The sequence below is a fragment of the Pseudochaenichthys georgianus genome, chromosome 21 (assembly GCF_902827115.2).
Source record: "Pseudochaenichthys georgianus chromosome 21, fPseGeo1.2, whole genome shotgun sequence".
Lineage (NCBI taxonomy): Eukaryota > Metazoa > Chordata > Actinopteri > Perciformes > Channichthyidae > Pseudochaenichthys > Pseudochaenichthys georgianus.
This window is the reverse complement of record NC_047523.1, coordinates 17,000,453-17,288,810: the sequence shown is the minus strand read 5'-3', so window position 1 is coordinate 17,288,810 and position 288,358 is coordinate 17,000,453. Positions and strand designations below refer to the sequence as shown.

General features: G+C 41.3%; 1 protein-coding gene across 1 annotated transcript; it reads left to right on the top strand.

Moving 5' to 3' along the window:
- The first annotated feature begins 68,760 nt into the window (after nt 1-68,760).
- thsd7ba (thrombospondin, type I, domain containing 7Ba) lies at nt 68,761-266,885 on the top strand. Its single transcript, XM_071207105.1, has 28 exons — nt 68,761-68,858; nt 75,451-75,627; nt 117,844-118,684; nt 121,266-121,514; nt 122,324-122,493; nt 128,955-129,113; nt 135,265-135,465; nt 147,938-148,129; nt 150,330-150,561; nt 154,758-154,873; nt 156,579-156,711; nt 160,220-160,323; nt 169,442-169,633; nt 200,886-201,152; nt 202,942-203,120; nt 223,227-223,360; nt 224,283-224,439; nt 231,894-232,038; nt 232,513-232,628; nt 234,365-234,482; nt 240,626-240,771; nt 241,958-242,126; nt 253,059-253,232; nt 261,607-261,702; nt 262,860-262,942; nt 263,922-264,117; nt 264,399-264,486; nt 264,800-266,885. Exons 2-28 carry the CDS (start codon nt 75,468-75,470, stop codon nt 264,879-264,881), a joined length of 4,899 nt encoding a protein of 1,632 aa, XP_071063206.1. The 5' UTR covers nt 68,761-68,858; nt 75,451-75,467; the 3' UTR covers nt 264,882-266,885.
- The last annotated feature ends 21,473 nt before the right edge of the window (nt 266,886-288,358 follow it).

The window sequence follows — 288,358 nt, the reverse complement described above, 5'->3', positions numbered from 1 at the left end:
AATAAATCAGCTACTGTAAATCAATTTATTATTTGGACTAAAAGGCCAATCTTTTGGCTGAAACAATAAGACTAAAATATTGACTTTTACAACATAATTTCCGCAAGGGGAGGAATAAAGTCTATCTTTAATTCTATTCCATAAAATAAATCCTAGCAACGCATTAATTTTAATGGAATAAATAAATGTAATTATCATCTCCTCTGCAGTGATATTTTAAGCCTGTTAATTTCCGCATTCATACAGGCGGTCATTCTTACATTTGGCAGCTGCAACTGTATTTCTTCAGCCTGGATTATGTGTTTGACTTCATTGCATTTGTGAAATATGACAGTTTGCTCTTCGTTTGTAAAATATGCCGCTCCGTTGACAGTAGACTTGTCCATGTTTGTGATTGGTCACATGTTGCAGACACTGCCCCTTTCATGTGAATGCGCTCAAGAGCCAAATTGATAAACCCTGGGTTGATTTTGTGGTCGATAACCATTGTTGCAGAACTGCTTAGCAGCACGTTGCCATTATAGCTGTTAGCTAATAGCTGTCTGTTCAGAGTTCCCCATATTGAGAGCTGTGTGTAGGTAATCCCTCTGCTTTTAATCAAGATCCTTTTTAAAACATTACAAGTTAGGTACTAAAGGCAGACACAAATTACCCAAAGGCTCAAGTAACATTTTCACAATCATTGAAAAAGTTGTTTTTCAACAGTTGAGTAATTTCTTGCATTTAAATGACTGTTTTGATGTGTTCCAGTCAGGCTTTCGTCCAAACCACAGCACTGAGACTGCTCTTGTAAAGGTCTTTAATGACAATCAATCAATCAATGTTTATTTATATAGCCCAATATCACAAATGTTACATTTGTCTCAGTGGTCTTCACAGTGTGTACAGAATATCAGTATGACAATACGACACCCTCTGTCCTTAGACCCTCACATCGTACAAGGAAAAACTTCCGAAGAAAACCCAGTTTAAAGGGAAAAATGGGAGAAACCTCAGGGAGAGCAACAGAGGAGGGATCCCTCTCCCAGGACGGACAGACGTGCAATAGATGCCGTGTGTAAATTGAAAAGATAATACATTTGCAACATAGGTACCACTTAAACACAGACAGTGGCAGAACTTCAGTGTTAGTATTATTAGATCTCAGTGCTGCGTTTGACACTGTTGACCACAGCATATTACTAGACCGACTGGAAAACTGGGTGGGACTTTCGGAAACAGTTCTAAATTGGTTTGAATCCTACTTAAAGGACAGAAACAACTTTGTTTCTATAGGTAAATACACATCTGAGTTGACAAATATGACATGTGGGGTACCTTAAGGCTCCATCTTGGGGCCTCTTCTCTTTAACATCTACATGCTACCACTGGCTCAGATAATGAAAAACAACAAAATAAGTTACCATAGCTATGCGGATGACACACACATTTACGTAACAATTTCACCAGGAGACTATGCTCCAATTCAAACACTGAGTAAGTGCATTGAACAAATCAATGACTGGATGTGTCAGAACTTTCTCCAATTAAACAAAGATAAAACTGAGGTAAGGCAGAACGTATAAAAGTTAGCGCTGAGCTTCAGTCTGCAATGTTCAAAACAACAGATAAAGCCAGAAATCTAGGTGTAGTCATGGACTCTGACCTGAGTTTCAACAGTCACATTAAAACAGTTACTAAATCAGCCTACTATCACCTAAAGAATATATCTAGGATTAAAAGACTAATGTCACAGCAGGATTTGGAAAAACTTGTCCATGCTTTTATCTTCAGTAGACTGGACTACTGCAATGGTGTCTTCACAGGTCTCACTAAAAAATCTATTAGAAAGCTGCAGCTGATTCAGAACGCTGCTGCTCGAGTCCTCACTAACACTAAGAAAGTGGATCACATCACTCCTGTTCTGAAGTCTTTACACTGGCTTCCTGTGTGTCAAATAATATATTTCAAAAATACTGCTGCTGGTTTATAAAGCACTGAATGGTTTAGGCCCAAAATACATTTCTGACCTCCTGCTAAATTATGAACCATCCAGATCTCTCAGGTCTTCAGGGACTGGTCAGCTTTCTGTCCCCAGAGTCAGAACTAAACATGGTAAAGCAGCGTTCAGTTATTATGCTCCAAATATCTGGAACAAACTCCCAGAAACCTGCAGGTCCGCTGCAACTCTGACTACTTTTAAATCCAGGCTGAAGACTTTTCTTTTTGTCGCTGCTTTTAATTGAACTATTCATATCTTAGACTGCACTTTAACTTTTATCCATGTATTTTTTTTTTTATGTTTATCTTATTAGCTTTTCTTTTTAATGACTGATTTTAAATGCCATTTTCTTAATGTCTTTCGTTTTTTGGAAAGCACTTTGAATTGCCTTGTGTTGAAAAGTGCTATATAAATAAACTTGCCTTGCCTTGCCTTTCCTTGTTTTGTCCAGCCAATAATATAAACCCTCCCTCCTTCTAAAACTAGGACTACAATTAGAAGGTCCCATGACTAAAGTAAAGTACCCTTATCTTACATTTCAAACATCATAAATAAACCATGAACACCTTCTTTGGAATACTGTTTTTTTTTGCATGTCCACAGAAGGGAAATTTGACCTCCCCACAGCCATAAAATAATCAATCATCATCTTTGCCATAACTGTCTAGTCCGAGGACAAACTGTAGCGCATCATGAAGCGAGCCACAGTTTATTTACTGTCAGTTCCTCCCCAACATCAGTGAGCCCAAAATCTCAAACTATTATGTCCAAACACGTCGGCGGACTCGCTCAATCATCGCAAAATCACACCCTGATGACGGCACACGCGTTGCTGCCCTCACTAGCCACCGCCGCATCCCATTACATACAGTTCAAACTGAACAATAAAGGCTGTGCTCTCACCCCATCAATCATGTCAACATTTCCTTTTTACCCAAGTGTGCCACAAATGCATAATAGCATTATGAAAACAAACACAATAATAGCAAAAATGACAAACTTCCCATACATCCATTAACCTTGATGGGCACTAAGATGCATTCTTGACCATGGAAAAAACCCACTAACTTTGTGTTTCCAAAGCAACCAAAACCAAACTAAGCCATGTTATGTCACCAGGTTAATCACACCTGAGAAAATCTGACCAACTGCAACCAATGGACAATTGAATAATAACTGATAGATGGGGAAGAAGCATTAACAGAAACCATCATATCGGGAATGGTTCATAATTACATTTTAGTTATTTCTTGGCATATTTTGACTCTAATATCATCTTCCATTTTGATTGTACTCATGAGAGCTTTATGTTTTTTTCATCACTTTTGAATCATATTTTACTGCCACTATTAACACTTACATTAAGTAATAGACACTCCAGTTTTTACTCCACTTTTAAACCATCCATTCCTTTCATTTTCAGGATTTTGAGTGCAACCTGCACACTGAATAACATGGCATTATGCAAAAGATTGTTTCTGTGTAAATGTTGAGAATAACAGGGCTTTTTTTAACCAAATGTTTTCCCTTACCCACTTATCCCTTATACTTTTAGGCAAATATTGTGTGTTTACTTGCTGCCTTGTCTAGGCTTAATTAGCACAGTAAATGTCAGGGGGTTGGTGATGTATACTATTTTAAAAGTAGATGATAAGCTATCTCATTCCCCATAGCTTGAGGGAAAGTAATGAGATATTCCATTGCATGAAGAAGCTGATAGCAATGAGTTCCAATAGTGGCTAATATGATTAGTGAATTTAACCACATCATTTTTTTAAGATATGGCTTCAGGAGCTTGCCTCTGGCTGACACTGACATGTGAGGTTAAATACTTCAAAGGCAAACAGACAGGCAACCTGATGGAAAGCCTGATTGGTACTTGGAAAGAACAGCTTTAAATAAAACGCATAATCAGATTGCAAACTGCAGCCAGCCAGGCATAGTACTCTGTTTTTCCATGGTTTAAAGGAGTCAGTCAGCTATCAGCCCCAGCAGCATCGCGTGATTTGAATTTACTGTCAGGATTAATGCCATCCCTAGATTTCGATTTGGTCTGTGGCTATTCAGAGAGGGTTATCCAATCTGTGTAGCTAGGGGGAATACTATGGGAAATCTCACCATTATTCCTTTTGTGAGGTGAGAACTTCAAAATAGGCATTTCTTCTTCTGCACTACAAAGTACAGCCTTATCGCATGTGAATCTCAAAATGAAATTCTTTGTGATAACAAATGAATTGGCACAACTAGTGGTCAGCTCCGTTTTTTCTGACTGCTCGAGGTCAAGAGCTTTGCTGAGTATTCTTTCCTCTTCATAATTTATAAAATCTTTTTTATGCTCTTTTGCTGTCTGATTAATTAGCATTGTTCCAGTTATAATCATTGTGTATGAGCCAGTGCAGTACAAACCCGGCTGCATGATGTGTCAGCTTTTTTGTGCTTCTTGTCAAAAGGAAAGTTTCTTGTTTCGGAAGAATAACTAAGGCAAGTTGACGGATACTGAAGAAAGAGAACAATTCCAATTATCCTAGGTTATATTTCTCTTTGGATAGAAGTAAGGGGTGGCAGAGAGATGTCAGGGCAGAATGACAAGAACTCAAGGGGGTTATCACTAGCTCAGCCAATTACCCCACAATGGGTCAGAGAAAAGTATGGGTCAAACAAAAGGATTCCATCAAAAATGCAATTATGGAGGATGTGAGACAGCCAACAGATACACTTTTGTCCAAACACTAAGGCTGCGGCCCCACGAGGACGAATTCGGTCGTTTGCGTTACTGTTTAGTGTCATATAGACCGTTCGGCCACACGAGGACGACCGAATATGGCACTAAACGACTGAGGAAACGACAACGGGTCCCAAGGTGGATAGAAATGCATACGCCACTCTCTGGGGGGTCAAACAGCTCCGTGTGTGCGCCCTATACGGACATTTTCAGATCACTGATAGTGATTGCGCAATAGCCCCGCCTCTCCCCACCTCTTCTGCTCACCTCCGCTTACCCCGCGCCAGTGCTGAAGTGTTTCGCCACCAACAACAACAACAATGGCGGATCGCAGAGTTGCTATCGTGCTCCGGACGCTATTGACCATGCTACAGTTGTTTGTGCAACATCTACAGCAATAATGATGAGGCAATAGCCCCGCCTCTCCCCACCTCTGCTGCTCACCCCCACGTCAAAGTAAACTGCATCCTGAATTCAGATTATTTATCTTTCTCTCGCGAGTGAAGTCTAATCTGACAGGACGGAGACACGCAGCTCTGCCCACCTACAGCTCCTCCCGCTGCAGCAAAACACACACTTCAAGTCAGATCATCACCCTTAGCTATTTTAATTACCTCTCAAACTCCCTAAACTAGTTATAAATATGTTTATTTTTTACTGTCGGCCGGGTCACTCATTACTGGATCAGCTGCTGCATGAGACAGACACTGACGCTGTCCGAAGAGAAGGAGGAAAAAGAGAGGCTCCGTGTATTTTATCATTATATTATATAGAGTCGTTATTCATTTGTTTTAAAGCTCAATAAATAACAAAGAAGACCTTTGACCGGCACTTTTATAATTTTGTCCGGAAGATTTCAACTTTAATACACGCTGACTGGCGAAAAACTCTGCCCGGTTCCCTCGGCCCCCACCGCGGAGAATAAACAGAAGGGCAACCATGACAACCATGCTTCTTCGCTGCTTTTGTGGAGGAAGTTACAGCGCCACGTAGAGGCTCCTGCATATGTACTGCAGCTTCTCCAGCGGTTGGAGCTAAACGGAGCGGTCTCGTGTGGGCAGACACTATCCGGATAATTATTGCATGTGGACGGAAGCCGTTTGCGATTGCGTTTGCGTTAATCCTATGCGTTTAGCCGTTTTCGTCCTCGTGGGGCCGCAGCCTAAGACACTAAACTGTACAATTATGCATACAAAAAGACGATGGCTGTTCCTCCCATATGTCATTAATAGGCATGAATTACAATATATGGATGCAACCAAGATAAAACAGAGACATTAATATTTTACTTTAATTATAATGACAAATGGGCATTCCACCAATTGTATAATCAAACACAAAATAAAGTCTGTTTCACAACTTAATGGTGCTGAGATTTAAGCACATAGGAGTTTATTTGAACATTATTATTGGCTTATCTGCACCAACAATTATTTGAAATATGGTCAACATCTGGGCTGATAACTCTAACTTGTTTTAAGTTCCGCATCAGTAGATTCATATATGTCAATCTTACAGATGTCAATGGACATTATCAATCTTGCAACCCACAAAGACCTGCAGGTCATGCAGGTTTTTATGTAAAAGGCATTTAAATATTTAGGGAATTTGAGGAGGATCTAATGCAGTAGGATATAAAATAAATGTTACAGAGTACTTCCTTGCATCAGCAGCAACAAATAAATCATTTGTATTTTTACAGTTGTCTGTTGCTCTAAAATCAGAATGATAGATCTCAAAAGACCATTCCTAATCATGGGAGCAATCAGCTTCTGCAACTAGCTTTTTCCAAAACCTTGGCCAATAGAGGTTTAACTGATTTCATTGTTTTAAGTATATATTTTAGGTGGCTTAAGTAACAGTTGATGATGGCATGCATTTAATGGGTGAAAAACAACGCCGGTTCAAGATAGCTCAAATGTTCTGAAAAGTCCTGTGATTGTGTGGGGAACATGGCAATTTAAGAGAATCTCAGGAGTCAACCGCTTGTCTTTATAATAGACCTTGAGTATAAGTGGACACATGGAGTAGCAGAATTGTAGTTCCTCTCAGTGCACCGTTGCTTTGGTTGTGGGTTTTCTGGGTGTTTCTGGTGTACAGCAGTGCTTCTCTGGCTGGCTCTGTCCAATCACAAACAAGAAGTGTTCTCCCTAAAGGAATACCCTTTCCGTCCAATGTGAAATGCTGTGGTGTTTTCTGAAATGCTGTGGTGTTTTGTGAAATGCTGTAGTGTTTTGTGAAATGCTGTGGCGTTTTCTGAAATGCTGTGGTGTTTTGTGAAATGCTGTAGTGTTTTGTGAAATGCTGTGGCGTTTTCTGAAATGCTGTGGCGTTTTCTGAAAAGCTGTGGTGTTTTCTGAAATGCTGTGGCGTTTTCTGAAATGCTGTGGTGTTTTCTGAAATGCTGTGGTGTCTTGCACTTCAGGGCCACCGTATAATTGGCCAGAAGACATTATAAAATATGTTCTATTGAGAAGACGATCACTACGTGCAGGGGCGGATCTAGACAAATATTCATGGGGTGGCAAGAGGGTGGCAGGAGATTTTGAGGGGTGGCATCCCCTGACAGAAGTATATGCTGATTTAAATCGCAATCATATCAATCAATTAGGGGTGTAACGGTACACGTACCCGTACTGAAATTATTCGGTACGGGCCCTTCAGTTCGGTATACGAGTGTACCGAACGAATATAGCGTTAAACGTAAAAAATTGAGAACATGAACAACTTTCTGGACGTAATCTATATCATTTAATTTCCTTGGACGAGAGGCATACTATGAGAGCTGGTCACAGGGATGCGTTCAAATGTAGTCAGTAATTTGAGGAACTGTCGAAATGGCGAACGCAGATAAAGTTGAGCTTGAAAATCCTCCAGCATCATTGAAGTCTCCGGTTTGGGAACATTTTGGTTTCGCAGTTACGTACAAGGATGACGGACAAAGACAGGTGGACTGAACCAAAGCTGTTTGTCGGCATTGTTCAACTAACATTGGTTACGCGGCTAACAATACATCAAACTTGCACACTCATTTGAAAAGGCATCACCCGAACGTGAATATCACCGGTACCAAAAGACTGCAGTGCAAACCCAACTCCCGCTAGCATTTAAGCCTCCACCAATCGCAGAAAGTTCAGACCGAGCCAAAGCTATTACAAACGCCAAGTATCCTTATGTTGCCATGGTAGCAAAGCCCTACCTGGCTGTATCTGCTACCTCTGTCCCTAGAGAGGGTGTGTTCTCCACAGCAAGAGACATTGTTAGTGCCAACAGATCTGCCCTTTCGGCAAGCAATGTGGACAAGTTCATCTTTCTTTAGAACAACATGAAAATACAATGACAAGCAAGTCATTATGTCAAGCTGGCTGCTCAGTACTAGTACAGTTTAAATACAGATTATTTCAGTTCATCGAAATGCTGCACCTTAATGTTTATTTTACTATATTTTGTATTTATTTGAATACATTAGTCACAGTTTAATAATAATTTAAAAAAAATATTTAATGTTTTGTGATAATTTTTCCTGCTGTACCAAAAACGTACCGAACCGACCCGTGACCTAAAAACGAGGTACGTACCGAACCGAAATGTTTGTGAACCGTTACACCCCTACAATCAATTTTAACTTGGAAAGCCACAATATTAATATTTTAAATCAATCACATAGGTGCTATTATTGTGGCACATCAGTAAAGCCTTACATATAAGGTGGCAGACGTAATTTAATGAATTTTAACTGAACAATAACTGAATGAGTTTGTCTCACTCTTAGACCAGCAGGGGAACCAGATCTATGCAGACTGCTGCAATGAGTACATTAATGAACTGTCTCATCGATGTTTGTCTGAATGAATATGATACTATTAACAATGATATTATTCCTATCAGCTGTCAATCACTGTTAATAAATAATAATAATAATAATAATAATAATAGATTTAATTTGTTAGCGTTTTTACAGGTGCTCAAAGACGCTTTACAGATATAGTGAAGAACTGTTATGATTAACATATTCATTTATTATTGAATACACTATATTTTTTGGAGGAGTTAATGATGAATGTTCATCAAGATGCTTGCTCACCCTCCTTCAAATTTGAAAAACAAGTAATTATATAATTATTGATATACAGTTACAACCTTGACTTTACATCAGAAAGAACAAACATTAAAGAAGTGACTAACTGCATCAGTTAGGGTTAAAAAACGTGTATTCAGCTAAAACATCGCTGCAGTTATTATCCAGTGGAAGGTCCCACTGGCCTAGTTACATCAAAGTGGTTACTTTGTTTGGCTGGGCAGTGAAGTTTTACACACCGTCTTATTTTACTTTCTCAGGACTTAAAACTGTTTTTTGGGGGCAGACCCCCTCAAAGAAAAAAATATATACACGCATACAAGGTCATCATCTTAATAGTTTGTTATTCTCATCGAGTCATCCGTGAGCAGAGCATCAAGTTGACGTGTCTATTACAGCTGAATGCAGCGATTACTATTTTGTTCAGCAAAACGCCTCACAAACGTATTAAGATCAACAGCTTTAGTGCGTTTTGATTCAATGCTGAGTACAGCCAAACTGACAGTCTCTTCTCTGTCATTGTAGACCGCAACTACCTCATTCCTTCAGTGCTTGGGTCCGAACGAAAGGCTTCTCGTTTTGCGCCGTTCCCCCGTTCAAGTGAATTCGCCACCAATCATATTTCCACTCTCGCGCCAGGACCGGGGGAGGGGATACATGACGTGCATCTTGTGGTGCATTCACTTGCACTCGGACATTAGAGACTTTCTCTCATAAATGTCCGATGAGCCAAAACTTTTCTTTCAAAACAAAGATGCCAACTGGGGTGGCAGCCGGGGTGGCAAGGCTATTGTTTAGGGTGGCAGTTGCCACCCCATGCCACCCCGGTAGATCCGCCCCTGACTACGTGACAAAAGTTTTCAAAACCGTTTCTGGTCTTCGGTATTTCCAGACAAGTGGCTACTGAAATCAATCTTACTAACTGCTGTCTGTGCAATTTACCCCGCGCGAGTTGGCGGACTTTATTTTGCTTACTTTAACATTGTTTTTCATGGTGGGGCTAAGCCATTTCTTGGTATGGCTGTTGTCTATATTAAGAACGAGAAAAGTCTTAACATATATCGTTTTTTGTAAACATAATGACAAATGTGTGAGGATGATGACGTCAGAGCATCGTCCTATGTGCCGGGCTTAGCCCCGGACAGCCCCAGCCCAATTTAACCCCTGGGTATTTGTGAGGGAGCTCCTATATGGCTTTACCCCGCTGAAGCTCACCAAAGTTTAATATATTTCATAGTTCAAAGTTTTGTCAATTGTTTTGTTTATTGGTCAAATACTGGTTTCTAATGGTTTCTGAGGAGTTTTAGTGAAAGAGCACAGAGTACAGAAGCAACAAAGCAGCATACTGCATTAAACCTGACCTTCACAGAGAGGTTGAAGTTCATGTGGAGAGGAGGCTTCAGTAGTCTTTAGTTGTGCTATCTTACAATCAATATAGTAAATGTGAGGTAAAGTGTGTCGCCAATGTAACCGGTTAGAACTCGAAGTTGCGATGAGGTCTTAACATGTATGGAAAGGGTCTTAAAAGGTATTAAATTTGACTTCAGGATTCCTGCATATACCCTGTAAAAGTATGGCAGAAGATGTCCAAAATGTTTAGGTGTGGAAATGTGTGTATTTGGCCGTGTCTTGATTGTCATTAAACCAGTCTTGAATTTGTTTAGTGATTACTATGATTCACTAATCATTGAGAGAGTGTTGCACCATACAGTGGTCTCATATTTCTTGGTTTTATACAACCGAAGAGGCATTGTAATTACTGTGGCTGCCCACAACAGTTGGCAACATTGTGGGTTGCATGCAACATTGTGGGTTGCATGTAACCTTTGAACATCTTTAGGCTTTCTAAAAGCAAAAGTCATACAGAAGAAGAACATATTGAATGGGATGACTGCGAGACCATACCTTTTTCATTGCTTTGGGGTTGTTATTGGAACACTTCTGTCAATTGTGGTACTTTTAAGGCTGCTCATCTGTTGTTGAGCTTTGACTTGCAACCACTTTTGTTTTTGCCAGTTTGGTGTTTATTCATCTACTGCCTGCTTATATGTTCAATGTACTTGCAATTTTAAAACCAATAGACTGGCCTTCTTGAAGTGCTGATGCTTGAAATGTATTATAGTCAAACTGTTAAATGGTAGTCAACATGTCTTTGAAGCTGAGTTTGTGCATTTTTTTTGTCTCTTCTTTTTTTGCTCTTGCCCATATAACCATATCGTACCTACAACAATTAAACATGATTTTGTTTTTCTTGGACATTTGGTGGTGGTGAAGCAATTCTGAGTTTTTGGCCATTTTCCACAGATCTGCCAATAACAATTACTTTGAGTAGGCGGTAAAAGCTACTGTATAATCACACTCAATTAGTCAATGACACTACTTGAACACTTTAATTGCACTGATGTCCGGTATTCCATCATGTTTTACCTCCCACACTGTTGGAGTAAAACAAATCTATAGGTTACTTACGTAACCCCAGTACTCAGTATAACATGAAGTGAGATGTCTCACTATGGGATGCGCCTCAACGCGTATGCAAACAGAAGCATCAATCTCATTACGCCAATCCTGATTGGCTGGTGATCTTGACGTCTACGTCAGGGAATCCACCCACTCTTTAAGTAGCTTGCGCTACGTCGCAGCGTCATTCAAAATAAGCACCTCTTCTCGCTTCACCTTAGCAAGAAGGGCCGTCTGGTGAGACATCTCACTTCATGTCACTCCACAGAAACTGCCCTCCTTGCTGTCACTGAGGAAGTGCACACTGCTAAAACAGCCTCCCTCTCCTCTGTCATCATCCTTTTGGACCTGTCTGCTGCATTCGACACGGTGAACCATCAGATCCTCCTTCGCACTCTCCAAGAACTTGGAGTTTCAGACTCTGCACTTTCCCTCCTCACCTCATACCTCAAAGACCGCACCTACAGGGTTACTTGGAGAGGGTCTGAGTCTGGTCCCTTGTCAATTAACTACAGGGGTCCCTCAGGGCTCTGTTCTTGGTCCCCTCCTCTTCTCCTTGTACACAAACTCGCTCGGATCAGTCATTAGCCCGTATAGTTTTTCATACCACTGCTACGCTGACGACACCCAATTAATTCTGTCCTTTCCCCGCTCAGAGACCCAGGTCGTTGCACGCATCTCTGCTTGTCTAGCTGACATCTCTCAGTGGATGTCTGATCATCACCTCAAGCTCAACCTTGACAAGACTGAACTTCTTTTCCTTCCGGGAAAAGATTGTCCCACTCTTGACCTAACAATCAACATTGGCACCTCTGTTGTTTCCCCGACTCATACTGCAAGGAATCTGGGTGTGACCCTAGATAACAACCTGTCCTTCACTGCAAACATCGCTGCTAGAACCCGCTGCTGCAGATACACGCTTTACAACATCAGGAGGATGCGTCCCCAGCTGACCCAGAAAGCGACGCAGGTTCTGGTCCAGGCTCTCGTCATCTCACGCCTAGACTACTGCAACTCCCTCCTGGCTGGTCTACCTGCATGTGCCTTCCGCCCTCTGCAGCTCATCCAGAATGCAGCTGCTCGCCTGGTCTTCAACCTTCCTAAATTCTCCCACACCACGCCGCTCCTCCGCTCCCTCCACTGGCTTCCGATAACTGCTAGAATCCACTTCAAGACAATGGTACTTGCGTACCATGCTGCGAATGGATCTGGCCCTTCCTAAATCAAGGACATGGTTAAACCGTACACCCCAGCACGTGCACTCCGCTCTGCATCAACCAAACGGCTCGCTGCACCATCGCTGCGGAGGGGACCCAAGTTCCCATCAGCAAAAACACGTGGGTTTGCTATCCTGGCTCCAAAATGGTGGAATGAGCTCCCCATTGACATCAGGACAGCAGATAGCTTACACACCTTCCGGCGCAGACTGAAAACTCTCTTTCGACTCCACTTCGAGCGATAGAACTATTAACAAAGCACTTATATACTAATAAAGGGCTGGCTTATCTAAAGCCAGTTGAGTAGCACTTGAAATGTTTTTGCTCTATGAAGCCTGATGTACTTATATGATTCCGTTTTCTTCAAGTTTGTATTTTGTTGGTCGAACGCACTTATTGTAAGTCGCTTTGGATAAAAGCGTCAGCTAAATGCAATGTAATGTAATGTAAATGTTACTCTGAGAACTGGGGTTACATAAGTAACCTATAGTTCTCATTCATAACACTCCGTTCGATGTCTCACTATGGGATATTTAAACTCCCGTATTGCGAGACATGCTTATCTCGAAAATCACCAAAAACAACCAGAACTTAACAGGTAGAACCCTGTCTCAACACGGGGCCCAGCACTGCGCGGGCCACACTTGGATTAGAGAAATCTAGCCTGTAAAAGCGGACAAAAGTGAGCGGTGAGGACCAGCTCGCTGCTGCACAAATGTCTTGGATGGAAACACCCTTGAACAAAGCCCAGGATGTAGCCAGTCCACGAGTAGAATGAGCACGCAGGCCCGTTGGTGCCTGCAAACCCTGACTCGTATAAGCCAGAGCAATCGCTTCCACAATCCAGTGGGAGAGCCGTTGCCTGGTAACGGGCTTGCGTCTTATGAGGGTTAGCCCAGGATACAAAGAGTTGGTCATTGCATCGAAACTCTTTTGACCTGTCCATATAGGTGCGTAAAGCACGGACTGGGCACAGCAAATTCGGCCGCTGTTCCTTAGAGGAACACAGTGGCGGAGGAAATGCCTCAATGTCAATGGGGGTACATGAGCCAACCACCTTAGGTACAAAGGCAGGGTTGGGCTTCAGCAACACTCTCGTTTGCCCCGGGGGAAACTGACTGCATGAAGGATGTACAGAGAGCGCATGAATGTCACTGACTCGCTTGGCAGATGCCAGAGCCAGTAACAACACTGTCTTCAGTGACAGGTGTTTCATGTCAGCTTCTTCCAGGGGTTCAAATGGAGGTCGAGTGAGCCCATCTAAAACCACTTCCAAGTCCCATAAGGGCACCAGTGACCTGGAAACAGTGAGGAGCCTGCGAGCCCCTTTCATAAAACGGCAGACCAAGGGATGTTGGCTAGCCGTCTTTCCCTCAAAGCCCACATGGCATGCAGCAATAGCAGCCAGGTACACTTTGATCGTAGAGAAAGCTCTGTGTTTATCAATCAGGTCCTGTAGAAATGATAGAATCACCCCGAAAGGACATTGAACAGACATGTGTCCTTTTTGAAGGCACCACTCCTCAAACACCCTCCACTTACAGTCATAGAGGGACCTGGTGGAGGAAGCTCTTGCACTCTGAATAGTGTTTATCACCTTCTGAGGGAGTCCCACTGTATTCAGGTTATACCACTCACGGGCCAGGCCCATAGTGCCAAGCGCTCTGGGTGTGGGTGAAAAATCGCCCCCCCCCCCCCCCCCCCGCCTGAGATAGTATGTCCCTGCGTAGCGGGAGCTGCCACGGCTGCCCGCACAGCAGCTGATATCTCCGCCAGCCAGTACATTGCAGGCCAGTGTGGAGCTATTAGGATAATAATAATAATAATAATAATAATAATAATAATAATGGGTTCCATTTATAAAGCACTTCATATTTGATTTCAAATCCTGAAGTGCTACAAGTAGTGAGCATGAACAGTATAAATAAACATTACACAACACGGTATAATTAATAAAAAAGCAATACAAATATAAAAAATAAATAAAAGGGTGATAAAAAGGTCTAGGCAAAGGCTCTTTTGAAGAGATGGGTTTTGAGGCCTTTTTTAAAAGCCTCCACGGTCTGTGGTGCTCGAATTTGGTCGGGGAGAGCATTCCACAGGCTGGGAGCAGCCGAGCAGAAGGCCCGGTCTCCCATAGTACGGAGCTTAGTCCTGGGGGGTTTGAGGAAGTTGGAGTTGCTGGAACGGGTGGTCCGCAAGGAGGTATGGGGGGTGAGGAGTTCCTTGAGGTAGGGAGGGGCAGTTCCATGGACACAATGGTGGGTGAGGACGGAGACCTTGGATCAGTGTGTGGCGTTGTTCTCTCACTCTGGCCAGAGTTGGGGGTATCAGAGCCAGGGGTGGGAACGCGTACAGAAGGACCGGAGGCCAAGCGTGCGTGAGCGCGTCCACGCCTAACGGTGCGTTTAAATCGCGCATTGAAAAGAACAGCTGACATTGAGCGTTTTCTTTTGATGCGAACAGATCCACCACGGCCCGGCCGTAACGCACCCACAGCTGACTCACAATTATTGGATGTAGAGTCCAGTCTGCATATAGTGGTGCACCTCTGGACAGCAGATCTGCCCGAGGTTCATCACTCCTGGTACGTCCGCAGCTCCATAAGATCAGTTTGCATGCCAGCATGTGTAACTGGAGAGAACGCAAACCCCCTTGGCGGTTTATATACGATATTGTGGTTGTGTTATCTGTCCTCACGAGGACATGATGTCCTCTGAGAAAAGGCAGAAAGCGTTTCAGGGTGAGGAACACCGCTAAAAGCTCCAGATAATTTATGTGTGACCGTTGGAGGTCTCTCCTCCAGAGACCCCTCACAGGTCGACCTTCGTATATATACCCCCCCAGCACGTCAGACATGCGTCTGTGGTGACCACCTTCCGCGATAGGACAGCACCCATAGGCACGCCCCGTACTAGAAAAGTCGGGTGCAGCCAGTGGCGCAGTGCCATTACGCATTTCATAGTGACCATCACTCTCCGCGCGCCATGACGCACGGGGTCCAGTCTGAGGGCAGCCACCTAGCGCTGAAATTCCCTCATGTGTAAGCGTCCCAGTCATACCACCAGGATGGCTGACACCATGAGCCCCAGTAACCGCAGACATGATCTGAAGAGAACATATTTGCGTGGCTGGAAATGAGCGAGGCAAGCCCTGAAGGCTGTCACTCTCTCTGCTGACAGGCGGGCTGTAAAGGGCACCGAATTCAGGTGTAGGCCCAGGAAGAGTACAGTCTGGGCTGGGCCCAGGTCGAGCAGGTGTTTTACGAGGACATTCGTCTGCGTAATAGCCTCTTGCTCCGACTGTGCGAGAAGGAGCCAATCGTCCAGATAAGTTGCCAGGCGAATACCCTGTTGTCTTAACGGGGCTATCGCGGCTTCCGTACACCGTACACACACTCGTGGGCTGAGAGACAGACCGAAGGGAAGTACTCTGTACTCGTAACAGACACCCTGAAAGGCGAACCTCAGATATTTCCTGTGTGGATAATATACTGGGATGTGGAAATACGCGTCTTTCAGGTCGACTGATGTGAACCAATGGTTTTGGCGCACGAGACGCAAAAGAGATGTGTGAGTGAGAATTCTGAATTTGTATCTTTTGAGATATTTGTTCAGAGCTCTCAAATCTAGTATAGGCCGAATCCCGTTCTCTCCCTGTTTGGGAACGAGGAAATACTTGGAATAAAGGCCGCTCTGACTCTGTTCGGAGGGTATTATAGATATAGCCTTCTTGTCTAGTAGCGAGAGGATCTCTTGCTCTAGAATATGGGCCGACTCTCCCCGGGCTTGCGAATGCAGAATGCCTGAAAAGTGAGGGGGGGTGACAGCGAATTGGAGTCTGTAACCCAGTGTTATTGTCTCGAAAACCCAAGCAGAATCTGTGAGCATCCTCCACTTTTCGCTTCCCAAAGCGAGTGGAGATGTCACATCTCTGTCGTCTGCCCTCTGTGTCTTTATTTGTTGTGTTATGGGGCCCTCTAGTGTCTGAACACGATGGTACCCCAGGTTGACAACCCCGGCCGACACTGCGCATGCGCGTGGCGGTGATGCCTTCACAGCCCCGTCCATCGTCCGCCTTCTGAGAGAGGTAGCAGCCACTCTTAAAAGGAGGGTAGGCGTCAGACTGTTTATTGTTTTTATTGTTTTTCTTTTCATTTTTATTGACTGCGCCCTTGGCTTTAAGCCTGGAAACGACAGTGGAAAATGATTTATTGAAAGACAATATTGATGACATGTGTTTTTGTGACTTAAACAGCAGCTTGCTGTCGTTGATGTTAAGTCCATTTCCCTCATGGCGCGAACTTGAGGATGACGTTCTGACATCACTCGAGGCGGCGGGAAGATGGGGGCATGGTTGCACCCCGGAAAAACATGAGTATCTAACACTGGAACTTGTTCTGGAGCTGGAGAACAGGGAACATCCAGCTCTTTTATCGAGGAGAGGAGAGGAGAGGAGGCTGTCAGGCCGCCCTCTTCTTCTTCTTCGTCTGGTGGCTGAAAGTCAGGGCCGGCTGTGCCTGAGCGGCTGCTGCCAGAACAGGAGACTTTCTTGGCCAGCCCGTCCTGGCCTCGTGTCTGGGCTGGAGACCCGGAGGCGGGCTGTGGCCTCTGCTGTTTCGGGATCTTGAAACGGGCAGGACGTGAGGCAGCCTGAGCGAAGGACTGCCGCGGGGCCGTTGAAGGCGGCGGCTAGACCCTTCGGGGAAGACAAAGCTGGAGAGCCTCATCTTCCTTCTTTTTGGACTCACACCGCTGCTGCATCGAAGCTAGAGCGGAGCCAAATAGGCCCTCGGGAACAATAGGCATGTCCAAGACGTCCTCTTTTTCCCGGTCTGGAAGGTTCGTCAGGGTAAGCCACCTGGCTCTCTCCTGTACCACCATTATCCCCAGTACTTTGCCCGTGGCTTGGACTGCACAGTGCTGCACACAGAGACAAATGTCCGTGATCGCTGCGATTTCGTCCCACACGGCAGGCTCAGGTTTGACCGTCATGTCCTCGCAGAGCTCCGCCTGGTCAGCAGCGAAGAGACATTGAGCGCCCTGGCGGACAAAGCTGCGGCTTTATAGGCTCGTTCGGTCATTGCTGACTGGAAGCGATCTGCCTTTGCCGGTAGCGTGGGGTTCCTGCTTGGTGCCGAAGCTGGTGGGCTGCCACCAGCGGCTCCATGGGCGGCATGCGGAGCAGGCCGAGCTTCTCCATGCCGTCACAGTCCAAAGAGGAGGCACCCTGGATTGGGGCCTTGTTGCTGAAAGGGCGGTCTCTCCACGAGACCGACACCTCGTCCAGCATCTCTGGAAAGACTGGGAGAAGCTGCTTCCTCATCCTCGCTGCTTGGGTCAAGTTCTTCCCCTCATAGCGAGATCTGGAGGTCTCCTTGGCCACTTCAGGCCAGGGGATGTCCAGCCTGGACGCAGCGCGTTGGCACACGGCCTGCAAGTCCATACTGAGGCAGGGCGAAGCTGGTGTGCTTTCGCCCGGGGGAGCGGACATCGCCTACGGCTTGGCAGCCTGGGCAGATGAAACGAAGATGTCATCTTCGTGCTCATCCGAGTCGGATAAGAGAAACTCAGAGGCATCCTCTTCATCCTCCTCCATATAATCCAGCTGTAGGACATCCTCCGCTGGTGGAACCACGGTGAGGTCCAGCTGGGAGCCCCAGCTTGACACAGCGCGGGGCTCCGATTCCGCGGCTACCGCCGTTGTTGAGCCCCAGCCTGACACAGCACGGGGCTCAATCTCCGCGGCGGTCACCACCATGTCCCGATTGCCGGCCGGCGAATCAACGGACATGAAGGGGTCCTGTCCCGACAGGCTAGCTTGGCGCGCTACCCGTCGGTCAAGCGGGCACAATACCCGCACGAACCGGGGGTATCGATAGCTTCCTGGGCGTGTTCCAGCCCAAGGCAGGACGAGCAGACCTGGTGTGAGTCCGTGCTCGATCACTAAGCCACCAGGGTGGGTGGAGGGGGTCAGGAGGACGGGACTGAGCTGACCGCCCAGGGGCACAGCAGAGGACCAGGAAGGGATCTCGGGCGGACGGCCCGGGGGCAAAGCAGAAGCCGAGAAGGGTGACTCGGGCGGACGGCCCGGGGGCAAGACAGAGTCCAAGGTGGGGGTTATGGAGGGGCGAAGGCCACCGCGGGCGAACTCAGGGGGCCGAGCATGAGGGCGAGGACCGCGGCCGGAAAAGTCAGGGGGCCGAGCATGAGGGCGAGGGCCCCGGCCGGGAAAGTCAGGGGGCCGGGCTCGAGGGCGAAGGCCGTGGACCTCAGGGGGCCGGGCTCGAGGGCGAAGAATGCGGCTCACAGGGGGCCGGGCTCACAGGGGGCCGGGCTCGAGGGCGAAGACCAGACAGCTCCAGAGGCTGAGCAGAGCCCGGTGTCGGCCGAACAGGAACCGGAGCCGGTGGGATAGGCCTCGGCAGGATCCCCCACGGAAGAGGACCAGGAGTTGGCAGCACCCCCGGCGAGACAGAGGATGGCGGGGCCTCCAACGGAACTGGACAAGGGGTTGGCAGTACCCCCGGCAGGACAGGTGATGGCGGGGCCTCCAACTGGACTGGACATAGAGCTGGCAGGATCCCCAGCGGAACCTCCAAAGGCACGGGACATAGAGTTGGCAGGACCCCCGATAGAAGAGTAGTCGGCGGGACCTCCAACGGAACAGGACAAGGGATTGGCAGGACCCCCGGCAGGAGAGTAGTCGGCGAGGCCTCCAACGGGACAGGACTTAGGGTTGGCAGGACCCCCGGCAGAAGAGTAATCGGCGGGACCCCCAACGGGACAGGACATAGGGTTGGCAGGACCCCCGGCAGGAGAGTAGTCGGCGGGACCCCCAACGGGACAGGACATAGGGTTGGCAGGACCCCCGGCAGGAGAGTAGTCGGCGGGACCCCCAACGGGACAGGACATAGGGTTGGCAGGACCCCCGGCAGGAGAGTAGTTGGCGGGACCCCCAACGGGACAGGACAAAGGGTTGGCAGGACCCCCAGCGGAACCTCCAACGGCACAGGACATAGGGTTTGCAGGACCCCCGGCAGAAGAGTAGTCGGTGGGGCCTCCAACGGGACAGGACTTAGGGTTGGCAGGACCCGCGGCAGAAGAGTAGTCGACGGGGCCTCCAACGGCACAGGACATAGGGTTGGCAGGACCCTAAGAAGAGGGAACTTGAGAGGTGACTTGAGAGGAATTTCGAGAGTGAACTCGAGAGGAGACTCGAGAGGGGACTTGAGAGGGAACTTAAGAGGGGACTTGAGAAGGAACTTGAGAGGTGACTTGAGAGGGAACTCGAGAGATGACTTGAGAGGGGACTTGAGAGGAAACTGGAGAGGGCCTGAGAAGAAACTGGAGAGGGGACTCGAGAGGGAACTTGAGATGGGACTAGAGTTGGGATTTGAGAAGTGACTAAAGGAGGGAGAAAGCTGGGGTAGTGTATTTGGATCTGACTGCTGTATATGACACTGTGTGGCTCCGGGGACTCCACCTGAAGCTGCTGAGGACAATACCGGACCGCCACATGGTGAAGTTCATCATGGAGACACTTTCCAACCGTAGCTTCATCCTCCAGACCAGCAGTGGCCAGTGCAGTAGGCTCAGAAGACTGAAGAACGGGGTACCGCAGGGGTCTGTTCTCTCGCCGATGCTGTTCAATGTTTACATCCACGACCTACCTGATACAGCATCCAGAAAGTAGGGAACTTGAGGTGCGCGTCAACAACAAATGTCTGGAGGTCCAGCAAGCCCCGAAGTATCTTGGAGTGCGTCTGGATCGGACATTGTCCTTTAAAAAACACCTGGAAGAAGTCAAGGCCAAGGTGACATCCAGGGTCGCGCTGATCCGCCGCCTCGCTGCAGCAGCTTGGAAGCAGGAGTGGGAGTCAGCCGGGCCCTCCCGAATCCACCGTTACATCTCGGACCCAGGAGATGGCACCATTGGAGGAGACGACCTACCGCGCCGGCAGTGGACCACTCTGAACCGTCTACGAACTGGGGTCGGTCGCTTTAAAACCTCGATGAAGACGTGGGGCTTGGCGGACAGTGCGGCATGCGAGTGCGGTGACCCTGAGCAGACCGCTGTCCATATAATCACCATCTGGCCCTTATATAGACCACCCTCGGAAGCCAGCCTCTTCGACCTAGGACCAGAGATGCGGGCATGGCTACACGACACCGAGTTGGACATCTAACGTTATACGAAAGAAGGAGGGACTGGAGATGGGACTAGAGATGGGACTAGAGAAGGGACTAGAGAAGGGACTAGAGAAGTGACTAGAGGAGGGACTTGAGAAAGGACTTGAGAAAGGAATAGAGTAGGGACTAGAGAAGGGACTAGAGAAGGGACTTGAGATGGGACCTGAGGAGGGACTAGGGAAGGGACTAGAGAAGGGACTTGGGAAGGGACTAGAGGGGGAACTCGAGAAGAGACTAGAGAGGGGACCAGAGAAGGGACAAGAGATGGGACTATGGCAGCTGGGGCCAGAGCTGGGTCTGGAACCATGGCCGCTGGGGCCGGAACTGGGGAAGATTTTCCTTGTACGATGTGAGGGTCTAAGGACAGAGGGTGTCGTATTGTCATACTGATATTCTGTACACACTGTGAAGACCACTGAGACAAATGTAACATTTGTGATATTGGGCTATATAAATAAACATTGATTGATTGATTGATTGAGAACTAGGTCTGGAACCATGGCTGCTGGGGCCAGAACTGGGTCTGGAACCATGGCTGCTGGGGCCAGAACTGAGTCTGGAACCATGGCTGCTGGGGCCGGAACTGGTTCTGGAACCATGGCTGCTGAGTCCAGTACTGGAGTCGGAACTGGAGCCGGAATTGAAGCCAGAATCATGGCTGTAAGGTCCGGTTCTGAAGCCGGAAACATGGCTGTAAGGTCCGGTTCTGGAGCCGGAAACATGGCTGTAAGGTCCGGTTCTGGAGCCGGAAACATGGCTGAATGGGCCGGCTCTGGAGCCGGAATTGAAGCCAGAATCATGGCTGTAAGGTCCGGTTCTGAAGCCGGAAACATGGCTGAATGGGCCGGCTCTGGAGCCGGAGCCATGGCTGTAAGGTCCGGTTCTGGAGCCGGAAACATGGCTGTATGGGCCGGCTCTGGAGCCAAATCCATGGCTGCCGGGACCGGTTCTGGAGCAAGAACCATGGCTGCTGGGGCCAGAACTGGGTCTGTAACCATGGCCCTTTGGGCTCGTGCTGCTAACCTGGCCTTGCGACTCCTCTTAGGAGCCGTTTGGAGGCTCCGTGGACCTCCAAAAGCCAGGCGAGTACCAGTGAATGGCTCCTGGACTGTAGCAAACACTGGGTGAGAAGCAGGGGCTGACACCAAACGGACCACACCGATGCGTGTGGTATCAAAAAGGGAATTGGGAGACCTGGGTCTATCAGGATCGGGAAAACAAATCGTGAGGTAATCAAAAGCCAGGCAGGTAAGAATTTAACCAAATCTTGACTCTTCATCGTAAGGTGGAATGCATCTGCCAGAGCAGCATCTCGCTGCTGAACCCTGGCCGCTCCTATACATCGATGAGCGCAGTTAGTCAAGGAGAAGGTATAATCCAATAGTTCCTGCTCAAAAGGATCTGCTGGGCCCATATCTCTGGTTGGTTCGTTCTGTTACGATGTGTGTAGGAAGCAGGACCCAAATGCAGATTCAAGTGACAAAAATAACTCCTTTATTTCAAAGTTAAACGATTTAACAAAGACTGAACAGAACACTCACCGCAGACCAAGTCATTACACAAGACAAACCGACAAAAAAAAAGACAGACAGAAAAACCAGAACTTAAATACAAACAAGACTAATCATACAAACAAGACAAAGGTGAGGAGGGAGGAGAAAACACAGGGACACCAGGTCAACACAATCGGGTAAATTAGACACACCAGGGAAACTAACGACAGGGAACCACTGACAGATCTAAACCAGACAAAACACAACGCAGACAGAAAACCAAAGACAGATCTAGACAAGACACAACGCAGACAGAAAACCAAAGACAGATCTAGACAAGACAAAACACAACACAGACAGATCGTGACAGTTACCGAGAAAATAAATCCAACCTTATCGTTATTCCGAAAGGAAAAACGAGGGGGTAGATTTTTTCCCCAAAAAATATTAACTGGTGTGTTAATATCTTTCTTATCTCCGTCTCCTCTGGTGTGAGGGAGAGAAGAGTCCGTCCTCGCTCGCCGTGGTGTCGGCGCGGAGAGATAAACTAGCAACAGGTATGTTACTGTTTGAAGAAAAAATCAAACCTTACCGTTATTCCGAAAGAAAAAACGGCGTGGCAGATTACAATATTAACTGGTGTGTTAATATTTGTTCAATTCTTCTGCAAAACAATAAAGTAACCGGCAAGCGCCCGTCGACCGAATGTTAGCTTGGGTTCAGTCTGTGGACCGTTAAGCTAGCCCGGTTACTGATATTCGAGATGTGCTCTGAGAAGAGGTGTTTGAATGACACTGCGACGTAGCGCAAGCTACTTAAAGGGTGGGTGGATTCCCTGACGTAGACGTCAAGATCACCAGCCAATCAGGATTGGCGTAATAAGATTGATGCTTCTGTTTGCATACGCGTTGAGGCGCATCCCATAGTAAGACATCAAACGGAGTGTTATGAATGAGAACTATACATGTATAATTGGTCGATTTACAGATGTAACCAATTAACCTAGTAGGTTATTTAATTGGTCTAATTTCTCAAAATTAATTACTGACCTATGTTGAATCTCCATCAAACCTGATAAAAAAAAAACTCAAATTTTCACACATCTCAGCCACTTTAGCATTTGTTAAATGGAGAGCTTTTTTTTAAAATCTAAAATGGATTTTCAGTGAGATCATGGTTATACCAAGAGTGGTTCTGTCTATTTGCTGAAAGATGGCATACCTTTGAAAGATACATCTATGAATTATATAGAAAGTGAAAGGCCAAACACTTTTTTCTTTATTTTTTACAGTTTTTGAAAACTACCCTTTTTAACAGAGGGCACAATAGGGATTTAAAGCAATTGCACGATAAAAACACTTTGTGACACTGCAACAATTGTGAAAAATGACAATGCCAGGACCTATATAGAGAATAAAGAGATGTGAAAGTGCTGCGGGACAGGATAGACTAGGGAGAATACAAAAGGGAATGGCAAAGACACTTTTAGTACGCTGCACAGTAAAATAATTCCTGTGTGTGTCCACGCATTCCGTATGCATGTGCAGTGGGAAAAAAAGGAGAGGGTGTGTTCACTTGGAGACAGCGGGATGGCTTATTAGGAAATCATCCCTCTTAGCCAATGGTTTTTAAGCGAGAGGCAGATGTCATTTGACTGAGAAGTACCACCTCCCACATTCAGCACATCCCCTTCAGTGTAATGCAGCGCTGTGTGAGAGCACCACTGTCACTGCTCTCTCTGTCAGTGTTTTGCTCTCATTGTCCACAGACACTTTCTCGCCTTCTCCCTGGCTTCTCTCCCTCTCTCTATCTGCGCTCGCGGTCCCTCTGCTCGCCCCTCCTCTCTCTTTGCTTTCTTCCCCTCCTCTTTCTCTTTCTCTCTGACTCTGTCCCACAGGCAGAGATATAATCTGTCACACACAGCAGCAGCCACACCAAGAGCCCAGGTAAGACATTTTTTGTGATTTATTCACTTTGCACTGATGGGCTTAAAACTGAAAATATAAATCCTTATTGCTGGCTCTTGATCTCAATGTGCAAAGATTGATTTCCTTACATTTTTTGTTTGCTCTGATTTGTCGTGATGGATTTGAAGTAGAGATCTGATTGTGTTAAGAGGGACAGTGGGAGTATGAAAGTTGTTTCATACCTTATTACTGGGGCACTCAAAGGGGTTTTTACAAGTGTTTTTATTGTTGATAAGCTGTGACACGACAACTTCAGGAATCTGGCTTCAAGCATAAGAGTGTCACTGAGAAGTGTGTGTAGGACTGTTGAATCACAGATAGACATCATACAGAAACAGAGATAGGGAAAGAGGCAGAGAGATCGGCTTCTGCTGATCAAAAGCTGCTTGGTAGGAAGTGAGTTAAGAGTTGCGGCTGAGCATGAGCTCAGGTGTTCGCTCACAGATCAGCAGGTGACGAGTGGACTCTATTGATCTGGAGCTGCCATTCTCCCAGAACTAAGCTGAGGCTAAATCCAGAGAAGCTGATGAGAGACTGTCTCTTTGGTACAATTATGTGTTCGGATGGGACTTCATATACAGCAAAGAGATCCAGCTGGGAGTCTCTCAGTCTGTGTTTTTGGTGCAAGTATAAAAGATAAAGGAAGCTTGCTTTCATCCGCACACCGTCTGTGTGTCTGAACATGTGTGAATGTATGTTGGAATGGATTTTCTGCTACCCACTAATTGACACAAATTGTAAATCGTGTGCACGGAACATTAACCCCTAATGTGCCGTAGAAAGAGTATCATTAGATGCAGTCCATCGCTGTGTAAAACTGATAAAAACATTAATTATAACATTGAGGTTTTATAGTATGCTATTCATTGATATTTATAGCATTTGTGAAATTAATATGCAAATTAGCCTAAATGACTGAAGTAGCCATTACTTTGTCTTTGTGATAAGGGAGATGTATACATGAGATTAAGATGTCCATGGGCAATGTTCAGCCTTTGAAGTTTAAATAAACATTAGTACAATGCAAGGGTACATCTGAAATTCAACAGTGAAGCACATTAGTGTCACTTGAATCATGTCTTATGTTGGGCACTGTTTGCACTGCCTTAGTTATACTTGGTGGAGCTTTGCAAGAAGGCTTTTACTGTAATGATTGATATCGGCATTATTGGTTAGTTGAAAGGTGGTCATGGCTGATAATTAATCTCTGAAGTTCATCTTTTGCTAATATTTTGTCGCGGACTGATACCCTATCGTCTGCGTCTGTGGAATAAGAATATTCATCACAATGATGAATTTAAATGAGATCTGAAAATAGCTCAGAGCAAAGTTGCGTTAGGTCTCATAAGTAATACAGCGTTGTGCTTATATTTCATTCATGACATATAGTTTGCAGCTCGCTCTTGGACTATGGAGAGAAATTGCTTTGTAATGGAAAAAAAGACGTTGGTTGTTGCACTGAGAGAACATCCAGAAACGCCACAGTGGAAAACAATAATAGCAGGAGATTAAGCATTATCTGCACTTTAATTGTAAGGACTTGCACTGAGACTTGTTTATTTTAACCGTGTCATAGCCACTTTTCACAACCACTGAGCCACCATATAGCAGATTTGTAGACCCAGAAAAATATCCACGTTTTGAGGAAATTAGAGTCAGAGAAATGGGAAAAGCTGGTGCCTTTTCAGTCCGCTGAGGGTTCTCCACTGACAGCTACACTCTGTCTTTTTTCTGGTTGGTTGTGAGCTGCCCCAGGTGTGACAGGCAGCGGGAGTAATGGGGGACGTTTGACAGATGCATATTTCCAGCCTTGAATGCTTCATCTAAAGAAGATAGACGGCATGGATTCAGGCTGAGCGGGGGACAAACTGTTGGGCTGTGAATCACCCCAATGAGTGTGCCGCCTCTCTGTTCGCTTGATCTGTCACGTGACTATCACAACCCGTCGGAGTTAGTAATTGCATCCCACCCTGATTATTGATTAAAACATGAGGGTGGTATTATATTAGACTCCTGGAGGCAGGCGGTGTGTTCCACCCACTGAGGCTGGTGGTCAAGTTACAGGCGCCATTACTACAAGTATGAGCGATCAATGATTTGACTTCAGCAAACAAACGTTTTGAATGCAAAGCATGACTTTTTGCGTGTGTGTGTGTGTGTGTGTGTGTGTGTGTGTGTGTGTGTGCTATATTTCAATCCAGCATCATAGGGGATTTGTACTAATGCTAGAGACTTTATGTGATAATTAATCTTTTATAAGCCTATCAGGGCACATAACCAGGGGTCAAGGCCAAGAGATTACATTACAGTGTGTACAGTAAAGCAGAGTATATCTTGGCAAATACACTTCATCCAACAGCCTATCTGGCCAGCAAGCAAGGGAGGGGGTTAAACTCATTGTACAATTTCATTTTACAGATCCACCTACGCTGCTAGTTATGAAACGTTAACCAATATTAAACTACCATAACAATATACAATAAAATCATAATTCCTCAATATTTAATCAACAAGTCAAACCACAACTGTCTCTACCATAGCAAAAAAAAATACAAACAAGAATTTGACTTTTACACACTGCTGCATAAAGACACAAATCCCTAAAATAAACGTATTAAAAATATATCTGAATGTTGTTTATTGATAGGCAAATTTAGATATAAATGGAAGAAAAAAGGAGTTAAAGCTATTCCAGTCCCACATTCACCCAGATATTCACATTCCCGACTCATAGAGACGGCTGCCTTTTAACATTGATGGCAGTCTTGCATTGTGACTTTAGGAATTAATAGCAGTCCGAGCCACAGAGTATTATTACCACAATCAAAAGCCCTTTCAATGATTACAATCTGTCACAGTTTGCTTTCTCACTCACCTATTTTCTGCATTAACTTTCCTTAGTCACCTGGTAGTCACACCCTGTCTCTCTCTCACTCTGTTGCACCCATCAGCTCCATTAGTATTTAGGCCCACTTCACTTTCACCTCAGTGCCAGATCGTACTTTGCAGCATGCCAGTCTTTCCCGCATTACCCTTCAGATTGCTCTCCCGGTTTCGACCCTGCCTGTCCCTGACCAGCCTGCCTCGCCTGCTCCCTGACCCGTGCTGTACCTGCGACTCCCGTCCTGCTTTCTCCTGGAACCCTCGCCTGTCCCCGACCAGCCCTTTGCCTACTATCTGCCGTTTTGTCTCCTACCAGCCTATTGCCATCAATAAAGCTGATTACCGACTATCCCTGGTTTCCCGTGTTCTGCACTTTGGTCCTCAGCTCGATTGTGACAGAACGATCTGGCCAGAAATGGACCAAGCAAACACCGGGTCTCCTAGAGACCGCTTTGAAAGGGTTGAGGATGCCATCCAAAGACAGGAGGTCACGATAGCTACCTTAGCTACCGAGACCCACCAGACAACCTCAACCCAGGGACAAATGCTGGATTACCTTACCTCCCAGATGCAACAGATGGGCGCCACGGTACAACAGCTAACTGCTACCATGGTTGCTACCGCCCCTCCGCCCGCAGCTCCGATGCCCGCTCCAGCCCCGGGCCCGACGGGATACGCTCCGGAGCCTCGTGTGGGAACGCCGGAACGCTACGCTGGTGAGCCGGAGGGATGCAGTCCTTTTCTCACAAACTGTTCCATATTGTTTTCACTGCAGCCCCACACCTTCGCCTCCGAGGCGGCTCGTGTAGCTTTCACCGTTAATCATCTGACGGGAAGAGCCCGGTTATGGGGAACTGCAGAGTGGGAGCAGCAGACGTCAGCCTGCGCCTCTTTTGCTGCATTTTCCGCGGAGATGCGGAAGGTGTTCGGTTCCGTTCGTCTGGGTCCCGACGCTGCCGGGGGTCTGCTGAGTTTGAGCCAGGGTTCCAGCACGGTGGTGGATTACGCTCTTGACTTCCGCACCAGCAGCCGCCGCAGCAGCTGGAACGAGCCGGCGCAGTGTGACGCATTTCTGAGAGGATTAGCGGATTATATGAGAGATGAGCTGGTTTCCTATGATCTCCCTGCTTCCTTGGATGGGTTGATTGAGCTCACCTCTCGGATTGACAGACGAATCCAGACCCGGAGAGGAGAGCAACAGACGCGAGCGGCGGGCCGCTGCTCGCGACAACAACTTCCGGTTTCTGGGAGATTTCGACTTCCGGTTTCGGCGGAGAATTCCCATTCCTACTCTGACTCACGGTACGGGGAGGCCGAGCCCATGCAAGTGGGTCGTACCAGTCTTACCTCTGGGGAGAGGGAGTTACGTCGAAGAGGTAATCTTTGCCTTTACTGTGGTCAGGCTGGACATATGGTTTCCCGTTGTCCGGTAAAAGGCAGAGCTCATCAGTAATGGGGAGTATACTGGTGGGCCAAACCTCTGAGCTGATCCCCAATCTAAGACCCTTGTGCCATGCTCAACTCCTCCTGACAGGCAAATCTCAGGCTCTGGCTGTTTTTATCGACTCCGGATCAGATGTCAGCATCATTGACGAGGGGCTCGCACTACAGCTGGGCATCCAATAGGTTCGGTTGCTCCAGCCGGTACCGGCTAATGCTTTGGATGGTCATCTACTGGGAACAGTGACACACCAGACGACGCCGGTAAATATGCTCATGTCGGGGAACCACCATGAGACAATCCAGTTTCATGTGCTACGGTCCCCCCAAATCCCTCTGATTTTGGGCTATCCGTGGCTTCGCCGCCACAACCCAAACATTGACTGGGCAACTGGGTCTATCTTAGGTTGGAGTTCCTCCTGTCATCAGGTTTGCCTCAAGCATGCTTCCGCACCTCAACTATCTGTGGATATGAACCTGGTTCCGGATGTTACTGGGGTTCCGGCAGAATATTTGGACTTTAAGGAGGTTTTTAGCAAGGCTAAGGCGACATCTCTCCCACCTCATCGGCCCCATGACTGCGCCATTGAGCTACATCCAGGAGCAGTTCCACCCAAGGCCCGGTTGTACTCGCTTTCGGCACCAGAGAGGAAGTCCATGGAGACTTACATCAATGACTCTCTGGCTGCAGGAATTATTCGTCCTTCCACATCACCCGCAGGAGCAGGTTTTTTTTTTGTGGCGAAGAAGGACAAGACCCTGAGACCCTGCATTGACTATCAGGGCCTGAACGACGTCACGGTGAAGAATCGTTATCCCTTGCCACTCATCTCGTCAGCATTCGAGTTACTACAGGGGGCTACAATCTTCACTAAGCTGGATCTACGAAACGCGTATCATCTGGTACGAATCCGTGAGGGGGACGAATGGAAGACCGCCTTCAACACCTCTTCAGGACATTACGAGTACCTGGTGATGCCATTTGGACTTACCAATGCCCCTGCAGTTTTCCAAGCATTGGTGAACGACGTACTCCGGGACATGTTGGATCGTTATGTTTTTGTTTATCTGGATGACATTTTGATCTTTTCAAGGAACCTCAAGGAACACGTCCATCATGTCCAGACGGTCCTCCAGAGACTTCTGGAGAACTCGCTGTTCGTCAAGACAGAGAAGTGCGAGTTTCACACTTCCTCGGTCGCCTTTCTCGGCTACATCGTGGGTCAAGGAAGTGTGGAGATGGATCCTTCTAAGGTTTCTGCGGTTACTTCGTGGCGGGTCCCTGATTCCCGGAAGGAGCTGCAGCGTTTCCTGGGATTCGCCAACTTTTACAGACGGTTCATCCGTGGCTACAGCACCGTGGCCGCCCCGCTCACCGCCCTGACCTCGTCCAAGGTGACGTTCCGATGGTCCCCTGCAGCCGAGGAGGCTTTTCAGGACCTCAAGGGCCGGTTTACATCGGCTCCTATCCTGCAGGTACCAGATCCTGCTGGTCAGTTGGTGGTGGAGGTGGATGCTTCTGACGTTGGGGTGGGGGCCATCCTGTCGCAACGTTCTGGGGAGAACCAGAGGCTCCATCCCTGTGCTTTCTTTTCGAGGAGATTGAGTCCGGCGGAGAGGAACTATGACGTGGGGAATCGGGAGCTTCTAGCAGTCAAGTTGGCGTTGGAGGAGTGGCGACACTGGCTTGAGGGGACAGAACAACCATTTCAGGTTTGGACCGACCATAAGAACCTGGAATACATCAGGTCGGCCCAAAGACTGAATCCCCGACAAGCCAGGTGGTCGTTATTTTTTACCCGGTTTAATTTTTTCCTCTCCTACCGCCCGGGCTCCCGCAACGTTAAGGCCGACGCTTTGTCCTGGCAGTTCGAGAGGGGGGGAGACAACTGGGGTATTCCGGACACTATTCTCCCTGCTCCTCGGGTGATCGGCGTCCTCACTTGGGAGATTGAGGAGAGGGTTAAGACCGCTTTGGTGGACCAACCCGGTCCGAGTTCTTGTCCTCTCAACCGTTTGTTTGTGCCTCAGGTTTTGAGGGCTGAGGTGCTTCAGTGGGCTCACAGATCCAGACTTTCCTGCCACCCTGGAATTCAACGTACCAAGGGGAGGGTTCTAGAACGGTTCTGGTGGGCCACGCTGGAGGCTGACACTCGGGAGTTTGTGAACGCCTGTCCTGTGTGCAATCGGCACAAACCATCTCATCAAGCGCCAGTGGGACTCCTTCATCCATTACCGGTCCCACGTCGCCCTTGGTCACATATTTCATTGGACTTTGTGACTGGTCTACCACCGTCCCACGGACATACTGCCATCTTGACGGTGGTAGATCGGTTTAGTAAGATGGCTCATTTCGTACCCCTGCCTAAGATCCCGTCAGCTAAGGAGACGGCAGAACTGATTCTTATCCACGTTTTTCGCATTCACGGACTGGCGACTGATGTGGTTTCTGACCGGGGGCCCCAGTTCACCTCTGTGTTTTGGAGGGAGTTTTGTGAACTGATCGGGGCGACGGTCAGTCTCACCTCCGGGTTCCACCCACAGGCCAATGGCCAGACCGAACGGAAGAATCAGGAGATGGAGACCACTCTCCGCTGCATGGCTTCCGATCATCCCACAACCTGGTCAAAACAACTCCTGCGGGTGGAGTATGCCCACAACACCCTCATCAGTTCCGCTACTGGTCTTTCCCCTTTTCAGTGTGCATACGGTTTTCAACCCCCATTGTTCTCTGCATTGGAGAAGGAGGTTACCTGCCCGTCTGTCCAGGCTTTCATCAGACGTTGTCGGAGGACTTGGAGGCAGGCTCGAACAACTCTGCTTCAGTCTGCTAACCGGTACGCCACATCAGCGAACCGCCGACGCACCAAGGCACCTGTGTACCAGGTAGGCCAGAGTGTGTGGCTTTCCACTCAGAACATTCCCCTTCGGGTGGAGTCTAAAAAGTTAGCACCCAGGTTTATTGGACCCTTCGAGATTGTCAAGGTCATTAACCCCGCAGCAGTTCGACTGAGTTTGCCCCGGAACATGAAGATCCATCCCACCTTCCACGTTTCCAGGATTAAACCGGTCCGGGAGAGTCCTATGACTTAGCCTGTATGTATTAGCCTTTCCCCATACCTCCACCTTCCACCCTTTGTCTGTAAGGTTTTTGTCTATTCTTCTTAGATATATATATATATATATATATAGTTTTTTTTTCTCCTAGAAATTTTCTTAGACGTCAGGAGCCGTCCATTAAGGGGGGGGTTCTGTCACAGTTTGCTTTCTCACTCACCTATTTTCTGCATTAACTTTCCTTAGTCACCTGGTAGTCACACCCTGTCTCTCTCTCACTCTGTTGCACCCATCAGCTCCATTAGTATTTAGGCCCACTTCACTTTCACCTCAGTGCCAGATCGTACTTTGCAGCATGCCAGTCTTTCCCGCATTACCCTTCAGATTGCTCTCCCGGTTTCGACCCTGCCTGTCCCTGACCAGCCTGCCTCGCCTGCTCCCTGACCCGTGCTGTACCTGCGACTCCCGTCCTGCTTTCTCCTGGAACCCTCGCCTGTCCCCGACCAGCCCTTTGCCTACTATCTGCCGTTTTGTCTCCTACCAGCCTATTGCCATCAATAAAGCTGATTACCGACTATCCCTGGTTTCCCGTGTTCTGCACTTTGGTCCTCAGCTCGATTGTGACACAATCTGAGTGCAATTCTGCTTTGTGTAGGTGTAATGATTGCCCCAATGGTCAATTAAATAGGGCTAATCAAGGTGATTTTAATAAAAAGAACATTTGAATATTTCGCTGCACTTTTATAATCAGTCATTTATTTTTCTTAAGAGCAACCTTGATTCTTAGCCACTTCGAAAGGCAAAAAGACTGAGTTCCACTGAGTCATGGACAATACGTTTTCTGTATACAGCGCAATATAGGTCGTGAACCACGAACAGGTGCTCTGTGTTGCAAATTAAACCTTAATTAACTTTTTTATTTTCTTTAATGTTAGAGCTTTACTACATAAAGATGAACAGGGGACTTATGGTGTAGTCATACATATTTATCACAAAGGAGTCTTTGAATTACAGTATATCCTAAATGATGTGATGCAATGAAAGGGCAGAACAAGTTCAAAGCTGACTTGTCAATGACATCCCTCTGCTAATAGGATCAGATGCATCCGTAAAGCACTCAAAATGACCGTTTGCAGTTGATATACATATCAATGCAAAGATGCTTAATAATATAACCATTTCTAGAGCTTGCATGGATGTTTGGTAAATGAATTTTTTTCATTCGGTGAATTGATCATCCAAGTGTAAGATTATGAACACCTCAGTCTATCAGTCAATATCCTAGCTTTCTTAATAAAACACTGAAATATATACTAGGGCTGGCAGAAGATGGTAATGGTAACATTTCACAATATTGATATGAATAGTCTTCCAGTACTGATGAGTAATGTGACAAACACACACACAGGGTTGTTTATTAAAATGTAAAACCTGCATAACGCCTTCCTTCGATGGTAACACTTTGGGGAGATGACTGTCTGTGTGAATTATCTGACACATTATTAATTTCCTGCATTCTCTATAAAGTATGGCGGTTACATTCAGTTGTCAACAGGAGTACTTCATAGGTCTGATGCACTGCTATTCACCCCCCTACCCCCGTCACACTTTTTTTTACTTGACATGGCTTGACCTTTACCGCTGCTGCGATCAGAGAGACCTACATTTACCAAGTCTGAGCATTGCCTTTGTACCAATAGCCTACCTCAAAAGTGTTTCCAGTACCAATTACTCACCCCCTGCACACTTAAAAGGTGGACGACAACATTTTGGTAACCCTCGTTCATGCTATGGTTTAGTGGATTTCTTGCCGATTACAAAGGATTGCTTTTAGTGAGTTTTGCTTCCACATCAATTCTTTTGAGCATGTGTATTGGTTTTCTTGTGATAGAGGGCATTGCTAGCTTTTGATTTCCGCTCCAACTTAAAAATGGTTTAATTTTCTGAAAAGTCCATAGGAAATAATGAAACTCAACAAATAGGCAAACAGGGATGGGCTAGTTTCAACTCCACGGAGAGTTTCCTCACATCACATATGAATATTCTAGAGTAAATATACTGTATGCACAGACTATAAATAATCATCAAAGATTTGAATAGGCACCACATTCATCCTGAATAACATGTGTTGGGATAAGCTGAATGGGAAAATATAATACAGAGAGATAGCTGTTGTATTCATGTGGTTCTTTTTTATTACACCCATTTAATGTGCTCTTGTGGTATTGATAGCCCTTAACCCTGTATTGATAGTCCATTGTCAATTTAGATTTGGCTATATACATCTTAATAAGTGAGGTGCTGAACAAACCATTAGCATGTTTAGCTGTAGCTTTGTGTGTGTGTGTGTGTTCATCAAGTAATTATCCATGATAGGGGCATCCAGGGATTCCTTGATCTCATTACCTTTGCTGACACAGGTAGTAACGCATACATTCAACACCAGCTGAAGGTCAAATCACTCAAGGTGGACCAATACTGATGCTCACCACACTGAAGTATTTCACTTCTTATGTTTCATTCATTCATTTTAATTCATTAGTAAGTAAAACTGCAAGCTGTAAATAACCTCTTTAAATGACTGCTGAATGCTCCAAGTCGACAAAGAGGCAAAGGAACTGAATCAAGAAAGATTGGTTATGGCAAATAAATTGTCACCTTTTTTCCCTATGGCTTAAAAAGTATCCACTTAAATAAATCCTATTTAGCGGAAACCTCTCTTAGCAAGTGTTACCCTTGACATAGTTAGCAACAATGATTTCATGCTCCCATCCCTCTTCACATCAGTGTGATAGAGGGCAGAATTTGGAAGCTATTATTTGTGCAGGGGAATGGTTGTGCTCAGCTGGACTATTGCTACTTCACTTGCTGCTCGGAACACAAACAGTCTATTGAATTTGAATTTGCTGACCCCCAACACCCCAACAGTTTTCAATTACATTAGCCCCCACCCCCCTTTCCACTTGGAATAGAAATGTAGGAGCCTTATCTCAAGGGTCTTTGTCAAGTAACCGGCTTATTTGTCTGTGGCTCTTTCCAACTGACCACTCAGGTTATTCTTTGGCTGTTATGCAGTTGTCAGGCAGCTGAAGGAAGCCGTCACGGAAACCGGCCAGCCTCCTGCTGGCCCACTGGCCTTTAGCTAGATCTCCGTCACCCCTATTAACTGTGGATCACTGGCTATATTCACTAAATCTTCCTTCCACGTAATAGAATTAGTGCAGCAATACAGTTCTTCCTTAACGGTCAAATGCGTCTTTTTTCCTTCCCGTACAAGACCCTCTGTCTCACTTGACATTATCTTTTTTGTTATTCTCCTGCTGAGTTTGAGGTGTCACCAGTAATTACATCTAATGAAAGAGGAAAAGAGTTGTTCACCTGAAGACAACACATGCCCTCTAGTGAAAACATGCTGTTCCTGCTATCTCCTATAATAGAAATGTGCAGCTGCAGTCAGTCAGATTTGATGTGATGCCACTTTGATATTCAGGGGTTAGCACAGGTTTCAAACACCCTTTTGTGTCCTATGGATTGAGTAAGAGAAGACATTTTACATAAGAGGATGTCACAAGCAATAACTGCTAAGTGGAAAGTGTGTACCTGCTCATTAATGCAGACTTAGACTGCAGAGGTGAGGGCCCAGAGTGATCCCATTGGAGCTACTTAAAAGAAAAGTACTTCTGATTCACTGAGTCTCTTTTTAATGCCACTGTCGCATCTTTTCTGATTTGCCATGATTAGAAGCTACCTTCAGGTGAAATTACCAATAAGATGGGAATATGTTATATGGAAATCTTAGAGGCTCTAAAATTGCACATCTGGTGTTACCAAGGCTGAAGACGATTCCCCATGGATGGCAAGTCACTGACTATCTCTTCCAATGTCTCGACATTTACACGAATCCCTACATCTAGTGAGTCAAAACAACATCTAACATGAAATGGAAAGACACAAAGGGGCTCTGACAGGACACTTATAAATATTATATTTATATATAAAGTTATGCCTCAGATTTAAAAATTGGATGTGTTAGTCAAACAGGACTCTCAGGACATAGGGCTGCTCCACTACATAACAGATTTACAATACAACTATAATAAATCATCAGGGATGATTGCACAGGCAGCACTTGTTGGTTTTGGTTTACTCATAGGATATTTTCTATAATAACACAAGTATAATTAGTATCAGTTTGCAAATGACCATGCAATATAATGTCATGTGTTCAATAAAATGTCTTAAAAAGTCCCTAACTAAATTTGATTAATCGTTTTAAAAAGTTACATTAATGATGTCAGTTGATGTCAGATGATAGTCAGCTTTGCAGCAGTGTATGAATACATTGACATTTTAATTAGCTTCCTTTGTGGATATACTGACAAGATAATGCTTCTCTTTATCCTTTCTTGTACTGCCTGTTTTGTACTGCAGCTGTATGCCATTCCTAATGCTCGCAGAGATGTGCATTCCTATGTCCCCTCCCTTTGTGCAGTGGCGGAGCCAGGACATTTTCAGTGGGGTGGCCAGGATGGAACCAGTGATCATTTTGGGGTGGCATTGAAATCACTATTATATGAACATAAAAATACATCTCACTAGAAAATAAGGGGTTATTTAAGGCACCAACAACACACCTCTACATTATTTGGGATTAAGTGGTTGAATAGATCAAATAATATTCAGTATATCTAACTATTTATTTCGTATTCCTGCAGGCAAAGTATCAACGAAGCTTACATTATACAAATGTAATGCAATAGACTGTTTAGCTTATGGTGATCAGCAGCACTATGAGTTCATTCTCTCAGTGTATCATCAGGAATACAGAGACTCGCACACATCATTTAAATAAGAGAGTTTTTTTATTAAATGATTGGTTAAGAATACACATCTTAAATAAATAAATATAAAGTAAATAACAATAAACAATAGCCCTTAACCCTGTAAGGCCCCCGGTTGTAATTTTACAACATTACTTTAAGCTATACTAAAAAAGTCAGTACATTTTTTGTTTTTTTAAAAGGTCATTTTGTTCAGCCTCACAATGCTATTGGGTAGTACATGTGTTTAAAGGTCCTGCCCTCTGGCCATACACACCAGGGATTTTGGGCCCCATGAAAATATATCACATTGGGCCCCACCACCAGGCCCAGGCCACGCCAACCAAGCACAATTACTGTAACCGCACCTCCAGAACCCAACCGACTAATTTATGCTTTAAATAACTCTACCTGTACAGGCTTGCATCTATCTTGTAGTCCAATACTAACTGCACAATATTTACTGACACTGAGCTGTGATATATAGATGGCAAATCCGGATCCTTTTACGGACTCGGAGTCTTCTGAGTCAGTCATTGAAGAGATCCGGATCATACGAGTCATATGAGTCAGCATCACCAAGAGCGTAGAAATCCTACTGGTGAAACCGAAAAGTTGTTGCATTTCACGAGCATATTAAACTAACGTTACATTAACCTCTGCTACACAGTGTATTTTGCTTTAATAAAATGTTATAAAAAAGGGTTATTTGGCGAATCTGAGTCTGCTGTTGACTCGTGCATGACGACGAGTCTGCTGGATCTCTGGATCTGCTGCAATACGGTTACGGCTCTGAGTCTGCACGAGTCTGCTATGTTTTGCACACTGAGTCAGGATTTGCGAATCTCTGAGTCTGCTGTTGACTCGTGCACAATAGCCACGGGAAGTAGGGGTGCTGGAGGCGGGGCTGCGAATGGTGTACATGTTACTGTTGTTGAAATCTCTCCCCACTTTTGTCCGCACCCCCTAAGTAACATGACTTCCCAGTTCCCGCGGCTATGCTCGTTCATGACGAGTCTGGATCTCTGGATCTGCTATACGGTTACGACTCTGAGTCCCCACAAGTCTGCAGGAAGTGAAGAGGAAGTTCCCTTGATTCCGTGAGTCAGGATTTGCGAATCTGAGTCTGCTGTTGACTCGTGCATGATGAGTCTGCCTGGATCTCTGGATCTGCTACGGTTACGGCTCTGAGTCCGCACGAGTCTGCAGGAACTGGAAGTTTCACTGATCCGCGTCCACTCCCCTGAGCCAAACAATAACTTCTGGTAACTATCCTACTTGCTAAAGGCTAGGCAGATGGATGTTATAAAGAGAGTAACAAGTGACGCAATTTATAGTTTTAATTTGTACGTCACCAGGTGTAGGACTCAAAGGACTCAAGGAGAGGGGAGACTCGTCACAACCAGATCATTACTAGGATCCGGGTTAATGATCCGGATGAATCAGGACTCACCAATCTCTGGTGAAAATATAACACTGTGCAGACGTGCAACATTCTGCTGCAGTATAATTCACTATTTGATATATGACTAACATTCCTGACAATAGATCTCAATAGTCATCTTTTATGGTGTAAATGCCTTTTTCAATAATAACATTTTTGAATGGAACATTCTCAACATGAATGCATAAATCCCAATAAATAACTTAAATATGTGGAAAAATACTGTTTGAAATGTGTAATTTAAATTAGATGTTAGCTTTTTGTTTTGATATATATATATATATATTTTGTATTCCAGTCTCTCTTCAGATATGTTAAGTGAAGCTGGTTCAGGTTCAGCATTATGGGGGGACAGGGCTGCTGAGCCTAGAGATGGATCTGTTGGTCCTGGCACCAGAGGGAGGGACAACTGATTTAGTATGAATAGCTGCAAAAAATGTACCTGCATTTATTAAATGTCAGCTAAAAGAGCAGTGAAATGAAAAACCTCTGAATTTTCTGGATAGATAGACAGTACTTAATGTCAGCTTAGTAAAAAAAATACACACAAAATATTATTTACAATGGACTACGCTTAGCTAAGAGACACATTTCCACCACTCATGGACCACACCCACCTTTTCTTTTGAAAAACTGGGTGACATACTGTCGCCCTTTAGTCCCTCTCTCTTGTCTTTCTCTCCTTTCTTTTCTCTTTTGAAAGCCTGACTTTGTGAGTCGTTGAGACATGGCACACACGTAAGTACTAGCATCCCTGCTCCTCACATGCTCTCTCTCTGCTAGAAAGTGCCGGCGGTGCTGCACCGCGTTTGGAGGTGGGACCAAACCATTACATGTAAATAGAAGGGGGTGTACAGAGGCTTTGGATAATTAACTTTTGGAAGAAAATAAGTTAAATGAATTGTAAGTTTAGAGAGTACATTATCGATATAACGTCCTATTAATGTTAATTCTTGATGAATGATGAAAGGTTACTTAAACATTTTTTTCTTAATGTTCTAAAATAGTTTGGGACCCCGTGGTGAGGGTGTTTGGGGTGGCCAATAGGGTGGCCAGGATTCAGCTAGATTCATTACATTACATTACATTGCATTTAGCTGACGCTTTTATCCAAAGCGACTTACAATAAGTACATTCGACCAGGAAGACACAACCTTGAGGAAAACAGAATCATAAAGTACATCAGGTTTCATAGAGCCAAACATTTCAAGTGCTGCTCAACTGGCTTTAGATAAGCCAGTCCTTTATTAGTATATAAGTGCTCTGTTAGCAGTTCTTTGTTAGTCATTTCTGGCCCTGTGTCTTTGTGTAAACAGACAAAGATGTCCACACACAGATGTACACATGTACACTTTCTATAACACGTGTATTTTTATTGACAGCAAACTCAATGTTTAAGCAGTTTGTATATCCACTGTTGGAAAGAAACGTATAAAAAAACTGCAATGAGAATAGATACATTCACATATTCCTTCATGTTTAAGTTTGAGCTATGTAGCATTAAGACACATTTGTTTGAAATTCAAAGAAATACAGTCATGCATTATGAAATTTGAAAACGCATGATTGACAGTTACAATTCAGTATCACACAGTGACAAATTGTACTTAATTGATCTCATGACAGATAATTAGCTTCAGTAATTTTGGCTAATCAAGGGTCATTTTGGTGAGAGCTTTGCCATTCATAGACTTTCTACATGGTTTGTGTTGTGAATGAAGTGGGTTTAATGGTGGATTGCTTTTGTATTAGAGCAGAAGTATGCAAGGTTACTCATGAAAAGTGAAGCAATTTTCCAACCAAGCCATGCCAACCTCGATTAATGACATGGGGATATGAGAATGAGACCCTGTGGAGCCGCTATTTCCTTTCAAATCCTTATATTTTCTTTGGTGTGGACAAATATTTTTTCTTTTGTTTGCCTAAAAAATATTGAAATATAAATGTCTGCATGAACAGTAAGAGCCATACAAGCAACACTGTAAACTAACTGTGCTAATTCTTTTCTCTGGAATACGGCAGTTGTTGGCAAGTGTTTTCTAAGAGTGTATTGAATTTCTGGTAAACAATACTCACTTTTCCCTCCTACAGGTTTTACAGTACATACCTTTTTGAAGTGTTAAAATAGTAAAAATAGGATTACAAATATTAAGATTATATTCTTTTGAAGATTGGACATTTTTATGGGAAGAGTCTCATAGATCCCTGCACTCACAACAAAACACTATTTATATTTTTTAGCTTTGGGATCAATCACACCAAAATGAAATTATTATTTTACAGTATTAAATGCTAATAATGATTCCAGGTTCTATCCTTCATCAAAGGACTTTTGCAATAGGAAATGTTAATCAAATTATGAAGATATTTAATTGCCATTGACTTTCATTGGCTCTGTATCATTCTTTTACAGCCCAATCAGTTCAGCAGCAGTATACAGCCTGGCTGTTTCCAGTACATAGACCAGGTTCTAATTGATTAATCACACATGCATGATGTGATAAAATATAAGTGACGGATATAGATCTTAATTAGGGATAGGGTTTATTAACTGGCATGCAGAGCAAGCCAGAACAAATATACCCTTTATATGGACTTAACATTTGTTCTGGTATAAAATTAGTTGTCTTTACATTTTCATCATCCACAGACTCTATTCAAACCACTAGACATTGACAACCCCAAAGTAAAAGAAGCATTCTGTATTCAATTCAAATACATCTTGAGAACTAGTCACACACTTTGTAACCTTGGTGAGAAGCACCTTTTCAAAGCTTTGGTCAAACAGGCAACATCCTAAACAAACACCTGCCCGCTGCCTTCATTGACAACATCTGCTGTATGAACTGTGAAATATTTAAAATTAACAAATGGCCTATCGCACAGTTCGAACACAACCCAGGAATATTTTAACATCATCAAAGATGAAGTTGATACGACCTCATGTCCTTGACTAGCAAATTAGCAAGTCTGTCATGTCTTGCAACAACATGTACATCAGTTCATACAAACAGCATTCAGAATACAGTATGAGACTGTTATAAGAGTCCTGTTTGTGTGATGCAAACATAGAAGGGGGAACCTATTAGGAAACCAAAACACAATGTTGTGTTTAAGAAACATATTTTTCATCCGATTGTTTAACAAAGGCACAAACAAGGTGTGTGAGTGTGTTTTTGTTTGTAAAAGCGCTCTCACACACAAATACACACACTGCAGCAGCTACATTATACAGTGTGATAAGCTCCTAACTTCCAAAAAGTCTCCACAAACAGTTGTAAGTAAGTACAACTTTATTTATATAGCACCCGAATGTACAAATTGCTTTACAGTATACAGCAGAGTTGTGGACTCGTGTCAGACTCGAGTCACCAATTTGATGACTTTGGACTCGACTTGACAAAATCACAAAACACTTGCGACTCGACTTGGACTTGCACACCATTGACTCGGGACTTGACTTGGACTTGAGCCTTCTGACTTGAGGTGACTTGGTACTTTAATTGATGGGTCTCCAACACGTCGATCGCGAGCTACCGCTAGAAGAGCAGACTCCTATCGGGGAGAGCAGAATCTTCAGCCGCTCCAAGTCTTGCTGTGAATCCATGCAGGCAGGGGCGGGACTTTATTTTGCTGAGCCACCATGCGGCCAATCATATGCGAGGACACACTATGATCGTACCATTATGTGAAAGAAGGGTGGGGCGGCAGACGCTCTAAAGACAGCAAGTGTAGTGGTACAGGCCAGCTACACAGAGTGACGGGGAGACAGGGAGCCGGATTTAAATGCAAGTTCATGGAAAAACCGAAAAAATAAGCAGCATCTGGCTGCATTTCAATGATATTGGAGAAAGCAAAGCTGAGTGCAGGATTTATAAAATGAAAATAACCTTATTTTTTTGTTGGTATCCACTCAGGATTTATTGTCAGAGGTGGGAGAAGTTCAGATCTTGTACTTAAGTATAAGTACCTGAGTGTAGGAATACTCGGTTACAATAAAAAGTCCTGCATTCAAAATGTTACAAGTAAAAGTACAAAAGTATTAGCATCAAAATATACTTAAAGTACCACCTGCAGAGGGATCTAGATTCAGGTGTTCTTTTAGAGACCGCCTCGCTGCACATTATCCCTTGCATAAAGATAGATTGTGGGTCCCTTATAACATGTTGTACACAGTGGAAATAAACATTCTGGTCACCTTAACATCATGGATCTTATAAATTAAACTCCTTCTGAATCAAACCGTCACGGTAGCCTTACCTTACTTATCCCTCTTAAAATAGAAAAAAACACGTTACTTTACCAGCAGAGAGATTATTTATTATTAATGTGACTAATAAAGAGCAGTTTGAATATTAAGTATTATTCTGTTGATGGGTGTCATTACATTTGGTGAAAAGCACATAATGACTTGTTAAAGACTCAGTTTTTCAAAGTTTAGGACTTGGACTTGACTTGAACTTGCCCATCCTGACTTGAGACTTGACTCGGACTTGAGCGCAAAAACTTGAGACTTGCCTACCACAATCATCCAAACCAAAACAATACAAGGAAGATGGAAGCAGATTTCCAAACCCCCCTTTCTACAGTGTAGCCCTCACCCTGCCCTCATATGATGAGAGGAGCAGGGTGGTGGGTCCTCCCTCCCCTTCAAAGCCTGATAGGGATGTGTGTGTACAAAACGCTGCAAACTGATATTTGCTGGGTCCAGGCTCAAGGGCGTATGGCACTCTCAACTCTTTCCAGGACAAGGCCATGACTGTGAAAACAGAAAAAAGAGAATGTGGAAAAGCTGAACGCAGGTGGCGAAAAACAAATCTCCAGGTTCACTTTGAAATCTATAAAGAGAGACTTGGCCTTTATAATTTGGAATTGAAAAACGCACGACAGTCTTTCTTCTCTGACATCATTACCAAAAACAAAAACAACGCACGTGCCTTGTTTGCTACCGTCGACAGACTAACCCCCCAGTGTCAGTAGCCTCTGAATTTCTATCCACCAGGGCGTGCAATGATTTTGCCTCCTTCTTCACTGACAAAATTCAGAAAATCAGACAAGCAGTCAGTGCCTCTGTATCAGGTACAGCACATGTGTTGTCCCTATGTCCACCTAACATAAATTCAGACATCATGACACAATTCCATCAGATTAATGATAAAAACCTGGAGGACATTATTCAACTTCTGAAGTCCTCCTCCTGCTGCCTTGATATTATTCCAACAGGATTTTTCAAAGATGTTTTTCCTTGCATGGCCTCAGATCTACTTCATATAGTAAACAAATCTCTTCACTCAGGTATTTTTCCACAGGCCCTGAAAACTGCAGTCATTAAACCGCTCTTAAAAAGAATAATCTAGATGCTTCAGTAATGAACAATTACAGGCCCATATCAAACCTCCCATTTCTAGGTAAAATCATTGAAAAAGTTGTTTTTGTAGGTAATCCCTCTGCTTTTAATCAAGATCCTTTTTAAAACATTACAAGTTAGGTACAGTACTAAAGGCAGATACAAATTACCCAAAGGCTCAAGTAACATGTTCACAATCATTGAAAAAGTTGTTTTTCAACAGTTGAGTAATTTCTTGCATTTAAATGACTGTTTCGATGTGTTCCAGTCAGGCTTTCGTCCAAACCACAGCACTGAGACTGCTCTTGTAAAGGTCTTTAATGACAACCACTTAAACACAGACAGTGGTAGAACTTCAGTGTTAGTATTATTAGATCTCAGTGCTGCGTTTGATACTGTTGACCACAACATATTACTAGACCGACTGGAAAACTGGGTGGGACTTTCGGAAACAGTTCTGAATTGGTTTGAATCCTACTTAAAGGGCAGAAACAACTTTGTTTCTACTGTGTAGGTAAATACACATCTGAGTTGACAAATATGACATGTGGGGTACCTCAAGGCTCCATCTTGGGGCCTCTTCTCTTTAACATCTACATGCTACCACTGGCTCAGATAATGAAGAACAACTAAATAAGTTACCATAGCTACTGTATACAGATGACACACACATTTACGTAACAATTTCACCAGGAGACTATGCTCCAATTCAAACACTGAGTAAGTGCATTGAACAAATCAATGACTGGATGTGTCAGAACTTTCTCCAATTAAACAAAGATACAACTGAGGTAATGGTTTTTGGAGCCAAGGCAGAACGTTTAAAAGTTAGCGCTGAGCTGAGTTGTATGTTACAACTAACATGCCAACAAACTTTGCAAATTATTATAGAAAAAAAGACAAGCTCAAGTGTGACTGTGGGTTTGGATAATTTTAATACCAATATGTAACAAATTCCCAGTGTCGGAAAGTAATATTTTATTATTTATTATAAACTATAAACCAACGACTAAGTACATTTTAGAAGTTATTCTTTATTAAAGGAAAAGTAACTGGAAATACAAGGGGTTACATATTGTTTACATTTCTAGTAAAGTTTAATTAAGTATGTCTTTATTAAAAGTCTTTTGACCTCTAAATAATAGAATAAAGGCTGACTTGCATTTTTACTTTACGAATATGTTGCACCAATATTGTTGAGGATGAATTGTTCTGCTTATATCCCAATTCTAAATGACATCTTAAGTTCTTTACAACCTAGTCAAATGAAACGAGCTGAGCGCAGCTTTCCCAATGTTTGGTTATTGCACTCCGACTGTTTTACATCTCATCCCCAGAGCAGGAACTCTGGAAATGGACAGTGACTACACTAGCTCTCCTCTAACTGGAGAGGTGGGTGAGGTCTGCAGCATGTGATTCTGAGTTCAAATTGGCTCTTAATATATGATCTTTTACAGGGTGATTTGTAACCTGAGATATATGAACTGGTGACATCATTATGAGATTATTTAAGAGGCTCATTTCCTACAATAAAATCATCCAAAGGTTCCCAAACTAAGCATAGTAGCCTACAATTATATCTGAATTAAGGTCGTAGGAACATATCTGTCTGAGACAAAATAAAAGGGAAAAAAAAGATTTTCCGAACCAATCAATGTTCAAATTGTGGTTTAAAGTGAAAGTTGATTGGATTAAAGGACAATTGATTGGACAAAATGTCTCCCAATTGTGCTTAACTTTTGACGCAATATTTGCTGATAACATCAAAATAAGTAAAACTGACACACATGAAAATGTTCTTGTAATTAGTACTGTTTAATAGATTATTGTACTAAAGTAAATAACCTGAATACTTCTTTCACCAACTCAAACTCTATGGCTCCTTCTAGACCTCGCTCATGTCTACCAAAACTTTTGCAGAACCTGACTTTTTTTGATAGAAACTGTTCACTAAAAACAATACAAGTTTTCTTAAAGTATGACAAACAGTTGTGTTTTAAGCTCTCTTAAATATTGCATTGCTCCAATGAAATGTAATATTTGTATTATCAATGTTGTCTTGATGGAGTGTTGCTACTGTAGGTTACAAGTTCACTTGCTGTAAACAATGGTTCAAATGGAATGTCTCTTGGCCAATCAGCTGAACCAAAGTGTCTTCCAGTTTTTTTATTACATTGTGTCTATTCTGTGGAAGTACAAAAGCCATGGCTCACCGTTAATCAAGCGAGCTGTCAGTTTGAAACTTCTTGGATTTAATGGCACACAGAGAATTATTTTCTCACAGTTGTTTCACCTTCCTTTTCTTAAAGTTGCAGTCAGAGGTGGATGAAGCATAGCAGAAAATCTTTAGAGTTCCTTGTGCTACAGTCTTTTGAGAATAGGCTGGTTTTATCACTGTCCTGGGTAAAGCCACAGATGGCATGTGAATCTAGATTAGCGTGTCTATTGATCGTGGCTCAGGTTGACTATAAATGGCAGATGTAGCATCAGCATTTAATCTGATGAACAAACTACGCTAATCAGGATGATTTATTATTAATTATTGTTGATATAATCTATTACTCTTGCACACCATCCGATTTAGCTGCTTCTGCTGTGCTTTATGTCTTGACTCTATATCATAAAGATCATTGTAATAACATTAGTGTTGTCATCACTATCCACACATTGACAGCCAACAAGCAGGGTCTGACAAAGTGAATAATATAATTATATTATTATGATTACACTTCAACATTACTGTTAACAAAATCACAAGTCGGTTTTTTGCCACCTACTTGAAAAGGAGGAATGTTTTTCACACATTGTGGTCTGTTATTGGACCTTTTTATCATGGTGTTCGGCAGCCTGTGATCACACCCCCACATTAATTTATTTGCATTTATATATACAAAGTATTGCACTCTATATGTTACTTTTGTAGATTTATATTATGCAGTTTTAATGAACCGAAGTTTTGACTGTATTGTGCAGGAAAATGACTGTCCAAATAATTCTGAGTAGGATATTTTGAAGTTTCTTTGTATAATGCTAAGCATGAATACCATTGTGTTATGAAATGCAAAGCATTTTTACTCCCAATGACTGCCACACAGTATTTTCAAAAGAGAGCAGCTCCAAGTAAATGTATTATTGTTGGTATTTTAGGAGGAAAGGCACAATAATGTATACCAGGCAGCTGAGCCAAACTGAAAAGAAAAAGATTTTCAATAACTTGGTTAGAATGCACCTTCGCTGGAGAGCTCAAGCTGCATTTATTGTACCTCTGCCAACATAAAATACCCACCTGCTGATCTGACATAGATTTCAGAGACAGGTTTTGTTATTTTGTGTGTAATCTCAGCCTAAAATGTTATTATCAAAGACATTGATAAAAACAAGTCTGTAGGGGCAAAGAGCTCTTAACACGCTGAGAACTGCTTTGAATTGCTAGAATAATACATTTCAGTCACAATATAAATCTGAATTAATGGTTACAAGATGCTATTATACTGTCCTTACTATAATGGTGATGAAACGGCTACCAAGCTACACTTGCTGTGTTACAAGCGAATTGTCTTGTTGGAATGATGGAGCAGCACATTTTTATGTTGCTCTACAAAAAAAAAAGGATGCTATCAAGATGGCGGCAGACCAGGAGAAACAATATATTTTCAGTTTTATCTTGTTCCTAGTCTAGGTTTTTTTCACCAACATTTTTTTGCTTCTGCGCCTTTGAAAGTCTAAAACCTGAAGCTTTCCTCCTAAACTGAACCCGAGAGGTGAGCAACAACCAGCCGCTGACTGATTAGACCTGTCAGCCCTCAAAACATTTGATTGGATTTGGCCACGGTGAGGTCTCTGCGAGGTCTCTGCTTTCACAAAGCGAGCCAACCCAGGGTTCTCCACAGAGACAGAATGTTCAATAAAGTCCCACTTTCAGCCTCTCTTTTCTCCTCCCTCTCTTATCCAGGAAGCACAATCAGATAAGTGCCTCACCCAACAAAGGAGATAGAGCTCTCACACCACTAGTCCATATGTCACGCAGCATCTTCCCACCGAGGAGTTGATAGAGGAACAATTAGAGCTAGTGTAGGAGGTTAAATAATCTTTTAATTGTTCTCAATGTGTAATATATAGTCCTGGGGGCTTTCTATCAACGTGACACATTTAATTATGACGCAGTTAGAATAGAAGACCACTTGAGGCTATATCCGCTCAGTTAACTTGCACCCTGCTGGCTATGTGGGTATTTATTCAATAGAACGCTATCTGTATTATCAGCACATTTCTGAATATAAACCTACTTTGAAGCTGATACAATTATTTAATATGGTGTATATCTTAATTTAAATGCTAACTGCTCATCAAAGTGGGCCTTTCTTTATCGTTTCTAGCTGTTGGACATGATGTGTGTATATCTTATCGCTAGGATATCAATCTAAAGAGGTGTTTAGTATTGCGTGAAAACATAAGGCTGAAGTTGTACAAACCATTTAATTTTCCTTCTCTTTAATGTATAATTAGTTGGTGATAAATGGAACAGTGCCTTTACTCGGGTAAATACACGATAAAAGTGCAAATGTTAACAGGGATTCACATACAGTAGGCAACACAAGTCGAAGCGAAGCTCAAAAAGGATCTGTTCCTGAATAACAGTTGCAGGTCACACATGCTGCAGAATTATACAACATGTCAATGGGAACAGTCTCAATGATAAGACAGCATATGCCAAACATGGACAGCCCTGTCAGGAAAGGGGAACAAAGGGTTGAGAGTTGAATCTTAGCAACAGGGACAGATGGATACTTTGTTCTCTGGTCAAGAGACTGAATCTCTGAAGGATGAAATTCATGTGATGTACTATAATGTGGTCTTCATATCTTTCTATTCAAAAAGCCTGCTTAAGGACATGATTCACAGTGATGTAAGCATCAGATCTGGGCTTTAATTGTATAGCACAGTTATTCTTAGAGAGGCTCATGAATGTCAGCTGCGCTCAGATTAATTGCATGTTTATACAGGTCCATCATTTCCATACCATCACACCCAGATTGCCCAATGTTTTGCTTACGCAAAGTTGACCTTGTTTTGTTTTGATTTGATGTTTTGAACACATTTCTTTACCTAGTGGAAGCATATCTCCCTGCACAAGGGCTGTAATTATGTTGATAGCTCTTTTCTAAATTCAGGATGCTGCAGACCTGTTGATGAAATTAAATACTTTAAATATGCATAGTATCAAGCACATTTTTAAATCGAAATATTATATAATGGCCAGGAAAGGGAAACATAGAATTTGGAATTAGTTAAGTTATGTATTGATTCATTGATAGGATCCCCCAGTCAGAGCTGGTTGATGTGGCCAGGGAAAGGAACGTTTGGGGCTCTCTGCTGGAACTGCTACCTCCGCGACCCGACCACGGATAAGCGGGAGAAGATGGATGGATGTATTGATTCAGCGAGGACTCGATAATGAGCTAGTTGAAAAGATGATACAATAGAATTGCAATTTTGACAGATCTGGTGCTTCCAGCAATGTCAAAACAGAAGCCAAGGAAATTGTAAGGGACTCATCCCTTGTATTGGATCAAGAAATCTCTTACAAGATGTTTTGGTCTGGCACATATAGTAAGACAGTATTTCTTGCCAAATAAGCACTTTCTTATGGGATCCCCCAGGGCTCTATTATTATTATTATTGGTCCTTTTTGGTTTTATTTACCATACCTATATAATTCCACACCATACTATTAGTTATCACTGTTATTCTTATACTGATAAATACAATTACTTGCAACCATGATATATTTCACTAGTTTTTACAGAGAACATGATGCTCGAAACCTTGGGTTGATTTTTTTTATTGAACCTCATGTCATTTTCAGTGAACATTATAGCAACACAATAAAGATAGGTTCACTTATTTCGCAAAGATAGGATCACTTGTTTCATTCCAAGATGCACAAATCTTTGATCATGCCTCTTTCTCCGCCCGATTAGGATACAGTAGTTCTTTATTCTTGGGCCTGCTCCAGAGATCAATTGACCGCCTGCAGGTTTTTGAAGGCTTAGCTGCAACTCACAAGAGAACGTTTTAGTGCATTTGCAATTTTTTCACTCGTTTTTACTGGTTTGCTTTTGCTTGTAGAATCAATTTGAAAGGTTACAAGCATAGGTTTGCCTGGCACCTTTTGTCCTTAGATTTCTTTTGAGCCCAGTGTCTGCTGATCTCTTGTTGTTCACTTCCACCAGGGCCATGCTGGAGACAGAGGGCATTTTGTAGACAGGGCTCCAAATTGTCTGTCTTGTTACAGATTTAAAAATGACTTCAATGTCCTCTTTTATACCCTATTAATTACTTTTGAGACTTGAGTGTTACTTGTCAAATGTTCAATGACCATGTATTTCACAGCAGGCAGTGCCCTCCTCTACTCTATCTCCCATGTGTTTGCCGCACACTATTGTTATGTGGAATGCATTATTCAGTACAGCAATTTTTGGTTGGTGATTGTTGATCCAAGACTGCATTTCCTGTTTCAGATTCGTTTATTCAAATGTGACAGTTGTGAAGTAACTGTCGCAACGCTCTGCCACCGAAGGTCTGCGTAGATTATGGGATTCAAAGAGACAAAGACAGTCCCATCCCGCACTGTAGACTGTTGTGATTCACTTGCTTCACATGCTGCTAAATTCCTCCAGAGAGCATTCACCTGTATCTTTCTAACAAGTCCCCACAACGGTGTGATGCTATGAACCTGAAAGCAATTGTTTCTTAGTTTCATACCTTCTTGGAAGTTACACTCAGTCATTCTTATGACAGAAATATTCACAATGGCAATGCCAGGTGTGCCATTTTATTTAACCTAACACTCTCTTTCTCTCTGTGTCAACATATTCTCATGGCTGTTACTGCTATTTCAAAGTGCTACCCTCTTTTCTTCATATGTTAACTCGATAAGAAAATTACAACTATACTGTATATCATACCTTTGTACAAGAATTATGGCACTTCTACACTACTCTTTCATTCCCTAAAACGGTTTGAATTTGCAGGGGTTAAAGCCAGGTTGAATTACTTTAGTTAAGGTAACATGTAAAGTGCAAATGAAAATGAATCATCAGCACAGTTAACAACATTTCAATCACCATATTTTTTGTCTTAGCTTTTCATCAAACAGCAGCTATTTAAAGCTCTGTGTGTATGCACTTGGGATAAGTGAGTCTGTAATCTTTTCCATTTAAATGTGCAAACAGCACCTTATCTAGTGTGTTGTGGCTCTGATAAAATGTGTATATCTAGTGACAAAGACGTACAAATTAAGTTAGCTCAGGATTAACTGTCCACATGTAGAAAATAAGTCTGTCCATTTTATCTTGGTATACAAATAGAACTATGGCTCGCGGGTGACCTACAGTATAGGACAACACTGATGAGATGAAAAAAGTTTCATTTCTGCATCTGTCTGCGTTCTGCTGACTCCACTTTAAGAAAGTTTCTCATTTAGTGCCCACAGTGAAAGATACTGGCCCTACACAATGCCACAGTACATCCTTTGCAATTGTAAAACTGCCAGCCGAGGGTGGAGAGTTATTTCTAGCTCTAATGGGATCAGGACACTTTTATCTGTAGCTTTTATCAGTTGATTAACTAATGCATTATTCCTTGTCGAGATGTAGAGAGTTGTTTCAGTCACCCTGGGTCGAAGAGGTCAAGTCAAGGAGAGATCCAATCAGGCCCACAGCAGTGTCCCAGGCTGGCGGGCCCCGGTGTAATTACACTCGCCAAGACTTCTGGTGAAGTAACAGATAAGGTGTGGTCATTGTTAGGGGCTTTGGGGAAACACTGTCTACACACAAACTAATTGTTTCACATTTGTCATGTTAATTGCATTGTCAGGATTTGGTTGTTGCTTTGCATCATAAGCACAAAGTTTCAAGGTGACTTTTTGTGCTACAAGTTGCTTGTGTAAAAAGCTTTGTGTGCTAAATGCATGTTTTTTTATGATAAATATTTAAATTAAGTCATTGGCTTCATTATGGATTTTTCAATCTCTAATTTTCCACTCTTTTCAGAATACAGTATAACTGATATTGCACACAATCTAAGTTCCCCAACAGCCTTTCATACCGGAGTTCTAATTTCTTATAGGTTTTTACCAAGTATTCCTCTTAGCTAGGGATATGAACAATCCTAATTTGGTTATCAGAATAAACGTGAGGTTTACCTGAGGTAAACATGTTTTGCCAGGTTCAGAATGAACAATAGTTTCGTAAAATGATGAATTCCAGAGTAGGTGAAGTCAACTGGAGTGGCATATTCGTTAATCATTTGAAATGGAAAACATGGAATTATATCAATTTTGGAAACGCTTCTTATAAGGTTAAAATAAGACAATGTAGCAGAAGGCCCATTTTAAACAACGAAACCATAATCACCAACTCAACACAATCTGAAAGAATCTCCGCAGTGCTTTAACATGAACTTTGAGGAACCATTAGCTGAGAGCATGGCCTCTAATCAGATTTTGTTTCATGCAAAATCAAATTACCCATATGGTGAAGCTCAGCAATATTTCTGACTATCCCTAGCATACTGTGAGGGCCTCATGGCGTCCAGGTCACGCTTCTCACTCCTCCGTCTTAAAGCTCAATACAGCACAGTACATTTGTATCCCCTTGGGCATAGGTGCGTCTGATTGGTGGATCAAGTTTTGTGTCCCCCTGTCTGGGACTCTCATTGAATTACCACCATGTGGGCTCAGCAGCTGTTCCTTCTGGTCGCAGCAGGCCGCTGTCGTTAATTGAAGCGTAATGGGCTCAGCAGCAGGGAAGGTCAGACAGAGCGCGCTGCTGATGCACAGCCCCTGTCAGAATCTATACACATACACCTAGAATAAATTAATCTCCTCTCTGGGGTGAGGCCGCTATCAGGCTGATGGAGGTTTTACATGTCAATCAATCATTTTCTTTCTACAGAGCTACATTTTCAAGCCTTTATTTCAATCCGGTTCGTTTTAAAGCAAGTCATAACCTTGAAGTATTTGTCCAAACAAATGTAATTGTTGTTATATACACAGTGGTATTGCAATGCAGTTCATTGTGTATCTATTGTGAACTACTGTGTTTTACAGACAGACATAGGTTCTGATTCTTTGCTACTTTGACATCTTGTGAAATGAACCCACATGTGGTTAACGTTTCTTTCATCCTTTTATTAGCAGACTCTTTTTTTACCTCCAAGCCTAACCCCTTGCACAGTCAAAACACATCATCGTCATCAGCTCGATCTTTTTTAAATCATATAAATTACATTTCTTTAAATAAACATATCATTCCAAGTACATTTATCAAATTAACTTTAAACTAGGTGTATATGTTAGAAATTGGACTGGAAGTCATGTGAGAAATAATGTCCTGGAGGATTGAAACTCCAACTACATAATTTACAACTGGAATTGGGTGCATACATTTAAATGATGATGTTAAAGGGGACCTATCATGCAAAATGCACTTTTGTATGTCTTTTATACATAAATATGTGTCCCCGGTGTGTCAGGGAACTCACAAAGTGTCAGAAAACAAAACCCTCTCTCTTTTCCTACGGACCCAAAATCAGCGTTTCTCTAACAGGGCTGGAATAGAGGGATATGAGGGATGTCTAAAGTGCATCATCTGTTTGGTATTTTGAGCAAAACACCTCATTGACATGTTTTTATATATTTTTATATATCTGAGACCCATAATATATGCCTAAAAATAGCATGATAGGTGACCTTTAAGATAAAGTTTCTTGAGGTCTTTCAGGAACATTGATATAACCATGGCTGAAAGCCGTCTTTTGAATTCAGACTATAGGTTTTCATTTTGTACTATTCATGTCACTTCCGCAGGGCACCTATGATTATCTCCTACAGCATTCAACCTTTTTAGGTGTGTGTTTCGAGTTCATCATCTGTGTTTGCTTGCTCCTTGAGCTAAGGGTGTTATAGCTCATATGAAAGACAGATCCAGCAAAAGCATAGCCATGTATCTGGCTGCAAACACCTCAAAGCACTAAGAATTATCCTCCAAACTCCACTAATGTTTGAGGATTCAAAATATAATTCATGGATCATTGGCATCAGATCAGAGTCAGTTTTACGAGTCTGTGAATCACAATGCTATTGAACACAGTACAATTATGGCAGGCATTGTTTAGCTAGCTGTAACTGATTATGTCTTGTCTCAATGGCATTAGCAGGAAGAGTTGTTCGATGAAAGAGCCTTTGAATAGTGAGTTGTACTGTAAGGCAGGGGGCTGTGAATGATTTATACATCGGAGGGCCGCCCTGTCGATTCTGTGTGTATGCATAGATTTAAGTCTGACCTCATGCTGTGCTAATGCAACTCCAGCTTATTTGAATGTCCCGTTCTGATGTATGAATACTTTGAGTCCTACAATTCTAAAACACATTCTTGATAAGCACGGCCCAGTTCATAAATGTATGTTAACAGGTATAACTTGTAAAGTGTCTTTAGCCATTGACCTTATGGATTTCTACTTATTTTACTACTAAGGAGGTGTATTTCTGGTACATTACCTTCCCTAAAAGTGTTTTCTTGGCCTTTTAGTCACTTTGAAAACCTTTCCCCTGCTGTTCAAACCAAAAAGAAAAAGTATTTCCTCATTAAATTCACTGTACAGCTGACTAATTGCACTATACCATCTGATTGTTTTGCATGTGACTCAAGTTCTGTAATTAAAATGTCTAGATGCGGTACATTTCTTTGAAAACACTTAATTAGCTGAGATGTTATGGATGATTCGTTTCATTTTTTGATGGAGAGACAATGCTTCTAAAATTAAACTCATTTACTTGGTTGTAATTGAAATGAATGCAAAAGTGTGTAAACATTATCTGATGATCCCTCTTCCAGGGACTGGTCAGCTTTCTGTCCCCAGAGTCAGAACTAAACATGGTAAAGCAGCGTTCAGTTATTATGCTCCAAATATCTGGAACAAACTCCCAGAAACCTGCAGGTCCGCTGCAACTCTGACTACTTTTAAATCCAGGCTGAAGACTTTTCTTTTTGTCGCTGCTTTTAATTGAACTATTCACATCTTAAACTGCACTGTAACTTTTATCCATGTATTTCTTCTTTTAATGTTTATTTTATTATCTTTTCTTTTTAATGACTGATTTTAAATGCCATTTTCTTAATGTCTTTCGTTTTTTGTAAAGCACTTTGAATTGCCTTGTGTTGAAAGGTGCTATATAAATAAACTTGCCTTGCCTTGCATTGCCTTCCAAACTTGCCAATTAATTTAGTTTCTTTAATTGCAGATGCATTTAAGTTTTTACATTTCATCAAAAATGTCTTATCTTTTTATCCTTTCGATGTTATATAGCTATATTTACATCTGAAATAGAGCTATGGGGGACATATGGTACACTTGATGTATACATCTGGGTGGTTTAAGAGATGTGATGCAATCATGCAGTGGCAGTGTTTCCCACAGATCTGAAATATACTTGGGGGGGTGGTGGTAACAGGGATGGGGGGGTTGAGGTGACGTGCCTTTGTGACTTGCAACAACATTAACATTAACCTTTCAGTTGGTTGCTTGTTAGCAGACCCTTCACGCGATGACAGAGCGAACAGGCAGGGCCCATAGTGATAGCCCTATAGTTTAAATCTACTACCCACAAATAAACATATGGACATGGATTACAATTAAAAAAAAAATGGTAAATGTATTTAGGAACCTATCCATGTGATCTTAAGTGGGGGTGGACCTCAAATCCTCTTGGGGTGTCCGGGGGCATGCTCCCCCGGTAAGATTTTTTCATTTCTTTTTTAGTTAAATGCATCAATCTGGTGCACTTTGAGGGGAAAATAAAGAGACTAGATCTATGGGAACACCTATATGAAACATAACTGTATACATTTCAATAATCATAAAAGCATGGCCATAACCAATAACATACCATTTCCAATATGAAAAAAACACTGAAACTTGTTTATTTATTTGTTTTTGGTTCATTTATAGTTGTGAGTGTGTTTGTGCTCCTGAATCAGCCTCACCTGTTTCCCTCCTCTCCCCCTGCTCCTCTTTGAGGCAGCAGCAAAGACTAGTTTTAGCTCTCAACAAGTTTTAAAAGTGTATCTTACCTTTTTTCACCTACTTAACTTTTTTATTTTTTATTCATGCATATTTTACTAATCACTCCCCCCTCAAATGGAAATATGTGTTTACATAAATGGTGACCAAACCGTTTGAGACCCACTGAGAACTTAGACTAAGTTAACTATCTAAACACTCAGAGAGTCCTTTACCTCACCTGAGCTGAGGTTATCCCGAGCTTGAATGACACACAGAGACCAATCAAGGGCTTTGCTTTATGATCTGTATGACAGTGGCCATGTCGGCAGGCCACATCATGTGGACAGCCAGTCACCCTGTGTGTGGCCGGCCACTTAACAAGCCAGGCCATCGGGAACCCCCCGGTCCTCCTGATGGCCAGTCCCGGACTGGGTACAGGAGGCGTAGAGCAAGGGATCATTGTCCACAAGTAAATCAATCGCAGATGGCATCATGGTCACGGACGAAAAAAAAAAAAAAAGTATAGTCTATGTGTGGACTGAGTGGCTATGTTTTTTGTAGAAGCATCTCCACTGAATTGTTCTCTTGCAAGGAAGGAAAATCATTTAAAGATAATGTGGCCTAATGGTGCAGATTGCTTACAGTATATAAAGGTTAAGCTGTTACTAATAGCGGATCAATTATTACAATCCTTGTATGAGATAATGAATTCATCCAGAAGATGATATACGTTTCCATCCCAGAGCATCGTAATAACTTATTAAATCAATACTGACATACTCATGAAGTGAAATGGAAAAATTGTAAGACAACTTAACGTTGCTTTTCCAATCAAAATCCAATTACTAATATTAAAACAATTTCTTTGTTTGCATTCTTCCAGCATGATAGTATAATAAAGCTGTAGTGAAGTGCCATTTATGCACGTTATCCACATATTCTTTCTCTATCTTTCATGCTCTGACTCTGCAGTATGGCAGATTAACTGGCTAAGAAAGAAGCCTTCATTTGAGTGTCTTATTCACTTTGTACAAGTCTCTTCAGCAACCATTGGTGCTATTTTTGTAACACAACGTGCAGACTGAGAAGAAAATGACTGGCGTTTCTTGGACCAGAATTGGTGTACCTTTCCCTAAATCCTAATCCCTCTCAGGTTGAGTGAAGTTTATCTTTATTTCTCTGGCTGCAAAATAAACATTGCAGCAGCCCTAAAAGAAAAACATAAACACATGCTTCAGAAAGCAGTAGCTAGAGACATATTTAAATAATACCCTTTTGCATAGTTCAAGGATCATACCGTTTTTTGTTTTTATTTTACAATAAACTTTGCTGTCAAAATTACACTTATGGTTAAATAAGGCCAGCACTCCTTTTATCACATGGTGTGTTGCTTCATGCATTTTAGTAAGCACATTTGGTTTTTGGAAGGGGATATGAAAATGGAGGATTGGAATGTAATCCTCTTTTAATCGTGTCACACACACACACACACACACGCGCACACACACACACACACACACACACACACACACGCACGCACGCACGCACACACACACACACACACACACACACACACACACACACACACACAAATGATTAAAAAAAGAGAAGAAGAAAATACTTGGTTACATCACTTGGTTAGATTTATTCAAGTAAATGGTTTGGATTAAAAAGTAGTTATCACAGCCTTCTAAGTTACATTTTAATAAAATAAAAAAGGTTCTTTATTTTGAAACTATAAAAAAGATTCCAACAATTATATAAAGTATAGATTAGAAATTATGTAGCCTGCTGATTTACACCATCCACCATGGTGGATTCTTACAGCAGCTTTAATAAGCAAAATAATGAAACCCAGCAGTAGAACACAGCAGGGGGGCTGACCTTTCTGCACCATGGACCATTTCTTTATTGACCATGTTCTTGTTGGTCAGCCCGTAAAGGACCTTTGTCTTTATGTGTGGGACAGGGAAGGATGTAAGGAAGATGTAGCTTGCAACCAGAACCACATTTGAGGTAATTACCCTACAAATAGTCTACAGAGTTATATAATTATTATTCATCTATTCCCTTTTTTTGCAGAATCATTTTGTTTCCTCATGGCCTGAAGCAGTAACCACTGAAATCAATTATAGAGCATGTTAATACTGAATAGTAGGTAAAGGTTATACAGTATAGCGATTATCAAAACAGAAAGGATTGATTGAATAGAGAAAATGCAACAGCCACACAAGGTCACGCATACAATCAATCCAATTTACAATCAGAAAAAAGCTTTGAGATCATAAAAGCGCTTAAGAAAACAAGTGAACTGATGATGCTCTTTGTAAAGACCTTGTATGAGGTTCTTCTAAAGTCATGAAGAAACATCAGAAGAAGCATTATTTCAATCACAATCCTTTTTCTCTTGTTGCCGTGAGTATCACACACGGCAGCCAATCATCTACCAGTACATCCATAAATGTTAGCTATCATTCAGACACTTATCTTCTCCAATTATTGTGTATTCTTTAAAAGCCTGCAAGGAAGGAAGACAATTCCTATCAAATGCTCACCCACTTAGCGAAGAAACTAATTACAGCTGCCAAAACATTGTCTGTCTGTGTACTAGATACACGAGTAGGCACTTATTCCCTTTCACGCGACAGCCGCATAAGTGTATGTGTGGTGAGTGACTATCATCTCCATTTCCTGCTCATCAGCCCTGTGGAGCGCCAACACTTGTGAGTGACAGCAGTTTTCTTGTTGTTGAGCTAACAGCGCTGCCTTCTTTGCAGTGCACATGACAGCCCGTCAGATCTGGGTCAGTCATTGTTTGTAAATCATATTTATTTTCTTTGGTGGAGGAACTGACAGGTGGATTTTTATGGTAGCACCACTATTTTCCTTTCAACTCACCCTGGATTCTTCTCAGTATAAAGTATTAACCTCCCAAGACTTTGTAATATATCTTAATGAATAATTCATTATGTATAGTATCGTCTTTCTTTTATATATGTAAATATATGTATTTTTCCAGCTAGTTTCTGGTATTATCTTATTATATTGTTTGTACTCATATTATGCAATCTTATTGAAATGCATTCTGGATCTACTCATCCTCCATTGTACTCTGACATGTATTGTGTTTTATCATCTTATGGAAATGTACACTTTAGAATCAAATTGTGTATGATAGAATTAGATATTTACATTCAAACATATAAATAGAACTATTGTCTTTTGAAACCTGATTATGTAAAGGCACACCTGATGGCAATCGAGCAAAAAGCAAACCAGATAAAGCATCATACTAAATGTGTAGTTTTTGTTAAATCTGTTCATAAAATGGTGTCTATTCTCGATCCCTTTAACCCTGGAACTTAGTTTTTATCCAATGTTCTTCTCCCGGGTTTCATATTTTAACCCTGTTGTCCATTGGTTCATGCATACACACGGGATACATAGTATATTCAAATTAAGAAATCAGTGAGGGGAAATGTAGCGGCTGTATTGAGGCCACAGCCATCCCCCACACTGCCAAAGTGAACTGGATCAATACAAGGTTAGGGTTTAATCCCTGGAACACCCATCAATCAATACAGGAAGTCACCCATTTGAGTGCCTTTCTACATGGAACCATGATTCCCAGACACGGGGCGGCCTACTCCTCTGCTCTCCTTTCCTTCACTCTGATAATCCGGCTACAGACTCCAGTCCAGTCTCTCAGGCGGCCTTTTTTCTATTGTCCTGAACTCTTATCTCTCTGCACAATACTGGCGCCTCCCTTAAAGCACAAAGCGCCAACTTGCTTCCCCTCACCCCTCAAAATGTGAACTTTGAGCTCTGACACAGTGGAGCTTAGACGTTTTATGAAAGAGACTTTGAAGTAGAAGTTGGTGTGTGTGTGTGTGTGTGTGTGTGTTGTCCTTGCCTATTAGCACATGTCTTTGTGTTGTTTCATGGATCTGAACAGATCGACAATCTGAGTGTTTGTTAGTGCCCTTAAATATTACCAAATAAATAAACTATTGTGAATGTCTGTGCATAGAAGACCTCTGTTAAAGTGTATTTTCAATTAGGTGAAAAAACAATTCATATTGCACTTCTTCTCGTCTTATCCACCAAACGGCTTTGGATTGATAATGTCAAACATGCACATGTTGTATGAAGCACATTGATGAACAATAATTCAGCGCATAGCAATTGGCTCATTGTTTTAAACATGGAGATAGCACAGCATGCGATAGAATCATAGCTGTGCGTGTCGAGGTTATTAGCGCTGCTGACAGTGTTGATGGGTTTGGAAAGGTCAGTGAACAAAGTGAACATAATGTTCTGACATTTAGAACTGAGAGTGCAAAAGATAATAATGATGTTTTTGATGACTCAAAATACGCAAATTGGTGAATGAACAAAAGTCTTGTCTTAGAAGCTGCAAAGCATTGTTTGATGATTGACTATTTAAGTCGGAGTTTGTTTTGTTTGTGGCTTTTTTTGTGGCCCGTCTTGTGCTGGTTGACTTGTTATGGCGGCCTTGTTTACATACGCTCTATTTTCTAATCTTTGCAATGTCTCGACTGGGCCTTGATCTAAAAATGTGCTGCTTTTAGAGAGGAAATTCTAAACTATCCGTAGAACAAAAAATCAGTGAAGGCCTTTTGTTAATTGTTATTAGTGTGTTGATGTTCACAAAGAAAATAGCTACATGTTGTGTCAAGTTACGATAAGTTTCCAGCTCTCTTTAACACACCATGAAACCTCTTCCTCCTGCAACAGGCTGGAACATTTGACTTTTCTTTTTCTACTTAGTTTTTTGTGAAGACTTCACATCGTCACCACTTATCACAAGAACCAGGCTTTTAATTTCACCCATGGTTCCCCTCACCTCCACATTTCCTCTGTATAATTGACAGTTTGCAGGTTTCAGCCATCTCTGGACATCTTCTGCAGGCTAGGCAGGTATTGCACCCTCCACAACCCCCGCCCCCTCTCTCTCTCTCTCTCACACACACACACACACACACACACACACACACACACACACACACACACACACACACACACACACACACACACACACACACACACACACACACACACACACACACGCGCACGCACACACACACACACACACACACACACACACACACACACACACACACACACACACACACACACACACACACACACACACACACACACACACACACACACACACACACACACACACACACACACACACGCACACACACACACGCACACACAGAGATAAATACACAGAGATAAATACACACAGCTCTCAGTACATTAACAGTTATTTTCTAGAGAGGCACTCGTGGCTTCAGGGTCCAGGTGTGTCTGCAACTGCTGACCCATGTTATCAGCCCGCCTCAGCAACCAGACCTCCCTTTAAATTAATCCTGGCGCCGTCATGCCCCCCCAACCCCCCCCTGGATCCTCTGCAGCCGGGACTCAGACATGCTCACCTGCATACCCCAGTCCCACAGGACACTCCTATCAATTGAAAAGGGGAGGCAGAGTGACCGGGATTACATCCACTGCTGTGTTAATTATAAGCTTTTTTAATGAATGGGAGGTAGGGGCTGGGAGGCCAGGTGGAAAAGCCACACAAGACAAATCCGATTACCCAGGAACCGGTTGTTTCTCTTTCAGACTCTGTCCCCCATTCTGTCTTTTGTGGAATTGGTTCCCTCCGCTTCAGAAAGCAGAGACATTTGTTTTTGGTGTCTGTTTTTTGCTCCAAATCCTTTTTGCTCTATTTTGCACATAGTCGCAGCTCACCAAGTGGGGGGCGTAGTTCGATTTTGTTCTTTTCACATGTTCATATGTTTTCTCCTAAAGCAACAGCCATATCCACTTTTTTCCCTTGGAGACGTTATCGAGCATGTTCACACCAGTAAATAAAAAAACACTTATCATTTAGCAGCTTTTGTTCTGTGCTAATTTTTCTCGGAGATCCTTTTCATGTCTGAAGTATTTATGGTGTGAAAAAAAAAAACATGCAGTGAGAATTATATAGCCAACAACTTAATGTTCTGTGGTTTTGTTTCAGGCATCGCAAAACAATTAGCCCCATTTTACTCTAAAGGCTATTGATTTGCTTTGAAAAGGGACATTTGTAAGTGACTCAATGTTGCATACAAATCCAGCCACATAATTAAACACCTTTTAAATCCTTAGAGTAGCTTTAATGTAACATGGTTTTAAACATCATATCAAGCGTTTAACTACATTCATTTTTCTTTTGAGATGCTCTTCTGTCCGTGGCTGACTGGACTGATTTAACATATGAGTGTGAGCGCTAGATCAGACTGAGAACTGATTCTGGATCTGGATGTTTAATTTTGAGCAACATAATGGAAGAGCATGGATGCTCAAACAGTTGTGAGTTTAAGCTTCATTTCATTTCACTTTCATCAGATGTTGATTACTTCCCAAGAAATAATGTAATTGAAATAGTTTTTGAATGTTAATTGTGATTGAAATTAGAAATACACTTACAGTAAGTGTACTGAAGTAAAGATTTCCACTCTATAATAGTACTTGACGTAACTAATTTGATTAGGAGATTGTCGCACCTCGTCCATATTTAAACATCCCGGAGCCACATTTTTCCCTTTTTTAAATTTACGTTGTCTGATCTCATTCACTTTGTAATTAATCACTTTGGCAATCTTCTAAAGAAGCACGTGTTTCCAGACCAGCTAATTCAAGGATTCAATTTCTAATCTAGACTAAAACAAGAATCTAAAAAGAAAATTGAGATGGAGAGACATTTTTGGGAAAAAAGGATGCTTGGGAGTAGCTGGATGGTATCAGTGAAATGATCTTTGTTTGGTGAGGCTTGGCGGTGCGGAGGTTAAAATTCTCTCCTGCTGTTATCAATGGTGTGACCCTGTCAGCTTGCTAAACTGCCGCTCCTACAGCACATTGAGGCCGGCAGAAAGAGCCATAGTATGTTTCGTGCCACAACGACAAACATGCAGCTGATTGAGTTCACAACCCTGGCTTCAGGAGCAGCCGCCTCCACTGCCAGACAGTTTGAGGTATTGGCAGTGTGGAGATACCTCTCGCTTTCTGCCAATATATACAGCATCAACAGTCTGGGGAAAATATTTTCAAATTTTTGAAGGATTTCATCATTGATGGTGTGCTTTAGTGATCGGATGTGGATGCTGATGGGCAGCGGTAGAAAAGTTTGAGTGTATGAATACTCCCATGTCTAAGCATGAAAAACTGTCTGTTTTGACGCAGATGAAATGAATGTATCTGCTTAAATATTCATATATTTGTATATATTAAATAAACAGTGAATTGTAAGCAAAATGCAACTAATCATTTGACAGATGGTGATGTGTGGGAGATTGTAAAGTGCAGCATCCACCCACAAATATTTTCAAAATGACAAAACAAATGCAAATTATCATACCCATCTCCAAAAGTAACTTTTTTTGTCTAAAAGCCTGATAACAAAACATTTAAAAAGAAAATATTTCCTAGGCCTTTTTCACATTTTAACTTCAACAAAACAAGCCGCAGTTATATAAAATGTTATGAGTGGCAAAGACAGTTGGCGTAGTTTGCCTGCTCTTTATGGAAATAAAGGACTAGTTGATTCTAACAGTATTTCATAGGAAGTGACACAACACAGTGGGTTCCTGGCTGCTTAAACATAAATCCCTGTAAGGTCTCTTTTTCATTTTGGCTCTCATTTTAGCGTGTCTCCTTTCTTTTAATCTTCCTCTTCATCTTTTGGTTTTATGAATGGATGCAACGACCACCTACGGTATCATAGTATGTAGTATGAGATATTACCAATGCTGGGCAATATTCATATGCTGTAACAACTTGCAGTTGTCTCTAACTTTTTAAACTTGCAGTTGTCTCTATTAAACTTGCAGAATTAAAAAAGAAAAGTCTTGCAACCACAATGTGCAGTGAGCTGTTGGAAAACTGGCCAGCTAGACACACCACAGAGGATACATGAAGTCTCTTGAATGGATATTAAAGAAATCCATGCCTGTGATGTTAAGCAAAGTATCTGTAGTTGTGTCAAGATGGCTTTTGGCTGTGGGACTGGAGGATAGAGCCAACCTGGTGAAGTAACCGGCTCCGGAAGCAAGGTGAGAAGACTCAGGCAGGTCGAGGACGGAGACATAGATTGGCAGACACTTCTGTCTTTGGACTTCACTTGTTAACTCTGCTTCACTGTCCCACAGTGACATTTTGATATGGAACAGCAAGTTAACCTAACATTGGCACACCTTGCTGACACTATTGTAGCCTAATACAATAGTGCTAGAATGAATCATTTCTTTATGCAGGTTCCACTAGACTTCAATGATCCCTTAGGGAATATTAAACTTTCTTTCCAACTGTTAAACTGACAGTGTGATGCTAGTATCTTTACAACCTTGTGAGTCTGGGTGTCTATCAGCATGGCAAAACATGGTCCGGGAAAACACCTGCTGTCGTGGGAACTACTCCTGAGGACATTTTTAGCCCTTTGTCAGGTGTTTATGTTCTTCAACAAGATTGCCGGTTTCCTATTTTTAGCCTTATTTGATGTTGCTGTGATTGCAAGGGGGTCTTGATATTATCGTGGTTGTTGCAATCGTATATTGCAACATAACATAAAAAACAACATAAGAAACTACAACCTCTCACATTTTTTTAATATTAACTAAACATCTCTCCAAAACAGTTAAGCTGACTTAAACCTTCCTTAGTATGATTCAAAGACTGCTTTGTTGTAATTACTGTATGTGCACCGGGAATAAACTGGCGACCGAGTTTAAAACCTAATGATATCCATTAAGGCCCTGTCACACTGTCCCGAAGTTGACACCGGATGGACACACGAATATGGAATTGTGAATTTCGCACGAAGATGGCCCCGAACCACACACGAAGGCAACATTTACATTACATTTAAGACATACAACTGCAATGAAAGTACCAAAAACAATTATGTTACAGTACTATGAGACTGTACTGATATATTCAGACTTTGTTCTTTACTTTATCCGTCTTTATATGTAGAAAATATTACGTTTTCTCCGTAATGTTGTTTCCATAGCAACAACAACTTCCTGTCAACTCTCCTTCAAAATAATATATTATATCCTTTTTAGTTTCACAGTAACACAAATTGGGTTATTTACATAATATGTTTACATGATTTTGTTGTGCAATAAAACAACCCGATGGACACACGATAAAGGAAATGTTCAAATTCGGCTGTGATCGTAGCAACATCGGGCCATTCGTGAGGGCATCTTAAGCCTTCGTATGATCGCCGGTGGAGTTTCTCAGGCTCCGGCAGAAACTTCGTGAGCGGTGGCAAAATCTTTGGCATGCCAAAAAATAGCCGAAGGACCTTGCGAAGGTTCATTTTCGTGTTGAATTCGTGTGTCAATGTTGCCCTTCGTAAGGCCATCGTGAGGGCATCTTGTTATCATCGGTGCCATCGGGCATTCGCCCCGATCAGAATGAATGCACCGATGATAACATGAAGATGACACGATTTGACAAGATGCCCTCACGAGTGCCTTACGAAGTTGCCGCTCATGAAGTTGCTGCCGGAGCCTGAGAAACTACACCGGCGGTCATACGATGGCTTAGATGCCCTCACGAATGGCCCGATGTTGCTACGATCACAGCCGAATTTGAACATTTCCTTTATCGTGTGTCCATCGGGTGTCAATTTCGGGACAGTGTGACAGGGCCTTTACTGAAATTAACTTATTATAATTGAGAGGATATTGTTAGACTAAGAATCAACATGCTGTGTGTGTGTGTTACCTTGGTTGGTGATTGGCTAATGGTTACACAAGCCAAAACAACGTTATAACATCATAAAGTGGCCAAAATCTGATGAGCTCATTTTCAGACAGGCTTTTATATAAATGGATCAGGACTAAAAGAGAGCGTATATTTTGTTCCTTTTTCAGAATCTCTTTACACAGAGGGAACACATATTTATGTACAAAATACATGAAAAAGTGGATTTTGCATAATAGGTGACCTTTAATATTGTGCTTGCATGCTAACATTAAGTCAGCACACATATAAAGTACTTCTGAGGCTGATGGGAATATTTGAGTTTGGCGATAGCACTTAAGGAAGATATTGACAAAGTTATCAATTCATCCTGAGGGGACCATTCATGTTTTTACCAATAGTTTTTTGCAATGTTTCAGTTTGTACTTAATACTTGGACAGACTTGGAGACAGACTCTGTCTCACCTTAAAGTATGTCAACAGAAACCTATTCTCTGTTCAATTTGTTCTGATTTCTTAGACAGTTTTACAGTTTTTTTTGTATACCACTGCAAGATGCAGAAAGCCTTAAGAGGTGAGATAATAGTACATGGAAGCACACCCATTTTAACTGTAATACAAGTCTAAAGTTGAGATTGAATACAGTTTAAATGAATTGCTTGTCCCTACTTGAAACTGCATGTTAGGAATTGATTTTGTTTCATCCACCAGGAGCTCCTTTCTTCCATCCCATGTGTTGGCTATTATTTAGTTAGTAGCCAACCAGGGTAGGAGAAGTGCATCTACGGAGACAAGCTCATTCGAGCCACATTGCTATGGCGAGGCAAGGCACTTAAAAGCCTTGGGAAATAAGGTCTGGGTCACTAGGATCTGGGGTTTTCAGGAGCGTGGCCAGGAAGGTCAATACAGGGGAGAAGCTTAGAGGTGGGGCCATTGGGGAAGCGGTTGGGGCGGATGAGAGACAAGGGCAGGAGGTGTTAATAGAATCAGAGTTTCCTGTGGATGAGCTCTGAGAACGCGTTTGGCTGCAAGGTTGACATGTAATCATTGGATGTCATAGGAGAGTAAAATCCCAAGCTGCTGCTCTTGGACTGCACTCTTGTCTTTGATATTACTGTCGAAATATGATACAGGCAGTGACAAATCATGGCCATAAACCTTCCAGTTATAATGTAACATTCTCAAACAGCAACCACTAGGGGTGTAACGGTTCACAGAAGTCACGGTTCGGTTCATACCTCGGTTTGAGGGTCACGGTTTGGTACGGGTTCGGTACAACAAGGAAAAGCAACAAAAAGTCCCAAATGCATAATTTCTTTTGCTGTTATTTATTTTTAACAGTAGTGCAAGTTTTGGTATGAAAATAAGGAACTCTAACATTTGGAATCATTAACTGTATTACACAGTTAAAAACAAACCACAAACAGTAACACACACACTCATGGCCATATTATTTATATTGGCTGATGTCAAACAAAAAGGTTAAATAAGCTGTACAACTAAAAAGAATGTCTTGAACATATTAAAATAAATAATAAGACAATAAAATCTGTACCTTTAGGAGCAATGTCTAACATGTGTAATTAACTTGTGAGTGTGTGAGGCCATTATGCCTAAATAAAGGTACTCAAGCTTTACTCTATTTTCAAGTTTTTCTTCAGAAAGATGAGTTTGTCTACGTTGTCAGTAGTGAGGGCAGATCTGTTGGCGGTAACTAGGTCACCTGCCGTCGAGAAAGCCCTCTCGCTGGGGACTGAGACTGACTCGGGTGTGATTGAGCATGTTTGACGTGTTACCACTAGCATACCGCACCGCTGTCGAACAACGCCGACACACCGTCCTCGTCCGATCCACAACTCGCACCCCATCATTGTTGTAGTCCACAGGGAACCCGAAATGTTCCCACACACCTGATTTAAAAGAAGCAGGTGGGTCTTCTAGCTCCTGTGTGTTGTGTGAACTCGCCGTAGCTACTAACTTTTCTTCTTCATGTATTGTGTTCGTTTTGTTGTGTTTTGTTCAATTCAAAAGCTTTATTAGCATGACCATATTTACATACAGTATTGCCAAATCTATGTATAGTTGTAACATCTATACATAAACAAATGAACAGTTATAAACAAACTGCAAAGAACATGTTTTTTTTTACAAGGAATACAGATTCATTTCATTCATATAATACATCAGTGCAAAATAGAATATGATGTATACATAAGATGTGAGACCTGGTGTATCTGCTCATTCCGGTTCCCTCAGACTGTGGCAGGCAGAGACAAACTGTCCTGCCACAATGCAGCTCTCTTTATATTCCCCCAGAAGCATTTTTAGTTTTTCATTTTCATTTTTAAATATTTGAGGATGCTTATGTTTGAGTTTTGGGAAGAATTGTTTCCGTACAGGTTCAAAAGTTGGGCATTGTGTGAGGAATGTCTCCACAGCAGTTCCTCCACACTGTTGGCATGATCGCTCCTCTTTTGGCAGCCATGTTTTCTTGAACCTGCCTGTTTCTATGGCCAGGCTGTGAGCACTCAGTCTGTACTTTGTCAACAACTTCCTGTGTTTAACATCAGTCACTGTGCTCAGGTAGGCTGCCACAGTGTACTGTCTTTTTAGGGCCAGATAGTATTGCATTTTACTTTGTGTTTGGGATTTAGTGTTTCAATAAGTGAGGTAGTTTTGTGTGTGTTTTGTTATAATCTGGTTGACTCTAATAGATGTGGGCTCAGCCTGGTCCTGATCACCGTTTGAACCGGTTTGTGAACAGAGTGTCAGGACCAGCTGAGAGAGGGGACTCTTGTTCATCTCTTGATGCTGCAGGGCTTTGTGGTGGGAGGAGTGGGGCTCACTTTATTTTAGATGTAGCCAATATTTAATTGATTGTTTCTGGATTTGTATTAATAATGGAAATGTGCCTAATTCCACTCTGCAGGCGTTGTTAGTTGTTCTCCTGTCAACCTGGAGGATGCGTTTGCAAAACTCATTGTGAGCATTTTCTATTGGATGATTTTCCCATTTTCCCTGTTTTGTTCTTGTTCTTCATTTGTTATTTACGGGCGGCTGGATTGTAGGCCCAATACCGCCCCCTGGATTATATATTGTAATACTGCCCTGAGTGACAGCCTTTTTTCCCACTCGTAAAAAAAGGCGTATTCGCCGTGTGACTGCACGTGCCGAACCATGACGTCTGAACCGTGACGGTACGGGACGAATACGGATACCGTTACAGCCCTAGCAACCACACTTTGTTCTAAAAAAATGCACAAATGATGCAGACCTTCCCCGAGCAATAACATCAAGTCTAAACTTGGGAAACATAATCATCCTCATTTAAATGCGCAGACACTTTTTCTGAGATAAATAGTCCGAACGGATGAAAGGATTGTAAATCATTCATATCTTTCTTTGCAGTTTGTAGGCTTCTGCAAAGCACGATAGCCATCACCAATGCTTCATGTGAAGGAAATATAATCTTGAGAATGTCATTGTATGAAGTGTCACATTTGACTCGCTGTGGTATAAGATGTTTATATCAATGTGTCTTTGTTCTTTTCTCTTTTGTCTTCCTTTTATTCAGACCTTGTAGCCCAGGCTGACTCTTGTGCCAACCCTGGTGGGAATATCAGTGGGTGGGTACTTGACAGAGGCAGCGCCAGGGAGTTAATTCCACTCTGTGCTGCTGGAGGTGTGACACAGTCCTAGCCCTCTGCACATTGATTCACACAGGATTAAGCCACTGCATGATGCTTCAGGCGGAAGGCCTGGCACAGCTGATTTACTGTCAGACTTAACGTCTTTGGAGGCCTCCTCTGCCCTGCTCCTGTCTTCTGTGGAAGGACTTGGATAAAGCATCTGCCACTGTACCAAGCAGATCACCTAAAGTGATGACTGGCAGTCAACTGGCTAAGGTAAGGCAAATCATGATTAGTCAAATACTTTGTATTTAAGTGTGCTTGCAGTTTAGATGTGTAATGTGATGCTATTTGATCATTTCTGGGTTCTATTCTTGGGAGAATCTACATTATGTTGTCATATCTGTCCCAAGTGTTCATTTTCAATGGTAACTGACCAAAATATTAGTTTACAGCCCTCTTTGTCACTACTGATTCACTTAATAAAGGCACTGGTTGCCCACAAATCTTAAAAAATAAATGTTTTCATCAATGGCCTGTGGAATCATAAAGTCTTCAGGCTTATGATTTCTAAAACAGTATCCCCCACCACCCAAAATATGTCTACTTATTTCTAGATGTAATCCACTGAAGTTTAGACAAAAAGGAGTATCAAAAGTGCTGGGGAAAATCCAAAAATATACAAATCAGTCTGGCAGCACGCTGACATTTTTTAAATAAGCAAATGAAACTTCTTATCAGGTGCTGTGAATATATTTTTAACATTACTCTCAGGCGGCTTCTGCTGCTTATCTGGAGCAGGGAGTCAGTTCTACGATAAATGTTAACGGTCAACCATCTAAATCTTCCTCTAGACATTTGCAAGAGAAATGTCAGTGATGTTAGATGACTTTTGGCATCTCCTCTCAAGCTAAAGCCAAACAATGAACATGATTTTAGTGTACAGGTGAGTGAATCCAATCCTGAATGATTTACTGCAGTGGGGGGGGGGCAGGGGCAGGGAGCTGCGGTAATTCTCGTGAGCAGGAATGACAGAGACAGCAGTTCTGTTCAAACAGCCAGAGTTTGGAAATGATTACTGGGTTTACTGAGGAGAGTCAGTCTGCTGTCTAACAGATCAGAGTCACATGGACACGGTGTGTATGGACAACGACACACACGCTTTTGTCACCAAATGGTGATAGACAGGGCACATAATCATGGCATCAGTACACAACAAAGATAGCAATAGCCTCAAAATGCTTACAATAAAGAAAATGCATCACGTGTTAGATGGAAATTCTAAAATAAACTAAAATAAAAAGTCTTGTGAAATTACATTTAACCTTATCTTCAGACACAACATTTATATTGGACACATTTGAAAAACCCTCGATGACATTTAATAAGAATGTTTTTTATTCTTCACGTCTTTTTCTTCTAACAATCTCAAATATTGCTGTTATGTTAAATACATGACAAGTTATGTTAAAGGTCATGGCCATTTCTACTGATCATAATTCCATTGTTGAGGTATACTAGTATAGATTTATATTGTTCAATGTTCCAAAATCCCTTTGGTTTCTCATACAGCATCTCTGTGTATTCACTCTCTGTGAACGGCTTGTTGGAGCTCCTGCCCCCCCCCCTCCCCTATGAGCCCAGTGTGCTCTGATTGGTCAGCTCGCCCACTCTGTTCTGATGAGTCCACCACCGTTACAGCGGAACATCAGTGTTTGTGTTACAATGGCGTTAGCAGCCAGAAAAGGACACCAGCAATGACAAACAGATGAGAATGCTGCGTGGGGTCTGGGTGCCGTGTTGGCGGGACGTTGCGGGGCTCGCTGCTGCGAGGTGCAGCAGTGTGAGCTGGCTTACTGGTGTTGTTTCCTGGTAGCTGCAGCGAAACCCAGCCCGAAACCAGCCCGAGCACACACACACACCCACAGCCTCGCCGCATCCCGCCGTCTCAGGCTGAGAAATCCGCGGAGCTGCAGCTGAGAAACGTAACGTAACGGCTCCGCGGATTGGTCCTATTGGACCAATTGGTCCATTTGGGTATGGTTACGTCACCATACCCAGGAACAAAAAAATGGAAAATGGAAAATGAGGTGTTCTGGGGCAGCATTGACAGGTCTTTTCTGTGTTAGAGTTTTACTCGCTACAGGGTGTACTTTGAGGGTTTTTGACTCTGCAGACTGTTTACATTCAGAAAAAGCTATATAACACATAAGGGGACGGGTAATAACCGGAAAAGCATGTCATGGGACGTTTAAAGGTGGGGTAGGTAATTTTGGAGAAACCAGCTCAAGTGCGCTAGAATTTGAAAATACACAACCGGAACAAATCTGCCACTTCCTTGCAGAGCCCCTCCTCCAACTCACACGAACGCGCACATGACCAATGAGGGCACGAGATAAGTTTGTGCACAGATGGAAGGCTGACAGGCAGGTAGGCCGTCCAGTTATTTTAGCCGGGCTGATTGGTCGTACGTTTTTTTATGGATTTTTTGTCAAAGCACTTAAGATATTCATTGCTATCGGGATGTTAAGAGCATTCCATGGAATATAACAAAAAGTGCATCTCGAGCCGGTTTTTCAAACTTACCTACCCCACCTTTAAGCGTTAGGCAGCTGTAAAGGATCGTGGTTACATAAAAAAAAGACTTTCATTTGAATTATTCAATGAATTGCCGACTATGATGGGCTAAAAAACTCCAATGCTTCTGGCTATGTAAAGGGAATACTACTTCCTGCTTTGGCACTGATCATTGGCATTGTATGTAAATTGTGAAATGATGACGTAATTCCTAGTATACTGAGCTGATCTGTCTATGCATGCATGTTTTCAATACCTCCTTATTCATCCGTGTCTATTTGTTGTACAGTCATAATAAAAAGTCAGAAGAAGCTAAACCTTTTTGGAAATACACAGTATGTCTCAGAGCTTACATCATCTGTTCAGGCCAAGCAAATATGGAAGTCTTCTTTTTGTTGCAGTTCTGATTAGAATAGAAACTGTGCCAGTATAAAGTAATACATTGGAGTCGGACAGTAACATTGGTCCTGCGGTGAAAGGTCTTTGCAGCTGTACCCTCAAGCCTGTGATACAATGAATACAAAAAGCTGTGTTGTGCATCGCATTTCTGATTGTTTCAATGTTGTCATGGTCATTCTGCCAATGGAAACATCTGCAAAAATCTTTGGGTGAGAATGAATTTCTGTTTTAGATATTGCCAAAGCCAATCAAAAACAATTACATGCACCACAACATGGAGAAAACACTTGCAGCTGTGTTAACCTGAATACTGGATGCAGTACAGAAGGAAGAGCACAGGGATATGGGCATGAATTTATGCTATCATGTGAAGAGAGAATGAGCTGGTTGGCTACATAATGATGTTGAAATCCAGGCAAGAGGTTGGCAACTCTGGAATAGATGTGTAGTGGGATGAAATTCCTTTGTTTCAACTCCAGACAGAACTGGTGTGTTTGGCTTGTTTTTAGAGAGGCGGGTGGACGGTGATTGTTCAGAGCCTCGGCACACCAAATTAGCTTTTTGACATTCATTTCGAAAGATTTGATCAAACATTAATTATGGTGACCACCTGTGAAAGAGAGGGCCTGCTCATCTGTTCCCTCATGGTAGCTGCAGGGTCCTCGCTCTCCGAATCCAGCATGTGAGAAACAAGGACCACCGGAGACAGAGAAGCAGATTGCATTCCATCAGATCACGGAGTATGTAATAGGATGCACAGCAGCATCTGAGCCACACTGCTGTTAGCCAGGTTTTCTGTGACCACTCAGAGCCTGGCAGGATTCCTTTGACCCAGATATTTAGCCGCTTTTTTCTTTTAAAGATTTTTCAGGATAGCCTGCATTCCCCTTTTTCTGAGAGGCACGGATTGAATGAGTCCGAGCTTGAGCTGTATGAACACAATAGCACGTAATTCTTTAAACTGACAGGCTTGGAGAAACAGTAACAGGACAAACCATATCTAACACTGGGGTAATCTCAAATGTCTGTCTTTCAAGAAACAATGCTGGGATGCCTTGGGGTTAGGCTTGCTTCCATAGCTTGTTTTTGTTCCAGACCATGTTTTCCAATCAGTTGTGACATGTTCTTTCAGCCTGTTGAGATCGCTTCTTGTCCCGTGAATAGTCAAATTAGACTGGCTGGAGGGAGGATGTAATCTGGGTGCAGTCAGGTATGGCTTCCAGAGCGGTGCAGCCGGAGAGGTTGGCTAGTAATCAGAAAGCAGAGGTGTCTAATTGGCATATGGCTGCCAGGGTGCCAGAATACTCTGCTCACTCATCCAAACAGCATGAATTCCTGGCATCTCTACATGTGAGACAAAGGCAGCTTGAATAAAACAAAACAATAAAAGTGCAAACCTTTTATTCAAAGTGGATGAGTTCTTTAAATCAGAAAGAACAATAAACCCTTCTTTGAGTTGTAAGAATTCAAATGGTGGCCCCACATGGGCTTGGATGTTTGAAACTCATGCTACAGATTGATTGTAATGACATTAGAAACAAAAGCTGTATGTTGAGTTGCCAAACCCCCGCATTTGAGCTTAAAAGCCCCTCTTAGACACCGAGAGCAAAACACTTTAAAATATAGAATAACACATCAAACTCTGAAGAGAATTGGACAGTCCATCAACACCCAGCATCTGGTATCTCACTTCTGGGCATCACGCCATCTCCACCCTGCAATTCTTTCTCATTAAACACATTTCACCCCTACCAAAATTCAGCTATAGCAGAAAAGGCTAAATATAATTATTCTTAATGAAATCAAGCAAACAAATAATCAAGCCCCCAGCGCTTCCACAGGCACACCATGTGTAAATAATCTTTAATCTGAAATGCCCGCCTCTCAGTAGTTAATCTAGCATCAAATACTCTCTATGATACTAAGTTATTGAGGCGAAATGGAAAACCCACCATGTTGTGGTGAACTGCAAAGTTAAAGCAAGGATATGCAATTTATTTCAGAAGCCTTTATGTTATATTGTTGAAATTCTATTTTCCAGCAATCAATAAATCAAATGCTCTGTTGCAGGCTTGTAATAAGCCTATTCAATTATTTTATTCTGCTCTCGTGCAATGATTGGATGGCCTACCTGCCTGTGTACCTGTGTGTGTTCACATCAAATCAATAGCATTGCTGGTACTAAAAATACCTTTTTGCAGTTTTAATATTTATGTAAATACAACAATGATATCAGTTCAGTTTTTAAGACATTGATCCTAACTCTTACATTTCAACATTGTTATTTATTTAAAAATATTTAGCTATTTATTTAAGGCACATCAATTAAAACCACCCGTGATTAAAACCTCCAGCCTGTCAGTCTGTCACCAGGACAAAGTGAGATCGCTGCCGTGTGTTTTGTTTGTCGTCCCGGCCATTTTTGTATTGCTACGTATGCAGCTTCAATGTGTGAATAGTGTAACTGCACTTGTGACCCCGTTTGGATCGACAACTCACTGTGGCTCATACTCTCTCAATGAGAAGTGCATACATTGATTTAACGTTAAACAAGTTTTGATCAGGACACTATACTATTTTTCAAGAATATATAATAGGTCTCAGATATATACAAAACATGTCTCTGACGTGTTTGGCTCAAAATACCAAACAGATCATGCATTGTAGCATTACCCATAATCCCCTCTGCTTCAGCCCTGTTTCAAAAGTGCTGATGCTGTGTACTTAGCTTGAAATGCTAATGAGCTGCTGCTGGCCACGCCCCTCTGAGAGATGGTTTTAAAATACACAATGGTGCTCTTGGAGGAGATCCAGGTGATAAGGGGGGGGGGGGGGGGGTTACCTTGGTTGGTTATTGGCTAATGGTTGCACAACCCAAAACACATTATGACATCATAAAGTGGCCAAAATTTGATCAGCTCATTTTCAGACAGGTTTTTATATAAATGGATCAGGACAAAAAGTGAGGGAATCTTTTATCCTGAAACTTTCAGAATGTCTTTACACAGCGGGGACACATGTTTATGTATAAAATACATGAAAAATATTTTGCGTAACAGGTGACCTTTAATAATACATCATTGCTATCCAACCCAATTAATGTAATGGTTTTCTTCTTCTTTTCTTCTTCAAAAGTTGCCTAGCACAGCGTTAAATAAATATGGAATCAAAACAACAAACAGTTTATATTTTCCAAGTGCACTCAATATCAATACGCTTTTTTAACTTTTTGGAATACTGCCACAGTGACGCAGCTGCGTTTGTTTTGAGAAAATGAGTCACAGATGTCATGAACATCCTTACATGAATCTCTCAAAGTTTCAGGTGTTACAGATTTAATTCCATATTCATTAACTTGGCTGTTGGTGCAACACAATTAGAGGCCTCGTGATTCCAGGACTAATCCGTAACACTCGTAGGACATGAATTACAGTAGCAGAAGATAGGAATAAATTAGCTGCAATAAAAAGGTACTAATACCCCGTATTACTTCAAGCTTAAAGTCTCCCCTTCCTTCAATACATGCGACCACTTCTACCTTGGGAGGTTGATATTCTCAAGCCTCTCTGACTAATTATTTCTGCTCTATGTGGGATGAGAGGCAGACATGGTATCACACTCATATGATGGATTAAAAAAGAAAGAAAGAAGAAGACCACTATGATTCATGTGCGAGAGAGTATTTTTCACTTTGGAAGGTGAAAGGGAAAGTCATGTTTCTGGGCTGCAGGTTTCAGTGGGACATTTTCTTCACTGCAGCCTGTCTGACACTTTCTCCACTTCCCTCATTTGTACAGAGCGTACCCACAGTCTATTCCTCTGGTTCCTGCGGCCCTTGTGTCTCTCCATTTTTAGGAGTGACTTACTGATGAATTTCATGTTCTTCCCACAGGAGTAAGAGAGGAAGCAATGGGCTGGACTATGGCTCTAAAAGATGACTTTGGGGTCATTTCCTGGACACGGCGAGCTGGGAACTGCCTCGGCTTCTTTCTCCTCTTCTCCCTCGTTTCCATTTCAGTCCAGTCAGACATTGTGTTTCCTAAGGACCGTCATTTCTCATGGAAAGCAGGTAAAATGTCTAATTCTTCTTCTTCTTTGTGTAAATCCACCCCCCCCCCCCCCCTTTGGAATAGTCCAATACAAACATCCAGGTATTTCATCACTGGAGAAATATCAGCGAATGTGCTTACTTATAATTCTACACATTGAGTTATACAACTACACTGAGTTTGTAATTTGCCAAGGTTGCTCCAATGCTCTGCAAAATACTTTTACCTTTATATAGGACACCCTCTCTGAACCTGGTAAGGTTCACAGAGTTGAACTGGAAATGCAGCACATTGGATATGCTATACACACTAAGACTCAGTCTTTAGTTCTCATTATAGGAGACAAATCCAGTCATTTTTAGTGCAACCACTTTTGCGGGCAAAGTAATCCTCCTCTTTCTGATCCACATTGTTGGGGGGCATAAACTTTAGGATGCTAGTGGACATCATCATGCCAGAAGGCCATACGCCTGGACAGTTAGCATATTAATACCTTCTTTCTGGCCGACTATCCATCTCCAGCCCCGTGGTGACAAGCGAGGCTTCAATTGTTAACATAATGAAGTGTGTGCTGCAGTTATGTGACATGGTCAATGAGACATTGTGACCTGGCAAATAATAATGTCATACAATACAAAACAGCATGCTGCACAGTACATTTATTTTGTTGTAAATGTTGAGTCTAAAAATATTGATTTGAACGTGCTTCTTGTGTTTCAAACGCTTTTGTGAGCATCTCTGCAATGTATTATTCACAAACTTTAGCATGTATCTGATAGGATCACGTTTCGATAACATCATTGAAAGCTGATGACCTCCTTACTCTCTTTTTAAAGATATTTGAGGTAATCTCACGATTCATCCTTCACATGATTAACAAATTCAATTCAAAACGCATTTCCGAAAGCAGCTCTAAGAGGGAAACTTGGCCTTCCCACACAACCGCCCCACTTGCTGTGCGATTAGCACTTTCATTTCTCACTCTGTGGTTGGGTAATGACACTGCCCAAGTGATAAAGAGATTGATTAATTCCACTTGAAACAGCGTATGTTCAAAGGGGATGTTACCGGAACACCAAGAGTGAGGATTTGACATCCTTGCAGAGCTAAGAAGGCTTATGGGTTGTTACTTGACTCGAAATAAAACCACTTTCAGAAGGAAATCTCCAACCTAATATCTTTGAATATATTCAGTCATCCATCTCCTTATGACTGTTTGACTCCAGGGGAAACTGAGGCACTGTATCTTCCAACAACAGACACTTCTATTGAAGAAGTTGCACAATAAAAGGTGTTGTGTTGCAGAACGAGTACGTATTTGGTATATTGTAAATGAGCAAACATTCCTCGGAGTCATGTGAGTCTCACTGTTTCTGCGGCAGCTCCAGGCTTTATATCACATACAGTACTACGTTTATGTTGGCAAATTATTTAACTTTCCCATCACCACCATAGACATAATCTTTGAATTCTTAAAATGGCTGACAAGCTTCGTTTTTTATTTTGGTCTTGTCAACGTAGAAAGGATGTGCTCTAAATTATGCACAGCCAACCTATTGTGTGTTTGGTGTGTATATCTAGGCCAGCAGCATTGTGGGGTAAATCTTTTGTGTGAGGCAGCTCCCAGAGCTGTGGCTAAGCTGGGAGCCTCTGGCTGAAAAAGAAAACTGGAGCCTTTTAAGCCTGACCTTCATCAGCGTCTTGGAGAGCAGAATGTAGCGTTGAAACACTGCTGCTAATGGAACTATTATTTAACTCTTTAAAGGGACATTTCAAAGACGACCGCTGTAAACAGCCATACTTGGCATTTTAACAGCGAGGTATACATTTATCAATTACTCACACTGCACTGAGAGGCAGTCCTCCAGAATAGAGGTAAAACCACCATGTAATCATGTAAGGCTTTTTACTTCAACTACATTAGGTAGCAAACCATTTTACATATCTCTGTGTGTGAGAAGAATTCTATAGGAGGCATCACATAAGATAAGGACTTGATGTTGTCGCTGCTTATTAAATCCACAACACATCAGCGCTGTCTTCTGGTAAAGCACAATGTGATTTGCATTGATCTAGAGTTTCTGTTCTAGTTGTTGCTCTGCTGTTCATTGCAAATAACTAGTTTAAGTTTTTGGGGAGAATTGATTTAAGAATATAACGGCAGGCGAGTGAAAATGTGCACACTGTATGTTTTTCCTTTTTTAAATGTTGTTTTAAAATGTAAGGGGTCATATACAGCCTCAGAATGCTGATATCCTCCACAACAGAGCGTTACAATTGGATTTATTTTTGACTTTCATATACATCTGCATTTAAACACAGCAGCAAGCCATGGTGCTCATCCAGAGTCAGCTTTAGGGTGTTTCTCAATGTCGAGGAAGGCTCCTCTAGAGCCACTATTTCAAGGATGTTACGTCATCGAGTCCCGCCCGAAGGACTGTTCCAATGTCCAGGATCCTTGGAATTCTACCGAGTCCGGAGTCCTTCGTTGCGGGAAATTTCGAGGCTGCACATGTGTATCCTCCGCGGTCTTAAAATCCCCACAATGCTTTGTGCACGGACCAATTTCCAAAATCTTTTGTGGAAAATGTAAGGCGGGCCTCTCATATGACGCACACCTGCACACCTGTTAGCCTGTTCCGACCATTCTTCGTTTTCCGAGGCTAGGAAGGATTCTTGCCTCGCTTCTGAAGGACCTGACTCGGAAGACATGTCCTACCAAGGAAGCGTCCTCAACATTGAGAAACACCCAGGTTCTTCAGAAGCGAGGCAAGAATCCTTCCTAGCCTCGGAAAACGAAGAATGGTGGAACAGGCTAACAGGTGTGCAGGTGTGCGTCATATGGAGCGCGATTTCCGCCAAAGATTTTGAAAATTGGTCCATGCACAAAGCATTGTGGGGATTTTAAGGCCGCGGAGGAAACACATGTTACGCCTCGAAATGTCCCGCAACGAATGACACCGGCCTCGGTAGAATTCCAAGGATCCTGGACATTGGAACAGTCCTTCGGCGGGACTCGATGACGTAGTATCCTTGAAATAGTGGCTCTGGAGGAGCCTTCCTCGACATTGAGAAACACCCTTAGTCGTCTGAAGAAGTCAAATCCCCTCTCTGGTTTTCGTTTGGCATCTTTGAAATGAAGTTTTCTGCAGAAAGTCTTTAAATCGCTGAGGTTCACCTATCAGAAGGTATTTGTGTTTTTCACAGCTTAGTTTAACAAACAGGAAAATAGCTGCTTTATTCTTAGACACATCCCAAATGGGGCTGTATTGTGCATCAAAGCTTCTCCTTCTTATAAAAGAACAAAAACACCGTATGGGAATCCAACTAGTTCAAGATAGTGAGGTATCTGTTTCCCTGAGAAGAAACTTTTGATATTCTACATTCTTTCAAAAATACATTTGAAAGTGTGTACAGTTTTAAGACTGCAGTGAACATTTTGATTAGAAGAAAGTATTTGTATTTTTTAAGTATTTCAAGATTCACTTACCTGTTTCATTCATATTTCTTCTGCTTTTAATCATAAAAATGATATCTGTCGTTTTCATAAATCCTGCCAGTGTTCCCTTGAGGGTTGAATAATTAAAGCCGGCTAATGTTCATCGAAATTATGTGGGAACTTTGAGCTGAGGGGCAACGATTTTCAAAAGATTGAGAAATCAATAAAGGTTTTTCTTAATGAGAGGGATCTCTCTCAGCCCCTGATGGATTATTCAAAGAGTTTACAGGGCTGGAGCTCCTGTCTTTCCAGGGGCCTTGTGACTGCAAGAAGAACCCATATGTGGGGTGATACAGTCAGGCAACATTTACATTTCATTTCAGTCTGAGTATATTTCACCACACAGTTGCACCATCAAAGCTGAAATCAAACATCACTGCCGCAGTGAGCTTCTGTTGTTTCTGAAAAATAAGCTCAAAAGCGGCAGTGTGCAGAAACCGCTTCACCAGGACTTCACATTTAACCAAATTGCACTGAATAATTTACAGAGGGCTTTTTCGCTTTAACAGTGGCATTGGAATACAAACACATTAGACAAATGCATTTCTTTAGCCTGTTGCAAGCGTACAATATCTCGTTACACTTATACTATCTTCGTTGTGCAGCAAAGCGCCCTGTCAGCTGTTACTTTCACAGTCCATATTGTACCTTGTGGATGATAACATTGTTTTATAAAATGAGTCAAGCTTGTTTTTCATGGTGTTGCTGGAGGAACAATCCAGAGATCCAACTCTTATGGCGCGTTTCCACTACACGGCCTTGCTCGTTAGGACTGGCTCGCTCGTTAGGACTGGCCCACTTATGGCACGTCTCCATCACAGTTTAGAAACTTGGGTATTATCTATAGTAACGCAGTGTAGGCGGAGCGATCGGCTTGTTGTTGTCCTTCACTACGCGATACTCACTCTTCATCTTTTCAGTTTTTCCCTACACTGCAAGACAGTCCTCGAGTAACCGCTTCCGCACATCAGTGTAGAGACCTCCTGAAATACTTTCATATTGCGAGTTGTCCCGTCGAGCTCCCGCTGGATCTTGTCATCTGCAATAAAGTGTAGGAACGTCGTAACTTCCTCGGCGGACCACGGTGTGCTTTTCTTTGTAATTTTTGTTGATCCTCAACAAAAATGCTGTTTATAAAAATGCTGCAAGCTTCGCTATATATATATATATATATATATATATATATATATATATTTATATGCGACGCGTCGCATATATTGCGACGATTCTCTCTGACCAATCAGCAGTCGAGAGTGACGTCACAGCCTGGTTGTTCCTGGCCCTAGAACCCTGATTTTATGGGGCCAGAAAAACTGTGAATTAGGACCCGCTAGCCGGTACTAGGCCAAGTGGAAACGCAACCAAAAGCGGGCCGCTGACGTCACAGCCCTCTTAAACGGGGCTCCGCGCTGTAGTGGAAACGCGCCATTATATGCTCTTGGGAGCCTTGTTATGCTCAGTAAATGCCATGTACGAAAATGGCCAGGAGATGCGTTCTTTTGACATTTGAGACATTGAATTATGCACCAGAGAATATACAGATATATACCGACGCATCATGTAGCCCGTGCTATTTGTATAGGGACCTCTAACGGAGCTTATCAGCTGTAAATGACATGCTGAGAAAACAGGTTATTGTAGGAAATTGGAGATTCTATTTGACACGCATTGACATAATATGATACTCAGGTGGAGCTGAATTCAAATTGAATATGGAAACCACATACAAGCACATGGTTTTTCCTTACGACCTGAATGGACTGTGAACACTAACTCCTTTCATTTACTTTCATTTTAGTTTAATTTTGCATTAAGCTATTTTTACAGCTATGAAGATGTAGCACTATCCTACTTGCTAAAGATTGAGTAGAGTAACTGTTAGAACTAGTAGTTTAATAGCAATACAATCCAGAAGGAAAGGTGATGCATTCATTTTGTAACAACTTTGCAAGTGTTATAACATAACGTTTGGACAGAAGAAACTATTCAAAAACCTTGCACCATCTGCAGCCCTGATGACAAAATAAGCACGGCTAATACATAGACAAAGTCATCTACAGTTCTCCAACAGAATAAAGGCCATATTTAAACCACTGTAAAAGTATTATGGCTATTATTTAAATCCCCCTCTCCCATTTCTCCAACCCCCATCGCTCGATGGACATACATCACTATATGTGTCTTGGGTGGGTTATCTTGCCGTTTGGCAAAATCTGGAATTACAAAGTGTTGTGTGCGGACTTAGGAGTTGCTAGAAATCACCGTAGTCTTGTAACTCAGATCCAGCTTGGATAGTAACTCTTTGCTCATGTTGATACTGCATAACAGGTTTACTTTGAGTCATTAGGTCTTACTTTCTATGTAATGATATAAGAAACGAATGGAAACACGCAAATGTGTTGGCAAAAGAGTTGGCTTGTTTGTTAACAACTTTGGAGATACAACTCACAAGAACTCACTTGTATTTTAATGCTTTCATTACAAAAAAGCAGATTTTTCCCTATGACCTCCTTCGCGTCGAAAGGAGCCAGTTGAGGTGGTTCGGGCACCTAGTTAGGATGCCACCTGGGCGCCTCCCTAGGGAGGTGTTCCAGGCACGTCCAGCTGGGAAGAGACCAAGGGGTAGACCTAGGACCAGGTGGAGGGATTATATCTCTTCGCTGGCCTGGGAGCACCTTGGGATCCCCCAGTCAGAGCTGGTTGATGTCGCCAGGGAAAAGAAAGTTTGGGGCGCTCTGCTGGAACTGCTACCTCCGCGACCCGACCACGGATAAGCGGGAGAAGATGGATGGATTATTCTGCTCCATAGAGCTTTAAAAGTAAATAGGCAATGATTCACATGGGTCAGGAAACTGCTGTGCTGCACTGCCCCCTCTGAACAAAACCCTCTGCCGTTCAGTGATGTCAGAGCATTGTGTGCGAGCAGCTGACAAACTGATAAAAAGAAAAAAACAGCTACAGTTTGAAATTCTAGATTGTCATGGGGTTTATTAGTAAGTCCTATTATCGTTAGTGCTTTATGGAAATGGCAGATAAACCACCCAACCCTAACCCTACTACACAATTCCCTTTCATTGAACCAGCCTCTCTCTCATTATTGTTGTAAGGTAAAGTTAACCCTTTCATGCATGAATTATGACAACCTCAGTCAGGATTTTTTTACCAAGTGTTTTTATTGCTCTTGGGGCATGAAAAACAAGATTTTAACTTTAGTGGATCGCATGCGTTTAAGTTTGAACTGAAGAAATGTAAATATTGAAAAAATGATAAATAAAGATGTTCAACCTTAAAATCACATTATAATAACATAAATATATTGATTTACGGCCCAAAAAGATATTGCAGATGAAGCATTTTCAAGAACAACAGTAGCAGTAACAGCATGAATTGTAATATAGCCAGTGATGCATGACGTCCACTTTAGTGGACAGATGATTAATCATAATGTCCTCCCAACATAAAATCAATACTTTGACAATTTATGAATTATATGACTCCTTAGTGGTTACTTGATGTCACCAATATTTGTATGCCTGCAGGGGGCGCTTTCCATAAAAGGATTGGCAAGATATCGACGAGTGACGAGGGGTGTTTCTCAATGTCGAGGACGCTTCCTTGGTAGGACATGTCCCTACGAGTCAGTTCTTTCAGATGCTAGGCAATAATCCTTCCTTTCATTCGGAGAACGAAGAGTGGGACAGGCTAGCAAGTGTGCAGGTGTGAGTCATATGAGAGGCCCCGCCTTACATTTTCTGCCAAAGATTTTGGAAATTGGTCCGTGAGCAAAGCATTGTGGGGATTTTAAGACCGTATACCGGAGGATACACTGGTGCATCCTAGAAATTTCCCGCAACGAAGGATTCAGTCCTCGGTATAATTCCAAGGAACCTGAACATTGGAACAGTCCTTCGGCGGGATTCGATAATGTAGCATCTTTGAAATAGTGGCTCTGGAGGATCCTTCCTCGACATTGAGAAACACCCTTGGTCCATTTGGCTGTCTGTCATCCATCTTGGTCTAGAGAAATGTATCATGCACTTACACTGACTTGCCACTGAGTGGCAGTGTATGGGATGATGCAATAGGGTCCACTGTAGTGGCTAATGTGCAACTATGCCATCAAAGCCCATGCATATACAAGAAAACACCTTTTGAATATCTGTCCACTGTACTGACCTCTATCTGTGTATGCAAATTAAACAAAAATAATAAGCGATGTTGCAGTAATGATAGACGTTTTGTTGTAGTGAAAAATATGACAAACTTGTCAAAATATCCAATCCAAATTATTTTGTAATTTTAGTGTCTTAAGTGTCCGACAAGTTTTAATTGTTGGCCGGCTCTGTTGTGATTGTTCAACCATTTAGAGATGTCCCGCCCCTTAGCACACATCACATCAAGTACAATGTGTGGGAGTGCTAGCCAATAGAAATGTGAGAGTTACATAGTCATGTCACTATGTCGCAGATATAAACAAAGGAGACCAATGGAGGTGTTTGCGAGTGTGTGGGAGAGAGGGAACTTTGGGATTTTAGCCTTTGCAGACCATTTACATTTACCTATATAACAAACGACATTAAGAGAAAAGCCCAAAAAGCAGAATAGGGCCTCTTCAAATATGTCTATAGCACCCTTTGGATGTGATGATTGAAGATGTGTTCTAACTGTCTTATCGCAAACCTGGAATAAAGAGGAAATTATTCCCTTCTGTAAATAGAAGTAAATTATAAGTGAACAAGCTATAGTTTTCTTTTAACTATGACTGTCCAAAACACCTTCAGTACAAACACAGGAGCTTATACTGTAGACAACATCCACATCCTGGCGAGCTTTTACTTCCTCTCACACAAACGCTTGAAGTGAAACTCTTGATTTAAATGTTTCCTTCCTGCTTTTGTAAACACTGAAAGCTTTCAAGTTGTTTCTCCTGTTACATTCAAAGAGTATCAAGTATGCAGCTGGGCATTTCAAATTCAGTAAATTCCTCCAGATGAGCATAAATACTGTTCTATTAAAAATCGAAATAAGAAATATATGGTTTGTTATCGGCCTCCCCACACATCTCCCCTGGGTAGGCTACATGTAGTACACAGAGTGAGCCTGATTAGGATGGAGGTGAATACAATTTCAATGTTCGGTATTGATCTGAGATTGTAATGCGTCGCTCCAATTACAAAATATATTCTACAGCAGTGGCGGTTCTAGAACATTTTACATGGGGGGGAAAAGGGGAGGCAAGAGGTCATGCCAGGGTGGCATAGGAGGGCGGACAGTACGTGGTATTGTATACTGTATATAACCTATTTATTGTTAATTCATGCCCTAACACAAGTGTTCTTAATGCACAAGAGAAACAAGGTGTTCAGACAAACAATCGGGTGCCCTTTGAGTCCCCCAAGCTTACCTCAACCATTTTAAATGAAAGGAAACTACCAAATGTATTTTAAAGCAATGAATTAATGGAACAGGTTGTTTTGCATTACAATGTAAAATTAAATAATATATTTTGTTTTAAAAAAAATTGGTTGTCTTAGACAGACATATTTGCATGTCCTCACTAAGCATTATTACATATTGATTTAATATTAAACAAATCAAAATGGCCAATTATCCCAAAATGTTGCTGCTAATATAATCATATGCTTGTCAACTTTAACTGATAAAAAATCAATTCTGAAAAAATACTTGAATTATCTATGAAATTGCAATATTGTCCCTCAGTTTGTTTCAACCCCGTCACGCCATACCATTTACCCTCCTATTCAAATAATGGATCAGTCCATGTGTGATCTGCATTGAGGGAATTACATCACAAAAGTGTCAGTTTCTTCTCTTACCTATATTTCAGTTTTTGTATTTTCAGATTAAGATTGACAAGCTCAACATTTCAACTCTGTTATATGAATTAATAATAGTAAATAATTAATAGTTTTGCAAAATATTACAATTTTGTAATGTCCTTGACTTCCATGTGGTGCCATATCTTAGCTAAACAAGGTCTCATGCCTACTTTTTGTCAAAAACTTCAACCCGGTTACATTTTTTCAAGGAAATTCCTAGTAGGCCTAATTATTTATATGTTGTGCCTGAGGTGGGAACATGTAAGTAGTCCACTACCAGATGTTATGACCAAACATTTTGGTTTCATTTTTCAAAGATATAAAGACCCAAAAGGCACCCAATTCAGAGAATACTCAGAATTCTGCATACTGTAAGTACTTCATTATAATTAAGTACACAAATAACATCACCCATCTCTTCAGAGAGCTACAGGTGACCTGTGCAGCAACACATTTCAATCAATATTTGTCAATACTAAGAGCTGCTAGATTGTGCTGCTGTAATGGAACATGTAAGGAGAATAACAACATACCATGTGGTCCAGCTGGAGTCTCCTCTGCCTCCTGATCCCTGTCTCTGGCCCTCTTTCTGATACTTCATCTTTATTCCTCACATATATTTCTTCTTCTTCACTAATGTCTTCATCTCCTCCTCTTCCTCCTTCTCTGACCCTCCTGGTCTCTTCATCTCCTCCTCTTCCTCCTGCTCTGACCCTCCTGGTCTCTTCATCTCTCTTTTCCTTTTCCTCTTTCTGTTCGTCCTGATCACTTCTCATATGTCTTTTTGTTGTTGTTGAATCACTCCTATACGGCCTGCAAGAGTCTACTTGTGAAAAGCACTGGTACAAATGCTTGTATAACTTTACACGTTAGGGCTTGTAGCCTTGCTAATATGTAGCATATCATAAATATAACATCAGAAAGTATTGATCAAGCGCACACAGGCAGCTGTGTTTGGATCCAGTTTTTACGGTAAAGGATGTATCCTGGTTTCATTGATCTGGCCTCATGGCTGTGATGTGTAGTTTACGTGGATTTAATAGTAGGCTACCGCGTAGTTTAGCAAAGTGATCGATCTCCCAGCTAACGCTGTCTGCGTAGTATTTTGTAACGTAACGCCCCAAACAGCGCCCGTCTGTTAAACGCTATCGATTCAAACGGCAGCGTTTTATTAATATTTAGTTTCAAGCTCTCGTCCTTAGTAAAAACAAAACTAGTGGAAAGGGAAATGCTCCCAGGGGAAGCTGATCCATAGGTGCTGGGACAGCTCGCTCCCTCTCTGCAGCAGTGTGAGCCGCGGTCTGTGTGAACGCCGCTCCGCAGTTTAATGCAGGGCCGTAGCTGCGTTTTTAACGGGCCTAAAATGATATTTAAAATGATTCAATTTTAACTAATGTAATGCTTGTTTTGTTGCTTGAGAAGCTTGTGGCAATAGTGTAGGTTTGTTTTAGTACAGTTTTAGGGAAACAAAAGTTAGGGGGGCAGCTGCCCCCCTTGCCCCCCCCCGTAGATCCGCCCCTGTTCTACAGTATATCCCAAACACATTTACATTTGTTAAAAAGGGCCTTTGGCTTATCTTTGACAGAAAACCCAAACAGTGAAGTGAAAAAAGAATGGATGCTCTGCTTTGTTTAATTTGAATTTGATCAGCAGTCAAATCACCATATTTATTAGAGTAAACAGAGCATTGCATCCATCAAAGCGACCTTCGCACAATCTGACGTGCCTCCTCAAAAGCCCTTTGCATTATTATTCAATTGAGATCTCATTTTGAACTTGTGTGCCTCCTTCTGACTGGCTGATTGAGGCTGTCAAAAAGGCTGGCGGCTTGTCTCATGAGAGCTACAAGGAAAGAGATTCCCTAGCAGTCAGATCCCTAATCCCATGGGAATATTCTCACAGAAGAGCTATCCTTTCAAGTCCCCTTCAAGAGCGCAGGCTTTTCACATCACCCTCATACAAAACGTTCCAATTCTGGTCAAATCTCCCACAGTCTAATTTCTCTATTAGAGGCTTGAAGGACGAAAATGGGAAAGACAAACAGGTTTGACTAGCTTGTAACTGAGGACAGAAGTAATTAGAAAGAGTTCCTGTAGCTACTGGGAAAATCAAGTCTGGAGGCGCCATTGTGTACTGTAAGTGATTGGAATCAAAGACAGAAGGTCATCTCACTACTAAATTACTCCTGCAGGTTCAATTAATACTAAGATTGAAATACATAAAGGCCATTGCTTGAGCTTGTAATTTATGTTTAATAAAGCTCCATGTGTAGAATAGTGTCCTTCCATCTTTCCAGCTTTTGAAAATGATTGTGAACTGTCCTTTTCGTACACAAGGAAACACATACGCACTCTTTATTCTGTGCTAATAGCTCCCTACACAAGGACAGTTAGTCTTGCAGATGAGTTGAAATAGAAACTCTAGCAAACTATTCAGAAGGAATTTTAGGAACAGTCATACCTCCGTGCCAAAAAAGCCACATTACCAAAATGTGATTAGTCGACAGCTTCAACTCCTTAAATGCAAATGAGATTAAACCTGCTGACAGGAGCTTTTCCTGTTCCGCTGCTGCAAACAGGCCCAAGTGCAAAGATTTCCAGCAAATCAGCTGCAAGAAGAGCCAGTCAGTAGCATGTCCTGCTCTTTGATGTTTCACTGGAAGTTACAAGTATTGAGCTTTGAGGCTGATGTCATGACCTTGTACTTTGTGGGTTAGGCGTGTCCGTGTGAAGGTCAAGCACTTAAAGAGACCATAAAAATAAGTTGGCGCTGCGTGGAATGAAGGACAAAGCATCTGACTTCCTCTGCTACACACTACAAAATAAATGAATCTTCGTAGTGGCGCATGGCATTATTTCTCCATCATTTTGTTCCTTCTTTTTGTCAGGGTTCTTAATATGCTCTATAAACGGTCTCTAGTGAGGATGCTTTATTGTACTTTCCATTCATAAAAAAGGCTATTTGCTGCTAACAAAACACGCCATGCTTATTGTAATTATAATAGTTTTAATGAGATGAACTCCTCTTTGTTTAACAAAAAAACACTGTAAGCCTGAAGGTCTCAGCCAGACCAATTCACTGTGAGTCCAGAGAGAAGCTGCAGAATATACAGAGGGAACTAAAAGCTAAAACAAAACAAAAACCTCTTTTGTGTTCATCTTCTTCATGGAGCAGTTTCCTTGACAAGCTGCTCTCCATGCTGGAGTGCTCTGTCTTTGTCAGCACAACTGCGTATACCACCTGCTGCAGACTGAGCTGGAAGTAAATAGGTTACCAACTGATAAGTTCTCATTCATAACACTCCGTTCGATGTCTCACTATGGGATGCGCCTCATCGCGGAGCAAACAGAAGCATCAATCTCATTACACCAATCCTGATTGGCCGGTGATTCTTGACGTCAACGTCAGGGGAAATCACCCCCTATAAGTAGCCTGCGCCACAACGCATGCGTCATTCAAACACCTCTTCTCGCTTCAGAGCACATCTCGAACGGTAGCCGGGCTAGCTTAACAGTCCACAGACTGAACCCAAAGCTAATTTCGGTCGACGGGCGTTAGCCGGCTACCCGATTCTCTCACAGAAGAGTATTATAGTCAACCTCGCCGTTCTTCCTCTGGAGTAAGGTAAGGTTTTGACTTCAAGTTAGCAACACACCAGTTGCTAACTTGTGTTTTTTCCCTCACTACCGACACCACGGTAGCGAGGACACTTTTTTCTTCTCTCTTCCACGGAGGAGAAAAGGATTACAGGAATATTACCATACCAGGTAATATCCTTGAGAGGAAAAAGACCCACGCTGCTCAATGACAGCTGTTGACCCAAATGCTCAATGACAGCTGTTCTCTTTAATGCGCGATTTAAACGCACCGTTAGGCGGGGACGCACTCGTACACGATTGACCTCCGGGTCCTCTGTACACGTTCCCACCCCTGGTTCTGTTCCCCTTAACTCCGGCCAGAGTGAAAGAGCAACGCCACACACGTACTCTGATGTTTCCACCCTAGCCCGCAATATACGGGCTGGCGGGGATATATCAGCTGTTGTGCGGGCAGCCGTGGCAGCCCCCACCACGCAGGGACAGATTGTCTCAGGCGGGGGGGGGGGCGATCCTTTACCCACGCCCAGAGCGCAGGGCACTATGGGCCTGACCCGTGAGTGGTACAATCTGAATACAGTGGGACTCCCTCAGAAGGTGATGAACACTATTCAGAGTGCGAGAGCTTCCTCCACCAGGTCCCTCTATGACTGTAAGTGGAGGGTGTTTGAGGAGTGGTGCCTTCAAGAAGGACACATCTCTTTTCAATGTCCTGTCGGGGTGATTTTATCATTTCTACAGGACTTGATCGATAAACACAGAGCTTTTTCAACGATCAAGGTGTACCTGGCTGCTATTGCTGCATGCCATGTGGGCTTTGAGGGTAAGACGGCTAGCCAACATCCTTTGGTTTGCCGTTTTATGAAGGGAGCGCGCAGGCTCCTCCCTGTCTCCAGGTCGCTGGTGCCCTTATGGGACCTGGCAGTGGTTTTAAATGGGCTCAAAATGACCCCATTTGAACCCCTGGAGGGAGCTGACATGAAACATCTGTCACTCAAGACAGTGCTGTTACTGGCCCTGGCATCCGCTAAACGGGTCAGTGATATCCATGCACTGTCTGTACATCCCTCATGCACTCAGTTCGCCCCAGGGCAAACGAGAGTGTTGTTGAAACCCAACCCTGCCTTTACACCAAAGGTGGTCGGTTCGTGTACCCCGATTGACATTGAGGCATTTCCTCCGCAGCTGGTTTCCTCCGGGGAGCAGCAGCAGGATCTATTGTGTCCAGTCCGGGCTTTGCATATGGACAGATCAAAAGAGCTTCGTCTTAATGACCAACTCTTCGTGTCCTGGGCTAAACCTCACAAGGGTAAGCCTGTTACTAAGCAACGTCTTTCCCACTGGATCGTGGAGGCGATTGCTTTGGCCTATACGAGTCAGAATCTGCAAGCACCTTTGGGTCTGCAGGCTCACTCGACTCGGGGCCTGGCTACATCCTGGGCTTTGTTCAAGGGTGTTTCCATCCAGGATATCTGTGCAGCGGCAAGCTGGTCTTCGCCACTCACTTTTGTCCGCTTTTACAGGCTGGACGTCTCCGCTCCAAGCGTGGCCCGAGCAGTGCTGGGCACCTTGTTGAGTCGGGACTCCACCTGTTAAATTCTGGTTGATCGGTGATCTTCGAGATAAGCTCGTCTGGCAATACGGGAGCTACAATATCCCATAGTGAGACATCGAACGGTGTTATGAATGAGAACTATAGGTTACTTACGTAACCCCAGTATTCAGAGTAACATGAAGTGAGATGTCTCACCAGATGGCCCTCCTTGCTATGGTGAAGCGAGAAGAGGTGCTTATTTTGAATGACGCATGCGTCGTGGCGCAGGCTACTTATAGGGGGTGATTTCCCCTGACGTTGACGTCAAGAATCACCGGCCAATCAGGATTGGCGTAATGAGATTGATGCTTCTGTTTGTTCCGCGATGAGGCGCATCCCATAGTGAGACATCTCACTTCATGTTACTCTGAGGACTGGGGTTACGTAGGTAACCTATAGATTTCTCATTTCTTCTTGCAAGTTTCACTCGGTTTCTATCACCATGTCCTCCTCTGTTTGATAGTTAATGACATGATATTTGTTTCCTGCGGTGAATGCATAGGCGGCGCGTGAGGCTCAGGTTTGGGAAGGCTAAATAACTGACGCTGCCGGCGTCTATAGAAAAGAGATCAACTCAGTGTGCAGAGTTTACATCTATCAAGTCATATTACAGGATAAAGGAAATACAGTTTAAACTGCCGTATGCAGAGAAGACGCCGATGTGTCGCACTTATCATTCATATCACATCATCAATCAGATCATTGATCATACGATATCATAATATATATCATATATTTCCTTTTCTGAGTCAGCTTCTCGAGCCGTATCTGGCCGTGCAACACTTACAGTGTCACATACTGTATGCAGAAGTATTATTTTAAGCAACACATTGGGTTGACGAAACACTCAACTCAAATGTAATAATAAAGTCAGATCCACTCGTGTCTTAGATGGGGCAGTGATATCATAAAACTGTTAATGTACGCTTTCAAACACTCGGTAGTTTATTTATTTTTTAACCAGTTGTTCTATATTCACCTTGCAGGTGCAACTATGTGGCTTGTATCCTGAATTATATGTTTATGTTGGTGCATTCACACCTAATAGTCCGCTTCTCTGGTGCGCACCAGTATAAAGGGATATACGCTCAAAAAATGGCATACGCCAGTTTCTACGCAATGTTTGCGATTTATAAAATACTAACTTGGCGGGAAAATGTGCGGTCCTCCACGCAAACTCTAACCCATGCGTACGCACTAAGCACAACAACGGGAGAGACGAGAAACTGCGACACCGTTGGCAGAAGGAAGAATGGAGAGAAATATGTGGAAATAATACCATAAACAAAATGTTACCTCTCATTTATCATATGAAGAATTCATTTTCAAAAATTGATTAAAGCCGATCTTAAAATGATTAAACAAACGCCTGTTTGAGACGCCTCAGTGCACACAAAAACATAACTTGGAGAAATAAATAAATACGGATATGTTATTTAAAACCACCTCGAATATGTTGTGTTAATGTTATGAAATGTTTTCTCATAAATGATGCGGTTTTGCATTTCTATAGGTTGTAGATACGAGCATGGTTTTATATACTACCATGTTTAATCATGTTTTATGCCGTTTGCTAAGACTTGATAAGTCGCTCATAAAACACATTAGTTGTATTTCCTTTAACTGGTGGATATAGAGTTGGCGGGGGGGGGGGGGTTGAGATGCACAGGCTGCAGTGGAGACTGCGCACAGCTGATCGACAGCTGGGACACAAACCACCAAATACGAAAACATAATTCAGATCCAGTCGTCATGACTCCACCCCGGAGGGTTTCCCCGATCATTTCTTACAGTCTCTCATCAAGGGGGTGTCCCGGTACAAACACACTGCCTGAGGAAGGCTATGTGTATTTTTTTTGTCATGAACCTTTTTCGGACCACTTATTTATTTATTTTGGTGACGATCGGATCCGACCTCCATGCTGCTACTCTGGTTCAAACTGCATCCACCAAACAATATGATTTATCTCGACCTCCCCAAAATAACCAAAATCTGACACGGTGTGAGATGTCTTTTTTAGCTGTTCTGTCGTCATTTCCTGCGATCTTCTTCATAAAGTCAGTCAAAATGAATGAATGAATGGGAGTTTCTTTGACTATTTATAGGCAAATATGGGCGTTACGTGAAGCCCGCAAAAGCTGCACCGCATTTCGAGTCGATTGTGATTTATAAAGGGAAACCAGCGTAGGAAGTGCTATACGCACTTTCCTCGCCGGTACGCAATGTTTGGTGAATCGGTAAATGTCGGAACATTTCTGTACCTATTTTTTGGATTTCTACTACGTAAGCAACCTTCCCACGTGAATCCTACGCACGGCCCCAAATGAGGCCCCAGACCACAGTTTGCTACAATTGTTTCATTTTTCAGAAGATTCGGTTTGCGTTCACACGGGCAAAATTTAAACGGACTATAAACTTTAAACACAAGTCATGTACACGGAAATGCTGTTGAACCATTGATCAGACATTAAGGGGGTAAAAACGCAAATCCCAGCAATTTCTACCGGAGCCTCCGCCATGGAGCATCGGCACTTTCGGCAGGTTATTCTCATGCAGCTGTTAATCTGGAGATCAACAGACACTAGCGGCCCGCGCATTCTTTAACACACACATACGGGTATTGGGCCGAGGGCGACACCGTACTTCCGGTATCCGCCGTTTTACGCGAGGTGCAAGCAGGTGTTGCTAAGATTCCTGTACTGAATATCATAGTCTATTGCCTTAATCAATATCTAGTCAACTCTAAAATACCACATATATGCAATGGCATGATAATATTATTGTGACAAGTGGGGTATTCACCTGGTGTTTCCAGAAATTAGACGTAGATGCAGCCAAAATCGACGAAGGCCACTTTCGAGGGTCGTTTTTCCATCTGCAGGCAGTCTGTAAGGGCAATCCGACAACCCACACAGCTCTAGTTTACGCTGGTAACGACCTAGAGCACACCCCTCAAGTCCAGAGATGTAATCCGAAGACATGCAGCGATTTCTTCGGTCGTTAATTCAGAAAAAAAACCTAGTGCGCTCTGCCTGGCTACGTTAGCTAGCTGTTTATATTTGCACTTCCAGGATATTTGCACCTCCAGGAAAATGGCGTATTTATATATATATATATATATATATGGCGCGTGTTGCATTGTGGGTAGCTTGTGATGTGTGTGAAAGAATATGATTATATAATCAGACAACGTCCGTTAAAAAACATTATTTATAACACATAGAGAGACGTTCTGCAGTAAGGAGGGGCGTTTCACCGACGACAGGTGTTCTTACTTTTATGTAGGCTAGCTCACGGAGAATTTTTACTTTACACAACACTGTTCAACACTTAATTCTGCTTCACTCTTTAACTAAACAACCGCGGATGTCTTGAAAGACTCTTTCGCTAAAGATTTTTGAAGACATCCGCGTTCTTGTGACACGTAAATACTGCGCTTCCTATGTTTTGGTGCGGACTGCGTTCACACCAGCAATGAACCGCTCCAGAGTTCGCAAGCAAGCGCTTCGAGACCACCTATTTTAGCGGACCAGAGTCCGGTTGTTTAGTTCACTTCAGAGGTCTCGGATTGTGTTCACACCGACCCAAATGAACCGCACCAAGCGGCTAAACGCACCAGGGTTCGATTCAACCGGACTATAAAAGGCTGGTGTGAACGCACCCAAGTTTGTATTTGTCTAATATCAGTTTACTTTTTATTAATGAAGTATGGCGCTGCGCTGTCAGTACACTTGTCCCTGTTTGTGATTGGTCAAATGTAGCTAACCCCGCCCCTTTCACATGAATGCGCTCTCAGCCGAACAGAGAATCCCTGGCTTGATTTACCGAGTTGACAACAAGCGTCCGCTTAGCGAGATCTCGTTTGTTTGGGTTAGTTAAGATAACTCAAACATATCCAGGGTATGTTGAACTGGCTTCGTGGCTGCATAGCAGCGCTAATGTCAAAGACACAAACATTATACATTATTTTTTTATTTTACCAGAATGCAGTGACAAAAATATTTGGGCCTTCCCTAACCTACAGTACCCGCCGCCCCTCGATGAATGTTTCACTTCACCTAAAAATTATCTCCTCAGGGAAATTAAAGATGGAGACTAATTTACTGAAGGAAAATGTTAATAATATTCTCTGTATTTGAACAATCACATCTACAGGGACCTGTCAAAGTAGCCTACTCTATTTACTGTGTATTTGGCCCAGTGGGGAACACATTGGAGAGACAACGAGGTGAAATGGATTTTATTCTTACCTGGAAGAAAGAAAAAAAACTCCCATATGAGTCATTGTGTGATTGCAGAGCACTGCCTATCAAGAACGCTTATTTTATTTTACCCTCTGATCATCTGCTGTGCTGAAACAGACAAGTCGGAAAATAGGATGTAGGCTGCAAGGAAAGAGTGGATAAGAGAGAGGACAGAGCATATGACTAAGGGATTGCTTCCAGTCTTTGAGTCATCATCTATATCACTTATCAAACTGAAAACATGCAGGCTCATCAAACCAATAAAGTAAACTGATAGTAAGCTGATAGTATCAGTATTAATGTTGAATTAAATTGTATTTATTTGTTTGTTCCCAATGTTAGGGGTAACCTGTAATTTGTATCCCCAAGAGAGACTATTTCTCTTCTCTTCTGCTCAGTGATTTATAAAAAAATAAAGAGTCATGAAAATAGGTAATTGAAAGGTTCTTCAACAGGCAGAGTTTTGAGCAAGGGGCACACCTTTCCCTGAATGCTTCAAAATACATACAACTAAATACCTCTTTTCACCCTCTGTCTGAAACCAGAGCCCAGTCTGCTCTGGGTGGTTAGCTGGCCTGCTCTGTTGTGATTGGTCAACTGCTTAGACATGTCCCGCCCCTTAGCCTATCACGTCATTTGGCATAGGCCATTGGAGTGCTAGCCAATATAAACACACATGTTACATAGTGATGTCACTATGTAATAACATTAAACAAAGTTATCCAATTGATGCATTTCAGGTTGGTTGAGGGAGTGTGTGGGAGAGAAACTCCCTATGGTGCACCCTCTGTGCAGAACATTTACATGCACAAAAACCTATATGACACACCACAGGAAAGGGAGAACCCCAAAAAGCATAATGAGGCCCCTTTAAACATGACTTTTACACGGTACTGATACAGTAACTTATGAAGTTTGGAGATGTTATGCAGCATCTATTTGTTTGTGAATTTGGCCATTGACCAGGTATATCTCTGCAACATAAATTTCATTCAGAGTTACTTATCAGTTTAGTTTCTCCCGCCCTGGGATGAGCAGCTGAATTATTCTTTGTTGTTGAAAGTAGAGGCAGAGCTGGATCGACCTATTGGCCTCAATGGGAACAACAAACCAATGTAATTAATTCTGCTAATGCTCGCCTTTCATACTCTCTTTTTTTGTTTAGCATGGCTGTTGAATATTTTCTGTGGGTGACTTCTTAATCAAAGTGTTGACTTCACCGTTTGCAATTTTCAGCTTTACTAAAGAAGTGAGATGAATGATTCCACAGGAGTTAAACAAAACATTTATGTCATTGCAATTTTAACACTTCCTGATCATTTTCAAGCAAAATAAACTAGTTCTCATACTGTCATTATTAGAGACAGGATAATTATAAGAAACATATCGGGGAAAAAGCTGTTTAATTTGGCTAACTTGGACGGCTAAAGCCTCAAACTTTAGAACAATTTATTGCACAAAACGGCTTTTTCTGTTTTTCCTTCATTCATTAATGAGTGGAGTTATGTATGAAGAAGGTCAATCAAAGGAAGATATGAAGAAATGGAAATAATTAGTGAATGTCATTGTTTTTGTATTGTCAACATTTGCTAATTAGTGCTAAGGACTTGACACTAATGTATAGGCATTTTTACCTCTATGGCGCTCTAATAAAAGGCAGCAGATAATTGAAGTTATTAATCAACATTCATGTCCAGCTATCCCTTATTTTGTAGACATTTTACTAAAAAACATAAATATTAACCTCATATTTGCGCTTCAGAAAATGTCTGTCTTTTTTACTGTTAAATATTATGATCAATAGTATTTATGTAAAAGAGTAATTTCACAAAATGCTTAGACAGAAATTGCACTTATGTTGAAATAGTACCACATTGCAGATCTTAAGAAGTCTCCTAATGCCTTTAGGGGGAGTTTGCCCAAATGGTTTTGTAATTATTCAAAGTTTAGGCAAAGTGACTTTACATTAGGACTACATCTCCCTAGCCTTCAAACTCTGTTGGAATTTCTTTTGACTGAATTTCACAAATGTGAAGTTGTAATGTTGAACTTATTCAGAAGTCAAGTGGGGATGTAGTTCACAGAGATTTAAATGAAGAGCTCACAAAGTTGCAATACGATTTTACTGGGGGAGAGAACACTGTAATGATAAACAGACAGCGATGGGAAAAGGGTGTTGGTGGGTTTCGCTGTAGGGCTGCTCGGAGGGATTTCCTTGATCAGGGATCATGCTCTCACACTGGCTGATTTGGCAGCATGAGTCCTGAGAAGCAGAAAGCAACTCAATGACAGTCAGACTATCCAGAGAAGCTACTCATCACCAAGGAACTGAGGCCTGAAAAGCTAGTTTAGGCAGAAACCGAAAAGTTTCTAAAGATATATCACCCTCCTGTCCGCTGAGCTTGTTTACTGTCGTGACAAAAAGGCAGTCTGGATAAATACCCTTATTTAGAATTAAAATACTATTTTAATCAGCAGGCAATATATTACAAAAAGTATTGAAAATCACCTCACCAATCTATACTTGTATAAAGAGGTGATTAAAAACTTGCCACAGATAGCGCTAGCATTACGTTCATAATGAATCACTGCTGTTTCTGTGCAAAGGGGATTTATTTGTCAGGGATACAGTATGTATCGAATAGAATTTGCCCAAAGGCTTTTGCTTTTTGTCGATATAAATAACCATGCAGATAATGATAATGAAAAGCAGCCCTGACACATAACACAACCGTTTCACACATATAAATATGCTCAAATTCAATACAGCAGTATGTCTGACTGAATAAACTAACCTTGTTTGTCATAATTTTTATTTACCACGAGACCTGACTTATTCAACAACAGAAATACACTTACATTATGTTTTGGATCAACGCATCTCTATAATTACATTTGACAGCTCTGGTCAGTATTCATGATTCAACCATCAGACTAGCTGACAAGCAGATCATCTTTAGCCATTAGCTGACCATAGGATCAGCAGGGAGTCAGGGACTGGACCTGGGCTGCTATAACAAGCCCAATGTGTTATGGGAACAGAAATAGACTGACTGAGCATACCGTGTAGCCTGCACAGTCTAATTTGGCACATCAAATGGAAAAAAGTATCAGTGAACAGACAATGTTTCAAAACAAGCTAATAGAGGATGCTGCATTGACTTGTACTCAGTATGTGAAAGGCAGCAATTATCTTTTACTTCTCTCTAATTAACTTGATTAATGGGAACTGAAGTGTAAATAACGTGCATCAAATTCTCTTCACATGTGTGGTTCCCCATAATGCTAACATATTGCAATGATCAAAATATCAACAATAGAAAGGGCCTCAATCTGCTCCCGAGGAATTTTCATTCATTCCTGAGAAGAAACAAGCACACATTCTTAGCTACGCCATCTAAAAGGATGTTTGGGGGTGTTCTGCAAAAGTGTGATACAAGAAAAGGTGCTTAACCACACGTTTGCAGGATGTCAGTTTGCCTGGAATACTTGCACATAATTAATACATGAAGGATACGCCATGCATCATTTTTCTACCCCAACCGCCCAGCCCTTAATCATGGTGAGAGAAACCATGTGAACTTTTAATTAGAATTTGTAGAGTGGTGTTTGAGCTTTGATTACCTCTGCCCGGGAGGTAATATGATGACCGCCGCTTTTCTGTGGATATCAAACCTTAGCTTCACACGTACAGGAAGAAATGTTTGGAGTTTAATGACCACATATTATTTTACCTGGTGCTCCAAGAGGCTTAACTAATTAATGTATCTCTTGAATTATAGCTCATACAGATACATTTGCACATACTGTCTGCTTTAAAGATCTGTGGAAATTCCCAAAAGAAGAGTTCTCAAAAAACATAATTAACTAAAGCTCTCTTTCCAACTGTGTGAGAACATTGGACTTTCCTTAATCTTTTCTTCAGTAACTTCTGTAGAAGTGCTCTTGATTAATGTCCTTTGGTACTTAAAATGTCAGCAGAAATGTTATCCCCCCCGACTCTATGTTTCTGATTGTTTTAATGAATACTAACTTGCCAGGCTGTAAACAGGTCAATGGCATTTGTCTTTCTGATCCAAAGAGCTAGCAGAATGCTGACTCAGGAAATCATACAATGTGTTTTCAGTCTGGGGTTGCTTGCTATACCCACCATCAACTTCAAAAAGTAAAACAAAGCATGATTAGTTTCCCTGTTGAGTGTTATATAGGTTTTTGTGCATGTAAATGGTCTGCAAAGACAATCATAATTAAAATTAAAAAACTAGCTAGTTCACTTTTTGTTTTCTTTCTGTTGACAGAAGGGAACCATTTCCTCTTTATTCCAGTCTTTGCGATAAGATCTTGAATTGAATGATCACATCTTAAGGATGTTACAGATGTTATAGAAATATTTGAAGGGGCCCTATTGTGCTTTTTAGGTGGTTTTCCCCTTCCTGTAGTGTGTTACATGCATAGGTTTTGTAAATGTAAATGGTGTGCAAAAGCTAAAATCCTAAAGTTCCCTCCTGTTCACATAACATGAACATGTGAGCAATATGTAACACTAGCGCTTCTATTGTCTAGTTCTCCAACACATTGTACGTGATGGGCTAAGGGACGGAAAATACATAAGCAGTTCACCAATCACGACAGAGCCGGCCAGCTAATCAATCAGAGCAGACTGGGCTCTGGTTTCAGACAGAGGTGCTGCAGCGCAGGCAGTATGAGAAAAAGAAAGAGCTTTTTGAACATTAAATCATGGAGACATGTCAGAATAGAGACACAAAATACATTTATGGAACCCTAACATTTATCTATTAACAACAGACCACATGAACTATTGTTCTCATTCATAACACTCCGTTCGATGTCTCACTATGGGATGCGCCTCATCGCGGAGCAAACAGAAGCATCAATCTCATTACGCCAATCCTGATTGGCTGGTGATCTTGACGTCAGCGTCAGGGAATTCAACCCCTATAAGTAGCTTGCGCCACGACGCACGCGTCATTCAAACACCTCTTCTCGCTTCAGAGCACATCTCTACAGTAGCCGGACAAGCTTAACGGTCCACAGACTGAACCCAAATACCCATTTCGGTCGACGGGCGCTTGCCGGCTACTCCTTCTGCTTCGCAGGAAGACGGTACTAACGCAGTGAGTATTAAAATCGACCTCGCCCTTTTCTCCCGAGAAAGTAAGGTAGGTCTGATTTTTTTAAACTAGCAGCACACCTGTTGCTAGCTCGCTCCCTCTCTATCGACACCACGGTAGCGAGGAAGTTTTTTCTTTTCTCTTCTCCACGGAGGAAGAAAGGATTAAAAGAGCATACTGTCATACCAGTCAGTATTCTCCGGGAATAAAAGACCCACACCGTCCTTTTAAGGACAAGGTGGTAACATCTTTTTCTCCCATCCTACCTGTCGAGAGCGGGCCCTCTCCACGCCACGAGGCGAACAAGATGGACGCCCCTCTCCCTCACACCAGAGGAGTCAGGGACTCTGTGGCTCGACTCTGCGGCTGCGGGTTGAAGATCTCGGGCGCAGACACACACCAGGTCTGTTCGTCCTGCCTCGGGCTGGAACACGCCGAGGCGCTATCGACAACCCCGGCTCGTGCGGACATTGTGTCCGCTTCACCGTAAAGAGCCTCCGCCGACGGTTAGCACGACAAGCTAGCCTGTCGGAGCAGGACCCCCCCATGTCCACGGACCCGCCGACCGGCAGTCAAGACACGGGGGCGTCCGCCACAGAGAGTGAACCCCTCTCCGTGCGGTCTGGGGCTCATTATCTGCGATGGCTACAGAACCGGAATCCCGCGCCCTGGCAGGCCGGGACCCGGTGACAGCAAGACACGCGGGAACGGGTCCCCGCGCTTTACCAAGCTGGGGCTCCCGGTTAGACCTCACCATGGTCTCACCCGCGGAGGATGTCCTCGAGCTGGACTACGAGGAGGACGAAGAAGAGGACGCCTTGGCGTTCCTCCTGTCCGAGTCGGATGAACAGGAAGAGGACACCTTCATGTCATTGGCTCAGGCTGCAAAGCCTGGAGCGAGGGCTGCTCTCCCGGGCGATAGCACACCAGCTTCGCCTGGTCTGAGCATGGACCTGCAGGCCGCGTGTAAACGCGCTGCGGCCAGACTCAACGTCCCGTGGCCTGAAATGGCCAAGGAGACCTCCAGGTCCCGCTACGAGGGAAAACATCTTCCCCAAGCAGCGGGGAAAAAGAGACAACTCCTTCCGGTCTTCCCGGAGATGTTGGATGAGGTGTCGGTCTCGTGGAGAGACCGGCCCTTCAGCAACAAGGTCCCAATCCAGGGTGCCTCCTCCCTAGACTGTGACGGAATGGAGAAGCTCGGCCTGCTCCGCATTCCGCCCATGGAACCGCTGGTAGCGGCCCACCTCCTACCGAAGGTGGGCCCGTCACCGAGCAGGAACCCCACGCTGCAAGCAAAGTCGGACCGTTTTCAGTCAGCAATGACTGAAAAGGCCTACAAAGCTGCAGCGCTGTCCGCCAGGGCCCTGAATGTGTCCTCGCTGCTAACCACTTACCAAGCGGAGCTCTGCGAGGACCTGTCAGGTAACCCGGGGGCAGCCACTCTGGATGAGATGGCAGCGGTCACGGACATTTGCCTCTGTGTCCAACGTTGCGCCGTCCAGGCCACGGGCAAGGTAATGGGGATCATGGTGGTGCAGGAAAGAGCGAGATGGCTCAAACTCACCAACCTCCCAGACCGGGAAAAGGAGGATGTGCTGGATATCCCCATCGTTCCCGAGGGAATTTTCGGCTCCGCTCTCGAAGGAGGTGTGAGACGAAGAAGAAGGAGGACGAGGCACTCCACCTCTGCCTCCCTCGAAGGGTCCAGCCGCTGCCTTCGCAGCAGCAGTCCTTCGCCCAAGCTGCCTCGAACTCTGCTCGGTTTAAAGCACCGGAGAAGCAGAGGTCGCAGCCCGCCCCGAGTCCCCAGCCCAGGCTGGAGACAAGGGCAAGCTGGCCTAGAAAATCTCCGGTTCCGGCTGCAGCTCAGGCGCAGCCAACCCAGAATTTCGACCAGTAGTCGAGGAAGAAGAAGCGAGCGGCGTGACAGCCCCTCCTTCTCCCCTCTGTGACAGAGCTGGAAGTTCATTCCCCAGCTCTGAATGTGTTCCCGCCGCCTCGAGAGATGCCTCAACACCATCCTCAAGTCCGCAAAAACACATGTCACACAATGGTTGATTATTTTGTTATAAAACATTTGCCGCTGACGCATCCAGGTTTCAGGCCGAGGGCGCAGCTCAAAAAAATTAAAAGAAAATCAATAAAACCAATAAACAGCCCGTCAATTGTTCCCCTTCTGAGAGCAGCTACGGTATCTCTCAAAAGGCGGATTACTGGCGGGTCTGTGAAGGCACCACCGCCACGCGCATGCGCAGTGCCGGCTGGAGCCGTAGGGGCACCACCGCCACACGCATGCGCTGTGTCGGTGGGGATTGTCGAAATAGGGCACCACAGTGCTCAGACACTGGAGGGCCCCATAACACAACAAATAGAGACTCAGAGGGGAGGAGACGTGACATCTCAGCTGGCTCTAAGGAGCATACAGCGGGAGATACTCACGATATCTGCTTGGGTTTCTCAAGACAGTTACACGGAGCCACAGACTCCAAGTCACCGTCACCCCCCCTCGCTTCTCGGGCTATCTGTATTCACAAGCCCGGAGAGAGTCAACCCACATTCTGGAGAGAGAGGTTCTCTCTCTCCTAGAAAGGAGGGTTTTATCTATAATGCCCGCCGAGCAGAGTCAGATTACGCAGACAAATGTCCTCGTAAAGCACCTGCTCAACATGGGTCTCATAATAAAACTAAACCCGGCGTGCGGAGAGTATTGGTTATTATGAAATGCGTAGTGGCACTACACCCAACTTTTCTAGTACGGGGCGCGCCTACGGGTTCTGTCCTTTCACGGAAGGTGGTCACCACGGACGCATGTCTGACAGGCTGATAGGGTATTTACGAAGGTCGCCCGGTGAGGGGTCTCTGGAGCAGAGACCTCCAGCGGGCGCACGTAAATCACCCGGAGCTTTTAGCGGTGTTCCCCACCCTAAAACGCTTCCTGCCTTCTCTCAGAGGACACCATGTCCTCGTGAGGACAGACAACACGACCACAGTATCATGTATGAACCGCCAAGGGAGGTTGCGTTGTCTCCAGTCACACACACTGGCACACAAACTGATCCCTTGGAGCGGCAGACGTCTCCTTTCTCTGAGAGCGACGCATATACCAGGAGGGATGCACCTCGGGACAGAACTACTGTCCAGAGGTGCACTACTCTATGCAGACTGGACTCCACATCCAAGGATCGTGAGTCCGCTGTGGGTGCGTTACGGCAGAGCCGCGTTAAATCTGTTCACATAAAGAAAAAATGCTCAATGACAGCTGTTCTCTTTAATGCACGATTTAAACGCACCGTTAGGCGTGGACGCACTCGTACACAATTGACCTCCGGGTCTTCTGTACGCATTCCCACCCCTGGCTCTGATACCCCCAACTCTGGCCAGAGTGAAGGTGCAATGCCACACACTTATCCTGATGGCTCCGCCATAACCCACAACGTACGGGCTGGCGGAGATATATCAGCTGTTGTGCGGGCAGCCATGGCAGCCCCCACTACGCAGGGACAGATTGTCTCAGGCGGGGGGGGGGCGATCCTTCACCCACGGATCCCATGCCATGTGAGCTTTGAGGGTAAGACGGCTAGCCAACATCCTTTGGTCTGCCGTTTTATGAAGGGAGCCCGCAGGCTCCTCCCTGTCTCCAGGTCGCTGGTGCCCTTATGGGACCTGGCAGTGGTTTTAAATGGGCTCAGAATGACCCCATTTGAACCCCTGGAAGGAGCTGACATGAAACATCTGTCACTCAAGACAGTGCTGTTACTGGCCCTGGCATCCGCCAAGCGGGTCAGTGATATTCATGCGCTGTCTGTACATCCCTCATGCACTCAGTTCGCCCCAGGGCAAACAAGAGTGTTGTTGAAGCCCAACCCTGCCTTTACACCAAAGGTGGTTGGTTCGTGTACCCCAATTGACATTGAGGCATTTCCTCCGCAGCTGGTTTCCTCCGGGGAGCAGCAGCAGGATCTGTTGTGTCCAGTCCGTGCTTTACGCACATATATGGACAGATCAAGGGAGCTTCGTCTTAATGACCAACTCTTTGTGTCCTGGGCTAACCCTCACAAGGGCAAGCCTGTTACTAAGCAACGGCTCTCCCACTGGATTGTGGAGGCGATTGCTTTGGCCTATACGAGTCAGAATCTGCAAGCACCTTCGGGTCTGCGGGCTCACTCGACTCGGGGCCTGGCTACATCCTGGGCTTTGTTCAAGGGTGTTTCCATCCAAGACATCTGTGCAGCAGTGAGCTGGTCCTCGCCGCTCACTTTTGTCCGCTTTTACAGGCTAGACGTCTCTGCTCCAAGCGTGGCCCGAGCAGTGCTGGGCACCTTGTTGAGTCGGGACTCTACCTGTTAAGTTCTGGTTGATCGGTGATTTTCGAGATAAGCTCGCCTGGCAATACGGGAGCTACAATATCCCATAGTGAGACATTGAATGGAGTGTTATGAATGAGAACTATAGGTTACTTACGTAACCCCAGGCTCAGAGTAACATGAAGTGAGATGTCTCACCAGACGGCCCTCCTTGCTATGGTGAAGCGAGAAGAGGTGCTTATTTTGAATGACGCATGCGTTGTGGCGCAAGCTACTTATAGGGGGTGAATTCCCTGACGCTGACGTCAAGATCACCAGCCAATCAGGATTGGCGTAATGAGATTGATGCTTCTGTTTGCTCCGCGATGAGGCGCATCCCATAGTGAGACATCTCACTTCATGTTACTCTGAGGCCTGGGGTTACGTAAGTAACCTATAGTTTTGTTGACATGTTTTTTCAGTTTATGCTTACAGTAGAATACCTTTTATTATTTTGAGCACACAAATGCTCTTCAGTTTCAAGAAGTCAATTGCACTTCATCAATCAAGGCTACAGGAATACATATTTATATGTTTGATTTTTGAGCACTCTTGTACTACTTGTTTTACACAAGTCAATTCCCCAGAGCTCTGATTGGACTGAGTATCACGAGACTGCAGATTTGTGTAACTGGAGGTGCTACATGGCAAATAAGTATTGAGGCCATTTACTAATATTTAACAAATAGAATCAACTCGGGAGAGATAGTTGAAATATTTTAACATGTATTTTTCTCATATCATGTCCCTTGTTGTGAACATATCTGCAATTTTCTTTCAGCATTTAATACCTTCCCTCTCAGCTCCACCTTTGTTCTGCACTCTTCTCTCCACAAGGGATGGTATAGAAAAGCTTTGTTGGAAAATGCAACCATGTTTTAGACTCTAATATCAAGATCTACAGCAGAATGTCACTGCTATAAAACATTCTGAATACAAATATAGCAATCCAAATGCATACTAAATAGAATGGGTGAATTATAAGTTTATTTTATTTTAGGTTTTAATATTATTGTGCCAAGGAAAGCTGACAATGCACTAATATCAATTACAAACAACACTAGGAGAACACATAATTAACTGATGTATACAGGCACACGTTTGCAATATTTCTATATTTGTATGTAATACAAAGCACATATGCTTAAATTTTGGGGAACAACAGCACACTTTTACCTGAAGTATAACCTTGGCTCACTGGTACCTCGAAAAGCTTAATATGTGTATACATGACTGCATATGCATAGAAGAAGAATAATTGTTAATTTCTTATTTTTACCTTCCGCCTGCATAGTTTGGGCATCAGTAGATGGATATTGGACATCCCATAGGGAGTGAAAGGCTCCAATGGCATTCTTCTATTGTGTGGTACTCACCATGCGAACAGCGTTAAAGCAGAGCCTTGTGCTGAGTCTCAGCACATTGACTTATCCTTCCTGTTCCTTCACAGTGAAACATGAACAAAAGTGAATGTCGCTGCTGTCAGTATTGTAGCTTTAGCCAGATTTATGTTCACACAGCTGAGATTGGATACCTCAAGATGTGGATTATGTGACTTTACTTCAGTTACACAGAAATGAGCCCAAAGAGTGTTCGTATCTGACAGATATTCCTCTGCAGGATGTGTAAGGTCACACGAAAAAGACACATCTTTATGTAACTAATAGTCATGTTGCTGTGTGAGACTGTAAACAATATAACAAAACAATACAATTCAACACCAACTATAGCCTCCAAAATGTCTCTAAAATGGAAACTTAACTGACACAATTTCAACAAAAACTGAACATATAACACTTCATATACATTGGGTTTACTGCAGGGCTATTGTATTGCATTTCATCACGGAATAATCTGGTAGCACAGTGCATAGTAGGGCATTTTCAATTCATGCTCAGAGCTGTGAATGTCTGGCCTCAATTTCTGCCTTGAGTTATGAGCCACAACATCCAAGCCACACAGCTGCTTCTCGCGTCGGGCTGCAGCAGGCTTAATGTCCTTTAAAATCCATGCATCACACCCACGCCTCTCCCTGATGTGTGCCCACCATTACATAACAGCCTTTCTCACTGTGCGTGTATTCAAGAATGAGGAAGACGGTACCAGGCTCTCTGACTCAACAATATCTCAGTACACATTGCATCAGTGTGACAGTTGAAGGACAGATTCTGATTGCTACGGTTACATTACCAAACATATAAGCGTCTATTTTTAAAGGTCTGCCATTTATACAGGCTGTGCAACTGCTGCACTTGGAATATATTTTTACATTTCAAGTGTATTTTTGGTCTGTTTTTTTTGCGTTATAGTGAATAGATTTTTGAATGTTGCCGAAAAGCAGCTCACCGAAAGCATTCACACTGAATTAGGGTTGAAGATTCTGCTGATGTATTACTGAAGTGTTGCTTTCTGCATATGGCCTTGTGTAATTGATATCAATGGTCAATGGTCAATGGTTAGTAAGTCAATAAAGATATCTCACCAACTGCAATACAAATATTTTAAACTCAATATCTAATTAAAATGAGCGACTGAAAGGGCCAGCAGAACAGCCAGAAATAATCAAATGGTTGGTGCCATTCAAACATTTCCACAATGTATTTGACTTTGTCTTATTTGCACACCACAGCCACAGTATCCTCTGTGTTATTGAAGGGAGATGGATAACAGGTGAACCTCTAACTATCAGAACTTCCAAACCATTCATTAGTTTCCTGTCCTTTCTTGTAAGCCTCCCAGAGGAATGCAGTCGGAGGTTCCTGCACATCTCTAATGGACTCCGTGATAACAACTACTGCGGCTGAACAGCAGCTGATGGCTTTGTTTGGATTCCTGATAAAGACAGACCAGAGACTTTTGTGTTTTTGGCTGAGGTGTTCATGTTGTTATCAATGCATACAGTTGCCTTATAGAGTTTATTGGGCGATTTTTTTATTTCACAATGAACCAAGGTGTTAAGGACCTTACAGACACTTGGACTCAAACGCACGACTCAAAAGAAAGTTTGTTCAAAAATAGTCTTTACTTTGGAAAAGTATAAAGTTCAAACAAAACATCACTCCTAAGAGGCAAAACATAGCAAAGCAATTTACAAACTAAATAAACTTGACTATGGTCACAAAATACAATAATCTCTGGGCGAGACAAGCTGGCTCTCTAAATGGCACAAGGCACAAGACGAACTGGCACAGGACAAAGGGAGACAGGACTATTTATACATGAGGTAAGGGGGAACAGGTGGAAACAATCAGGGGCGGGGCAGACACTGACGATGGCGGGAAAACACACAAAGGGAGGAAGTAAAGGGACCTGAAATGAGACCAGAGGCAAGTACAAAATAAAACAGGAAGTGCATCGACAGGACTAGACAGGTGAACAAAAAGACTTGACTAAACATAAATCTAACCTGGGCTATGAACTAAACGTGAAACAATAACATGAACCTGATTAACATGACATGAACAATTTAGCAGACATGACGGGATGTTACACAAGGTACATAATAGGAGAAAAAAGTAGGTTTATTGTCGCCAAACACTGAGCTTTTGTTGTCTCTGGCATCAAGAAAGAAAAAAAGACTTCACAATAATGGTGTCTTTTATATGCTATATGTTATTTGCTGTAAGTTAAATTAGAATTGATAGGGATGCTCGCAGTTGTACATTATCCAGTCATTTTTCATTTGACCTCCCATGGATAACTATAAAACAAGGTAGCATCGGATTAATAACTGAGGGACAAAGGGAACACAGATGACAGATGGAGGATAGATGAAGTATTTAGCCTCTGCAGGTTACACACTGCAGGCTGCCTGACTTGCGTAATCGCTTCTTCTGCCAGAGAGACTCTCGTTGGTCGAAGTCCACATTGAATTTGTCCTCAACTCACCTGCAGGGCAGTTTGTGGTTGATTAAAGGGAAAAACAAATTGCTCTGATTTAAGTGTGCACCATGGACTGACCGTGGAACGTGAATGCCCTGCGGACAAAGACACTTTCAAAAACAGCAGTGTATTAATGACTTGCCATTTACATTGACAGGCAGATTGTTTGTTAGTTTGGGAAGATCAATACTTACGTGTTAATACATTGGATCCTGATGTCTCCTTTAGTGAATCCCATCTTACAGACATTTTGCAAGGTTTTCAGCAAGTGTTAGATGCTAAAAATGTGTAAACAGTGTTGAACAAATAGACTTACTTATTTATAATTGAATGTACGGTTTACTGCTGTCCAGACGCTTTGAAATATAATTTGAGAAGTGTGCAGTACTGAGGCTATCCACTATCCAAAAGTACCAACTTGCAGGATATGGTGACAAAGTGAAACATGAGGGTGTGGAGGTCATGATGAAAAGTCTTTGACTCTGACAGCCCCAGGCTTGAGTCTTGTCTCGTATAACAGTACATGTCCCTTTCCTTAATTATATTGCCAATCTTTCCTTAAAGTACTATTCATTGATTTCTTTGCCACAGAAAAACAACCTGTAACATGTGATTTGACATATTTTACCTTTATATAGTTGTTGAATGTCCTAGCAAACAAATCTGTATTTAAACATCCAGCAGACATGTTAGCATTCATTTGAAGCTCCATCGTTTATATAAAAATATCGATTAGTGCAGCTTCAACAACACATTGATTTGGTTTAATTGCTTTCCATGCCCTAAATCAAGAAGTTTTGTCTGTCTAAACACAACAATGTTATATATACAACATGAAGTATCTTTTAAGGACCGTTTTCGTTGTTTATTTACAAGCTCTTAATGGTTTACATTGTCCTGGTACAATCCATGAAACCCACCTGCCTCATCATGAAGTGCTCTCACCTCACACTTGAGCAGACATAGAGTAGCACTTCAGGAATCACTGCTCAATCTGAGAGCAGCTCAAAGAAAGGCTCTGTGGTGTGTCAGCAATCAGTGCTCAAATGAAATATCAGCATGTTCAAAAATGAAGGCTTTGCCAAGTCTCCTCAAACACGTATGAGCAGTATTCCTTACTTCATAGCTTTGTCAGTCCCTTTAATTCCCTTACTTACCCTGCAGCTAATTCCAAATCAGCTAAAAGAGGTCTCTTCTTTCCCCTTTCAAGTCTATTTCATGTCAAATTGTCCTTTTCTGTAAATACATAGATAAGCATTTTTCTTTTTGTGGTTTTAAGCAGTTAAAATTATACTTCACTTTTATTAATGTATTTTTTCTTTTAATGTTTATTTTATTATCTTTGACTGTTTTTAAATGCCATTTTCTTAATGTCTTTCATTTTTGTAAAGCACTTTGAATTGCCTTGTGTTGAAAGGGGCTATACAAATATACTTGCCTTGCCTTAATATATTATTGGGGTCAAAAGCCTGACAACATTTCAGAGAAATGCACAGTAACATTAAACAGATTTCTTTAGAATAAAAAGCAGATTTTTCTGCATTGCCAGAGATACAATTGTCACTTTATCGCTGTCCTTTATCCCAAGGCCCCTTTCACCTGCATTATCAAAACACCAGGGTCTTTCCTCGGGTTGCTACCTAGATATGCCCATTAGTTCTGCTCCTGTGCTTACGGGAGAGAAATCCCAGGTCAGTGGAAGACAGAGAGACAGAGGAGTGAATGACATCCTATCCAATTAGGTGTCACCTCTACACATGCTGGTGCAGGAACCTGAGGAGACCGCATGAGACAAGCAATTACATGGAAAAAAGATTCTGATCACCGCAGAGGCATAGCTCACCTCTGCCAGTCCCCGCTGTAGTTTATATGTCTTAAATTGATATGTACTGAAGTGCTGAGGCATTTATACGTGTAAACACATTGATCTGGCAGAGAAAACCCCAGAGGCAGCCTAAAATCAAAGTTGGATCTATGAGTATAAACGAGATCTTAGAGGAAATGCACTATCTGCCTTGTAGATGAACTACCAGGTCTCCAAAGGCCAGATAATGGAACAGCCAAAGATTGATTTTATTCAGAGAAAAAGGGACACCCTGTTATCCAGATGTTAAAAAAGAAAATATCACTGGAATTAGATTTATTGCCGAACTTGACTATAACAAACTCATATCCTGCTGTGCTGACATTACCAATCGTCAAACTGAAACAGTTTTTACACATTTCAAAATGATAACAATGTACTCGCCAAGTTAATGAATAACCACTGAGTCTGATGGGGAAGTGAAGCTGTGTTTTGCTCATATCAGTAATTACATTTGAAAATAAAGTGTCATTATAGTACATTTTTTTGCGGAACCAACAGGCAAATCTTCAACAAATACTTTTCAAATGTTAATAATTCCCTACAAAAACTTCCCAGGAAAATAATGTCTGTGCCAGCTATCTTAAAATATTCCTCCACCCAACTGTGCATGATCCATCGTGCCTTAAAGCAAGTGTGGGTAATGTCTTTTAGAAACATTGTTTTTGTGTATTTGTTGAACTTCTCTTTAATTATTAATAAATCTAGCTTGTTGGCTTCTCCAATGTTACCCACCCAGCTTTTTACAGAAAGGAGCGTGTGTTTTCAGCATAACAGATTTAACACACTCTGACAGCACACTGCTGTGGGCAGGTTAGCATATACAGAGCAGAAACAAAGACAAATGTGACTCAAGCAATGATCCGGAAAAAGGATCAGGTGGAAGGAAAAATAAGAAATGAACAATTATTCTTCATCTATGCATATGCAGTCATACATATTAAGCTTTTCAAGGTTCCAGGGGTTCCCTTCAGGTAAAAGTGTGCTGTTGTGCCTCTAAATGTAAGTATATGCGCTTTAATTTACATAACAATCTACATAGAAAATATTGCAAATGTGTGCCTTTGTATATATAAGTAAATGATGTGTTCTCCTAGTATTGTTTGTAATACGTATCCTGGATCTTCCTTTGAGTCATACATCAACTCTCTACGTCAATACTCCTCACTCAAATGACACTTTCTACCTCTATGCATCCATCATATTGTATTGTGATGTTTAGGGTCTGTAGATTTGCTGATCCTGGAACACAGTAATCAATCAATGTTGTGATGTTTGAATCTTAAAAAGTTCTCCACAGTAGTCTCGGATGTTTTGCATTCCAGCATCAGTGTGTTGGGGCACAGCGCCTGTCAGTGTGCGAAAGGAACCATAATGTATAACATACTACAGTATTATTCAAAATGACAGTTTCCATTGGCATAATCATGCAGCCGGTCGTAGCATGCGTGGCTTGTTTAAGCCAGAGCAGAAAGGGGGAATTAACTCCACCAAACAGGAAGTGAATACATCAAAAGAAGCTTATGAATTTCTCCACCTTGCTATGTGATCTGACTGCTGTGCCATTTCAATACAGTGCATACCCCACACAGTGATAACTCTCTGAAGGAATCATGCTAATACTTACTAAAGATGATTGATTATTCACTTACAAGTCTTCATGCTGGCATTAAAATGACCCTCTTCATGATTTACCGCGTTATGGATTTGAGATAAATCAGAGCCAGAGGAGCTTGTCGATCCTGCATCATTCTTTGTGAGTGTGAAACTGGCTCCCACCACTGAAATCAGCCAGAAGACTCTGGATCAGTCTGTGGGTATATTTATCACACATGATATCTCGGGCACCACTAATCAATATTTTTTTGTAAGGGAACGATGGTCGTTGGTGCACTTAGGCAATTTTAAAATAATGTTGCTTGGCTGAAGAGGGGATTGCATTTCAGCCTGTATTTGGTTAGTTACTGAGTGGTCATTCCATCATGTAATGGGCACTACATGTGTTAGCGTCCTTTTGTATTTAAACTGTGGCCATTCAGTTAGTGATTAGGCATTCAAGTAGGTAGCACTGATGCTGTAGGGCTGAATGTTGAATTATAACAGAATCCCTTTGGGGCCACGTGTATGGTATTGCAGCCCCGAGGTACCAAATTCATTAATGTGGGATATTGAATCTGCATTCGATGCGTTTCCTCTGGATAATGCAAGCTGCAATAAGCATCCCATTGTCAAGCCAAAACACAAATACCATAATGCCTTCACTTATTGAGCATCTTTATGGAAATATACGATTTATATTCAAGCAGGAAGGTCAAAACTCTCCCAGTGGCACATTTCTTTCCCCATAACTTTATATTTGGCTGCAGGTGATGAGTTTTTTGTCACTTAATTTGTTTGTGAATTGTCCCTGGGCGATGATTTTGAACTTCCTTTCTCACATTTCCTGTTCCATAAACACTTGGCTATAAGGAGCTAATTCAGCGTTGTGGAGATGGATTGACTGCCTGTTGATATCTGATGAATTTCTGCATATATGCAGCTTGTAATTGAGAATGCACCTCGCCGCTCATAAATTACAACTGATGGAAGTGTCGCATGAGGGACGGCTCCGTGCATAATGAGGCGCAAAGGCATAGGTATCATTTAATTAAAACGTTTTTTTGACAAAGGACGCACGTAACCAAACAGTCAAACTTAACTCGGGCAGGGAAGTTAAAGATGAATGGTGAGTAAACTGAGCAGGTGTGTGAGAGAAATTGTGGACTTTACTGACCTGATGCTTCTACCAAATGTAACTAAAGCAACCAGAGAAGCAACAGATGTAGCGGTGGCGAGTGCTGTTTTCTCTTGATGTAGCGCTGCTGTTTAAGAGACACTTTACTCCTTCGCTGTTTGCTTTGTCTCCGTCTGTCTGGTTTCGGGGCACGATGGAGATTGCTTTTGTTGTGCTATTGTCGTACAGCTTTGCCATCATTTGTCCAACTTAAGGTTCCAACTGCTGAAATAGAGAAGACATTTTCTGTCACGCTACACCGGCTAACTTTAATTCTTCTCTTTTCCTGTGTTATAAAGAAGTCTGCTCAGCCTCTTGCCAATTAGGGTTTCCTCTTACATCCTGGATGCAAATGGAATAGTAAATATAGCAGGGCCCCCCCGGGGATACCGGAGCCCTCTCGAGGGGGTAGGCACGACCTCTTAAGTGCGTCAGGAATGAAGGAGCGGTGGGTGACTGGTGCCTCCTGAGGGGCTGACAGATGCTGATGCTGACAGACTGAGGGAGTGATTATTCAGAGCTTAAGAGATGAACTAGCGCGTGTGTAGCCAGCTCCCCTGGCAGCCAAATCACTCCCAATCACACCTCCATAAATCAGGGACACATATCCTGGAACAGCATGAACACAGCAACACCGAGCAAAGGTGGTCATGCTGAGGAAAGAGTGGTTATCATGAAGAGTGCCATCATACACCGCAAGGGCAGTACACTCAGCTTGTAGTTGACACCAAAGGTCTTTAAGCTCAGTTGTGAATTGCTCCTCATATCTTCAAATTGTAGCGCTTTCATGTCCATGTTTGGGTGTAACCCATATAAGATTTGTTTGCTTTTGTGAGCTTTGACTCAATTGAGGATGTATTTTCACACAGTGCGGAGGAATGTGGGAATAAGGGACACAAATGCCCCTTTTTGAAATGAATACCTAGTGAGTTCTAGTGTCTAGTGTGCCCAATTAAAAATATTATATATCATGATGATGTCTTCTTAGCTTCAAGTGATCTTGTGTAGCCTCTTCTGACAGAAACAACATGTCTCTACTGTTCAAAGCGTTTCAAGTGTCTTTGAGGTTGTCAACAAATAGCCTGAGTCCACACATCATAGCTCAAACTATTAATTACAACTGAGGCATGTTCATTCAGATTAATGCAACATGCTGCTCTGTAAAGATGTATTCAAAAGTAAGAAATAATATTAACAGGCATGTACAAAAGAAAAAGGCAGGGTAGCCATTTGCACATACTCAATGTATTTCTTATTCACAAGTGCACATTTATGGTAAAGGTCCACTTCAATTCATGAACATGGAACAAGTTGAATGGGCTATGGTCATTTTACAAGTTCAATACCCAAGATTTGCGGCTGTGGTTGAGTCACTAGTATCTATTATCTATTTTTGTTTGGCCTCATACTGTGTGTAGTTACTTTTCATGTTCTTCCTTTTTATTATATCTCCACAAATGGAATGTTAATTGTTAAGAAAGGCTGATGTAACCAAACACATTTTAAACCTTAAGTATTTCAAATGTGATCTCTTGAATGTGCAATGTGTAGTGTAAAGCATACAAAATGGCTGACGTTAACTACAGGGTAACCCAACTCATGACGATTATAAAATAGAAGTGTTGTTTAACGTTACCTCAGAGTCTTAGCCACTCAAATTGTAGTCATTGTCCCTCTGCTGTCAGTTAGTTGTGAGCTTTTTATATACCTGTGAATTAAGATCGTATGCCTTACAGGAGTAGAGGTACAATAATGCCCCTTTCTTCTGAGGAGCAGGTAGCATGGAATGACGTGGTGCAGTATTTTAATAGAGCTCCCTTCCCATGATGCCACAGGTCTTGCTCATTATTTATCAGTCTGCTGTGTTGTAATGGCTGCTGCATTCCAGTGCGTCTCCTAGAACTTGTTATGAGGCTTTCTCTGAACTATGTCTTTGTTGTACCTGTAAAAGGCAAACAATAATACATCTGCAAAGTATTTGGTTAAAAGAAACCCAATGGTGCTCGAGGAGGAGATTCTGGTGATAAGGCAGGCAGGATTACCTTTTAGTGGCTAATGGTTGCCCAACACTAAAAGCAGTTGTGATGTCACAAAGTGGGTACATCTGATTGTTGCCGAATCTCTTAACATACTCTTAACATACTTATACATATTTATGTATAAAAAACATGAAAAAGCAGATTTTGCACAATAGGTGACCTTTAAGACAAAAGGATGCTAGTATTTGCTATGGAACTATTTATCAGTGTCTACCGAACACAATGACTGCATGTGGTTGAACACACTCAATGTGTTTCCCACTGTGTCAATAATGGCCGTGTTCTCATTACTGCACATCTTCATGTTTATGTGCATATCTTACCTAATGTCTAAAATCAAGCCAAAGGACACACATAACAAAATGTTCCAATGTGCAAAACATCTATGTTAATAAAAGTATTAACGATTTTAGATTTCTCGTCCCCTGAGCCGTGTTGGACGAAAAGCTCATATGAGCGTAATGATGTTAGTTACACCGTGAGCCCCCATTAACATCGCAAAGCCAAGACGAATAAACTCAATGATGTGCTCTGATGAACTATGAAACAATTCAGCAGTTTGATATATTGCTCCCTTAAGCAAAATGCAACTGCTTCGAAGTGTGTTGTCGTGGGAACACAGTGTTAACAACAGATTTCACTTGTGCAAAAAAAACAAAAACTGTTTCAGCGAGTTGTCAAAAGCAATTTAGGGAAGCAGTAGGATCTCATTATTACATCAATTTAATTCCAATTAGAGGGAATTAATGAAATGATCCCTTTCATAGCATGTGGCAAAATGACTGGCAGAGATACAAAACATCATATCGGCAAATTGACTTCATTCATTTGTTTTTCTGATTCATCACTCCTTGTTAAAAAAATGAACACAAAAGGTCAAAAACTAAATTAGCATGTCACAAATTGTTATTGGGTTTAATAAATCACACATTAATCTAGCTTTTTTTTTTTTTAAATGAAATTGCTATTTAATTCGCCTTTTCAATTGAAGCTACACATTCTGCAGTTGTGAACACAGCATGGATCGCTATGTCACGCATGTTCTTTTTAATATTAGAAAACGTTATGAAATTAGAAAGTCAGAGCTTGATTCAAAGCCTTCAACAAAATAAGCATTCATATTCAACAGCGCAAAATCCACTTCCTCAAGTAAGTACAGCAACAAAAGAGACGGTGCAGTAGGTTGCAAACATATCATTTAAACATGACTGACAATTATTTTCATCAGACTGAACATCAGATGCATTATATAGTATACAATTGATGGAAGTGTAATATGCTATATGTGTAAGAAAATGTGTTTAACATCAAAGATTAAAAGAATTGTCCTATATTTGTCAGTATCCATATCCGCACCTCCATATGAATACAAAGCTTTCTTTTCTTTGTTGGTGAAAGTTTTATCCAAATCTTTTAGTATTGCACCCTTATCATCTGTAGACTTTTTTCATTTGTTTGTAGGAACACTCTCCAAAAATATAGAGGCTGTGGTCAGACTGGAATCCATATAGATATTACATTTAAAGCTACATTTTGACGCTGACAAAGTCTCTTCACAGTGGGAGGCATCAGCTATTTTGTTCTCTCTCTGACCACACAGAGTACTTTTAGTTTGTGCTATTTGTCAGAGGTGGAAAATCACTGCTTTTGTCGCAAACACTTTGATGTTACCTAGTATTGACTGCAAGAGCAGTTCTCTTTCACAGTGCCACAATCAACCACATCATCACTCCGATACAAGGGTGTATAACTGAGAATGAAGTTCTCTTTCATAACTTCCCAGTGTCTGACATGTATTTGACTGAACACTTTCCTGAGGAGTAGAACAGGATGTTACACCTTTTTTGTGAGCATAGCTTAGTTTATAGTTGCCTAACAACACCCCAAGCTTTGAATGTCAGAATGACTGATCATAATGTTCACACAGTTAGTTTGTGTCCACAATATCTCTGTTTCAGAGTCTGTTATATCAGATGTACTGAGAACAGAAATAAGAGTTATGTTTTAGAACACTTTACATTTTATTTATAAGGAACACACTATTCTCTTGTTGCTAATAATCCTATCAGGTTTATCAACTGGATCAACTTCTGCCTGAGATATGAAATGTAATTATTAGGCATGTTTCAAATCAAATCAAATCAAGTTTTATTTATATAGCACATTTATAAACGATTTTTGCAATTCATGTTTGCTGGTTGACCTTTCCAACTGTGATGTTATTAAATGTTCCTAAAGCTATCACCATTAAAATAGGGTTTCCCTTTATCCTCTTAACACTGAAAAGGGCTCAATTAGGGAAGTTTGTTCTTCTTTACTGCCCAATTTCATAATATTAATCGTTTGAGTGTATTCTTAAATCAAAGAAATGTATATAAAGAAAACCCAAATCCTCTGTGTACTGTGAGCAGAACATATCTTTCAATACTACCTGAGCAAACTTAAACGTGTCTTTGTATCTTTAAGTACACAAGCCATTGATCTGTTTGGGTTCCAAATCCAAACATTGATGAGAGATGATTTTTATTATGATTGGCTGAGCAATCATTGTGATTGAATGTTTCAATCTTATTCTACTTTTTGATGTAATTGATGTACGGTGAGACCACACTCAAATCTGAAGACGCCTATTGATTTAAGTATTGACCAAATTATTATTAGACTAATGTTTTCAGGTTATCAAAGATGATAAAAAGAGAAGACTGTTAGAGAATAATTCTTCCTTACTCCTAAGATATTTAACCTTATTGCCTGTTGACGTTAATAACAAATCCTGTTTGTGACGCCAGCTTTAAGGAATGTGCTCCAGCACTTAGTGTCAAGTTTTATGGCCTGAGAGGGGAGTTTACGACTGTGGGAACACTGGCTTTCTAAGAGACATCTCCTGTAGCTCCACAGATGTTTACGCCTCCCCCAATATGCTCATTAACTCTCTGTAAACTAGTTAAAAGGTCTATCGAGAGATAGGCTGAGGAGAATTGACATGACAACCCACCCGTGCAGTCAGAACCTTTTGCTGCTGTGACTTGTGATATTAATTCTCCGGCCGTTGACTTGTAATAAACTATCATTGTTTGACATCAAAGCTCCAACTCTCCTCGTGTCTCTCTGAGTTCTGACTCTCCATTGCTGCAGAAGTTTCCCTTACAAAAGTAAATCAAGTCCTTTTTGACGAAAAACTAACCTCGTATTTTAGGTCAATTTTATATTGACGTCCGCTGCTGGTTTGATTACTTTCTTTTTCACTTTTGTTCCTTTCTTCCTCAGTTCATGAATAAAGCAATCATGGAGGTTAAGTGAATGGCCTAGAATTGTGCTTGATTGCAAGCTACCAGATTGCTGCTATTTAAATCATCCTATTTTTTTCTACCTCCTCAGATTTTAATGAAAATGCCCTCTCCATGTGTTTCTTTTCTTGGTTTGCAGGTCAGTGGGGTCAGTGTATCGGGGAGCAGTGTGGTTCTGGTGGGGTTCAGTCAAGGACAATATGGTGTGTCCACACGGAGGGCTGGACCACCCACCATACCCACTGCCAGCACATGGACAAGCCAGAAAGCCAGCGTCACTGCTTTAAGGTCTGCGACTGGCACCAGAACCTGTTTGAGTGGGAGGTGTCAGACTGGGGGGGCTGTGTTCTCGTCCCTTTCTTCTCCAACGAGCTCAAGCTGAGGATGGCTGAGTGCGTAATGGCGCAGCACGGCATCCAGAGGCGCAAAGTCCACTGTGTGCGCACTTCAAACCGTACCACAGTCAATTTGAGGATATGTGAGTTCTTTTCCCAGAAGCCACCTGTGGAGCAGGCGTGCCTCATCCCCTGCCCCCAGGACTGTGTAGTTTCAGACTTTACGTCCTGGTCCAGTTGCAGCAAAACGTGCGGCACAGGCATGCAGCATCGGACTCGACATGTTCTGGCCACGCCAATGTTCGGAGGGGAAAGCTGCCCCAATTTGACAGAGACCAGGACTTGTTCTGGTTATGTTGACTGCCCTGCTGGGGAGGGGGAGTACCAGTACAGCCTTAAAGTAGGGGCCTGGAGTGAGTGCCGACTTCCGTATCACAAGGACGCCCTGTTGAGTGGCAGGACCACAGTGGACTTCAGCTCCAATGAGAACAACACAGTCACATTGCACATGCAGACCTCCCACCACCACCATCATGCCCACCACCACCACCACCACGATAACCCCATGTCATGGGAGCTGGAGGTGGGATACCAGACACGACAAGTCCGCTGCACACGGAGCGACGGCCAGAACGCTATGCTGAGGTAAGACATTACACGTGCTACCATGTGCTGCACCTTTCATACAGCGAGAATGAGAAATAGTGAAACTGACATTTCTATTGGTCTAAAATTAATCCACGGTTATGACGAAAGAAGGGCACACTGGAAAACTGAAACATTGACTTTAATTAAATGTATTATGTCAACGTTTTTCACATAACTGTATTAGGGTAGATGAAAGCAATAATATTAAGTTTTATTCAAATATATTTGGTGTAAATTAGATGAAATTTGTTGACATAATACATTTAGTTAAAGTCAATGTTTCAGTTTTCGTCAGTGTCGCTGTGTTAAATAAACTGGTTTGTTGTAGATCTGGGGGACAGACCTCGACATACATCTCTTTTTCCATGTGTTGAGGCTGCTCTTCTACTCTATGTGGGCGTCTGCAATTTGAAATAGTCCTAATGGAGTTGATTGCTTTCACGACTCATATTGTTTAATAACACGAGAGGGACATGATCAATGACCATCCTCCTTCATGATCCCAGCGGGTCATTTTTTCCTCGTGCAGAGGACTATTCTGTGAAACTAAATGGTTTGTATTGATGGTGGTTATTTATTCAATTATAACTGGATTATGTGGGAGCTGGTGTTTCAGCAGCATATTAGCATGGGGGTGAGTCACTATTATGGTAAATGTCAAGTGCTGCTCCCCTCCTGTCCCTGCTGTTTGAGCAAACCGTGGTATTTAGATTTGATAAGAATGGATTTTACTGCTCAGAGCGAAAACACACTCATTCCAACACATGCAGAAATAAACAACATACCACTGCATCCATTATATCAAGGAAATAGAAAATCATTACATATAAATTATATTGACTACATACTCGACCCTTATCTTAGTGCATGATGACACTATTAATTGACTGCTGAAATCAATTGTTAACTTCCATTCTTGGAGGCTGTGGTATCAGAACCACTTAACATAAATTACTGTGGGAGCATTGCATTTTATATTTAGAGTCATGGACAGTGCATTGCAGTTGTGTACAGCTAAATAAAAACTTTGCCGTGTCAGATTTAGGGGTTTTAAGAAGTATCATTGTTGTTTTGATGTTGTGAATTTTGTTTAAAGGGCTTAAGATAGGCTGTCTAGTTATGTGTTTGATATATGCCCCTTAATATCCCCAACAAGGCAGGCTCCCTGGCTTTATGACTTGATTGTGAAGAGACCATTTATAGTTCGGTGGCTGATTAGCATGGCACTTGCTAAGAAGTGCGATCGGGGCTTTTGAATATGGATTTCCCACCTGAGTTCTGCCTCATTCTGCTTTTCTAATTACAGCCTAATTAGAAAGTAAAATTCTTAAATGAGCATTGTACTCGCATCTTAATAACCTACCTAATTAAATTGTTCAAATTAAACAATGAAATTGTAATGACTTGACTAATGCTCTGGGGCCTCCTCATTTATAAAGGGATATACGCTCAAAAAATGGTGTACGCCAGTTTCTACACAATATTTGCGATTTATAAAATGTACTTGACGGGAAAATGTGCGGTCCTCCACGCAAACTCTAACCCATGCGTACGCACTAAGCACAAACACGGGAGAGACGAGAAACTGTGACACCGTTGGCAGAAGGAAGAATGGAGAGAAATATGTGGAAATAAAAACATAACTTGGAGAAATAAATAAATACGGATATATTATTTAAAACCACCTCGAATATGTTGTGTTAATGTTATGAAATGTTTTCTCATAAATGATGCGGTAAGCAGGAGGACAGAATTACGTCTAAACTGACGCCGTTTTGCATTTCTATAGGTTGTGGATACGAGCATGGTTTTATATACTATCATGATTAATCGTGTTTTATGCCGTTTGCCAAGACTTGATAAGTCGCTCGTAAAACACAGGAGGTATGGAAGCTAAGAACACCATATGTGGTAAATTGCAGGATATAAGGTTGCTGCGGGGGGGGATGCACAGGCTGCAGTGGAGACGCTGCGCACAGCTGATCGACAGCTGGAACACAAACCACCAAATACAAAACAATAATTCAGATCCAGTCGTCATGACTCCACCCCGGAGGGATTCCCCGATCATTTCTTACAGTTTCTCATCCAGAGGGTGTCTCCTGTCCCCGGTACAAACACACTGCCTGAGGAAGGCTATGTGTATTTATTTTGTCATTAACCTTTTTCGGACCATTTATTTATTTATTTTGGTGACGATCCGACCTCCATGCTGCTACTCTGGTTCAAACAGCATCCACCAAACAATGTGATTTGTCTCGACCTCCCCAAAATATCATGTAGGCCTATAACAGCTTTGAATATAGTCATGTAGGGAAGGGGAAGCTGTAAAGGACATGTGCTTAGCAGGTAGTCAGCAGCATGTTTTATTTGATTTCTTAGATTCTCACTGCATAAAATGTATTCACAGGTATATTTAACAAATGTAACATCGTTCCCGCTATCTCACTCTCTGCACAGCAACTCTACTCATACACAGTGAAGGTGTTACCTAGTTAAATTGTATTCTTTATGTGATTCTAGGATTTTAATTGAGGTATTTTATCTTAACATTTTCTTACTTTTTCTCAATATTCAGCCTCTGTACCAGGGACAATGCCCCCTTGACCTTTCAGGCCTGTGTGATGCCCAGAGACTGTCACACTTCTGATTGGTCATCGTGGAGTCCCTGCTCCAAGACCTGCCGCTCCGCCGACCTGTCACCTGGTTACCGCCTCCGGTCACGCATCATGACGCAGATCCCCGTCCGAGGGGGGGAGCGCTGTCCTGCCCTTGAGGAAAAAGAAGCGTGCAACATCATAGGAGATTTGCTTCCAAACTGCCCGAGGTAGTTATTAATGACAGTGGTTATCATCTCAATTCAGCTCACAATCCCCAGAAACAAAAGCTTTGTTCACCGGTAATCTCAAATAATGACTTTTAATTTAGCTTCTCTGAGCTTTTTTCACCTGAGTGATTATGAAAGAAAGCCTAGAGGCTGCAATAATTCATGATTTCACTGTTGAATTACTTGTTTTTGGTATTAGCTCAATTATGTTGTGCCACTTACAATAATGTTATGTCCTGTTGGGAGTTCCTAACCCACTGGATGTGACAGGACAGTCCTATAACAGTTTGAGTTAGGCTTAGGCTAATATTACGTGCAGTAAACAAAGTAAATCAATAGAGTTTTGTCTCTTCCCTGCCGGTAGATTGTTTTATTTTCTAAATCTACATGGAGTGCCTGCGAGCAGAGGCTTTACATGATTAGGGAAAACTCATTACGGAAATTAAGCATTCGATAGATTACTGTTGTCATAGTGGACCCATCCAATATTATTGCTTTTCCGCACCGCTGCATATTTCATAGTTGAAACCAAACATTTGTTGAGAAGTTCTGAAATCCAAGTAATCATGCCTCCTTCAAGCTGACATACTGTGAGAGACTATTGCTGCTCCCGCTAATTCATCTTTTTCTTTCTGTACATTTTCAGAAAACAACTGCCACTACTCTGTATATGCTGACATTTTCTTTTTTGAATCAGTCAATTATACATTGTTTCTGATTGGATTGTGCCTGTATTCATAAGAGTACACAAACAAGACTTATCAGACAGTGACTCCTGACACTGATATCTTCTCGTGTTTTTCCGTCAGGTATGTGTGGAGGGCCACTGACTGGGACGACTGTCGAATCCTCCCCTTACTGAGCCATCAGGACCAGCGGCTGGCCAACATCTCCATCCTGTGTGGAAGTGGGATCCAGACCAGGAAGACCTACTGTGTTCAGGTCCCCGACGACTCAGCACCACATCACAGGAAGGAGGGTAAGATCTCACGCCACTTGGTGATACAAAAGTTAAACCATAAATATATTCTGTCTAAACCAGCCTGTCCTCCTCCTCCAAAAAACGACCAAATAGGTCGATTGTTCAGCAGCTTATTACGACCTATAGTCACGTTTTAAAATATAGCACCTCTAGTGGTCTAGTGGTCGTGTAAGAAACAACAATTTGCGGCATATGGGCTGATGCTCCCGTTGATTGCAAACGCTCCGGAGGGTCGTATATTCACAAATAACCCTCTCTGGAAAATCCTAAATTGTAGAATAGTTTGGTCATTAAAATGCTTTTTGATCAGATTTCTAGCAAAAAGTGTATATTGTACTTTTAGAATCCACGTCCAGTGAATGTGTAGGATCTATAGTTTGATAGATATTACGAACATGATTTGAGGTCCCGCCAGGAGAACGTGTATACTACGTCTTTCCCCTATTCAGCGTCCATGTAAAGTGGGCGTCAACCCTCACAGGATGAAAACAGTATTCTCGGTCTCTAAGTTCATAATAAAACCGGAAGTATTCCCCTCACTATCAAATGATTACACAGTGATATCTGCATTACTCATCCACTAAAAAACATCAGTTTATCCTTGTTAATTACACAACATTGATTGGTTTAAATTGTGTACAATAGGGGTGTAACGGTTCACAGAAGTCACGGTTCGGTTCATACCTCGGTTTGAGGGTCACGGTTTGGTACGGGTTCGGTACAACAAGGAAAAGCAAAAGAAAGTTCCAAATGCATAATTTTTTTTGCTGTTATTTATTTTTAACAGTAGTGCAAGTTTTGGTATGAAAATAAGGAACTCTAACATTTGGAATCATTAACTGTATTACACAGTTAAAAACAAACCACAAACAGTAACACACACACTCATGGCCATATTATTTATATTGGCTGATGTCAAACAAAAAGGTTAAATAAGCTGTACAACTAAAAAGAATGTCTTGAACATATTAAAATAAATAATAAGAAAATAAAATCTGTACCTTTAGGAGCAATGTCTAACATGTGTAATTAACTTGTGAGTGTGTGAGGCCACTATGCCTAAATAAAGGTACTCAAGCTTTACTCTATTTTCAAGTTTTTCATCAGAAAGATGAGTTTGTCTACATTGTCAGTAGTGAGGGCAGATCTGTTGGCGGTAACTAGGTCACCTGCCGTCGAGAAAGCCCTCTCGCTGGGGACTGAGACTGACTCGGGTGTGATTGAGCATGTTTGATGTGTTACCACTAGCTGTCGAACAACGCCGACACACCGTCCTCGTCCGATCCACAACTCGCACCCCATCATTGTTGTAGTCCACAGGGAACCCGAAATGTTCCCACACACCTGATTTAAAAGAAGCAGGTGGGTCTTCTAGCTCCTGTGTGTTGTGTGAACTCGCCGTAGCTACTAACTTTTCTTCTTCATGTATTGTGTTCGTTTTGTTGTGTTTTGTTCTTGTTCTTCATTTCTTATTTACGGGCGGCTGGCTTTTAGGCGCAATACCGCCCCCTGGATTATATATAGTGTAATACTGCCCTGAGTGACAGACTTTTTTCACACTCGTAAAAAAAGGCGTATTCGCCGTGTGACTGCATGTGCCGAACCGTGACGTCCGAACCGTGACGTCCGAACCGTGACGGTACGGGACGAATACGGATACCGTTACACCCCTAATGTACAATGCTTTTGTGTTTTTAACCTTCGATTCTGAGAAACAAATAGTTTTTTCGAAGTTTGGGATGGCCTAAAACACTACACTACCCATAATCCTCTGCTATCGTTTGGGACTACAACATCCTCTTTGCTTGACAAACCCCATAATTAATCCTCAAGCTCTGTGATTGGATGTTGGAGTGGCAATGTGCCAAGGTTACACAGAGTGTCAAACAGCTCTTTGAAATGGAATGAAACCACGGCAGACTATCCAAAACTGGACTCGAACGGGTCCAGCCCCACCCCCCAGAACTACCCATGCTGGCTACTTGTGTTTCGCAACATTTGAAAAGACGTTTTCGTATTTCCCATAATTAGTTGCCAGTATTAAACTGTGTACATCCCTGGAGGTTTAGGGGATACGAAACACAGTGGTGTTATCAAATTTAAAACATAAAATTAATCCATAATGGGCAGTATTAATATATATCCGCATGACAGCTAAGGTCAGAATAGCTTTATTTAATAGCTGGTCTTCTGTCTGTGACCCCTCCTGTTGTTACAGTAATTGATAAGCCTGAAACATGCACTTGTCAAGTTTCAGAGGCACATTTTGCAAATATGGCAGTAGCCATCGATCATCTTAAGATAAGATAAGATATACTTTATTGATCCCAAGTTGGGAAATGTTGTTGTTACAGCAGCACATGTACTGTACTACTTTGTTCTACTCCACTACAATTCAGAGGTTAACCTGGTATATTTACTCCACTACATTTATTTTAGTTACTTTGCAGATTCTGATTAATGATGTGAAATATATACAACCCTTAAAGCAGACTTTAGTTACACCTGAGTCAAATTTAGGGAAGGTGATTGTCAAGTGCCAAAATAAACTATGCAATATATTAGATGTTAAGTACTTTGTCAGACTTAATATGTATCTATTGATACCCCCAAAGTTGTGTTCTTATTCAAAATAAGACCTTAAAGTATTCTTTAATGTTTAAATTGTGGTCTTATTCAAAATAAGACCTTAAAGTATTCTTTAATGTTTAAATAAAGCCTTATTAGTTTGTCTGTTTTGCTCATCCTCCTGTTAATATCTTTGGACGTCCTGCACTAAACTGTTTTATTGTAGAGATCACTACAGTATCTTCTTGATATTTTCTATTCTATATTTCTATCATTGACCTTCTACTTAATCCAGAACAGACAGACCACTGTCAAGGACTTATTGACCGTTGTTAAGGACGCTCACATCTGCAGAAAGAAGTTTGGTCGATTTAACTGTATACTGATTTTCTTCGCGGATCAAGAAAGAGAAAGGAAATGAGGTTAAAAGGCGGAGTGCTGGACGTCAGATAAATCACCAGAAGATGACAGAGAGGAAGTAAACACTAACAGGAACAGAACACGGTATGAGCTCTGCCGTGTTTAAGGACTTGTTAGTGGATCAAAAACTGTGAACAGAGTTGTGCCGTAAAGTTGTTGTTGTCGCAGTTCCAGCCGTTGGTGCTCCGTGGAACAGAGTTTTTTTTGTCTTAGCGGTAGAAATACGATAATTTTTAAGTCAATAAAATCATTTCAATTAATATTGGGAGTCGATTCCTTAGTTTGTTTAGTATCTGGCCGTGTAATAAGCGGGATAATGTGCAGCGAGGCGGTCATTATGGGGAAAAGTTTGGACAGTGAATATGTTAGCTGAAAATAGAATATCAATGAAGACAGCTCTTTGGACCAATGGATGTGTGGGACAACGATCAATACGTCAACTGCAATGTTTATCTTGACGTGACCGGCACAGCTTTAGCTAATGCAAACAGATGTGGCTGCATACCTGCAATATGGAAGGCTCCTGGTATAACGTGTGAAACAATTTGCTTCAGTGTCTACTGCAGTAATGCAATCGACAAATAAAAGACATTTCAATCTACGGAACAAAGCAGACAAATCTGTGCAACTCACTTTATCAATGTGGTTAAGCAAGCATCTAATATTAACAAAGGAGATCAAACACCATGTCAATTACTTTGGTTAGAAGACAAAATGCACGGTGGACATTTAGTGAAATTCGTTATTTTTTCAAATAATAAGTAGAAAGGTCTTATGGGGTTCATACAGACTTGCAGGGCAGTGTGTTTTCACATTAGATCAAATAAGTGGATGAATTGATTTACTTTGAACATTGCAAGGAAGTTCATCATCCCTCCCCCTGTGAATTATGTAGAAGTTATTATGCGTTTTTCTTAGTATCATGCAGATTTTAAAAGTTTTTATTAATGTAGACAGGTGGCTTACGATATTGAAGTAATTCAATATAGAGAATGTAACTTCAGGAGACAGTTATTTCAGTCAGTTGGAGAGAACCACAACTCATACTGAGGTTTATTGTCTTAAAGACAGTTTAAGCTCAGGGTGGAGATGGTTAAGGTGTAGCCAGACGGCGGCTTCTTCTACTTTTCAATACATCCCTCAGGAAACATGATGAAATGAAAACCACTGAGGTAAAGTTGAAGGTAGTTCAGCAACATTTAACCTGATAGTTGTTGGAAACTCACAGCATGTAGCTGCTCACACTCAATCTATATTTATTATTTAATGCTAGTAACCTTTAAAACAGGTTATTGAACCTCAACACCTTTGGGTAGAATCCAAAATGTCTCTGTAATAATAGAATATTAAAGAAAACAATGTACCAATTAAATATAATATCAATAAGTGGTTAATGTCTAGCCAGGTTTTTTATTGTAAACGTTCTTACTAACCAGCTTGTGATATGAATCAGAATTTGTCTAGTTTTAGGCTATTTTATTTATTGTTCGGCTGTTTATACAACAGTTGTAATGTAAGATTTATACATGCTTTTCAAGTGATCACCTCCATGTTCGAAAATGTGAAATTATAATAATGCAGGATTCAATTAGTTAAAATCTGTTAAATGTAAAAAAATGAGTCAATGATTGCCAATTTGTTGGTTGTATTGATTTTTATTTTGTTTATGTATTGTCACTGAGGGCTTCCCCAGAACCCATTCAGCCTCTGTAATGCACATTTCAAGGGTAAAGCCAAAAGCCTAATAGGGCTTTATAAGTTGTCAAAGCATTTTTTTTTTTTTTTGCCATATATTATTCATGACGTTAAGTAAACTTACTTTTGAATCTAATCTAATTACTTTCTCAAACTTTCACAAATAACTGCAAATACATGGAACTGACAATAAAAAGGCAAATCACAAAGGCAGACAAATTCACTCAGTGAAAAATGATCCTATTTTTCACAAAACTTCAATCAGACAAAACAAAACCTTTAGGCTCATAAAATCATCACAAAAATCGCAGGGATTGCAAACCAAATAATTAATTTATGTTTTTAATTAAGCACAGTGGGTATTTTTTTAATGAATTTTAACTATAAGGTGCTTTTTTTCCTAATCACACTTCTGCCTTATAAACATAACCATTTATTTAATAAAAACACATTCATTTTGTTGTTGTTTTTGGATGTTTGTATTCGAGGTGTATTTGGACAGTGAATATGTTAGCTGAAAATAGAATTTCAATGAAGACAGCTCTTTGGACCAATGGATGTGTGGGACAACGATCAATACGTCAACTGCAATGTTTATCTTGACGTGACCGGCACAGCTTTAGCTAATGCAAACAGATGTGGCTGCATACCTGCAATATGGAAGGCTCCTGGTATAACGTGTGAAACAATTTGCTTCAGTGTCTACTGCAGTAATGCAATCGACAAATAAAAGACATTTCAATCTACGGAACAAAGCAGACAAATCTGTGCAACTCACTTTATCAACGTGGTTAAGCAAGCATCTAATATTAACAAAGGAGATCAAACACCATGTCAATTACTTTGGTAAGAAGACAAAATGCACGGTGGACATTTAGTGAATTTCGCTTTGGGCTCTCATATAAATGGAAATGTGCCTCTCAATGAAATGCGGAGGTGCATCAAAATGGAATATTAGATTTGAATAAATCCCAGTGTTGTGGGAAGGCAGAAAGTACCCTCTCTTTTTTGCGGTAGCGACTTATGTCAGAGCCCATTACAGGTTGCTGAGCTTTCTCTGATCTCCAAATGATAGCAGCCATGCTTATCGGTGCCTCGGTAATACCGTGTATTGCCTTAATATCTCCCTGTTTACTCCCATAGCTGGTCACTGTCCTCAATTTAATATTCTCCTGAGCCAGACACGGAATAAGAAGAGCAATTTCCCTTCTGTTCTTTCTTCCTTTTATTTCCTTTGGCACAAAAAGCTTTGCTAAATGGAGCCTGCTTCTCACCATAATGCACAATATTTGAAACTACAGTAATAGCTTTCACTAATACATACTCTCCTATCTTCAAAATGACAACTAACATATATACATATGTTTTCAATTTGAAGACTTTGATGCTTCTTCGTATTTTTCAATATATCTCTCTCTATATATATGCAAATATGTGATGACAGGCAATGGAAACATTCACATTGTGAAAATAAGTCATTGTAGTTTAAAGTTTTTTTATGAAGTGCCATCTTTCAGTGATTGAAATAAATGATTGGGTTTGGCTATTTTCCCATTTAGTTATTTGTTTTAGTATTGTTGTTCCTTATGTGTCTTTTAAGACCTCAGTATTAATCTATTAACTGCATGTTTTAGCAAAAAAAAGAAGTTTGTATTGCTCTTTTCTTAGATTACTTTAATAACTGAAAACCACACAGAGACGCACTCACTCCACCACTGCCTGTGTCTGATCCTGATTTAATCCTGCTCCTTTTCTGTGTTCCTCTTCCTGTTCAGTGTCCAGGCCTGTGATTGGCAGGCTGTGCGCGGGTGAAGACCCCCCCTCGGCCGTTCAGCAGTGCTCCATCCCCTGCCAGCCCCTCTGCTTGCTCTCCCAGTGGTCCCCCTGGGGCACCTGCCTACATGACAACTGCAAAGAACCACAGGGGAAGAAAGGTATGATGGACTTAATTGAGAATGAGAGAGAACAAGCGTTTGGTTTTGAAAGGTTTGCAGAGCCACCTGCAGAAAATAGTAATTATATCTGTTTTAAAACAGAGAATTACTAAAGTGGTAATTAACCCTCCTGTTATCCTTGGGGTCAATTTGACCCCATTCAATGTTTAACGTATCTAAAAAAAATGGTTCACATTTTTTTGCTTAGTATTTCATGACTTTTCCTAATTTAGTGCGGACTAATGGGTAAACAACATAAAATGAACATGAAGATCTTTTTTAAATGTCCTGTACGCACTTTGTACGCATCGGTGTTCTTTGGGGTTCCCAAGGCTGTTTTAGTAGTAAAAACATATAAAAATGTCAACATTTTAAACATATTTGTGTTGATTGTGTAGGATGTTATTGAGGTGACTATTACACGCAAATGTATCATTGTAAAAAAAAACTACCCTCTGCTTTAGTTATTGGTCCTTTAACAACATCAAAAAGATCTTACTTTAACATTTTATCTCAGTGAGATTTTATGGTGATTTATATATTTTTCGATGGTCCTGTTTTCAGAGAAGGGAAATCCTCCTACTGTAAGTATGTGTGCATTGAGTCGTAATGTGGATATGAGTCATAAACATGAACGCTACAACGTTTTTGTCCTGGCTTGAGGCGTTCATGTGACTTTTCCCAGTCTGTAAGTAATTTTCAGCCAGCACATGAATGCAACCCCCTATGTATCAACAAAAGTGAGACTACGTTTGTGTATCAGCCCCTTCATTTGGATCCATTACACATTTAAATGGGTTCTATCTTGGCTTATAACTGTCTTTCATGAATACAAAAAAAATCAGGCCAGTATTTTTTCCTCTTCTCCTACTGACCAACAAATGTAACTAAAATTAATTATTGGCGGGAATTTATTATACTATTTTAGAAAGTCTAGGTTTTCACAAATATCACTTCCTACAGTACCAACAAAGTCTGCTACCATTACCAGTTTGTACGATTATTTACCAATTACTGCTAACATCAGTTATAATCAGATAGCTCATGTGCACATTGGAAAAAGCATACTGTAGCTGCTGTAGCATAATGTAACAATCCAACAAAAAAATGATCAAGGTAATATTTTAAACGCCAACACAAATGGATTCCAAGATGCATCATGCCTTCCAACCGTTTTCCATTAGCTGTTCTCTCCGAATCGTGTCTGACAGATGGACGGACAGAGGGATGGACACAGGCCATCCGAACGACAGATAGCTAGCTAACAAGCTGAGATGATTTTAAATGGACACTGATCATTTGCACAGATGGGCCAGTGGTGAAATCATAAGCACTCAGTCAAAACACAATTAAAGTTGAGCTCTATTGCAGACACTATAGTAGATTTACCATCAGCTGTGCACAGGGAATAATTGCGAGATGAGTACCTTCAATATGCTCAACAAGGGGCTTTGAACTAACATTGTTAAAATAATTTGCGTTACACCATGTTTTAATGTCTATCCAATACATTGCAACAGTGAAACTAGAAGAAAGTGCCGTATTGCTACAGAGAAGGTGATTTTGTCAGAGCAGCAGAGAGGCAGTAAATGTTTGAATTGTAAATTGTTTGTTGATAAGAAGCTGGCTGAAAAGAAGTGTGCCCTGGAAGAAGACAGTACCGCCGCAGAAAGACAGAAAGAAAGCACACCTGTAGTTCAGCTCTCAGTCCCAGGAGGGGTTAGAGGAGCTACAGCAGATAAGATGCCTCCTCTATGCCTGTGTGTGTGTGTGTGTGTGTGTGTGTGTGTGTGTGTGTGTGTGTGTGTGTGTGTGTGTGTGTGTGTGTGTGTGTGTGTGTGTGTGTGTGTGTGTGTGTGTGTGTGTGTGTGCACGCATGCGCTTAAGTATTTGGCGCGCCTGTGCTGTCTGAATGTTCTTGTCTTTTTTCACAGGTGAGCGAGTCTCATATCTGACTGCTTTCAAGAGGCATTGTGTGCATAATGTAGTATGTGTGTTTCAGCGGGTTGAGGAGCTGTTGGTGTGTTAGCGCTGTGCTAAAAGGGCGACGTGACCTCGCTCCTGCCATGAGTAAATGTGCATGAAAGCCCCCTGGGGAGCGACTGAAGTGTGGATTGTTCAGGTCAGTGCCCACACTCCTGACGCTGGATCTCTACGGGATGAGTCGGCGTCTCTCGCAGAAAGTGTCATTAATATATTTCCAAGAGTTCCAGCATCTGCTGTTTCACACAGGGCTCTCCTGTGGCACGGCATCTTTTGATGGCATTCATAAAGATCCACAGTTGATGGAGTATGAAACAAATAGAAAATCACTCGCACTGAGCTCGGTTGTCTGCGAAGCAATGAACAGTTATTGAGTAGTAGGGCGTTGTTATGATCCAAGTCGTTCGCCCGTAGTCCTTGAGCTGAAGGGAATTCTTTGCTTCTATTGAATGTACACTCAGCCTTTATGTTTCACAACATCAGAATAAACTCTGATCCGCCTCTAACCGACAGACCCGCGGGAGCCCAGTGTTCAGCTAGAAGAGCAGACCAGCCTAGGTGCTTATGCAGCTGCTGCTTTGCTCCCCGGAAAATTACACATTTAAATTGCCTCGCAGAAGCTTTTTGTGCTTTTCACATTTTTCCAACTTATCTTGGCCTATCACATTTTGCTGCTATGTGGGAACCTGAATTGAGCACGGGAAGTTAGTGACGAGAATTGTATTAATGCCTCTTCTAGAAATCAGAGCATTTCTGAATAAAAGTATGCTGAAAGTCGCTGGATGGGCCTTGTTTCCCTCAAGTTAAGCATGACCATGAAAGCTTTCAATTATTAAAATCCAAAGGGGCATTCCCACACCAAACTGTTTTTTGCGGTTTGTATCTGAGCAGCAATAAATGCTCTGGGCAATACTGCAATCAATACACACACTCTTTGCTCTGAGAGAGCAGCAGCACCCGGATCGGACTCACACCAGTAGATGGTCATGTGCACAGTGGGCATCCCGGTGTCAGACAGATCCATCGGTAGAGGGAAATAATGTGGGACCTTTCTGTCATGTGTCTGAGCTGTGGTGAAATCAGCATTCCTCAAAAAATTAAAATCTGCTGCTGCTCAAATGATATAGATATATACCGGGTGAGCTGCTGCAGCATAGAGAAGCCATTTTATACAATCATTATTCATCAACAAAGACTGAAGCTTAGTTGGTGATAGATACATTAGATTAGAACATGAGGTGTCCACTCGGGAAGTCATTTTTTCACTAAGAACTATGTATTTCATGTAAAAACAGCTTTTTTTGCCAAGAAAGGAATCGTAAATGTGTTTATTTGTTCTATATTTAGGGCAATTTAACATTAACTCCCCTTTAAGATCCCACTGACATTGTCATGATGGACACATATGATCTGAAGTAAATTCTGCCTAGAAACTGGATAACCAAAACAAAATATAACAGTAAACCAAACATAAAGTATGTTGTTAAAAATGTGCAAAATCTGCAGTTATTTCTATTTTGAATCCCCTTATTCGTATTTACTGAAGCCCTACACTAAGGTGCTGTGCAACTGAGGTAGAAGTTAATTGACAGTCAAGTAAATAAGTATTTTTGGCACAAACAGTCTGGGAAGAAAGCAGAGAAAGTCATACCACTCGCTGCTGCACCTGATTTGTCACTGCAAGCTCCCTCAGGGGAAACTGTAAAAATCATTGGCACCTTTTATTAGACAAACACAGAGGGGGATAGACTTTACCCAGGTCCAATAAGAGACGTCAATGCTAGCCTTCTAATGTTTAGTTCACACAATGTAAACTATTTAGCGACAACACCAAAGATCATTGTTGCAACTTATGCCATGCATGTCAGGTCACTTTACAGGAGCTCTGTTAAAGACCCAACAACATAATTCAGCAAAGCAGTATAAATACATTTGAATTGCCTCCCTCGTCTCCGGCTTGATTGTGGAACATGTTTGAGTATAATTGGCTAACAGCTGGTCCATTGTTTTGTGTTATGTTCGATTAAGCTAATGAAGTACTTATTTTTGAAGGCCTGTAGTCTGTGTCTGTTGAGAGGAAAATGAAAGTTTCAGGAACTAGCAAAAGTCAGATGCACTGATGCATAGTATGCTCTATTCAACCAGTTTTCAGCTTCAGCATCAGTTTACAGTTTTTTTAATTATCATCATTTAATCTATTAGTTTATCGAAATGTGCACATGTCACTTTGATCTACAGTAGAGACCTTTGTTTAGACTTTCCCTAGTCTACCTGAATTGTTTTCCTAACGTTGCTTTGACTTTCCATAAAAACCTTGAAATGTCCTTTATGTTTCCATGTAACTACAAACTGCACCATTTCTAAGACTCAGGTCTTTGCAAAGGCTAATTTCTGTCTTTCAACACAAAGCTATACACTTTCCAACTTTTATTTTTTAACTTAACATTTTGAAAAAAGGACTCTTTTTGTTCCGGCACAAGGAGGAATCCTTTTTCCACTCGTGATCTATCTTGAGAAAATGCAAACCTTTTTCAAAGCAGCTTAAAAAAAAGTATTTCTCTTTTTTTTCCTCCCATCGTTTTGGGACAACATAACATATTTTTCCTATCTCTTTCCGAGCCCTATAGAAATGGGCTGTTATGATGGACATTCCGTTGTTTAACCACTACAGAGACGATCAGTAGATGCCAGTGTGGAGCCTCAGCTGGCAGTCCCACATTTAGAAACAGAAGCAGAAGCAGCAGTAGTGAAAAGACAGTGAGACTCAGTAATTGGAGCGACAGGTGTCATTGTGAGCGGCTTGCCAGTCATTGTAACTTGACCCCAATCACTCTCACTTTCCAGGTATCTTTTTTAACCACCTTCTCCTCAGCCATGCCGGTTTGTTCATTATCTCCCTCACTTCCCATTTCCTCTCTTCTCTCTTGGGAAAAGAATCCAGGTGGAGATCTCTCCATTCATTAATTCAATTAGTCCATCCAAGCCATGAAATCTGTACTCCGTATTTATGTTTCTTCATTAAGGTTTAATTCAAAAGTATAGGTATGTTTTGTGTTTGTTTTTTTGTGTTGAACGTGGGATAAGGAAAGGTTATACATATGTGCTGTTGAAATCTTTTAAACACATTTTTAAACAAACAGCATCTGTTGCAGCAAGAAAACATGAACAAAACGTGTTAAAACTGTCACACAAATTTACATGTGGTAATTTCAAGTCAGAAGCAAATGTTGTTAATAATAAAATATATTTGATATATATAAATATATTTATATATATTATTTATATTATATGAATTCTAACAACAACAAGTAATCTCGCAAAACCAACACAACTTAAAAAGAGGCAAACAATTAAATGTACTCCAATGTGAGTTGCTTTTTCAGTTTCACCAGAAATGTGTCAATTGCACATGCCTGGTGTATCCAAATCCAGGTAAAGGACATTATTTTTAAAGGCACACTCTGGCAGAGTAAATGGATTTCCAACAACCACCCAAACGAAATTATTTCTGGCCCTTTTCCAATATGCTCTTTTTGGGTATATCAAAACTTTTAAAACAGTTTCATGAATTTACCATACATTTACAAAATCAATACAAGGGAAAATTGCATGAAATGTATTTTGAATTTCAATATGTTGCTTAATAATGCATGTGGAGGAAGTGGAAATGGATTTGAGTTTCACCCTATTCAAGCTGTGGACAGCTCCTGATGCTGAAACTGAGTCTAAGAAGTGCTTATAGTACAACAATAAAGATACATTAATTTCTAACAAGAACAGTTTTGCTTTATACAAAAAAATAACACAAATCGATGGTGGTCTTGAGATGGCTAACAAGGTACAAAACACAAACTCTTCAAACTTGTCTTCCCTCACACTCCTGTTTTAATAATTTACTCAACATTTGCATGGTTATCACAGAGCTTATTTTAAGGAGGTGCTGAAGCTGACTATAGTATACATTATGGAACACCTACATAATTGATCACAGGAATAAAAGACAGGTAAAATCTAATACTGTTTTCTATTGATTCACTAAAAGGGGTTCTGTGTTCTTTGTATGAGACAATACTCACTGTTGCCTTATTGTTTTGTATAGGAATACCAATTGCTTTTATGACAATGTTTCCATGTTCTCTTCCTCCCTCACCCTCCTGTTCTCTGTCAGGTTTCAGACAGAGGAGCAGAGAGGTATTGTGGGAGTCCAGCAGTCCTCCGGAGACCTGCCCTTATTTGGTGGAGTCTATCCCCTGTGAGGATCCCGCCTGCTACCTGTGGAAGGTCCAACAGGAAGAAAGATGTGTCCCCAATAACAGCTCCTGTGGTCCGGGATCTGCGGCCCGGAATGTGACCTGTATCAGCGCTGAAGGTAAAGATAACGATTTGTATCATAAAGAAATAGGTAACATAAAAATGGAAACCCTCACACTGAATAGTTTTTTTAATGGTAGTTTAATGTGGCACTCGTTCAGCTAAAGCCTATCAAAAGGAACATTATTGATTCTTCAGGAAGCAAATATGTTTGCTTTGTTGTCCAGAGACAACAATAACACAAGTTTTTCTTTTGTTACTTTTGACAGAGCCAGGCTAGCTATTTCCCTTAGTTTACGGTATTTTGCAATGCTAAGCTAACCTAAACCAACCTAGGCTAACCACTTGGTATACAAATAACATTAAAGTGGTATCAATTTTCTCTTACCTTCTCCGGCAGTGAAGATAATTTAAAAAACCACATAAAATAAAAGTATTTCCTACACATTAAAAGGTCATCAATATTTTCTGCTCAACTCTTAGCCATATGCCATTCGTTCGTATAGTCAAAATATTGTTCTACTGACGGACTAAATTGATTTTTGTCTCCCTCGGTTTTGATTAAATTATTAATATTATAGCTCCATGTTTGTTTCTGTCACTTTAAAAGGGTGATAACCACAGACTGCAACAGTATTTAGACTAGAGAAGTAAAATCATCAATGCTGTGGTAAAGGAACGTGAAGTTATCAGTAACACTGTCATGCATGTACTCTCAGTTATAATTTGATCCATTGTGCTCAGACGTATCCTCGCGTTGCGTGATAGGAACATCAGCGCTAACGAGGCCCGCAATATTCATGAGGGTCCATCACCGAGTTTATGGGCGCAGAAAATATTGGCCTGATTAAAAGTCAGAATCACAGCTTCCTACCAGGCATTAATTGCTCATCTCCATAGATTATAAACCTAATTGCACTCTTTTTTGCCTCTGTTTTATTATTCTGTCACAATGGATGATGTGTATGTTTATCAGGAAGGCAGCGGAGGGTCCACATTTATTAGCAAACAGGAGAGTCTAATGAGTTTTGACAGGACAACCAAGAATTCAGGCTTTGGCGAGTTTGAGGCAAAGGCTTATGAAATTATCTGCAGCGGATTTATTGTTAGAGATTGTTGACAAGTTATTTAATTTTGCTTCTTCAATTGGTTTATTAGATTCACCTTTCAAGCATGGCGAGTTCTTTTCCCATAAACGTCACATAGGTGTCAAGACTAGATTGTTAAGTAATGCAAGTTAAACGCTTACTTTGAACTATTGTTTACAGTTGGTTCTGTATCCTGTTAAACCCCAATTGAAGTTGTCCAATACAATTCCAAAACACTGTCATTACCTTGTTTTATTTCCATCCTTAAGATTTAATTTAAACAAATCATGCTTTCCATTTCTACTCGGACACTATACTTTGAGTTTATTTTAAAATATGAAATGGCTGTTTTGTATCATTTGATGAGTACATATTGTTGTAGAAATGAAGCATCTTGTAGTTTGTTTTTACAGTTCCTCTGGTAAAATATGACTTTAATGAGGAAAGATGTTTGGCAAGAAGCAGATGTTGTGTTGAGGATTTGAGACTGCTAATGGTTTCAATTAATTATTTTCAAATAAAATGCACCATCTTCATGCCCATAACTCCTACTAAACCCTAACAAGTATACTATTTTTCAAATGTTTTCTTTACTAAGATGAATGATGAATCAGACTGTGACAAGTTGCTATGATTATTATTTTATCTCAGTGCGCACTTCTGATTATGGTTAAGATTTTATAAACATAGAATACGCCTTTAGTTACTCTTCTGTTTTCTGCTTGACATATAACATCCGTAGACCTCTGAGAAAGCACTCGCTAATTGCTATTTTGCTATCTGTCCCTACATCCAGACTCGACAGAAAGCTCTCCCTTTCAGCCTTGCCACAACAAGAGATGATGTACAATTTGTCTTTGTTATACTGAAATGTTGGAAAAAGGCAGAAATGCTTCGCTACTGCTAAAAGGTTCAAGGTTTTAAAAAGACTTTTAAGGTCAGAGATTATTTAAAGCTGCAGAACAAAATATTCCCAATATCAACACAAAACAACCTTTATCATATATTATATATATATATATATATATATATGAAATATACATCTTACTGTATACTATATAAAAGGAACAGTTCAGCACACAGTTGAAATACGTTTGACCTGGCCTTCTCCCACTCTCCTCTCATCTTAAGTCTCTCAGGGTGAATAATTAATACAAACAGCTAAATAAAGAACACAAAAGCAAAACATAACTGACCATGGCGGCCACTTCACATGATTACGATAGTTACGTATGTAACTACGGTTCTATGAATAGCACTGAATATCTATAGGTTACTTACGTAACCCCAGTGCTCAGAGTAACATGAAGTGAGATGTCTCACTATGGGATGCGCCTCATCGCGGAGCAAACAGAAGCATCAATCTCATTACGCCAATCCTGATTGGCTGGTGATCTTGACGTCAACGTCAGGGAATCACCCCCTATAAGTAGCTTGCGCCACGACGCATGCGTCATTCAAAATAAGCACCTCTTCTCGCTTCACCATAGCAAGGAGGGCCGTCTGGTGAGACATCTCACTTCATGTTACTCTGAGCACTGGGGTTATGTAAGTAACCTATAGTTCTCATTCATAACACTCCGTTCGATGTCTCACTATGGGAAATTGTAGCTCCCGTATTGCCAGACGAGCTTATCTCGAAAATCACCAACCAACCAGAACTTAACAGGTAGAGTCCCGACTCAACAAGGTGCCCTGGTGAGGGTTAGCCCAGGACACAAAGAGTTGGTCATTAAGACGAAGCTCCTTTGATCTGTCCATATATGTGCGTAAAGCACGGACTGGACACAACAGATCCTGCTGCTGTTCCCCGGAGGAAACCAGCGGCGGAGGAAATGCCTCAATGTCAATCGGAGTACACGAACCAACCACCTTTGGTGTAAAGGCAAGGTTGGGCTTCAACAACACAATCGTTTGCCCTGGGGCGAACTGAGTGCATGAGGGATGTACAGACAGTGCATGAATATCGCTGACCCGCTTGGCGGATGCCAGGGCCAGTAACAGCACTGTCTTGAGTGACAGATGTTTCATGTCAGCTCCTTCCAGGGGTTCAAATGGGGTCATTCTGAGCCCATTTAAAACCACTGCCAAGTCCCATAAGGGCACCAGCGACCTGGAGACAGGGAGGAGCCTGCGCGCTCCCTTCATAAAACGGCAGACCAAAGGATGTTGGCTAGCCGTCTTACCCTCAAAGCCCACATGGCATGCAGCAATAGCAGCCAGGTACACCTTGATCGTGGAGAAAGCTCTGTGTTTATTGATCAAGTCCTGTAGAAATGATAAAATCACCCCGACAGGACATTGAAAAGAGATGTGTCCTTCTTGAAGGCACCACTCCTCAAACACCCTCCACTTACAGTCGTAAAGAGACCTGGTGGAGGAAGCTCTCGCACTCTGAATAGTGTTTATCACCTTCGGAGGGAGTCCCACTGAATTCAGATTGTACCACTCACGGGACAGGCCCATAGTGCCCCACGCTCTGGGCGTGGGTGAAGGATCGCCCCCTCCCGCCTGAGACAATCTGTCCCTGCGTAGTGGGGGCTGCCATGGCTGCCCGCACCACAGCTGATATATCTCTGCCAGCCCATACGGCTAGGGGAGGGGAGGGGAGGGGAGTGAGCACAATAGTAGTTACTGTAGCGTGAGCACTCTGCTAACTAGGGTGAGAAAAATGAAGTCAGTTAATGGTATATCTGCCGTGAGAAGAGAGCGGGAATACTCTCTCCACTAGCGCCGTAGCGAGTTAGCCTGAGCGAGAGCACTCTGCTAACTGAAGATGGAATGGGTATTAAACCAACTGTGTGCAGTGAGAGGGGAGCGGAAACACTCTCTTCTCTAGCGCTGTAGCAAGCGAGAGCACTCGGCTAACTGGAGGATGGAACAGGAACCAATTGTGTGCCGTGAGAGGGGAGCGAAGACACTCTCTTCACTAGTGCCGTAACAGCTAGCTTGAGCGAGAGCACTCAGCTAACTGGAGGATGGAACAGGTAAGGAACCAAATCTGTTTAGTGAGAGGGGAGCGGAGACGCTCTCTTCACTAGTGCAGTAACAAATTAGCTTAAGCGAGAGCACTCGACTAACTTGGACACAATTATCTCATTAGCTTGAGAATAGATAGCACAATCAGCAATAAATGGTAGCGATCTCACCGACTGACGTGCAGGAGCGTCCGCTCTTTACCGGTCCGGAGCTCCTGGTGTCCGAGCGGTGAACACCGCGGTCCCCTCCCTTGGGAGGCTGATAGCTTGTCGCAGCCTTTGGAGGGCGAGCGTTTTCTAGCCCGTAGCTCCGATCGAGACGATCACAAGGCTACAGGTAGCGATGAGCTAGAATCGAATTTTCAATAATCTAGCTTGGCTTCTACTCATAAAGTAGTAACCTGTGCAGCGAGAAGATGAAAAAGGACTGAACTCGTTGACAACACCGGAACTTATGCCTTCCGGGGTCAAATGAGGTCACACGTGACTTTGTTGATATAAATATTCGACCTGCGCATGCGCGAGACAGAAGATATTCAGTGCTAAGCACCACCTCTGGTGGTCAGTAAGGATGAAATAGAACTACCATATTCTCAAAATATAAACCAGAACAATCTGAATGCCACAATAACTATTTTTCAGTTGTGAAAGGGCTGCTTTAAAAGGACATGCACAAAAACCTGTATAACACACTACAGGAAAGGAAAACCATAAAAACCATAAAATGGCCTCTTTAATTACTTTGGGGAAATAATAATTACAGACATATTTGGTGGGTATTAGGTATCAAACATTCAGTGCATTCATATTATTCTCATAGAAATTACATAGAACAGATCATTTTAGTAAAAAAAGAATTGAAAACTTTAAACAGTTAGAATTGTATAAGGATTAAAATTACAGATTGAACTGAATACACTGTTTCAATTGTAACCAATGTTTGTTAAAACAAGTGTTTTAAAACCCCACTCATCTTGGATACTTTTAGCCACAGTTTCATTCAAAATTAAGTTAAACTAACGACTGTCCGTGGATTGGTAATAGCTTTATCTTCTAAGCTTTATGTCCCTGTGGTGGGATTTCTGTGAAGAGTTTTAAATAACATGTTACAGTGTTTCACAGTTCTTTGGAAAGAGCTGTGGGAGTCTGGAGCTGCTACGGCAGAGATGTGTAGACTGACAGTGGAGAGTAAAGTGCCTGCATACACAGGCACTGTTGGCCTGTTGGCTTCAATCAATTTCACTTCCTAATGCTACAAAGAAAAAGATGACAAGATGAGACAGGTGGAGAGGAGCGAGAGACAGGAGAGGAAGAAGTGGCAATCCTGCAATGATAAAAGGATTGTATACCATAATCTGATATGATGTCAGGAAGCATCTGTGATTTGTGTGCGTGTCAACATATTAGTATAGAAGCAGCTTGCCTTCTAATCCTCCAAACAAATCAGTTGGCTTGTCTTTGTCTGAAGCTATGTTTTAGAGGAGTCACAGATGATTCAGCTGGAGTTCAGAGCTGTTTATGGATCAGAAGGGAAAGTTCTCTGGGAAGAATAAACAGAAAACAGAACCTGTTTGCAATCCAGCTCATGTAGGCTTGCCCTGTCTCTCAGAGGAAATCTCGAAATAAGTCAGTCGCTCAGTGTCCCGCATCTTCAGCCACAGCTTGTTCTCTTATTCACGTAAAGTCTGCTTTATGCTCCATTCATCCAGCGTGTGGAGTTTTAAATCGTAACCACTGGAGTCATTTACCTCACTGTGTGGTCAAGAGTGGCTGAATATTTATTAGGGTCTGAGACCAGAGGTCGCCGAAGACCCTATTGAAATCGGTCGCGCAGCGAAACACACCCAAAAACAGGGAAAACGACCGGCAAAAGCACAGAAAAGATTCGGAAATCATGACGGCTGATAGGCCACGCAAGCCCAGTCACGTGGGCGGAGTCACGTGACTGCAACTTGCATAATTGATATCGTTATGATCAATTTAGTCGTTCGCAGAGCGAGCGATAACCAAGCAAAGCCCAAAAAAACAGGGAAAACGAGGGGCAAAAGCCCATTAAAAGTGGCCTAAGTCATAACAGTAGGTAGCCCACGCGACTAGCACATTATTGATATCGGACCGATTATTTGTTATGATTATTATTTGAACACTTTGCGCACACTTTTCACCCCCGCAACATATGTGAAAACTCAAATTTTGCACGCGCGTCAGAAGTGGTGAAAATTGCGATGTGTAATAGGTTCTGGAACCATATGTCATCATATGCCGTTGCCATGGCGACAGATCCCTCGCCATGAAATATGGTGTTGTCATAATTCAATGGAAAATCGTCCGAACGGCACCAGACTTCAGACTATCATTAGTGGTCTGGCCCTCAACAGTTCTCCGTCCATTATGGGATGTCATCATATGCCATTTCCATGGCAACAGATCCCTCGCCATGAAACACGTAGTCGCTGTTACTCCTATGAAAATGGTCCAAACGGCACCAGACTTCAGATGATAGCTAATGGTCCGGGCCCTTAACAGCTCTACGCAAATTATGGGATGTCATCATATGTCGTTTCCATGGCAACGCATCCCTCGCCAAAAAAAACCGTGTTGTCGTAATTCAATGGAAAATCGTCCAAACGGCCCCAAACTTCACATGTGTGCTAACCGTCAAGCCCTCGACACATATATGTATTAGTTTTGAGATTTCTTCAAATGTCGTTGCTATGGTAACAAAATGGTCACCGTGAAACACGGTTTTCTCATAACTCCAGTTAACATGCTCCAAACGGCACAAAACTTCACAGGTTTCATAACGATGCAGCCCTCAACACATCTAGGCGTATTATGGGGGGTCATCAAATTCCGTTGCCATGGCGACAGATCACTCGCCGTCAAACACAATGTTTGTGTTACTGCTGTAACTCAAAGACATTGTCCGATCGGCCTGAAACTTCCCACGTTTTCCATCGGCCGAGTCCTCGAGACACCTAGACACACACGTCGACGTGCGGACAACAGCCTGCGGAGCGTCGAAGACCCGCTCAACGCTGCTTGCAGCTTTAATTAGATTTGAAGTCAAAGTGTTTTAACATGGCCTTTAATGTATGCTTTTCATTTCATTGTGCTTGCTCTCTGTGTTCTACTATGTCTTCCACTTCCTTTTAGATGAGTTGTAGTTGTTTTTATTTGCTCTATAAATAAAGCTAATCGTCTTAAATGATGGGATTCACATTGGCTGTCCCCCCCACCAAACACAATGTGAAATGGTGAATTCTGAATGTTGAAATCCTTAACCAGGCACTTTGCTGTCAATTTTAGCCTGCGATAAATATAAATGCTCTCAGTTCCTCTCATGAATTTCTGAGGGCAGGCGCATGTGGAAAGGTCAGGCTTGGCTGACAACAATTGTTCGCTGTCCTTTAGAAGGTGCTCCATTAGGACCACACTTTTGCACTGAACATAAAAACTGCTGACCTTTTTTCAATGGTTCAGTTTATTGTGTGTATTGAGTCACTTGGAGCATGGGGTTCACAATGCTCCCAGTGTGCAGCTGCATTTGTTAGATATTTCATGAAGATATTCCAAAGAAAAACAAATGGTTAGCTGTGAAAATAATTTGTAGATGTGAAAATATATTTACACAAAACTGCAGGAACCGTTTAAGCCCGTGAACTTCAATGAAAAGAGAGGCGCCAAAGAGATATTGAGTGTTTTCTCCACTTTACTCCTTGATTGAGTGAGCATTTATTTTCCAGTTTCTCAGCCTAAAACTACTCTGCATTTCAAATCTTAAAAAAAAACTTTTGAAGCTGTCAGGGAAAGTGTATGCCTTTGAAGGGGGAGAGACGGCACTTTCCCGACAAAGTTTATCTGATGGGGTTTAAAATATTATCTATGGCTGCTCAAGCAATCAGAAAATATCCTCTATCACTCACAGCCTGGCTTTTATTGCTCAGGAAATACATGAGGTAATTCCTAAAGCCCCTCAGGTATGGATGAAATGGTGTTATTTACTCTTTCAGATCTTTCGGCTCTCAGTAAATGAGACTATTATTATGTTAATACCATGGGGGATTGTACTTTTGTTCTAATTATAAGGCTTTTAATATCCTTCTTTTGTTATTTTTCGTAGCTTTGTTGCTTTTTCTATTTCACTGCAATTGCATTTTCCAAATTATTTCAATACATTTTGCATAAACCTTGCAATATTCTTGTGAATACGTACTTTTCAATGAGTCAAATTAAGCTGCATACACATTAGCATTTGATTTGTCTGTTTACAAAGGCAGGTGGCAGGAGAAAGATTGAACACTCATGTTAAGAAAAACACAATTATCACCCTTATTCTCATATGTGTCATAAGTGGCTAGGGATTTGCCTCTCATGCTGTCTTTGACAATTGTTGCAAACTGCCATAAAATAAAATGGCATCTCACACAGAGAGGCTAATGGGTGCTTTTTGTATTCCCTTAACGTTATTGGGCTGTAAACTACTTCAAAGAAAGAAAGAAAAAGTGCTGTGTTCGCCCGACCCGATGCATTTTCTGCCCTCAGGCTTGGTGAAGTTGTTTTGACAGCTCCCACTCTGCACAGCCAACAGTAGAAGTCAGTCCCATTTCCCAGCACTAAGCACACACCACGGGGCATGCTGACTCCAACATATTGGGTGCACCTGTGACTGACAGCTGACAGAGATGCATGTTGGCCAATCTTCCCAAACATACTGAGGCTCTGACATTTGTAAACCCAATATCCCAGCAGCACTGAATGGTAACCATCAGCCTCAACTGGTCAATATTACTCTATGAATATACTGTAGGAAAGCAGCACTAAACTTTGCTGTGAGACTGAACTTATATGATTGACAGGCGAAAACAGAAATTAGTGACCCAGGCTACTTTGATGTCAGAGTGATTTTCTACAATTTCCCTATTTCACTGCCAGCTTTGTCTTAAAAAGTGGTGTGATTATGAACTTTTAAGCAAAGGCGAGCATTTTTTCTACCTGAATATTAACAATGATGAAGATGAATTGGTAGGTGGGCGAGCAAAATGGGAATCATGTTGAAATTGCATGCAGTATTATATCTGAGTAAGAGCCCCAACTACAGATCCCAGTATTAATAATGCAAAAGGACCCCTAGGGCAGCCATCTATTTGCAGAGTCCTTCCCCCCCCCCCCCCCCCCCCACACACATGTAGTCTCACACACTCACAAATACACCAGTTGTGTATAAGGAGTCATGTTTTCATTCCATTTTTCTTTAGGCACTGTTTCTAGGCAAGTCGTTTGTTAGTTTTGTTTGCTAGTCCTTTGTGACTCTCAAGCAGAACATTTGTTTAATAATTACTCATTTTTCCACTGTTGGCAATAATACATCTAAATAATTCCTGAAAAACAGCCGAGAGCAGGAAACCTGACATTTGTTCGCATGACATAAGCGCTGCATAGTCTTTTGCACATTGGTTTATGGATCACCAAAAGTATTAATATACATACAGTATATCAAAATAGCTTCCTATAATGTTGCCTCAGTAAGGAGGCTTAGCTGAACAAACATAGGGTTTGTATTCTTGCACACCCCTTTGTGCACTATTGTGTGAGGCTCTGGCTGCCTTCTGCTCTTCTTCTGGCAATGCGTTTTGCTGAAACAATACATCCATTTAACAGTATTGTAGCGGCTATTTGGCTTAACAACTGCTACCATGTGTTTGCAAATGGGAGAAAGAGAACGAACCCATCGTGTTTTGTTCTGTATGCAGAGTATTAATTAAAAACAATTAAAATGGACATTTAATTTGCAGCTCATTCAGGGAATAGTGGCTATATGAATTGTTTGTATCTCATAGCTTTGAAAAAAATAGGAGTCTATGTTTCCTGGAGGATTTCACATGTAAAAAGCACACATTGAGTAGCCTTGGATATGCCATTGTCCAATGTACAAACATGTCATTGTGCTTTAAATAAAGTGTTTATGTTTGTCTCTTTTGTTTGTTTCTGCTATGTCCTGAATTATGAAACGTGTTGCTTGGGAGCTCATGTTGCTTTTTCTTAATATACTATTTAGATCTATTTTTTTAGAACCAGTATTTTTGAACGGCATTGATTTGACAATTCATTTTAAAATACTGTGCTACATTTATTTGTATGGTATAAATTTGCAGCAAACAATTATTGTCAGAGTTACATAAATGGTAAAGTAAGGCTTCAATTATGATTATATTTGGATATCCTACCTGAAAATAATCGTTTCGACATCTCTGTTCTTAGCGTACACTTGGAAATATTCTTCAAGCATTCCTTGATACAGTAAAGGTTTTATTTAAGATTACATTTTCAAATTGGCAATTCCTATTACTCTCTTTTATGCTCACATTCAGGGGTCCATGCTTTATACACCTGAAATAATAACCTGGTGGGAGCCATGCTGAGCAGAGACAATAGATTTGCCACAGCTAAAAATCTCACTTCCAGCTCAAAATAATTATGTAAAGTATCAGTAACATTCATATTCAAGTGCAGCTGCCTCCAGAACTTTGCTCAGCTGGTGTAGTTGGAGATGTATAATTATAATGATTATTCACTTCCGGAAATGTTCCATGTAATTTATTATTGTACTTTATAATACTTACTCCATCGTGTACTTCCGAAAAAGTCTCACTTCCACAAAATGCATCAGCTCTTCTGTTGTTATTCTTATGTCTACTTACTTACAAAAGGACTAATGCTTCCCACACATTATCCTTTTGGGACTTCCCCACATCTTCAAGCAGACTAACATCTCTGGCTGTACACACACCAGTTACTTTGATGGCTGGACGTCTCTGACGCTTTAACTTCACGAGTGAAAGGTTTTCAAACTCCCCAAGGGAGTATTTCCCATCTGTCTGATGAGGCGACACCAGCGTTTGCTCTCTCCACTGCCCTCCTCTGCATCAAGGGTACTCGCTCAGAGAAGAAAGAAAAAAGAGAAATTGATGACAAATCTGCCCTGGGGTTGTTATTGTTAAACCATATAGCATGATGTAGTGGCAGAGTTCATCCAAGTTAATGATACTGCAGTGTGTATACAAAAACAATGCTTCTGCTGCTGCTGGCATTGTTTTGACATTAGGATGGCATCCATGTTTCTGAAATTGATCTGATTCTCTGTTGGGCAGAGAAAGACTGTCTAAAAATATGTTCAAGTCTGACAAAAATACAAGGGATGTTTTTGTTTTTTACCAAGGGAATTAATGTGGGAATATCTAATTTCAGTGTTTAAGTCATTATCACGGCAGTACAGTAAGGAGAAAATGCTCTGTCATTTCTGTAGCTGTTTCAATCCTGGAAGCTGTGATAAATATTTAATAGCATGACTGCAAGATGAAAGCTGAAGGATAGCTTTTAGAACTAGCTCAGAATACCAATTGGATGGCCTGATAATTTTCTTTAGACAAAATGAAGTTCTATTTTTGTTTGACACAATTTTCCTAACGCTCAAAAAGGATTCCTGCCTTAGTTTGATGTGAATGAAAGGAAATGTGTTTATTTGTACATTTCAAACCCTTCCAAAATAGAAGAAAAACTCAAATAGTAATATTTGAGTCTTACACTTGTTACTAATAACAACCACCTTCAGTAAGCCTCTTACTCACCTGCATTATCATGTTTTCATATTTAGATTGTATTTAGAGTAAGCCTGATTATGTTTACGCCTGGCATCAACATTGCTACAGTGTCAACAATGAGATCCCATCATCATCTATTTCCATGCCACGACTGCACACCTCTCTCTGTACACCTCTCTCTGCACACCTCTCTCTGCACATTCCTCTACCCTGACAGAAAATGGTAAACAACTGAAACCCTTGACAAGCAGAACATGTCAGAGAAGTAGTACTCTGTGTGAACTCCATTTACACTATATTTTTCAAGGTGTTAAGAATAAAATCGACCTCCTCTCTCGTTGTTTTGTGTATTTTGTTCACAATTCATTTGTCCATAGTTTTTTCATATGTAGGGCTTACATTCAGTTTAATTTGATTTCCTTCCTGATTATTTGATTAATTGTTGGGTTTCTGAAATGTCAGACAGCCAAGCTCAAGAAGACGTACTTTAATATCCTTAAACCAGACACAATTCACATTTAAGAAGCTGGAATCAGATAATTTGTACTCTTTTGAACTCAAACTGATTATTATAGCTGATGATAATTAAAAAATTGACAACCAATTTATTAATCTTTGCAACTCAGTTTACATATGTATTTTAGGCAACTGCTACTGTATGTAGATTTTGACCTAGCCTGTTACATCTGTTATAATGTTACACATGTCTGTGCTTCTGATATAACCTTGCATCCTTTACCGGAATCAGGATTTGAAGTCTTTTCTGATTGCTGTCTGATAAAGTCAAGATGCATGTAGTGTAACTGGTCTAATCATGATTTATATGGAACCCATCTCAATTGCATCTGTCCTGTCTTCCTCAGGGGAGGATGTGCCCGTTGCTCACTGTGTAGACGACCACCCCCCCACAGCAGTGTCCTGCGAGGTGGCCTGTCCTGCAGACTGTGTGGTTGGCCCCTGGTCGTCCTGGTTACCCTGCTCACACAGCTGTGCCACCAAGACAGCCGAGGGTCGACAGAGCCGCACTCGCACTGTGCTGGCCATCCCAGGGAACGGTACTGCAACTTCTCCACAGTTTCTTTCAAACCCTTTTCCACCGGAAAAATACAAGACTTTAGGTGGGAGAGGAACACATTTTTACATGCCGTTTAGTAATTCTCAGTTACATTTAATATCTACACTACAGTTATACTGCTCATGGAAGATTAAACAGGATATTTGAGCACAACTTGGTTGACAAAACAGGTGTATTACTTAAGGGGAGCCCCATCAATTATTCACCTCATTTTCTTTTTTTAAAGATATTATTCAAGCCAAAGAACGCCTTAATTAGAGTTATAAGGGTGAAAGGGTGCCTGGGAGTCGAACTTGCATAATTGACAGCAGACATCGCAAATGGGACGCTAACTCTAAAATACAGCGCCCTACAATTCATGGGAAGTAATACTAATACATTGCAGTTAATGATGTAATTTTAGGTTACATCTCCAACTGAACTGCCTTTGGTCATGTTGCATTATGGTTAACGTAGGCTGCAGATTTTGGCAGGAGTGCAATGCTAAATCAGGGGCATACTCTTTTTGTATTACCATCTGTGGTACAGATAATAGATTGCAGGATCCATGATAAATTCCCACTTGGAGGAGTCAAAACTAAGAAACCTAAAGTTTAACTTGGCAAACAAAAAATAAAAGTGAATTGAGCCAAAGAGTGCTTCACCAACACAGTGGGATTATTTTGGCTTTTATTTCTGTCGATTTAGACATTTTTCATCCTAAAGACATTTGAGTTGACCATCCATTATCCCAGGGTCTTTCTCTGGCCGGTATTTTTTTTGTACTTCAAACGTTGGCATCTTTGCAGCTAGCTGCTACCCATTAATCCCTGTAACCAAACGCCTATCTGCAGGAGCAGCTGATGAAAGAATCTTGCAGCTTAAGCCGTGTTTCACCCTGGGTTGTTTAATAGCATGTTGCTGGCTATCTGCTTGCTGGCGGAGGCATGTGTGTGTGAATGTTTGCTGTAATTTGGTTTATGTGCCTACATGTTGCGTGTCAGTGTGGAAGAGCTGGTGGATAGGAAACAGACAGTTGGTTCAGTGACAAAGTCATCCTCGCCCCTTCTGTGAGTCACAGTTCACTTTAGTGCACTTACTCCTCTGCAGATGACACCTCTGATGCTACTCCTAGAGAACTGTCCCTTGTTTCACCTCTAGGTAGATTGGACAGATCCCAACCAAAGTGGTCCCAAGTATATTGTTAATAAATACCCCCCACCCAATGTGTACTTGTGGTCTTTGCGCTCACATTTACATAAATGTGTACAGTATGTGACACATCAATATGTTAATCCTTTGGATGATGTGATCAGTTGATCATAAAACAGTACTTTATTTCGCCCAATACGTACACATTAAAAAGAAGGGTGAGATCTGAAATGACACATTAGGATTTAAAAACCTATGAAATAAAACAAAAAGTAAACATTTTCAAACACAGATCATTTGTTTTCATTAAAAACACATTACATTACAAATGACTTATTTCCACAGTAAAGGACTGCTCAATTACCACATATTTGCACATTTGTTACTTCTATACACTACATGTGAGCGTTCACCTCAGCATGATCCTATTGAACTGGCGATGTCACCTTTCTACAAATGGAGAAGGTATGAGTCACTTAGGAGGTGATTATAATGTCTCACTGTGGTGATACTTTGCTGTGTAAGCCAATCGAACAGCCATTTTGAGTTTAAATACAGAACAGTATAGTATGTTTTCAAACTAGACTAAACTAGAAACGTGACTAGATATATGGATCAGGATACAAGTAGCAGGGGCTAGAAAAAGCAGTGGGATTGTGGGAAGTGTTTGCATTTGCCTGTTCATTCTGTTACAGTAACCTTACTGTCACTTTTCATTTGTTATACAAACTTGTTGTAACTTGTAAAGTGTCTGCTCAGCTAACCCGGACACACATTTGTTTTGTAGCTGTGCAGCCAGCGGTCAATGATAATATTAGCATTTGACTTCCAGCTGCTAACTGCAGCCTGTTACTTTAGAAGAAATGTATTTTATATTCAGTGCCAATCACATGCAATCTGCATAATGATCCTGCTTTTTTAGAAGGGCATGAGCAGTTGCAGCTTGTTCGTAAACACAGGAAAATCCTAAAATACTCAGCAGTTATAGAGTCACTCATTAGTGTTCATGTCTGTGACTCTGTGGTTGTGTCCTGTGTTCCGGTGCCCAGAGGGGAGGGGGTGTCCTGCAGCTCCAGCCCTGGAGGAGTGGAGGGTCTGCAACGACCACCCTTGTATGATGCTGTATTGGGAGGCGTCAGCGTGGGGACCCTGTATTGAGGATTCCCCCATGGACCTCAATGGAACCAGCTTCCTGAACGGGACTCTCACCTGTGCCATGGGGGTTCAGATCCGCAAAGTCAGCTGCATAAAGAAGAACGTTGGACCTGTCACAAGTAAAAGGTAAACTCTCTGACCTTAGCCAATTACTAATGTGTTATTTCAATAGAGTGGTGCATTGCAAGGGCTTCCCTAGAGGAAAATACATTTAGTTATGGATTTTATAATATTGCAGAAAATAAGATCTGTGGCAAGTAGAGATCTAACACAGTTTGTTCAGCAGGATAATCTCCGCATATTAACAACACTTTTGCGTAAATGCAACCCGACAGCATTAGATGTACGGTAATGCTATAAACACACTACATGGTGGTTGTATTACTTCTCATCAACACCGCTAAGCTAAAGGTGGACACGTGGTCTGCTTTTGACACTTAGCAACTTCCCTTTTTAAAGACACCTTCAAAAATTCCCAAGTGGGCTGTTTACTGACACGCTTTATTTCAAATGAGAAAAAGTATAAATCATATAACAAATTGTGTAAGCCTGTATTAACACCCTATTGTTGTTATTGCAGAGCCTGCCTTTGAGACAAAGCAGCCCACAAATGCTACGATACTAACTCATTTCTGGGTTTAGGACTCATTCCTGCAGCAATGTATATGTTCTCCACATCTATACGTTAGCATATTATCGAGTTTTTGCACATACGTTCAAACATGCAATGATTTTTTGAACGAGGTGAGGGCAGCACTGTGTCTTTACAGCTTAATGTGGTGGGCATGTCGTTGCAGGCATGTTTTTCAGGGTCTGTTGAGAGGTGAATCAATAACTTCTCCTTCTTTTCTCCTGTTACCTTGGGATGGTGTTGAGCCGGTCTGCTCACACAGTGTTTGCATTACTGTAACACTTGACTTTTTCCTCGGTGTCCTTTGTCACGACAAACTTTGTGTCACTTCAGATCTAGTTGTTGTAAGCATTGAGCAGGTGTTCTTTTTTAACTATGTACTGATGGTAGATCAATGTAGTTTCAGCCCACCAACAACCAGTGTTTCCCTACTCTGAATAAAGCAGAGTTCAACAGATGTCTCCAAATCCCGAAAACATTATCTTGTGCCAGATTGGCAACGGGATATTTTCTTCTTCTGTACTTATATAACACAGCTACTTGTTTTAGATACTAGAAAATGGGTCCCGAGAGAAACAAACAATAAATGATGAGTGAGAAGTAAAAGAGCTTTGTGAAATCTGAGGGAGGAGTTGAGATGTGATCATAGTTCTCTTCAAAGAAGAATCATTTATGATTATAGTTTCCAGAAGTGTCTCCCTTAAAGATATTGTGTGTGCTCTTACTTACTGACAAATGACCCAGAGGATTTGATGCACTATGAAAACACATCCCCAGAGTTTTGTACATTAAGCTCTTCATTTAGGTTTTCTGCCTGTGTTTGGGATTTCTTTGTGAACCTGAGATCCATTTTGCTTATGCTCCACCATTATCTACTCCTCTTTCAGCGATACAATATCAAACACTAATAAGGGCTTTTGTGCTGTCTCTGTAATGATGTTAGAGCCCACACCAGGAAGATGAATTTATAAATAATTCACAAAGTTTGCCCTTCTTTAGCGCAATATATTATTGACAGGGCCATAAAGTGGATTATGGACGTCCTATCTCCCAGCACAGAGGCTTTAATGAATGCTGTCAATTCTTCTCCACCAACACATCTCACCTGTACAGTACGCTGGGAAGTCAATCACTTCTTTGCTATTCATATATAACTGCAGTGTCCATTTAATGGAACAGCATCCGATGCATATATAACTATTCACTCAGTTACACCAGAACAGGCGTTTCGGCTCTCTTTTCATAATGTGCAGTGTGAAGACATAATCAGGGTGTCCATATAGAACAGCATATATCTTGTATAACTTCCCACGCTTCATATGATAAGATAATTCTCCAGTTGACAGATACACTATGATACATGGACTGAAAAAGGACCATACAGGGATAAACAGGAGCGTCATTTCCAGTGCGTCATTCCCCCTTTATCTCAGAATATGTCTAAAATAATGTGTACTGTATAATTACTACCAAATACTTCCCATCAGAAGGAGATGGCCCCAGAATATATTTAAGCAATAGCTCACGACAGGCCGTGGTATATGCTCATTATATCACAGCTAAGGGGCGTGGTTCGGCCCGACGCGAAGCTGTTGGATGTTTTGATACTTTAAAAGGGTCATTTCTGTCTGCAAACAAAGAAGCATTTCCTTCTTAGCAACAATCTCCATGGGCACACTGGCTCAGTGAATTAGTGGGTCTATCTGGTTTTTAGTTTATAGCCCCCAGTCATCACATAATATTAATTTTGAAATATAATTTTCGCTCCCCTTTGTTTCAACAAAGTAATTAAAATAACTAACTATAGCTTTGGTTATAATACCATGTTGTATTTTGCATTGATACTTATTGTACGGCTTTCTGTGGCTGTGAACATAACTGTTTACATTTGATTAGATTAGTAAGGAAAAATCATAAGAAACACATGTAATATTATTCATTGTTTACGTTAATTAATTGATGTGTCGATGCTGCTGTAAGTTGCTATGTAAATTAAATTAAATTAGTATTAAACACATGGTTAAAAAGACTTATGGCCACATTGGTGCCATAGTGTTTCATATGAATACACATATTTGTTTAACTGTTAAAGTAAAAAAGACATGCATTTGATAGAAATGATTGGACATAAAACTATTCATTGCTTTACTAATGTCCCTTTTTGATATTACACATTATAAGTTTCAGTGTTTACTCATTTGCCTTCATAATGAAATGGCTTTTTCCAAACAAATGTATATAAATGTGCATAATTAATCAGAATATCTTCTTATTGATTCATATTTGATTGCATATATAATTATCATGACTTCCTGAGGGACATTTAATGTTCCCAACCTTGTCACAGTCAGACTGCACTGCCTCACTGTAGGTCTGACTCTCTTTCTTGGCATTCTGCACAGTATTCCCCCAGCTGCTCCGCCGCGTTCCCATGCCCTCTGGCATGCATCTCTGCAAAGAGGGAGAGAGAAGAAGAGGGATGAATCTGAGAAAGGATGGGGTTTTATGCATCATGCCTCCTTTGGCATACTTTGATCTCATTCCCGTGCATGCTGGCTCTCTGCGGTTAGTGTGATGCTGGGTCTCTAGTGAGACCTGGATCTGGTTGTCAGGGCAAAGAAAGTCATTCACTCTGAAACAAAATTGTGCTGTCTGTGTGTCGCTGTGCGTGTTCCTGTGTGTTGTTGGTGGGGATGTCTTCTGCTTGTTGATGAACCCATCAAAGCTCAAGATTTAACATAGCTGCATTAATCCACACCTCCTCATGTTTGCACAACGTGCCAAATACAACACAGCCAAAAGCTCCATTACCAATATGGAACACAAGACATAGCAGCTTATAATAGAGAGACGTGATTATTTTCTATCTTGAGACAAAAAAATTGGTAGAGGTCTGGTAAGAGCTCTTTAAAACCTGGTTATAGTGTCCTTGGTATAGCAGGAGTGATTCATTGGTAAACCGTTTGCATATCCTCAGGTTTAATTAGCAGCCGTGCTGTGGACGTTGATTGATTTTCCTCCCAGAACACTCTGTCTCCTTGGTGACAGCAAAATACTTCTGTGGCTGCACTATGCGTGTATATGAAGAGATAAATGCACTCACCAGGTTTCCTCTACTTTAGCTACATGAGTGGCATATTATCATATTAAGATATATGTTAGCAAATGAACTATTCCTGTATCACAGAACAAAATGTGTTGGAACATCTTCGTTCAACAAGGCTGGGATATGTGTTTACAATTGAGAACTACAATCAGATCAGTTTTAACCAGGGGATCATTCTCTATGATTTTGTCCACAAGCCACACATGTTGTTCTTTGATCAATATAAACATGTTTATGTGTGCAACCTTAAATAAATTGGCTTTACAAGTAAACAAATACTTTTAGTTGTGTGCTTGAATGGCGGGAGGATTCTTCTTTTCATAAGGCATTCTTTGTGCTCTGGTTATCAACTGAATGTGAGTGAAAGCTGCCATTTTTATGTTTTTCTTCCTTTTTTCCTGAGCGTGCAGGCGGGGCGGGGGGTGGCATGTCATCAATTATGTTTTCTGTGGGGAGATGTGTGATGTCAAGGACAGGGCAGTAGTTTCACTGCACTGTCCTGTTAACAGCGAGACCCAGGACATTTATCATGTATCGCCTGGGGAGTGAAGGGGATTTAAGACCTCTGTTTGTCTGCATGTTTAGGTGCTCAGATTCTGCTCGTCCACAAACCGTCCGGCCCTGTTTTCTCCCCTGCAAGACAGACTGCGTTGTTACACCCTTCAGCGAATGGACGGCCTGCCCATCAACCTGTATGCCAGGTAGCTCTCCTCATGCATTTCTATTAACTCCTGGTAATGCCTGTCTAACACATCAACAACAACACTTTTACACAAATTACTCTTCTATTCTAATATAAAAGTCCTCCTATAAGTATTGGTAAGTATTGAAATGTTTTGAAAAATGTTTTGTTTGTTCTTATTAAACACAAATGCTCTAGCTTTTCAAATGAAGCTTTCAGATCTGATATATGATGACGTTATCACTCTAAAATAATTGAAAGAAAAAAATGTATTGTTAAATTGTGATCTTATACATTTGATTTATGGTGTTGTTAAATTGCTTCTAGACTGCACCATAAATACAGGTTATCTCTCTTTGTGTGTGACAAGCAGTGGAGCACTTTGTTTTCTGATCATGGTAACAATGATGTTTACACCAGGGAATATGAATTGAAGCTGATAATGTTGTCACGTTAAAAAATTGTGTAGCATCATTAGGTATTTTTATGAATCGATTATGACGTTTGAACTTCACAACACATTATTTATTGATAATGGAGTCAGAAACAGCCTCCAGTGGAATTTAGTCCTACACATTTACAGTATACAAATAGCATTAGTGTAGCCTCATGACCCGTGCAGACACACAGGGTTTAAACTGAATGAATAGAGAAGGAACATTAAACGTTGATTCATACATTAGGGTTTCATTGTAATTAATGAAGCTTCAAACTATTGGGTATGGCCCTGGTAAATATAGAGTGTACTTCAAAATAGAGTAAATCAAAACCTAAGTGTACTGTTAATAGCACAACAACAATTACATATTTACAGTTGCATACTGGTATGTTACCAAATATTAGAGCTAAAAATAGTATGATTATGTGTCAGTAAATTGATACAATAGCGATGGCTTACAATTGATTGACTGATTTATTCCAAAATTAAAAATATGTTTTCCTAATAAAACTAAAAATACTATTTAGCTCAAACAATTGATGAAGAAATTAAAAAAGTAATAGGCATACTAATCTAACATGAAAATAATAGTAAGTTATTCAGCATATACTTACATTTGTTGTGAATATGAGGCAAGCATTATCAAGTATTTAAATGCTGCTAAATACTAAAATGCCGCTTTACAAATATGCTCTCCCTTGACGTCTCCAGTGTGTTCAATAATCACATTTAAGTGTAAATGACAATGTTAACTGTCCATTACATTAGGCCGACACATGAAGAAGAAAATAGATTTTTAATGGGTTTCAATATGTGTACTGTAAGTATCATGGAAATAAAATAAAAAAGGTTTAATTGTTTTTAATAATAATAAGAATTGAGCAGGCATCTCGTCTCTGTAAATATGCTCTAGTCCATTGGGTGCACTGATGATGTAATCACTGTCTTAATTGCACCATTTTCAATGTTTAGTAATTAGCGTTGTGTAATGAGCCTTGGAGCGTGAGCCAAATGAAGCCATTACATTGCCGTGTGTCCAAAAACAGACCGCAGTGAAGTGGAGGACATCACAGAAGCAGGGCCAGATAATAATCCAACTTTAAGACCTTACACTGCACTGCTGATATTGTGTCACCATTTATATAGTGTCCCAAACAACACTAGTCAGCCTTTTAGTCTCATTCCTTTCTCTTCCTCCTGGAAAACATTAATTTGAATACAACTGTGCAACTACTCTGCCACCTAATGCAGCCTTTTTGTGAAGATTGTGTTCCACGTTCAACAGGAAATGACACTGCTGCTACACAGTCTCGATACAGGACCATCATTCAGAGGTCTGCTAATGGAGGTCAAGAGTGCCCAGACACACTGTATGAGGAGAGAGAGTGTGAATCGCTTCCTGTGTGTCTGGACTATAGGTAAAAACACTGTTTAAACCATTTTTCTTTCCTATCCAAGGATAAGTTTGTCTGCTGTATAGTAGTATAACTGCAACTCAAGGTTGTTTTTGATGGATACTTTAGCTTTTGACATACATTATCTCACAGCTTATAGTGTAACGTAACTAACTACTGTTAAACATTGCTGCATATTTGTGCTTGTTCAGAAAAATTGTCAGATACATCAATTTCGGAAACCTTTCAACATAACATCATCATCTTTAAATCACACCTATTAGGAAAGGAATTGAATGACAGCTGTGATGAAAAAGCAAAAGACCGTCATTTTGGTTTAAAACTATATTAAAATAATATGTATGTTGCATATTGGTTAAAATATGGAAATCTAAATAAAACTCTGAAATGATAGGCTAACAACACCCAGCAGCGACTGAAAATTACATTTCTATAAAAAGCTATCATATTTAATGTTGGAATGGGACTCCTTTAGATATCTATGTTTAACTTTGAGGGATTATATACTACTGATGAATTTGTGTATTTGTATTTTACTGCTTTACACATTTAGGGTTGTGCTAACATTCTTTGTTAATTAGTTCTACAGGAATACATTATATTACTTAGGATTATCATATGTTTATAAAGTATTGTTACCATGTTATAACATTGTTATTGTTATTGTTGTTGTTATTGTTATTGTTATAACATCAATAACAATAACCATTGTTATTGATACCATGTATCTTTCATGAGTTCAAAAAAGCCAACCTGTTTTTAAACTTTCTGAATATGCATATCCAGCTGATCCAAAATGGGTTTTACAGTTTAAGAAGTGGGACACTGTTCTCAACACACAAAGGAACACTTTATCCTCGTGAATATTCAGATTCAACTCTTCTGGACACGAGTCCTGATTTTTAAATGGACAGTGTTGGATTCAAAACTCAAATCTTTCCAGCTGTCAGAGAAATGAAGTAAAGTGGAACAATGCATGTCATGAAGATGCCTTTCTAGATTGTTAATTATGACTTTGAATTATCAAATTATAATAAGGAGTTTATAAACATATGTTTTAAAGTTTGAATGAATTACCAATAGTATCTATCAGTTCATTTTATTCCTGGCAGTGAAATTGAAAAGACATTCAAGTTCAGTAACACCAAAATGTATCACACCTTTTCCTCCGGATAACCAATTACGTCAGCAGTGTGGCTCAGACACATTGCAACATTTTTTTCATTTATTGCACCATCAGTGATGACACATGGCAGTTTTCCCTGCCTATATAAAGGTTGCATTGCATGAATGTGGTGCAGATCTAGAATTATAAACCAAAATAAACAGAACAAGATTGGGCCATACTTTACTTTACTTGAAATGGAAAGGCACAATACCCAAACAGTTTTCTGTCAAAAAACGATACAGTAATTTATGACATGACCTCAGTTGCCGAAGATTTCAATAAGTACTTTGTCAATGTTGGTCCTTGTCTGATATTCCATATACTGGTTGTAGTGATGGTGTTGAAAGTAAAGATATATATGTGAAGGAAACTATATTCTTAAGAGAGACTGATGAAAATGAAATGATTGACACAGTTAAAAAACTTAAGAGTAAAAGGTCTACAGACTGTCATGATATTGACATGTATACAGTTAAAAACATTATTGAATGTATAGCCAAACCACTAACTCACATCTGTAATCAGTCAATACAAACCGGTGTATTTCCAAATAAAATGAAAACTGCTAAAGTCATACCAATACATAAATCTGGAGATAAACATGTACTGTCAAACTATAGACCAATTGCATTGCTCTCACAGTTTTCTAAAAAACTGGAAAAAATCTACTATACAAGACTAAATGACTTCATCACCAAACATAACATACTCTAGGAACAACAATATGGTTTCAGAGCAAACAGAACTACATCATTTGCAGTTATAGAATGTATGGAACACATTACTAAGGCAATAGAAAAGAAAGAATATGCAATAGGGATATTTCTGGACCTTAAAAAAGCATTTGACACGGTTGACCATGAATTATTAATTAAAAAACTACAGAGATATGGCATTAGAGGTGTTGCATTATCATGGCTATCCAGCTACCTACATACCAGGGAACAGTACGTTGAACTACAAAGCAATACATCACAACTACTGCAGGTTACATATGGGGTGCCTCAGGGCTCTGTCTTGGGGCCATTACTATTTATTCTGTATATTAACAATATATGTGAAGTATCAAAAATAATTAAAACCATTATTTTTGCAGACGACACAAGTCTACTCTGCTGTGGGGACGATTTAGAACAGCTATTGGTCACAATGGAGAAGGAACTGAGCAGGATGAAGATCTGGTTTGACCAAAATAAATTAACATTGAACGCAAGCAAAACCAAACTCAAAATATTTGGGAATCGATCGACTAATACAGAGAAGAAACTCACTATAAATGGCGTCCAATTAGAAAGAGTATCGGAAATAAAATTCCTTGGAGTAATCATAGACAATAAATTAAGTTGGAAACCACATTATAAGCTATATCAAAGCCAAAATGTCCAAATCAATAGCAATTCTGAATAAAGCCAAATACCTAATTAATCAAGCTTCTTTGTTTATGCTGTACTGCTCCTTCATACTTCCATACATGATGTATTGTGTGGAAGTTTGGGGGAACACATATAAAACAAATACACATCCTATCTTCATCCTGCAAAAAAGAGCCATACGAGTTATACATAAAACTACGTACAGAGAACCAACAAATAAATTGTTCATAGACCTGGTTGACTATAAAACTATTCAAATTATGTTCAAAGCCGCAAATCAACAATTACCTCATAATATCCAGGGACTTTTCACACGGAGAGAAAGCATGCACATGTTGAGAGGAAACTGCATTTTCAAAAAACCACCCGTACGAACAAATGCCAAACTTCATTGCATCTCATCAAAAGGTGTTGGTCTGTTGAATAACTGTAATGATGCACTGAAATATTGTACAAGTCTATCTACACGTAAACTGAAAGTATTATTTAGGAGCCAAATCATTAATGGTTATGAACAGGACCTGTAAAATCAAATGTGTTGTTATTTCTTGTAATTGTAAAAGTAATTTCTTTCTGATTGTTTTGTAAAAAAACAAATTAACAAGACAAACATGTCGCTGATGACGATGACCTAATGTTTTATTTATAATAAAAATATATGTTAGAGGGGGTAGGACCAGAAACGTTTTTTTAAGCTTCTTCTTGCCCCTGTTGAACATGACAGAGACTATCTGACAATTATTATCATTATTTTGTTGTTGTTATTATTTGTTTTTTGTACTTTGTTATAATTATTAATTTGAGTGAGAAAAAAAAAGGAAAAAAGAGAATATATATATATATATATTATTGCTGTATGTTTTTGTTTCTGACATGTTCAATAAACTGACTAAAAAAAAAAAACTTGCTGTGTAAATGAAGCTCCAAATGCAGCCCACTGTCAACCCACAGTCTGTCTGTTTCCGTGCAGTTGGAGAACACACAAGTGGCACAGCTGCAGTTTGGTTCCAGAGTCTGTTCGCCGTGGATTATCTGGACCGGCAGAAGCCTGTGGAAACGGTCTGGAAACAAGAGGCGAGTGTTTTTCTCTTCTCTGCTATCATGCTCTGTACACTTGTCAGCCGCTGCCATTTTAAACCTTGCTCCTCCATCTATTTACTTTCCTTATTTAATGAGACCTAATAGCCCTTTTCAGAACTGCTCCTTTTAACAAGCAAGTGATGGAAGCATAAAAGATGGAGGCAATTTGTCCAGAGAGTGTAACGAGATGAACCTTTCCGTCTGTTGTCTTGATGATCTTATCACGACTCGACTTTCTTATTAATGAATGCAGCAAGTCAGATGGCTACAAGCACATCTTCGCAGCAGGTTACACACTAAACAAACCCAGTGGCGAACCGTGTCTATCACAATTGGACCTTCTGTAGACACACACACACCCCCCGCCGCCGCCACCCCCCTCCCCTGGAGGCATTATAATTTCCGTGTTTTCACTGAATTGTCGTCTTGAAAAGGGTACTCACAACAATTCCGCAACAACTTCATCTTCACCTGTTGCACTTTTCATTTCAACGTTAAAAACAATAAAACGGCATGAATTGCTTCGTCGCATTCATCTAGATCCTCTGCCTCGAGCCAGTTAACTAGTGGGCCTTCTAGAGCACCCTGGAACCGAGGGAAACTCTGAAAGAATACGCCCATTGGCTACAAATCAATATATGTTTGGTTGATCAAACTGTCAGTCCAAACGTACTCTCTCATTCAGTGCAACGGCCAGGGCATTCTATCAAGGATGTAGAATACCTTGGTTGAAGGATATTCTACCCAGAGACCCAGAACAAGATCTGATTGGTTGCTTTCTTTTCTAACACAAAACCATTGAAATGCGTAGTGCATGGTCCGAGAAGGACAAACAAATCAATGTAACACTGTAATATTACAGATCAACAACACAGATACGATTCTCATTTATTCATTTTATATACATGTTATTACATTTTATTTATATAATTAAATCGATTTTTTGTTTGTTTTCTCTGAGTGTTCCAGGGTATTCTCTGAATACCTTGAAGGCCCTGACGGTTCGCCACTGAACAAACCATACATACAGACGTGGAGAAGTACTCACGCAATAAACTTTAGGAAATTGCATACAATAGTGCTCTTCCAATCGAGGCTTTTTATGAAATGACGAATATTTGCTGCACGGTTTCAGATTCTGGTGTCATACAGTCGCAAATTAGCAATAAAATAACCTCTCAGTGAACACCACCCATTAATAATGTAACAGGATAAGAACAAAGCTGTAAACATGCATTATTCCTAATTAACAGAAAGAAGGGTTGTCACTTGTGACTTGTAAACAGTGGTAAGTGAACCTTGCTTCACCCGAAATGGATGCAAATCATTTTCTGTCAAACATTTCTACGCACCCACATGCATTTTCCCAGCACAATATGGGCACATAGACGTGCATTAGTAAATTGCCACTTATTTTGTGGATTTAATTGCCTGTAGTTTCTTACCGTTGTCCAGCTGGATGCCTACAATATTTTAGTTTGCTGCGCCTGAAACTTTATTTGCATCCACCTGGATAGATTGTTTTCATATCTCTTGTCTATGTTGTAATTGTACTATGTTTTTTTAACCTCTGTACACACATCTGTGTCAATCCTGGGAGAAAGATTGCGCAAAAGTCGCTCTCCCTGTTGTTTCTTACATGTTTTCCCATTAATTATGAGGTTGGAATCTTTCCTTGTCAGCATAAAGGGTCAAAGTACAAACAACCTGTGGTGGAAAGTATTCAGATGTTTTACTTGCGAAAAATAACTGCAACCACACTGTAAACATTTTCATTTTCAAGTACTGCATCAAAAATAGTACATAAGTAAAAGTATGATTAGGAAAATTAATGACATGACATATGTCATATTTTTTAACAAAGAACGTATAGATTCCAATACATTTTTTTTCACCTTTTCATGCTTTAGTTACTCTACTTAAATATAATGATGTATGGTATATATTTAAAGTTTTTTTGTGGTTATCTTACACATGTTCTTAGTGATTGTGGACTGTAAAGATAACAATCTGCAATAGAACACACTGGTTGTACGTGTACATTGCTGTACAATGCTTTGTATACAACATAAATACACACGGTAGAAACGTATTATGAACTTGATTTCCTGGTACTTAAATATATTAAGTTGTTTTTCAGATGCACCCGTATACCTCACTTGAAACAAGCTATTTCCAAGAAAACAAAGCTACAAGATAATTGCAAGTTTATTTTTACTTGCTGATATTTAACTATTTCGTAAAACAGGTGCCTACGACATGGTTCCTGCTGAATGCAAAACACATGTTTTTGCATTGGGGGAAATTGTTCTCTTTTGTTATACAACTGATAATGATGTGCTGCTACTGTTTGTCTGCAGTAGCCCCCATATTGCCTGAACTACATTACAATCATTACTGTTGGCATGATACCGTATTGATAAGTATGATAAGTATTCTCCAGTACTGTATCCCTGTGATTAACACCTCTGATTGAGTGTGCTCTGTGAGTGTTTGCTGTGTTGAGCGTCTTTTGGACTGTGCAGATAACTGCTCACTGTCCTTCAAAAAGAACTGCGTTTTTTCTGAGTGGAGTTGGCAAATCGTTAAAGCGCTAGAGTGTTAATTGGATCATTTCAGACTCGTTTAGTGGAGAGCAAAATGTCCCAATAAATCCCAGAAACTGGCTGTTCTATTTACTGGTGTGATTCAAGGGAAGTTTCCAGGGGCTGACTTCGCTGCCTTGAGAACTTTCTAGCATTTCGGCTTTCACTTTAACCTGGCAGTATAAATATCACTGACATTTCTCGAGTGAATTTCTATGACTTTTGAGTGAGGAGGGGGAAAGTGTCTGTAGTGTTCAGGTTAGGAGCATGCCTCGTTGACCTTTAAAGCTTCCTATTTGAATATGATTAGAAAATGACTTAGTTAAATACCTGTGACATTTCAAAAACTGAAACATGGGTTTGGAATTTGCAGACAGTAGAAACACTGGATTTAAATATAGATTTGAAGCAACAAAGATTTTATCTAGATGGCTGAACCAACTCAATGCAAAATAACATATAAATGCCAAATTGGAGCATAATTAGGACACAGCTGCTCGGAATATGGCCATATTCGGGGAATAAGCAAATTGGATAAGGGCATATCAAAGATCTAATGACAGCAAGTTATAGCAGGGGCTTCTCATTGTGTTTTCAAGGAGATTTGATTATGATGCACTAAGAGAGCTTTTTATATCCTCTATCCACCCACACTCAGAATATATAATACATTGTAATTTAGATAATTCTACTACTGATGACATTGTACAGCTTTTGTTGTGTTCATGTAATAACTCTTGCATGTTGCATGTTATGAAGTCCAATGTCACATTATGCGTTATTCCCTTTTGGAGCGCCTCTTTGCATCTCTGTTTTGCTGCTTGCAATTCAGATTTCCTTTACATAAATCTCACTAACACTCATAATATTCAACAATGTTATTATCCATGCAGTTCATATTCACTGTAGTTCTAGTATTAGTATTCACATCCTGTAGGAAGTGTGTGCGAGATGGTATCTACTTCAGATATCTCCCTTCATTGAAAAAGCTGCATTTGAAAAAGCAGGTTGTGCTGCATTATCAAGTCAGACATTCATCCTGGAACACTAAATAGGTCACCTTCTCCTCTGCATTTTCTTCAGCAGCATCTCGTGGTGACTAATGTCTAAGAAGTCTTTCAACTAAAACCTACATGTCTTATACGTCATATTAGCCATAGATAAATACATTTTATATATTTAGCAAAGAGTCAGTGGTGCTTTTATATCCGGTGTACTTTATTACTTGTTATTAAGATATACTTTCCTAATAAAAAATGTATTAAAATAATCAATAAAGCATTTATTAAATGATAATTGATCCCATCTCTCTCTAAAGTTCTGCACGGTATTGATAATGCATGAATGTAGAATATAGGAGCTTTAAGATGACTTTTTATATGAATTAAACATTTACAAGTGCTTATAGCTACACCATTTCAACAAATTAGCAAACCCAATGATCCTTATCCTATCCTTAAGCGTTTCATGGGAAAGCGTGATAAAGATGTATTCCTAACTACAAGAGAATATATTTTTTGGTCAAACTACACTGTCTTTTGATCAAACAGAAAATGGATGTTTTTGCCGCCTGTCTGCTTCGACATTTGCTGCAGCTCTGTGTATAACTTCTGAGACAGGCTGATTTCAGAAGTTTCCAGACACTCAGTTTCCCGAGATTTCTTTAAGACCATTTTATCAGCTCCTGCCTTTGTACGGAGTTACACAACCCAAGATCACTTTTTCAGCTCACCTTATTGCTCAAAGGATCCTTTTACCTATTTTTTGCATTCATCCTTCGTCAAAATATCTCTGAAAAACAGCATTTTATCTGCGTTGGAAAGATAACCAAGGATGTATGAAGTAACAAGTTTGCAATACAACATTGAAATTCTAGGTGTCTAGTCTTACAACCGGCTGAGTTTAGGAAGTCTGTTTCTGAGGGGAAATAAAGAGTGCACCGCCTTGTAACAAGGACAAACACAACAAATGACGTTGCTAAAACTGGTGTGTGTGTGTGTGTGTGTGTGTGTGTGTGTGTGTATGTGCGTGTGTCTGTGTGTGTTTGTGCGTCTGTGTGTGTGTATGTGTTTGTATGTCTCTATATATGTGTGTGTGTGTGTGTGTGTGTGTGTGTGTGTGTGTGTGTGTGTGTGTGTGTGTGTGTGTGTGTGTGTGTGTGTGTGTGTGTGTGTGTGTGTGTGTGTGTGTGTGTGTGTGTGTGTGTGTGTCTAACCCTATCTTGACCTTCACTGTCCTCACTGTCAGACGGAATAGCCCTAACAGCCTGATCGTGTCCCTTCTGCCCATAACATGTTTTGTTGTCCATTTCCTGTAAATATCAGTAGATGTAAAAACATTGATTAGGTTTATCATGTTACAGCTGAGCACATTTGCACACTTGCATGATATTGCCTGGAAAAAAGTGGTCCAAGTGGCACAGTGTTGCCCTGAAGCAACAAACAAAAAAACATAGTTTTAGATAATTAATAAATACATAATAAGTCTTTAAACAATCAAATATACTTCTTTACGTATTCTTGCACATGCATGTATTTTTTATTTTAAGTTATGTACATTTCTAATATGTTAAAGAGTGAAATGTATCTTACCAAGTGGTGGCCCTGAGTCCCCTGCAGCTTTGCTTGCAGAAAGGACTTCTCCACCCCCAGACAAAATGCCACACCCATATAATTCCCTCATTTTATTGGACACCAGCATGTCAGGTGACATTGTGTATATTTAAAAAAGATATATATATTTAGAGGGCCAGTGTGAGGTCAAAATAAGTGGTTTGTTGCCTGAGGGCAACAGTATGCCATAGAGGGATAAAATAATGCTGCTGGATGCAGTTGGTGCAGCATGGAAACAGCACTGAGTAATTCACTAGTTGGACACCCACAAATGGCTACATTTTCTTTTAATTACAAGTATACCTATGTGTTTTGCATCATCAGTGACATTCTGGCTGAACTAACATAACTATGAGGCAGAACCAGGCACACAGCCACTGCTGAAATCTGTTTTATGTTTCTTGAGGAAGCATCACTCTTGGTGCCAGGTTGGCTTCCCTGGGAGGATTACTGTACGGGAGCGTTGGTTGGAAATTGGACTCTTTATAAGAAACATTACACTGCCCTGGGAAACAGTTACTGATGATGAAACATTCAAATAGCAGTTACAGAACAGTTCAATTAGCAACCGGGGATCTACAGCGCAGTCTGTCAGACCGCTGGACGTTGGCTCAGGCATGTACTGTAAGGTTAGAATCTGGGCCAAGTTTCAGCACACAATTGGTTTTGTGCTTTACAAGGCCAACATGCCCTTGGCTTGAGTGAACGCTTCCTCCCACCTCAGACTGTCTGGCCCCTTGTCGGATACAGGCCTGCATGTTGAATGCATGCAAATGTCTGAACCAAGTGAGGTGAGGGTTGCTGTACGCTGGAGGTCACAGTAAGAGCTGTTACTAAATAAGACAAGATTTGAGAAGATGAATCATAACCTTGCCTGAAGAACATCTTCCGCTAAATGCAACCGAATAGGAAATGCTGTATTATGTTACAGCTGATACCTTGGAGTGAGTGATGAGCCAATAGATTTTAGAATAACTACACCCCGCTGTGACTGCATTCGGCCAACTTGTTGCTCCTAACCAGATGGATGTGTTGTATCGCTGCCTGAGTCGCAATCAAACTGTTTTGAGCAGTGATTCACTAGAAAATGAGTCATGGTGATGATTGATCTTCTGCTGCAGGGAGAAAGGAGATTTAATGGGTATGATGAATCCACATCGCTCCTCACAAGGCATTACATAGAAAAACATTATACAAGCAGTCTGTCTTTAACATAAAGAATATCTTATGGCAGGGGGTTTTAAGTGGATTCAAAAAGGTTGTCTTTAAAATAATGATAGAACATTTTCTGAGTCAGATTGATAAAAGCTTTCAGTTGAAACAAAACATTATTAAATAAAATAATATAAATATAAAATCAAAAGGATGTGCTCAAAGTCTACAACATTATCCAGGAAAGTGTTGAGCCGCTTCAAAGCTTGTCCTTTCAACCAACCCTCAAAAGTGTTCACCTTTTCTCAGTAGCTGTATAATTAAAGATGATCCCTGTCAGTGGCGGTATACTGTGACATCAATTGTTACCATTTGTGAGAGGAGATGGTGAAAAGCCACAAAAATGGGCTTTGGTTAAAATAAACATGTTAAAAATGGATGGCTCTGGGTTCAAAATCAAAATGTCAGTCCTTGGCTTTGCTTATAAAACAAATTGGGGATGACGCTTTCACTGGTGGATGAGAAAAAACACTATTTAAGTCAAATAGACAAAAGGAAATACCAATATGGACGTGAAACGATTCCTACAGTAGTGGTTATTGGACTTATACTCTCTCAGCTTTGTATCAAACAGGTTTGTCTAATCGAAAGTAAGATTCACCTTTGATCGGTCATTATAGTATCATCGCTCTAACCTGTACATCTCAAAATAAAAGGTTGTTTTTTTACCGCTGTGATTGCAGCTGTTACATAAAGGCACTTTAGTGAAGCTATCAGCTCCCATGCAATACCTTTGTGGAGACCTTGTATGTAAATAACCATCCCACACATCCTCGACAGACATGTAGAAAACCCAACCGTTTTTGTCAGAGGGCAAAATTTGAAAGTCAAATAGAAATCAATGGAATGGATGTTTGAAGGCATGTTTGTGTATCAGTGGATCCGCAGAAACGTTGAGGCGTTGGGGGGGAGGAGAAGTTTCCTTTACTGGCAAACGTTTCTTCTAGTCCTAGTGTCCATGAGACAACAATGTTTTGAACATTGTTTTATCCTTTGTCGTGCTCTAATTAAAATGTTTAAGGAAGCTACAATCCAATCAAATACTCCTGCCTTATCAGTGGCACCTTGGAAAAAATAAAAATAACATGCTCCTTCCTCTCTCTCTTCAGCCAGCATCCAAACAACTACTCATTTTGTTTTCTTCTTTATTTAATTTATGTTAATGAACTCATTACAGATGTATCACTGCTAAGGTTTCTCATGTATGCTGCTTCCCTCTAAGCCAGGGCTGATCTACTGTTATAATAATCACTGCAAACATTCATGCCAGGTTAAATGCAGGCTCGGGTATCAGCGTTGGAAATTAGGAGAGTTATTACTTTCCCACCTTGTAGGTCTGCTGATCATTGTAATTCAAATTATCTTGGGAGTGTTTCAATTAGGTTTCCCACTTGATTTACATTATTACCATGACTATTCACATCCTGAAAACATATATGATTAGTTCATTCTTATGAGCCATACTTCAAGAAATGAAAATGTACTGCTTGGACCACAGCATCCCCTCTGTAGAATAGATGCTTTGATAAACCTGTAAACATCTTTATCTAACTATGATATACAGCCCACATGCATTATTGAGCCTTAGTCCAATCATATCAGCATTTGAGAGAGCAAATGGAAGGTTATGCTTGATAGACAGTTGGATATATAATGTAATCCAGAACAAATAGTGTATTTGCTCAATATCCTGCCATATAAACAACAAAAATGGCAATGCAAAGACAAATAAAAACGTCTACATCTCTAAAATATCGACGCTTCCATGCCTGAGAAGATATTTACCAGTTTGATTCTAAAACATTTGTTTGTTGAAAGTTTTTGCCACAGATTAGATCATTCTTTTAGGAATGACATGTTCATTTTTTTGTAAAATAGGAGACTTGAAGTTAAGGCTTTGTGTTTTAAAGTGGATATATTATTTTTGAAGTATTTTCATATACCTACCTTCAATTTGTAAAACTGCATAATGTTATTTTTTTTCTTAACTACATAAACCTTTCTGGCAGAGTGGCCTTGCTTCTTTAAACATGTTGAGTATGCAAAGAAAAAATCTAAAATGTGTTCAATTGAATATTTTCCAAACTCATCAAAAGCAACCGCATTGGACTGCTTTCAGTTGATTTACTGTGTTTCATTATAGTAGTATTTCAAAAATAAATAATAACCCATCTGCTCCTACTGTGTTCTCTAAATGATTATTCTTAGCACACAGAGGAACATATTGCTGCTGCAACACTCGGTTGTGATGTCTTTATCCCTCTTTGATTAAATACCAATACTCTGATCAGAAGGTGTATACATCATTCTGTCAGAAGTATTTAGCATTCAGGTTAATCGAGTATCATGAATGCATTGTGTTTACTCAATAAATAATAATTGGCACAATATCTTGTGCTTAAAGGTTGAATTAGCATTTCACTAGATCTTAACATGAAAGCAGAAAGCTATGAATTATACAATAACAATTATGTCTTCCTTTGTGAGACCATTCAACCTAACATAAAGAACTGAATACACCTGCCCCTCCCATGTTCTGCTCAATCAAACCGTGAAGATAAATGTGTCCTTCAATCAAGCTTATCCTAGCCAGAAAACCATTCAAAAAATATGTCGGAAAATGTAGAACCCCACGGATGATTGTGATGTGATCTTTTATGTGTGTAATTGGAATGACATTGTTGCTTTCCTCTATGTTTGCAGGAATCAGTTGTGTAGAGGAGAGCGGTGAGTCTGCCAACATGACAGACTGCCTGCGATGGGCCGGCCCCGTCCCCCCCCAGATCAGAGGGTGCCGGATAACTTGCAAGGATGACTGCACTCTAACTGCTTGGTCCAAGTTCTCTGAATGCGCTGGATGTGGCAGCTCCCACAGTCGCACGCGTTCACTCACAGGTAAAGACTTTTCTTCATAGATATCTCTCAGGCAACATTGGATTGGAGATTGGATTCTTAGCTCATGCATTCTCACACTGTAAAACCTCAGTCCATATTTTAACGCTGGATATCTGTTGCTGTTTATATTTCTCTACCTCTCCATCAGCCAGTGTCATTGCCCTACTACAACCTTGTAGCTTAAACCACAGTTGGAAACAGAAAGTAGTCACCTTGTACAGTCAGTCCAAGAGAAACTCGTCTACATTCCTTGATCTTCAGGGTTGTTGTCATGGCAGCATATTCTCGTGCGCTTGAAACCACTTGCACAGGCGTACATGCAGTACTGCAATCCAGCCAAGCCTCTTTCTGGTTCTTGTTCTGTTACTGTAACTTCCTACTGTCCCGTTGTGTTATGTCTGGTCTAAATTAGGTCCCTCACAGCGTGTAATCCCTTATTCCAGTGCAGATGGCAAAATAAGAATTACATGCTGTGGTTGCAGACCAGGCTGGATACTATTTGTCTTCATGAATATTTGATCTGATGCTGGAGGGGTTGTAGTAAACACATCCTGTCTCCTTCTATAAGAATCGTAGACTATAGCACGTGGAATCAGCCCGGAGCTCTGCGGTAGGCTTCATTTGGGAAAGAGCGTGTGTTTGTGTTCAGCGCGTCCTTATGGTCATTATAGCTCTGCTTTCAAACTCTTCACTGCCCACTTTAACACTTGCTTTAATTTCTCTGTCAGGTGATGGAAAGTGAAACCACTGTGGGTTTTAAGCTAGGTTTTAAGTGTGTGGTTAAGAAAGTTGTCAACCAACACATCTGCTTGCATAATACAGCCATGTTTAAAGCATCCTTAGGCCATATTGCAGTAATCATTGTAATGTTCCAAAAGACGGTTTAAGGAACTGGGACAATCATAGGGACGGGTGGCGCAGTGGTCTGTGCGTTTGATCATCAGATCAAGGGGGCGTTGGGGAACTCCAGTTCGAAACCCGCTCCCGCCCCACTGCGTCAGGCCGTTGTGTCCTTGGGCAAGACACTTCCCCCGCATTTGCTCCTGTGGGTATTGTCCACAGTAGATGACCATTACATGTATGTATGATCTGTATGTGTAATGTGTATTTGTAAAGCGCTTTGAGAGTCATTGATAAAGCGCTATAATAAATATAAGGATTATTATAAAGTAGCCCTGTTACGCATACAATAAAATGGAGGTTGGATAGTGGCAAGATGCTCATGCAGGAAAAGGTACAAAGGACACAATGAATACATCTAATTTGTTTCTCCAGTGTCATTTTTGTTTTGTCATAATTCACCAGCCCCCATCGTATCATGCCACTTATCACCCATAACACAGTGTGTTTACAAGCTAAACTAATTGAGGGCTTGAAAGGACAAAGACATAAAATGAGCAGCCTCGCCTCAGCACATTGTAACTGTTTTGTCAGCTTCAGACATCCCAAACCTCCTTTGCACTCACAAACACACATTTCATGGATTTGTACCTTGGCTTGTTAAGGTGACGCCTCTGATGTTTACTATCTCACTCAGAAAACCATGTGATTGCTTGACTTTTGGTAGAGCCTTGCTATCTGTTTGACTGGTTTTCCTTCTGATCATCAGACCACTGTGTCAGACACTTGAACTGGAGCATGCATACTGGGCCATTCACATGAAAAGGAGCATAGCTGTACATCTTATGTGTATTCATATTAAAGGTCCCATGTCATGCTTTTCTGGCAAAGTCACAAACCCTCAAAGTAGACCCTGTAGCGAGTAAATCTCTAACACAGAAAATACCTGTCTATGCTGCCCCAGAACGCCTCGTTGGAGATTTTTCTTTTTCTTCCTGGGTACAGTGACGTGACCATACCCAAATGGACCCATTGGTCAATCTGTGGAGCTCCTCACACACACACACACACACACACACACACACACACACACACACACACACACACACACACACACACACACACACACTCTCTCTCTCTCAGCAGCGAAACTGTGACGCGCTGGGGGGGGGGGGTGCTAGGCTGAGTTTAGGCTGAGTTTAGGCTGAGTTTCGCGATGTCTCGCAGACCCCACGCAGCAACCAGGAAACGGCAGCGAGCCGTGCAACGTCCCGCCAACACGGCACCCAGACCCCACGCAGCATTCTCATCTGTTTGTCATTACTGGTGTAATTTTCTGGTTGCTAAGAAACGCCATAGTAACACATAATCACTGATGTTCCGTTGTAACGGTGGTGGACTCATCAGAACAGAGTGGGCGAGCTGACCAATCAGAGCACACTGGGCTCACAGGGAGGGGGGGGGCAGGAGCTCCAACAAGCCGTGTAGGACAGAGAGTGAATATACATACTATACAGAGATGCTGTATGAGAAACCAATGTGAGTTTGGAAAATTGCACAATGTAAATCTATTGTAGTAGACCTCAACAATGGAATTATGATCAGTAGAAATGGCCATGCCATGGGACCTTTCAAACAGCATTATAGATGGCTTAGGAATGTTCTGGAGTCCAAAGAGGAGTCTTTTTGAAAGGCATCTTTATCCTGTGGAGGTTTCCTCTAAAGTCCAAAGAAATTCAAATTAGGTGAAGTGAATATTTCTATATCGCCCATAGGTGCGAATATGTACCATCGCCTATTTCTCAATGTGTGCTTCGTTACTGCATAGTAGCTGTGTTATGGCTTATCCTTTTGCTTTATATGTAATTAGTAGACTGGTCTGAGGTGCATTTTGCTCTCTTGCTTGTTGATGATTGCATGCTCAGATACACTCCTAAACTACTTGAACCAATGTTTTCGGCGGCCTCTGTTTCTCTTTTTCTCCCTCCCCGAGGCGAGCGTGTGCTCCTGCTGGAAAAGGCAGGTGCACCGCACCCACTGCCACTAACTCTGAGCCTGGCTCCCGGGCAGGACGTTCAATCTCCCCGGTAGTCCACCAGCAGATGAAAAACACCCACCTCTCCGCCTCTTCCAAGGGACGAGGGAACCGTGCGGCAGAGTTTCCGTTATAATTTTTTGAATATGTCCGTTAAAGTTTAAATCTCCCGGACAAAATTAGAAAAGTGCCGGTCAAAGGTCTTCTTTGTTATTTATTGAGCTTTAAAACAAATTAATAACGACGCTATATAATAATATAAGAATAATACAAGGAGCCTCTCATTTCGTCCCCCTCTCCTGACAGCCCATCAGTATCCGTCTCATGCAGCTGGCTGGTCCAGTAATGAGTGACCCGACAGTAAAAATATATTTATAACTAGTTTAGGTAGTTTGAGAGGTAATTAAAATAGCTAAGTGAGATGATCTAACTTGAAGTGTGTGTTTTGCTCCGCTCACCGCTCCATCACAGCGGGTGGAGCTGCAGGTGATCATGCAGAGCTGCGTGTCTCCGTCAGCAGCAGCTGATCTATGATCTCTCTCTCCTGTCCGGTTAGACTTCACTCGCGTGTATGTCCATATCGATCAAATCTAGCTAGTTCTAGCTAATGATATGACTGACTGCGTGTCAAAGGACACCTAAACAATAGGCGACATTTTGACCGGAGAGATTTAGATTTGCCGGGTCTTCAGCATATTTTACCGGTCATAGTCCGGTAATTACCAGCTAACGGAAACTCTGCCGTGCGGCGGGTTCTGCTGGAGGCTCCTGCTGGGTGCACTGTCCTGCGAGATACCGGGACCTGGCTCGAAACACTCGGAACACTGTTGTTGTTGTTGGCAAAACACATCAGCAATGACGGGAGTGAGCAGGAGAGGTGGGGAGAGGCGGGCTGTGGCGTATCGGGCGTACACACAGAGCCGTTTGACCCCCCAGAGCGTTCCGTCCGCAGATCTACCCACCTTGGGACCCGTTATCACTTAGGGCCCCAGTTTCCGCGGTTCCGTTACGGCATCGTGTGAACGAACCGTCCATACGATATAGAGAACTGTAGCGGATAACACCCGTTCCGTCTCTGTGTACACGGGCCTAGGTCTAATGTTGGATGTGCCGCCTTCTGAGTTACAGTGGCAATCACAGCCTTTTTAGATTAGTGTGATCCCTCATACATCATTGTTGTATGTTACTGATACTGTACTTGTAACGGATAGACTAAATGAGACCATGGTAGAAAAGATTGAAGGTCTCAATATCAGCAAAACACAAAATGAAGATCTAATTTTCATTTAACACGTTTGAAAACACATTTAACTCCTTTTTAAGAGCTCTGAAGACTTTAACATTTAAAGGCCCCTGCACACCAAACAAACACCAAAGAACACGTTCCGACGGAACACGACTGTTGTCTCCTGCGTCTTGGCCAAACAGTCGCACTGGAACACACAGCAAAGACTTTAGCCGACGGCCAAGAAGCAGTATGCACTGCGCATGCTTGATAAACAATTACTCTCCTTACCAGCAGGCGGTGGTAGTGTGTATTCGTCATTCAAAAGAAGCAACCAGAAGACAGACTGTGAACAACAAATAGCTACATGCTACAGCTCGAGCCAAGTAGCACAGGGATGAACTATGCCAATATTTTAACAGTATCAGCAGTGCCTTTTCAGTGGGGCAAGATGTAGCAAATATGTGTGCCTATCCTGCTATTTGTGTTTATTATTTTAATCACACAACGTTAAGAACACATAACAATGTGCCTACATAACTGTCAGTTGTAGCAGTATAATTATTATTGGTTTAACTAGCCTACTAACAGTATATTTTTAAACATTTTAAAATGACCATCTTATATTAAAATACTTATAGGAAGATTGTGGACAGTAACAAAGTAAATTTACTTAAGTACTACTCCACAGTCCACTCCCATAGAGTGCCACAGTAAACCTGGAAGTAAGTTAGCATTTTACCTCTTCCGGTTCCTTCGACAAAAACAATGCAATTTCTTCATAGGATTTTGGCAAATAGCTCGAAATAAGGTCTGTGGTTGACACAAATTGAAGAGACAGATCACGTTTTGTTCAGCCGGATAATTTTCTAATCATTTATCTATCGATCATAAATCTATCGATTAGATTTATGATTCGAAAATTATAAAAGTAGGGTAGACAAGTGGATATTATCCGGCTGAACAAAACGTGATCTGTCTCTTCAATTTGTTTCAACCACAGACCTTATTTCGATCTATTTTCCAAAATTCTATGGAGAAATTGCATTGGTTTTTGTCGAAGGAACTGGAAAGAGTTTATTTCCGGGTTTTAGGACGCCGAAGGTGTCGGCATGGCCGAAAAGACACGACAGGGCGGGACCAAGCCACCAGGAAGTGCGCCGGACTCTGAGGAAAATTGTGGCCAAACGGCGGTACTACACTTCCGTATTAGTCGGTGGGCCCGGAAAGACTTTTTCCCATTGACTAACATTGGGAAAGAGACGTCTGTAAATCGTTGGATAATTTTTTTTAAACTAAATACACTACCCAGTATGAACATTTGTATAGTCCTTATCAAAAACATTCGGTCCTCAAGTTGTACAATGTGCTAATAACGTTATTCTGAGAGTTATTTTCCTATGCATTATGAACGCGCATCTAACCCACGGGGCCGCGCCGCCCGGCACGTTCATGTGACTTGTTCAGTACTACATGAGTTTTACCTTTACCCATGGATGCACAATAAGAATGGATTATATGATTATATGAATACTTTCGTGACGTTTCGCTCTCTCAAAAGTTGGGCCATTTTGTCTTCATGCGCAAATGAGCAACTCTCATCAGAATGAATGAGATCCCGCCTCCCACGCTGTATCCAGTTATTATTATGCATCCATGGGCGGGACACACCAATCTGAGGGTCGACAGGACGCTCATCGGCGGCCAGACATCTATCGACATCTACAGTATCGACGGCCGAAATCAGCTTGGTGTGTAGGGGCCTTTACTCTATACTTTATGTTGCCAGTTTGCTTTAATTCATTATAGTGATTTCTAAACGTTTATATGATAACATAATGATGTGTTTTAATATCACACATTTATGGAGATGCTGGTGTAGTCAAAATTGTCTCAGGATAGAATCTGTTTTGGGTGGAATTTATTTTTTTTAAATGATGGATTTTCATTTTTTTTGCATTGCTTTATTTGCATTGAGTAGTTCATTTCTCGTCAATCAGCATGTTGTATGGGTATTCAATTCACAGATTAGAGAGCAGAGTTTGTGTGTGTCTCAGTAAAAGCTGAACTGCAGATAAATGGTTTAGCTACACTATCCAGCTTTGTTACTGAGCCATTTAAAATTGCTCCAACTCTCTTCTTTGTCAGAATAAGCTTTTAAGTACCCCATGTGTATCATTTTAGCCGGGCCTTTTATACAACTACTGCAGTTCAAATGGTCAATTTGCTTAAGAGAACTGATTTTTTTAAATTTCACAATTCAGTTTTATCTTTGCCGTTGTTCTTTTCTGTACTTCATGAGTATTTCTTCTCCTAAATGGTCTGATAGCATGCTTATATTTGATCGTTTAACTACATTTGATCATTTAATAGTATTGAGAAATATATAATTTAGAAAAATATTAATAAATATGTGTGTGTTTGAGGGGGTTGAGTGCAAGATATCATAACTGAAAGTATATGATAGGGCTGGAGAGAAATTCACTGGGATTTATTATACACCTATCCCACAGAGTACATGGGTTTTTTACGAGGCATTATGTTAAAGGAGAGCTGAAGCCCACTGAAATAGAGACTTGTTTCTTTTATGATGCAACTTTTCTGAGACTGTTTTCCTGACAGCCATATATACCATAATTCATAAAATATTTTAAAAGCAAAAAATCTTTAATATAAAAATACACTTTTGACAGTAAGCCTACAAGCACACTTGAGGTAATGCTTAACAAAAAGGCATTACATAAATATATATAGTTGTATTTAGTGCAGGGGTTAGAGATTCTCCTTTCAGTTTCGTCTAGCAGCTGGTGAGCAAGACACGGAGTCTTCCTAGGTATTTTGGTGCTGCATTGTTTATTCATGGCCACCAGACAACTTCAATGCTGACCTTAGCCTCTGCTCCAATCAGGTGAGGCCCCTTGTGCAGCTTCTGTCTCTCCCTCACTCAACCAATAACTGCTAGACACAAACGCTAAACACTGCTCCATTCTACAATGCTACAAAGAAACATTTCAGCATTGATTGAGTGTTACTACTGAAGGCTTGCAAATCTGGACAGGAACCATTTGTTATCTGTAACTTTGAAAGAAACGACTTTCCCAATTGAAGCTGATGTTTAGCAGTCATAAACTGGCACAGAAATATCATGCTGATGGGTCTAGTCGTATGCCTCAAACCCTCAGAAATGTTTTAATGTGCTCAAACCTAACTTAAGATCATATCAGAATCAGGAATTTAGTTTTCGTGACAGTTGCATCATTTAAGAATAAAATATATACAAACCTTTTTAAGGGGTTCAAGTAAAACAGTGCAATGAAAGTCAGTGTAGCCACTGGGACATGGCGTCTTAGGCACAGGATCATCCTCCACAGCCTAGGGACCCTCTAAAGACCAGAAGCCGTTGATTGAAAGGTTGTCGTCATTGACCTACACTCCAGATATTTGGTTTCACTCCTAGCTTACACCATTAGCTCATCCATTTTCTTAGCCAGTGATCTTACGCTGGCCAAGATGAGAGGGAGAGACATGGCTTACATGACGGCAGGAATGTTGTTCCTGCCGTCATGTCAGCCGGTCCCTGGTGTAAACAAGGCAGCTAAGTGTTTGTATGCAACAGTGGCGAGTGGGATACAAGAAACAAAAACTCCACCTCCACGCAGGTTAGGAGAGGGTGTAGGAAGTTGCAAGTAGAAAAATAAAAAGTACTATAAACTAAGAAACCTAAAAGTGGAAAAAGAGTAACAACCTAGCAGAAGCAACAGGCTGCATGAATGCATGCACACTACATGGACTGACATTAATAAATCTAAGAATTGGCAACGGAAATTGCAACATGATTGTGCAACAACAGTTTTAAACATTTCAGTTAGACCATAACAGACAGGAAGGCAGAAAGGTTTGTGTTAACATTTCCTTGGAGGAGACATCAATCATCTTTTGCCTACTTATTGACATGTCTTTCAAGCTCATTCACCCATGGCTATTCTATAATAAGCTGAAGCTCTTTCACTCGATCCACATTTGCTAATACTTTTCAGCACTTTTCTGACAGTGTTTCAGGGCAAAAGAAGATTATACAGTATCATGCCTGCTAATGGCGCATCAGCTTAACAGATATTACACATAGATCATTATGAAAATGTGGGTTTAATTAAAATGCATAAGGCTAAAACAAGTTAGATATTGGCGTCTCACATGCAGATTGTTGTTGTGCCTGTTGGTCTATGTGGTGATATTGCCAGTAATGTAGTTGTCAAAGTGAAGTGATGTTACTCTGGCGCTCTACACTCAACCACCAGCCGTGTGCGTAGATGAAACAGATTGTTGGTGAATTGCAGTGCGATGGCAGTGAGTTCACAATCTGTGTGGAATGTTTGCAATCAGCCCCACTCCAGAAACAGATGGGCTGCTCACTGGGCACACAGGAGGCCGGGACACCCAGGATCCATGAAACAAATAGGGAGGCACCAGTACAGCAGGATTAGAAAAACTGCGATGCAACTCTTTCACCAGACTTTGGATGTCTGTTGGATGATTTTGCTGTATGATGTCCTTTTGTTGTTCTGTTGTTTATGTTTTTATGTCTTCTTGTGGAACCTACTGCTGCAGGTCTCCCTTGAAAAAGAGATCATTGATCTCAATGGAATTTCACCTGGATAAATAAAGGAATTGAATTGAATGTGTATGTGCTTGCGTGTGTGTGTGTGTGTGTGTGTGTGTGTGTGTGTGTGTGTGTGTGTGTGTGTGTGTGTGTGTGTGTGTGTGTGTGTGTGTGTGTGTGTGTGTGTGTGTGTGTGTGTGTGTGTGTGTGTGTGTGTGTGTGTGTGTGTGTGTGTGTGTGTGTGTGTGTGTGTGTGTGTGTGTGTGTGTGTGTGTGTGTGTGTGTGTGTGTGTTTCTTTACTTCTTTCCACCTGGCTCAAGTCAAGGTATTACGTTTGAAAAATGTTTGCATTCATGTTTCTTAGACCCTTAAAAATGGGCCGTGTCTGTCTATAAATCCAATTTTAAATGTAGTCAATGAGTTGGGGAAACTTATTTTAATTGCATTTTGCATCATAATATATAAAGATATGTCAGAAGCTTTAACCTTTAATCCAATCTAGACAGTTTCCTTTGCTTGGATTGTCTCTCTCTACTACATAACTGAATGCAGATCCTTCATGTGGTGCGGCGCTCTCATCAAATGCGTAATTTGGTTAGTGTTGACATTTACATCAAGAGCCGTTGACAGCATTGACTCTCTAAACATGTTTTAGAAAACAATGTACTGCAGCAACACTATAATGTTAATGACTGCGGAATATTGATAGCTGTTAAAAACAAAGCCCCATTGCTCTGTTATATAACTCTATTCAATGATATGAAGCAGACAATCAATCATGAGAACTCTTTTTCAGCATTTGGACAGCTTGACTGTTTGCGTCTGTTTCTTCGCCGGATATTAAAAATGATAGTGTTTCGAGAGCATCACATGCCTTTCAGCTGTGATGTTACCTTCCTGCTCACACTCAATCTATTATTACTCATCATGAACATAATTAACAGGACTAATTATGTGAAGCCTGATGTGGAATTAATTGAGAGGTTAGCTCTAATAGTCATAATGGAGATGTTAACCGAGATAGCTTGAAATGAAAAGATAATCCTCCCCCTAAGACAAAAGATGTTGTGCTGGAGTCAAGAGGTGTATATTACATTTTAAAGGAAATGTTCTAATATTAATTGATTGTTGGTTGTTGAAATGGCACCAAATGGTCCATCAGAACAAGCCTTAGAATATTTCATGACATCCTGAAGACATCTTATGTTTCATGAGTTGTAAGGCTGGGAACAGAAATAACAGGTTTTTAGGGAATTGCCATAAGCATTGTATGAAAACTATGATATAAACATCACCAATGGGGTTTTAGGTCACATGTGACCTAAGGGGTAGCCTATAAAATATATTAAGCATATATGTTCGGTTCTCCAAAAGTCTAACAACACTCATATAATAAACACATTTTGTTTTTAGATTTAACATCAATGTTGTTCCGTTAATCATTAATAATAAACAGCAACCACTCTGTTCTGGTGAGAAGTCATGGATGAAAAATATAGAGACGTGCATTAGGAGGAAAAAAGGCAAGAGCTTTTCAAATAGAAATAAATTGTCTTTCTGTATTTTCTCTCAACTGAAGTACCATGTAGTCTTTCAGGTCTTTATAGTAGCACACTATGTCCTTACTGTAAGTGTGATGCCTAAATATGCCACATTTGCATACAAATGACATAATAAAGGTGTTCAAGTTGAACGATAATGTTGTTTGTATTTGCATTCTACTTACTGTGAATGTGCTGTTTCGATATGGCGAGAAAAACAATTACTCTGGTCTAACATCCAGAGAGTTTAGATCAGGAGTCTCCAACCTTTCTTCATCTGAGAGCTACTTTGAAAAAATGAAAGTGGCCAAGAGCTACTTGCATCACATCACATGTATTCACATCGTTGAATTAAGCTATACTTTTGTACACGTGTGAAATTGCAATACCTAAAGCTTATCACAAACCTTCACTTCACATCAAGGTCCAAGAAAACGACAATGTCTCACATATTATTATGGCCCACATAGTAAGTACATCACTGAGAATTCACATACATGTCCTTAATCACCACCTGACAAGCATCTTATCCGGCACATGTGTACAATAAGTGCATTCATGCGCTGCATGGAGTCCACCATAGAGGTGTATGCTGGAGTGTACCCACTTAGGTTCACTCTAATAGTTATTTAAATGTTGATCAGTCAGTCTTGTTCTGTATTTAGATTTCATTCATTGTCAGAAAAAGCTGCTTCACAAAGGTTTGTTGAACAGAACCAAATAAAGCAGACATTTTCAGTGCTGCTTGGTGAATGTTCTTGTTTTCTGTGTCTACAAGGCCTCCAGAAATGTTGTGAGTTTTGCTGAGACTTAAGCTGAACATGATTTTTGAGATGTATAACCTCCATCTCCATCTCCACAGGATTGACTCTGAACAGTTCAGCCTTCTTCTTCTTCTTCTTCTTCTTCTTCTTCTTCTTCTTCTTCTTCTTCTTCTTCTTCTTCTTCTTCTTCTTCTTGACATTAAATTATAAACCACAATAAATCAATTGTATAGGTCTAGCCTCCCTATATCTGTGTGTGAAATTGTTCCATCCTCAAAAATAAACTAATACTTCTGCAGTCTAGCTGCAGCTTCTAGCAATGGTCTTCTGTTAAAAAAAAGACACTGAATGTCTTGAATGTGGCATCACAAACATGACTTAAGTCTGAACACAGGAGTATTTACAACAGCATTTTAAAAACAAAAAGTAGTGCATGTGGGTGCACACTTACATTCTCTGTCTTACTGTTACATACATCCCATGAGATTAAGTTAGCTTCATCATGTCTCAATCAGTGATTAAGTGAATAATAAAGTTTCTATCGGGTCACTATCAGCCATTAGGGGAGGGGGCGGGGTTTGGAGGAACGGAGAGGAGACGGTGATCGCGGAAGCTTTTTTCCTCCTGCATTCACAAACTTTACACAAGTATTTGGGTCATTCCAGAATTGGAGGACATTTCATGTCCCCCATATATAAAATCTAATAATCCATGCCCAAAATGCTAAAACATGCACTTGTTGTGTTAAACATACTTGTATTGAGACAAAATGTATATAAAGTTGTAGAAAAAGTGGTTTCAAAATATTATTTAAATGATCAAATAGCTCTCGAACATCCCCTAAAATGGCATTTTTCACTTGTCCCCGCTTCTTGGTGACCAACTTGCATGTCAAATATAACATTTAAAATAGGGATTTTATTTACTTTTTTTGGTATTATTCTATTGATATATGTCTCTTGTAATGGTAAAATCAATTTGTTAAATCATAAACATCTTTTAGATAACAGTAATTTTGCACAGAAGGTGTGTCCCTCAACATGCGTTCAACCCCGTTACCCAAACCTGTTTAGATTGGCACAGGAAGTGAAAAAACTGTAAGTCAGATGACACAGTGGAAGTGACATCAGCAAGCCATGTGCTAGTGCCATGGGTAGACCAAAACTAAGTCCTCTCTTTTATTTTTCATATTTTTACAATCTTTTCAGTCTTAAAAGAGTGTGGCACTCTGACCCACTCAACCCTGTTACTGATATTATCAGAATAAAGCATATTCATTTAAAAGTTATCTTTCTTGCATTAGGTATCCAAGTTTGTCCTTGCCTTGAAAGTAGCATTACATACTACATCTAGCAATAATTCCTGAGGTTAAAGCTCAAAATTAGCATTGATTTCCAACCCTGTTACTTTCAACCCTGTTACTATAATTAGAGTAACAGGGGTAATTCTTCATTGGAAAATATTAATTTGATGCCTAGCTGGGCAAATCACTTTTTTTGTTGGTTTATTATCTGTTTTTCCTAAATACATAAAAACAAATTATAAAATAAAAGGTTCATTTTTCAAAAATGTTGGTGTCTAAATTGTCCTCCAATTCTGGAATGACCCATTTATCAACTGAAAATAGCAAGAGGACATTCATACTCTGCAATCCAAGACTTGATTAAATCCACCAAAAACCTGACATGACGATAACGAGTGTTTTTCAAAAAACACAAATCCCTCCCTGTGTGTCTCTGAGCCGCAGCGACAGGGCCTGATTCAGAGCGGGTCATTCTGCTGTTGATTCTGGAGTGGTGTTGCTGGAGAAAGCAGACTGGTCCGTGTGTGGTGTCGCTGTGCTGCTGTCACGTCTGTTCCTTGATCACTGCGTCACCGACCAATTTAATATTCGTGTCACAGAAACAATTCTAAAATAAAAAAACGTTATTGTCGAGTCGCGGCCGAAAAATCAATAAGTAACCTTACTACGCTATAATCGATAATCGAGTGGCGCGCTACTGAAAAGCTGCCCGCGAGCTACCGGTAGCTCGCGATCGACGTGTTGGAGAGCCCTAGTTTAGATGAAGTGGAGTTTAACAGACATTAAGTGTGAAACATTCCCTGGCTTCGCAACAAAAAATAAAGTTGAATATGCTTTCAAATAGCACTAATCATTCCCTGAGGTCAATTAAAGTGCTTCTGAATATGCATTACAGGGGAAAGGGCTTCCTGCCACCGGGCGTCCAGCTTGTTTGACTGATTGGCATTTGTTATGATTAAAGTCAAACTCCAAGGAAGAGTACATTATCCAATCGTCAAAACTTGGAAACCATTTGTGTTATGTAATCAGAAACGTAGAAAGAGCTTTTAATTAACTCCTGCGATGGAAACAGTGGTGAACACATGTATATCCAACTGCCTGTTCTTAGAAATAAAAAGGTAACATTCCCATTGATGATGTAATGGATTTTTCTTAGATTAAATGTAGTGATTTAAATGCATCACAACAAAGTATGGGATTTAAGATTGGGATAAAACCACACGTCGCTAGTGTTTGAAACTTACTTTCTGAAATGTAAATCAATTCAATGTCTATGACATTTTGATAGTGTTTCCACTGCCAAGTGGTGTACAAAATTGAATCCAAATAGTTTTCTTCACATTATACATGTATGTTTACATTTATAGTTGTATTGTATTGCTTTTTATTCATATCTATATTGCCATTTGTGCCTCAGTCAGTCATTGTGTTAAAAACAATGATGTAAACAATCAAGTATGTTTCTCCATTCAATGAGTGAGTGTTGCTGTGTTACTTTGTAATGTTAAATTTGCTTTTTGAGATATTAAAGGGGACCTATCATGCAAAATGCACTTTTGCACGTCATTTATACATGAAGATGTGTCCCCCGGTGTGTCAGAAAACACAACCCTCTCTTTTCCCAAATCAAAAAAAATGGATATGATACAGACTGACAGTGTTGCCAACTCCTTAGTAAGAAAAGTAGCTATTGGCTGTCCAAAAAGTCGCCAGAAGTCGCTAAATGACGTCATCGCCTAATTTGCATATCATGTAATGGCGGCTGTAGAAGAGAGCATGGTAGAGGGGAGTACAAAAAACGTTCCCAACCCTTCAAGGATCAAAACTTGAAACCACCGGAGTTAAATCCAGACGACAGTAGATCAGAAATATCTCTATTCTGCAATGTAAAATTACTTTTTTGCTTTCCCGTCTTAAGCAGAACATAACTCAGAATGTATTATAGTGTGAAAGTGAGTGAAGAAACATTTACATTTTACATTTAAATCCCGCTAAAAACCAGGACGGCTTGGCAGTTGGCGCATGCGCAATTCATTTGCAGTCTCGACGCGGGGGAGTGTGGTTGTCTCCTCGCTGCTCTCTCTGACTGCAGCAGCAGCAGCTCTGCTGCCGCCAGGCAACTGTCACGGAGCGTCCACACTACAGCTTCAAAAAAAGCTTGGAGCTGGGCGTGTCTGGAGCTTGGGGATTTTATTCAAGCAATGCGACCAACAACCAATCACATGAATCTCCCGCCCCCGACATACAAAGCAAAAACCCCCGGGGATTTTATGGGAGCAATATATTAGGGATCGACCGATATGGCTTTTTCAAGGCCGATACCGATACCGATTATTAGTAATCAAGGAGACCGATAACCGATATTTGGAACCGATATACATTTGCAGTAAAATCAGAAAATCTTGGTGTCAAAATGTAGAATAACACAAACTCCAACACAACTCAACTTCTTTGAAATGCATTTAAGCATATATTGTGTTTAATTAACCTTTAAACATCTTACAACTGGTTTCCTCTCTGTGCCCTTTTCTTTAGTGCAGCCATCTGCTATGAGTTAGAGAGAGACAAGAAGTGGGGCTGCAGGCTGACATGCTTAACTAACAATAATGCTTAATTTATTATATCAAACCAATGCCTGTCTATCTAGCATGAAATCCCAATAAATTACTAGCAACTGCAAAACACTAGTGCTAGCTAATGTTTTGCAAACTATTAAAAGTGAGGCTATTACAGTAGACCTAACGTTAGTCTAGTAGCCTCACTTCTAATATTTTGCTAAACATTTGCTAAATACATGTTGGCTAGCTAATGAGATTCATATATCAACCTGAAAAACTGCGAGGCTCCACTCGCAGCCCCCCCTCCGCACCACAGTTACTCCGCTGCGAGATGCTGCACGCACCCCCAACCGGGTGATTTGCTACAGCGATAATTAGTTTCTCCTCCAACTTTTTTTGAAATATAGAAATGAACGGCGGGATATCTCTCCCAGCTTAGACACGGTTTGATTGGCTACGGCTTGAGCTGTCAGATTTTCCGAAACGGGATTTGATTGGCTGGCGCTGGCTACTCCGGCGTCTCCGGCGTCAGAAGTTGAACATTGTTCAACTTCTGACGCCGGAGTAGGCGGAGACGGACCGCTCTGCTACCCACAATTCAGTTCGGCGAAAAAGCGAGGCAACTTGACGTCACCCCATTCAAAGTGAATGGGCAGATTGGAGTTGTCGACGCTGTTGACGCTGTAGTGTGGACGGGCCGTCAGTCTGAGCGCCTGTGAGTACTATGGGAGGGAGGCGGGGCTCACGGCAGCTCGTTAACTGCAGAACAATACGTGAGTCGCCAAACACCAGAAAAGTCGCTAATAACACCATTATAAATCGTTAGAATAGTCGTTAGTCGCTTTTGACACAAATAAGTCGCTGGAGGGTTTGGAAATCCGCCAAATTTAACGACAAAGTCGCCAAGTTGGCAACACTGCAGACTGATACAGATTTGAAATTGTTCTGATGTCAGAAACGGGGAGCTCCGCCTATATGGGCAACTCTCCACCTATCAGGGGAATGAGAGGTTGCGTGGCATGGTAACAGCATGGTAACATGACGCTCATGCCTCGCCCCCCTCCTTTGCAGGGGGGCGAGGTCAGCTGCAGCGCATTTGCCCAGGGTGTCCGCGGGGTCTTAAAAAGTATTAAAAGTTGATAAATCAATTTAGCAAAAATTAAGGCTATTAAAAAGTATTAAAAAGTATTAAACGGCATTTTCCAAGGTATTAAGAAGGTCCACAGCAACGACAACATGAAACACCCTTTAATTTACTGAAACAACATGTCGGGAAACCCCCTCAAGGCGGCCCCATGCATAGCGTGCCATAAAATGCTGCTTCTTATTTTAAGTTCCGTTGCCTTGCTCCGCTCTGGGGGGGGGTTATCTGCTGGTGGACTACCTGAGAGATATACAGCAGGAGAACACGCCGTCCACCGCGGAGAATAAACAGAAGGGCGACCATGACAACCATGCTCCGGGGTCTTCTTCGCTGCTTTTGGTGTATTTTGTGGCGGCAGCAGCGCCACTTACAGGCCTGGCATATGTACTACATACGTACTACTTTTTTGCATTTTTCTGTATGAGGCCCCTCGTGGGGCCGGGGTCTAAGCCAAACTATATCCGGTCACAGAGATCTGCTATTTTAAAGTAAGGTCAACACATATCTACCCTAAATATAGTCTATATTAAGAACGAGAAAAGTCTTAACATATATATTGTTTTTTGTAAACATATGACAAATGTGTGAGGGGGATGACGTCAGAGCATTTTTCCTATGTGCCGGGCTTGGCCCCGGACAGCCCCAGCCCAATTTAACCCCTGGGTATTTGTGAGGGAGCTCCTATATGGCATTACCCCGCTGAAGCTCATGAAGTTTAATATTTCATATTTCAAAGTTTTGTCAATTTTGTTTATTGGTCAAATACTGGTTTCTAATGGTTTCTGAGGAGTTGTACTGGAATGAAAGAGCACAGAAGCAACAAAGGAGCATGCTGCATTAACCCTGACCTTCACAGAGAGGTTGAAGTTCATGTGGAGAGGAGGCTTCAGTATTCTGTCTGCACTCTGTTTAGTTGTGCTATCTTACAATCAATAGTAAATGTGAGATAAAGTGTGTCGCCAATGTAACCGGTTAGAACTCGAAGTTGCGATGTGGTCTTAAAATGTATGGAAAGGGTCTTAAAAAAGGTCTTAAAAGGTATTAAATTTGACTTCAGGATTCCTGCATATACCCTGTTGCCACAGAATCAGCCCCATGGCATGTGGCCAGTGTCAATGACAATGGCAATAATACAATTTAACCCTCTGGAGTCTAAGGGTATTTTCTCGATTTTTAGATGTTTTCTTAAATCACCTTTTAAATGTATTTCTTCTAACATGGCACCCCATGTGTTACATATCAAAAAGCTCAAAAGCTTAACATTTGACATCCGATTTTCAGAAAATCTTCAAAACTCTTGTGAAAACACAAATGTACTCATGTGATCGAATTGTTTTGGTGTTTTAGATTTGGTTACCAAAGTCTTAGGATCACAAAAGCAGTGAAATATTTGAATTACACTGTATATTTAAGCAATAGCTCACGACAGGCCGTGGTATATGCTCATTATATCACAGCTAAGGGGCGTGGTTCGGCCCGACGTGAAGCGGAGGGTCGACAACCCCCTTATCTGTGATATAATGAGCATATATCACGGCCTGAAGTGAGCTATTGCTTTTATAAAACGGTTACCAAGTGTGGCAATATGAAAGAAAAATACACACTCTAATTTAAATAGTTTTTATTAGTAAATAATGATGTTCAAAATAAAATAGTCCCTCCGTTGCCTTCTGCACGAAACATAGTGCGAGGTGGTTGCTATGCAACAACACTAACAGCTAGCGAACATATTACACAGAGAGCGTTGATCCATTATTTGGCTATTTATTTACATTCAGTTGTATGTTGCCGTTTATTGTGCAGCCATTGGTTACATGGTATAGGTTGAGGTTGTTCTAGGCTGTTGCTTGGCGTGGCGAGAATATTGCTCCACTTTCTCCGGTCCCCGAGATTTGGCTTCCAGTAGCTCTGGAGAGAGCTTTCGCACCTGTGGCCACTAACGCTCATAATTTCTCTGCTTTGTTTCAAGACCCCATCAGAAAGCTTTTGAATGGTGGTACTTTTCCAGTTGGTCTACCTGCTCTTCACGTAGCTCTGCATGTCGTCGTTTAGGTGCTTTCTGGAGATAGGCACTCCTCAATCCACTCCTCCATAGTAAGACCCCCCTGGAGGTCGAAATGAATCTTACATTTTTCCATCTTATGCTTTGTAAGTTTGTTTCGTAACGAAAGAAATGTAAATATATTTATAAAACTGACAAGTCAAATCAAGCAATCTGATTGGTCGATAGCGTTTTTGCGGACCTCTTTGATTTAAGCAATCATACACGAGAGCCTGTACTGGAGTACCAATAATGACGTTCAAGAACGGCCTCAAGTGTATGATTGCGATTATATTACACAAACTATCATTGTAATCAACAATATCGTAAAATAATTTCATAATGTGGGCTAATTTGCTCCCAAACCTACGCTTTCTGCTTGAGTTAATCTCTGTCAGAAAGTAGTTCCTAGAAAGTAGTTCCCATGGTAACGATAGCCAATCAATCGAACACTCCTGCTACCCCGCTTACAGTTATTGATATAATTATAGTAAATAATATATTGTTAACCAATTTATTGAAAACAATTCTTGAATTAGGCTATTTAAATATCTGAGTAATCACTGTGTGGGATTAGCGGAACAAATCAAATCAGGCTGTCCATGGTGCTGAAACATTTTGGGTTCAGAATGAAGGTGGATGTTCATGCTGCCATTAAAAGTGCAATTCTTGAAACAGCTCTCCATGAACTCCATGCCAGACCTTTTTTCAGGTGGTGCTGTGGTGTTTACGGGTAGGACTGCATTATAGGAAGAGCTTTCCTCCAGTGGCCGTTTCATGGCGTGTCCCGGACCGGAAAAAAGCGCGTTGCTCCACACGCACTCAACTCGTCAGTTGAAACAGCCGCAAATCTTTCGTTGGTTTTGTGGTCTGTGTCCATGTCCAACCATTCATCAATACTGAGGCCCCCCAACAAATCAAAATTAACTTTCAAATCTGACATTTTGTAGGTACCGATTTCCAACGAGAGACAATGTATAACAGTGTAACGGCTGTGTGTCGCTAAACGTCGCTATGGAAACCACACGATGTAGGCTCATGGAAGTAGTTTCGGTAGGCTAGTGGCGTGTTTAGGCCACTGGATATTTTGTGATTAGGCACGTTCTATTTGATCGTTGTTTGATCGTGGAATCAAACACGCCTATTGACCAATCAGAGAGCTTGCTCAAACCTATGTGTTATAGAATACAGATTTGAAAACATCGTTGCTTGCTTTAAAAGTAGCACAATTCATTATGTCAAACCTTGGAAAGTATCTAGATATCCCTACCCTAATGCCAAAGGAACTGCACACTGGATATGTTTTGCTGTTTGATGTCTATGTCTGGACCGCTGCGTAAAAAGGAGGGTTTCTGCCCCATTACTTCTCCGCTGCATTCTTGTTCCAGTTTGAAAAGCAAACTGCAAGCAGTTTGCTTTTCAGCCCAACTGTATACTGATTTTATCATGCGCGGAGGGATACTGACTTGTTGTGAAAAGTAACTTATAATTCTACCCATGGTATACGCTCAGTATATCCAACCCAGTCTCACAAAAAAACGTGTAATAACTACGTTGGTCCACAACGTAGGACGTAGTATTTCTACGAAAACGCCTCTGAAATTGTAAGATCCCTACGTTTTTTTTCACCATTCATTCCAATGGCTGGCGTCTATGTCACGTGATCTTCACATTTCTCCCTGCAGAAAAAAATAAACATGGCCGAACTTCGTTTTATTCTCGGTGTAAAATGCCTATTTAAAGTTACTTTGGCCATTAAAATGCATTTGATGCGAGAAATATGAGTTGTTATTTCAGATTATGTGTGCAGTGGATGTACATGATCTTTAGTTTGCTAGTTATTACGAAGATTACTTCAGGAAATGGTGTCTATACAACGTTTTCATTGTTACCAAGGTGGTTGCTAGGGACGCTGCTATCGATATTATTTCTGTTATGTTGTGTAACTGTTTAATGGTGTTATCTTTATTGCTACCCCCTTCCCCGTCAAAGTATAGTGTTGGTCCACAGCGCAAACGTATTAGTTTAACAAAATCTGCTAAAATGGTGCAGAAACGTTATTTTCCCCTGTACAATTCCAGTCTCACATCTCACAGCACATCGTCATTAACAAATACCGGAAACAGACCGAAAACACTTTATTCCGAGTGTACTTGCTTTTCTCTTTGAAAGTCATCACATAACGGCATTGCAATACACGGTTCGGCTGCATTAAATATTACATATCTGCCGTAGTTCGGTATTTATAGAGCCCTGATGAGAAGACTTCTAGACAAACATGAGGAACTGCCGCCAACACTGGAAACGTGACGTGGATCATAAATATATCAACAATTAAACAACATCTTACATTTATTTTCACACAATGCGTCTCCTTGCAGTATCAACACTAATTCGGCGGACTTTTATATTTCATCCAATTGGTAGATAGGCTGTATTTACACCATAAAGGTGCACAGCTGATATAAAGGGACACCTAGTGGTTAAAGCATGTTATTGAATTTCATTATTTTCATTATTAGATATTAATAGAATCCCTATAAAGTATGTTCATTACTCGTTATTCTCTACTAATAGTTAAGTAAAGACTGTATATAATGACTATTTTGCACATCCCTTTCAAGATTTCAAGATTTTCTAAGGTTTATTGACATATCATCTAGGCCTACACAACTATGGTGTAGTTCTGCACTGAATGAAAAACTTGGGTTGCAGGTTCCTCAACAGTGCATTACAAGACATCTATCAATATTTTGTGCATATCTCCAGCAATGTTAACTATGTTGAAGCACTTATTTTAACTGATATTATACATATGTATTATACTCTTATAAGATGTATGTAGATAGTATAAGAAATGTGCAGAATATGACAATTTAATGGTGGAGGTACACATATTGAAAGATGTCTTGTGATGCACTGTTGAGGAACCTGTGACCAAAGTTTTTCATCTCCGACCTTGTCAGGTATTGAACAATCAATAAATAAAGAACACAGAATTATTAAATATAAAACACAGAATTTGTGTGATTATACTAAATGATTTACAAATAAACACCACTGCATATTTACAACTATACACATGCTGATGTAACGCAAATGTTTCCAACTTTGGATCAATAAAGTATATCTTATCTTAAGATGATCGATGGCTACTGCCATATTTGCACAATGTGCCTCTGAACCTTGACAAGTGCATGTTTCAGGCTCATCAATGAACAACAGGAGGGGTCACAGACATAAGACCAGCTGTTAAATAAAGCTCTTCTGACCTTAGCTGTCGTGTGGGTATATATTAATGCTGCCCATTATGGGCACAAGCAATTTTCACCCATTTATTAATTATATGTTTTAAATGTGAGTGTTTCCTATCCCCTAAACCTCCAGGGATGTACACAGTTTAATACTGGCAACTTCTTATTATGGGAAATATGAAAACGTCTTTTAAAACTACAACTCCCAGTAGAGACGTGCCATAGATAGAGAACATGTTGCGAAACACACAATAGCCAGCATGTGTAGTTCTGGGGACGGGGACGGGGACGGGGACGGGGGGGGACGCGGTGGACCCGTTCAAATCCAGTTTTGGACAGTCTGCCGTGGTTCCATCCCATTTCAAGTGCTGTTCGACGCTCTGCACACTCTCCAATCACAGAGCTTGAGGACTATCACGGGGTTTGTCAAGCGAAGCGGAGAGAATACTTACTTCCGGGTGTAATATTCTGTAAAGCAAATGAGCTGCTCCGATAAAAGTCTAGCTTGTACTTTTGATACCCCGCCTCCGACTCCCATCTCTCGGCACCACACTATGCCACGATTTTAGATGCGGATTTTGTTAAACTAATACGTTTGCACTGTGGACCAAGTTCCAACACTATACATTGACGGGGAAGGGGGTAGCAATAAAGATAACACCATTTTACCCAACATAACAGAAATAATATCGATAGCAGCGTCCCTAGCAACCACCTTGGTAACAATGAAAACGTTGTATAGACACAATTTCTTGAAGTAATCTTCGTAATAACTAGAAAACTAAAGATCATGTACATCCACTGCACACATAATCTGAAATAACAACTCATATTTCTCGCATCAAATGACATCAAAGGGCATTTTAATCGCCAAACTAACCTTAAAATAGGCATTTTCCACCGAGAATAAAACGAATGTCGGCCATGTTTTTTTTTTCTGCAGGGAGAAATGTGAAGATCACGTGACATAGACGCCAGCCATTGGAATGAATGGTTAAAAAAAAACGTAGGCATTTTACAATTTCAGAGGCGTTTTCGTAGAAATACTACGTCCTACGTTGTGGACCAACGTAGTTATTACACGTTTTTTTATGAGACTGGGTTGGTATATCACGGCTAAGAACCAATCAGATTGCTTGATTTGACTTGTCCGTTTTATAAAAATGTGTAATTCATGTCTAAAATGAAAAAAATTGAATTTGAATTTTGAGTAAAATAGGTGTTTATCACTCTACTTTCACCACAGCAGGGACTGAGATACAAGACTGAATAATTACTTCATATTACATACCAAGGATCATGTGATGTGTACAAATACAAATTGAGCATTCAAACTTTTTTTTTCAACCAACAATTTATATAAATATAAGAAACTGGAAAATCTAACTATTTACAATATTGAACATCAGAACTTTCAACCAACTATTCATTATAAATGTCAAGACAGTGTCAAGGTCTTTGTCTGTCTTCCAAGACAGTGGGTCTGGCTGCTGTGTAGGTGGGGGTGATGGTGCATGGGCTGCTGTGTAGGTGGGGGGAACAAGTGCTATACGAGATCTCCACGAGACCTCCTGCTGGCTGGGTTGAAGGTGATGGCTGTGGTGGAGCCTTTGTGCTGAGGTGTATCTTGACCTGGTGGCAGCCGCAGATGGAGGTGGAGGCAGCTGTAGTGATGCTGGTCCTTGGTGTTGATGGCTCTGGTGAAGGCCCTTGAGCCACAGTAGATCTTGACCTGGGGGCTGGCACAGATGGATGTTCTGGCTGCTGGATAAACGCCGCCACCTGTGGGCCACTAGGCCCAGACAGCTGTGAAACATCTCTGTAAAACAAATTAAAATGTAGGACAATAATTACAACTAATTTCATTGAAAGTTCAAGTAAAATGTTGCTCAAGCACAAATAACAATGCACACATAAAAAGAAAGTTTGGGAGGTTGGAGAAGGAGTCTCTCTCTCTCTCTCTCTCTATCTCTCTCTCTTTCTCTCTCTCTCTCTCTCTCACACACACACACACACACACACACACACACACACACACACACACACACACACACACACACACACACACACACACACACACACACACAGGTATTTCCAGTTACTTTACATTCAGTATACAATCACAGACACACATATACATAGGCTACATCTGATTACAAAGTATCATCTGTACGGTAAAATAATAACAGGCACACATATAAATAAATCTATGACAAAGTCTCATCTGTACAGAACAGTATGATAAAATAATCGATGGCAAAAACATGTCACTGTAAATGTCTCTGTTGTGGGACGAATAATTGATTAATTTAATCATCTACACATGTAATCTCACTTTTACACACCAAAATAACGTTAACACAGAGTAAACGTTTGCTAATGGAGGGTCTATTTTGTCCCAATAAAAAGTTCATGACTATCGATAAAAAATATATATCAATAAACCTATTGTTCATTTTCGCGGTATTCCCCACACATTGCCAGTACACTATTACTCAGGGTCGGAGTCATGGGGGGTCATTCGCGGGCCATGCCCCCCCAAATGAGTCACTGTGCTCCCCCAACGCAGGGTGGGCAAGCCTTGCCACTTTGGCGTTTTCTTTTTTAAATCATATAAGTGAAAACGTTTCCACTAAAGTTTTTTTGTGCTCACTGCTGCTCTCTGATTGGTGTGTTGCTTGACCAATGACCCCCGACCTTTGTTTTGTTATCATTACGTGGCTGTGTGTTTAGATGAAAGCCCGGTGGCGATCTGTTCATCTGTTACACTGATTATACAGTGAAGCCATCGAAAATAATATGATATACATTACAGTACAAGCATAGGCGGCGCGTGAGGCTCAGGTTTGGGAGGGCTAAATAACTTTTTTTACCTGACGCTGCCCGCCTCCGGCGTCTATAGAAAAGAGATCCACTCAGTGTGCGGAGTTTAAATCTCTCAAGTCATATTACAGGATAAAGGAAATACAGTTTAAACTGCCGTATGCAGAGAAGACGCCGACGTGTCGCACTTATCATTCATATTACATCATCAATCAGATCATCGATCATATAATATCATAATATATCATATATTTCCTTATCTTAGTCAGCTTCTCCAGCCGTATCTGGCCGTGCAACACTTACAGTGTCACATACTGTATGTATGCAGAAGTATTATTTTAAGCAACACATTATGTTGACGAAACACTCGAGTCAAATGTAATTAAAGTCAGATCCACTCGTGTCTTAGATGGGGCAGTGATATCATAAAACTATACGCTTTCAAACAGACCCGGCGCCAGAACAAATCTAAAGGGAGGGCATATGATTTTCATGGGAGGGCACACAAAACCGTCATGTGCTGCGGGCCTGCGGCACAATATATATCAAACAGCGAGGCCAACAGCATTGCGCAAAGACACACACGTATCGCAAATACATACACAAATAAAGGGCAACATCGAAACCACTTTTGAAACATTGTGTGCGTGGCAGCACAGACACTGGTAAATCACGAGCAAGGCACACTGGTTAAGGATGGCAGCTTCCTCATCGTTGCACTCGGAGAGAAATAGTAGAGACGGAGACGATGAACTGCTGTTAGCTCCATTATGGCATTTTGCATGTCGTGAGAGGTGTATGTTGCTGTGTGGGGAATGCTTTCCATTATTTTGGCCAACTCTGCATCTTTGTGCAGTGTATACTCAAACAGTGATAGGAAGAGCCCACTGCCTGAGTCGGACATGCTGTGGAGTGAATCGTGGTCACCTCTGAGGGAGTTGGTTGACGGCTAAAAAAGCTATAATATCAACGACAGCTGACACGTAATAACGGCTCCGTGCCAGCTGATCTGCACCAAAGTACTCATTTCCTTATTTGTTTCCTCGCGTATCTCTCTCTCTCTCTCCACACACTCTCACATGAAATGTGTTATTTTGATGCGGCATGCCTTAGCAGTCCTTTATCAGTCTGTAATGCGTGTTTCCAGTCGCAAAAACCGTTGACAGTAAAAGCCGGGGGTTTGCCCGGGGTTTGCCAAGGTTAAGCTTGTGACATGAAGGCGTGCTGCTGCAACGGCAGGTGCAGGGTCGCCAGCAGCACCATCGGCTGCAGTTATTTCATCGCTATTTCGTTTTAATAAATCCTTAGACCTTTTAAGCCAATTTCTGATGTCCATTTTGTAATTCAAACAGAAATGGGAGTCTACAGAATGCACAATAAACAAATCCAGAATAGGCGGCAGAGTGTGACGCTGTGATTGGTCTATATGTGGACGAATCACAAATCACAGACACATGCATTTATTTGACGTAGCCTGCGATTTTTTAGTTACTATCTGACATCACACATCGTAGCATAAAAGTGCACTGTTTATTTATAATTAAAAAAATAAATATTTTTAAATTTTTATAAATAATAAAAATGATGTTTATTGGGGGAGGGCAGGAATGTCAAATGGGAGGGCCTGGCCCTCCCACGGCGCTGGGCATGCTTTCAAACACTCAGTAGGCCTAGTTATTTTGTAACCAGTTGTTCTGTATTCACCTTGCAGGTGCAACTCTGTGGCTTGTATCCTGGATTATATGTTTAAGTCATGGATGTTTAAAGCTCATATTTACGGTGGCCCTGAGGTGCAAGACACCACAGCATTTCAGAAAACACCACAGCATTTCACAAAACACCACAGCATTTCAGAAAACACCACAGCATTTCACAAAACACCACAGCATTTCACAAAACACTACAGCATTTCAGAAAACACCACAGCATTTCACATTGGACGGAAAGGGTATTCCTTTAGGGAGAACACTTCTTGTTTGTGATTGGACAGAGCCAGCCAGAGAAGCACTGCTGTGATTGGTTGTTTTTGCTGCCAGTCAAGAAATGACGCTTGTGATTAGCCCAACACATCAGCCGTTAGCTCAGCTGTTAGCACACACTCAGAGCTCACAGCTCCTCATATCTGTTCAGAAACTGGACAAAAGTTAAACATGTACAAACCACAGACTGTCTATGTCATGGTGAATACAGTCGCTGCTTTATTTATGTCTGTATGACGTTGTTGTGAGCGTGGACGGAGCAGCTACAGGTTAGTTTAGCCTGATGGATCCGATTCCGATAGGATTTACATGGAGATACGGCCCGCCCCCTCTCCAGCGTCTTGTTTGAATGACAGGAGTAAATACACAGAATTAATACTTTATTAACTCATGGTTTTTAAGGGGCTTATCTCCATGTAAATACTATGGTAGACCATAGCTGTGTTTGCTCCTGTCAATGCTGTCATTCAAACAAGAGGCGCTGGAGAGGGGACGGGGCGTATCTCCATGTAAATCCTACAACAAAATGAACATATGTGACCGTGATTTAATTGTAATACACGTTTCAAAGTGATGCCGAAGTAACTACATACTGATAACAGTTAGTAAAAACCATTAACGCTTTGACAAGTCTGCAGACAAGACGGCAGGCGAAAAGCTTTTAAAATGCGTGTTTTCTGAATCGGATTCATCAGGCTAAACTAACCTGTAGCTGCTCCGTCCACACAACAACATCATACAGACATAAATAAAGCAGCGACTGTATTCACCATGACATAGACAGTCTGTGGTTTGTACATGTTTAACTTTTGTCCAGTTTCTGAACAGATATGAGGAGCTGTGAGATCTGAGTGTGTGCTAACGGCTGATGTGTTGGGACCATACGTTGTGGGACCATGGTTGGGACATATTTCGCTGTCGGGTGTTGACCAATCACGAAGCGTCATTTCTTGACTGGCAGCAAAAACAACCAATCACAGCAGTGCTTCTCTGGCTGGCTCTGTCCAATCACAAACAAGAAGTGTTCTCCCTAAAGGAATACCCTTTCCGTCCAATGTGAAATGCTGTGGTGTTTTCTGAAATGCTGCGGCGTTTTCTGAAATGCTGTGGTGTTTTGTGAAATGCTGTAGTGTTTTGTGAAATGCTGTGGTGTTTTGTGAAATGCTGTGGTGTTTTGTGAAATGCTGTGGTGTTTTGTGAAATGCTGTGGTGTTTTGTGAAATGCTGTAGTGTTTTGTGAAATGCTGTAGTGTTTTGTGAAATGCTGTGGCGTTTTGTGAAATGCTGTGGTGTTTTCTGAAATGCTGTGGTGTCTTGCACTTCAGAGCCACCGTACATATTTGTCTATTATTAGTTTACTTTTCATTAATGAAGTATGACGCTGCGCTGTCAGTACACTTGTCCCTGTTTGTGATTGGTCAAATGTAGCTAACCCCGCCCCCGTGAACGCGCTCTCAGCTGGAGAGAGAAACCCTGGCTTGATTTACCGAGTTGATAACCAGCGTCGTACCGCTTAGCGAGATCTTGTTTGTTAGTTTGTTGTTGTTAGTTTGTTTGCTACTCAAACATATCCAGGGTATGTTGAACTGGCTTCGTAGTACAGGGCACAGGTGGCTAGCAGCGCTAATGTCAAAGACACAGACATTATACATTATATTTGTATTTTACCAGGATGCAGTGACACAAATATTTGGGAAGGCTTAGCCTTCCCTAGCCTACAGCACCCGCCGCCCCTGAGTACAAGTAGCCTACTTCTGGGTCTCTGTGTTTCATTCAAGCTCGGCTCTGTGTGTGTGTGGCACGAGCGCATTTTGTGAGTGCGCAAGCGGTAACGTCGAATGTTGTTGTTAGCATCTGGTTTGCTAGCTATGCTAACGGATATAAAGAGCTGTTTCAACACCAAGGTAGAGGAGAGTCCTCTCCTGTCAGACTGAGAGGATCTTATAACGTCAGCTCAGTGAGGTAAGGACTCTCTCAGTGTTTAGATAGTTAACTTTAGTATAGGTTATCTCAGTGGGTCTCAAACGGTTTGGTCACCATTTATGTAAACCAGTATTTCCGAGGAATACCTTTATATGATCATTATAGTTATTAAAGAATAAGAGAATAAATAAAAAACGGGTATGAAATACTATAGGACAGTAACACGAGAATACAGTTTAAAAGGGGAGTGATTAGTAAAATATCCATAAAGAAAAAGTACATCTGTGTACAGTTCTGTTTCATATGGATGCTGAGAGATGTAGACTATCCATAGATCTCCTAATGTTGCTCTCAAAGTGCACCAGATTGATGCATTTAACTTCAATATTTTTAAAATAATCTTCCCGGGTGAGCATGCCCCCAGACCCTCCTAGTGGAGGTTAGGTCGACCCCCACCTAAAACATGTTCACATGGATAGGCAACCCAGTCTCATGGCATTTCGTGTTCACCAACACGATTTGTAATCTATTGATTCGTGTTCACCAACACGATTTCCTCCTTTTTTTCGTGTTGCACAGCACAATTTTAAAAGCAATGTATTTCTACTGGTAACGTGTTTCGTGCCTGCAGCACGTCTTTTTCTCCGGTCGGGTCATGGAAGACCGGAAGCTGTGTGGTTCATAAAAACATGTTCTTACTCAATATCAAGCCACAATTATTGCTTTTATTTTAAATCGTATAATTTCGGACTTTTGTTGCCGTCTGTGAGGAAAATAAATGGGGCTCAGAGCCTCAGAATACTGAAATCTGTATTTTTAAATCTTTTTTTCGTTGTAATTTGTTATTCTTTTCAAAATAACACACTGTTATTTACTCACCAATAACACACAATTATCCTTGTTTTTATTTATTGGTTTAATTCCATATTCTCGGGCTTTTTTGGCGTCCGTCAGGAACTGAATTTCAAAATAAAAATAACCGGAAACAGACGTAGGCCTATAAGGGACATTTCGAGCATCATTGCGATTGTCAACATTTCTGAGTTTAGGATGGCCGAAGACACTACACTACCCATAATCCCCAGCTATCGTTTAGGACTACAGTCCCCGAGATTAATCTTCAATCTCTGGGATTGGATGTTGGAGTGGCAGTGCGCCAAGGTTACGCCGAGCGTCAAACAGCTGTTTGAAATGGAACTAAACCACGCCAGACTATCCAAAACTGGAATCGAACACCCCCCCAGAACTACACATGCTCGCTATTGTGTTTCGCAAAATGTTCTATGGGACGTCTCTACTGAACGTTTTCGTTTTTTCCCACAATTAGAAGTTGCCAGTATTAAACACATTGGTGTTATCAAATGTAAAACATATAATTAATAAATGGGTGTCCATAATGCGCAGCATTAATATATACCCACATGACAGCTCATTGTTACTTTGTAATTCTACTCCACTACAATTCAGAGGTTAACCTGGTATTTTTACTCCACTACACTTATTTGAGTTACTTTGCAGATTCTGATTAATTATGTGAAATATAAACAACCCTTAAATCAGACTTTAGTTACACCTGAGTGAAATTCAGGGAAAGGTGATTGTCAAGTGCCAACAATCAGGAGAGATATTTGATAGTTGGTGCTTGAGAAGACTAAACATTTATCTACAATTGACATGAATGGAAACGAGTAATAAAGTATATTCATTACTCGTTATTCTCTACTAATAGTTAATTAAAGACTGTATATCATGGCTATTTTGCACATCCCTTTCAAGATTTCAAGATTTTCAAAGGTGTATTGACACAACTACGGTGTAGTTATGCAATGAATGAAAAACTTGGGTCACAGGTTCCTCAACAGCGCATTACAAGACATCTATCAATATGTGTGTACCTCCACCATTAAACTGTCATATTCTGCACATTTCTTATTCTATCTACATAAGAGTATAATTCATATGTATAGTTTAAAATAAGTGCTTCAACATAGTTAACATTGCAGGAAAGCAATATATTAGACGTTAAGTACTTTGTCAGGCTTAATATTTATCTGTAGATAATGATACCCCCAACGTTTTTTTCTTATTTAAAAGAAGACCTTAATCTGTTATTTAATGTTTAAATAAAGGTTAATTCGTTTTTCTGTTTTGCACCTCCTCCTATTAATATCTTTGTACATCTTGCACTAAACTGTTTTATTGTAGAGATCACTTATAGTATCTTCTTGATTTTTTATATTCTATATTTCTATCATTGACCTTCTACTTTCCCCCTATGAAAGTATGTACTCTTAATATTTTTTTAATCAAATATAACACATAAAAACAATAATTCAATAACGTGCTTTAACCACTAGGTGGTGCACACAAGGTACAGACAGCCATAATAACTTTGCATTATTAGTGTAGGACACTTATGTATGTACAACATCTGAAGATGTGTAGTGTTATTCATGCTTTCACATAATTTTACAGCATATTGCAATACTATTTCAGACTCAGTATTTACATTCTTACATTCAAAGAAAATCAGTAATATCTTTAAAAACTACAAGTCCTTTTATATCAGCTGTGCACCGTTATGGTGTAAATATAACCTATCTACGAATTAGATCAAATGTAAAAGTCAGCCGAATTAGTGTTGATACTGCAAGGAGACGTTTTGTGTGAAAGAAAAATTGAAGATGTTGTTTAATTGTTGATATATTTATGATCAACATCAGGTATTCAGTTTCGGCGGCATTTCTTCGGTTTTTCCAAAGGTCTTATAAAGAACTACGGCAGATCTGTAATATGTAATGCAGCCGAAACGGGTATTACAATGCCGTTATGTGATGACTTTCAAAGAGAAAAGCAAGAGCACTCGAAATTAAGTATTATTTTATTATTTTAAAATGTTTTCCGGCCGACTCCAGAGTGGTTTTAACAATGAACACTCAGTTTATGGTTTGATCGTACTCTAGTTTGCTGAATTGCTATATGATACGGGATGCATTATATATGATCATAAATAAATAAACAAAATAAGTGCTTAACATTTGTATTAACATGTTGATCAGAGATCCCCTTTTGCCATTCCAGTTGGATCTCGATAAACTGATATTTAAATAAATGTATTAATGCATTCAGTAGCGCTTACAGTACCAATCACTATTCATATACATTCGTCACCCAGCCAGTGCTCAGTAACTCTGTATTGTTTTGTCCATCTTCTCCTTTAGGTCGTAGTAAAAAGAAGGAACATTGTCTGGATAAGGACTTGTACCCGCTCGAGGACAGAGAGATGTGTCCCTGTGATGAGTTTTTGTCACAGCCTTTTGGTAACTGGTCCGCATGCATCCTCCCTGACCCCTCGGCCCCGGGCTCCCTGCAGGGCTGGATGAGCCAGAGAGAGGTGAAGGAGTGCGGCCACGGGCTGCGCTACAAGGCTGTGGCCTGCATCAACCAGCAGGGACACCTGGTTAACCCCTCACTCTGCACAGACTCAGGTAGGAAGCACAGGAGTATGCTGCAGTTACTTGGTATTTTACTGTTTTTGAACTATAATTGGGGCTCCCATTGTGTTATGGATAAGGATTTCTTGTTGGGTGGCTCTGGTTATTTAATTTTGATCTAAAAAGTCAGCTGTGAGTCACAGCCCTATTTTTTTAATTTAAAATACATTTTCAGAATAATCAGAAATTGTGATATTGTTAAAGCCCGATTATGAGATAATACCATTTTAATTATATGACATTGAAATGCAAACTTCTGGATAGGTTTTAATTGAAATGTTTAGTCTGTTTTGTTTAGTTTTAGCACCTTTGTCCTATTTTTTCTAAGTTGTCTAGAAACGATGGATCATTTGAGAAAAAATATTGGCAATGTAATGTAATTGTTAAGGTAATCTTCGATGTAATATGGGCAGGAAATGCTCCTTTCAGTCCCTTAAATATTGACATTTCTGATTTATCATCATATAGAACTGCATATATTTATATTACAATGAAAAACAAGGCATTTACAGACATCACCTTCAAATATGGAATAAACCATTAATCAACCACCAGAGACATATTAGGCAGATAAATTGATGATGAAAGTTGCTGCCCTACAGGAGACAAACAAAACACATTATTTATACAGTGTGCAAACCCTTAAGCAGTCTCACTATGCTGTGTTGGCACACTGTATGCGTTCAACAATCATTAGTCAGGTAATTATCTCCTGGTGTCAGAGAGAGCAAGTCCAAGGTCTAGCGGGGTGCAAGCCAGTGGCATGTCTGTCTGACATTATTAATGTGATCCTCACTGCAGCCGCTAAAGCCCCTGTCACAGTCACACTGTCCCGAATTTGATACCCGATGGACACACGATAAAGGAAATGTTCAAATTCGGCTGTGATCGTAGCAACATCGGGCCATTCGAGAGGGCATCTAAGCCATCGTATGACCGTCGGTGGAGTTTCTCAGGCTCCGGCAGCAACTTCGTGAGTGGCAACTTCGTAAGGCACTCGTGAGGGCATCTTGTCGAATCGTGTCATCTTCGTGTTATCATCGGTGCCATCGGCATTCGCCCTCACTCTGATCGGGGCGAATGCCCGATGGCACCGATGATAACAACATGCCCTCACGATGGCTTAAGAAGGGCAAAATTGACACAATAATTCAACTTGAAAATGAACCTTCGCAAGGTCCTTCGGCAATTTTTTGGCATGCCAAAGATTTTCCCACCGCTCACGAAGTTGCTGCCGGAGCCTGAGAAACTCCACCGGCGGTCATACGAAGGCTTAAGATGCCCTCACGAATGGCCCGATGTTGCTACGATCAGAGCCGAATTTGAACATTTCCTTTATCGTGTGTCCATCTGGTTGTTTTATTGCACAACAAAATCATGTAAACATATTATGTAAATAACCCAATTTGTGTTCTGTGAAACTGAAAAGGATATAATATATTATTTTGAAGGAGAGTTGACAGGAAGTTGTTGTTGCTATGGAAACAACATTACGGAGAAAACGTAATATTTTCTACATATAAAGACGGATAAAGTAAAGAACAAAGTCTGAATATATCAGTACAGTATCATAGTACTGTAACATAATTGTTGTTGTTACTTTTGTTGCAGTTGTATGTCTTAAATGTAATGTAAATGTTGCCTTCGTGTGTGGTTCGGGGCCATCTTCGTGCGAAATTCACAATTCCATATTCGTGTGTCCATCGGGTGTCAACTTCAGGACAGTGTGACAGGGGCTTAAGCAAGTCTGAATCAGGCTTCCCCTTCCAATGTTCAATTTCAGGCTACATGGTGGAGGTTTGCCACATCCCTTGCCCCCTGGACTGTAAGCTCAGCGATTGGTCAGCCTGGTCCTCCTGCAGTGCTTCCTGTGGCAGCGGGCTGAAGATCAGGTCCAAGTGGCTCAGGGAGAAAGCTTTCAACGGGGGACGCCCATGCCCCAAGCTGGATCTGAAAAATCAGGTAAGGTGTGCACCGGTGCTTATACCCACAGTACAGTACACATTCTGGAAGGTCACTGCTATTGTGACAGCACACAGATATCTATGTTATGAGTCTGTCTTAAAATGAAAATTAGCTCATAATGGAATTTCTTAAGAGCCATTTTGACCCATTGTTAGACTGTCCAACACTTGGTATTATACAGTTTATGGACATTTTATATTGAGACACAGCGGAAATGACCAAACAAGCTTGAGCTTATCATCCATCTACATTGTTCTTCTTCCCGGATTTGATTGTTTCCCGTGGCTCATATAATTGAATGTAGATGAGGTCTCAGTCCACCACCATAATACATGTAATGGGCAGAGAGTCCATGCTAAATGTGGTAAAATATGCTTGTTATTCTAATAGCGTTAGCACTGCTACTTCACATACATCATTCTCTTACTGGAAACATTAGTACGGTGCATGCTGTAGTTCATTAAAATTATTCACACATCTCCAGTGCGCTCCAGCCCTGTTTCAGTCGCATGAATACACAGTGGCACTGTGGCATTCTGCTCACATTTCAATGATAAGGTTTACCACCCATCTGCCAGTGGGCCTCCTGGGTGACCTGTTCATTTTCTGGTGTCTCCAGTCAGACCAAATAATTTGCCTTGCAAGACATGTCCTTTCCTTGGAATTAAAACATGGCGGTGTCAAGTAACAAAAGAAGGGGGGTTTGTGGGCAGAGAGGGAGAAGTGGACAGATGGGAGCGTTTGATATTCCGTAGTCAGATTTTATCCGTAGCGCTGAATATGTTGTGACCGCACACCTCTCTCATGAGGTCACGGTTTAAAGAGGGGACGTGTTTTATGAATGCTGCCTGTATGCCTGAATGGGCTTGAAAGGACACTTTGTTGTAGAGGTCAGTAAGGAGATGAGCATGGCTGTGTGAAAAATATTCCAGTGTGTTCAAGTGGAGATTTGTGTACAGATGGTTAAGTGCCCACTAACAAGGTCTATATGGCCCCCGTAGTAATGCACTGTAATAACCCTCGCCATTGAAATTGGAGCTCGCTATTGCCCATGACCTCTTTTATCCTGAGGGTGGACGGGGCCCCATTGTTGACTCAATCAAATTGTCCGTTTATGGAAAATTACACCTGTCCAAAGTGTGGGTGGAAAGATAGTGTAACCTCTACTCTTGTTCAATAAGCATGTTGTTTTATACAAGGAAACTCAACTTCTTGACAGGGTTTTAAAAATAAAACGGGTGCACTTCACAGCTCTATTCACAACTGCTGCCAAGCACTTCATTTAGTCTCTGTTTGGGTGCAGCATGAGAGATATTATTCTCATTCCTAATGGATATCCACCTCTTTCCGTTATCGCCTGCTGTGAGCTCCTCTTTAGCCAAAGTGTGGCCTCGCTCCCATCGGCAGATGTTTCGCCTCGAGCCCCGGCCAGAAGTGACCGGCTTGACAGAGATGGAATTTACAGTGCGTCGCGACTCATCCTCTCATCACATGGCTGAGTGAGCAAGTAAGATAGGGGGAGAGATAGGAGAGGGAGACAACGAGTAAGAGAAAGTGCCACCATGAAAATAATGAGCAAAAATGGCCACAATGCAGAACAGAGTGTGTGGGAGTGAAGTAAATTGTAAGAGTGCTGTTAATGCGGGAGGCCTTAAGATTGTATGTAAATAAACAAAAAATGTAGATGAATAATTCATGTGTCACTCACCAAGAACAATCATTTTGGATCTCTTAGTTCCCTCATATTTGAGTGTTGGGAATAGAATAAATTAAGAACTATATTCCACTGGATTTTTACTCATTCTACTTTAGGCGTGTTTTCAATAAACCCTAAAACCCCAGTACAGCAATTGTCTAATCACAGCTTGGCAACTGTAATCGGCACAGCAGGCCTGTCAACTTTGATTTCTCTAAGTTGTTGAAGCGGTGTGCATTGGGCTGTAATAAGACCTGTTCCGCTCTTTATTAGATTAGGTTACGTTCACCCTCCACACCCCGATACACGCCTTTTGTCTTGTAACATTAAAAGTGAAAAGTGCTGTTTACACACGCAGAACATAGCGTCATAACTTCTGTCTTACTTGGTCAATTATGTGAGCTAAGTAGGCCTGCATTAATTTGTACTTCCTTCGCTTTTATCATTGTACATTTTACATTAAAAGGGAAGCTTTTCAGAAGTAGAAAAGTTAATTAACGATGTCAATTGGGTATAAGGTACAAGTAAATTGATTAATGACAGATTGAATGTGGAATGTCAAATCTCTATTTTAATTTAATAGAGTCAAACTGATGCATCCAATCTATTTCAAAATATAATGTCCAAATATTTGTATTAGAATAAATTGTCTGTTAAACTCCCTGGTGTGCAAGAAAGTTGTTGACTAGAATCTATTTTAATCAAATTAAAAAAACATTTCACAGCTTTTTTTTTTATTCATTTAAAACTACCAGCAAACATCCAAATGCTGATGAAGGGATCTTCACAGATTGATTTGAAAATACAGCTATTTGTAGCCCATATTTTAATAAAGATGCCCTGAGAGACTGCTTCAGAGAGATGTCAATGCAGAGCACACAAATGGGATCTATAATTACAGGAGATTTTAATTTCATCAAAAGTCCCACATGAGTTTACCGCCAAATGCTGGGATATCAAGTTGTATATTTCCATATACAGTAATGCAACAGAACTGTCTGCCAGCCACTGTGCCAGGCAGATAGTTATTTTTCATTTTAATAACACCTGGGGCCTCCGCTCTCTTCACACTGGCCCTATTCTATGGAGGAACATCCTTCCTGTCCACCTCAGAGGACCCTCTAGCATATGGTGTGTGTGGTTGGAGGTGTGTGTGTGTGAGAGCGGTCTATTTTTGGGTGATGAGCTGGAATGGGACACAGGGGAAAAGCATTTCACCATTCCTCTTTTTCACTTTTTCAAATATTTTTTGAGGGACAAAATGCTCCATACAGTTAAATATCTTATATAAATAATAGTCCTGTCATTATAATTGCATGATTTGTTGATTGTTGGACTTTAGCTGCAATGGTCTCTGAAGAACCAGCACCTTACCATGGTAGAGAGGTTTGTGTGCCCTGATGAACCTGGGGGCTGTGTTGTCTGGAACCTTGTGTTCCTGGTAGGGTCTCCCATGGCAAATTGGTCTCAGGCAAGGGGCCAGACTAATATTGGTTCAAAAGACCTCATGAAAGACGACACAAGAAGTGAGGATACCCGGCCCGGAGGAAGCCCGGGGTCCCTTTCTGGAGCCACGGAGCCCGGCCGGGCCCAGCCCGAAAAGGCAACGTGGGCAACACCTCCGCTTCTCCGTCCCGCGGGCCCACCACCTACGGGAAACAGCGATGGGGTCGGGTGCGCTGCCAGAAGGGTGGCAGTGAAAGCGGAGGGTCTCGACGGACCAGACCCGGGCGACAGAAGCTGGCTTTGGGGACGTGGAACGTCACCTCTCTGGGGGGGAAGGAGCCGGAGCTTGTGCGGGAGGTGGAGCGTTACCAGTTGGATCTGGTTGGGCTCACCTCTACGCACAGCGTCGGCTCTGGAACCTTACTTCTGGATAGGGGTTGGACTCTATTCTTCTCCGGAGTTGCTCAAGGTGTGAGGCGCCGGGCGGGTGTGGGGATACTCACAAGTCCCCGGTTAGGTGCTTCGTTGTTGGAGTTTACCCCAGTGGACGAGAGGGTCGCCTCCCTACGCCTGCGGGTTATGTGGGGGAAAACTCTGACTGTTGTGTGTGCTTATGCACCCAACAGCAGTTCAGAGTATACGGCCTTCTTGGAGACCCTGGAAAGAGTCCTGTATGGGGCTCCTGAAGGGGACTCTTTAATCTTGCTGGGAGACTTCAACGCACATGTGGGCAATGATGGAGACACTTGGAGGGGCGTAATTGGGAGGAACGGGCCCCCTGATCTGAACCGGAGTGGTGGTTTGTTACTGGACTTCTGTGCTAGTCATGGATTGGCCATAACAAACACCATGTTCGAACATAAGGATGCTCATAAGTGTACGTGGTACCAGAGCACCCTAGGCAGAAGGTCCATGATCGATTTCGTTATCGTATCATCGGACCTGAGGCCGTATGTTTTGGACACTCGGGTAAAGAGAGGGGCGGAGTTGTCAACTGATCACCATCTGGTGGTGAGTTGGGTCGAGTGGCGGGGGAAGCCTCTGGATAGACCTGGTAAGCCCAAATGTGTAGTTCGGGTGAACTGGGAACGTCTGGAGGAGGCCCAAGTTCAGGAGGCCTTCAACTCACACCTCCGGTGGAGCTTTTCGGGCATTCCTGTGGAGGTTGGGGACATTGAACCAGAGTGGTCGGTGTTCAAAGCCTCTATTGCCGAAGCCGCGGCGGGGAGCTGTGGTCTCAAGGTCCTAGGTGCCTCAAGGGGTGGTAACCCTCGAACCTCCTGGTGGACACCGGTGGTCAGGGAAGCCGTCCGACTGAAGAAGGAGGCCTTCAGGGATTTGTTATCCCGGGGGACTCCCGAGGCAGTTGCAAGGTACCGACAGGCCCGAAGGGCAGCAGCCTCATCCGTGGCCGAGGCAAAGCAGCGGGTGTGGGAGAAGTTCGGAGAAGACATGGAGAAGGACTTTCGGGCGGCACCAAAGTTGTTCTGGAAAACTGTCCGACGCCTCAGGAGGGGGAAGCAGGGAACCATCCAAGCTGTGTACAGTAAGGAGGGGACGTTGTTGACCTCAACTGATGGAGTGTTAGGGCGTTGGAAGGAACACTTTGAGGAACTCCTGAACCCGACAACTCCGCCCTCTATGTTAGAGGCAGAGCTGGAGTATGACGGGGGATCAACACCAATCTCCCGGGGGGAGGTCACTGAGGTCGTCAAACAACTCCACAGTGGCAAAGCCCCGGGGGTGGATGAGATCCGCCCGGAAATGCTGAAGGCTCTGGGTGTTGAGGGACTGTCATGGTTGACACGTCTCATCAACGTTACGTGGAAGTTGGAAACAGTACCGAAGGAGTGGCAGACCGGGGTGGTGGTTCCCCTTTTTAAAAAGGGGGATCAGAGGGTGTGTGCCAATTACAGAGGCATCACACTACTCAGCCTCCCCGGGAAAGTTTACTCCAAGGTACTCGAAAGGAGGGTCAGGCCGATTGTCGAACCTCAGATTGAGGAGGAACAATGCGGATTCCGTCCTGGTCGTGGAACGACGGATCAGCTTTTTACTCTCGCAAGGATCCTGGAGGGGGCCTGGGAGTACGCTTATCCGGTCTACATGTGTTTTGTAGACTTGGAGAAGGCGTATGACCGAGTTCCCAGGGAGTTACTGTGGGAGGTGCTGCGGGAGTATGGGGTGAGGGGGTCTCTACTCAGGGCCATCCAATCTCTGTACTCCCAAAGCGAGAGCTGTGTCCGGGTCCTCGGCAGTAAGTCGGACCCATTTCCGGTGAGGGTTGGCCTCCGCCAGGGCTGCGCTTTGTCACCAATCCTGTTTGTAATATACATGGATCGGATTTCGAGGCGTAGTCGTGGGGGAGGGGGTCTGCTGTTCGGTGGACTAAGGATTGCACCACCTCTTTTTGCAGATGATGTGGTTCTAATGGCTTCATCGGTCTGCGACCTTCAGCACTCACTGGATCGGTTCGCAACCGAGTGTGAAGCGGCTGGGATGAGGATCAGCACCTCCAAATCTGAGGCCATGGTTCTCAGCAGGAAACCGATGGACTGTCCACTCCAAGTAGGGAATGAGTCCTTACCCCAAGTGAAGGAGTTCAAGTATCTCGGGGTCTTGTTCTCGAGTGAGGGAACAATGGAGCGTGAGATGGGCCGGAGAATCGGAGCAGCGGGAGCGGTACTGCAGTCGCTTTACCGCACCGTTGTGACGAAAAGGGAGCTGAGCCAGAAGGCAAAGCTCTCTGTCTACCGGGCCATTTTCGTTCCTACCCTCACCTATGGTCATGAAGGATGGGTCATGACCGAAAGAACGAGATCGCGGATACAAGCGGCCGAGATGGGTTTCCTCCGCCGGGTGGCTGGTGTCTCCCTTAGGGATAAGGTGAAAAGTTCGGTCATCAGGGAGGGACTCGGAGTTTAGCCGCTCCTCCTTCGCGTCGAAAGGAGCCAGTTGAGGTGGTTCGGGCACCTAGTTAGGATGCCACCTGGGCGCCTCCCTAGGGAGGTGTTCCAGGCACGTCTAGCTGGGAAGAGACCAAGGGGTAGACCTAGGACCAGGTGGAGGGATTATATCTCTTCGCTGGCCTGGGAGCGCCTTGGGATCCCCCAGTCAGAGCTGGTTGATGTCACCAGGGAAAAGAAAGTTTGGGGCTCTCTGCTGGAACTGCTACCCCCGCGACCCGACCACGGTTAAGCGGGAGAAGATGGATGGATGGATGAATATTTTCCTATGGTAAAGCTTTCGTTTTGCACTTTTATTTTGATAGTAATACGATCGGGACTCTTATTTTGATGGAACTTTTACCAGTGAAATCAGTTTACCGATAAAGATTAAGCCCCAGAAAGCACATGGCTACTTAGCATGCAAAATTACATCATTCTGCATGTTCAGTAGCCATGTGCTTTCGTGTTATCGGCTGAATCTTTATTTATTGATTATATCACGTCACTCTGATGATAGTGTTCAACACAGCCTATGTCTGAACTTGATCCTTAGAGTAATGTGTTACGGAGCCTTTTCTTCAATCTACATAACAAGCATTTTGCGCTGCTCTTTTCCAATGTGGAAGCAGAATGTGTGAAATATACAGCATGATGCGGGGTGTGTCCTAGACATGTTTAGACTGGAACAGCGGGGGCCAGTACGTGAACCCGCCTCACAGGTGCACAAGCCAGGATAGAGGACATCAGACAGAGAAAACTTGCTCGAGTCCGAGTCCAAGTCGGAGCGTCAATGTACAAATCGAGTCCGAGTCATCGTGGGGGGGGGGGAATTCACGAGTCCAAGTCATCGTGCGCGAGAATTCACGAGTCCAAGTCCGAGTCGCGTGTCGTGTTGCGAGTCACGAGTCCCGAAAATCGGCACTCGAGTAGGCCTACTCCATCTCTGGATAATTTACAGTACTTAATAATTACGCCACTTTCATGTGCAAACCCTTTGTATGATGAACGTGGGTTCAAGTTATGTGTGAAAACACAAGGTGTCAAATATATTGAATAGAGGCGTTGCGTTTTGGTATGAGAGGCCGTCTAGCTCACAACTCATACTTGGTCTTACAAACAATATCAGAATCTCACATGTACACCACCAGACTCTTTCACACACAGCATCATACCATCTTTAACGTACTGTCATTCCTTCCTTCATTTACTATCATACTATCATACATAAATAACTATTCTCTCTCACACACAAATACAAAATCTCTTAAACACACCATCATACTCTCGTACACACACCACTATTGTCTTTCACAAACAACTATAATCTAATAGAACATTATAATAGTGTATGTGAAAGAGGATAGTAGTATGTGTGTAATCGGTAAACAATGTATGTAAGACAGAATAATAACCTTTGTAAGAGGGAATAGTATTTCATGTTAATAACAATAGTCATATTATGTAAAACAGAATAGCAGTGAATGAAAGGCCGAATAATAACTTATATAAGAGGTAATAATAGTTAATGTGAATGACTATAGGTATGTGTATAAAACAGAATGATAGGGTGTGTGCAGAGACGTGCACACATAGACTCTAGGGCTGCAGTCGAATAGTCCAAAAATCAGCTCCTAAGTTCTAACCCTATCGTCTATTCCTTGACCTCTGAGTGAAACGTCACGGGGTTAAGGGATAGTGGATAGGAGAATTCAAAAGGACTTAGGAGAAGAGACTGCGGTACTTTAGAGAATCCGAATGCACTTTCACTATCCGACGTGTTTATGATGCGCCAGCGGACGTCATTGTGTGCGTCTGCTGCTGTGGGGAAACTATGGAAACCACAGTTTTCTATACAGCGGACTACAACATGGATGTTTAATAAGAAGAACGAGGGACTACTGTAAACTCATCTAGAGACTCTGCTCCGTGCTCTGATGCTGTTGCTTTATGCTTTATGAACGTGGACAACAGAGAAACATATTCTTCATGACCAAAGTTGGAATTGAAATACAAAAGGAAAGTGAAACTTATGCTCGTCACCCTCTCCCTCCGGTCCACATTAATACCAATGATCCCAATACGTATGATTGTATGAACTAAAGATCTTAAAATCAATACAAATGTATTTATTATAAACGTTAGTCCTTATCATCTATCACTGTGTATATCACCATTCAAACATCTTTAAAAGTTGAACAAACCCCACACAGCTCAGTAAAGACTGAAATGTTGACTTTATTTGATAATTTCAATAAAAACTAACGTTCATATTTCTCTTTTTGATTATAATACTGATGAACGTTCAAAACAAAGCACTTTGGCAACTTACCACCTATGTTTTAAAATGCTTAATAAGCACCGTAACTTTCATGATATCATTTCTCGGTCATAATCGGTTGTTTCCGTGAACGGCCGACTGTTGAGTGACGGCAAATGCTGTGGCTGCAAGGCATTGTGGGGCAGCATTTTCTCTTAGTTTGAAACCGCCTTTCCTATCATCTAGAGAATTCGAACGGCACTTATCATGGCTGCCACTGAGGTACGTCCGGGTCATTTCACTCCGTTAGGAAGGCAACCCTGCATTGTCTTTCACATACACTACTATACCCTTATACATACTACAATTCCTCTCTCACATACACTATCATTCTTTCTCACACACAAAGTGTTCCATCTTGCATACACTACTAGAGTATAATATTGTAATATGATGTTGTATGTAAGTGGGAATAATAGTGTTTCTAAGAAAATACAGTTTGGTATGTAAGTCAGTTTGATTTATGGCCCAGACAAAAGTGTGTGAAAGAGAGTATGATTGTGCGTGTAAAAGTGTTTAGCAATATGAATAAAATAGTTTAATGGTGTATGTGTGAGATTCTGATATTGTTTGTAAGACCAAGTATGAGTTGTGAGCTAGACGGCCTCTCATATTTTGGCAGTAATGAATTGCCTCTTTAGCAAACATTGTAATATTAAAATCATAACTAATACAAAAAAGAATCAGCTGCTTAATGGCAAGCCTGTAAACTTTAGACATACGATTTCAAAGATGCGCACACCTGACAGTATGCCGCGGTCTAACATGAACATACAACGCATTCCTCTGTCTTGCTCTCAACACTTTTCACCACCTAGCTGCTAATGCCTTCCAACATCCTGATCATGCCACTTCTGAACAGATTCATGAAGGACATAATCATGTGTGCGCTCCACAATCACTGCTGAAGAGCGCATTTTGCGATTTCGAGCAATGACCAATTTAACATGAATGGATGCCCACAAAATGCGCACAACGAGAGACGAGTATCAGTCATTGTTTTTCTTTGTGAGTGTCTATTTGACAAATGCTTTTATTTACCGTACAGTATATATTAACATTATCAATTTAAAGTTCCAGAGCTTGCTGCTAGTTCACCAAACTAACCATGTAGTGCTTTTGAGGGGATTACATGTACTTATTGGATGTCTTGGCTCAGTCAGCTGGGTGTGGGTGAACTTTGCAAATGTCAGTAAGATATGCATATGCAGCTGGCTGTTTTTATCAAGGTAATTTGAGATTTAAAGAGCACCTAGACACAGTCAGATACAGTTAATTCAAGGCATTCATTTGTTGAGGGGTTGATATTCCTTCCACAAAGCTCTCCTTTTAGGCCATGTCATTGCATCTAAAATTCTCAAAGACGTCATTGCGCCAATGTGTAACATTTTAAAGTTGGAATGAGGTTTCTGAGTGAAAGTATGAATGAACAGTTTGTAGTTGAAGTCGCATGAAGATTTTTTTAAGTCTGAAGAATTTCTCCATTGATTTCAATGGTTACAAATGTGATGAATTATGGGATGTATCTTTCGGATTATGAAAGTTATGAATGATAAAAGTAATAGCCATTGATTCCCGACCGAGCTGAACGTTTTGATGTTTGAACGGAGTTTCTGCGATGTTCAATGCGGGAGGAGAAGACCGGCAAAATAACGGGCGGAATAATAAGAATAAAGAATTTCGTGCGTAGAAGAACAGATAGTTGTAATGCTGTTAACAGCATTCCCACTAAATTATGTTAACCTAAGCATAATCTTATTGTAATGGTCACGTAACTTCACCACTTCCTAGTTATCTGGACCTGCCTCCAGTGCAATATTAAAGGCAAGTAGCAGTGCCAAACACACAAGGTTAAAAATACAGAAAAGCATTGGCACCACTAGGAGGTTTTTAGTGTCCTGCATCTACTCAAGAACAATTGTATATGTTGACTAGATGAGCATAGACTCTCATGAGGCCGGTCAACGGATGAAGAAAGTTGGTTCTGTCCTGGGATGCTTGTTTGCATCAAGAGTATGTGGGATTGAAAGAGTGATGATCGAGCTATCTTTTAAGTTCAACACCTGCTACCCACTGCGTAGAAGTGCTTCTGGCAGCTCTTCCGGTGATGCTCCATATAGATTACATGAAAGAGACACCTATACCTGCTGTTTGAAGTCTCTACAGCCACTGCTACCCGCATAGACCACAATAACACTGATCACCTGATTATCAGACATGCATAACATTACACCCGCGTGTTACACCCAACCCACCCATCCATCCTCATTTCTACTCCTCATTTTCTCATTTCTACTTTGTACTGTAATAATATAATATTACTTTGTCGGTAACAGAGTAGTGTAACGCGCTACTTTTATAATTCAGTAATCACACTACAGTTACTAACATTGCCCCGACACGCGTTACTTCGTTACTTACTAAAATCAGTCATAATCAAACCTCAACAAACACCTGCAAAGAACACATGCTAAGGTGAAGCTAACGCACAGCTATTTGTTGTTTGTTTATATCACACACGTAGTCTGTTCTTCTTCTCTGTTTTCCGGTTGTTGCCTGTTTTGAATGATGAATACACACTACCGCCGCCTGCTGGTAAGGAGAGTTATTGCCACTCACGCATGCGCAGTTCGTACGTGCTCGGCTGAAGTCTTTGCGGTGTCTGGTTCCAGTGCAACACATGACCAACACGCAGGAGAACACGCCGACGCAACAGCGTGAGCAGAGATAGACTGCGCAAAATATACAGATAGCAGGAGACAGAGGACAGCCACGGTCAGATAGCAGGAGACAGAGGACAGCCATGGTCAGATAGGAAAACATTCAGGATCTGGATCAGTCTTATGCGCCAATGGAAACTGAACTAAAGAGAACATTTGAAACTTTAGCAGTCTGCGTGATCTGCCTGCAGGGAGGGGCGGGCCGGCCCTGCGAGTAAAGTAACGAGTAAAGTAACGAGTTACTTTATGTAGAGAGTAACGAAGTAGTGTAATATATTACTTGTTTTTAAAGTAATATGTAATATGTAATATATTACTTTTTTTTGGTAACGACCCCATCTCTGGGATGGACCTACATTTACCTTTGTATTGTATTACTTTATGTCACGAGAGAGAAGTTGGCTTCTTTCTCACTGATATAAGGGGGTACACTTTCTATATACAGTCTATGTGGGTACCAGGAGAGCCTTGAATGCATTGCTTGGGATCTATTACCATCTTTCATTTATAAGACTCAACAGCCCATGGCATTTCTATATAATGGATGTATCCCAAATATCAGAAAGAGATCAAAGAGAAACATGTTCTTGTTTTTACGTCCAGGTGCTAAAATTGTTTCTCTCCTTCATTAAGAAGAAATACATTTGGAGCCAACTGCTGATAGAGCTACCTAATGCCAATGAGGTGTAATTAATGTAGAGCAGTACTTGGGCATGTGTTTTTCTCCCCCTGTAGGCCCAGTTCAAAAAGTGAGGTGTCTCCTTGCATTACAAATCATGCATATTATTAAGATAGAATAGGGAGAGATGAAACCCTCTTTAATTGTCACACATGCACACACAGTGAAATGTGCCCTCTGCATTTAACCCATCCTAGTACCAGGAGTCTAGTACTAGGAGCAGTGGGCAGCTATTGTACAGCGCCCGGGGAGCAATGGGAGGGAGGGGGGTAGGGGGTTATCCGGTGCCTTGCTCAAGGGCACCACGGCAGGGCAGGAGGTGAACTGGGACCTCTCCAAGTAGCAGTCCACACTCCATATAAGGCAGCTTAAAGCACTGTCACCAAGAAAAGGCTTCATTTATGAGCCTCTCGATCTTAGCGTAAAGCCTCCAGACACCCAGAAGGTCCACAGCATTTATTTCTGATACAAAGGTTAATCAAAGCTTCTATCTGCTAATTACAAAACGGTGAATAATAAATACATGCTCATCATTCGATAACTTGAATGATTTTTTTTAAAGACACAATTGTTGCCCATTTGCAGTGAATTCTGTAATCATTAAAACATGAATAGAATCACCAACCTTTAGCTTTTATTCACATTAATTAAGGTTTTTCTAGTAGTGTTTACACCATGCATGTTCTTTTTATATTTAAGTATTTACCAAATGGCTGCTTAAGAACCTAGGACATCACTTATTGCATTTTTGACTGCTGTTTTAAAGCCTTGAGTTCTGCAGAGTTGTTTGGAATCAGAAGTGAGCATTTTTGGACAAGAGGGTTGATTTGAGCGACAGTGAGACCTGGGGCCTATACTACGAACCTGGTTCAACCTAACCTGGATATGTTTGAGTTAGCCGGTTGGCCTAATCCAAAACATACGCGCTCTCGCTAAACTGTACTACGATGCTGGTTATCAAGTGGATCGCTCAAGCCAGCCGTGTCCTATCTAGTTAGGTGCGCGTTCACATGAAAGGGGTGGTATTTGGAGCATTCGACCAATCACAAACATGGAGAAGCGTACTGACAGCACAGCGTCATACTTCCTGAATGAAAAGTGAACTTTAATACTAGTCAAAAATGAAGAAGTTAAACTTTAAACATCCATGACTTAAACACTTTATCCAGGATAAAAGCCACATAGCTGCACCTGCAAGGTGAATACAGCTGGAAAAAGAAAAAGTGTTTGAATGCGTACATTAACAGGTTTATGATATCACTGCCCACGTCTAAGACACGATCTGACTTCAATTACATTTGTCTCGAGTGTTTCGTCAATTTATGTGTTGCTTAAAATAATACTTCTGCATACAGTATGTGACACTGTGAGTGTTGCACGGCCAGATACGGCTCAGCTGACTCAGATAAGGAGATATATGATACATTATGAAGTGATATGCCGCGGGCTGTACTTAATGTACTCTGATCCGGTTACTTATGTTGTGGCCGATATTTAAGTAAGCTTTCTTAACGCTAATGTTATAATAGTCAGATTGCTCTGAAGATGGGAGGTGATATTCTATTCATGTTCACGTTCACACAGTCGGTGATTTTTGCCGGCCGTCTTTCCTGCGACGGCAGTTTTTCTGTATTTCCTTTCTCCTGTAATATGACTTGATCGCTTTAAACTCCGCACACTGAGCTCTGATTGGTCAGCAGGAGGTGCTTTCACTGAGTTGAGCTCTAGCCTGCAACCTAACCTGGTCCCGACCAGGTTAGCTGCTTAGCATATATTACCATGGAGATCTAGCCTGCTAAAAAGAGAACCAGCTTCGTAGGACCGGAAAGCCGGAGATTTCCCTGAATTTAGCCGGCTAAGCGAAAATCCTGCTTCGCAGTATACCCCCCTGGTGAACCAGCTTAGCTAGGTAGCTTGGTTATCATGGTGCCACACTTAACTTTAACTGGTATCAATTGTGATACTGAAGCTAGCAAATTACTGGTTCTTATTGGAAAGAATGCTGTGGTAGTTACACTGAACAAAAATATAAATGCAACACTTTTGTTTTTGCTCCCATTTTTCATGAGATGAACTCAAAGATCTAAAACATTTTCTATTTACACAAAATAACCATTTCTCTCAAATATTGTTCACAAATCTGAAAACATCTGTGATAGTGAGCGACATCTGTGGCATTGTGCTGTGTGATAAAACTGAACATTTTAGAGTGGCCTTTTATTGTGGCCAGCCTAAGGCACACCTGTGCAATAATCATGCTGTCTAATCAGCATCTTGATATGCCTCACCTGTGAGGTGGGATGGATTATCTCGGCAAAGGAGAAGTGCTCACTATCACAGATTTTTTCAGATTTGTGAACAATATTTGAGAGAAATGGTTATTTTGTGTATATAGAAAATGTTTTAGATCTTTGAGTTCATCTCATGAAAAATGGGAGCAAAAACAAAAGTGTTGCATTTATATTTTTGTTCAGTGTATAATGCTAACAATGTATCAATCACAAGGTGGCCATACCCTAACCGAGCTCTGCCTTATTGTCTTATTTACTCTAAATGGGAGCATCATTTACAAAATGATCATCATGATGTATTTAAAAACATTTTAAACTAGTGATTAAGACCATGAGCCTAATAAATCAAGTTATAAGGTCATTTTCTCATAGACTTCTATACAATCAGACTTCTTTTTGCAACCAGTTGAGTCATACCTTTCTGGACATTAAAAATAATCCAGGTTAAAGCCACTTTCACATAAATTTCACTTTCAGACCCAGAAGTTACTCTTTCTTGAAACGATTAAAATAACGAAGAAATCCCTAAAATACTAGTCTAGAAAGCTAGAGACAGAATAACAGTATACAGTCAGACCCATGGGGCTGGCAGGTGTTGTTGTGACTGAACTGTATTCTGGATTTACCATTGTTTAAGAAAGATTTAATTGGCTATTACGTGATTTAGAGCTCATTCCCAAGCGTGTGATAAAGACCTTTCACCATTCAAAGTGAATGCAGAATGAAGTTCCAGTTAAACGTCCCTGCTAACGCACTCCTGTCTGGTTCAGCTGTGTCCTGCAAAGTAAATGAGAAAATGAAATTATTTCAAAGATGTATGGAAATAGCGCTTCATGGTCCATTTCCCTGCAATAGAGTCAACACAGCAGCCCAGGAAGGATGACAGGCATACATCTTGTAAGGCCTTGTAAGGTTCATTGACATTCTTGATGGAAGTGACCTAGCTGGAAGACTGGAAGAGAGGGAGAGAGTATGACATGTAAACCAACTTAGTCGCTCAAATTAATTTTGGAGCAGTGACGGTCGTGTTTCTCGAGGCTATGGGTGAGTGCTAATGTGATTCTGAATACATGGAAAAATAAAGCTGATATAACATTGCAGGTTCACTGTGAGTGTTGTACAATTGTGGCACTGGGTGTTGCTAACATTTTAATACAAGCCTACAGTACAACAATATTATGCTGTAGATAGATACCAAACATGGCCAGGGTTATTATGCATGCCAGGGAAATGTAGCTTGCTGCCTTATTTCAAACACAGTAAGAGGGTGAGTAGCTCCGTACGCCAAGTTCCACAGAAAAACATCTTTTGATTTTTCCCGTAGCATACCATGCTGCTTTGATCTCTTCTTTTTTTTTTTTCGTGGCAGTCGTGCTCCCCTCAGGAGACCAGCTATATTATCCCCCCCAAGCCTTAATTCATCAGGAAGTGTTAAGGGATCAGTGTGTCAGCTCGGCTTAAGAGCAGATGACAAACTGAGACTTCTCACTGCCTTGATACAGAGTCTCTTGTTGCTCTGATGTTGTTTTGCGGATTTTGCTATCATATTTTATGCTTTCCAAATGAACGGGTAATTTTACATTTGTTGATACAGTGTGTTGGTTTATTGGATCAGGTTGTTTGTGGCTGCCTTTAATCGTATATGCTCTAATGCAAATCCTTTACAGTTGCTTAGATGTATTTTTCCAGCAAAAACTAAATTAATTTTTGCAGCAGTATGTCTTTCCTGAGCAAAAATAGAGTCTTACTCACACAGGCAGCCATCCTAATGGTGGCTTTATGTGTCGGCACATTTTCAACTTTTCTTTTCATGGGTGTACTTGAGAGGTCATCATCACATGGGAATAGACCCACTGTTCCTCATAAGACCCATTGTTTCAAACTCATCCGTGGGCCTTTTGACAGTTATAGCGCGGTCTATTTGAAGTTGTAGTCACACTATGACAGTTAGTGAGATTTAACGAAGACTGTGCTCCTCTCTAAGGCTCTCTCTGTTTACAATAATAAGAATGTGCCATTCCTGCAGAGGGGTTGTTGCTGCCTCTCATGTGTCTTTCTGTATGTGTGTTTACTTGTATACATAATATACATTGTTATACGCACCAACAGCCTATATTTACATGATGTATGTTTGCATGGAGTTTTTAGCACGTTTGAAGTTGTATTTCGTTTTGCTAAAGAGAAAAAATATTTATATTATAAATATATATTTATATTTATATATTTATAAAGTCCCTTTAACTGGGAAAAAATGGTTTTCTTGTCGACAACACAACAATCACTTTTAGTATCCTTGTTTGGATACAGAGCACACCTCCGATATATGCACTGTAAAATGTTTGGCTGTAAAATTACAGTAAATTACTGGCTACTAGTTGCACTATTTCACAGTAATTTACTGTAAATATTTCACAGTAATTTACTGTATATATTTTACAGTTAATTAGAATAAAAGTACAACTAAATACTGTGACTTTACAGTTGCCATGCCCATGGAATTACTGTGATATAGCAGTACAGAGCTGTGGTATTATGGTACCTTGCTGTACATAAATTACAGTAATTACCTGTATGTTCACACTATTACTTTAGAAGTAATGCAACACAGTAGCCAGTAATTTACTGTAAATATACAAATCTAAATAATACGATAATATATTGTAAATTTGACTGGGATTGTACCATAATTCAATCAGCTCAATCAACAAAGAAAATGCCCATTTTAACTTTGTATTACTCCATTGAAGTGCAAAGTACATTTTACAGTGTCTTGGAAATGTTGTTACGGCCCCAACCTCTAATCCGCGGTAGTGGCTCGTGCTGAGACCCGCAACATGAAAGAATACACGCAATAACCGGTACTTGGTAATGAGCATTTATTGATAATCAGCCGTTTGCTCACACAAGCGAAACAAAAAGAGGTCTGACTCTGGAGGAGTGGCCAAAAGGAACAAACAGAAGGAGGGAACCCGAGCCAGCCACACCACGGGCCGTAGGACCCAGAGCTCCCCCCCCCCATAACCAGAAATCAATTATAAACCCTATGGGAAACAAAATAAAGCCGCAAAAACTGGACTACCAGGTCCTCCAGGCTAAACATAAACACATCTGCAAAAATATGGCCTACAGCTCAGAATGGCAAAGAGGTATTCTGAGGACAGTGTCTCCGGCGTTAGGATAGGCGAGACATCCTTCTCCAGCTTCTCTTTATATATACACACGGCTGAGTGGAATTTGGAACACCTGGGCAGAGGCGGAGCCAGGGGCAGACCAGGTGCACCTGGGCAGAGGCGGAGCCAGGGAGACAGAAAACAAGGAGGGGAGCACTTAACACATGTCTACACAGACATCCACTCAAAGTCAACAATTTTTCTGAAGAATCTGCTGACATGGGGGTTTAAATTGCCATGCCTCTTTTTGGCTTTCCAGCCCGTCTCAGGATTAATGCCCAGGAAGCACCTGAAAACAATAAGCCAAGACAACAATTTCAATCTTACATAGATGTATATGTTGCCTCATTTATTTTAAAGCACATGCAGCGGTGCCCCTTTCAATTTAAGTAAAACCTGCACCAAAGAAAGACATTAGTATTTAAAGCCAAGCAAGAGCGATAAAAGCAAGAAAATCACTTAATGTGTTGTGTTATCACAGAGGATGGTCTGAATACAGTATTTTACTATGAAATAATACAGTAACATGTTGTGAAATCCTGGTAATCATTGATCCTGTACATTCACAGTAATTAACTGTGCCTGTATTGATTTCATTGTGAAATTCTAAATTACAGTGTTATATTGTGAACATTACAGGTAAAGACTGTAAAATGGTAAAACAGTAATTTATTGCAAAATATTACAAATAAATATTGTGAAAGCATGGTAATATTTTACAGTGTGCTCATTCGAGCTGACTTCCCTCTCGCCATCTCAAGACAAATTAATTTCTCAGAGTTGCCTTCAGCTGCAGGGCCGGCCATTGCACAGCTATTGCAACCAACTGCAGCACTTAAAATGAATCATTCAGTTTGGCAAAATATCTCTAGATTCACTGCAGATGATGAAGTATTTGATCCTCTTATACCGTCATTAATGAAACACTCAGCAGCAGAATGCAGTTTTTCGAGAAAAAAAAAATCTAATTTGCGCAAAACTATGCATTGCTGTCACTGCGGGCAATATCTAAACTAATGATCATATCATTGTTCTTCTCTCCCCTGCCCAACTTCTGGCTTGTCATGCACTGCTAATATGGACATCCACGCAGGCTCAGGTCAGTGCCGTTCATTCTGTACATATACTCTGCTATAGCTAATGAAGACTAAATGCATGTTGGATGTGTCACATACACTCCTGTGACCCTTTTGGTCGAGAAAAAGAACATTAGTTTAAAAGAGAGCGTGATACATGGATGTGAAGTGCATTGGGATGATATTTCATCTGCGTATTAACTGGAGAGACTCAGATTGGCATTTTCTAAAGAAGGACTTACTTTACACAATTATTCCAATAGTAGGATAAAGCTTTTGAGGGTGTGCAGAGCCGTGTAATATCATTTTGTATTAGCTATCAAAAGTGTCTAAAGCCGAGCAAAAGAGAAGTGGATAGAGATTAATCAATATTGCTCATTTAACCAATGAGAGATGTTGGTCTGTATTAGCTGATTTTTTATGATAGCCTATTCATCTTCGTAAATGTGTGCAACCTAAGATGTACTTCAGTCTAGAATCCAGTATTTCTGTGTCGGAATGCACAAGCTTTACCCAACGAAAAAACGTTTGACACCTTTTGTGTTATGCCACTATAACCAATGTTGCGTGTGTAATGGTCACATGATTTCTGATTATACAAATTGCATAGGTGCTCAGTAAAAAGTGTCTGCATTTCAGGGAAGTAACTAGATTATCGTATTGCTTTTTTTGAAAATGCCCTGTTAAGCTGGAATTGTGTTTCTACAGTAGTGGTGTAGAAAGTGCAGAGCAGTTGCCAGTTTACCCAACAGGGACATCTGCAGGGACAGATGGGAGATGATGAGGGTGTGTAATAGGCATCTGTGTGGCCTCTAGGAGAGGGAATACTCGACACTCATTCCCTCTCTACAGTCTGCAGCACACACACACACACACACACACACACACACACACACACACACACACACACACACACACACACACACACACACACACACAGTTGCACACCCATTACAGCTTGTCATAGCTTTTTCCAAAAATTGTCCTCTAGAGTATACCTTTTACTGTGGCAGATTGTTACATAAATAGAGAGTAAACATGTGTTTACAGGAGCATTGCGCTAGCTGCTCCCTTGGTAACAGAGCCATGCCAGAGTCACAGGTTGAGAGGGAGGAAGAGAATAGGCTCTACATCCAGCCAACTGCATCCTCGGCTGAAGGGCCTTACTGCCATGGTCATTTTCCTTTCACACATCGCATGCTGTCCCCTCCATATTATACATAGGTCTTATTAAAGTATGAATAGTGTTAGTCATAATACATTCGTGTCCTTTCCTGCAGTGCTCATTTGTAAGTTCAGAGCCCCACTGTGGTGAAAGGTGCTCTTTTCTTTAGTTCTGGAGTTGAATAATCCTTTTCATTTCTGATACTCACATTATATTCCAACACTGAATATAGAAAATATCAGGGTCCTTTTCAAGATACAAAAAGGATTACTGGGTAATGTATACTACACTAACATCCACAGGGACAACATGTCATTAAGGGCAAGTGTTTGATTTTGAATACAAGAAGAGAATGCTACCATATGTTGTAATTTCAAGAGGCATGTTGACATATGGTTTCAAAAAAAGGGCAAGAAATGATGCCTTGTTGCTTTTTCTCTTACTGTTACATTATGTATTGTGTATTATGAAAGTGAAAGTGTCCCAAATATGTTTTATATTCCCCAAAACGTTCTATAATCCCCCATGTGTGTCCTTTTCCTTGTGTGTATGTGTGTGAATTTGTTCATGCGTGGATTTGCATGCACGTGTGCAGGTGTACGAGGCTGTGCCGTGCCGCAGTGACTGCGGCCAATATGAGTGGAGGATCGAGCCCTGGTCCATTTGTACCATTAACACTGTGGACGACCTGCCAGCCTGCGGGGAGGGAGTCCAGAGTCGCAAGATCAGGTCAGTGAGTGGGTGAGCTTGGTGCGCTGCTAGCCTGGCACCACAACACACACAACAGTCCTGGAGCTGGCACTCACACCCATCCTGACACTTGCAATGCCAGGGGAAAACAAACAGTTGAAACAAACTGCTGCTTACTAATGAGGTTTTCCACAGTGCCTTTTTAAAAAAAATAAACAGTGCTGTTTAAAATTGCCACAGAGGGAAGCAGTGAAGGTATGTCCTTTTTTCTGCAGGAAACATCTACAAGTGTTGGTTTTGGATTATGCTCTATCAGAGGGTGGGTGTTATTGTGTGAAAAGCTATTTAATTGGTCTTGTTTAGTATAAGCCTACCTTTGAGTGTGAGGTAAATGAGTCCCAACCAACTACCTAGCTGTTGAAAAGGCTTATACATCTGCATTTTGGTAGACCAACAATCTTGGAGTTAGAAATTGCCTCTTATTTTCCACATTTCCTAAATGTGCATACAGTTTGAAACTTAAACACCTGCCTGTTTTTCAGGTTTGTCACATCTTTTAACAGGAAGAGAAAATATGCTAAAAGTGTATCTGATTTGTAATGATTTTATCACACACACCATTATTTTCTAAATATCTAATCTGTTTACAGCCTAGGGTCTAGATTCAATGGTAAATATTACAGTCTGTTTTCATGCAATACTCAGTCTTTTGAAATTAAAAACAAAGTTGCCATTGATGTAGTGAAAAGAGTACTTTTTATCAAAACCCATTTCAGTTTTATGCAGCAACATATTTGGAGAGCCTAGACACATTGAAAACAAAATTGCGGAGTCTTTCGAAATAAACAACTTGCAAAAACGTAACTGTAGAAACTTATAAATGTGTATGAAAACTCAAAAAAGGACCCGGTTAGGAGTGCCCATGAGATTAGTTATAAAGCTGCATCTGCTGCTCTGCTAGGTGTGTGAGGCAGACTGCAGCGAGTGGGGAGAACAGCACGCTGGAGGACAGTCTGTGTGATCAGGAGGTAACCCCCCCCACAGCCCAGGTCTGCTTCCTGGCCTGCCCCAACGACTGCGTCATGGCACCCTGGGGTCCCTGGACCAACTGCCCTGTGGTGAGTTGACTTACTGTTTCCTTGGTTGGTTGATAGGTTGATGTGCAAAGTGGGATCATTTATTGGCATCATTGAAAACATGTCCAGTGTCATCAACATAAAAGCGAACACAATTTTTTCAGTGAAGTTTTTAGTTTTTTTACACATTTTAGAACATCCCTGACATTATTGGTGTATTTGAAAAACATAAATATTGTATTTAATATCTTAGTGGGAAGTTATATTTGACATGTTTTTCCATTTTGTCATGTAGTTAAATATTTATTATTTAATTATTTTTCTTTGTTAATATTCAGAAAAGTAAGCTAATTGTTTAAGATACGCTAAAACAAAATGTCTGTCTTTCTCACTTTCTAAACCTGTTCATATCATTTAAAATGAATGGGTTGTTGGGCTGCTGGTCATAAGTTATGGCCTCAGAACAGTCTCATAATACACGTATGCACACAGAAGGATTCACACCTGTATTTCATGATCCGCAAAAGGATTCACACTTGTGTTTTTCAATGCACACACAAATGTGTTCCGTTTCATATACATGTAAATAAAATCCAAATACAGAAAAAAGTTTTACATATGTATTTTTGATCCACACATATTTGTTTTCCATTTAAAACCTCTGCACCTGCAAACACAAACAGCTTTCTGTGCACAGATCGCTGTGCATTCGTGTGTGGGTTTTTTGAGACTCCCCTGAAGGTCAGCCGATTCGTACTTGTAATGTTTTCTATCTATAGCCAATCAGATGTCTCCTTCATTCTAAGCCAATCACATGAGCGCGCCCCCATGAGGGTATGATTTCTTGCGTTCATGACGTAGCGCTTCATATACGCATTTTCATATATGCATCAGGTGATTATGCAGAGCTGCGTGTCTCCATCAGACTCAGCAGCTGATCTGATCTCTCTCGCGTCCGGTTATATTTCACTCGCGTTTATGTCCATATCGATCAGATCCAGCTCTCCTGATCGGCCTTTATAGAGAGCACCGATCAAACTATTAAGAGCCGATAATGATCGGCGGGGCTCCCCCCGTTGACAGTTCACTGTCTAGCACTGGCTTCGTAGTGCACTGATCGATTAGGCTAAGCTAACCTGTAGCTGCTCCCTCCACACTCACAACAACTTCATACAGACATAAATAAAGCAGCTGTATTCGCCACACAGGAAACACGCATTTAAAACCGTTGTGCCTGCCGTTTTTGTGTACACAAGCATTCATCAATGGTTCGGGAAGTGGCGCGGTGCCTTAATAATATGGCCGAGGCTATATACAGGACGGTCCTGTACACAACGCCAAATGGCTATATACAGGACCGTCCTGTACACAGCTCTCTGAAATGGCTATATTTCTACTTCTGTGCAGGAAGACGGTCCTGCACAGAAGCCCTGAAATGGCTATATACAGGACCGTCCTGTAGCTAACGTCAAATGACTATATACAGACCGGGCTATATAGCATGCTTAAGCAAGTTTCGCGGGTGGTAATGTAGGGATAGGATTCACAGATAAATATTCTCACGACAACATTATTTTCAATGAGTTTCCCCTCAATATAAAATTGTGGCAATTAAATCTCTTTCCATGCCAATTGCTTAGCTTTTTATGCTGATTTCAGTCTTTTTTTTGGCTTATCTTTTTATGTTGTTTCAATCATTTTCTACTTTATATTTTCCAATGCACAATGTTTTACTTGTAAAGGATATCACTGCATACTTTAAAGACTACTCGGTTTAATTACAACTGAAGGTTTTTTTTTAAAGAATACGCCGACATTTCGTTGACGTGTAGTCATTTTGCATTGAAAGCAACACAAATAATTTATCGGCTACGCCGGCGTTTTTATTTTAGAAATCGGAGAAACCGTCTTTTGAATTGTATGTAGTATGCTGTACATTTTTGTAATTTATCCTGCTGTAAACGTTAATTGTACACCAATTATATCCATATTTCTGTAGACTACATAAAAAGCCATTTCAGGGCTTCTGTGCAGGACCGTCCTGTATAGCCATTTCAGAGACCTTATATACAGGACCGTCCTGTATATAGCCACTCCCTTAATGATATAAAGGCTTGTATTTGCGTGCATTTCCTGTTCAGAAAGTGGCGCTGTACTGAGAGTGGAGGTGTCCTGACATTAGCGCCTGCAGGCAGGCTCCATTGATCCGTCAGCTCCGGACTGCGCAAAATGCGTACATGAAGCGCTACGTCATGAACGCAAGAAATCTACCCTCGTGGGGGCGCACTCATGTGATTGGCTTAGAATTGAGGAGACATCTGATTGGCTATAGATAGAAAAAAATTACAATTACGAATCGGCTGACCGTCAGGGGAGTCTCAAAAAACCCACACACGAATGCACAGCGATCCGTGCACAGAAAGCGGTTTGTGTTTGCAGGTTCAGGCGATATAAACGGAAAACAAATATGTGAGGATCAAAAATACATATGTTAGACTTTTTTCTGTATTTGGATTTTATTTACATGTATATGAAACGGAACACATTTGTGTGTGCATTGCAAAACACAAGTGTGAATCCTTCTGTGTGCATGTGTGTATTATGAGACTGTTCTGAGCCCATAATAAGTCATCACATTTCCAGTTTCAACTGGTTTGTGACATTGACATTTGTGATGTTTGTAATGTAGCACATTTTTAGACGCCACTCTAATTATTTAGTCTTGCAATAGATTTAGCAATTCAAATGATCAACAGCTGCAGATTAAAACAGTAAAAAAAAAACAAGAATGTTTCATCAGTCTTCCTAAAAAATGTAAGGTTAAAAATATGTTTTAATATAGGTTAATATATTCTACATATTTTAATTACACATGATGGAGATGTTTGTAATTGTTGCTAATAAAAGTAAATGTTCTTAAGATCTCTTGAGTATCACCAGCAGCTGCTCTGTAACCTTGTGTGGTTTGAAACTGCTCTTTTGGTACTGCAAATGAAATTGAGTGTAATAATGTGCCTCCAATTCTCGATGCCCTCAGTCTTAAACTTAGCACAGGTCCCCCTGTGTGTCCAGCCCCAGGCTACTGGTCACCCGGCCACGTAGGCGTGTTATATGTTTCCTGTCAAACACAACAGCTCAGTGGACCGGAACATTGGAGTCAGAGCAAGAGCAGAGTGGGAAAAAGAGAGAGAGATTACTTACTTAGTCCGAGTTTTCTCCACAGACATTTTGTCTCATTCAATCTTTTAGTGAGCAAGCTTTGGCAGACATTTTAACATCAGTACAAATCAGCCATCTAATGAATTTGCTTATAAAATAATGCTTAAACTGTTCACTAGAAAGCTCATTAAACTGTGACAGCCTTATAAACTGTTACTGGTGATTTGTTTCGACAGTTAAATCAACCCAGAAAACATTTAACACACGTAGTGCAATACAGTGTGTCGAGAGGATGACTTCTGAAGTAGGCAGAGCTCATAAACAAGAATTCAGTCTTGTTTTCCAATGAAATGGTACTGCCTAATCGATTTTAGGACACTAGGAAGCAGTGAAACTCATAGCATAAAAAGATGTAAGATAACTTGGGATGTGAGATTTTACACAATGATAATGAAACGATCAAATGTATTTTATATTACAATATACCGAGCCCTTTCCCGATAGAACAAAACACATCAAAGTGAAATTATCCTGCTCACAATTGTCTGCATGAATTGAACCGCAACGGTTTCTAAATCTAACGAAGGCTTTATACATTTATACATCATAGTTTTAATTATAAAACGCCACTGGTTGAAGAAGAGTCAAAGGTTAACAATTATTGCATTCTACAAATGTTCTATAAACCTCACATTTGCAAAACTCCTCAACTAAATCCTTCCATTAAGTACAGAATAAACCCACCATGCTTTCATAGAGAAAGCACCTTTGTGACAACTGTTGAGTGGGTCATTATTCATCAAGACATGAATGCTAATCTTAAAAAGACACATCCTACTTCCTGATGTCCTGATGTTTTATTTCGCACACTAACTTTTGTGAACACAGAAATGTTTGGTGTAAAAAGGCTAGTCCACTGTTTTTCTTAATGAACATGGAGTAGTTGTACAGCCCTGGGCCATTCCTGTACTCAGCTGGAATGAGCATTGTGGGATTGTGGGGGTCCGAGGGTGACACAGTAATGCTTAATAACACTAAGTGTTTTATGTATGTAAAAGCCAACTGTGTCAATACAAATGCTATTATGGGGGATCGCATTTAGCTGCAATACCCTCTAGAATAGAAGCAAACCCATACAATCGATAATAAACCCAGACAGTGCAATCTTTATGGTGAAGTAAACATACTTCATTAAAGTTTTGTTTTTATGTTATGAGTACATATCATCAATACATATTTTTATTAAAATAAGGCTCATGTGAGATAATGCCCTACACTTTCCGCCAAAAGAAACCAAGATTCCAGGCTTTATTGTCATATGCACAGCAGCTACAGTGTAGATATGGCAATGAAAACCTGTCCCAGGCTCCTCCAACAATGCAACAGGAATATATATAGGACATAGAACAGATAAAACCCATACAAATAGTGCAAGAAATAACAGAATATAAATAAAATACTGCAAGAGAATGTTGTAAGATGTGCAAGTAAATACTATAAAAATAGAAATAGTGCAAGAAGAGTCTATATACACGTAAATGAAATATGATATAGATAAATAAATAGCAAGATGCAAACAGATGAATGTTTATGGAGGCACTTTTTTCGGAATTGTATATGTTAATTTAGGAAACCATATTCAGTTATGTTATAAAACTTAAGCTGCTTCAAAATTGCCTTATATATAATGAACTGAAATGAAGAGAAAACAAATTGCCTACCGTGACCTGTGAGGCAGGAAAACAAAATCCATCAGCTGTCATTACCGGTGTGTGTTTTCATCTTGCAAACATACTGCACATCAGGAGTGGGCGTACTCCCCGTGACACCACTCAGTTTACAGTTTGGAAGCTTTTGCATGGATGAAGATGTTTCTAAACTTTGGCTCTTTTACGTCAACAACCAAACGTGCATTTAAGCATTCCGATTGTAGGATCTCCTGTTTGTTGCATACAAAGGCAAGGCTGTGTGACAGTGGGTGTGAAAACATTAGGGGCTCAACGACTGCAGCTGATTCATGAGCCTCACACAGAGGCCCCTCATTAGGAGGTGACAGTGATGGAGGTGCAGGGTGTGAAGCATCAGGAGCAGAGGGGCAAATACAGCTCAACGCAGAGAGATTTATCAGAGGAATCTTTCTTCTTTCCTCAGAGCTGACAGTTCCTCCACACATTTTCACACATTATTAGCTTCTCTCTTCACAGATTTCCACTGTTGTGGGTGATTTGCATTGCAGATGCAGATCCTTGTAGATGCTAGGTAAATGTGGCACTCAATTACTATTTTAATAATTATCCCTCTTCATCAGCCTTCAACAGCCTGCATACAAGTCAATAATGCAGTAAATGCAGGTATCTGCCAGGTTGCCTTCTCTGCAGGATCATTCAGGCAGAAATGACAGCCTTTATCAACACTGTAGGCAGCAGTTAGCTTATTCCCTGTCAAGTTATGTTGAATTCCATTCAAACAAGTGTCCCAGTTCTTTCAAAGGCCTCAGGTGGGTGATATAAGAGGATGTTGATACAGATTTATGTCAGTAAATGTGCACACTGTGGAGTTTCCCATAAAAGTAATAACACCTTGTTTAAAAAGGATTACACAGAAACTAAGGTATTTTAAAGTCTAAAGTTTCACAACGCGGAGATACTTGATCATATTTATAGGATACTATCTCTAGGATCCGACGCAGACTGAAAACTCATCTCTTTCGGCTCCACTTCGAGCGATAGAATTACTAACAAAGAACTGCTAACAGAGCACTTATATACTAATAAAGGACTGGCTTATCTAAAGCCAGTTGAGTAGCACTTGAAACGATTGGCTCTTTGAAACCTGATGTTCTTCTATGATTCTTCTATGATTCTTCAAGGTTGTGTCTTCCTGGTTGAATGTACTTATTGTAAGTCGCTTTGGATAAAAGCGTCAGCTAAATGCAATGTAATGTAATGTATATACATCATAGTTACAGTAGATAGATAATGTCATATCAAGAGAAAAGATTATTTTCTGTGTGGATTTTCAAGATTCTGGAACAAGGTTGGGATGATGAGGTTAAGATGGTAAAAGTGCATAATGGGGTTTTACTATTGAAATTGGAATTTAGCATAAATGTCTTGCTATACAGACTTTGAGGGCATGTCATTGCCTTAAGTTCTTTCATAGCAGAATAGGCTCAAATTGTGGGTATGGCTTGAAAGGAGAGCGCTCATTCAAAAATTGCAATTGTCGTATAGAAGTATTGATATCACTCGATTGAGATATAAGGAACATTTATTTTAAAATGGTTAAACTCAAAACATATCTTCTAGTAAGAAATCTCCATGGCTTTAAAAGCATAATGAGTTTCATCTCATGTGCGTATCACACACTTCTTTTTTATACAGTATGTTCACTTTACCCATATCAATTATTCAGTGACATTTAAAAAATCATTCCAAACAAAAAATCAACCCTCTTGACATTTACATAAAAGCAAATCATAGTTTATAACAGAACTCAAGTCGTTCATGGATACGCATTAAGATGACAATCACGGTACTTTTATATAATTGACAAAAACAAGAAAATAATTGTGAAAAAGCAACCACTTCAGGTCATGTGTTAATTACGTCTTCAACAAAAGAACATTTGAAAATACAAATGTGACCATATTTAGCTACTACACTTCTGCTGTCCAAAAAAAAAGAAAGAAACGTTTTTTATTATAACCAATGGTGAAATCCATTCCATCCTATTAACCCCCACGTTCCAAAATCCAAGCAAATTATGTAAGTACTGTAGGCTATTGTTCTGATATTAGATTGATCGAATGTAACATGGCTTCAAAGGGCACTCTGTTGTTTTGAGTTTTGTGGAAAAATAATACTCAATTGTATTTCCTCCCAAAAAAACTGAATACAGAATAACAGTATTTTATTCAGGCAGATGCGATTTGCACCCGGGTGACTAGAGTGAACAATGCTATTTGTACCTAGCCACATTGGCTGTTTAATATTACTGCTGTTAAAAAGGCAATTTATTTTCTCATTATGTTAGAATGTTATAACTCGTACCTTTTTCACATATATATATAATAACTATAACCTATTTGTTGCACTCCTTCAAGTCTTACATTTAGTGTTCAAAAATCTAAACTATTGCACAAAGAAGCACTCATTCCTTACCCTTACTTTAGGTTGCCTCAACTGAAAGCATTATTATCAATATATATAAATGCAGGAGAAGGCTTTTAGGTTTCTTTGGCCTGCTAAAGGACGCCTTTAATTCATCCCATCCCACTCATCTCTGAAAATATACCATGTGTCCTTGACGGTGACATGCTTCTTTTGTTGATGCAGCAATGTGACAAAGGAGCAGCGCGGAACCGGAGCAGACACGTCCTCCGCCTTCCCGCCTCTGAAAGCTCAGCCTGTCCAGAGCTGGTCCAGACCGAGCCCTGCCTCCTCAACAGCAGCTGCTTCGCCTACGACTACAGAGTCTCAGGTGGGATATAAGGGGATGAGTTGGAACAGGTAGACAGTATAGCATTTTGAATCTCAATGCCAAAGTATTGAACTGAATGAAGCGAGGTATTTGTGCTTGGCCACGTAAAGATTCCCAAACTATAGAATTGAGCACATTGTTGCCTGTTCGAACTGACAGTGAACCTGGCCATACAAGCTGTCTGGGTTAACTCTGGTGTGTGTGTGTGTGTGTGTGTGTGTGTGTGTGTGTGTGTGTGTGTGTGTGTGTGTGTGTGTGTGTGTGTGTGTGTGTGTGTGTGTGTGTGTGTGTGTGTGTGTGTGTGTGTGTGTGTGTGTGTGTGTGTGTGTGTGTGTGTGTGTGTGTGTGTGTGTGTGTGTGTGTGTGTGTGTGTGTGTGTGTGTGTGTGTGTGTGTGTGTGTGTGTGTGTGTGTGTGTGTGTGTGTGTGTGTGTGTGTGTGTGTGTGTGTGTGTGTGTGTGTGTGTGTGTTGCAGACTGGAGCACTTGCCAGCTAGGTGAAAACGCCATCTGTGGTCAGGGTTTTCGGTTACGTCTCCTGGACTGTATTCGCAGCGATGGCAAGATTGTGGAGTTGAAGAAGTGCGAGCAGGTAATCACTGTGTAGTCACACATCATTTACATAATGCTTTCTGCAGTCAACAGAAAGCATGTTGTTAAAAAAGCCCAGATAAGAAACTGCATTTTTGGCAGTTTTCTGCATCTTTTGTGTTGTTGTTGCTGGGCAAACACCAAATGAGTGTTAACATTAGCGTAACCCCAACCATTTTCTGTACATTACTTAATTGTCTAGTATAGTTTAAATAAATGTAAACAAATTACGAGAAATACCTCACTAATTTGCCTCCAGGCTGCTGTGTTCTGTTTGGATTGTGGTTTCTACAGTTGGTAAAGCAATATATCTCCCGGGTATCCAGCAACAGTTGCACTTTAACACCATTTTATTTTTCATCTCAATGTGTCAGGGTACTCCTGCGAATATGCAAGGTGAATAAAGCTGAAACATGTGAGGTGCTCAGCAGCAAAAATTGCATCTTCACAGTCATTTTAAAAACAAAACCCATAAAGGTGACCCCTGGCTGAAATGTTCCTTTGTCTGATCAGGGCCTGTTCGTTTTAAGGGGCCCTATTATGCTAATTTCCAGGTTCATATTTTAATTTGTATGCCTCTACTGTGACATGTTTACTTGCTTTAATGTTCAAAAAGTTCATAATTTAGTTGTTCTCATACTGCCTGTGTTGCAGCTCTTTTCACCCTCTGTCTGAAACCAGAGCCCAGTCGGCTCTGATTGGTTAGCTGGCCGGCTCTGTTGTGATTTGTCAACCGCTCAGAGATGTCCTGCCCCTTAGCCTATCACATACCATGTGTTGGAGCGCTAGCCAATATAATCACTATGTTGCAGAAGTAAACAAAGGAGTCCAATGGAGCTATTCAGGCAGGCGGGGGAGTGTGTGAGAAAACCTTGGGATTTCAGCCTTTGAAGACCATTACAAAAACCTATATAACACACTGCAGGAAAGGGAAACTGAAAAAAATCTAAATAGGGCCAGTTTTCAGGTTTGTTTTAATTGGCAATGGATATAGACATGGAGGTATAAGCAGGCATTGTTACTCTAATGTTTGTTTTCTTTTCATATACCATATATTTGAACTCTTAACCAATGCAGACAGGGACAGGAAATAGAGCGCCAGATGACATAGAGCCACCTAACAAGAACAATTGGAATATTGTATTGCACTTTGTTTGGAGAGTGTGAACTATTGATTGGTGCTGCAGCACAACACTTCTTCTTGTTTCCACTGGCTTATACATAATTGAAAGCCCAGTTGGCCAATTTGTTTATATGAGAATGTTGTATCTAATCTCATAAACATCTTTATTCTCAAACGTTATTAAATTGTATTGCCGAGATTTATTAATGCAAAGATAGATGCAACTCTTAAAGATGCTGCAAGTTACTGTCTATTCAATACAGTAGTTGCTGCACTATTTGTAATGGTTGGTTGCAAACCGTTTATCAGTCTTGTGGCACAACCTGCAGTTAACTTCTGGTATACCCAGTTTTATGGCTATGAAGGATGTGATATTGTCACCTGTGTTAGGTATAATGTCCTTAAACAGCACGATTCCCTCTCATAAATGTTCAAATAATGTAGCTCAATAACATTTGAAAGCAAGGTTAATGGTAAAATAGTTTAATTGCCTCATCTTCTCCGCCCTGAAATGAACTGCAGCCTATTTAAATTATGCAAATCTGGGTACTCAGTCTCTCTTGTTAGTGGAAATAATTAGTCGGCCCTCCTCAATCTCTTGTTGTTTTCCACAGTTGGGTCTGATCAACAAGTCAAGGCTGATGGAGAGCTGCGTCGTGGACTGTCCTGTCAGCTGTTTACTCTCTGAATGGTCGCCGTGGGCTGAATGTTCCCACACCTGCGGTAACCAAGGTAAACACGCGAGAAAACAAACTTAATTCAAACGCTGTGAACCCAAACCTGATAAACAAAGATGACCACATAATTATTCCTTCTTTTCGGGCACATGCCAAGATGTTAATTCAGCATGAATACATTTAAATTAGTGCTGTCAAAATTATCGCGTTAACGGTGGCATATAATTTTTGAATTAATTGCGTTAAAATATTTAACGCATTTAACGCATGTGCAGAATGGCCTGCCCCATACGTGCCACCAGTGGCAGCGCCAGGGTATGGCTGGGGTAGGCTACACCCATACCAAGAAATGGCTTAGCCCCACCATGAAAAATGATGTTAAAGTAAGCAAAATAAAGTCTGCCAACTCGCGCGGAGTAAATTGCACAGACAGCAGTTAGTAAGATTGATTTCAGTAGCCACGGTTTTGAAAACTTTTGTCACGTAGTGATCGTCTTCTCAATAGAACATCTTTGATAACGGCGTGGTGTTGTTGCAGGAAGTCCCGACGGAGAATACTCTTGCTGTAGTTCAGGGCAGAGCCATATAATAGTAATAATATGGCTCTGGTACAGGGGTGCACATAACTGGTACGCAGGTCATGTGCGTAATCTGAAATGCGTACCGTCACTTGTGTCACAAAGCGCATTTGCGTACCGACGTACTTGTGAAGCTTTTCCAGAAGGCGGTTAGATCACCGGACGACAGAGTCGGTCTCCGTGTGCACAGACAGGGCTGCTGTTAACGTCGGTCTGTATAACGGAACTGTGCCAAAACTACGCCAACCGGCTGCGGAGGGAGACTCCCCCCTTCACTGGAGAACTGCGCTAAAACAGCTGATCACAACGTTCACACTCTGTGGTCACGAAGTACTCCACTAGCCGCCCCCCCCCCCCCTGTCGACTTTCCTGAAGTACTCCCCCGTTGATAGAAATCAACACGTAATGAATTAAGACCCCACGGTTTGATGATTGACAGGTGTGTGGGCTGTCTTTCATTTTGACATGCAGAAAAATGTTATAATAAACATAGATACTGTATGTTAAATGGATATATCCGCCTTCTTTCATTTATCTTTCCATTCCCACAACAATATACATAAATAAATAGCATATTTTGGACATAGTTCGAATGGTGATTAATCACGATTAATTAATTTTTAAGCTGTGATTAATCTGATTAAAAATTGTAATCGTTTGACAGCCCTCATTTTTAATGCATTACAATTGTTACGATGTGTGAAGCAGGTAGGACCCAAATGCAGATTAACGTGAAATTCCTTTATTTCAAGGCTAAAATGACAGAACAGAACACTCACCGAGGACACGCCAATACACAAGACGAACAGACAAAGACAGACAGAAAAACCAGAACTTAAAAAAAAAAACACAGGGGCCACAGGTGAACACAATCGGGTAATCAGACACACCAGGGAAACTAACGACAGGAGGAAAAACACAGGGAAAAGGACCAGACAATAACCCAGGAGGAAAACATGACAGAGAGAACAGCAAAAACACCCAAACCTAGACATAGAAATGTGACATGACAATCGTGACAGAACCCCCTCCTAAACACCAAAACAAAAATCCATCAACGTGCAGCAGGGTGGGTGGAGGGGGTCTGGAGGACGGGCCTTGGCTGACAGCCCAGGGAAAGGCAGAGTTCAAAGAGGGGGTCTCGGGCGAACGGCCCGGGGGCAAGGCAGAGTTCAAAAAGGGGTTCTCGGGCGGACGGCCCGGGGGCAAGGCAGAGTTCGAGGAGGGGCGAAGACCACAGCGGGCGAACTCAGAGGACCGGGCTCGAGTGCGAAGACCGGTTCTGTAGCAGGGACCCATGGCTGTGGGGACCGGTTCTGGAGTCGGAACCATTGCTGCTGGGCGCGGAGCGGAAGCCTGGACCCTGGCTGTGTAAGCCAGGTAATGGAGAATGGAAGCATGGCTGCGTGGACCGGTACTGGTGCATGGATCCATGGCCTTGTAGGCCGGTTCTGGAGCTGGAACCCTGGCCTTGCGTCTCTTAGGAGTCTTTTGGAGGCTTCGTGGACCTCCAAACGCCAGACCAGACCCCAAGAAAGGGTCAGAACATGCAGACTGGCACTCAGGGCTACGTGAGAAAACCCTAAGCCACTCGGGCAACAAGCTCCAGAGCCAGGGCTTGCGAGCAACCTCCTGACGTGCCTCCTTCAACGCAGCCTCTCTACCCCGTCTAGATGAGGCGCCTTTCCATGTATAACAAATGTATTCCAGAGAGTATCCAAGACATTCCGCCTGTAGCATCACATGGGCTGAGTCTGCTGGGTCCATAATGGTCGGTTCGTAATGTTACGATGTGTGAAGCAGGTAGGACCCAAATGCAGATTAACGTGAAATTCCTTTATTTCAAGGCTAAAATGACAATGACAGAACAGAACACTCACCGAGGACTTTTTTTTTTTTTTTTTTTTTTTTTAAATTAGAAAATTCACAAATCAACATTTTAAATTTTTTAAAACAATCAAACATAATAATCATGCATAACATGACAAAAATAAAAGAAGCTTAATGCAATTAGCCAAAAGAAGATTTTTCTTTCAGACTGGAAGTTTTTCAATATATGTTTTGAATGAAAATATTTTTAATTCAGAGCTCAACTAAGAAATATCCGTTTTGACGAATATACAATTTTAAGGTTACGCATAGGCCCGCACATGCGCATTAAACAGAAAGCTATAAAACAGGACCGTCTTCACACAACCCAGGCCGCCCAGGAAGAGAGTCATTTCTCAGCACGACGGATCTTTTCCTTTCACTGGTTGCTTTCCCGAGCTCCCCCTCTGTTGTACCCGCTCTCCTTTTCTCCACCTCCCTCTCCTTGTCCGATTTACGTCTAGCAATCAACCCGGCGTTCTCCGCTGAGGTCTTCTTCTTCTTCTTCTTCTTCTTCTTCTCCTCCTCGCACCTGTTTCTTCTCGTGCCTCGGCCCCTCTGCTCATCATTAGGGCTCCCCAAGACCATGGCGCCCCCAGGGTCCTCCCCCAGCTCTCCCTCCTCCATTCCGGAAGCCTCAGAGATGTCTTCCACCTCCTCAGGACTCCAAAACTTCTTTCCCCCTCCGCTGCTCCCGTCGCCGCCTCTGCTGCTTCCATCGGCGCCTCCGCCGCCCTGCCTGGCACTTTTCTTGCTCTTCTCCACGTTTGGTGCCTTCTCTTCCATCACCGAAGCCCCCGAGATGTCCTCCACCACTGGACCTTCATCTTCGCTGCTGATCTGCTCATGGGGTCTTTTCTTTGCCCCCTCGTCGCCTTCCCCCCCCCTCTTCTTCCTCCTCATCTTCTTCCTCCTCGTCTTCCTCCTTGTCGTCCTCCTCCTCTCTCTCCTTCTCTCTCCTCTCTCAGCTCCATACCTGCACTCCCTGGCATAGTGCCCTTGCTCATAACACCTGTGGCACTTAAAGTCTGGGCATTCTCTGAAGATGTGACCCGGCTTTATACATAACCTGCACACTGGAACCTGGCCATTGTGCAGGACCCGAAAGTACTCCGCCCCCTTCACAGTGTCGAACTTCGTGGAATACGGCAGGGAGCGGACCTCATTGTTGAACCTCACTCTCAGGAACCTCGTGCCGTCTGCAATGTCCGAGTCTGGCCACACTCTTTTTTTAATGTCCGAGATGGGCTTAACTCCCCACTCCTCGAGCCTATTTAGTATTGTTTTATCCTGCAAATAAACAGGCAGATGCAGGAACGAGACGGTCACATCGGTGCTCATAATGTTTTTTGCATGCACCGCGGCCCCGTTTACTCTCAACCCCTCCATTAGTTTCATTTTCCCCAGGACGGTCCTCATCGTCACTTCATACTGTTCTCCCGTCACTCTGCATCCATCCACTGTCCCACACTGTTTCTGTATTCCTTTAAGCAGGTCCATCATAGACAGTGCACCTTCCACAACTACTTCCACAGTTAATTCCACACTGTACCTCGTCCTCTCCTTCTTCCCCTCTTTTCCTTCCTCTCCTGCTTTCTTGCGTTGTTCTTGCTCTTCTTCTTTGTCTTTGTCCTTCCTTTCATCCGCCTTGTCACTTGCCCTTCCGCCTTCCATGTTCGGCACCTCCGCAGTCCTTTCCACTCCAGCCGCTGTTGCCATCAAAACACTCGCCGCACCAGATCCCAGCACCGGTGGGGGGGAGCCCGACCGGCAAGGCCGTTAGGGGAGGCCGTGCTTCGGGCCGTACCCAGTTTTTTTGCCTTCGGATGAAGCCCCTCCGCTGACTGAAGCCAATCGTGTTTTCAATCGTTCTCACTCACTCACTCTTCCTGTTAAAGTTGCACTGAACCGTATGGAGATAAATGTGCGCGTGCAGCCTGCTGCGAGGACAAGCCAAATCACAAGACGAACCAACAAAGACAGACAGAAAAACCAGAACTTAAATACACACAAGACTAATCAAACAAACAAGACACAGGTGAGGAGGGAGGAGAAAACACAAGGGCCACAGGTGAACACAATCAGATAACTAGACACACCAGGGAAACTAACAACAGGAGGAAAAACACAGGGGAAAGGACCAGACAATAACCCAGGAGGAAAACATGACAGAGAGAACAGCAAAAACACCCAAACCAAGACATAGAAATGTGACATGACATGAGAATCGTGACAAAAATATGTACGAGTATGTGTAATCCATCGCCTTATTATACAGGGAAACAGTGTGCTGAGTCTTTCCTTTCTTCAATAATGTATATTAATATTCCCACTTTATTCTGTACGAGGCTCATTTTTGTAAACGACTTTACTTCATGAGGTTGGATTTTTAAGAACGGCAGGTTGATTTAAATTACATTTTATATAGGTCACCTTTAGGGACGTCATAAATGATTCACTGCTCCTAAATCAAATATATACCCTTCCTTAGGATGATTTCAAAAATGCAATTAGTAATCAAAAACCTGTAGAATGCTCATCATCTCTTTGAGAAAGCCATGTTATAACCTCATTCAAAATGCAAAAGTTAATTATTTAACCGAGATGCATACATTGTTGTCTGGGGTCTCCCAAAGCCAATCCCCCGGACCAAACACGTGTTATTCTCTTAATTAGAGAGACTCAACAGCATCTTCTTAAGTCCATTCATTTTAAGTTGGCTCTTTGTCCCCCCACGCAGTTAACCCCTCATTCCAATAAACTCACACTTACATTCGCTTCCAACTGGGGATTTAATACTCTGTCTGTCTGTCTCCCTTCGATCTGTCACTGTTGCTGTTTCTGCCACACTCTGTGTTCATTTTCACACATTGTGAAACAAATCTGTCAGCCTTGATGAGGGATTTGTGTCGTCTCTGTGTCAGACGACTCAAGGATTGTGTTCTGTCAGGATCCCGTGGGAGTGCTAATGTTTTTGTTTGATTTTTTGAGATGGCAGGGCTGAGTGAACGTCCTTTTTTTCACGTCTGCCTGGGGCCCATGGAGCTCAGCATCTCCCCTGGCATAACACACACACACACACACACACACACACACACACACACACACACACACACACACACACACACACACACACACACACACACACACACACACACACACACACACACACAGCTTCTGTCTTTACTGGAAGGCTGATGGAGACCAGGCCATTCCTTTACTAAGCCTCAGAGGGCCCACACATTGAGCTGTTACAACATAGTAAACCTACTCCAGCCAGTACTTACTGTTGCAATTTACCAAACTTCCCTCTCATCCATTATCAATGACTCACTTGAACCAAACACCTTTTTTTTCTAGAAACCATAAGTGGCACGGTGACACAGATGTATGGTGCTTGTCATGAGGAAAACATATGATGGGCTAAAGAGAAGGCGCAGCGTCTTTCCACTCCTAAATAAATCATCATTCATTCCATCCACTTGTTTTTAACAGTTATATTATGGGGCCTTTTGTTTGTGCAGTGATGCATTTATTTCTCTCACCACCAATCACATGGTCTCCACTCCTATGAATCCCACAGTGTTTTGTTCTTTATTGAAATAGTTTGTCATAATAATAAAAGTGGCCCTTAATGTTGTTTAAGAATCATAGATATAAAGGATGTAGGGCTTGAACATTGGAGTTATTTACATATAAATATACTTTCTCAGTTGTTACCCAACAGTGTATATGCTTTGTTGTTGTGCAGGTCAGTCGGTGCGCACCAGGAGAATCCTGCAGAAGGCTCATGAGGAGGGTCGGCCGTGTCCAAACCAGGTCACCCAGACTCAACCGTGTCCCATAAGGCCTTGCTACACATGGCTGCTTAGTGACTGGTCCACATGCACTGTGGAGGTATTCGATCTGCGCTGTGAATGCTTTGCTTGATTGGAGATTACTAAGTCTAACCTCGATGTGACATTACAAAAAGGAAATGTTGTTTTGATTAGCAAATAGTAGGGTTGCAAAGGGGCGGAAAGTTTCCGGTACATTTCCGGAAAGTTTCCATGGGAAGTAAGCTGGGGAATTTTGGAAATATTTGATGCAAAATTAAACAAAAAAACATGATTTTTGTTTAAAAAAAAAAAATGTGTAAGTACAACGGAACAAGTTTTAATTATTTTATTGAACCATTATTTGTTTCATTGAAGAACAAACACAGGAATGTTGAGTTAAATGTTACTCATCCCTCTCAACCCTACTCATTAAAAAATGAACAAAAATGCACCCCCATCCAAAAATCCCCACAAAGTCCCATTCAAAATGTTAAATGAATGAATGAGGATGGCTCTGTCCAGTTTTTCCACTCTCACATTTGTGAGCCTGTTGCGAACCTTTGTGTGGTCTCAATAGCCATGCAGTAAGCAGTGTGCTATGGCATGGATATTCAAGTGTACTTGAATGGCATATGTTTGTTTTAGTCAAGATTATGCTAAAATACTTTCCCCAACTATATTTAAGTTCCCTATGAAGAGCTAACCTTCAATTTTGAAAATTCCCAGTTTATTCCCGTTAATTCCCGTGGAAAGTTTCCATCTTTAAAAATTCCTGGAATTTTGCAACCCTAGCAAATAGCAATCCATGTTTCTTTCTATCTCTTTTTTAAATGTTTAAATGACATCTAACTGAACTGACATATTAATTAAAGGTACTCTGTGAAATGTGTAAACATTAGTTTAGTATAAAGGAATGAAGGGAAATTAAATATGTATTAATACAATCAATATTTGTTTTAATTATCAAAGAAATTGCCTTTGCAAATGTTTCATGAAGGAAATGCATTCAGAACTGTTTTAGACATTTGGAAATAACACAAAATGTGTCTTGGTAGTTAAGACTTGAAGTCCACAGTGCACCTTTACTATATACAAATTGAAAACAATATGCCATTTACATAAATATATGTATAGAATGAACATAGGGAGTGAGTATCCAACAGAGTCACATAGATGCTTCTGTCAAGACCTTTTCCTCAATATATTGTGAGGAAACATCTCTTGATAAATCTTACAAAGACCAATTTGTGTGTGTGTCCTCACAGGATGCAGAGTGTGGTGAGGGGCTTCGGAAAAGGAGCCTGTCATGTGTGGTCCACCGGGGCAGCTGGCCTGAGTCCCCCCCCCAGCCAGTGGACCAGGAGCTCTGTGGAGACGAGCTGAGGCAGCGGATCCAACAGGAGATGGACCAGCCCTGCTTCGTGCCCTGCCCAGGTAAAGCTGCTCTAATTATTTGCTTTTCAAATGTATTAACATTCACTATATAAGGTGTTATTATTTATCTAGTTGCATTTACCATACAGTATGTTATAATTGGCTCAAATAGACCAAAACTACTACACGTTATTTATGTAATGGCAATAATTATTCGGCCTTGGTCACTTGCGTCATAATCAATAATCTTGTTCATGAAAAGAAAACCTAATTTGCTGGAATCTGCCGATACACTGTCCCCTCTGCCAATCGGTTGACATTTCCACGGATAAATAATTATTGCAAAATCAATAAATATCATAGATTAACTAATGAACCTTTTAACTCAACATGATCTGCTCGATCAGGTCCAGTAACAACTTGTTAAAAAGGACACAATGACCACTTGGATAGAATAAAGTTCACATGTATGTTTAATACAGTGCCTAAGAGCATCAATGCTGCAAAAGTCAATACTGACATTTTTTACAATCAATGATTTGAAAGATCTAATGGTTTCTTACACAACAGTGTTGCTAACTAAAAGCATTCACAGCAATGAGATTTCTGCACTCCAAGAGGCTGTATGCCAGTGCTAAAGCAAGGATTTTCGAATGGCAGTAATACAAATGCAACAACATAATAAAACTAGTTAAACCAAGAACTTTTTACTTAATACTTAATTAAAATGTGAGATAAGACTTCCGGTTACGTAATGCCAAGAGCAGACGCTTGATTTCCCAGCTCCGTCAGACCCGTGATTAAAATAGCCAAAACCAAGAGATATCCGACAAATGAACACTAGACTGAATGATATAATCCCCAACTCAATGAACCAGGGCAAGAGAGAAACCAAGAAGAACGCTAAAACAGGAAAACAGGAGGAAATGAAAGCTAGCCAAAAGCAGCTAATGCTAACGGACAGCATGCGTAGCATGCGTAGCATGCGTAGCATGAGCAGCGAACCAACAGGTGGTGAATCAGAGATGCTAGTGGAGTTGAGAAAACTCAGACAAGAAAACAGTGAGTCCTTTAAGGAAAAACTGGCCTGGCCGCTTGAGGACGGTTAAGGACGCTTAAACGGGGCTACCCGCTGCAGTGGAAATGCGCCATAAGCTGTCACTTAACAGACTGGAATCGTCCATGACTGAGATAAAACAGCAAATAGTGCAACTGGACAAAAGAATAACAACGGCAGAGAATAGAGTGAGCGCCACGGAAGACAGAAGCATACGTCAAGAAAGGGCTGTGGGCTACTTACTCAGGAAAGAGGCTAGTTTAGCAGCAAAATGCGATGACATGGAAAACCGACTTCGGCGCAATAATATCAGGATGTACGGAATAAGAGAGGGAGCTGAGAAGGACGACATGATGTCGTTCATAACCGCACTCTTACACACGAAGCTAAAGGTACCGGGAGATGCGGAAATTAAACTCGAAAGAGCGCACAGAGCCCTTGCTCCTAAGCCAAAAGAGTCATCAGCACCGCCGAGATCCATCATTGTGCGATTCCTAGATTTCAGTGTCAAACAAATAATACTGTAACAGGCATGGAAACAACGAGACATTGAATTCGAGGGCCAGAGGGTGTACTTTGATCAGGATTACTCCCCGGACTTGCAAGGAAAAAGGAAGAGAGTACGAGAGGTGATTAAGCAACTGAAGGAGAAGAATATCAAGGCTCAGTCACCATACCCTGCACAGCTGAAGCTTTTCCTGGCCACGGGAGTGAGGGTGTTCCCCACACTGGTCGAGGCACAATCGACTCTGAAAGAGCTTGGAGTCGACGCAAGAATTGAGGAACGAGACATACTGGAGAGGGAGTTAACGCAGGACAAGTGGTCGACCCAGGAGAATCGGAGGAGGAACCAGATGCAATTGAACCCCACAGACGTGAGAGCTATCATCCGCGGAGACAACGGAATGAATGACTGAAGGGTCGTGAGTAAAGTGATAATTCGCGAATACAGGTTGATTGACTCATGATAATAATTTGTCGGACATGGATAATTTGATAAAAGAAGTGAAGATGGCAAGGATAATATGTGTATATGAATAGGGTCTGAACGGGGAGGAGGGTAGCAAACACCGCAAACTCTGGCTAGAGTATTGCGACGAGGACTACAAACCAGGGCAACCTGGTGGACCGTTGCATGCTGGACAGTGTTGGGTGTAACGCGTTACAAAAGTAACGTAGTTACAGTAATATATTACTTTTTGCTGTAACGAACTAATGTAACGCATTACTAATAAAATGTGGGTAATATATTACCCGTTACAATGCTCAGTAACGCAGTTACAACACATTTTAACCCGAAATTAAATGGTGTTTTGTTTTTTAACAATGTACTAACATAGCGAGACATTCCGACACCAGACATACGTGCGAGTAGATTAGTAAACCAGGTTTTACCCTTCAGGCCTCGCGCCGGGATCTATTCAAAAAAGAGAACGGAGCGAAAAATACTAACAACAAATTGTGTCAGGTGCGCGTGACCTGCTCCGCTGCGCGTGCATCATTTCCAAAGTGCTTCCACAGCAGTGACACACATCTGTGGATAATCATTTATACGAAAATGGTTAAAGCAACCATCACTAAACGCCAGCACCACTGCATCTACTGCAGACCGTAGCAACGGGTCAGATGGGGACATCACGTTACCCTCCGTTGTGGACACTAGCTTACTCCCGCCTGACTTGCCGCCCTCAACCCCGGAGCAGCACTCTTCATCGCCCGAAACACCGCCGCCCCTCTGCGGCCCGCAGGTGCCAGCCAGGATACCACGGCGAAACAGAGCCTGCCCAGGTATATCTAAACAAGTACCCGCCTGTACAGTGGGGTTAGGTGGTCATTTTGCAGCTCGTGGTATACAAATAGACAAGGGCTAGAATATGTGAAAATAGTGCCATGCCTGTAGAAATGTTGGGTCAAAAATAATGCATACAATAGCACAGATGCCTTCACCACGAATGGCTACACAAAGATCTCATATCCCAAGCTTATCAACGAGCTAATGTTGCAGCTGAAATGATCTCCAGGTCACAAAGTCAACCTCACATGATGATGTGATACCAGTTTTCAAGCACAGTAAATATTCTCTTCCCAGAGTATATGATGGGACCAAGGTGATGATTAGTAGGCTACATGGTTTTAATAATACTTTTGCTTTTCAATGTTTGCCATTTCAAACCATGAGCTGGTTCAAATAATATTTGCCTTGATTTACAATATGTTCTCATTTGTTTTATCAGTACAGTTTTGAAGCTGTTGTGCTTTTCTTTGCCATAGTCCACTTTGGACTGTATGAGATATTTCAGGATTGCACTTTTAACTCACTTGAAATGTTCTCACTTGCTTAGTTTCAAAACATAACAAATGCCATAATCTGTTCACTGGGACCATCAATGCTATTTTTCATTGCTGTTGCCGGCCACTATTGCTCATGTAAACCTGCTACTGCTGCGCCCCCTGTAACCTCAGATGCACCCGGAGTCATGTTGTTCTGGAACTGGGCCTGTACACGGCCATATACTAAACAAAATACAGAGACCATTCCGTGCCCTGTTAGTGTTTACTTCCTGTCTGCCTTCTTCTGGTGATTTATCTGACGTCCAGCGCTCCGTCTTTTAACCTCTTTTCCTTTCTCTTTCTTGATCCTCCTTAGCAACCTTCATTATAGTCCTTGAGAGTGGTCTGTACTACTCTATTAACAACGTGTCACATGTTAAGAATTTACAATCAGAATCGAGTATTCAACTAAGCCGTGTAATACAAGTTGTTAGTAGCCTTAAGGGCCTACACAGTTGTTATGCTATACCACATTGCCCTTCACTGGATGTAGAATGAGCTGCACTAAACTACATTTTTAGCATTTAAAATACCTAGCCATTCTTTTGCGGTTATTTTGGTGAAAGTAACTAGAAAAGTAACTAAAGTAGTGTAACTCATTACATTTCAGAGAGAGTAATTTTGTAATGTAACTTATTACTTTCAAAAGAGAGTAATAAGTAATATGTAATATATTACATTTTGGAAGTAACTTGCCCAACACTGATGCTGGAGCTCTCTGCCCAATTCATATGGGGGGTGTGTTGCCTTTTTTGTTTTCTACTGGAGGCATTCTACCAGGCACTTGGAAGTTCATCATTGTTTATTGCAAAGTGTAATACTGTTCTATCATTTATTGGTTATTATTGTTCAATGTTGTTCGGCAAACATATGTATAAGGAGGATAAGCACCTGGATTTCAATTTACAGTTGGCAAAACACTGAAGTGGGGTTTGAAACAAAGAACAAGACACAATGCAGGTTTAATAGTTCATTTAAATTACTGGTCATAATATGAATACATTGAATTTCATTAGTTATAACGTAAAAGGAATCAACCACCCCATAAAGAGGAAGAAAATTATCGGTCAATTGAAGAGATTGAATTGCTCAGTAGCACTACTGCAGGAGACCCATTTGAGTGCAGAGGAACACAAAAAGCTGAGAAGGGAATGGGTGGGGCAAGTTTTCAGTGCCTCATGTAGAGGAGAAAAAAAAAGGAGTAGCTATTTTGTGTCATAAGTCGTTATGTTTTGTTCCAGAGAAAGTACATGAAGACAAAAAGGGACGCCATGTTTTGGTGGTGGGGACAATTGGGAATGTAAATATAACTATTTTGAATTGATATGCTCCAAATGAAGAAGATCCGGCTTCTTTAAAGAAATTGCAACACTTCTAGCAGAAAACGCAAAGGGAATAATCATAGTCGGGGGGGATGTTAATTGTGTTGTGAACCAAAGAATAGACAAACAACCACCTGTACTAGGACCACAAACACGAAAAGCTAAAGCATTACGTAACATGATAGAGGAACTTGGGCTCACAGATATATGGTGCTTACAACATCCTAGAGACAGGGACTTTACATTTTTTTCAAAAGTGCACAAGAGTTACTCCCGAATTGACCTCTTCTGTGTCTCCAAACAGGATGCCCATAAAGTCACAGATTGTCACATTCAACCCACTACCATCTCAGATCATGGACCAGTGGTAATGTCAATCAAGTTGGAAGAGGAGAAGTATTATAGATACTGGAGGTTGAATGTTTCATTATTAAATAACCCAGAGGTGGTACAAAGTATAAGAGAAGAATTTAATAATTATCTGGAACATAATGATAATGGAGAAGTTTCGGTATCGACAGTATGGGAGGCAGCTAAAGCAGTTCTTAGGGGGAAAATAATTGCCCTCTCCTCAAGATTGAAAAAAGAACGTGAAAAGAAACAATTAGATTTAGAAACTTGCATACGAGAGTTGGAGCGAGAACACATAAGGACACAAAAAGAATCCACCCTGAAAGCTCTTGACCGGTGCAGGCAAGATTTGAGTGACTTATTGACATATAAAGCCGAAGGTGCGCTACGATTTGCTAATCAGAGATATTATGAATCAGGAAACAGAGCGAGTCGGCTATTAGCATTTCAATTACGTAAAACACAAGCAACCAGGATAGTTCTGAAGATTATCAGTCCCTCCAAGAAAAAAATGGTGACTCACCCTAAAGAAGTAGCGGAAGCCTTTTCTATTTATTATAAAGCACTCTATGACTCGCCAGTGGTAGAGGATAAAGCAGGAAAAATTAGAACCTTCCTTGGTGGATTGAATTTACCTAAATTAAGTGAACAAGAGTCAAAAACGATGTTGGAACCAATCACAAAGGAGGAAATTGAAGAAGTTATAAAGAAGTTGAAAAACAATAAATCACCAGGGATAGACGGGTACCCGGGAGAGTTTTACAAATGTTTTAAGAAGGAGATCACACCACTTTTGCAAAGAGTATTTAATTATGCTCTTAAGGAGAACCAACCTCCCAAAACATGGTCTGAAGCAATGATATCTGTGATTCCCAAGGAGGGGAAAGACCCTACAAATTGTGCGTTGTTCAGACCTATAAGTTTGCTCTGCAGTGACGGAAAAATGTTGAGTACAATAATAGCTCAAAGAATCCAGAAATATATGACTAAATTAATTAATCCAGATCAGACAGGATTCATAGGGAAAGAATAACATTAGACGAACCCTAAATATAATGTCAATGGCACGGAAAAGTAAGCGGTCTTCAGTGCTTCTCGGCTTAGATGCTGAGAAAGCATTTGATAGGATAGACTGGCTATATTTGGAATGTACACTAGAGAAGATGGGATTTCATTCAGATTTGATTAATTGGGTTAGAGTTCTGAATTCCGATCCGGTGTCAAGGGTCTGCGTTAATAGTTACACATCTGAACAATTTAAATTATACAGAGGGACCAGACAAGGATCGCCTCTCTCCCCACTGCGATTTGCGATTAGTATAGAGCCACTGGCAGAAATGATAAGGGAGAACCCTAGAATCCATGGAATATCAGAGGGGGGAGGAACACACAAACTATCGTTGTACGCGGACGATGTGATATTATATATTAGTGATCCTCTAACCTCAATTCCAACCCTATGGAGTTGCCTGGATGAGTTTGGTGAAGTGTCAGGGTATAAAGTTAATGAATCCAAATCGGAGGCTATGATGTTAGTGGGTGATTGGCCATCTCAATTAGACAAGGAGGTTTCATTTAAATGGTCAGCACAAGGCTTCAGGTATCTGGGAATCATTATCACTCCAAAAACTTCACAGTTATACAAGGACAATTATGGTAGATTAATATGGCTAGATGGGAGATTCTCCCACATTCATTATTTGGTAGAATTGACACTGTAAGAATGAATATACTTCCCAGATTATTATATCTGTTTCAGTCTCTCCCCCTCTATGTTCCAGTCTCGGTCTTTAAAATGATAGACAAGTTGATTTCCACCTTTATATGGCAAAAGAAGAAGCCTAGGATTAAATTGAAGCTGTTAACATATTCAAAGAATGAAGGAGGCCTCAATCTTCCCAATTTGAAGTTGTACTACTGGGCAGCACAACTGTGTGGTATGGTTGAATGGCTTACACAAAATGGGGAGACGACTTGGTTGGAATTAGAGAAGGAATCATGCCCATTAATGCCTCTTGAGATGCTGCCATTTCTGGGACAAAAGAGCTGGAGGAAACTTGGGGTAGAGAATGAATGGATGAAGTGCACCCAAAAAGTGTGGTCAATAGTGAGAAAAAAAGTGGAAGCACCGCTAACAATTTCAAGGGTGATGGAGATTGCAGAGAATGGGGACTTTAGGCCAAGTAAACTGGATACAGGATTTAGGAATTGGGCACGGAAAGGACTTATTATAATAGACCAAATGTTTGAGGGTGACATTTTTTGTTCATTTAAACAATTACAAGATACATTTGGCTTAGGTTCTCATGATTTCTATCTATACTTGCAATTGAGAAATTATTTAATGTCACATAGAGAATGGAACACACTTAAGCGAACACCCTCTTCCATAGAATTGTTACTAATAAGGATTATGAAAGAAAAGAGTGTCACAAAAATGGTATCACAAATATACAAATGTCTGCAAGGACACATGTCAGGGAATACTTTGGATATTAAGGAAAAATGGGAGATGGAGATGAATGTTATTATTGATGACGACTCGTGGGAAGATTGGTGTGAAAGGGGGACATAAAATAACAAATAGCCCTTCATGGAAAGAATTTAATTGGAAAATAAAAATGAGATATTTTAGGACTCCTCTTATTGTTTCAAAATATAACGGAGCATTAACAAATTTGTGTTGGAGGGACTGTAAACAGATTGGAGATCACACTCACATTTCTTGGGACTGCCCGAAGCTGAAGTCATTCTGGGAAGGGATTCGTACAGAAATATTGGCCATCTTGCATATTAATTTACCACTAGACGCACGATATTACATTTTAGGAGTAATCCCAGAAGGGGCTATGGATAAGACAAAGGGTTATTTGCTGCATATCCTTCTCTTGGTTGCAAGAAAGATGATAACGATATCTTGGCTTAAACCACTGCCACCCACCCTACGTCAGTGGCGAGACAGGCTACTGATGGTGTTCTCAATGGAAAAAATAACAGCAAGACTCCAGATGAAGTCGGATGTGTTTGTAAATAGATGGACTCCTGTAATTGATCATTTTGGGCTACAATTGTGAAAAGGTGCAGTAACGATATAAGGTTGGACTTGAACAAAACTAAGTCTAGTTTATTTAAATTTATTTGTGTGTTGCCGATTCACGATTCTCTCATTCCTCTTTGTTTGGATGTAACTTTTAAGATACCATGATGTATAATTATCTGTGTTTGCCGAACTGTAAGTAATGTTTTGTTTGTTTTTTCTCAACAATGTAAAATTGATCTGCATATGGTTGAATAAACATTTTGTTCAAAAAAAAAGTGAGATAACTAAACATATTTAAAAAATATGCCAGCTTACCCCAATTTACCCTTTTGAATCACAATGATTGATTAATTTGGAATGATGATCTTAGAAAATAATCGCAGCGCATCATTATGAAGCGTAAGAGTGCCTGAGGGCTGGCAGCAAAATCAGTGTTGGCAGCCAGGAAATACTGGAAGTGGTTGGGCTTTATGCAACTGATGAGCTGCATGTGTTGTCCCTTACCAGCTGCTAAAGTAATGAACCTCATAACAGTTTAAGACAACCTAATTTGAGACCAGCAAAATGACAGTAAGACAAGATCCAATAGCCCCCACAAAAGGAAATCTAGGGAACCATCATCTTAAAATAGGAACATTTACCTCATTATATAAATATATTTGTAAAGCTGCTCATTTAATTTGCCAATAACAACAAGCTGTAATTGGCTATTGGTCATGCCTCATTATGTCTGTGTGGCATGGTAGCTGGCTGCAGAAGATGTGTTATGACCTATAGTTAAGCAAAAATGCATGAAAAATTAAAGCAATGTGTGGGTTGAAAACACCGAAACATTCTCCGAATTTAAAGTAGTACAATGTGCTTGCTTCAATATTATTCCTTGTGTTATATTCCTAACACACAGTGCTCTGTTTCTTGTTGTCTTTATTTATTTTAGTGTACTATTATGTTCTGCTGTTGCAATGGGGACACATGAGTTTGACTGTCTTTGGTGCATCACACAGCATTTCATCTTAGACCAAATACACCACTAACACTTATTATTTATGATGTCATGTCCCAGACAATAATTACTAAGTAAATCAGATGCTAATTAAACATAGACAACAAATAAATCTTAAATAAAAGGCCCTGCATGTTCATGTGCTTAAATCTGTCTAGCAGTAGCCTACAGCCACAGGCTGCCACTGCTGGCGATTAGTGTCAGAAGAATGTCTTTATTGTTTCATTGCAGATTTAGTGCGACTGCGGCTTTCTGTGGTACACATCAAACACATAGAATGCTTTTTTCGATGAAACATAATGATAAAAGTGCTGGCAGAGTGCTGCGGGCACTGTGCATGCACGCTGTACCTTAAAAATAGAGTCATTGTAATAAGAAAAAAGTATTCAGGTATAACACGTCACCATTTGTCAGTAAAATATCATCTTTATGAAATGTAAAAATGGATTGAAACATTTAACTCAAACTGCTTTAAAATACCTATTTTTTTATTTGTATTCATTTATTTAAGAAGCAACAATTCACACATGAACATCATAAAAATGCACCAGATTAAGCCATATAAGCTGTTTTTTGTCTTTTCTCTTTCCTGTATTGTGTTTTTGTGCAAATAAATGATCTGCAAAGGCTAACATCCCAAAGTTCCCTCCAGTTCTATTTATAGAACTATGCCATAAAGCATTAAGATGATTTTTAATTGTATCATTATAAAAATCACCACAGCACCTAGAAGCTATAGATCACGACTAACATCCCAGGATGCCCTTTGTAGTATTGTCTCTTTCATCCACTTTTAGGCAACAGAGCTGACAGCAATAACCTGCTTCACTTATCACGGTCTTGGTCTCCACACTGAAAACGTGTAATGAAGCTTTATTGTCTGTAGGCCTACTTAGTTGCTGTGCAAACCAGCTACAAGGGATATATAACAGAATATACCTGTTTTTTAAAAAGAGAATCCTTACCATCTGATGAAAGGACAACTCTGATATCTCATGGCTCTTGTTAGTTTTTCTGTTAACAGACAACATCTTACAGTGCTTGCTTTCGCCTCTCGCTCTGATCCACGCCGTGATTCATCATTCCAGCCGCCTCTGCTGTGAGCCTTGGCTCGGCATTAGAAGTGTTTGTTGGCCGCAGCAGAAGTGTGTGTGTGTTGTTGTCCGTATGTCTGTCGAGCGTGAAGGAGGGAGACGCCGCGCGGGGGCCGGGGGGGAGGGGTTGTCAACATGTATGTGATGTACAGTGTGTGTGTGGCTGTGTCCTACAGCTTCAGCCACAGCATGCTTCCACAGGCGTAGCAGCATGAGGGATGGGCTGATTGAGTGGATCCATATAAAGATGAAGGATAATGATATGCGTGGCTCACTAATGGGCTTTCAGGGCAGAGAATCAGAGGGTTTCTCCTGGCTGAGGGGGTGATGTTATCACTACAAGCTGACCCTTATAGGATTACATGGGATATCAATGCTTGAACTACGAGATAGAAACTGATAGACAACTTATTTATTGACCCACAGAATACTCTAAATCCGCTAAAAACACATTTTCTTTTCCTAAAAGACACGTTTTCCATATCGGGTGTTGCTATTGTATTTCGGCTCAGAGGTATAGCTTGTATTGTATTTCTCTGGTTGGTCTATTACTTCTGAATTCCCGCTGGGCTGTCTGAGTAATTTGTTTTTGTGAATTCTGTACATTATGAGCCGCAGAAGTTGTTTCTGATCTCTTTGAAATGTTCCTAGAGCTAGCAGGGGAGCCAATACAAAGTTCTCCGAAATACGTTTTGCAAGATAATATAAACCAGCCTCAAGTATCTGGAAAAAATAAGTGTTACTGATAGATTTGTGCCTATCAGTGATGTTTTTCTGACTCTTTCTGCCCTCAGGAGACTGCCATTTGACAGTGTGGTCGTCTTGGAGCTCGTGCCAGCTGACCTGCCTGGAGGGACGGAGTTTCGAGACCACCGGGCGCCAAGCTCGCTCTAGAGCCGTGATCATTCAGGTCATGGAGAACCAGGGAAGCTGCCCACTTCAAGTGTTCGAGACCCAGCCCTGTAAAGGTATTGAAACAAATATTTGTTATTGAAATAAAAACGCGTTTATATACCTTTTTAAGGATGGGATGGGATTAATGAATCAGATGAGTGTGTGTGCGCTGTCTTTCATTTGACACACAGAACAATGGGGGCTATCCACCCTTATCCACAATGTAAAGTAATTCACAGCCTCTTCCCTCTTCTCTCTGTGAGGAGCAGCACGTTCAGCTTTCAGAACAAAGTAACAACAAACTAAAATGGCATTAATTCTTTTAAATATGTCGTGTAGTAATAGATTTATTTATTTTTCTTCTCAAGAGAGTACCAGAATGCGTATTTTATGTTTGTATTTCAAAAAATCTCCTGGAGGAGGATCCCCCCAGACCCCCCTGCAGGGGTTGGGTTTTCAGCATGGCAACTTTTTCACAAGTTTCAGAGCAGAGAGGAGACAACCACACTCCCCCGCGTCGAGACTGCAAATGAATTGCGCATGCGCCAACTGCCAAGCCGTCCTGGTTTTGAGCGGGATTTAAATGTAAAATGTAAATGTTTCTTAACTCACTTTCACACTATAATAAATAACTGCCTTTGCTTTGCTTTGACTCACAGAGCCTCAGTCACTCAATCACCTCGTCCACTGTGTGTGTGCCTCTCTGTGACAAGCTAAACATCATGGCACAGTCTAAATTGTATTCTCAAAAATACAGAAAGGAGGGGGAATCAAACCCTGAGTATAAAAGATGGTTGAAGCCATTTATTGGAGATGACACACGGGCATACTGCCTTTATTGTAAGGGGGATTTCTATGCCAAACTGTCTGACATCAAGAAGCATGTTAAAACCCAAAAACATACTCAAGAGGCAAAGCCTTATGACAGTGCCACTCAAAGCAAGCTGCCATTATTTAAAACTAAAACAATTGACCCTGCAAAAAAGGCTGAAGCCATCATGGCTTTAGCTATGGCTGAACACTGTTCAATGATGGCATGTGATCACATTGAGGAGGCATGTAAAGCTGCTTTCTCGGACTCCACTGCTGCTAAGCACTTCAAAATGCATGGGACAAAGTGCACCGAGATGATAAATGGTGTTCTAGCACCATACTTCCTGAAAAAGTTGGTCGCAGATGTGGGTGACCAGCGTTTCAGCCTCCTCCTTGATGAGTCCACTGATGTCAGTGTTTTTAAGTACCTGGGGGTTGTGATAAGGTACTTTAGTAACACAAAACAAACAATTGTCTCAACATTTCTGGGGCTTGTTCAGTTGGAGGGAGGAGATGCCAGATCTATAGCCCAAGCTCTTGTGGCTTTCCTGGAGAAGTCCAGAATTTGATCATTGAAGGGTTGGGAACGTTTTTTGTACTCCCCTCTACCATGCTCTCTCCTACAGCCGCCATTACATGATATGCAAATTAGGCGATGTCGTCATTTAGCGACTTATGGCGACTTGTCGGACAGCCAATAGCTACTTTCCTTACTATGGAGTTGGCAACACTGTACAGACATGCTACTTCCGGTAGCCGAGTAGCTGAGCAATAAATGAACTGTTAACCAGTGACGTGCCGTGAGGTTCATGGCTGGTGAGGCACTGACTCTTTCAGAGTCAGATTTACAAATATTATATTTTGACCTTAATCGAAATATTCGGTTATTTTCAAAAGCTTCTTTAGTCTGATGCTTCGATTCATTTTAAACAGACCGTTCAACGAAAGGATACCAAAAATCTAAATATTTGATTGTTCTTTCTTAATAAGATCCCATTTTCATTACAATTGGGGTCTTACCTTGACTTGAAGATGAAGTCCATGCTATCCTTCTGGACAACAATCTCTATTACTTTTTTGTAAAAGTCCTCCTTATCTTCCTCTAGTTTCAAAAGTCTAGTTTGTCGTTTGCGTCTACCGTCTCTGCGTAGAATAACAGTAGCAACAAGAACCTGTGGGCTCACTTGCGCCCCCTTCAGTGCCGCAGAGGTTGTGGCTGCCTCCCCTGGTGCTTTTTTCATTGCCGTTGTATGATGAGACCAGCGAGCCTAAATATCATATAAACGTGAAATAAGTTATTTAGAGACTATGGATGGGGAGGATAAATGTAATAAAGGGATCTACAAACATTACATTGGTGACATACAGTGAGATGGTGCAGGCATGCGCTTAGGGCCCGCTTTCCAGCCAGTTTCTGTGGGGTGACGCATCCTGAGGTGAGGCAGAGCTCATCTGTGCCCAGGGACGTGCACAGGTACGGGCTAATGTTGCCCGGGCAACGGCCCTTTTGCCATTTTTGCCTGACCTGCCCCTCTGGAGAGAGCAAGAGTTTTTTTGTTTTCTATTGTGGCCGAATCAACATGATAAGCCCACAATTAGTATTGTAGCGTCTCGCTGCGTGAAACACACCTTGTCCGTGCTGTCATCTGCCTCCAGTCACGTGACTTTGTTTACAATCTGACAGCTGGAAGCAAAGGAAAGCCCTCCGAGTCCAACCTCATATGGCTATGGGGATCACACCAAACGCCTGCCCTGGCTCCTGCCCGTTAGAGTATAGGGCAGTGGTTCCCAAACTTTTTGTGCCCAAGGCACACCAAAGGAAAAGTAAAAATGTCAAGGCACACCTATAGTGCAAAATAGCCCTTATAACACGTGTTATCACTAATATCATGTAAAATATCTGTAAATGTGCATAATTATTTACTAATGCCAAATAAAATGTGAGAAAGACAACTATATTACTCATGAAATATTTATTAACGAAATATTTCAGAAATTAATTTGAAACGTTATCAAATTAGGCTTCATCAAAGCAGCAACACACTCATTTAAACCAGACAGGTCACAACATTAAAAATGAGACAAAGGAAATTCAGCACAGAGAACTGTCAATGCAAGGAAGCTGCATTGTCCATGGTCCTGAAATACAAATTATAAATGTAACATTTCAGCAGAGATGGGGTCGTTACTAAAAAAAAGTAATATATTACATATTACTTTAAAAAAAGTAATATATTACACTACTTCGTTACTCTCTACATAAAGTAACTCGTTACTTTACTCGTTACTTTACTCGCAGGGCCGGCCCACCCCTCCCTGCAGGCAGATCACGCAGACTGCTAAAGTTTCAAATGTTCTCTTTAGTTCAGTTTCCATTATCGCATAAGACTGATCCAGATCCTGAATTTGTTCCTATCTGACCATGGCTGTTCTCTGTCTCCTGCTATCTGACCATGGCTGTTCTCTGTCTCCTGCTATCTGTATATTTTGCGCAGTCTATCTCTGCTCACGCTGTTGCGTCAGCGTGTTCTCCTGCGTGTTGGCCATGTGTTGCACTGGAACCAGACACCGCAAAGACTTCAGCCGAGCACGTACGAACTGCGCATGCGTGAGTGGCAATAACTCTCCTTACCAGCAGGCGGCGGTAGTGTGTATGCGTCATTCAAAACAGGCAACAACCGGAAGACAGAGAAGAAGAACAGACTGTGATATAAACAAACAACAAATAGCGTGTGCGGTAGCTCCACCTGTGTTCCACATGTGTTCTTTGCAGGTGCTTGTTGAGGTTTGACGTGGTGTTTACAGCAGTGGATAACAGCTTCTGGCCTGGACACAGTTTGCACCTCACCGTCACATTCCTGTCTATTCTTCGGATGACCCCTCGAGAGTTATCGCTGACTCAGCCATGTTTATGCAGCACTGCACGTGGAGATGTGGACGCGCAAGTCGCGCAGATTACGTACATATAAACCTACAAAGTACTGATATAGTAAATTAAAAAATAATTATTTTTGTGTAGTTGTATATTGCAATAATAATGTATGGTTGTCACAAAATCCCACGGCACACCCGGACTTGCCTCACGGCACACCAGTGTGCCGCGGCACACCGTTTGGGAACCACTGGTATAGGGGACAAACCAGGGGACTTTACTTCCTCTTGAAACCGTTGGTTACTTAAAAAAAAACACCTAAATATACTTGTTATTGTGCTTCTGTCTTTCTGTGTCTTTTACTCTGCTCCGTGAACTCCCTCACCCTCGCTCTCTTTTCTTGATCGCCCTCTCACGGAGAACACTTCACTGTCCCGCTTTATTGTAGGATTTCTGCCATGTCTCCACTTTAGCTTGACCATCTCTGTTATTAAGTTATGGAATTCTAAATAAATAAGTAATTAGATATCTTACCGTTACTACGCTCATAAAGAATGATAAGAATAATGCGTATTGAACTGGTTTAATTAATTAGTGAGTTTATTTAAGGTAATTATAGAAGCCCTATGTTATCAGTAGCCGATGTCTGCACAGCAGTAACAACAGTAAAACTACATTAAAACAGAATTGTCCCCATTGTTTCTTAAATAGTTACTAACATTAGATATTTTAATGAGATATGGACCGCAACAAAAAAAGTGCCTGAATAACGAATTTAGCAGTTGGACATAAAAGTCAACTGAGTGTCACTTGCAATGACAGTGTTGTGTTTTTATTTTATGAGTTTATGTTAGAATTTTCAAAAGGTCTTGTGTTTTTTTTCAGGGGGGGGAGGCCCTTTTTCCAGTTTAGAGCAATAGCCCCTCCAAATGTCTGTGCACGTCCCTGTCTGTGCCTCACGTTACCCCACAGTAACTGGCTTGAGCGCGCTCACAAAGTAACGGTACGTCCACACAGCAGCTTTAGACGAATCTTCCACCACTTCCAACGCTTCTCTGCCCATTGACTTTGAATGGGGATGACGTCACTTTGCCTCGCTTTTCGCCGTACTGCATTGTGGGGGAGCGAAGCGAAGATTTCCAGGATTTCCAGGATTCAATAGTTGAGCAATGTTCAACTTTTGAAGCTGAGCTGGAAGCGTCAGCCTATCAAATCCCGTTTATGCAAATCTGCCAGTACAAGCGCTAGCCAATCAAACCACGTGTATGCTGGGAGAGCCAGACCGCAGTTCATTTCCTCATATTCCAAACGAGAAATTACGGTAGCAAATCACCCGGTTCTTTACGACCAGACTATTTACCGGGATACAAACCGGAGGAACCAGGCATGGAGGGAGGTGGCAGAGACCGTGGGTGAAACTGGTAGGTTTTCGCCTGTTTAGGGAGTTTATATATATATTTATTGCTCGCATAAAATCCCCGGGGTTTTTTGCTTTGTATGTCGGGGGCGGGAGATTCATGTGATTGGTTGTTGGTCGCGTTGCTCGCAAAAAATCCCCAAGTTGTCAGACACGCCCAGCTCCAAGATTTTCAAGATTTTTGAAAAGCTGCTGTGTGAACGTACCGTTACGGAGCGTCCACACTACAGCTTCAAAAAAAGCTTGGAGCTGGGCGTGTCTGTAGCTTGGGGATTTTATTCAAGCAATGCGACCAACAACCAATCACATGAATCTCCCGCCCCCGACATACAAAGCAAAAACCCCCGGGGATTTTATGGGAGCAATATATATATAAACTCCCCAAACCTACCAGTTTCAACCACTGTCTCTGCCACCTCCCTCCATGCCTGGTTCCTCCGGTTTGTATCCCGATAGGTGAAGAAGGTCTGGTCATACAAAACCGGGTGAATTGCTACGGCCATAGTTAGTTTCTCCTCCAACTTTTTTTGAAATATAGAAATGAACGGCGGGATATCTCCCAGCTTAGACGCGGTTTGATTGGCTACGGCTTGAGCTGTCAGATTTTCAGAAACTGGATTTGATTGGCTGGCGCTGGCTACTCCGGCGTCTCCGGCGTCAGAAGTTGAACAATGTTCAACTTCTGACGGCGGAGACGGACCGCTCTGCTACCCACAATTCAGTTCGGCGAAAAAGCGAAGCAACGTGACGTCACCCCATTGAAAGTGAATGGGCAGATTGGAGTTTTCGACGCTGTAGACGCTGTAGTGTGGACGGGCTGTTACTGTGGGCTTACGAGAGGCAGAGCTTGTCCCTGCCTCACTTCTCATCGCTACCCGTAGTTGTAGCGGAGCTCGGCAAATTTGCTGATTTTGACTATAAAAAGCGATTGGATTGGAATCATACATACATCACATTTACAACACCGATCAGTGGAGACATTTTATTATTATTACTATTTAGTTTTCCTTTAGTTGTTTTTCCGTTACATTGGAGTATGACAGGTGAGGCTCTGCCTCCCCTGACTGCACGTCGCTGCTGTTAACACATCATATCTCACCTCTAATGCCACATAAACATTTATCCACATAAACTACATCCTATTACATTAATAATAGATCTGTGCCACTCAACACAGTGTATATACCCCTAACTTTGAGACAGGAGTGCCGACTCACTTGACAAGTGACTTAATGAGCAGCCATAATAAACATGCACACAGCATGCACCGATCACATGAGCATGGAGACTGCATTAAGCCACATCGGCACATAAGTTATCACAATGATAATGAAGTGTAGAACAACATAACAGGCAGCACTGTGGACAAACACTCACGTTCATTTACGCACACAATACGAAGCTTAAGACGGCATAACTTTCCAGCAACTACTGACCCACATTACCCTCTGATGTGTGACGTCACCCAAAACACGTGGGTTAGCCCCTCCCCACTATGAAGGCACAACTTAACAGGTATCAACTCTGTATAATAAAATAATATATATATATATATCAATAACTATAACTTTGGGGCCTTTTCTACACACCCTGAGTACATTTCTACATCACTGTTGCCATGTGGAGAACCCAGACCAAACAAAACTATGTTAACGTTTTTATACAACAATTAGACAACAAGCCTTGGATCTTTAAAGGGGCCCAATTATGAAAATGTTCAGGTTCACATTCGTATTTTGTCCCTCTACTGTGACATGTGTACATGTCATGCAAGAAGAACTTCACACTTGATATGACAATAAAGTATTATTGTATTTAAGGTTCAAAAGGTGCTTTATTTTTCTCATACTGTTTGTGCTGCAGGACCTCTTTTCACCCTCTGTCTGAAACCAGAGCCCAGTCTGCTCTGATTGGTTAGCTGGCCGGCTCTGTTGTGATTGGTCAATTGCTTAGAGATGTCTCGGCTCTTAGCTTATCACTTACACTTTTTTGGAGTGCTAGCCAAAAAGAAGCGCGATTGATACATAGTGATGTCACTACGTTACTGAAATAAATGTGTGGGAGAAAAACTCCCTCTGGAGGGAACTTTTGGATGGTAGCCTTTGCAGACCATTCACATGCAAAGAAACCTATATAACACACTACAGAGACACATGCACATTCTTAAGATTGAATATTAAAGTGAAGAATTTTCCCCCAATAAACATGAAATACTTGTTATTAGGGCCACGTAAAAAGATTTCTGTTTCATCCTGTTGAACTTGATACCTCACTTGGCTATTTTAATCAGTGTGTATTTGTGAGCTGTTAAACGTATATTTGTGAGGGAAGTATTACTGCGACAAAACACTCATCAGCTCACACACTGCCACAGCTCATATAACAGATATAATGGACAGGGGCATTTATTTGGGTTTCACTATGGAGCTGACTATCCAAAAAGGCTAAAGGGTGTTTTACCAAGTGCTTTTCAAGCCAATTTTTGTTTTTGAAAAGTCATCATTGATTCTGTATCACATGTTGGCAAAATGAACGAAAGAGCTATCATCAAAGTGTCCGATTTTCAACATAGTCACGATTGTCACACCAATTATCACATTTTGATGAGAAATGAAGGCTTTACAATTACTTAATGACCCAAGGGAGCTGTGTGTGTTTCACAAGGCATTACTTATTAATTGTTTTGGACTATCTGTGTCCACTTTGTGTTTCACTGTTTCTGTGAGCTGAATTTATTTGTGTCTTTATTATACGTTTTTCACATCTTTAGTTGCTTACTTAAATAATCTTTACTGTTTTACCTACATACCTTGATATATGTCACACAGTCTTGGGGTATTTTTTCATTTTTTATTTGCTGTTTGTTAAACTATGTATCATGGTAATTGGCTTTCATTTGACTCTAGCTCACCTTTGTAGCTAGCTGTGTGACTAATGTAAGTACGTGCTTTCCTATGGTGTTTCTTCTACTCATAACTAACACCACATGTGTGCCTAGATTTACTTTGGTGCATACAATCAGGCTCTTGTGTCTTTATCTGTTCCTCTCCTCAAATTAATGTTCCCCTCAGCTCCCCAAAGATAAGAGCCTTTCTTTTATGAAATAAGAGGTTTTTCATATCTTTCCAGCCAATGTCTCCCCTCTCATTTCCTCCAAAGATGCATTTGTCCTCTAACAGAAACATGTGCACTTTTCCTATCATTACAAACACAACATGTCTTACCTTATATAATGTGAAGTAGCGGGGCCAGCAGGATAAGTGGTAGTTAATGTCCACAGGAGCCCGACGACAGGCCAGTGCCCGAAACAAACTGCTAATGAACATCGTCTCTGCCATTGCTACAGGGGGGAAATGCCACAGCTACCAGTGGAGGACGGGAGGATGGAGCAACAACAAGCGGGCGGTGTGGTGCCAGCGCTCCGATGGTGTCAATGTCACAGGTGAGTAGCTGCCAAATATCTTCTGGCCACCCTAAAAGGTGTCACGCAGAAGCACTCAGAGGAACACACTGACCCAAATTCTTACATAACTATCTACTGTATATCTTGCCTAATGCACACTGCAGCCCAAAGTGTCCCAGTTCTTTTGTGTGTTCGCCGGCACTAAACTAAATCAGTGTTAACAGCAAAAAGCTGCACAAGGTCTCATTTCTCAATATAGCCTGCATTGCATGTGTGTTCTACAATGCAGCTAGTTTAAATGCTCACTGAGGAGTTTGCCAGCGTTACCCTGACAGGAAATCCATCTTCTTTCATTCTGGGAAAATATATCACACTGGTAATTTTGTCAGAGATTCTTGAAGCAGGGGGTTTAGAAATACATCTACAATTGATTTTATTGTTAGTTCTGGAGATAATTGAATGCTTGGAAACAAGGCAGACAGGTAGATGCAAAAATAGATGAAATGCATTTCGCAAACCTCAATATCATTACAAAATATTTGGATTTTGCACAAGATGTGTTCAGTATCCCCCTGCAAGGGAATCTATTGGCATCATTTCAAAAATAATGCATACTAGGTTATAGCACACAGAATTATAGCCACGCACACACATGAGGAATACTTTTAGTATAGCGTTCTAGTTGAATTTAACACCTTATTTGATCTGCCAATACTCAGCACAGCCACCATTGATTCCTCCTCTCCCTCTTAATATGAGTAATCAATAGCCCAGAGTCTGAGCTTGGAGGCTTTCAATCCATATAAATATAATCATGTATTTGTATTTGTGGGAGAAAAAAAAAATCAAGAAGCGTAAGAGAAACAGAACAAAGGTAATAGCGCTGTGGAAACAAAAGCTTTAGGCGAGCTTGAAGTGCTGTAAATAGCGTCTGAATGTGATCTTATCGCTGTAAGGAAGTGTTTCTGGCAAATATGAGCCAAAAAGGGATAACCTCGCTCCGCAGAGAAGGCAAGAGCCCGAGGCATTACTCTTTGATATTTTGACATGCAATTTTCTGTGTTGGAATTCAAATGTTCACAAATTGATCAGGGACTGTGATAGGCAACCGGGCCCATTAATCAGGTGTGACAGTGCATTCATTTAGTGATCAATGGGTACAGGAACAGAAATAAGAACCTGTCGTCTTCCTCCAGGGGGTTGTTTCCCGCAGAAAAGGCCCACCACGATCAGACACTGCCATCCTCCCTGCACCAAACCCTTCTCACACTGCACACCGGTAAGATCATGGTTCTTTGATCAGGCAGCTGTGATCTGTGTAATTCTCTCCGTGTGTTTTGCTGTTTCCTGCTGCTAACACTTTCCACGTGAGCAGTTAAATGGATTTTGACAGATGCCACTTCTAATTGTAAAGAACAGGCATTTAAAGCAGGATCACATTAATACCAATGAGTGGGGACTCAGTGTCAGTTAGGGACTACACCTTGATGAAGGGGGGGTTGGGTAACTGCACTCAAGCTGTTGTGAAAATGACGAAGAATTAGCTTGAAGTTTTACTGCCCCTTAGAGTACCCTACACGTAACTGCATGTAAAAAGTAAAAAGGTGTAGCATTTAGGAAACATTTGACATTTTGGATGTTTAATGCAGGTCAAATGCATTAAAAAGCCTATAATGACAAATTACAAGGAAGATGAACTGTGGAAATGGAAATAATCATGAGAATTAAAAAATCATGTTCATATCTTAAACAACAATTTGCAAAATGAGTGAGGTTTATTGAATTACTAATGTTAGTTGTTGACAATTAATGTTCGTATGATAATTAATGATACATCCTTCAAATGTTAGTGTTATTTTTACATTTTTGTTCTTTTTCTCATCCCTTTTTCTTCCTGAGTTGTTGATTAGTACTTTCTGTATTATCATTTTAACAGTTTTTTATTATGTTGTGTATACCCTGCAAATAAAAAAAAAGGGAAAAATCACTCTTATCTGATGAATTATATTTCAGTTTTTTCCTTCTAATCTAGCTCTGGCTTTTTTATCAGTATTGAGATCTGGGTGGTGGCGCTGTAATCTACCCCCTGAGGAGCACAGTTTAATGGCAGGGTTGGAATCAATCAACCTGCGTTAATTGCAGAAATGATTTGAATCTAAAAGTCCCTATACATCGCAGGCTGGTTTTCCTGCGGTGGGAAAGTAACGATCGCGGTGGTCTAGTGCTGGCTGTAAAATGATGTTCTCCCTCCGATGCAGAGCGGAGTGTGTGGGTGTGAGAAGGGTTACACTGAAGTGATGACCACGCACGGCTTCTTGGACTACTGCACCAGGACCCCGGGGGTGGACAACAACAAGAAAGCTGATGTGAAAACCAACTCTGGAAGATTAAAGCCGGGGCCCTCTCAGGCCCAGGACCTCTTCAGCGAGTGGACCCTGCGCCCTGTTGGCCCAGGTACTGAAATGGAAATGTTTCTAACAGCTCGGCCAGTGCGAATGAGATGCGTCCTGCCTTTGTAGCTCCCAGATCTCCAGGTTGTGGGTGGAATCCATTCTGGGTCAATGTTTTAAATTGGCTGTCAGTTGACCATACAAATGTCAAGAAACTCTAGTAGCTCCTGTTGAAAGGAGAATAACTTCTTTATACTGGCATATGAGAGAAAAAGATCTCAAGTCAAAAGCTGTATATGTTGATATATTCAAAGTTTGTAATAAAGCTGCTTTTTGATTGCACAGATGGAAGAGTAAAGCTGTGGGTTTACGCAGTGACCGCCGTTGGATTCTTCTTAATACTCTTCATTATTGCATTATCCTTCTTGGTCTGGTATGTACTTTATTGCTTTCTAAAGAGATTGCTCACTATGCAAAATTCCAATAAACAATAGAGCCATTGTAGGCCATCATGGTACTGTAGGTGAGAACGGACCGAAAAGCGAAGCTAAGTCCTAACCATCTGCTTTTCCTTGACAAGAACCTTGTCAAGCATGAGTTATATTCCTAACAGTGTATTTTGTCTGCTGTGTGCAGCTGCTATCAGATAATGGAACACTTTGTAAAGACTGAAATAAAGTTGGGTTGTCGTGTTCTGCTAAGTCAGATACGCTGTCAACTTTTCTTTCTTTTTCTATCTGTTTCAGTAATCCATCCAAAAGCAGTAAGGCGTCTCTCCCGCCGCAGAAACCCCTGACCCTGGCCTACGATGGCGACTTGGATATGTAACTGTTATACCCACAGGGACGTGCTCCACCTCGCACACTCCTGACTGCGTTCAGATTGGAAGCTAGCACGTCCATCACATACTTCTGATTGTCTGATTGTTGGCCGCTTTGAGCCGGGGGGGGGACATTTGCTGTACTGGAAAAAAAGCAGCGGACAGAACGAACTTGATTTGCTGCTGAAGGGCCATGTGGCCCAGAACTTTGGCTCCAACCAACCGTACCCCCGGAGGGAAGAGGCGAACATGGGGAAAAGGAGACAAAAGGTCTCAAGACATACACAATGAATGGACCTCTAGTTTATTTTTTCTAACTCCTTGCAATGTGAACATAAAGTGGTTGCAACCCACAAGTCACCAGGCCCATTACTGAGTGGATCCACAGATGTTGATTTTCAGGGTTTTTGTTTTGGCAAGAATCAAAGGGACCACCTGATGGGTTGTCTCGTCTATGTGTCAAGAGGGAGACAAAACATCTCGAGTGAGCAGTCATGACATTCAAAGACGGTAAAACAGAACGTTTGACATTTGGCTTTGTTTCATCAGTGCCCGATCTTTGTAAAAGGAAATGTCACACACCTTTTAGGTAAACAAACAGCCTTTTTTGAATTCCTGAGAATAAACACGATTTTCTATGCACTACATTAGTGCTGATTCACCTCTGTTTGTTTTTTTCCTTTCAAATGACTTTTCTAGTGTTTTAATTGTAATGCAAGTTGTTGCTGTCAGATTGTGATGCCAGATGTTGTGTAAATGTGGAAACCAAATGCAGGCTTGCCTTGAGTTTAACAAAAAACAACGATGCAGTACGTTTTCCTTCCCTGATTCTCATTGAACTCAACTTCTAAATTGTGGAATTAAGCCCTAAAAGATGTCAGACTGCTTTGATAAAAACGATTTAAAGAACACACACAAACCTTTAATGTATTTTCTCAGATACCAGCATATCACATCATACCTCATACACACCTTTTCATCAAACAAAACAAAAGTAACAGAGAGGAGGAATTATCCACTGGATCACACACAGTGTATTTTAGAGCAACTATGTTTGAATTCTTCCAAAGGGATGTCATACTTCATTTTCTTTGTACACCATTCATTCCCTACCATCACACCTAAAGGGAAAGTCAGAGAGCAATGCGGGAAGCTAGTTTTTAAGAGCGTTGTGTTCTTTTCTTCCTGTTATTATTTTTCATGTTTTGCATCACATCCTAATACCCTGAAAGACAGCAAATGCCAAAAGAAATATGAGCACATATTTACTAAATAGGTTACCTCTTTTTTTGTATTTGTTCAGATCATAAAAGCACAAAAGTAATCACAGTACCAGTCATTCCCAAATTCTGGATTATTTAGTATCATAAATGCATGGGTCCTTCAGTGCATTATTACGTCCAGCCAGTGGAAAACGAGGTTCCTAATATTTGGTGTTCTTCTCACTGACCAGAGTTTACGCTGTTTCTCTTCCTGCCTCCACAAAATGAAGATTTGGTCTTGTGTTATCTGACCTCCTTCTGAATGTATTTTACCAGTGACTATAATCTTAACGGCTGTTCAAATATAGTTGTTACAATTATATTTACACAGCTGATTGTATGTAAGCATGCTTGATCCATTTTTGACAGAAAGTGCTCCGAGATGCCTTTGCGAATATTCCTTTTTACAAGTTGCCAAACATTTTACAGTAGTTTTCTTTAATGCGTTGTTTCTAACATTTGGTCAACAGCGAGACATTGTGAAGAATATGTGCAATCCAATTGTGAGACATCTAACATTTCTAGACAACATGATCACCTAATAAGCACGTTATCTGGTGACATCTCCATTATAAAACAGCCAACTTCTGACCTGATTCTATTGGGTTGTATCCAGGAAAAACTAAAAGTATGTTCACTCATTGTTTACAGTGCCATGCTATTTGTGTTACTATTGTGTGTACATGGAGAGCTGGACAAAAATGCTAAATAAATTGTGGAACCATGTGGAAATAAAACCCTGCAGACTTTCCTCTTGGTCGCACATTCCCGTGTTCAAACTGAGTGAAATGTGGGCGAGATGCTCCAGTCCTGCTGTGATCTTCATCGGCTCCTTGACTCTCAAATCTTAATAAATTGTAATTACTGATACCGGCTCCGAGGCAGAGCCCAGAATATGTAAGAAGCTGATAAGATTCATCTTGCCCTCCAGTCAGATTCCCGCTCTGATAGTCCCAGGATGCTCGCAGATTGTGAGGGAAATCTTTGGTCTCACCAAATCCATTTATTTAAGACTGTCACTTTTGTTTAAGCGAGGGTTGAATCCAAACGCTTGTGTCACGGCCATCTGATCGCTGGGCTGATCTTGTCATGTCCAATTCATCTCATGTTATTGGCTCTTGAGACTTATGTGCAGGTTTCTGTGAACAACGTGAACAGTTTGACAATAGCGGCGGCGTCTGGTTTTAATCACAATGCATTTATTTCCTCGAGCTGTATCATTTTAATAAAATGCAGGATGCTGTAGTTTATAGATGGAACCTAATGAATATTTAGCAGGAACAATGCATAACGTTTTCAAATGATGAAAGCTTATTTACATTCATTACTGAGTTATTATAGGCAGGAATTATATGTTTGTATTCACCACAGCGGATGATGCAATTCTTACAGTTTTATCTTCCCAAACTGAATATTTTACTGTTTTTTCCAGAAAAAGAAAACACATCCTGAACATGATTTTTTGGACTTTATGGAATTTTCTTTTATTGAACATCATTTTTTTATCAAAGTATAAACCTGGCAACACAAGTCATCAGCCTGAAATGAACCAGGAATCACAGTCTCATACTGGAACTGCATGCAGACCTGATATCTGTATCTGGATCATACTAATATCAAGGGTCACAGAAAAGTATCAAGAAGAGGTGTAAATGCCTGGGCGTGCCCCAGTAGAAAATTGGCACAGATATTCCTGTTTCCTTCAGGTTGAATTGTAATAACTTGAAAATGTTAACTTGTCTTGTAGTGCACTGCTTCCCAACCTGGGTTAGGGTTACCTGGGACTGCTTGAAGCTTCACAGGTCCGCAAGGTCCTGATTTAGGGGTTACAGGACTTTTTAGGTAATACACTGTACTGTCGAGCTAAATCTTAACATTTTATTCATTTCTGTAAAGGAACATTTTAGGAAATGTGTATTATCATTATTATATTTTTTGGGATAATTGTTTAAACTTACAGGATAAGGTCTTGGTGTGGCCAATAACAGGAGTTATTATATTCCGAGCCTTATCTCTCTGCTGAACAGCTCTAAAAAGTTTGCAGATAAAACTACAAAAGACTTTATAGAAAGCTGACCAAGCACCGTGGGAGAAGAAAACACTTACTTTGAAAAATAAAGATTAAATATGTATGATTGTTGACAAAAAATACATAATACAAACAATTATTTATATAATTCCCCGGCAAAAAAGTTCCTAAAACAATAACTCAATATTCCCCAGAAAATATTTGAAATAGTTGTTTATCTGGTGATTTGGGTTGGTTATACATTATTCTGAACTGTTATTATTTATTAAATATAGTTTGAAATATCCCTATTTATTTAGTTAAGCGTGAGAAACTGTAGAGAGCCACTGTGGATAAAATTAATATAATACTTCATGTATTACTTTATGACCATATTCCTACACAGCTAATGATGTTCCCCTCAGCCTCAGCTGTACATTGTGTTCAGTGCTAATTAGCAAATACATGCTAACATTCTAAACCGCAATGGTTAACATGGCAATCATTATGCTTGGTAAACATCAGAATATTAGCATTTTTATCACGGGTATGCAAACTCATGCTCAAAGCACCGCTGTGTGTAAGTACACCCTCACGGAGATGTGACTGTAGACGCTCATTAAATATGACCTTTGTGTTTAGCATTATATAATGTATGTGTGTCTCCATGTTTGTGTGTGTGAGAGAGAGAAGCAGCTGTTTACTTTGATATCCAAATTAGTATCCAGTACTGAATCAGACAGAGTTTGTCAGACTGAGTTTCTGCTTTATCAGATACAAGAGGGAGTTCAATCCAAAGATGTGAAGCTCAGTATAAAAATAATTTTTTCCGCCTAAAGACTTCTAATCATCTCGATTTCAGGTACATCGGTCCTTATTATACGAAGACCAGCACCTTGGTGAGAGTGCGGAGGTGGCACATGGAAAACAATGAAGTCTTATAGATACGATGGTGCAAGCTGGTGTAATTAAAGAGGGGACTTTGAAGTTCAGCCTGGCTTCAACTCTGAGCCAATGAAGGCACGACACAGTGATGCAGCAAGTGTCGCATGCTCTAGCAACACTATTTTATATAAGCTTAGGCATAGGTGGCGTGTGCAAACATATTTAAAACTATCATACCTGTTTTAATCACTGCAGAAGACGTAATGATGTATTATAACAGTGATTATATGCAGCTACTGACATACAATAACGCACAGCACAGGAGCTACAGGGTACTGTGTATAGCAGGTGCTAATGCATTTTTATGCAACACAAAGCAATAATAATGCTATATAAAAGCTTATTAGCAGATAGCTTGCACATCTTCCGGCGCAGATTGAAAATGCATCTCTTTCGACTCCACTTCGAGCGATAGAATTACTAACAAAGCACTGCTAACAAAGCACTTATATAAAGGACTGGCTTATCTAAAGCCAGTTGAGTAGCACTTGAAATGTTTGGCTCTATGAAACCTGATGTACTTATATGATTCTGTTTTCTTCAAGGTTGTATCTTCCTGGTCGAACACAGCTAAATGCAATGTAATGTAATGTATTAGGCTACAGACAATTAAACACAACAAGCCAAAAAAATGAAATGCATAAACAAATTGTAAGCTTCCCTCTGCAAAGTCTGACAGAATTTAAAACAGTTAACACTCTGATAGTGATAAGTTCTTAATAGTTATCTCATCATTGACTGAATTATCTAGCTTCATTACCTGTCTCCCCTGATCAAAAGGTTTATTCCAAGACTAACATTGAAGTAACTGTTCAAGGAAATCAAGGAGAAATGGACAGCCAAGAGACAAGAGAGGTATTAACGTTTTCATCTTTCCTTGAAAAATAAGCATTAAGTCAGTTTATCTTTGTTTCTTATAGTGATCTTTTGGAACATAATAAAATATCATGCTTCACAATTCTGCTGACATTTTCAGAATCAGTATCAGAAATGAATCAGAATCAGAAACGGGTTTATTGCCAGGTAGGTTCACACGTACGAGGAATTCGACTTGATGTCATGGTGCATATAAAAATGTAAAGGGGACCTATCATGCAAAATGCACTTTTTGATGTCTTTTATACATAAATATGTATCCCGGTGTGTCAGGGAACTCACGCAGCGTCAACAAATAAAACCCTTTCTCTTTTCCTCCGTACCCAAATCTTCAACCCAGTCTCACGGTATTTCGTGTTATAGTCACGACATTTAATCTATTGATTCGTGTTCACCAACACGGTTTTCCCCTTTTTTCGTGTCACACAGAACGATTTTAAAAGCAATGTATTTCCATTGGTAGTATGCTTGCACCACGTCTTTTTGTCCAATCGGGTCTTGGAAGACTGGAAGATGTGTGGTTCATAAAAACATGTTCTTACTCAATATCAAGCCACGATTATTGTTTTTTATTTTAAATCGTATAATGTCGGACTTTTTTTGCCGTCCGTGAGGAAAATAAATGGGGCTCAGAATACTGAAATATGTATTTCTTAAATATTTTTTCCATCTAATTTGTTATTCTTTTCTAAATAACAATAGCACACAATTATCCTTGTTTTTATTTACTTGTTTAATTCTATAATATCGGGCTTTTTTGCCGTCCGTCAGGATCTGAATTTCAAAATAAAGTCACAGGAAACAGACGTAAGCGATACACAACCACTGAACTGATTACCCCAGATCCTCAGCTATGGTTAAAGCTCGGTGATTGGATGTTTTAGCCGCAATGTACGTTGGAATATGGTGTTAATGCAATATGATATAACTATCAACAGAATTGCATTACCAGGCAACAGCTTGGGGTGAAAACAGTATTTCCGGTCTCAAAGTTTGCATAGTAATCTGCAGTAGGCCTACACATCAACTAAAAACATCAGTTTATCCTTGTTAATTACACAACATTGATTGGTGGAGGGGAGTGGGGCTGGACCCGTTCGAGTCCAGTTTTGGATAGTCTGCCGTGGTTTCTTTCCATTTCATAGAGCTGATTGACGCTCTGCGTAACCTTGGCACACTGCCACTCCAACATCCAATCACAGAGCTTGAAGATTAATCACAGGGTTTGTCAAGCAAAGGGACATAGTCCCAAACAATAGCTAAGGATTATGGGTAGTGTAGTGTCTTCGGCCATCCTAAACTCCCAAAAAATGATTTGTTTCTCCGAATCGAAGGGGGAAAACACAAAAATATTGTACACAATTTAAACCAATCAATCAATGCGCTACAGCCCATAATACTTCCAACTTGTATACTTAAAAAAACAACAGAAACGAGGACACTAATAAGTGATTCACACAGCTGGGACTGGAGCGCTTGTGGATGTTTGGGGATTATAAAGTTGGCCAACTGTTACTGTCAGTAGAAACTAATAATAAAAAATCTAAGTTTTATTGGCTTATTTTAACAATGTGATCGCATGATGCCCTTCGATATTATTGCAGATCTGCTGTAAGCTAGCTGTCTCATGTAGCAAACCTAGTCATTTCAAATATACTCACAAAACACTTACAATTATGAAAGAGACTAACTTCAAAATGCCCGAAAGTCAACAAGGTGTGTTGGCCTCTGTACAACGCTGCATTAAAATGTACATAGCCTACTATTATAATTTTACAGTAAATTGTGTTTACTTCTGTTGCAGCTGTCCCTGATAACGTCTTTGTGGTATCTCATATTGTTAAACTATAATCCAAATAAAAACTCTCTCAACCACACAGTGTTAACAACATCACCCAAGTGATAAAGTTATTTACACAGAGGCATCAAAAGAGTGACCTTATCTGCCTTATTAATGCTTTCTTATACCACAACCAGTGGCGAGCCGTCAGGGCCCTCTAGGCCCTCTGAGGGCCTAAGATATTCTAAAAAATAATATCTGAAAACATTAAAAAAAAAAAATTAAATATAATTTTTTATATTTTTTTGTTGTTACATTTTTCATTAGTTTTACCAAAATAACTTGATTTAATTGTATTTAAAATAATATTTCCAAAGAAATAAATCCTTCGAAAATGCCTGTTCAGTTTCTGTTGGAATGTGAAGGGTTAAATGACGTCTCTGCGAGTTATGTGAAGACGGGAGGGTTTGTTGGACCCTCTCTACATTCACAGAGGGCCCGCTATAGTAACTCAACGAGAGAGTAATGTCAAATGACAGTACAATTGAATAATCATATCTTCCCTCTAAATGGTGGGCTTTATTTTCGCGGACTTTATGACAAGTTCCGCCCGCTGTGAAGTCTATGGGCCCTTCTCACTTCTCTTATTTTTAATTTCCTCGCTCCTCGGTCTCGGTCTCACCGGACAACCCAGTCTCACGGCATTTCGTCTTCATCAACACGATTTTTAATCTATTGATTGGTGTTCACCATCACGATTTGCCCCTTTTTTTCGTGTTGCACAGCAAGATTTTAAAAGTAATATATTTCTACTGGTAACGTGTTTCGTGCCTGCAGGCTGCAGCACGTATTTTTCTCCGGTCGGGTCGTGGAAGACCGGAAGCTGTGTGGTTCATAAAAACATGTTCTTACTCAATATCAAGCCACAATCATTGCTTTTATTTTAAATCGTATAATTTCGGACTTTTGTTGCCGTCTGTGATGAAAATAAATGGGGCTCAGAGCCTCAGGATACTGAAATCTGTATTTTTAAATATGTTTTTCCTTCTAATTTGTTATTCTTCTCAAAATAACACACTGTTATTTACTCACCAATAACACACAATTATCCTTGCTTTTATTTATTGGTTTAATTCCATAATCTTGGGCTTTTTTGGTGTCCGTCAGGAACTGAATTTCAAAATAAAAATAACCGGAAACAGACGTAGGCCTATAAGGGACATTTCGAGCATCATTGCGATTGTCAACATTTCTGAGTTTAGGATGGCCGAAAGACACTACACTACCCATAATCCCCAGCTATCGTTTAGGACTACAGTTCCCGTAAGGTTACGCAGAGCGTCAAACAGCTGTGTGAAATGGAACGAAACCACGCCAGACTATCCAAAACTGGAATCGAACACCCCTCCAGAACTACACATGCTGGCTATTGTGTGTCGCAAAATGTTCTATGGGCAACACACATCGAAGAGGAAAAATACAAAAGCATTGCACACAATTTAAACCAATCAATGTTGTGTAATTAACAAGGATAATCTGGTGTTTTTTAGTCGATGAGTAGTGCAGATATCACTGTAAAATCAATCGACAGTAAGAGGAATACTTACTTCCGGGTGTACAATTCTCCGTTATCCAATGGGAATGGACGCTCACATTGCCTTTAAGGGCAGCCGACATAAACGAATGCCGTGCTTCCATGAGCGTCAAATCCCGACGCAGATGGGAATACATTGCAATCAGTTGAAAGCTATTTGCGTCCCTTTATGACGCTGAAGGAGCCTAGGAGCGTCACAATTGGACGCCACGGACACTGACCAAACGTCGCTATTGGACGCTTAGGGAGTGAGAGTGTGTTGCTATGGGAGGTCTCTACTGAACGTTTTCGTTTTTCCCACAATTAGAAGTTGCCATTATTAAACACATTGGTGTTATCAAATGTAAAACATATAATTAATAAATGGGTGAAAATCACTTGTGTCCATAATGCACAGCATTATATTAATGCCGTATACCCACATGACAGCTCATTGCTACTTTGTAATTCTACTCCACTACAATTCAGAGGTTAACCTGGTATTTTTACTCCACTGCATTTATTTGAGTTACTTTGCAGATTCTGATTAATTATGTGAAACATAAACAACCCTTAAATCAGACTTTAGTTACACCTGAGTAAAATTCAAGTAAGGTGATTGTCAAGTGCCAACAATCAGGAGAGATATTTGATAGTTGGTGCTTGAGAAGACTAAACATGTATCTGCAATTGACATGAATGGAAACAATTAATAAAGTATATTCATTACTCGTTATTCTCTACTAATAGTTAATTAAAGACTGTATATTATGGCTATTTTGCACATCCCTTTCAAGATTTTCAAAGGTTTATTGACATATCATACACAACTACGGTGTAGTTATGCAATGAATGAAAAACTTGGGTCACAGGTTCCTCAACAGTGCATTACAAGACATCTATCAATATGTGTGTACCTCCACCATTAAACTGTCATATTCTGCACATTTCTTATTCTATCTACATACATAAGAGTATAATTAATGTGTATAATATCAGTTAAAATAAGTGCTTCAACATAGTTAACATTGCAGGAAAGCAATATATTAGACGTTAATTACTTTGTCAGGCTTAATATTTAATATTTAATGTTTAAATAAAGGTTAATCCGTTTTTCTGTTTTGCACCTCCTCCTATTAATATCTGTGTACATCCTGCACTAAACTGTTTTATTGTAGAGATCACTTATAGTATCTTCTTGATTTTTTATATTCTATATTTCTATATTTATACTTTCCCCTTATGAAAGTATGTACTCTTAATATGTTTTTAATCAAATATAACACATAAAAACAATAATTCAATAACATGCTTTAACCACTAGGAGGTGCACACAAGGTGCACACAGCCATAATAACTTTGTATTATTAGTGTGTATAGTTTTATGCATGCTTTCACATCATTTTACAGCATATTGCTATACTATTTCAGACTCAGTATTTACATTCTTACATTCAAAGAAAATCAGTAATATCTTTGAAAACTACAGTCCTTTTCTATCAGCTGTGCACCGTTATGGTGTAAATATAACCTATCTATGAATTAGATCAAATGTAAAAGTCAGCCGAATTAGTGTTGATACTGCAAGGAGACGTATTGTGTGAAGAGAAATTGAAGATGTTGTTTAATTGTTGATATATTTATGATCCACGTCAAGTATTCAGTTTCGGCGCCATTTCTTCCAGTTTTTCCAAAGGTCTTCTCATCAGGGCTCTCTAAATAAAGAACTACGGCAGATCTGTAATATGTAATGCAGCCGAACCGTGTATTACAATGCCGTTATGTGATGTGTTACTTTCAAAGAGAAAAGCAAGAGCACTCGGAATTAAGTATTATTTTATTCTTTTAAAATGTTTTCCGGATTTCATATAATATAAACACCAAATCCCAGCATGCATTGCGGCTAACATAATCCAATCAGCGAGCTTAAAACCATAGCTGAGGATCTTGGGTAATCGCTCGAAATGCCTACGTCTGTTTCCGGTTATATTTATTTTGAAATTCAGTTCCTGACGGATGCCAAAAAAGCCCGAGATTATGGAATTAAACCAATAAATAAAAGCAAGGATAATTGTGTGTTATTGGTGAGTAAATAACAGTGTGTTATTTTGAAAAGAACAACAAATTAGAAGGAAAAACAGATTTAAAAAATACAGATTTCAGTATCCTGAGGCTCTGAGCCCCATTTATTTTCCTCACAGACGACAACAAAAGTCCGAAATTATACGATTTAAAATAAAAGCAATAACTGTGGCTTGATATTGAGTAAGAACATGTTTTTATGAACCACACAGCTTCCGGTCTTCCACGACCCGAACGGAGAAAAAGACGTGATGCAGCCTGCAGGCACGAAACACATTACCAGTAGAAATACATTGTTTTTAAAATCGTGCTGTGCAACACGAAAAAAAGGGGCAAATCGTGTTGGTGAACACGAATCAATAGATTAAAAACAACCTGATCTCACCAGAATGCGTGACTCCACCACGACTCCTTAACACCACAATGCGTGGTGGAGTCACGAACTTTGTTACATTTGCGTGTCGGCACCACGCAAACAACCCCAATGTAAAGTGAATGAGGCTCCTTTGTCGTGGTGCACACACGCATTTCTACAACGGCCCGCAGTAAGCTTTTATTCTATACAACGTTTTTAAAATCTTCTATAAGCTTGTAGTAACTCACGGGAGGCTTCTTTTATTTTATTTGTATTCATAATAATTTTTATTTTTCGTCAGAATGTAAAAATTACATTAGTTACGAATTTGTGTTCTCAAAAAACAGTGCATTGTGTGTAATGCAACTGTGATTTTTATTAAATTAGTTAGTTTTTAAGGAAGGCCAGAGCTTCAGCTGTGTCAAATAGATTGTTAACGTTATTTAAAAGATAATGATCATGTCCTCTGTATTGTATTACGAGTGTCCATTCCCATTGGATAACGGAGAATTTTACACCCGGAAGTAAGTAGCCTATTCTCCTTACTGTCGATTGATTTTACAGTGATATCTGCACTACTCATCGACTAAAAAACACCAGATTATCCTTGTTAATTACACAACATTGATTGGTTTGAATTGTGTGCAATGCTTTTGTATTTTCCCCCTTCGATTCGGAGAAACAAATATTTTTTCGGAGTTTTAGGATGGCCGAAGACACTACACTACCCAGAATCCTCAGCTATCGTTTGGGACTACACCATGTGCTTAGCTTGACAAACCCCTTGATCAGTCCTCAACCTCTGTGATTGGATGCACAACGTTTACACAGAGCGTCCAAAAGGACTTTGAAATGGAATGAAACCCATCGACGGCACACTATTCAAAACAGGAATCGAACGTGTCCTACCCCCTCCCCCCCCCTTAGGTCACAGGCTCCTCCAACAGTGCTCCGCAATAAAACAGATAGCCTACACAGAAAAAATAGTGAAATAGTGCAATAAGAGTCTATATAGGCTACAAGTGATTGGAATATGATATATTAGATAAATAATTTCTAAGTAGCAGCCAGATGAATGTTATTTCTAAATTCAGGTGTTTAATAGTCTTCTGGCCTGTGGGATGAAGCTGTCTCTGTGTCTGGTGGTTTTAGTCCGAATGCTGTGGTACCGCCTGCCAGACTGCAGCAGACAGAACCGTTTGTGGCTGGGGGTGGTGGTGGTCTTTTATAATCCTGAGGGCTTTCTTTAAGGTTAACCTGGTATTTTTACTCCACTACATTTATTTTAGTTACAGATTTGGATTAATGATGTGAAATATAAACAACCCTTAAATCAGACTTTAGTTACACCTGAATGAAATTCAGTGAAGGTGATTGACAAGTGCCAACAATCAGGCGAGATATTTGATAGTTGGTGCTTGAGAAGACTAAATATTTATCTGCAGATCCGTTTAAAGCATATTCATTACTCGTTATTCTCTAATAGTTCATTAAAGACTGTATATAATTGCTATTTTGCACATCCCTTTCAAGATTTCAAGATTTTCTAAGGTTTATTGACATATCATATACACAACAGTGTAGTTATGCAATGAATGACAAACTTGGGTCACAGGTTCATCAACAGTGCATTACAAGACATCTATCAATGTGTGTACCTCCACCATTACACTGTCGTATTCTGCACATTTCTTTAAATAAAGCCTTATTAGTTAGCACATCCTCCTATCAGGCACTAAACTGTTTTACTCTAGATATCATTTGAGTATCTTCTTGATATTTTCTATTCTATATTTATATAATTGACCTTCTACTTTCCCACTATTTTGTATGTACTCTTAATATTTGAATGTTTTCATAAAATATAACACATTCAAAAGTGCGTTACAAAAATGAAAGACATTAAGAAAAAGGCATTTTAAACAGTCATTAAAAAGCAACACAATCTTCCTGCATTGCAATTACTCTAAACGTGTAATAACGTGCTTTAACCAGTAGGTGGTTTGGGTTAAAAGCATAGGTTAAAAGGCTGTCAAGTTTACATTGTTAACAAAATAAAATATACTGCTGTTTCCGGTTTAGTTTACGACGAATATTATTTTGTTATTGTTTTGATATTTGTAACAAAAGCGATGGAAAAAACCCATAGCAACCAAAAAAAGATGGTCTTAACATGACCCAGTCGTCTAGTAGTTAATAAAAAACAATAATATCAAAACAAAATATTACTACTAACTTTATTGTGAAATTAAAACAGAACGGTAAAAGAATAGTTTCCGGTCTATTCTGATGCCCGATCTCTGTAGATAAATAAAGAACTAAGACAGATGTGTAATATTTAATGCAGCCAAACCATTTATTACAATGCATTCATGTGATGACTATCAAAGAGTAAAGCAAGCACTGCTGAATAAAGTATGATTTTCTCTTTTACGAAACGTTTTTTTTCATATGGAATGCAGTTGGAGGTCAACCAATCAAAGAGCTTGAGGGCTGATCACGGGGTTCATGGTGTAGTCCCAAACGATAGCTGAGGATTCTGGGTAGTGTAGTGTCTTCTGCCGTCCAAAAACTCCGAAAAAATATTTGTTTCTCCGAATCGAAGGGGGAAAATACAAAAGCATTGCACACAATTCAAACCAATCAATGTTGTGTAATTAACAAGGACAATTTGGTGTTTTTTAGTCGATGAGTAGTGCAGATATCACTGTAAAATCAATCGACAGTAAGGAGAATAGGCTACTTACTTCCGGGTGTAAAATTCTCCGTTATCCAATGGGAATGGACGCTCGTAATACAAGACATGATCATTATCTTTTAAATAACGTTAACTAAAGGGAACAATCTATTTGACACAGCTGAAGCTCTGGCCTTCCTTAAAAACAAACTAATTTAATAAAATTAACAGTTGCCTTACACACAATGCACTGTTTTTTGAGAACACAAATTCGTAACTAATGTAATTTTTACATTCTGACGAAAAATTTAAATAATTATGAATACAAATAAAATAAAAGAAGCCTCCCGTGAGTTACTACACGCTATAAAGTAGATTTAAAAAACGTTGTATAGAATAAAAGCTCACTGCGGGCCGTTGTAGAAATGCGTGTGTGCACCACGACAAAGGAGCCTCATTCACTTTACATTGGGGTTGTTTGCGTGGTGCCGACACGCAAATGTAACAAAGTTCGTGACTCCACCACGCATTGTGGTGTTAAGGAGTCGTGGTGGAGTCACGCATTCTGGTGAGATCAGGTTGATTAAAAATCGTGTTGGTGAACACGAAATGCCGTGAGACTGGGTTGCACCGGAAGTTGATTTGTTTGTGCCATCTTGAGTAGCGTCCCAATGGCCTTATTTTTGCAGGAGGACCGATGAGCGAGGAGCGAGGAGCGATAATGGAGGAGCTATAACCGAGGAACCACCAGACCATGGCTGCTTCTCAGGTTGACTATTTTCATTTCCTCGCTCCTCGGTCTCACCGGAAGTTGATTTGCCTGCGCCATCTTGAGTACCGTCCCATGGCTCTTATTTCTGCCGGAGGACCGAGGATCGAGGAGCGAGGAGCGATCATGGAGGAGCGATAACCGAGGAACCACCAGACCATCCTCCGATGAAATCCTCAGATACTCACCCGCCCCCTTACTGTGTATCGCTCACTGATTGGACGAGGCAGTGCATGCTCTGATGCTTCTTGACATGAGAGCAATACCCCAGCGGAGTGAAGAAAATACATGAACCTCACGGGACGGGAATTGTATTCCTATTGTGCACTCTAATCAATATTAATCAAACTATTGTTCGTTTAAATACATTTTAAGAATGGCGTTTATCTTTTTTGAGAATGACTTCTTATTTTATTTCATGTATTTGGATCTACAACAGATGATACTAATGTTTATGTCAGTAAATGTGCACTAACAGAGGCGGGGGTGTTTGTGGAAATAACGGGTACAGAGCTGGCTGCTGCCAGACGAACAGCTGTGCAGCGTCATCACAAACGGACGTCGCTTCACGTGACGCTCCGGAGGAAAGGACGTCCCATTGCTCTTAAAACTCATTTCCCTGCTTCTCGTGGTTTCCTTGCGTCTCTCCATGCTTCCCTGGTGGGAGGGACTAAACGCAGGGAAACGACGCAAGTGAGGGAAGCAAGGATTTAATTTAATCGACCTGAGAAGCAGCCCATCCTTCGATTACATCCTCAGATACTCGCCCCGCCCCCTTACTGTGTATCGCTCACTGATTGGACGATGCAGTGCATGCACTGATCTGATGCTTCTTGACATGAGAGCAGTTTCCCAGCGGAGTGAAGAAAACACATGAGTCACTCCTCAGTTTATACCGTGTTTTGTTTCAATTCATGTATCATTTAGTTACAAATATGTGATATATCTGAACAACAAAGTGGTCAAAAATAATTGTATTCATTTTTTGGAAACATTTTCATGATCGCTTTTTTCGTTTTACATTTCCATTTATTGTCATTTCCATTCAGTCAGTCATCATTAAGTGCTATTAAAATGTTAATGTGCTACATAGCCACACACACAAACAAAGTGCAATCCAATTAATGTTAATCTAACTTGGTTTTGATAGATAATATATCTCTTTTTCTTCTCTGAATTATTTTATATTGTGTAATCAATATTAATCAAACTATTGTTCGTTTATACATTTTAAGAATGGCGTTTATTTTTTTTAGAATGAGTTTATTTGATTTTATTTATTCGGGTCTACAACAGATGATACAAATGTTTGTGTCAGTAAATGTGTACTAACAGAGGCGGGGGTGTGTGTGGAAATAACGGGGACAGAGCTGCTGTCAGACGATCAGCTGGGCAGCGTCATCACAAACGGACCGCTTCACGTGACGCCCCGGAGGAAAGGACGTCAGAGGGCCTAGGTATAAAAGTCAGGGTTGCCAACTTTGGGTACCTGGCTGGAGTGAGATTTTGATATCATGGGTTTAATTACACATAAGCGCACAAAATGACTGCTATCGTGTCAGCAGCGAGACCTTAGCATAACAATATATACAAATACACAATATTGGACACAGACTATAAAGGGCACACAGTTTTATTCACTAATGAAAGTCAAACACATGTTTGTTTCCACTGTTTTATTGTGTGCCTGTCGTGATAAGCAATTAATTGACTTATCGTACGATAAATAAAAATGAACTCGATAAATTGCCATTTACATGAGGATGTGACTAGCAGTTTGAAAGGATGTACTTGAATTATTATTATATATTATCATTATGTCAGTGGTCTAAATCAGTGGATCTCAAATGGGGATACGCGGACCCCTAGGGGTACGTTGGAGTACTGCAGGGGGTACATGAGATTTATTTTATGTTAATGAAAAAAACAACATAAGTAATGCATTTAAACAAACTACTAATAGTAACTACTTTATTCAAAGGTTTACAGTTATTCTGGATAATAAAATGGGGGAAATAAACGGGGTGCTCTCTTTTCCTCTCCCTCTCCTGACAGCCCGTCAGTCTCGTGCAGCTCGCTGAACCTGTAATAAGTGACCCGACCGTAAAGAATACATATATGTATAACTAGTATAGCTAGTTCCAGAGTAGATAAACTAGCTAAGTGTGTTGGGTCTACCTGTGTATTTAATTTTGCTCCACTCAACGGTCCGTCACAGCAGCGGAGCTTTGATCATGTAGAGCTGCGTGTTCTCCGTCAGCAGCAGCTAATCTGATATCTGATCTCTCTCTCGCGTCCGGTTATACTTCACTCGCGTTTATGTCCAAATCTAACAGATCTAGCTAGTTCTAGTTAATGATATGACTGCCTGCTTATCAAAGGACCTAAACAATAAGCGTTGCTTGGCAACGGCGTGTGGCCGCAGAGTATAGCGCAGCATTATGCATATATGCATATATGCATATGTACTGTATATGCATATATATGCATATATGCATATACAGTACAGGGTTTCCGTTAGCCGGTAATTACCGGTAAAATTATATCTCTTCGCTGGCCTGGGAGCGCCTTGGGATCCCCCAGTCAGAGCTGGTTGATGTCGCCAGGGAAAAGAAAGTTTGGGGCTCTCTGCTGGAACTGCTACCCCCGCGACCCGACCACGGATAAGCGGGAGAAGATGGATAGATGGTAATTACCGGTTTTTAGCTGGTAAAATTTATAAAAAAACGGTAAATTCAAAACCTGACGGTCAAAATGTCTGGTAATAATTAGGGAGGCTCCGATAGATCGGCCGCCGGTCATTATCGTCGATATTCACTCTTAATAGTTTGATCGGTGCTCTCTATAAAGGCCGATCAGGAGAGCTGGATCTGATCGATATGGACATAAACGCGAGTGAAGTTTAACCGGACGCGAGAGAGAGATCAGATCAGCTGCTGAGTCTGACCGAGACACGCAGCTCTGTATAATCACCTGAAGCCCCGCCCTCTGTTTAGCGAGCTGCAGGAGCTGCTTGAGAAACTGACGGGCTGTCAGGAGAGAGAGGGGAAAAGAGAGGATCCGTTTCTCCCATGTTATTATTCAAAGTTGATGTAAACTTCTGAATAATGTACGTTATCTACTACAAGTAGTTTGTTTGAATGTAATAATTATGTTGTTTGTTGTTTGTGGAATAATTTATTGAAAAATGTATCTGAATTTTTTCGATCTGTTACGATTATAAACTGAAGCAATATAAAAATGAGCCCCGTGAACTGAGTTTTAAACATCAGCATATCCGCTCATAGTCTGGTAAATTACCTGCTTACGGAAACTCTGCTACACAACTCTTATTATTATTATTGAAATATGACCGGTAAGTTTCAAATTTGTCCGGTAAAATAAATTCTGCCCGGACATTTGACCGGCGAGAAAAAATCCTAGCGGAAACCCTGATACAGTATGCAAATCCCATGCTCATAAAATGTTCATATATTTTTTTCTCTTCATTCCCCACTCCCCTAAATAAATAAATATACCAATTTTAGGAAAAGTAAGGAAGTTTTAGCAGTGTGGGTTTTATATGAACAGAGTTACACATATTTCAAAACGCAAAGTGTAATAACTGCAGTTCGCCTCCCTGTCAGAATGACAAAGGTCCTCAGTGAAGCACAAGCCCATATTTCTCACTAAATTGTAAGTACAACTTATTAAAAAGATCAGTTCAATGCAACTAATGTCGTCTTAGTGTTATTGCATGATGTTAAAATTGGTTTGCCATGAATTTAGTGATGGATTGTAAGCATTTGAAATGTAGCATTTAAGTGTTTATCAGTTACAATGTTGTTGTTTTAATAAATCAGACACTGATGGTGCAGCGCTGTACTGTACCTCTTTTTATATAGGCATTTTTTCCTTAACAAATAGTTTTTGCGCTGATCAGGGGGTACTTGGCTGAATTTTTTTTTCAAAGGGGGTACATTATTGAAAAAAGTTTGAGAACCACTGGTCTAAATGGTCATACAACGGTGCCGACAATAATTTCCGGGAAAATGTATCCAACTAAATTAATTATCGTGAGAGGCCTACATGAACACACACACACACACAAACAAATCTACAGACTTACTCCAAACTATAAGTTACTTACGTAACCCCAGTACTCGGAGTAACATGTAGTGAGATGTCTCACTATGGGATGCGCCTCATCGCGGAGCAAACAGAAGCATCAATCTCATTACCCCAATCCTGATTGGCTGGTGATCTTGACGTCAGCGTCAGGGAATCCACCCCCTATAAGTAGCTTGCGCTACGTCGCATGCGTCATTCAAACACCTCTTCTCGCTTCACCATAGCAAGGAGGGCCGTCTGGTGAGACATCTCACTACATGTTACTCTGAGTACTGGGGTTACGTAAGTAACCTATAGTTCGCATTCATAACACTCCGTTCGATGTCTCACTATGGGAAATTGTAGCTCCCGTATTGCCAGACGAGCTTATCTCGAAAATCACCAAACCAACCAGAACTTAACAGGTAGAGCTCTGACTCAACAAGGTGCCCAGCACTGCTCGGGCCACACTAGGAGCAGAGACGTCTAGCCTGTAAAAGCGGACAAAAGTGAGCGGCGAGGACCAGCTCGCCGCTGCACAGATGTCTTGGATGGAAACACCCTTGAACAAAGCCCAGGATGTAGCCAGACCACGAGTCGAATGAGCCCGCAGACCCGAAGGTGCCTGCAAACCCTAACTCGTATAGGCCAATCAATTGCCTCCACAATCCATTGGGAGAGCCGTTGCTTAGTAACGGGCTTGCCCTTGTGAGGGTTAGCCCAGGACACAAAGAGTTGGTCATTATGACGAAACTCTTTTGATCTGTCAATATAGGTGCGTAAAGTCTGGCGCGATGAGGGACTAGTGGTAGCAATCTGAATGAGCTCTGCAGCTTTACTATAAAAAACACGCTTAAATCCGACCAGCTCAATACTATATCACACATTTATTTATTTAATGATCATATCATCTTTCGGGAACTATAAAATAGATTTTTTTCAACCATGGTGAAGACAAAATCGACAAAGCTCTGCGCGGCGGAGGGAGGCCCAGGAGAATCACCGAGATCGCCTGACAAGGAACAACACGAGGAGAGCAGTGTCCCGGCCGACATGGTGCTAGCCGCCCTTGAGACACTCCGCAGAGAGATGGCTCAAAACAAAAAAGAAATTTGCGCCACGATTGATTCCCGGATTGAGACTGTCACTGAGAACCTAAAAAAGGAATTCTCCATTATGAAAGGGGACACGCAGACAGCATTGGCGGCAATCAAAGCTACTATGCTAGCACACACGGAGGCCATCAAGGAAGTTGAAGGTGCCGCAACTCAACACTCAGATGACATCACCCGGCTGCAAACCGAGGTGGCTCGCTTGACGGCCGATACTGCTAAACTGTCGGATAAATGTGAGGACCTGGAGGGACGTAGCAGGAGGAACAACATCCGCATGATTGGAGTCCCTGAAGGGAAGGAAGGCACACGTCCCAGAGAGTTTATTTCGCAGCTACTCACCGACCTCTTATCCCTGGATCAGAAGCCGCTGATTGACCGCTGCCACCGATCTCTCCGACAGCGTCCCTCTGACGGACAACCGCCTCGCCCATTCATCCTGAGGCTTCACTATTATCATGCCGTGGAGGACATTGTACGCAAAGCCACCGGATATACCAAGGCAAGCGAATCCAGCTATTTCCTGATTATCCACCGACTGTGGTAAATCGCAGGAGGGAGTTTACTCCGGCAAGGGAAATCCTGCGTAAAAAACCGGACGTCAGGCTTCTCTATCCAGCCAGGCTCATCGTCACTCACGGGGGTCCAATAGAGTCTGGCTGCAGACCGCAGCAAGGAGGCGTTTCCTATAGGGGCGTTTCCTATAGTGAACGACGGGAGCCGGCTCTCGCCCGCGAACGAGCCGTTTTTTGTTTTGTTTTTGCGGAGGGATCTAGATCGGCATGAAGGCACATTATGCAATGTGCAATGTGGACATTATCCTGCTTATTACACATGGCCACATTCTCAACAAAGTAATGACATGACTCCCAATAATAATTGAAATGCTTTTATGGATTTAGAAAAAGATTTTATTGATTTAAAAAATAGTTTTTTGTATTGATTTAAATTGACATGCATCCGCTAAGAAAAGTAGTCCGTTGTTACTGTTTGAACTAACGTGTTAAGAATGGGTGAAGCAGGTAGGATTCAAATGCAGAATAACGAAAAGCGAGCTTTATTAAATAAATTAAAGCTGTGGCAAAACAAAGCAGAATCCAAAATATCCAACACCAACGAGCAGCACAAGGAACACAGACCGTGGAATGACATGGAGGGGAAACAATGAACCGACATGGAACACAGGGGAAGACTAGACTAAATACACAGAAGGGTAATCACAGAACAAGACACAGCTGGACAGGGGAGGAGAAACACAAGGACAACAGGTGAACACAATCGGGTAATCAGGGAGGGAAACAGACAGAAAGCAGACAAGCAGGAAACGGGGGTGAACACTTTACACAATAAAACAGGAAACCCAAAGACAAGAAAAACACCAACACAGACAAAACTACAAACGTGACATAACCTGAGAATCGTGACATAACGTAACAACGGCAGGAACTGCTTCTATAGTGTTTTTGAGGAGCTTTTTGATTACAGATTTGAAAACATCGTTGCTTGCTTTAAAAGTAGCACAATTCATTATGTCAAACCTTGAAAGATATCCCTGCCCTAATGCCAAAAGTAACTGGCCACTGAATATATGTCGCCGTAGCTATGATGTCTATGTCTGGACCGCTGCGTAAAAAGGAGGGTTTCTGACCCATTACTTCTCTTCTTACTTCTATAAGAATAAAACACGGAGGACGGAGATCTCTTTTTGTCCCCCTCTTCTCCCCGCTGCAGCCTAGCAGTTGATCTCAAAGCACGCTCCCCTTTCCTGCAGGGAGAAAAACTATATTTATATACTTTATATAGGTTGATACAGTAACCCCTTTTTTAAAATAGTTTTTATAGGTGTTGCTATCTGTTTTGTGTAGCGTGGTTCTACAAGCAAGTCAATGCATTCATTGGGTGGTATCAGAGAGTTACACGGGTGTGTAAATGCAATGAAAACAATTGGCCACAGCAAATAATTTATATTAAACATGTAATTTTTACTTTTGAATACTTTAGTACAAAGGATGTCTTGAATAATTTAAGTGATATATGTGTACACATATAAATCATTAGTCAAAACAGGGTTACATTTGATTTAATTAAAAGGTATAATATGTGGTAAACTGAAGAGCCCTTTGGGAGCCGAAAGAGCCGGCTCTTCTTGGTGAGCCAAATGATCCGGCTCAGCAAGAAGAGCCGGAATTCCCATCACTAGAACAATGACTTCTTCTGCGAGGATTTATAAAAGCAGCTGGAATCCCTTAAATTGCTATTGGATAAAAAAAGTTAGGAAACGCCCCTATAGGAAACGCCCCTATAGGAAACGCCTCCTTGCTGCGGTCTGCAGCCAGACCCATCTCTGGGGGTCAGCAGCACTCTTTCACCGACCCTAAAGCTGCACTGGATTACGCCAGTCGCCACTTCGGGGCTCCGGAGGCCCGGCCGAAGGCGACACCCGACGGAGGATCTATAAACATTTAAGAGATACATGGCCTGGGCTGGCTGTTGATATAGGTTGGTGTACTTATCCTTTAACGTTTAATTGTCAGCCTATTTGAAGCAATTTCATTTTTCATTCCTTTAAGTTAACTTAAGTATTATTGAAGCATTTTTTCAGAGCTCTGTCTCCTGCTTTGCTAAGCTGTTTTTTTTCCTAAATTCACTTTAAGGGAGATGTTTTGGAATATTATGTTTAACTGGGTCTATACTCAGGGCTTTGATGTGCTTAAAGGTCTGATTGAGACGTATTTTACTGCAATTCTTATTAGCCATCTTTCAAATGAGCTCACTTTTTGTGTTTTCCATACTCTAGTTAGATTATGTAAACAAGCTGCAGAGCTACCAGTTATGTGTTAGGAGTACTATAGATAGTAGGAGCTTTTCACCTCCGCACCGGAAACCGCAAGGCTTTCTTGCCTGCCGTCTCCATTGTTTGGGGATGGGGACCTGGGCACGGGACTTGGGTGAGTTGTTATATTGTTGTCTGTTGAGGGTATGTTTGTATATTTGCTTTTATTGTTTTGTTTTTTTTGTTTTGTTTTTTTTCTCTCCACTTTGCTATAGAGAGGCGAAGTCACGCCCATCTACTTCCGGCCCATGGGACCCCGGAAGCGAAAAATTAACATTGAATTCAATGGAGAGAGAACACGTATCTTTTGATCCCGTTTGAATTGTGCCACGAACTACACATATGATGTTTGTCAATCTTAAACAATAAGTTCCATGTCAAAAAAGTCACATTTTGTCGTAAAACTGTTGAAATATAAGACTATGAAAAATACGCGACTACAAAGACTACAAATCCCAAATCCCATTCTGGCTCGCATAAGTGATGTCACAGGCGATAATGCTCCAAGTGGTTGCGAGCGACTCGTAATTAAAGCGAAGAAGAAGATCTCATAACTGATTTATTCCCTCCAATAAATAAGAGATTGCTAAAAATAAATTCACTTTTACAAGATGCCTGTGTGCTTTGTACCAGGTTGCAATCACATAAGTGATCATACTTATAGATCATAGCTCGTTCTATCGCTTCCCGTCTGATGAAAGGACCAGGAGTCGCTGGATCAGAGATCTCAGGTAATACACATGTTGTGCATGGAACACAGTCAAGCTAGCTACATAGCTAGTAGCGAGCACGTTAGTTAGCATCACATTACTTAGCCTTGTCATTTGTATTAGCCTTAACATGAAGTGAACCCAAATGTTAAACAGTAAGAGTAGTCATGATGTTAAGTATTTTCTGAAACATTTGAAGAGGAACCTATCGCCAGGTGCTAAGGGGACGGGAGGTAGGCTAACGGCAGATTAGCATCTGCGATCTTTTCTACTTAATGCTATCTGCTCAAATGGTTAACATTGAACATTAAAAGATCAGGCAGTTCAGGGAGAGTCGAAGGAAGGAAGGCAGGCAGGCAGCTTTGCATGACATGTATTTATTTATAGAAGGACCATGCATACAAAAACATTAAT

What these genes read in the sequence shown, in the direction of transcription:
- thsd7ba (XM_071207105.1), top strand. Translation starts at nt 75,468, where the DNA reads ATGGGCTGGACTATGGCTCTAAAAGATGACTTTGGGGTCATTTCCTGG. An exon ending in GGACCTGTCACAAGTAAAAG is followed by an intron (nt 150,562 to 154,757) that starts GTAAACTCTCTG and finishes CTGCATGTTTAG; the next exon opens with GTGCTCAGATTCTGCTCGTC. An exon ending in AGCTGGATCTGAAAAATCAG is followed by an intron (nt 203,121 to 223,226) that starts GTAAGGTGTGCA and finishes GCACGTGTGCAG; the next exon opens with GTGTACGAGGCTGTGCCGTG.